We start from the raw sequence: 219,960 nt of genomic DNA, 5'->3' as shown, positions 1-219,960 counted from the left end.
GCCACACCAGGCTCCCCCATGAGCCCAGTCCCACCCCTGTGCCTGGGAGGGGTTTGCCCTGCTGCCAGCCTTGGCTCCCCCTGCCTGCACCATCCCCAGCATCCTCCCAGTCCCACACCAGCCTCGGACATCTCCCTCCATCACCTCCCAGGACAACTCCACTGGGCTTGAGTCATCAGCACCGGCTGAGCCCGCCCACATCCTGGCAAGGACAAGCCCCCAGAATTCCCCCTCCAGCTCTGCTGCACACTTCCCTGTGCCCCGTTCCCGTTAAATGTGTTTCACTAGAAAAATCCCAGCAGTGCCACAGGAATAAAGCCACTCCAGTTCTCAGCAGGGCTTCAGAGTTAGCACAAACCACCATCACTTCTCCTTTCCCCTCAGTGACCCCCGAGGAACACTTCCCCAGGTAGTGCCTGCTGCTCTGAGAGAGCCAGAGCGTGCTGTGAGCAGAGCTGGGTGGAGGAAACTCCCGGGCACTGCTGGAGTGACTGCCCTGGGAGCAGAGCTTGCACAACAAGGAGGAAGGATTTCTCTTGTTTCCTTTGTATGTTTAATCCAGCAGTCACTGGAGGAATACAAATCCATGATAAAATATCACCGAGGGATATAATTTACTCTCCTACTTCTCAATCAATGTTTCACTTTGTTGCAACTTGGGCTGGTTTTAATGGACTTTTCTAACCCAGACTGTGACTTAGTGAAGAAACAACACCCCAAAATGTGTCTTTCAGCCCTGCTGACAACACCTGTCTTATCAGCATATGCACATGGTGCACGACCAGGGCTGCCTGCAAGTTTGGCAGTGCCGGCAAGAGCAGTGTGGAAAGCTGTGGCTACAGAGACCCTTCTCCACAGCACCCAGGTGATGTTTGCTCCAGCCTGGGGCACTTTGTGGAGGCTGGTTGCAGATGTGGAGGACATTTTTAGTTGGCTACAGGTGGGAATAAATAAAGGGAACTGCCTGAAGGGGGGAAAAAGCAGCGCTGGAGAAAACAGTCACAGAATCCCAGAATGGTCTGGGTTGGAAGGGACATTAAAAACCCATCTGGTTACAACCCTTGGCATGGGCAGGGACACCTTCCTCTAGACCAGATTGCTCCAAGCCCACTCCAACCTGGCCTTGAACACTTCCACAAATGGGGCAGCTACAGATTTTCTGGGCAACCTGTCCTTTTAGCCAAGGAATGTTTGGTGGTGTGTCCACTCAGCTCTCACCAACACCAGCTGAAGGTTTCTGCTGAAGACACGTTCCTTGGGGATTCCCAGCGCTCCATCACCAGACACGACCCACACCCTTTAGGGCAGCACCTCCTGTCCTGCACCATCAGTTTTCCATCTTGACCACCTCAGAGGGGTTACCACCTGTACTCCTGACCACCCACTCGTATTGACCGTTCCCGAGCCCTTCCTCCTCCTCAGCCATCAGTAAGGGCTGGACACCCCACACCGGGTTTTCACCATTTTCAGCAGCTTCTCCTTGAGCATGAGGAAGATGACAACGAAGGCCACCAGGAGCGTCAGGCAGGTGGGCAGAGCCAACACCAGGTAGAGCAGCGCCAGGTCGGCCGTCTGCCAGCGGCAGCTCTGCAGGACAGGCTCGGGCAGCGCGCCGGGGCTCAGCGCGCGGGAGCCGTGGCTGCAGGTCACCTCCCGCCCGTCGGGGACGTGCAGGCCCTCCGCCTGCTGCAGGGCATCCCACCAGCCCAGCGTGCAGCAGTTGTAGGGGTTTCGGCTGAGGTAGAGCTCCCGCAGGCTCCTCCCCAGAGGCACCTGCGCCACATCCGGCGGCAGCGCCGGGAGGCAGTTGTCCCGCAGGTCCAGGCTCCTCAGCCTCAGGGTGCCCAGAGAGCTGGGGAACGCAGCCAAGGAATTCCCTGAAAGGTCCAAGCACACGAGGTTGTTCAGGGCAGAGAAGTCCATGGTGGTGGAAGAGAGGCTGGTGTTCCTCAGAGAGAGCACCTGCAGTGTCAGAACGAGGTCCTGCAGCCACGCCCGGTCCCCAGACAGCGCCTGGCGGTTGTCAGAGAGGTCCAGATGCATCAGCGATGTCCCCTGGAAGGGGCGGCCGCCCAGCCCCTGCAGACCACAGCCGGCCAAGGAGAGATGGGTCAAGGTCTCCACACCCCTGATGTCCACGCAGGGGGGACTCTCAGCCTCACCTGGCTGGGGACAGAGGGCAACCCGGTTGCGGCTGAGGTCCAGGGTAGTGATCTTCCTGGTGCGGGTGAAAATCCCGGGAGGAAGCGCCTGCAGCCTGTTGGTGCTGAGGTTGAAGAGCTGCAGGTTGGGCAGGATGTCCCCAGTGCCCACCTTCACCCCCAGCTCTACCAGCTGGTTCTGGCTGAGGTCCAGCTCTGTCAGCATGGCCAAGGGGTCCTCCTCTGACAGGTGAAATGCCTCCATGCAGTTCTGGTTGAGCTTCAGGTGGGTCAGGGATGGCATCTGGGCCAGGAAATCATCTGGCAGGCCCCAGACCTGGTTCTGGCTCATGTCCAGGAGGTGCAAGGAGGAGAGGTTGCTGTGGCAGAGGTCATCCCAGAGCCTGACCGTCGTGATGTTGGTGGAGTTGCCATCGATGATGAGGAACTGCACGGTGACGTTGGCCAGGGAGGTGCCATTGGGGAGGCGCTGGTAGAAGCTCATCCTGTTGTCCTGCAGCAGCAAGGAGTGCAGCTTGCTCTGCCGGGGCAGCACAGGGAAGAACAGGAGGCGGTTGTGGGACAGGTCCAGCACCTCCAGCTCAAAGAGGTCATCACTTTCCAGGGTCAGGAACCACTCAATGATGTTGTTGCTGATGTTGAGTACCCTGAGCTGGGTCAGGCCGAACCCCACCAGACATGGGAGGTAGTTGTAAGCTATGTTGAGCTTCTGCAGCCTCTGCAGCCCTTCAAAAGCATTGTCAATCTCGAAGATGTAGTTCTTCTCCAGGTTCAGCTCCAGCAGCTGTGTCAGGTTTGTGAAGATGGACGAGTCCAGCCTCATGATGATGTTCCTGGCCACAGACAGGGACTCCAAGGAAGAGAGGTTCAAGACTAAAACCGACACCATGTCCTCGGTGAGCTGGTTTCCAGCCAGATCCAGTGTCCTCAAGGTGGGCAGAGTAGAAAGAGCGGCTGCTGTCAGCGAGTAGTTGGTGAAGAGCAGGTTGTCTGTCAAGGAGAGCACCTGCAGGCCTTGGCTGCTGAGGAAGGCACCGGGCTCAATGAGCTCCAGCCGGTTCCTGGTCAAGCTGAGAAGCCAGAGCTGAGGGTACAGGAGCAGAGAGGCATTGCCCAGGACCTGGATAGTGTTGTCATCAAGAAACAGCTCCTCAGTATCGCCTCGAAGGTTTCCTGGGATAGAACTCAGCCATCTCCCAGTGCAGTCCATGATGCTCTGCACCTGAAGGAAAAGGAGAATATGTAACACCACCAGGGGAGGCAGGAGATGAAGAGAGAGAAGTCTGGAGAGCAGAGTAAGGGGGGAGGAGGTGGCTCTTTGGTTATGGCCTTGGCACACCAGTCCACTCCAAGCCAGTAGCTGGGATGGAGAAGGTCTGGAGATGCTGAGTTGCCTGGGCTTTGCCAGGCAGGACCAAGCACTCAGAGGGGTGAGGGTTCACAAGAGAGGACTTACGAGCTCACAGCTCCCAGGAGATGGTGCCCAGGCTGCATCCATCCTGCTTCCCCATCCCACTGCCAGGAGGAGAAGAAGCAGGGAGAGACCAGGGAGCGGGGCCTCCATCTCAGTGGCGGCACTCCTGTGGAGAGGGAGGCAGAGGTGAGGAGGTCAGAAGCTGCAAACTGTTCCCCCCAAAAGGCCCAGGTGACCTGGGCCACCATGAGCTGTCCATAGAGAAAGGGCACAGAGCTTTGGCACCGAGCCCACCCACCCCAGCAGAAGCCCTCGTGGGGCTCCCCCAGTTTGAGCCTGGAGGGCAGGGGAGGAGCAGGGACGGGGGTGGCAGCTCAGTCCCACCTGGGGCAGCACACAGGGGGAAGGCACCGTCGGTGCTGCACAGCTGCTCGTGAAGGCCATTGAGCTGCATCCTTCGAGCAGGGCGTCCCCCCAGCAGGGCTCCTGTGCCCCCTCTTGGCACCAAACACTCCCCCAGGGGACACCAACCCACCCCCCACCAAGTCCCCCCAGTGCCCATCCCTGCTGGGGGCCCTCCCAGGGAAGCACAGGCTCTCCAGCAGGAGCTGCCCCATTTCTGACCTGGTGGGACCGGAGCTGACGGCATTTGCATCTGGGGAAAAGCTGAGACGCAGGCAAATGAGCAGCGAGGGCTCGGCGAGTGTTTGGCACGCGGCACTTTCACAACTGCCACTGCGTGAAGGAGAAACAGGGTTATTTTGGGCAGCCCAGGTAGCCAGAGCCTTGCAGCACAGAGGGAGCAGGGCATGTCCCAGGCTGTCTCTTTCTTTGGGACAGCCGAAGCATTGAGCTGGTGACTTATCAAAGCAGGATTTATTACTCTGGGGGGGATGGAGAGGATGGATCCCCCTTCCCCAGGCTGCAGCTGACACACAGCACCTTTGGCTGTCTCAAGTCCTTGGAGTCCAGCAGCACCTCATACCCAGGCACGGTGGCAGGAGAGGGACCTTGCTGTGTCCTCACTGCACCCAAAGAACAACAGTTTTGGTTCTGGCTCCTGAACCCCTCTGCAGAGAATCCCACATTCCTTCACCCAGCTCAGCCTTTCTTGGCTTCTTCCAACACCAGAAGCTCCTCCATCCTCCCAGTGCTCCCTGGAGCTGCTGGGATAGCACCTGCCCAGCCAGGAGAGGAGGCAGCAGCCCCCAGCAGGAAACCCTCACCCGCAGCGCTACACCCGAGCCCACATCCAAGAGCTGCTCTGGGAGCTCCCGGGGTGCTCCCCACACTTCACACCAGCCCCGGCACGGCCCCACGCAGCCACGGCTCTGCGAGCGTGGGCATTAGTGATGCACAGCCACCACAGATCCCCAGACTGGCACAGGGAACCCCCGTGGTGTTTTCCCCCGGCACAGGTGTCGGGGAGAGTCACTCACCGCGTGGGCTTCGGCACGGTCCATCCTGCGGCCCCTCAGCTGCGCTCAGGGGGCTGCCGGGGCCAGGGGTGGGGGTGACCCGCGGGGTCCGTGTGCCACCCGCGGGGTCCGTGTGCCACCCGCCGGGGCCGTGTCCCACCGCCCTCTCGCCGAGCACCAATTTAGCCTTTGCGGAAGGAGCCAACGGAAACTGCAGTCACATGGAGGCAGCGAGCGCGGCCCGGCTCTCGCTTACTGATCTCAGCACTCCCGGCCTGGCTCATGCACCCGCACACGGCTCCCCGGCAAGGAGGAACCGCGGGGCCCAGCAGGCAGCGAGGGTACAGGGGGAACCAGCCCCACCGGGGTCACGCTGCTCCTAGGGACGAGCCAGCCCCGGGGACAAGCCTTGCACGGCCACTCCTCTGCACAGCTCCAGCAGCAGAAGCCTTCCTCAGGGTTTCAGGCCACAGAGATGGCGGCTGGGAGTGGTGCTGTCCTGCACAGCCATGCCACCGATCCTGCGGGGTGGAGAAATGCCACCTCTGCACGGCACCTATTCCCATTGTGTCCCTCCAGACCCCTCTTGCCTCCAGCGCCCAGCTCAGGGGTTCCAGAGGAGTCCGGGGACACGCGTCCCATGAGGGAAGAAGGTGCTCTGTGTTATGTCCTGTTGCATCCCAAGCCAAGGCTGGATATGTCCCAGGTGCTGAGTCCCCAACAGCTTTGGGATGCCAGTGCCTGTCCCTCACATTGTCTAAGTGAGATTCAGAATGCTCTTATCCCTCTGCCCCCAGATCTTTGGGTGTCCTGGGGCTGCTCAGAACTTTAGCAAGCCCAGCACCCAGGGCACAAGTCAGAACCACCCGGATACAGGGACCTCCTGAGTGCCAGTCCCTGTGTGAAAGTCAGCGGAAATGGCTTTTCCTGCAGCTGCCAGGAAACAAAGATCCACATTTCCAAGGCAATATGAAGAGGGACATCTCCTTCCTCCTCACCCCCATCTACCCCTGCTCTCCATCTCCACACCCCAGGTCTCATGCACCCCCAAGTCCCCAGCAAATCCAGCCTCTGAGGAAAACTTTTGCCCAGATCTACCTAGCTGGGAAAGGGTTCAAAGCTGTGGAGAAAGGCACCAGCCCTGCAGCAGGACCCTGTCTGGGATCAGCATGTCCATGCTCCACATGCCACATGTTCCATGGTGCCAGTGGGATATTTGCAGAGTCGGGAGTGAACTGTGTCACTGCAGCACACCAAGACCCCCTCCAAGGGACACCCCAGCCAGGGTCCCCCCTCCCTGCCAGACCACGTGGCCCCCAAACTCCCGAAACCAGCACAAATGGCCAGGGAGATGATTTTCTTGCCTTCCCCCTAAATTTCATTTCTTCTCTGGGAGGAGGCTGACCTCTCCCATGTCACTCACAAAAAAGCCCTGTGGTTTCATTTCCTCCATTTTCAAGGAAGTTTGACGTATAAAAATCAAGAAGGAGAAGAGAGAAGCGAACAGGAGTGGCAGAAGCTCACAGCAGGGCAAAATTCCCATGGGCATTGCTCAAGGGCACACGAAAGGCTGAGCTCAGCTGATGACCACCAACTCCTCATCCCAAGCCCTGCCACGAGCCCACAGTCAAACCCCTCACCTGGTGCTTGGAGACACAGGAGCTGGCAGAGCTGCAAAACTTGGGCATCCTCAGCTCCGCTCTCTGGATCAGGAGGCTCCTGGGAGACCTTCTGATGAGATTCCTTCTTGTGGTGCCACCATCGAGGTGATGCCCTGAGGGTCAAACCAGCTTCCTCCTGCAGCCCAGCAGGAGCTGGGAGAGGAAACAACCTGCTTCATTCCCTGCTTTGCCCCCAGCCCATCCCCAAAGCCACGCCAGTGTAACCCCGCTCCCTCCCCAGCAGCACCATGGGCTGGCAGAGCCCCTGCCCAGCCCACGCAGGTTTCCCCCACCCCGGGGTCCCTGGAAAGCAGCTCCGCTCTCGGGCTGAGCCCGCGGCTCCGCGCTGGGGCATCGGCAGCAGAGCTGCTGCTGCTCTTCACACTTTCCCCACATCCTGCAGCCGGATGGTTCTGAAAACGTCCTGAAGCTGCTGCTTGGTCCCCTCCTTTTCCTCCCCTCGAACCCCCAACCAGCCCTCTCGGTAAGGATTTGATGTGTGCTTTGAGAGGGAGTAATTTATTTTTTAAGATCAGCGCAGGGAAGCGACAGGGATTGAGATGCCAAGAGCTGCTGCTCTGATCAGCTCTTCAGGAAGCTCCGGTGCAGCTCAGTGGCACAGGTGGGTTAAACTGAAGGAGATTCAGCTGCTTGGAGTAGATGGGTCTACGTGCAGCTGCAATTCCTGCAGCTGTAGGAGAGGACTGGGAATCCCCTTATGGTTTTACATCCAGTGAGCTTCTTCCGTTCCTCCCACCTCCTCTTCCTCCAAACCATCTTTTTCCCTTAACAACCTTCAAATTGTCAAACACAACCCAAGAGCAAAGTTGTGACAAGAGGGCAGGCTCCCAGTTTCTCCTGGAATGCACCAGGCACGGGACCTTTGGGAAAGGGGAAACAGCAACCTCATTACTGAACATGTGTTTTCCTGCAGGAAATGTGATTTATTCCCAAGTGGAAGCACCAGAAGGGTCACTCACGGTTCACACAGCAGCAGGACCTGGTGAGTAGGGAAAAAGGGAAACAGAAATGTTTCTCCATGGGCTTCCTTGACTCCCACTGGGATGGAGAACCGGCCAGAATTAAACAAGTGGTTCTGCAAGGGATGATGGTGCAAAGCACCATTATTTTATTTTATTTTATTTTATTATGTTTTGTTTTGTTTTGTTTTATTTTATCACACCACCTGCTCTGGATAAAACAAGGGAAGCTTGAGGTCTCCTGTATCTCAGGAGCTGCCAGCAGCAGTAGTTGCCTTTAATTTAAGAGGAACTCTGAACACAAAAAAGAAAACAGAATTTGTTCTACGGGCAAAAGGGAAAAGCTAAAATGGACAGCTCGATGCCTGAAGTTTAAACTTGAGCTCTGAAGTTTCATCTGGCGGAATTTCCCAATGGCAATCCACGCAGTTTAACCCCAGGGGGTAGCTGGGGATGAGGCCCATCCCAGGAGGGTGCCTTGCTGTCCAGGAGCGTGGGCTCACAGAGCCCTGGTGCTGCAGCAGGACTGCAGCTCTGCAGGAAGCACAGCTCCCCCCGGGGCACCTCCTGCAGGGGAAACCAAGGGACGAAAATCAAGGATTTATAATCAGCCTCAAAACCATCTTTTCAACCAAGCTGTGGCCAAACCACCTCCCTGCTGCTCCTGGGGCCAAGGAAAGGCACGTGCCAGCTCTTGCATCAGTCACTAAAGCTCCAGGCTCTGGTTTTGCAGTGACTTGTGTGTCTGGGAGCCCCTGGAGGCCCAGCACCCTCCTCTGGGACGACTCCCCCACTCCAGCAGCTGCCCACACTCCTGGCTCCTCCTTCTCCACAATTACACATTTAGCCACAGCCAAGCTCAGCCTTTCTCCCCCATTCCACAGAATCACAGGAATGGTTTGGGTTGGAAGGGACATTAAAGCTCATCCCATTCCACCCCCTGCCATGGGCAGGGACATCTTCCACTAGACCAGGCTGCTCCAAGCCCCGTCCAACCTGGCCTTGGACACTTCCAGGGATGGGGCAGCCACAGCTTCTCTGGGCACCCTGTGCCAGGGCCTCACCTCCATCACAGCCAAGAATTTCTTCTATATATTCCCAGCTGTCAGGAATCTCCTAGCTCTTGACAGGTTTTCTGATGGATAGCAGGGTTCAAAGAAGACTTCTTTGAAGCCAGGATTAGTTCTGGGCTGTTCTGAGCAGAGCCCTGGGCTTGCTCACCCACCCTTGCAGCATCGTGCTGGCTGCCGACACCAGAGGAGTTGGGGCTGTGGGAGATTGGGGAGGAGGGGGGAGACAATAACCCCCAGACTGACAACATGCAACAAGCCTACAGGGATCCAGCTGAACTGCAGCAAAAACAATTGAGAAAATTATGTCTTTGGGCTTGGAGGACATTTGATCAAAAACTTAAACACCAGTCAGGAGCCCCAAAGCAGGAACTTCATAGGGGATCCCACCTGTGACCCCTCAGTCCCCAAAAGGTGCCCATTTCCTCTATGGGACTCAGAAGAAAGGTTTTAGTGGGAAGCAAACCCATGTTCCCGAGAGCACAGGGCAGGAAGGGAAGAGGGGAGCTGGTCAGTGGGCTCGGCCACAGCCCCCTTCCCAGATCCCAAGCTGCGGGTGAGGCTCCCGCAGGGAGCTCCAGCCCGGGCAGCTCCACCCGCGTCACGCTCTTCCTCCTCAGCCTGTAAATGAGGAGGAAGCGGCTGGAGAGGGAAAGCTGCCGGAGGGATCTCATTTCCCCCCTGCTCCCGCCCTGCGGCCGGGCTCCGGCACCGCTCGCAGCTGTCACACACCCGCCGTTCCCAGGCTGGCATTTGAGGGCTCCTCGGGATCCACCACCACGAGGCTGAGGCGAATCTGCTCCCGGGAGAGCGGGACAGCATCCGGATCACACGGTCTCCACAGCAGAGCCTGGACGTGTTGGGTGCTGGAGCACCTGGTATTTCTGAGCAACTGGAAGCCAAGTGCATCCCCTCCCTTATGATCCCAGACAGCCGAGATGCTCTAGAGAACGGCCTCTGCAGGAGAAGCCAGTGCCCAAAGCCAGGAAATGCCTCTGATCTTTTGCCAAGAGTGGTTGTGGCTGCCCCATCCCTGGAAGTGTCCAAGGCCAGGTTGGATGGGGCTTGGAGCAGCCTGGGATAGTGGAAGGTGTCGCTGCCCTTGGCAGGGGGTGAAACAAGATGGGCTTTAATGTTCCTTCAAACCCAAACCATCCTGGGATTCCATGATTTTCCTCCTAGATCTCCTCAAGGGCTGGGAAGCCCCACAACCAGGTTGCTTTCATCGAGTTTGGACTTTGGTTGCAGTTAGACCTGAAGGAGCTGCTCGAACTTTTCCCATAGGATTGCCAAAAGTGTGGATAAATTGACCTTTTTTGTACTGTACAATAAAATAAACCATTGAAAGCAATAAACCCCCCTGACCCATCTACTCCAGCACATTAACCAACGTTTTTTATCATAGAATCATGGAATGGTTTGGGTTGGAAGGGACATTAAAGGCCATCTCATTCTACCCCCTGCCGTGGCCAGGGACACCTTTTGCTAGTCCAGGGTGCTCCAAGCCCCATCCAACCTGGCCTTGGACACTTCCAGGGATGGGGCAGCTTCTCTGGGCACCCTGTGCCAGGAGGGAAGAATTTTGTCCTAATATCAAATCTAAACCTCCTCTCTGTCAGTTTTTAGCCTAAAACTCTCAAGGCTGGAGGCTGTGAGTCACCAGAAGGAGAAGATCTGGACAAGTCACCGCTGTGACATCATTTAGGAATGCAAATTGTGACAAAAAAACCTGCTCCCATCTGCAGCCCCACAAACTCCCTCCCTGCTGCTGTTCTGCTTCAGAGTGAGTAATTCTGTCATGAGCACCAAGGGAAGTGAAACTCTCTCAACTCCTTGCAGAGCTCAGCATGTCCCACCCATCTTCCTCTCTGGCCAGAAGGGCCAACATCCCTGTGCCACAGCCTGGGCTGGCAGGCAGATCTCCTGGAAGCAAATTCACACTACAAAGTCGTCTTCTCCCAGGTTTTCAGCCATGGGGCTCAGCATCCCTGCTTTCTAGCACGCTACCTGAGGGACAAGGGACAAAACCTGTCTGTGGGTTTTTGGAGTTTGGAGTTGGAGCACACTCTTGCACTTAGGACACATCCCTTGGTCTTCGGTAAGAAAACAGGAGAACTGCCAGGATATGTTTCTGTGGGTTTTGAAAACAAACTCTACCACGTGACATCATTGTAACACAGGTGACATCATTGCTCTATCCAAAATGCCATCCCTGCAGCTACACCTGGGAGAGGCTCAAAGCAGTTCCACCTCTCAGCCTGGGACCTGAATCAGCACAGGAGTGCAGCAGGGGGAGGTTCAGCCACACACACAGATCAATACTCAGATCTCCCCTCCTGCTCTCCTCGTTCCTGCCGGGAAGAGCAGCTCACGCTGCCAGGAAAGAGGCACGTCCCAGAGCTGTGCAGCACCATGGCGTGAGGTGGGCACGTAAAACCACCTGGTTTCCATCCTGCACACTCTCCTGAGTCCCACTAATGTTCCAACTCTGATCCAGTTCTGCTCACGTTCATTATTTTTCCAGGAATAGATACAATCTTATGCTGAAGCTGAGATAAAATCTTTTGGCTGCTTCCAAAGCAAGATCCCACCCTCCAGCTCTGCTCTTGCACAAGACCCTGCAGAAGGGCTCAGGTGCCCCATGTCAGATGGGATCTGGCATGAGGAAAGTGGCCTCTGTCACCTGAGCACAGAGAAACAAACAGAAAGCCATCAAAGAGACCCAAAAGGTGATTTGGAACTGGCAAAGGCTGTACAGCCTGGTCTAGTGGAAGGTATCCCTGCTCATGACAGGAGGTGGAACTGGATGAGTCCTTTCCAGACCAAACCAATCTGGGATTCCGCGAAAAATGTTAACCCTTGCAGTATTTGAATACGATAAAAAAGCATTTTGGCCAACAGCCATTTCCTCACTGGCAGGTTTGTCCAGCACTTTATAAAGCCACATATTGGAGCTGGCAGAGTTTGCTCTCTTAGATTGCTATTTAAATGTGATGGGATATGGCTGAGTTCTCCTAAGCAAGGGAAGCTCAGGATTAAAAAGACAAAATAAATCAAGCAGACATGAAACCACTGCAGGTAGCTCACACCACACCTGCCAGTGCAGGCATGAAGGCAAAATCCATTCAATTCCTGACTTGGTAAAATTGCAGAAGAATGAACAACACTTGTAACACAGAGTGAGTTTTATTTCAAAATCCCTTTTCAATGACTTTGATTTTTTAAAAATAATCTTTTGCTGATACCACTATTTCCTTATCATGAACATCCGAGGGGAAGAAAAGCAAGTCTGGGAAAAAGTGGACCTTGAACAGCAACCCTGACAGTTTGTTTGAGCCTCTCAAATCCCTTTCAATCCTTTAAGGTGATCTTGGAGCTTTGGCTCAGCTTGGTGTCACTAAAAATCATTTTCTGAAATGCAAGTATTTGCTCAGCCGATTTCAGGACGCTGGGTTCAAATGAAGGAACGAACTTTAAAAAATTCTATGTCCATCATCCACTTCTGTTGAGGGTTTTTAGTTTGGTTTGGTTTTTGAAAAGAACGGGAAGTAATTGTTAAGGGAGAAGGTTCCACATTAAAAACATTTATTGTACTCAGCACTTGTTTGAGCACAAGTTAAGGCTCCCCCAGCTTTGCCCTCTCGTGGGGAGATGGGAGAGTTCCTTCAGAAGTCACCCAGCATCATCCAGCAGTAGGAAAAACACCTGCTTAAGGGATTAATTAGTAGGTCCAGCAGCACTGCAGGAAAAGCTTTGTGTGTTCATTCAGTGCTTCATTCGTTTTTTCTTTCAGTCACACTCTAGCACAAGGTGGGCCACTGTCACTTACAGAGTCCAACACGGCCACTGCCAACCCCCTGAAAACCTGCTTTGTAAGTGCAGAAAGGATCCTAGTGCAATTTCAATAATGCTGTTTTCTGTCTGCAGATTTCACTGCGTGTAAGTGAAAAAAATTTTACTTACACATCTAAGAGCTATTTATAACATGCCAAAACTGAAATACCCACATGGAAATACATAGCTTAAGGAATGACTGAGGGCCGCTCACCTCTCAAATACTTTAAGAAAACCAGTTTTGCACAATCAGACTGTGATCAGGCCCAGTGTTATTTTAACTCATCGCTGCTGTCATCAAACCCAGTGAAAATGGAAGAGGAAAAAACATAGAAGCAGCCATCTGGAAACACACCCGTGTGCACAGGGAATTTAGAAACGTAGATCAGAAATAAGCAGGGAGAAAAGTTGGATGTCTCGCTGTCGGATTCCGAGGCAGGCAGGGAAGAGCACAGCCAGAGCTCCAGGGCCATCTGCTCCTGCCTGGGTTTGTCACCTGAAACGTGGCCAGGAGGGATGGGACCGAGTGGCCTTTGCCAGGGGAAGGTGCACACAAGCCTCCCAAAAATGTACACTTGCTGCAGCCTTTCAACTGGGATAAAAGCATTTTCCAGGAGGGAGTTTCCCACCCCATCTTGATTCATCTGTTTGTCAGCAGCACCTGAGGAGTCCACAACTGGCTTAGGGCCAGCACAAGGCACCACCGAGGCCAAGAACAGCCTCTGCCCCCAAACTAGTGACCGTATCGAGCTCCTCACCTCCTCAGAGATATGACAGGGACAGAGGACCGAGTGTTCAGCTCCCAACAGATTTCACAGCACACTCAAACCACAAGGAGTTCTGAATTTTATTAAAATGACAGATAAAATGCTCACTTATCCCAAAATCCTGTAAGATTCTGAAGCCAAGACTGATTTCTGTACTGGGGGCTGTGAACACTTGATGTTCCCCCTGACCCAAGTCCTTAAATCCCTTGTCAGGGTAGGAAAAATATCCCAAACACTGCTCAGCTGACCCTGAGGTACCTCAGGTTAAAAAAAAACCAACTTTGCTTTCTTGGCAAGCCAGCACCAAACATCTCTGCTCCTAAAGGAGGTGTCAGCCAAGATTTGCTGCTTAAAAGCAAACCCTTGGTGCAGAGAATTTGGAAAGTGCCTCAGAGCTCAAAACCACAATACTTCTTCCTAAAAGCACCATGAAATGTTGAACTTCCATAGGGAAAGCTAAGGAAACAGCAGGAAGCTGAGGGAGGAAGGAGACCCCCTCGGTGCAGCAGTGGGGCAGTGACCACACCACCCCAACTCCAATCCAGAGGCCTCCAGGAGGCAGGAATGCCTCTCCCACGGTCATGAGTGAGCACCCCTGTTTCAGAGGAGGCAATTTCCCAAGCACAGGTACCAGATCCCTGAGATTCCAGGCTCTCCTTAACCACTCATCAGACTCTTTCCCAGCAGTCACACAGCAGATCACACAGGCCCAATGCCTCCGTCCTCTTGGTGCACCAAACTGCAGCTCCCTCCTTCCCATCTGGGGGATTCCGCAGGTGCCATTCCAACAATCCACACCACCAGATCCTTCTGAATGATAGCAGAGTTTATTTTAATATTTTGTACAGCCAGCATTGGTCTCCAGGAATAAGTTATAATCTTACATAAGTGAGTCCACCCAAACCCACCCTTAAGGAATGTTCTCAACTTTCAGCATTTCTGATTTAGAGGGAAATTATTTAGAGGGTAAGATGCAGTCTGAAGAATGGGAATCAATCTGAATTTGTGATTAAAACTCCTCGGAATTCTCAGGGTTTCCTTGCCTCTAACTGGATCATGGGCAATCGCAGAGGTTGCGTCTTTCAGGACTGCACTGAGAATACATTCATCCTGGGGACTATTCATTTTCCTAAACTGGGCAGTTTCCTTTATCCCCAACTCTATGTCCCATGGTTCTGCTCTGCAGACACACTTTACAGTCCAGTACAATCAATGCCTGTAACAGATTTGTCCGGGAGGTACTTGGATGCCCGTCCCACATCCTTTATTTGGCTGTTCTCAGCACCACCAAAAACACCTCCATTGCTCACAGCACATTCTGTCTGATGCAGCAGGAGGAACAGACCTTGAATTGCCTTTCAGCAATGAACACACAAAACAAATAAATACTTTTAAATCCTTTAAATGGTAACAACTTACACAGTTCCAGGGCAGAACCTGGTGATCTACCCGGCCAAAAGCACTCCAAGGCAAAGCCTCACTCACCTCCTTGAGGAACAGGGAGGGGGATGAACAACAGCCCAAGAGGGATTCCTCTTTCTTCCATGCTCAGAGAATTGCCAGTGTCTGATACCAAGCAACTCACATTCTCTAGCACAAAACAAAACAAAAACAAAAAACCCAAGCAAAAAGAGGTTGTATAAATATTTCCTTCTCCCTCTCCAAAAAGCAGCTCTGAAACAGCACAGGCAGCTCTGGGAAACACCAACCAGCACAAAACCAGAGTCACGAGCCAGCCGTAGGGCTCACAGCCTTCCTGCCCTGGGGGTCCCTACAGACCTTCCAGCCTCACAGGAAAGTGGTTTCACCAGGAATTCCCTCCTCACTACACCTGGCAGCTTCCCAGCCTGCCCATGCCAGCACATGGACACGCCTGGGGGGTCTGTACATGGCTTTGAGAAAACCAGTGAAGAGCACAAACACTGAATGTGATCCAGAATCCCCATCAAAGGGCTGGTGAGAGTTTTACTAGTCCTGGGCAGGTGAATGCTGGGGTACTGGGGGATTTGATTCAGTTAAGAAAGGTTCAGGCAAGCCTTAAAGCCTTATAAAGCCACTGAAGCTGAAGGTAAGGTCTGGTTGCAGAAGGCCAATGCTCCTTCCACATCATTTTGAGACATCTCACAACAGTGATGAGCAAGTGTAAGAATGCTTTGAAAAGGTGGTGTTTTTGACGTGGAAAGGAAGGCAAGCTCAGTGCTGTGCTCAGCCTTCCTTCCCCCAGGGGAGCGCAAGTTCTGGTGAAAGGAAACTCGTGGGGAAAACGTTTCTGTTTCCTACAGAGAACAAACCTGTCACTGAAGCCATGGAAACTTTCACAGGAAACAACCCAAAGTAGCACCGCACTCCACAAGAGCATCCCAAAACACATTACAACAGAACTGCACTGACATGAAGGCTGTACCCCTGTCCCAGGTGTGCATTCTGGTGCCAGGGAGGGGGGGATTTTTTCCTTTAAGAAATTCTGTACCCAGTTAGAATAAAGCAAACCCTTTCTTTTAGCTGTTCTTTCGACGTTTTCTTTATATACAACCCTTAAAATACACTTAAAAATAGCTGCACACGTGTTGTATGGTTATACCAGAGAAGGGCAGTTGCACAGCCCGTGCCTCTCAGGACACCAGGAACTGTAAATACCCCCAGCAGCCCTGCTCTGCTCCAGCCCCCACGCTGGCCCCAAGGAGGGAAGGAAGGAACAAGCAGTTTGGAAATGGGAGTCTCTCACAAAACACGCCACGTACAAATCCCAGGGTAATTTCCTCAAGCATTTTTGTATCAAGTCCTTTCTTAAATGTTTGAGGTCACACTGCCATTTTAGCAATAAAATCTGTTGCAACATGCATGTGTCAGCTTCCCACTCAACCAACTGCAGCCCTGAGGATTTTTCTGGCCTGGTAGAAAGAGGAAATGTAACACAATTTCTGAAGTACGGCTGGTCCTCTGTTTCCAAACTCCATGTGGTTCCCTCGATGGCTCTTGGACACACACACACACTTTTTTGTTGTTTTTTTTCCTCTAATACACGTTTCCCTCTAACCAACATGCAGATTTCTCCTCCCAAACATCCACATCTCGACGTGCCAACGAAACAATCCATGTCATCCATCCAGAGGCTTTCCCAGGTAGACCAAAGTCACTTCTGTGTTACCATACACAGCAGACACTGCTGGATACAGGCAAACTTTTGGCAGTCCTCTGAAGGCAACTCCCAAGAACTCATAGCCCCTCTCAAACGCTAATGTTTTGTCTTCCATGTCCAGGATAACTCGAATCCTTTCACCTATCTGGAAACAGAGACAGGAGGGGGAGTAAAAATAATACACAGAAAGAGTCAGCATGTTCAGATGGATGCAAAAATAATGCAAAGTATAATGTAGCAGAGAATTTTAAAGCAAGGCTGTCCTGTGTCTCACAATTGATTGCTCTTAGGATGGGAATTTCTCAATTCCACCATGATCCTGAGTACCTCTGAAGCAGAGTATCCACCTGTATCCAGCACCTATTTATGATAATAAACATGGCCCTTCCCATAGGAACCTCTGAGACTACTGAGAGCAGGCACTACGTGCTGTGTGCTTTGGAAACACTGCAGAGCTTTGGAATCTTTGCAATGGTCTCCAAGTTACCTGAACTCTGTGTTCAGCTGCTGCTGTCGCTGAGCAGCAACTGCTCTGTGAGGAGCATTTTTAAAGACAATGGATTTGGTTAAGAAAGGCAAGTGCCACCTACAAAAAAACCCCAGAACAGACTAATATGCAGGTGCTGTTGCTGACAGAGGTGTTCCCTCACGGAGGCAAAAAGAAATTTCAGTACAAAATGTAAAATGAAAACCCTAAAATATATATATACACACATACACAAGTGAAACCAACATTGACCACAGCAAGAGTTTTGGATCCAGGCAGGCCCGGAGCTCCCTGCATTTATCTAGCACACATTATTTCAGACATCAATGAAAGTCTCAGAGGACAGCCACAGGCACAGCAGGCGCCACACAAACTCCTGACTCTTCTCCAGCCAGCCCCAGCACTGGGAATTTCTTCCAGCCAACACCACCACACACATGTGTTTCCTGTAAGCACATTTTCTACGAGCAGATCACTGCACATGTCTTAATAAACTCCAAAGGATCACTGATTTGACCTTTCACACAAAATTTAGGAATATCAGATACAAGTTACTACACAGATCTTCACCCACAAGTGAAACATAAGCCAGTACAAAGCCACAGCACAGGGGGTAGGACGGGATGATCTTTAAAGTCCCTTCCAACCCATTCTCTGAATATGAGATGGAAATTACAACGATCCAGTTTAAGTTGTAACACGAGCAAATCCAGCAGTGCAAAGGCAGTTGTGTGAGCAGGCAGAACAACAAGACAAGCACTTCTATAAGGACAAAAAGGTAGGGTGGCATCTGCTCTTTAATACCCTGAAGTTATCTGAACATCAGATTCCAAATCCGGGATGTCACCCACGGGAAGGTAGCCAGTGAGCAAAGCAGCAGCTATCAGCACTGCTGCAGGCTTTTGCAGGAAGACTCTCACCTAAGTACTAACTTCAGCTCACCCTGCCAGACAACAAAGGGGTACAAGCCCTCAGACACTCACCTTGCTGTGGGGCAAGTCGCTACTTCAGAAAGCTACACCAGTCTTTTCAGGTTTTATTCCAAAAAGCACCACGATGTCTAAGCAGACACCCACAGTACAGGTTTCACACTCAGTGGTTTGAGATTAAAGTGTGGAAACAACACAGGGTCAGGTGCACTGAACACCAGACAGGTGTAGCCTGCAGAAGCAGTAAACGAAGGGGGAGAAGGTTCACAAGGTGGAATCATTTGCCTTCTGCAGGGAAAGCAAAGAGACCTTTGAGGGTCACTTAGGAGCAATTCAGCAGCCAGCCGGGACAGCGAGGAACAGCCAGCACCCCCCCTAGCCCCGGCACAGCGCCCAGCCCACACCAAGCCCCCTCACCTGGTATTTGGGCGCGTTATTGCACTGGGGGAAGCTGCCGTTCACCTCCCCGTTATGCAGCAAGTTATTGTCCACCAGGTTCCAGCCCCAACTCTGGTCGTCGCTGCCCAGCAGGGCCACGTAGCCCTGGCACTGCATGGCCGCGCGCTTCGTGGCGATGCCGATGACGGCCACGGTGCCCAGCGGGCCCTCCCACCACACCTCCCAGGCGTGCCGGCCCTCGCTGAAGCCGATCTTGGTGCGCGCCCCGTCCGTGCTCTGCGCGATGGGGTTGCGGTGCAGCGTGAAGCCGTTCTTCTTGATGTAGACGTTCCTCGAGCAGTCGTTGGTGCTGAACGCGTGGTGGAAGGCACGGACCTGGGCGAGAGAAGGTGGGTGGGGGAGATGGACGGGGCTTGGAGCAGCCTGGTCTAGTGGGAGGTATCCCTACCCGTGGCAGCTTTAAGGTCCCTTCCAACCCAAGCCATTGTGGTTCTAAGAGATAAAACCCTGTCATGTTTTTCAGCCTCCCGCCCCCTTCGTTTCCAATGGCGGGCGGGCCGGAGGGCTGTGGGGGTGTCCCCAGGCGTCAGGGGAGGCGGTGACGGGGTGTCCCGGCGGGGTGGGGGTGTCCCCGCGGATCGGGGGTCCCGGCCTCACCTTGCCCTTGTAGGTGGGCACGTTGCAGAGGATGTCGGTGCGCAGGGCCTCCTCGGCCAGGCAGCGGGCGGCCAGGCTGCGCCACACCTCGCTGTTCTCGTCGCCGTGCAGGACGCGGTGCCACAGCTTGCAGACCAGCGCGCAGCTCCGCAGCTCCCGCAGCTCCAGGTACGAGAACACCAGCTCCAGCACCCTCCCCGGCAACCGCCAGCCCGGCCCTCCCCACGACGCCGCGGCCGCCCCGGGGCCGGGCCCGGGGCCGGGCCCCGCCGCCATCGCCCCCGCGCTCCCCTCGCCCGCCCGGTGTCGCCGGGGCCGCCCGAGGCCTCACGGCGCGGGGCGCGCGGCGCCGCCATCTCGGCCGCGGGCACCGCCCGCGCGTGCGCGGCGGGCGCGGGGGGCCGGCGAGGCGCGGGGGCGGCGGCGGCGGAGCGGAGCCGAGCGGAGCCCGGGGGAGGCGAGGGGCGCCCAGCGGAGCTGAGGGGAGCTAAGGTGAGAGCTGAGGCCCCCGGGCCTCCCGAACCCCCCCCCCCCCCCGGGACGGCCCCGGCAGCGCCGCGCCCCGCGGGCCGGGCCGGGGGGCGGCCCCAGCACCGGGCCTGCCGGGGCGGGGGGCGGTGGGCGGTGGGAGCCAGCTGCCGCAGGGCCCGGGGGTTGGCAGGGAACGACTCACCTCGGGCCCCCGGGGACCGGCGGCCGCGAATTTGCCCCGACGCGAGCTGCGGGGAAGGTATCGGCCCTCTCTGTAGTGTTACTTAATCGCCAAGACCGAAGTTCCTCTGGTGGAATGAATGGGCTCTGGCTGCTCTTTAGATCTGGGTCTACAAAAGTCACATGGAAAACATAACATGGTAAAAAAAAAAAAAGAAGAAAGGTAAAAACACCAGAAACAAGCCGTTTATTGCCTAATAGTTAAATAAATTCACGGACCTTAGGACAGCGAAGCGGCTGCAGGGCTGTCACACAAACCCCGTGTGCCTCTCTCCTTTGCCCTGCAGCGTCCCAGTCCCTCCAGCACTTCTGTGCTACCTTTTTTCGCCCCTCACTTAATTTTCTGCTGATGTGCTTCCCTAAGCAGTGCTGTGACGCAGGCAGCTGTGGGCAGTCACGCCTGGGAAGGTTAAGCTTGGTGAGCGCCATGGGTGTGCTCTGAGAGCCAATTAAATGTGTTGCAACCTGTTTTAAATTAGTAATTCTTCTTTAAAAGAGACTCACTGTATCATTTAGGTTGGAAAAGACTGGCCAGCGCTGTGGTTGTGCCTGGTGTCTTTGCTGTTTGAGCGAAAGCTCCACTTGGGTACTGAGCTGTCCTGAGGTGCCTGTTTTAACTGGACACTGGAGTTTCAAGTAGTTTGCAGGATGCTCTTGTTCCTTGCTAAGTTTCTGCTGTAATGAGACCAACAACCACCTCAGTTCAGGAGTTGTTTTTGTTCGTTTCAGGGGTGTCCCTGAAGCATGGCAGTCAAGTGGAGTGGTGGACATTCCTCCTCTGTACTGTGCCTGAACGTGAGCGCAGAAGGGCTGGTGGCCTCCGGCGCGGAGCGGGGCGAGCTGGCGCTCTGGGATGGGGGAAGCTCGCCGGTGGCTCAGCTGCGGCTCCCGCAGGCGGAGGACGTGACCTCGGTGGTGTTCTCCGCCCGGCGCCCCAGCACGCTGTACACATCCCACGGAGAAACCATCAGCGTGCTGGATGTCCGCTCCCTCCAGGAGCCCCTGGAGCGCTTCCACGTGAACAAGGAGGAGATCAACTGCCTCTCAGTGAACGACACCGACAGCTTCCTGGCCGCGGCAGATGACTCGGGGGCGATAAAGGTTTTGGACTTGGAAAGCAAGAAAGTCAGCCGGTCCTTGAGGCACTCCAACATCTGCTCGTCTGTTGCCTTCCGACCTCAGCGGCCTCAAAGCCTGGTTTCCTGTGGACTGGACATGCAGGTGATTTGCATACATATGCATAGCTATTAATGAAGTGAAACGGTAATTACCCACCTGTGTAGTGAGGTGCCCACAGACTTTCACCGAGTGTGAAGGTGCTCAGCCTGCAGTCACCGGAAAGCTCCCTCACTATACCGAAGTAGTTTTGGCCCGAAAACTAAGTGTTGAGGCTGTTGGTGCCATGTTCTACTGAGCAGCTTCTGCCCCTGTTTTTATCTTCCTTAACATTTATAATTCAAAAGTGAGCAGGGTGGGGGGAAATCAGAACATGCTGCAGAGCTCACTCGTGCCATATTAGCTCTTTGTTGGACTGAGCAAAACCAGCAGCTGTCCCTAGGGATCAGTTGTGGCTGCAGACGAGATGCAAAGGATGGTGAGGACAAGGCACAGTGCTCGAGGCAGGCAGGTAGGGCAGTATCTTTCCAAATGGAATGTATCACTGTGAGGACAAGTGATTTGTATAATTTATCCTTTGTTCTGTTGATATCTTGGAAGCATGAAATGTTCTTTGCCTTTTACACTTCTCTATCCTCATCAAGAGGAAACTTTGTCTTTTGTGTTCTGAGAAGAACCATGCTGGGAGTTAAGTCCAGAGCTGGCCACCCAGAACAGATATTTTTCAGTAATTTCTTTCCCGTGGTTGAGGTCTGACCACATTCCTGGTTTAGCCTGATTTGAAAACTGTCACTTCTCGAAGGTTTCTGTGGTTCGTGTGACAGCGTTGAGCAGTTTCATCCTGTGTTCTTGAAACCAAAGTACATCTCACACCCATTAGAGCAAATACACGCTGATATTTAGTATAAACTGTATTTTTCTGTGTTAAAGCCATGATAATAGAGCCTTTCTGGGAGGAGTAAACACTCAGTGCCTCAGCTAGCTTAATTCTGGTCCCTAAAATGCAGATACACAAGCTTGTGGCTGTAAACTTCTTATCAGAATTGGAAATGTTTATGTACAGCTAAGTACAAGTGAGATGATTATTTTTTGTGACTTTTTAGTATTAGTTTCATTTATTGTAGCTCAGCAAGTTGGTTTTTAGGTGAAAGTCAGTATCCCAAAACGGGATTTCGTTAGTGTATTTTTGTACAGTGAAAAGAGCATCATTCTGCATTGAGGCTGCGTTTAAGATACATCATTTCCCTAAGGGGAGCTTAGCTGCAGAACTCTGAAGCCCTGTGCTGCACCATGCCTTTGGACAAGAGATGAGCTCTACGAGCATCAGGGCTTGTCAAGCCCTCTGGGAAGCCGTGGCTGAGGAGAATTGAAATTTAGGTTGCTGGAGTTCTTTCAGGAGTTCTGATGAAGCAGGGAAAATGCCATGAGGACAGAAAATACTTAGTTTGCAGAAAACTTGTCAGCAGTTGATGGATTCATCAGGCTCTTGTGTCTGTGATGAAAACAGGAGTATTTTCTGTAAGCATAACCCAGCCCCTCTGATTTACAGTAAATCACAGTTGTCGTGGAAGTAGTTTTAGTGCAGCAGCAACAGCAGACACTGAAACAGGAAAGTGACAGAAAATGTATTTCAGATGTCTTATTGTGATTTGGATTCCAGAAATGCAGTGCCAGGCTCTTTTGTGAACTAAATTTAAAGACTCCTGTACTTCTTATTGGTGATTGCTACTGAAGGAATATTTTTATTAATAACAAATTGAAGCTTAGCTTTGTTAAGTTAACAGTACACCAGTGTTGCATTAGACTGACTTGTGCTTTTTGATCTGTTTGCCTTGGGAATGCTCATTGTCAATTCAGATCCAACAAAAGTCTTGAGAGAATTATTTTTAATTGGTATAAATCTGTAATGCTTGAACTGCTGTACGAGAGACACAGGATTCTTCACTAGGGGCTTGGAGGTGGGCTGGCATGCCCTACTCCATAGCACAAACCAGATCTACTCATTGGATATAAAAATAAATACAAATATGCCTGTTTAAAAACAACAGCCTCAACTACTGTTTGACTTTTGCTGTCCCGTTTTTCAGACACGTTCTTGGAAGTGACTATTTTAGGCCAAGTAGCAGAGACAGAAATCCAGAATGATAATGATCTCTATTCACTCCTAGCATTTCCGTGTCCCTCCTTCTAAAAAATTGATGTGCAGTACATCATGATTATTACTGCTGAGATGAAGGCAAAAGCTTTTAGAGCAGTGTTTGCATCCCTTTCGTGGTCTAAAGGTCTGAGTCATTGACTGCGGAGTATGGTGGTTGGGGTTTGGAAAGCAGGCCAGAAAGATTTGCTACATTTATTAGGGCAAGTTTAACCTCACCACACACCTTACACCTCTTGGAGTCGTGCACAGCCTTTGCTCTGCTAGGGCAAGAAGTGTGGCTGTCTATTTTTAGTACTAAAGGTCTGATTTTATGTAAAACACAGAAATTATTGATTCATCCTGTGTTTTTTTTCCAGGTGATGCTGTGGAACCTGCAGAAAGCTCGCCCCTTGTGGACCACAAACCTGCAGGAGTGTGACATGGAGGAAGAGAGCCCGCAGTCAGCCGGGCAGCTCTTCAACCCGCCGCTCGCACATTCCCTGTCCGTCGCCTCCTGCGGCAACATCTTCGGCTGCGGAGCTCAAGACGGTAAAGTCAGAATATTCCGAGTCACTGGTGTCAGGTTTGAACGTGAGCTGGACTTCCAGGCTCACAGCTTGGGAGTCTCACAGGTGCTCTTTATGCCAGAGGCATACTGGTTGTTGTCTGGAGGAAACGACGGGAAAGTCTTGCTCTGGGATGTCAGCAGCAGCGTCGGAAAGCAGCAGAAAAGTCCAGCAAAGTCTCTGCACAGGAGAAAGGCCCAAGCAGCTGCTTCCAGCGGAAAAGATGGGAAGCTCAGCAAAGTGGCCTCAAATGAACACCCTGGAGTTGTGCCAAAGCTCACCATTGAGCACGGAGAGAAGGTGAACTGGCTCTCGTGTGCAGAGATCAAAGGCTCCAGGAGAGTGTTGGTTGCTGACCAGACCAGCTCTGTATCAGCCTATCCATTGCCAGAACCTTAAGGCACCCAGGTGTTTACAGAAGTCTGAGGGACAAAACCACTTCTTGGAGCCAGTTGCATCCACTGACAGTGAACTGGACAGTGAACCCCTCTGGGTCCCTGGCAAGGGGAAGGGATTTGCTGTGCACTCGTGATGTCCCTGGCCTTGTGCTGGTTCTTTCTGGCTGTCGTGTTCACAGCCACTGTCTCTTGCAGGGTTGGCAGTTTGCTGCTTGAATTTAAGTGAAACGGGTCTCTCTATTTAGGGGTAACATTAGTTCATGACTAAGCGGACATAATTAAGGGTGGAGGAGGAAATTAGTGCTAAGGAGGCACCCACAATGCTAAGTGAGGCTGCTGAACAGTAGCAGGGCTGTCACTGGCCCAGCTCTATGTGGTTTGGGCTGTTGCAGTACTCACTGTGGCTTTTCCCATGAAGCTGTGTCCCAGCTGGCTTAAACTGGTCATAGCAGAATCTGGTTTTCATCACTCTGTCAGCAGCTGCATAGACTAGAGATGCATCAATTAACAAGTAATCAAATGAGTTTCCCTGTGGTTGCCAACTGTATTGTTTCACTGCAGCCAAGGAAGGAGCAGGGGAACTGTTACACCTGTTTGCTGGGTCAGTTGTCAGTTGTGTATCCCAGGGAAAAAGAACTATTACACGTGTCTTAATAAATGCTTTCTCTCTCGCTGCTCCGTTGTCCTTAGACTCGCTCTAATAGTGCCAAACTCACACAAAACTGTGTCAAAAAGTGCAATGTACCCCTATCACAGGGGGAATACGAAGGGCTGAAGGCACAGCTTCTCCTTACCCAAATATACTTCCTGTCTTCCCAAAGCTATGAAACACAGTGAGCAGAACTTGGCTTGCTAGAAGCTTCCCTTCACTTGCAGACTGAAGGTAGGAAGACCTAAGTGGCAATGCATGTTCAGTTCATGCTGGATTTCCCATAAAGTGGGCAAATAATTTAAAAAAAAAAGAGATTTTTCCCAGGCTGTCCTTATCCTGTCACAGAACTGAATTCCTGGTGCTGGCTGAGGACTTGCTGCACTGACAGGGGGTTTGTGCTGCTGTGTTTCACCAGATGGACTGTTACCAGACCCATATTATTATGGAAAAATTTACAGCTCTTTTTTTTACATACCCAGCTCTGGAAAATCATTATCTGGTTGTGCTGCCTCTCTCCACCCTTTGTGGAAGAGATTCCAACTGTCTTGGTTTTGCTCAAAGCAGCTCCCTGCAACCAAACACAACTCATTCTCATCCAAATCAGATATTACCTTCGTACCTTTTTAATTAAAAAAACCAAAGGCAATCTGCTTGTACAGCCTTTCCCAGCAGGAGACTTTGGCCCAAGACATGATCTGGTGGGCGCAACAGCAAATTGAAGCCAAAACACAGCAAAAAAAAAAAAAAAACAGGAAAGTGTAGTTATTCCCTTTTGTGCTACCTGTGAATTAATTTATTTATGAAGAGACAGGACCAGTGGGGCAGAGGAAGGGGTCGGGTCAGACTGTGTGGTTCAGTGTGTGATATGTCCATGAACGTGTGTTGGTGCATCCATGACCTATATTTGGATACACAGGCTATAAAAAGCCTCGGAACAAACAACCTCCTGCAGGACTCGGATCCCCTGTCCCTGCTGTTGCTGCCGGCTTCAGGAGACAGGAGCAAGCCCCACTCCAGCTTTTATTTCTTCTGTTGGTGTTCTCCAGGAGGATGGCGAAAGCCAGCATCTCCCTGCGCTCCCTGAATGAGACACTGAACAGGTCCTGCCGGGGCTGGGCTCACACCGCGCGAAGGGACGGGGAGGGCGCGGAGGGCTGGGGCATGGGACACCACACCAGACAATCCCTGAGCACGGCAAACCTGTGCTTCCCTGGAAACTTCGTGGGCAACAGGGTTTAAATAGACATTGTGTGTATACAGGGAGGGAGCAGTTCATGAGTAGGGTTAATCTCTCCTTCACTCACTGGGGAGGAAAGAGGGACAGAGCCGTCAGCTCCATGGTGGTGTTCATTCCATGGCTGCCATCCTGGCTGTTTGCTGTAGGATTTGGGCAGTTGCTCCATCACCCATAGCCTGCAGCTGCATGAAGTGTCACCAGGCAATGAGGGCACTTGGTCTGTTCAGCCTGGAGGAGACTGAGGGGAGACCTCATTGCGGTTTACGACTTTCTCATGAGGGAGGGAGGAGAGGCAGACACTGATCTCTATGGTGCCCAGTGACAGGACCCGAGGGAATGGCCTGAAGTTGTGCCAGGGGAGGTTTAGATTGGGTATTTAGAAAAAGGTTCTTCCCCCAGAGGGTGGCTGGGCACTGAACAGGACAGTGGTCACAGCACCAAACCTGTCAGAGCTCAAGAAGCATTTGGACAATGCTCTCAGGTACAGGGTGGGATTGCTGGGGTGTCTGCGCAGCGCCAGGAGTTGGATCCTTGTGGATCCCTTCCAACTCAGCATATTCTGTGATTCTGTGAAATTCGGGCTTGCTGTTCCAATTGGAGATTTGAGGTGAACTTCTGATTTTCAGACCATGCCTCAGTCTGGAGGGTTCGAAGATAGGGAGTAAGTGGTTATCATTAGCAAAAAGAAAACTAAAAATGGACCTTTCTTATAAGTTTAAGGAAAGCAAATCATCATCACTGGGGAATCAGGACATGGGTGACGCTGATTCACCCTCCATTTCCAAAGCCTGCACTTGGCAGGTTCACAGACTTCCTGTAAAATAATCCGGCCTCAGCTGCCCCTGCTGGCACTGCTTGGTGCTCGGCTGTGCAGCAGCAGGCACCAGTGGTGCTGGCTCAGAGCAGATATAAAGATATGAACATGGATGTTCAGGAAAAAGAGTCAAAAAAGGGTCTGAAATTCTCAGCAGTTAGAGACAGGCAGGATACTGTCCCCACTCTGTGGATTTTCACATCTGGATTTTCATGTTACTGTGAGGGTGGTGAGGCCCTGGCACAGGCTGCCCAGAGAAGCTGTGGCTGCCCCTGGATCCCTGGCAGTGTCCAAGGCCAGGTTGGACGGGGCTTGGAGCACCCTGGGACAGTGGAAGGTGTCCCTACCCATGACGGGGTGGAATGAGGTGGACTTAAATGTCCCTTCCAACCCCAACCATTCTGGGACTCTATGATAAGTTACCTTTACAGGCAAACTCTGCAAACTGTGCAAACGGTGTCAAGACATTTTAAAGTCAAATCAGGTGGCGTACATACTACTGTGGTTTACCTGCAGTAAAAATAATCCCTATCACAGCTGATGGGATGCAGTACTTCTGCTTAGGAGATGAATGATTATGTGTTGACTAACAGCTGACAGACTTGGAAAGAAACTGCTCCTCTTGTCGAGATACTGTGGATACTGTTGGTTCACCTACAGCCTTTATGACTCTGATTCACACAGTGGTGAACACAAAAGTAGCTTTTGGAGACGTGACCAGAGGGAGAAATAATGGAACCACTCCTGAAAGAAAAAAAGTGAAAATTAATTCAGTGGGAAGCTGCTTGAAGAAGTGTGTGTCTAACGTACCATGGAGTGAGTGAATGGGGAGAGTTTGGAGAAGTGTGGGGTGCTGCACTGGTCCGGAAAACAAAACCCACGTGACAGCTCTAAAATGTCATTTTCCGTAAATGCCTGAATAGCAGAAATAAGGTTTCACATAGAACCACACTTCCAGAGAAGTGGGAATGCTGGAGCTTCTACTGCATGGCTTCCAAGTAAGTTCTGTGTGCTAACAAGAGGGGAGTTTTAGAAGCTTGCTGGTAAAGAATGGGGATGTGGTTTGTGTGTACACTAGTCAGAGTTAGAGGTCACTGACTTAGCGGTAACTTCACTTACACTAAAAGAAAAAGTGTTCAGAGGTCATGATGGAAATGAAAGCAGGAGGTTTAATCCATTCTTCCCCTTTTCATTCCAAACTTAGATGAAGAGGCAGCAGCACTCAGTCTATCAGAACTCAGTAACAGCTGTGGGAGATCAGTTATGGATCTACTGTGGTATAACTGAACAGACATTTTTAGATCCAAAATTAGCAAATGCTGAAATGTTTGTTGCAGGTGCTTAAAAATACAGGAGATTAATTTATGGACAGGCAATCACAAAAATGCTTGAGAGACAAAACTGGTCAAATAGCAAAGCGTTGGACTGAATGCTGCTGAGAAACTACTGCTGCACTGAGAGTAGCATTAGTGATGGGCTCTTGGATAACTTTACTCTTACTTGTAGAGAAGGAAGTTGGAAACGGGGCCATGAGGAAGCTTATTTACCATGATAAAAAGCTGCAAACCACGAAGCAATTCATCAGCAAGGTCACTCATTATCTGACAGCCCAGCTCTGAAACTCATTCAACAGCAAACCCCAACTCACCTCACCTCAGTTTCTGCACTTGCTCTCCCTGTGCTGACAGATTCGATCCAATTATGACACATCAATCCTTCCAATTCGTCGGAACTCCCTACATTTGTACATGACACCATCTTAATTTTCCAATTAAAGTTCTATTTTAGTCCCAAAATTCTTGCTGAAGCAAGAGGAGTCCCACCGCAGTAAGACGAGCTTTCACCAGGTTGCAGAGGAAGCCTCGTAGTCCTCAGGAAACAACAGAAAATCGTTAGACAAAGGATGTGCACAAAGCGGTCAGACAATGAATTAAGGTCGGGGATGCTTAGTAAAATATGCCGCTGTTGATGTCTTTTTATTTTCTCCTCATTCAGGTCAGCTGCAGACAGAATGCAAAGTAGGGTTTGGTTTGGAGAAGGGGGAAGGAGGAGTAGAGGCAGGCAGGGAGAGGGAGGAGCTGCTGACAGGAAAAAATGGCATTTTTGGTCTGTCTCTTATAACATCAGGCTTTAAAATACTGTGGGATATGTGTCAAAGAACGGAAAAATGTTTGAAGAGTTTTGTTTTGTTTGGGCTTTTTATTTTTTAATGACACCACCTGAAAGCTGCTGTGTATTTTATCCTTAGAAAAAGTTTAGTCAAAGATATACACATAATAGGGCCACAACAAACAAGGCAAAGACATGAACGGAGTGTTTAACACAGGTAGGTCACAATTCAGAACTCAATTCCCTGAACATTAAAACAATACAACAACAACAATAATAATAATAATAATAATAATAATAACAGAAGCAGTGGAGCGAACTAGGGATGAAAAAAGAGAAGAAAAATATACAGGGTCTTCTCTGTAATACTATTTGCTGATGGTGTAGTTATTGTTAGCTGATACAGCCTGCAGTTCTGCCAGTAAAATAAAAAGAAAAATCACCAAAAATTCTGTAAGGAGTAGGTGATGTTCTGCTAGTAAATCGCTACTGAGTACATAGTGCTGAGATAGTTGTTCAGTATTTAGGAAGGAACTTTGAATTATTTATATTAGCTTTGAGATCCTCAGGATTGTCAAGAACACGCCTTGATGTCAATCAGATAACTGAGGAAAACGTGGAGAAAACTGTCTTTACAAAAACCACCCAAAGTGAGAGAAGCCCAGAACACCCTGTATCTCCAGGAAAGAGAGAGATGGGTAAAAACATACATACTTGCATTCCCTTGTATCTTGCCTCAACACAGCAAGTTCTTTTAAACCAGGCAGTTTTCTCCAGCAGAAGAGGAGTAGCTTAAAACTCAAAACCTCATCCTTATAATTTACAATTTTAAACAAGGAAAAATACAACAGGTACCAAATAATGAAAAAGCAGTTAATAAATACAAGCTATGAAGCAGTTTTTATCAAAGTTGTTCCATGGAAGGACACTCCTATTAAAGGGAAAAACCAGAGCAGGATGAACTGCTGGGAGAGAAAAACACTGCCGGTGGCTTGTTCATTATTTGCCCAATTTTTGACCAGAGGAGTAACGAGAAGTTCTGCTCAGTGTTAAATGAAAATGGTTCGAAAGACCATAACATTACAAATAAAAGCATAGATCACCTCAAAATGTGTTAGAGAAAAAACTGTGACACTAATAATGCACAGCTGAGAGCTGCAGATATATCTACATGCTGGCTTTGCAGCTGTGTTTGGAGTTTGTAAGATCTCTGCACCAGAAAAGGGCCAAAAAACGTGGGATGTGACAAAACCCCTTGACTTTTAGTGGTGTTTGTTCTCACAAAGCTTGGGAGGACCCTCAGAACAGGGTCTGGAGCTGTTCACACTGCAACGTCACGGCAGAGAGCCCCAGATCCTTCCGAAATTCCCTTACTCTTCTTTTCCACCGCCCAGAGTAGAAAGCAGGCTGCTGTCCGTGGAGGCTCGGTTCGCACAGCTGGACTCCAGCCTGCAGACCCTGGCGCAGGAGTTTGACCTGCAGGCGGAGATGCTGGAGGAGGACCTGAGGCGGGACATGCCCTGGGCTCCTGCGGCCAGGTGAGCACGGCCAGGGAGCAAAGCCAGCGACCAAACCCCGGCTCCAAGCCCGGCCTGGGGCACTACCGGGGACGGGGCAGCCACGGCTCCTCAGGGCAGCCTGTGCCAGCGCCTCACCATCCTCACAGGGAAGGATTTGTTCCTAACATCCCACCTAACCCTGCCCTCTGACAGTGGGAAGCCGTTCCCGCTCGTCCTATCACAACAGGCGAGCCTCCCTTCCCCCTGAGGGCCCGCGGCCTCTGTCTCCCAGCAGCCTCGGCGGACCAGGTGGAAGAGGAGAAGGAGGAGATAGAAGAAGGGGAGGAGAAGAAGGAGGAGGAGGAGGAAGGAGAAGAGGAGAAGGAGGAGAAAAAGGAGGAGGAGGCGGAGCCCTCAGCCGGGCGGCGGGAACGGCCCCTCAGTGAGGGGCGGAGCGGGGCCGCCATTGCGGGAGCTGCGGCCTTTCCCGGGCACCGGAGTGGTGGGTGCCGAGTCCTCGCTGGGACCCCCTCAGGGGCTGGGGGTGACGGGGGCCGGGGGGGCACGAGGGGTCCCTTTTCGCTGGGCGCCGACGTCCTGGGGGTTATTTTTTTGTCAATAAAAATAGCGGAAATAATAAAACCCGCCTTAACGTGTATTTGTCTCCATGGCGAGTTCTCTGTGAGGAATGGCAGCTTTTCTTTCAAGGGCCTCCTGTCTCTGAAGCTGCCTGTTTAAGAAGCTTGTAACTTAAAAATCAGTGGGTTTCCTCTTTTGTTATGTGTGTCTTTTGTTTTCTCTCCCACAGTATTGCTGGGTCAAGTGGAAAAACCGTGTGAGGAGACAGATGACCCCCACAGTTTCAAGTCATAGAGGAAGGTGCTGGAGTCTTAATTCTTAATTTATCTTAAGAAAAAAAGGTATTTTAGCTTTATAGTCCTAGCTTAAGCGAGCGAATGAATGAGAAAGAAGCTGCTCTTCTCTGATGTATTTCACATTCAGAATGTGCTGGAAGCAAGCTTGTGCCAAAAGCAGCTCTCAAAGGATGTGGATATACTGAAAAAATGAGTGAATGGAAGGTTAAAGTAACTGGAATAACGTATCCAGCATATCATAGATAGGGAGTGGTGGGAGGAGAGGGGAGTAACAGAAGTGGCTGGAAGAACTCTCACCTTCTTTTCCCCCCCTCTCCTTACCACCTCCTTGCTATCCCCAAAGCACCTGTTACAGTAGGAAAACCTGGTAGTTTTTCCATGACTTCTGTAAAGATCTGCTTCTTCCTCAGGAATCTCTCAGGTCCTGAGCAAAAGCAACCACTTAAGCAGGCTTCTAAATCCACGAATGTTTTCTTAAAGTAGCTGTAAAACATTTTGTATTTTCCTTTTTTTTTTTACTTCGCATAAGGAACATAAATGTTTGTTTTTGCTTTCAGGCCCTGATGTTGTCCTAGTGCTGTTCGTCTAGCTCAAGTCAATATGTCGACGAAATCCAAGGCCCCGCTTTCCTTGTCCGACTGCCTCTGCCAGATTTGCATGGAGATCTTTGTGGAGCCTGTCACGCTGCCATGCAGCCATACCCTCTGTAATTCCTGCTTCCAGATGACAGTGGAAAAGGCCAGTCTTTGTTGCCCCTTTTGTAGGCGTCGAGTCTCTTCCTGGGCACGGTACAATACCCGCAGAAATACTCTTATCAACTGGGAGCTCTGGGAGAAGATTCAGAAGAATTACCCGGAGGCGTGCGAGCGGAGGATTAATGGGCAGGATTTGGATGAGGAGAGTAAGTGAAATGTCTCTTGTCCTGGGATGTCTCTGCTTTGCCATGGTAATTACTGTGGGTGGACTTCAGATGTTGGGAAATACGGAGCTGTGGGTAGGCAGCTGTGAGACAGAGCTCTCCTGCAAAAGGGGCAGGGAAGAGGTGGGCAATGCCTTTTTCATTTGTAGTACAGAGGATGGAAATTACATTGTCTGGTCATTTCAGTGAGTATTTGTTTATGCCTTTGGTGCAAGGTATTCGTGTGTGGCTGTCTAGCCTTGTTCATTGCTCATTTGCAGCTGTAGCGTGTGCAAGCAGAGTGTTTGAGTCTGTGGGTGTGTTTCTTTATTGCTGTCAAGTAGATGAAGTGATTAAAAGATTCTTAGGTGTTAATTAGTTTGGTTGAAATTCCAGGGGTTCAGTCAACGCAGGAATCTCTGAGCTGAAAATTGTGGTGTCAGAGAGAAGGAAGTGAAATCTGATTAACTTTTTGAAGAAGGATTTTGGGGTTTATTATGTTGCAAGCTCCCTTGGGGGAGGTTTTTGATAGGTTGGCTGTAGGGCAATTAGTTTCACTTGCAGTGTGCTGAGGTTTTTAATAAAAAAGAGTGAAAGACACAAGTTATGGTCAATGTACCAACAGAGAATGAATGAGGGAATGGTTTGGGACCTTAAAGATCATCCCATTCCACCTCCATGGGCAGGGACACCTTCCACTGGACCAGGATGCTCCAAGCTCCATCCGGCCTGGCTTTGGATGCTTCCAGGGATGAGGCAGCCACAGCTTCTCTGGGCAGCTTGTTCCATTGTATTTGCTTTATATACAGTGCTTGGAAAACACCGCCTGTTCCTGCCACTGTAACACCGTGCTTTTCTGCTGTGTAAACTTTGTTCCTTGGTATTTTTTGCTTTATTCTTTCCTTTTTTTAATCACGGCGCTTGATTTAAGTCAAATCATTTCCAGGGTATGGAGTTAAAATCCTTTGTTGTTGTTAAAATCCTTTGTGGTTGACTGTTATGACTTTGTGTTTGTTGACTTTGTTTTTTTCTTCTCCTTCCTCTTGCTTAGTCTGTGTCCCCAAGCCACAGCACCAGCTGAGCAAGCCTGGGGAGCTGAGGCAGGAATATGAAGCAGAGATTAGTAAGGTAAGTCTAAAAATACATTTAAAAAGCATAAATGCTTAGTATCCAGTTTTTTGAATTGTTCCCACAAACAGCTGTAATGTTATTTAATAATAAAGATACTTAAAAGGGCACTGCAGCTGCAAGAACCTACTGGTCACTCCTGAATCATGAATTAAATTGATGGGAGGGATTTCTTTGTATTTGACATGAGGTAACATTTCTCAAGTTTTCTTGATCTATAACCTCCTACCTCACCTTTCGGTCAATGTACATGAAAGTAGCAAATGTAGAAATTTGGAACTGTTTGGGCTTTGGGTTTATATTTGCTGCCTTGATTTCCCTCCAAGTAAGAGGCTGCAATTAGATAACCTTCAGTAATGAACATACAGGATTTTCTTTCTTTGTTCACTCTGTTACCTGTGCTCATTTGAAAATCAGAAAAGATTTTAAAGAATTCCCAATTTTGCCTATTTAAGGATCCTTCTTCCAATTCAGACATAGTAGTATTAAGATTTAGAGTTGGCAAATATATGAGAATGCACCTTTCCCTGAGAGCCCCTTGCTGGTGGTGACAGGAGCACATGAAGCAGAGGACTGGGGGGAATTTCCAAAAAAAGCTTTATTCTTGAATTACTTTGCTGTCCTCGTGGAGTTGCTGGTAACTGATCTCTCAGCACATGTCTGCTGTAAGGAAGGCAGATTTAAAATTCTTGGCCTGCTGCTTTGGGTTTTGTGTGTTTCAAGACTTCTAGAAGGGAGATGTGCTGTCTTTGGGATATATAATGATGAAAGCAGGTTGAGCAAATGCTGTGGAATAGCTGGCATTCAGCCTTAGAAAGAATTCTAATCCCAGTTTCTCTGTAGATCCGTGTATTTGGAGATCTTAGTTTTTGTTACTTACAGTAATGGAGTTTAGCCTTGCAGCTGAGCAAGGTTAATGGTATAATCTTACAGAAACCAAAAGGTTTGTCACTGTGGTCAAACCCAAGGCTGTACACACAATATCCATGTGATTCTTACACCTTTGAGACTCGTGCAATGAAATACTGCTGTATTTTTGTGAACAGCGAATGGTTCACGTTTAAGGAGTGTCAGCTGAGAGGTTCTGGTGTAAAGTGTGGTCCTGCAGTAGTAACCAGGTGGATTTTTTAAAACATCTGGTTTAGGTGGAGGCAGAAAGGCGAGCACACGAACAGGAGGAGAACAAGGCGAGTGAGGAGTACATCCAGCGGCTGCTGGCAGAGGAGGAGGAGGAGCACAGGTTGGCAGAAGAGAGACGGAAGGAGATGGAAAAGCAGCTGAAGCAAGATGAAGAGCTGGCCTGGCAGCTCAGTAACAGTCTGGTGAGTTAGCATCGAGGGGGACAGCAGCAAATGTCAGTATAGTGCAAGCAACTTGGATTTCTAAGAGCAAATGTTAAAATTTGGAATAACGTAAATTTATTTTAGTTGTAGTTGGAAGCTGTCATCACCCCCCAAGTACTTTAAAGCCTTGATTGACCATTAATTTCTGAAAAACCAGTGGGAGGGTGAAGCCTGTGTAATACACACTTGAAATCCAGCATGTGTACTGCATGTTTTCATTGTGAAACATTTTAAAACATTGATTTTCTGCTGTATGCTTCCTTTTCCTCATAATTTTAAAAATGCTTCTTTGGAAGAAATGAGTATCTGTAACCTGTACTGGAAGAAAGGAAGTACAGGAAATATGTACCTTACCTTTTGGAGGTTTTTTTGTTTGATTAATTTGTTTTGGTTAGTTGAATTTTTGCTGCCTAGTGATGAAACCTGTGTACTTATTTGAGCAAAGCCTCCTGTCCCTCACTGCTAGATCCAGGAAGGTGTATGGAACAGGGAACATGTGTTTTTCCATAACCATCCATTACAGTTCTAGAATTCTTTGGACAAAAGTAACTAATTCTGCAGCAAAACCAAAGTAGTTCCCTGAGGTTTCTGCAGTTTGTGTTGTGTTTTGTTTTATCTAATGCTGTTTTCACTTGTCATGGAAGAATGAGGATTCTGAGGGACACGTGCTCGGCAGCCCGTCACCAGCACACAGCCTCTCCCTTCAGACATCCCCACTGAACTCGGGCAAGGCAAAGAACAAACCAAGCAACTCTGGAGACATTCAGAAGTAAGGCGTTCAGCCAAGTGTTTCTTCTTTAATTATTGGCCTGTTTCAGTGTCCCTCTGCTCCATTTGCTTCTTTGGAATGCTGTAGGCCATCTTCCCTTGATAACTGGGGACAAATGTGAAGTGTTGAAGGTTAAAATGTTTCCTCAAAAGAGGAGAAGGGAAACACTTGCCCTTGTTGTTGTTTTTTGTTTGTCAGAATGAACCTGAAGATCTTGAGTAATGCAAAGGACTGATAGTTCAGGGACAAAATGTTTAAAGGGGTATCATTTTTTTTCCTTTTAAGGTATCTGTCTCCAAAGAATTATGGTATGTTGGGATCAGCATCGTTCTCTAGTACCACAGGAGGAGGCAGGAGCAACTCTGTCTCTGCGGTAACTGGAATCATTCTGTTATAAATCTCAAAGTTAGTCATTATTGGGATATTTTCCCCTTGCCTGTAGGATTCCAGTGCTCTATTCCCCTTGCACATCAGCACTGGGCAGGTTATACTGCCCTTATTAAGCTTCCCAGTTCTGCAGCCTACTGGAAGAGGATGTACCCTGATTTACATCATTCTGTGGCTGTCTGTCTCATCATTCCTGTGATGCCTCTGAAGATGATGAGCAGGCCTGCACAGCTGGTCTGAGTCACTGATAAGAGGAAAATGCTGCAGTTGTGGTTTCAGTCCTTTAGCTGGCCTGCTGCAGTTATTTTAAGTATTTTCATTATTATTAAACAGTTAAGTATTTTTTAAAAAGAGAAGTATCTGAGTTGCTATCCCAGAGCACTCAGGGGCAATGCAGCCATGAGAAGTGAATTTGGTATTTATTCACACCCATGGGCTTTTGATAAATTTACTTTATTAGTGGTGTCTCCCTTTCCTTCAGGAGACCACCAGCAATGAAGGCAGCAGTTCTGCTGTGCTGCAGGATGAGCAAGAGGAAATGCCAACCCTGTCTCCACAGCTGACCAGTGTAAATAAAGATTCCGGTGCTAAGGATTCATTTTTGGAATCATGCATGAACTATTTCAGTGCCTCAGCTTCAGGTGAAACTGCCACTGTCAAGCAGGAAAAAACACCAGGACCAAGTAGTTTAGAAGATGGAGTTCCAGATGCACTTCATGGGACCATAGAAGGGGAAGGGGCTAGAACAGTTCTTTCTACATCCAAAGAAGATGATGGAATTGAGTCAGACAGTGGCAATTTAACACATGTCCAAAGGATAAACCTTGAAAAGTCTGATGAAACTTGTACCTCTGTTGAGTTAGGGATGAATTGTGTGATGTCTGACAGCCAGACTGCATTGCATGATCTGGGGAAAGAGGCTGGACACCCAGATGTAGAGACACCAGAGAGGCCACAAAACTCTAAGGAGGTTCCCAAAAGGAAGTTACTGGAGGCCCCAGCTGATGTCACGATTGACTTGGGCATTCTTGATAAGAGGAGAAGAACCTTTTCAGAAAGTGTAGAAGACCAAGGAGAGCAGATGAGTGATTTTAACTTGCAAACACAAAGAGCCTTTGAGCAGCAGTTCTATGAAAGGCGCAGGCAGGAGGAGCAGGACAGGCTTCTGGCTCTGCAGCTACAGAAGGAGCTCAACAAGGAGGAAAGGACACTTAACCGACAGAAGGGCTCTCCAGATGAGTATCTTCTTCGCACCAAGCCACCTCTGTCTGTGAAAGACTCTCCTGCCAGAAAAGGAAGTTCCAAGGTGGCAAAAGACTCAAAGGGATCAAAAACACAGGCTGAAACCAATCACCACAAGACTCGGAAAGGTTCCTGCAATGAAAACTGGCAATCCCCTGCCAGGGTCCGGGTGAAATCCCCCAGCGTCAAGGAAGGAAAGGTTTTGAATTGTGTGGTTAATACCAGTGACACAAATGATATTTGTTCACTGCCTAAGAACAAGCAAAAGACAATCCTGCAGATGTTTAAAAGCCCTGTCGCAGAGTAGATCAGCAGAGCCATGGACATGTGGTGGAGTGGGAATGGTAACTGGAGTGGGAATGTGGTGATGTTCTCCTGTGTTAGGCAAAGCTTCCCTAAGCAGTTCTGAGTTGTTGCTTTGGAGTGGAACCACTTTGGGCAGCGGTGCTCTGAGTTCTGAGAAGTTTTAGTAACATACACCCCCAGAATGTAATATTTTTTAATTGTGCTTTTCTTGAATATTGTTTTCTAGCACTTGCAGCGCTTCTTGCAGGACTCGGAGCATTTCTTATTTTCTAGCTTGCATTTACATGGTTTGGAGTGTGAATACTGGTAGTGTTGAAAAACAAGGATAACTGATGGTCAGATCATAAAATGAGAATCTGAAGCCTTTAATGGAAAAGATGCACATTCTGTGGAGGAAACAAGTGAAAAATGAGTCTGTATTCCCAGCTGGCTTTCAGCTGCAAGGTTGAAGCTTCCCTCAGCACAACCACTGTTCTGTAAATTGAAGCATGTTGCTGGAATTTAGGCTGTTTCTGGAATTGCATTGTTCGCACACCCATTAACACGAGTGTAACCAGCCAGCCACTCTTTGCCTCTCGTATGCTAACCCCTCCCTCGGACAAAGAGGAAAGAAACTGGTCATTCTCCACTGCCAAAGCCAAGGGTCTTTCATGGATGCCAAGGCTGTGGGCTCCCATTCACCTCCATTCAGAGAGATCCCTCCTGCAGATCCCATTTTCCCTGTTGTTAAGAACAAGAACAAGAGACTTTTGTTTTCTTATTGTTAATGTTCTGCAACTTTACTCTTGTACAACTGTGTTACTGTATTTCATGCTGTTTAATTTTCATACTCAAACTGGTTTGAGTGTGATTACAGCAATAGTCCAGAAGTCAGTTATGATGGAGAAAGTTAAAAGGAAAAAAGCAACTGACAACTGGAGTTGTCAGTAATGACATAACTGTAATTAGAGGTTCACATAACTGCCCTGCCTGGCTGTAACTGTTCCCCTCCCTTTTTAGAGGCACTACCAAATACTGTTCCTGTTGGGTTTAAAACTAAAATAACTCAAAAAATTTTATAATTTAGACGTGGAGGTGCTGAGGCCTGTAGGAGGTTGAGGCTGGTCCAGAGGCAGCCAGATCCTACTATGCAGAGGAAGTTTTCCTGCTAATTGTTTCATCTGTTGTTTTATGAAGCCGTATTTCGGCTTTTCTTTGCTTCTTCAGAGCTACTTTTGCACTGTCTGTATTTGAAATAGAGCCAAGTGCCAGCTGCAGTGCTGAAGGGTGTGTGCTAGTCACCAAAGTCAGCAAATGTTTGAGTTTTGTTCATTTTTGGAACCCCATTGGTGAATTTAATTCTGTTCTGGGAAATTCCTAACAGACTTGTTTCTTCATCATCATCTTCTGATGGTTTAAGTTTTAAAAAACCAAATTTTATGGAAAGCATGACCAGCACACTGAGCCAAAAATATTAATTGTTGGGGTTTTCTTTTTCCCTGAAGCCTGTGTGTCTCTATCATTGTTGGACTTCTCACAAATAAATGTTCTGTTCAGAGATGTTTTTTGAGACAGTTACAGCAGGTGATCAGTGGCAAATCCTTCGATTTTTCTCCTGCTGCCTCAGCCATTGTTCTGGAAGCCTTCCTTCAATATGGATCTGTTTTTCTTTAATCCTTACCACAGTTGGGATTATTTTCTGTCTTACCCGTGACATCAAAAAAAATTAATTAAAGTTTTTTTTAAGGCAGAGCTAATGTCTGTTTCCATCCTGGTGACCTTCAGCCTCTCCAGTCAGAGTAAGCCTGTTTGTGAAAAACAAACTCATTTTTCAAAGCAGATGAGGAGAGTGTTTATTTGCTGCCAAAACTCTTTAAGTTTATGCCTGAGAGACAGCTTTGGTACCTGGGGACTCCCCATGAATTAATTCCAGGTGTTAAAGGGATAGGGGAAGCGTTAAGGGGGAAGAGGGTGAGGGAGAAGGGACCGTTTCCCTTTCTGGCAGCACTGTGCCTTGTGCAAGTGGCATGAAATCACATCCCAGTACATGGATTGCTGCATTTCACACCAGCCTCATTCCCTTTTCCTCCACAAGCTGTTCCATGGATTCTTCTTCCTTTCAGTGTGTGACTGTGTCCCTCTTTTATATAAGACTTGAGACATACACTGAACTAACCCCAGTTAGGAGTTCAGTAAGGGGGGTGCTTGCACAGACTTACTCCCTTAACAGCAATGGCAAATCCTGCTGCTGAGATTCCACTGAAAATCACAACAAAAATTACAAAACCTGCCATTTCAAAGGTTGAGATAGCTCATAAGTGTTTTTTGGGGTGTGTGTATCTACACCGGAGGGTGTGTTAAAGGATTTGGGGGATATTTGTGTTTTTCCAGCTCACTGAATGTTGTCTGTGTCAGAAGGGCCTCTTACATAAGAATTGTTATTGTTTTTAAACAGAATGCAAAAAAAGCAGGACTAAAAATTGATTGTTAGATAAAACCCAAACTTAACTGCAAAGTGTACAAAACCTGTCACCTACAGCAGCAGCCCTATCCAAGGTGGAGTGCTGCAATCCCTCAGGTCCCCCAAATGATCCCATTCCTCACCATATCCATGGCACAGTAATCCTCACCAGGCGTAATTTGGCCTATTTTAGATGTTCATTTTTAGAGGGTGGGATTTGGTCACTGCTGAGTGGATTTTGGCTGTTCCAACAGCTTGTTTCTGACCCTGTGGTCCGGGAGCTTTGAAGCAGGTGAAATCAGCTTTGTTGTACTACTGTTTGTGAAGCAGGAGCCTGTATTTGGGGTGTCTGGGCTGGTGTAACCGTTCACTGCTGCTCACCTGCCTTCAGCCCTGGTGGTTCACTTGTCCTGTTTGTGAACAAGTTCAGCTCATCCAGCTGCCAGGGAAAACAAAGCAAGCGCCAAAACTCCAAATACTTTACAGGCTTGGTTGCTTGCCTGAGGACCAGAGCTGGTGTGGGGTTGGGAAGTAGGGAGGGAATAAGGGAACAGATGTACCTGTTTCCATAGCAGTGAGGTATTAAATTTTTAGAATTCTAGGGAAACCTGAGTTTTCTGTGGTACTCACAGAGTTGACAAGTGTTACTGGCAAGGTGTTCAGCAGCAAGGCAGTCACATTCCTGCTGTGCCGGGAAACAGGCAAGGAGTAAAACATTCCTTTCCTGCCATTTCTCCAGGTGGCCTGGGGATCAGAAACACCTGGCACGGTGGGTGGGGACAAAGCCAGGGGTTTCCTCTTCTGGCTTTGTGACAATGATGGCAGGGTGACAGCTGTTCCTTGACCACCTCAGGTCCTGCCCCACAGAATCCCAGGCTGGAAGGGACCACAGTGGTCACCTGGTGCCACCTCCCTGCTCCAGCAGGGCCGTCCCAGAGCACACAGCACAGATTATGTCCATATGGCTCTGGGATATCTCCAGTGAGGGAGACTCCACAGCCTCTCTGGGATCTGTTCAGGGCCCGGGCACTGCCCAGGAAAGTTCTTCCTCATGTCCAGGTGGAACTTCCTGGGATCAGTCCCTGCCCGGTGCTCTGGTGCCATTGCTGGGTCCCCGGGGCAGAGCCCGGGCCCTGCCCGGAGCCCTCCCTGCAGCCAGGGCCACCCAGGGCTGAGGGCCCCTCTCAGCTGGGGCTCCTCTCGAGGCTGAGCAGCCCCGGCTCCCTCAGCCTGTGCTGGGCACAGAGATGCTCCAGGCCCTTCCTCATCTCCGCAGCCTCTGCGGGCCCCGCTCCAGCAGCTCCAGGTGTCTCCTCTCCTTAGGAGCCCAGAGCTGGACACAGCACTCCAGATGTGCCTCACAGGGCTGAACAGAGGGACGGGATCACTCCCTGACCCGCTGGCAGTGCTCTTCCCAGTGCCCTCCAGGATCCCACTGGCCCTTCTGGCCCCCAGGACACTCTGCCGGCTCGGGGACAGCTGGTTGCCTATCAGGACCCCCAGGTCCTCCGCAGCGCTGCTCTCCAGCAGGTACCCCCGCCTGTGCTGGTGGTCAGAGCTATTCCTGCGTCTCTCCGGTCACAGCACCTGGACCTGTTCCGCACTCGGCCCGCGGCCTGCCCGGCCCCTCGCAGTGCCGCGGGCCTCTGTGAGGGAGTAAATCCGCGTGGGAATCCCGGGCGCGTGTTCTGCGAGTGCCGGCCCGGCCGCTAAGGCCCGTGCTCGCTGCATGCGGCGGGTCGGGAATACCGGGAGGATTCCCAGGGAAAGCCGCTGAGGCGGCGGGGGGGCGAGGGGGGGAAAGGAGGGCGTTGCCACGGCAACTCCCGCCTCCCGCGCGGCCGAGGGGGCGGGGCTCGTTACCACGGCAACCGAGACCCCGCCCCCTCGCGGCGGCGGGCGGGGGAAGGGGCGCGCGCGCGGGCCCCGCGCATGCGCGGCGCGCGCCGGCCGGCGGCGCGTGTGTTGTGGTGCGGCGGCGGCGGCGGCAAGATGGCGGCGCCCGGGGGCTCGGCGGGCGCCGCGGCGCTGAGGGCGCTGGTCCAGCAGTTCACCGCCATCACCGGTGGGTTCGGGGCGCGGGGCGCGCCGAGGCCGCCGAGCTTCCTCGGGAGGGTCCGGCCGGGCACCCACCGCCGGCGGGCCGGGGGCGGGAGGTGCGGGCCGAGGCGGAGCGGTTCCGGGCGCGCTGCCCCTGTCCCCAGAGCGCCTCCCGCTGGGCGCCGGCGGTGCCGGGGCCTGTCCGCGGGCGCGCCGCGGGGCCGCCCAACGCGGCGGGGCTGCCCCGGGCCCGGTCCCACTCCCTGCGCGGCGGAGAGCTCGCCTCCCTTCGAGCGGCGGTTCCTCTCGGTTGTCCCGGTGGCGCGGGTGCGTGTCCTGCTCCCTCCCTGCCTCTTCCCCTCCCTCCCGCCTGCGCTCCGCCCCGGGAGCCACTTCCCGCTCCTGCTGACGGCCGGCAGGGACCCGGGAGCTGAACCCCGAGCCCGCCTTTGGAAAAACAGAAATATCCTATAGCGCGGGCGACTTGCGGCGAATTGAGTTCGCAAACGCAGAGAGCAGGTCGCTTTTCCGTGGAAGTTCGCGTCAGGTAACAGCTCCTGCTTCAGGTTGTGTACTTGGAGCACTTGACCCACTTTGTGTTTAATCTGCTTCACCGTAGTTACCCCCTGGCTGATGGATTTGTATGTCAGGTACTGCAGGAGTGTTTAATAAGATGTATTAACTGTACAGGCAAAGAGAAGTGAAACTGCTTTAATTCGGTTGTCCAGACTAGCCCTGTTTCAGGTTGTGTCCCTGTACTTGGACACACTCAAATCCACAGCAGGATGTAAGCGGGGAAATTATTGATCTCTCAGCTATTCCTAAAGAATCTTTGTAGAGTAAACCCTTTGAACCAAAAGAACCCACAGCAAATATATTTTCAGTAATGTGTGCCTATGTGGGAGATATTTGCTAAAACCTGAACGAGATCAGGCAGAGCTGTGCTGGTTTCCTCTTCCTGACACCTTTTATGTTTAGACACGTTTTATGCTCAACATAAGAGAACCCCTCTGTGCTTTCAGAAATGGAAAAAAATAGCCTACTGGGCTTCACCCATCCACCATTAAGTGGAGTTTTGAAGTTTTGGTTTTCCGTGTAACAGAGGTGAAGGTTGTGTTGTCAGGGAGCTTGTCTGGCCGATGCTGGTGTGGTGTGACAGGTGCTCACACCTCAGTGCTTTGTGTTAGTAGCTTTTTCTACTCGGAGTTGTAAGTGTATGCAATCACTCCTGTCTGTGGGGGAAAGGCTGAGGGAATACTCTCCGGCATGAGGGATGGGGAGAAATAGTCCTTGACGCTTTTCTTTGGTCCTGGTGGCAGAATTGTGTTTCTTTGGTGCTCTCATCCAGGAAAGTACTGCTAAGAGAGTGTAACTCCTGCATGTCTTCCTCAAGGAAATGATGGGATATCTGTGAAATTTGCTTTGAGACTTAACAAATATTTAGAATTTTCTGTTTTCCAGCACAAGGACTGAAAGCTTTGATATGCTGGCACTTTCCTCAGGAATGATGATGGACCAGTGAAGGCACTTTCTGTGTCAGTGTCTTTGTAAATAATAGCAGAGGGTTGAATTATCATTTTTCTTCCTGTTCTTGCAAATGAATGCCTTTGCATGACTCTACAGTGAGGTGTAGAGTGGTGTGTGTGTGTGTGTGTGTGTTCCAGGCTCACAGGTGTGGTTTCATTGCTACAGTTAACATTGAAAAGAGCTGAAAATGCCAAAAAATAGTTTGAGCGAAGAACCTGAACTTCTCATTGTTTTTTGGGATAGTTTTTATTTTGCACTTTCTTCAGCTCAGTTAAGGTCTTAAAATACAGCTGACTGTCATCCCAGCGTGCTTGTTGTGGCAGGTTGGGTGTTTCGGGAAACCAGTTCCCTCAGTCAGTTTGGCTTTCTCAGTGGTTTGATGTGCAGGTTATTTAGAACTGAGTGATCTCCACTGTTTCAAAGTGTATTCTTTGTTCAAACCAGAGCTTCTTGAGTCTTTCTCAGAAAATCTGGGAAACATCTGAGTATGTTTTGCCCAGACTGATGTTATCTGTGAGCCTGGTTTTGGGCAAAGTGTTTTCATCGTTTTGGTGACTTGCTGTGAACTTAGGAAGAATTACTACAGATCGCAAAGCTGCTCCCAGACTGGTTCAGCTGCATTTTACCACTCTTCCTCTCTACCAGCCTTTCCAAAGGAAAATAAGCTCTTTGGCAGTCCACCAGGTATGGAGAAGATGCTGCAAAGAATTGGGTTGCAAGAGAGCTGCTTCCCCTGAGGGAGCTTTTGCTGATGGGATGGTTTTTGAGGAGAAGTTGGGAGGTAGAGGCTCATCCTCTGAGGAAGGACCTACAGGTGATGTTAGGAACTGTTGCTTCATCTTGAACAGCAACATCAAAACTGGGATTAGTTGTACTTCAGGTGTTCAAAGCCAGTCTGGACAGGGCCTGAAGCAACCTGGGGTAGTGGAAGGTGTCCCTTCCCTTGGCAGGGGGTGGAACTGGATAAGCTTTAAGCTCCCTTCCAAGCCAAACCATTCCATGATTATGTGATTTGAATAAATGTTAGTCATTATACAAAGAATTCTGTAGACAAGTACTACTTTCTCCCTCTTGGCTGCTTTTTTTTCCCTTCTTACATAAACTGAGCTTCTGCTGGTTCGTTTTTGCTTTTCAGCAGAATCAGTAAATCAGGGTGTCTTTTCTTCCATCTCTAAATGTCTGTTACAAGTGCATAAAAAACTTTAGCAGCTGATTCAATATTCTTCCTGTTAAAATGTTAAGTCAGGTTTTCTTTTTTCTTTGTGTATATGCCTGCTTGTGTTTGGAAAGTGCATGGAATCGTGGAATGGTTTGGCTCGGAAGGGGCCTTAAAGCTCATCTTGTTCTACCTGCTGTGATGGGCAGGGACACCTTCCACTATCCCAAGTTGCTCCAAGTCTATCCTTGGACACTTCAGGCATGGAGCAGCCACAGCTGCTCTGGGCACCCTGTGCCAGGGCCTCCCCACCCTCACAGGGAAGAACTTCTCCCCAAGATCCCATCTAACGCTGCCCTCTGGCAGTGGGAAGCCATTCCCCCTTGTCCTGTCCCTCCATCCCTTGTCCCCAGTCCCTCTCCAGCTCTCTTGGAGCCCCTTTAGACCCTGGAAGGGGCTCTAAGGTCTCCCCAGAACCTTCTCTTCTCCAGGTGAACACCCCCAGCTCTCCCAGCCTGGCTCCAGACCAGAGGGGCTTCAGCCCTCACAGCACCTTCGTGGTGTCCTCTGGACTCATTCCAACAGGTCCAAGTACCAGGAAAGTGTCAGACCTCTAGAAGAAAATCCAGATCATGCTGAAACCCCTCAGATGGTTTCCACTAGGTTTTCAGTTGCTGGCAGGAAGAAGCCTGGCAGTCCTGACTGCAAGCATTCCCTTCCCCCTGAGCTCTGCATGTTTGTCTCCGTTCGCAGTTGTGCTTCGGGGATAAATGGCAGCTGATGAACTGTTCCTCCTAATTATTAATGCTTTGAGAGGGAAAGCTGTTGTGGGCGCTTCCAGTCAAAACGCTGTGATTTCCCTTTGGCATTCCAGGTGCCAGTGAAAGCGTGGGGAAGCATATGCTTGAAGCATGCAACAACAATCTGGAGATGGCTGTCACCATGTTCCTGGACGGAGGAGGGATAGCAGAGGAGCCCAGCACCAGCTCCGCCGCGGTGTCTGCTGTTCGCCCGCACCCCGAGTACGTACCCGGGAACACGGCTGTGCAAACCAGCCCGTCCTACCAATGTCACAGTGGAAAGCACAACGAATCAGGCACTTGTCACTTTGCACTCACAGCAATACACACTGCTTTGATCTTGTTAAATTGATTGCTCCAGCGTTGTTCTGGGTGTTCTGGCTTGCAGACCAGAAGTGAGTCTCTTGCGCGTACTTCAGAATTTTTCTGTAGATTTCAGCCTGCTGTTTTTTACAAACAAAGCCTGAGTCATTAAAGTGGGGATCCAGTAAAAAGAGAGTCGTATTTTTAAATTGCTTCAGCAATCTTGCTTTACGCTAATTTGCCAGTTAGAGAGTTCTGTTTGTTTGGTCCTTATAAATGAAGCCACCTTACTCCCATTTCATAGATTCATGAATTTCAGGTTGGAAAAGACTTCTAAGATCATCAGGGCCAGCCATCAACCCAGCACCACCACCACGTTCACCACTAACCCATGTCTCCACGTGCCACATCCACATGTTTTTTGAACACCTCCAGGGATGGTGACTCCACCACTGCCCTGGGCAGCCTGTGCCAGTGCTTTACAACCCTTTCTGTGAAGGTATTTGCCATAATATCTAACATAAACCTCCCCTGGCACAACTTGAGGCCGTTTTGTCTCATCCCATCTCTTGTTACCTGGGAGAAGAGTGTGACTTGTGAGGGTTTTATTGTGGTGGTTTAGGCCAGGCCCTGTACACCAGTATGCAGAGGAATCAGCAACTTCAACACCTTCATCAGTCTCTCAAACATCAGATGCCTGTAAATGGAAGAGAATTTCCACTTAAGCGTGGCAGAGAGTCTTGGTGTTGCCTATTAATGTGACTGCTTGGGATACAGGGAATATCTTGAGAGGTATAAATCACATTCATTAAATATGGTAAATTAAACATAAGCCAGGCTTTTGTCCTTAGGAAAATCTTCCACTCCAGGAAAAAGACAACTAACTTACAGAGGAAAATCCTTGCCTCTCATACTTCCTGAAGCACATGTATAAATTTAAACAATTCTTTTATTGCTAACCTTTATAGCTGATGCGAGGTGCCTTCCTGCTTGAACCTTTGACAGGTAACAAAGTTAAAATAGGTATATAGGTTAGTGTTCTTATTTCTAGGCAACTTCTGACACATCAGTGACTTCACATTTTTCTTGGAATACTTTCTTTTTTATACTCAACACCCTCCAGGTGCTGATCAGCTTAGTGTTCCTCCTGGGATGAGAGAACAGTAAATGTGCAAATGGAGAGTAACTAGCTGCACAGAGCAATCAAAGCTGTGGAGTTAAGGGCAAGGTTAGTGCATCCTGCTGATGTGCCGAGGTACTTTTTGAAACCTGCACGGTCAAGAGCCGCAAAGTGCACACTTCACACCTTGGAAGTCTGAGGGAAGAGGGAGTTCATAGGCAGGCTGTAGCAATGGATGAACCCTTCTCCACACAGATCCGTGGGCCAGGTGACCACACCATTGTCACAGTGATGCTTGTGATTTCCTTTCTTCTCCTAATTGTGGTTTCAGATTATCTGTAAATCTCTGCAGGCATAACTGACTGTGCTGTTGACATGTGAGGGAGCCCAAATAAGTAAGCTCCCTCATGTGTAAGCCAAGAACTGCATCAGAAAGGGGGAAAATGGCCATCTTGACCTTGTTTTCCTTCCTCTGGAAAAAAAAGAGGTGTGACTTTCAGGTGGAAGCAAAAAAGTTTTCTGACAGACAAAAGCTGGTAATAAGGAAGATAATATTTTTTTCTATGTAGCTAGCAAGGAAAGGAGGATGGCAAGTGGATTATTTGGCAGCTTTTGCTAAGTTTTTAGAAACTTTTCCAAGTTCTAACAAAGTTATTCAAGAAGAAAAAACATTTAAATAGTAGATGGACAAAGCCTGGGATTGAGTCACTCAGGGGTTTGCATAATCTTCTATCAAAGGTCATCCATGCCAGCTCTGAGTGCACAGGGTATCAGGTCCAGCAGCAGTGCCATGAGTGGGAACAGATGCTCCCTCGAGGTCCCACTTAATCCCAGACCTCTTCATTCTTTGCATTGGTACAGCAGCATCTTTAACTGGTTCAAGCTGCAGGAGCCTTGGAGCATAATGAGATGTGGTTTGTACAGTACTTGGAATATTATCGTCTCTCTGATATTTTCTTTGTTGTTTCCTCTCCTTTGATAGGGATGAAGTACGAGCTCCAATTCCTCAAAAGCAGGAAATCTTAGTAGAGCCTGAGCCCTTGTTTGGAGGTAGGCTTGTGTTCTTATTTTGTTTCTGGTTTTTTTTACCTTGAGATGAGCTAAGTGACAAAAAAAATCAAAACTTGCTGAATATGAGGAAGTAACACCAGTGGTATTGAAAACCTCACACAAGAGAGATGCTACATTCCCAAGAGTACTGATTTGCTAAATCTTGTTTCGTGATACTTTGTGAGCTGACAGCCAATTAACTTAATTAAGTATACATCTGCATTCTGGGGGCCCAGAACTGTGGGGTACTGCTGTGGAAATGTTCGAGGTGCTGAGATGGAAGATGCAGCCTTGGCTGATGAGTGAAAATGAAGAGGACAAATGCCTGCATCTCGAGGAAACGACAGATCAGAAAGAAGGGCTGAACCGTGTGGTTGCTCATAACCTTCTCCATTTCTCAAGCAGGAATTTAATTTGCTCTTTAAGCTGTGCCATGCAGCTCCTTTTCTTGTCTCTGTCCTTCTCATGTGGACCAGGCCATTTCTGGGTTGGCCTTTGCCATGTCAGATGGATTGAGAGCTTTGCCCTTTTCACCAAGGAAGGCCATGCGAGTGCTCATCACTGCAGTGGTCTCACACCCGTGGGAAATGCTCTTTTCTATCGTTTAGTTGCTGTATTAGAGAGGAGGAGGCCAGGCTTCAGGCTTAGCCCAGAACTGATTTTGTCTTGATTCTGTTTTCAGATCGGTGTTTAGCCAGGATGCACAAGCTGAGGGGTGGTTCAGAGGGCAGCACACAATGCCAGGCAATACAGGTGCACTCCACTTGCCTTTTTGCACTTAGCACAGACAGCAATATTAGCTTTTCTAGTTTTAGTCCTTGTTGCAATTTTTTTCCTGTCTGTTTTGGGAGCTGGAAAATTTCGACTCCTTTAATATGCTTCAGTCCCTATGAATCACTGAAATGGTCTAACTTAGCTTCCACTTCTGCATACTGATGTGAGATGCATAAAGTACCAAGTTTGAAATACACACCTAATTTGCATTTGGGCAAAAAGGGAATGACATACAAAGTGTCTGCTTTCGTTGAAGTGCTTTTGCAGTTCTGTGAGCTTCACTGATGTCACTTCATGTGATTCCCCTTGCTGCTGAAAGGCCACCTTGTCAGCAACAGTGATGCTGCACTTCGAAGGTCTCAGCCATCAGATGCAGTGACACAAAAACAAAGACATACTGTGTTTATCTAATCCTTGCACTTCCCATCCTACCTGGATTTTGGAAGTGAGGTGTTTAGCAGCAGAGGAGGGCAGTTCTGCAGCAGTAAATGTGCATCCAGAGGAAGATGCCCTGCCGATGCCTCTCTGAAAATGGAGGAGCTCTCTGCACTTTTTCCTGTGGCCCAACAGAGTTTTTGACAGAGATCTGTTGACTCCTGTGGGTTACCAGGATTAAGATCTACTGACCCTAGTGCTTGGCCTTCTTATACCTACCTGGTTACACACTGATCTCGGTCACACTGTCACTGACCACCACTGAGGTGACCTGGATCAGTGATACCCTCCTGGCACTGTCTGATCCACCAATGCCACTTGTGTTTCTGGCACAGAGCAGCCTGACAAAGCAGCTGAACCTGAAGAGATAATTGGTCTCAGCTCTAGTCTTAGTGCAGGGGAGGTGGCAGTTTCTAAGGGTCATACTGAAGTGATTGTATAAGCTCATGCTTTTTCCAGTTGAAGAGGTGACCGTGTATATTTGTGCCCTGCTGGATGCATGGATCCCATCATGCAGTATAAATGATCCTCCTGGACTGCTGAGAGCCTCTTCACCTGGGCTGCCAGGCTAGAGCTGAGCCTGGCAGGGACATGCTGCTTTTGCTGAAGTGGTCCTTCAGTTGCTATTCCAACTGAGTTTGAGTTGTTCTGAGGTTGGCTTTAGAGGGTTGTGCTTGTGCCTGAGCACTCAGGGTGAAGGAGATCTTACTCCCTGGAGCTGAGAGGTGTTATTCCCCAGCACATTCCTTGTTCAGGCTTGCGTGCTTTTTCCATGATAGTCTGTATCATCACATTTCCACTGGGTATACTATGCATTTATCTTTAATTTGTTTATTATTTATTACGTCTTGTAGCAATTGGGCTTTGAAAGTTCTGTCTTTCAGTTGATAGTAAAGGAGATAAGTAGCTGGAATAATCTTGGCAGGCAGTTGTGTTTTCCTTCCAAGTGCAGTGGTTGTGCTGTACCTTAGGATTTCAGTGGGATTTGGGGGTACTATTTCTGATACCTGCCTGGGCTGCAGTCTCTGTCCAGCTGCACATAATCAGTTCTGAAGGTTTCCTTGCAAACAGTGACGCAGGGTCTAATGGAAGAGTGTTGCTGTTCAGTCCAGCCAAGAAGTTTGGACAGGATCAGGATAAGAGTTTAGAAAAGAATAGAAATGCATTGCGGAAAAAACAAATGTGGTTTTTTTTAATTAAAAACAATATTTTCTCATGGGGTTTAATCTTTTAAAGGTTTTCATCCACTTGAAGGCCTTAGGTAAAATCTTGACTGGAATTGTGACAAGGTGATGCTGTGACAGCACTGCCACTGCATGCTGAAGGGCCTTGGTGAGCCCATCAGATGGGGTTTTAAGCCTTTCTGTATTGTTGATACTGTTTTGTTTCTGGTCTAAGGTTTGCTGGAGGGAGGACATGTTAGGAAATGGAATTTACAAACCACCTACTGCCTATTTCCATCCATCTCCAGCCCTTCCTAATGACCTCTACTCCCACATCATCCCTGCTTCGGGTTCCTATTCTGTTTTCCTGCCCATGTGATGGAAAGCACTAATATGTATTTATTTTGATAATATGCTTTTGAAATAATTCTTGAATTTTTTTTTAAGCTCCTAAAAGACGCAGACCTGCTCGCTCAATATTCGATGGCTTTCGGGATTTTCAGACAGAAACCAGTAAGTGTCTACAGATCAGTAAGCCTGATACTCTATTTTCTTCCTTTTAGTGCAAATAAGATGGAGAAATCATTCCTGTTGTAGGCTAGGACAGCGTTCAGTTGTTGAAACATTTTTAAATTGCCTATTGTATAGCAAGGTACATTATTAGAAATACAGAATCATGATTATCACAGTATATTCTGTCTGCTTTGGCATGCTAAATACTGTCATGCTAATTCTCAAAAAAACTCTTTTTCTGCTCTACAGGGAACAAAAAAGGGGGAAGAATCTTAACACCCAAGTAGAAATTAAATTTATCCACTGAATATTTCTTGGCTAGGCAGTGGACGTTCTGGCACCTGAATTCCATTTGAGTAGCCCTGAGGCTTCTTGGCCACACACGAGGCTCTCGTGGCTTTAATTGCTGTTTGCCCGTGGCTGCTCATACACAGAATCTCCACATGCCAAAGCACTGGCTGTTATTTCATCTATGAAGTGTCACAGCATGGGATTCTGTGACAGCACAGCTCCAGGTGTTTCACAGCTGAGTTATGGCTGTTGTGCTGATGTTGCTGGAGTGTTCCAGAGGTGTAACCACAGAATCAGTAAGGTTGAAAAGGTCCTCTGAGACTGAGTCCAACCATTCCCCAGCACTGCTGAGGCCACCACTGCCCCACATCCCCAGGTGCCACATCCACACATCTGTTAAATCCCTGCAGGGATGGCGACTCCACTGCTGCCCTGGGCAGCTGTGCCAGGGCTGGACAACTCTTTCCATGAAGAAATTTTCCCTAATATCCAATCTCAGCTGCCCCTGGTGCAACCTGAGGCCGTTTCCTCATCCTGTCACTGGTTACTGGGATCCATGGACCATGTTCCCACACAGTTAGGGGTTGGCTGCCAAACTGAAAATGTGTGTTGGTAGTTACTTTGCCCTGACAGGTTTGGTTAGGGTTTTCCAATAATGGTGAACACACCAAGTATTGAAATCACTGGCAGCTGTGTAAATGAAAATGCACCATGTACAGAATCAATACCCTTAAATTTTTTCTCACCATCTTCCAACCTGGTCTAGCAGAAGGTGTTCCAGCCCATGGCAGGAGGGGGCTGAAGTGGGTGATCTTTAGGGTGTCTTCCAAACCATACCACCCTGTGATTCCACTCTTAAGACATTTAGAGATGCCCAACATGTGAGAGATACAGTGTGAGGGTTTATGGTGAGACTTTATCATGCTTGTTGGCAGAACTTTACAGGTGGACATCACTGTCTGGAAAAGCAGCCCTGGCCATGAAATTCCAGATTATCTCCTGGCTCCTAGGGCTGCTCCACAGGGATGCTTTATTCCCTGTGTGTCTGCTCAGGCGTGGTTTCAGCTCCTTCCACACTGGAAAATTTTTAGCCATGGGATAGTTATTGTTCATTTCAGCTGACCTGGTTCTGTAAAATACATCACATATCTGCTGTGGCTTACCTTTATTGTCCCTGGTCATGTCTGTGCAGGAAATGTATTCTGTATTATTTCAGATGGAATTGATATGCTTTAAAAGAAACATCCAAAGAGATTTCTCCATGTAAACTAAATCCGTTCGTTTCTTTCTTTCCCATGGGATTGCCCCACAGTCAACTAATGGAAGCACTGCAATAGAAATACTCCTTTTAAAAGTTATATTGCTACAGTCTAGCTCAGTTTCCCATTTAAAAGCATCACTGGGGACAAGTCACAGCTTTTTTTGGCTCATTTGTTTTCAAATACTGGTATGTGACCCCTCAGGTTTATTAAGACGTTGTTTAAAAGTGAAAGCACATGAGAAAGCTGAGGCAAAGGGGTTCTGCCCTTACACACCAGCTAATCTTGTTCTGTGGGGTCTAACCCTGTGACTCCATAAGAGAGATCCTAGGATTTGTGCTCATATTCCTCCCACTAACTGCTCTAGCCCTGTTCTCCCCACACCTCCTAGGAGCTCGAGGGAATTTCACCCCAGAAGTTCTTTGTTTGAGCATTTAGCCAGTAATAAATCCCCCTTGTGAGTATGTTCAGTCTAATTCTGCTCCCTTTCCTCTTGGGGCTGTGCAGTCCGGCAGGAGCAGGAGCTCCGGAACGGAGGGGCAGTGGACAAGAAGCTGACCACACTGGCAGACCTCTTCAGACCTCCCATTGACCTGATGCACAAAGGCAGCTTTGAAACGGTGAGGGCTCACATTTGGGTGCAGATCCTTATAGGGTGGCTTGGGAGGGTGTCAGGATGGATCCATGGCCGGACAGTCAGAAGGTTGCAAAAGATGGGGCAGTGATAAATATTTGATGGACTGCATATGGGAATGTTGGTGACACATTGAAGGACTTCACTGATGATGGTGTCACCTGGAATGGGCCCACAAGGATCATCGAGTCCAACTCCTGACCATGCAGACCACGTTGTTCTATGTTTCAGTATCAGTGTGGCAAATCACACGTGGTGGGAGACTTCAGTGAGCAAGGGAGGCTGGTCAGGATGGGAAGATTGCGTCCCTTGAGCTGTCTCCATAGAGGATACAGAGAAAGCTGGAGTAAGATTGCTTTGGATAAGTGAGGGAGGACTTTGCAAGGGGCAGTGTGGTTTGCAGCACAGCCCTGCTGAGAAGCTCAGGTGGAGTTAAACAGCTGAGTGGCTTCTGATACCTGAGTGAGTAAAAGTATTTGAATGCAGCTTTGCCATCAAGCCACAACTTCATCCTCAGTGGAGGTGTTGCTCTTGTATAAAATCACAGTGGTTGTCTTCTACTTCTGGTGGTGCTAGGGAAAGTATCCCAGAGATACAGGACACTGTCAGCTTTAAACAATCTCAGGTGTCACCTTCCCTGGCTGTGTAGGCATGTGTGGATCTATTCCTGAATTGTTATGATGGGGGTCAATGACTTAACTAATGATTACAGAACATGCAGATTGGTATATATTTTTAACTTTTGAGTCCATAATTTCCAGATATTCTTCAGAAACTCCAGTTACTACTGAGCTTTCTCCTGGTCATTTTTGAATAGATAAGATTGATGATGGTGACGATCATTATTGTTACTGCATGAGAATGCAAACTAATGATTAAATGGTGCAATACAGATGCTGGAGAACCGACTGCACAAGCTGAACAAAAATATTATTTACCTTGTTTTCATATGTGCCTTGACTGCTGTGCACAAGTACTAGAGCACTGCTGGAGAGTTTTGGTGAAACACTGTGTGCCTTTATGGAGTCTCCAGCTCTCATCCCATTACCCTCATCTCTTTTTTTTATGCTTCCCAAGTCACCAGGGATCAGTTTCCTTGTCACTGATTGCTGTGTTCTGAGGGTGCCCTCCACAATCTCCTTAATAGAATTCCAGGTGTGAAAGGATGCTGGCAGAGAAGAGCTGTGTCCACCTTGGGAAGGAGCTTGGTGCAGTGGGAGTAGAGGGGCAGCCTGAAGCAGTTGATGCTCAGGTATCCCTGCCTTGTGATTTGTGGTGTAGGGTTTACTTTAAAACACGTGTGTCAGGTTTTCAGCTGATGCTACTGCTGGGCCTGGGGTCCAGAGCTGTTGGTGAGACCAGCAAATGTGTGGTTAAAGGCACCAGTAAGGGGAATTCACGTGGCAACAACCAGCACTGCTCCAGGAACAGTCAGCAAGTGTCCTCTGAGCTCTGCTGTGGAATTTGAGATGGGTGCTTGTCTTTCTTTGGGTCTTGCTGGAAACGTATGGAGACTTGAGCAATGTTGATTGTGGCATCTGTCACAGTCAAAAGTAGTGTCAGAGAGTGACATAACTGACTGATGGATTTGTTTGTCCTAAAGTCTCTGCATTCTTATTCAGTCTGGAAAAAGAATTTTTAAAAAGGGGTGGACTGGGGGTGGGGAAGGGGTTTGTATATACTCACCTTGCCCTGTTCTGTGCAGTACCTGCACTCTGAAGACCTGTATGCTTCCAGGTGTTGGCACTCACCTTGCTGTGTTCTTGTACAGTTCCTTGTCCCATGGGATACCCTTCATTTCACACTCATGCTCCTCAACTTCACTGCAGTACAACTCTTCACCTTCTCACTGTGTTGACCATTTCCCCTTGCATTTTACCTTTTCTGACTGCACACTGCTCTACTGCTCTGCTGCTTCAGCCTGGGACGATGTCAGGCCTCAGTGACCACAGTCTCTCAAAATTCATCTCTGGCAAGCTGCTGTTGGCTTCTCCGTTCTCTGTATGCTGAGATAAATGTATATAAACCATATGATAAATCAGAGATGCTCATCACATTGCACAGTATCAAAGACTAAACACTGTCATTGTGATGCTCTTGTAGTTAAGCTTTGATCTAAGTGGGGTTTTCTTTCCAAGGTTGGGGTGTGCAGGAACACTCTGCCAGGGTTGAGCCATGTACATTTATCAGAGAATCATTTAGAATTCAGGGCTTCATTGGCAGGAGTGGTGACATCTTTGTCACTCATCAGCTGTTGCTGCTCTTTGGGTACCTTAAGGTTGGTTTTTGATGTAAGTACATGTAATTATCTTTAGTCTTCCCCAAGAAACCTCACTTTTTTTCAGTTACAAAGAAACTGCTACCAGTAAGGCCCAAATAATTGCTGTTTCATTTTAACTCAGTAATACTAGCTGTAGGAATAGGTGAGGTTAACTTCATGGCAGAAAAATTTTCAAGTGTTGACTGACATTGCTTTGGGTTTTTTTAACTTGCTGTATGTGAAAAAGCATTGTGCTTCACATGCAGAACAACTTATGATCACTGTACTTGTAGAGTTCAGGGTGTGATTGACTAAACTAGAGTTCCCCCATTAATGTGGGATCTGCTAGGAGTAAATCACTCAAGAAGAATAAATAAATTGCACACCAGACATGTCTGATAGAGAACAGTGTGGTTTTGTTCTCATCTCAGACTGCTTCCAAGAACTACAGGTGTTCTCTCTTCATGCCTGTGATGTGAGAGATGTTTGAATTTGACACACCAAATTGACTGAGTTTGCAGTTCTTGTTGCGGGAGGAGATGGTTCTGGTGTGTGCAGTTCTGTGCTCAACACTCAGTAGGGTTTCAGTGAAGTGACTGAATGTCATGTTGCAGAGTTTCAAGTCTGCCTGTATGATTTTTTTCCCCATTTAACAGTAACCTTTTCTAGCTGCTCCCTGGTTTACAGCTGAGACTGAGGGGCTTTTTTTGTTTCTACTTAACAAGCAGCAATAATTTGGATGCTGATCTGGTCACTGTATTCAAATGGAACAATTACCTGTGCATAAGGTGCTTCCAGCCTGGTTTGGGTCAGCACAGCTGCAGGTACAGCTGTGGCTCAGGAGTGGCTGGGTGCTGAAAGGATCTATGCCCTGCCCCAGGTAGGAAGGGGAAGTGTGGCCCACACAGGAGACTTCTTGTTTGATAGTGTCCTGCTCTGACTCCCTGTCAGCTGTTGCCTTCCACACTGAGTCACACACACGTCCAGAGGGTCACAAGGTGCTGGCTCCACTTCCTTCTTTTCTCTGCTGCCTTGAAAGGATTGCATTTCAACAAAACTGAGCCAGCAGGAACCACCCCAGCATTTTTAAATCATGTTCAGAGAAGTCAAATGAGAGGAAAACTTATTTTTAGTAGTGCAAGAGTCAGAGTTACACAGGGAGATGCAGCACTGAGTGTAAACCAAGACTTGTCTCACAAATTGTCTCACCAGATCGCTGGTTTGCTGCCCTAAGTTGTAATGATGAAATATGTGACTGGGCAGAAAGGGTAAAGGCACACTTAGGACAGATTGGATTGGTTTGGGTTGGTTTTTGCATCTGGGCTCCACTGGCTCTGCTCTCAAAGAGTGGCTCTTCTATACTGCCCTATGTGTGGGCTCTGTAAATGCCTGGCACTGGCCTTTATACCTCAAGGAAGGAGGGGAATGGGAGAGCACTTGGTGTTGGAAACAGAGAATCTAAATCCATCCACTTTTGGGATACACAAGCCAGCTCTTGAGCCTTCCCTTGTTGTCTTGTCACTTACCAAAATGACCCACCCATATAATCTCTAAACCCACAGTGTTTCTTCTTCCCACACTCTTGTCCTTCCACCCCCTCAGAAGAATCCCTGGAGCTGTGTAAGAGCAGAGCTCTGTGTGTGTGTGAGATAGCAGCAGTTTAACTGTGTCCTTTTAAATGTTAAACCCAAAGCTTGTTTTTAGAAGGAAGCTAAAAGTAGTTGCAAAAGTTCTGCCTGCTCTGCAGGTGAAAACTCAGTTTTGCAAATTTTCTGTGTGGAATTTCCTGCTTGTATCCTTCCAAGGCCATTAGCTGGACAGAGGAGAGGCAGGACCAGAGGTTTGCATTAATATTGAAAGATACACAGAGCGAGGGTAGAAGAGCAAGATGCACTTCTCAGCTTTCTAATTACATTTTTCTGGGAGTGTTCTTTTATCAGACAGACTACATGAGAACACAGGACTAAGGCAATCCAACTGTCTTAAATAACATAAGGATTTTTGTTCCCTTTAAATTTGGGCAGTACCTCTAGGCCTCATCTCAAACTGATTTCTTTGAATTAATTCTCAAAATGCACAGTTAGCTCAAAACAAGTCCTTTAAATAGAAGCATGATGACTGTATTTAAGATCCTTGCCAGTTACTTAGGTGTCACCTGCCCCACTTTTCTCACCTGGTGACCAAATACTGGCTTCTGGCAGTGTAAATTAGTGGTAAGTAGTTAGTGTGAGGCCTCTTGTGAGAACAGGACTATTCCATGCTTCTCCTTCATTTTTTTTCCTTTGAGTAATACAAGAGCTGCCTCTGCAGGGCACTTGGCCACGCAGACTGACCTTGTAGGCTGAGATTCTTGCCTTGGTGAAGCTGAGTGTGTGGGTTTCACATCTGTCTGTTACACAGTGGGCAGGCAGACTCTTCCAAATTGCACTGGCTAAAATTCATCTCAAAAGTAAAAACTTTGGTTTGGGGAACAAAGTAGTGCCCAAACAGCAAAATCTTGCATAACATCCTGATTCCCCTGAATTTTTTGTCCTTTGAATTCCTTAACAGTAGATTACCAGCAGGATGGTGAGCATAACTTTTAAGGTTTTTTTTTTTTTTTAAAGCAAAGAGAGTTCCTATGCCAGTTCCAGTCTTTCCAGGTGGTAAGAGCATTCCTGCTGTTGATCTAGCCCTCTTTTTTTCAACAGGTATGACAGTTCAGCGATCAGAATTACATTCTTGATCAAACTCCTACCATTAACTTGCAACCAAGCAATCAGACAGTGCCAGCTTTGTGACTCAAACCAGTAAGATTTCTTCCTGCGCCTTCCTTTCTCCCTCCCCACTTGCAGTCTGGATAAGCAGCATCAAAAAAGGATGCCTAATTCGGCAGTTGGACAGTCACAGAGTAACTCAAAACTTGGAGAGAAAAAGAAAACACGCAGAGAAGGGGTCCTGTTGAATCAATGCAAGTCCTCTGTCAATTATGCAACCTACTTAACTAGATGATCCATGGGTTTATCTTTAGACTGAGCAGGTCGTTGTTGTCAGATCAGTGGGACTGACTACACTTTTCCCTGAATAAATACTTTATTCAGCATCGCCATGTGTGTCCCCCCTCCGAGTTGCTTTTCCCACCCTGTGCTTGGCTTGTTGAAATCCAGCAGCTCTGTTCATCGATGTGATTCTGTAATTCAACCAGGCTCATTTAAAGCAGATCCTTCAGCCCTGCCTTCTGTTTTGTGGGTGCCTTTTCACTAGCTCTGTCCATCCTCCTCACTGCGAAGGGGTTTGGTGGAAGGTCTGGCAGTGGTAGAAGCCATCTCTGATCATTGCTGCCATCGGTGGTGTCTGGCCCTTCAGCCTGACCTAACCAAGCTCTTCCCTCTGCTTCCAGGCCAAGGAGTGTGGTCAGATGCAGAACAAATGGCTCATGATAAACATTCAGAACGTGCAAGATTTCGCCTGCCAGTGCCTCAACCGTGACGTCTGGAGCAACGAGGCTGTGAAGAACATCATCCGGGACCACTTCATTTTTTGGCAGGTGAGAAATTGCCTGGGGATGGATGTGTGGGTAACTTGCTGCCTAGGTAGATGGGACAGTGGGGAAAAAAAAAAGGATTTCTTTGAAAAAGATGGAATTCTCTTGGCACATTTGCAGCAAAGGTGTATTTCATGGAGTGTATGTAGTTTGTGGATGGAGATTTAATTCATGGATATGCATTTGAAGGCATAAACTGCCTTTGCACTTGTGCAACAAGATGTTACCACGTAGCTTCTAATACATGGAGAGCTGGAGGTTTTCTTCCAGCTTGTCAGAGTTACTGAGAGCTCTGTGTACCATTTGCAGTTTGTACTGTAGAAGAGAGAAAAACTCTGGGCATTTTCAAGGTTCAGTTTGTTTGGGTTCCCTCTGCAGCCACTAATCTGCCCAATTTTGTAGGTGTACCATGACAGCGAGGAAGGACAGCGGTACATACAGTTTTATAAATTAGCAGACTTCCCTTATGTCTCCATCCTGGATCCCAGGACAGGTAAGACAAGTGGCAGCTGGTTACCTGGAGTTATCCCATGGGAAGGACTGACAGCTGTAGGCTGGAATACTTTCCGCTGCAGTTTGTGTTACGTTTGGCTTAAGAATCTCTTCGAGACCCGAAGGACTGACTCAGCATGTTCCCAGAGGAACTAAGGGAATAAAACACCCAAAAATTGCAGAAATTCTGTGTATTTGAAGCTTAAGCAAGTATTTTGCTTAGAAAGTGAAAATAGTTCCATCTGGTAGAAAAACTCTGAATTCTTTTTTTTAAATATTTCAAAAGCTTCTTGAAGTCATGTGATGAATAACTGCAATATTTGTAAGCACTACATGAATCTGCTTTCTGCTCCTCCCACAGAGCTTTGTGAGGCTCAGCAATGATTTTTTAAATTGCATCTTAATTTTGAAATTAAGTCAAATTCAAGTTTTTGTTTTGTTTTGCTTGTTTTATTACCTGAACAATCAAACTTCTCCCTCTCCCTCCAGCTCTTTTTTAAAGGTGTTGCTTTTTCTTTTGTATCCCACAGCTTCTTTTATCGTCCTATAATGCAGCTGTCTGGTTATATAATGCTGGTCTGGTCTCCTGCTTCTAAGGACTGAAGTGATAGTGTCTGTGATCTGTGATCAGAGCTGAGATCTCTTTGTAGTTGACTTAAACCACCCAAAAATACATCTATTTTTTAATGTTGCAGCTGAAGTTAGGATACTCTCCTTAGCACTTTACTTCTGGGAACAAATGCTGTTTGCCAAGGGTTAGAATCAGTTATGCAGGAATGGAGAAATGCTTCTTCATAAACTCAGTGGTTTGGTGATTATTCAATTTGAGGCCAAATTCACCATTCTGTGCTCACATTCCCATGGATAAAAAGAATGGAAATAAACTGGGTCTATATCTATGTCTGTCCCTGTTCAAGGGAGTGGAAGGAGGAAGCTCCATAATCATCAGCTGGTAGCCTGTGGGAAGCTGCAGTTCCTCAAACAGGGACTCTTGCAGCAGTGAGTTGGTGTGTTTGACCACTAAACTGCAGTGTTTTGCTGAAATTTTGTTTGAGACCAACTTCTGTGATGCCACCTTTTGTTCCCTAGGCCAGAAGCTCGTGGAGTGGCATCAGTTAGATGTGACTTCTTTCTTGGACCAAGTGACCGGCTTCCTGAGTGAGCATGGCCAGCTGGACGGCCATTCCAGCAGCCCTCCCCAGAAATGTTCCCGCTCAGTAAGTGTGGGGCTCTTTGGGAGACACCTGAAGGAACACCTGTGTTTACCCAGCTCTCCCAATTTCCCTCACAGACTCCATGAGTTAGTGCAAGGGCACACAAAAATACAGCGTGCCAGGGAATGCCTTCTCCCAGGGTCACTGGTTGTGCTTTCAGCACTTGGTTTGGATTTAGCAGGCATAGTGTGAAAGGAAAATGGATTACTCCATGCAGAACTCCAGGGAGAAGCCATTCAGTAATTACAGCATGCCTGGCTTTCCCTGCTGTGTGTTCCTGACAGGTTTAGTGGCTTCCCTTCTGGAAGACTGATGTCCTCTTGGTTTCAGTACGTATTTGAAGGCAGTTGTGATGTATGTGTGTTGTCTGCATCCCACAGGAGAGTCTCATCGATGCCAGTGAGGACAGCCAGCTGGAAGCTGCCATCAGAGCCTCGCTCCAGGAGACACATTTTGATTCCTCGCAGGCCAAGCAGGAGAGCCGGTCGGACGAGGAGTCGGAGTCGGAGCTTTTTTCTGGAAGCGAAGAGTTTATTTCTGTTTGCGGATCCGAGGAGGAGGAGGAGTCGGAGATTCCAGCCAAGCTGAGGAAGTCTCCACACAAGGACTTGGGGTATAAAAAAGAGGAGAGCCGGAGGCCTCAGCCTGAGCCCTCTGCAAGGACTGAGCCTGGGACAGCATCAAACCACAGAGTCCTGCCCTGCATCGATGCAGGGGCACTGGAGGAGTCACCTGACAAGCCTGAAAGTACGTTCCGGGGCCTCGACGTGAATGGTAAGTGCTCGCTTTTTATGGCTTTTGTTGTGGCTTTTTTGCCCGAAACCGTTTATAGGCTGCCAAGCCTGGTTTCATCCCTTCTTTTAAAAATCCCTTCTGATTTCCTGCCTCCTTGCCAGCAGACATGTGAGTGATTCACCAGCAGCACCCCTTTGGCACAGCAGTGCCCCAGCTTCAGAGCCCTCTTGGTCCCTGAGCTCATGTCTTGCCCAGGAGTAAGGTCCACGCTGGTGTAACTCAGGTGCAGTGTGCTCTGGGCACGCTGGCTGCTGTCAGTCACTGCTGCTTTGGAAGAGTCCTGAGCCTGATGTGTTTATTTTAAGCATTGAGGTAGAAATTTATCTCCACAGACTGGATCTTTGTGTTTGTCTCCAGTCCCTCACCCTGCTGTGCTGTCCCACCTGAAATCTACACAGGAGTTCAGCTGCCCTGTTGTTAACTTGTAGTGACTTCCTTTGTGTAGGACCAAAGGCACAGCTGATGCTGAGGTATCCAGATGGAAAGAGGGAACAAGTTTCACTGCCTGAACAAGCTAAACTTCTGGTGAGTGGAGTTAATGGGAATCCTTGTCTGAGCACAGGAAAGCCAAAACTGGAGAATTTCTGTACCTGGGCTGGCAGTGTTCAAGTCAGGTCTAGTGGGAGAGGTGTATCCAGGGAGTGCTTGCCCTGTCATTCCTCTGTGTTCCACGTCATTCCTCTCTGATAACTACTGCCTCTGTGTGTCTCCATTGCAGCTTGGGTTTTGTGCACACTCCAGTGTCTTCCTTAATCCCCACACTGCTCATTGCCATTCTGAAATGGCTCTTAAATGGCTTTTGCATTAATCGTTAATTACCATAAAATTACCTCTCAGCTTTCTCACTTCTGGGGCTTTGTTTCTAAAAGTAGTTGGTTCCCATGGTAAAATCAAAGGCAAAAGTCTTCATTCTCATTCTCCATCTCTCCCATCATACTTCCACCCTCCCTTCAGGAGTCCCAAAACAAATTTATTACAATATTACTTAATTACTGTGCCTCAGGTTTGCGTCTCAACTGTGCTTTGGGCTCCTTACCTTGGAGAAGTCCATGTGAATGGCATTTCCATCAAAATTTTGCAGGTGCTTACCTGGAAGCAGAGTATAAAGAGGTCACTGTGTTCCTGTTTGCCATGAGGTTTCAGGACACAGTGGCCAGTTAAGCTCATTTAAATGTAATCAATCTAATAGCTGGAGCCATAGGGAAGGCAAAAGCACACCTCACAGAAGGATTTTGTGTAGATTTGGGAGAAAAGGGTGCTATCTCTTACAGAAATGAGTCAGCAGCTCTAGGAATGTACAGTATCCTCTGCTCGTGTTCTCATCCTTGACTCTCCTGCTTGAAAGTGAAAGGAAAAAAAAGCTTGACTGCTTTCTGAATGCAGCTTGTTCAGTAAATTTGCATGTATTGTTAAACATGTAGCACTTTGTAATACTTAAGCAATTCAATCAGGCAGTACATAAGTGTAATACTGAAATATCCCTGATAATCCTGACTTTTGGTTTGACTTTTGGTTTGGCTCCTTTTACGGACTGTGGAAGTGAAAGGAAATTTATCTCAGCATATGATTTCCCTTCTGCTCTACAGTCAGCAGAGGAATTTAGCTGTGTCAAGGCTTGTGGGTAAAGACATCTTTTAGTTGCAGAGCTGAACAGGCAGCATTTGTGCTCATCTCATCTCATGTGATCTTCTGGAGCCTTTCAGTCTGATTCAGATTGAGTCTCAGGTGTTTCTTTGTGGGCATCATTTCCATAGTGATTTTTTTAACTCAGTAGCTTCCATTTTAAAGCTGGCCAGAACTAGCAAAAGAAATTGCTTAAGGAGACAGTTGCACTTTCAGGAGTTTTAACTGATGGTGCTCCCCAACACTGGTTTTAAAAATGCTTTATTTTTAATTGTTGTGTTGTTATTGATGAAGCACTGGCTTCTTTACACACCTTATTTCCAAGAGGTGCTTATGCTTCCAATATTACCATGATGCTCTTTCTTCCCCTCAAGCAAAAAAAAAAAAAGGCAAAGGCAACACTGCCTCACTGTCTTTTTATGGAAGGAGGTGCTCACTGTGTGCAAATTAAGTTGACTTTACTCTGTTCAGCAGCTCAGCCCTTCCTCCACATCCTGAATACCTTTGGTTTGCCAGGTGTTTAAGGTGTGCAGGAAAGACTGGCCTGTGAAGGGACAGGGAGGGATGTGGGCAGGAAAGTTGACTGAAATATTTAAATTCAGTGGTTTGTAAAGGAATTTTGATCATCTTTGTTGCTGTGATTTGCTGTGAGTTACTGGCATAAGTTGCCACCAAAACAATGTGAACAGTATTGATAGGACCCCCCGATGGTTTTCACACTTTATTACATACAAATTATCTTTCCTTCCTCTCTTACAAAAGCTACAACTCCTCCTTCTGCCCACATCTTGCTCTGTTTCTGTGCCCTCTTTTCTTCTGCCAATCCCCACCTCTCTGCCCCTCTCTGTTTGTGCTTTAGGTTCTCATCTGCTGTGTTTCCTGGTGAGCTTAAGAAATCTCTCTTGCCACAGCACAGACACGGGCTCTTCCTGACATGGCTTGGGGTGTGAGGCTGGTACCCCTCATCCCAATGCTCTGTATCCTGCCCCAGTTGCTTCTGTAGGCAGAGAAGCCAGTGAATTGAAAAGATCTTTAAAAAACTAAAATCAAACAACCCCAAACTCTCCAACTTTTTGAAGAAAAGAAAAAACAAAGAGTAAAAGTACTGCATTTATTTTGGTCAGTGCTACCTCACAAAAGTGCTTCTTTGGTGGCCTTTAGCTTTAGGGTAGGGACACCATCTGATAAACAAATGAGGAGGCTTCTATTGTGGGGTATTTAAGGCTTTTTTTGCAGATTCTGTTTCACTGAGACTTGAATGTGTGGTGTGGAATTCAGCTGTCTTGCATTAATGCACTAGTATGTTTAGTTTTATGTGTAGTTTACCTTATGTGTAAAGCATCAGTTTAGGTAAGGAATGACTGGTAACTAGTTTTTGTGATTAACCATACCCATGTGTGGGCCAAATTAGATGTTAAAGTAAAAGAGGGTCTGTGAGTTTAAAAATCTTTAAAAAGATTTTAAAATCTTCTTTGCCCGTGATTGCAAACTTCCTTTTTAAAGGAAAAACGGGATTTTGTGGTTTTTACATTCTGAATTCTGTGACACTTGTGACATTCTGTGACACCTTCCTTCCTCTGCAGGCGCTGGTGAAACACGTCCAGTCGAAAGGATACCCCAACGAACGCTTTGAACTGCTCACCAACTTCCCTCGGAGGAAGCTCTCCCACCTGGACTATGAGATCACGTTACAGGAGGCAGGCCTGTGTCCTCAAGAGACTGTCTTTGTGCAGGAAAGGAATTAGCACTGTGGCCTGAGTTCTCCCAGCCTTCCTCCCTCTCCTCTTTGCCTGGGACAAGAGTCGTTAAATATGCAGTTAAGGGTCATGGGATTGCAGTGCTGGAATCAGGCAGCTGACTGGCCCTTCCTTCTCCCTCCTCCTCTCTCTCCCTCCCTTCTCCCGCTCTAGTGACCAAATGAGAGTGCTCAGAGTTTTATTTTCTTCCACAGCTGCAGAGAGCATTGGGAAGAACATCTTTCCTCTGCTTTCCTGGAATAAAGTAAAACAGTCATCTGTGTATCCAGCACGCTGGAGCTTGGAGTGGCCATAATACACAAACCCTTCTCGCTGCTATTCTTAAATCTGTTTTGTTTAATTTATTTTTGAAAAGAACGTGTGGTAAGGCACTGAGGCATCTCTCTGTAAGGAGAGAGCATAACCTTCAGGACACTCTTTCCTTTGTTTGGATTCCCTACACAAAAGGTCTCCATTAACCTTCCAGCCTTCTCTTATCCAGGGCTCTGGTTTTGGAAAGGAGTTGGATTGAGCCGTGGTAAAATACTCTGCCCCACCTCATTCAAAGGCTTCTAGATTGCCTGCATGTTTTCCTCCTGCTTTAAATTGCCAGTGGACATAGTAAAAAAAACAGCCAACCCCCCAAAAAGACAACTGTGCTCCATATGGGATTGACTGCTTGGCCCAGAGGCAAAGCTGTGAGTCCAGTGCTGGAGCAGAACCAGCTCCTTCATGGGAGTGGGTGAGTTTTCCATGTTCTCTTCCAGCATCCTCAAAGTGTCTCCTTAACTTGCTCTCAGGATTTTGCGAATGACAAGGGTACTCTAAAGGCTTTGGATTCTCTGAAAACACCTGCCACAGAGTACCTGACAGTCAGTTGGCTTTTTTTCCTTGGCACAGTGGTTGGTTTTGAGTTGGTTTTTGGTTGGCTTTGCAGGCATTTTACAGCACTGACTGCATTGAGCATCAGTTAATGCTTCATAAAACACTTCCCAGCCTGGTGGCTTGAATTCCCTGGGACGATTTTTATTCTGTTTCCATGTTCATCCACTGTCACTTATCTCTAAATTTGGAGGGCTGCATGGAAAGCTGCTCCTTGGTGCAGGCTTTCCTTTCAGCTCTGGAAGCTTGGCACCAGAAGTCAGTGCCCAGGTTTTCCTCCAGTGTGTTCTCTAGCCATGGAGCTGCAGGTCAGTTGGTGTTTCAGCAGCTGTTCCAGTGGGACAGGAGTTAACTAGCACAGCCCTCAGCAGAGTGTGGTGGATTTGTGTATTTGCAGCTAAAAACTCAGTTTAATGTGCTCTTCAGTCACTGAGGAGAAAGGCACGTGAGACCTGGCATCACTGCTGACTTTTTCTGCCACTCTCAGATGATTGTCCTTGTTAAAGACTTCAGTAGTCAGAAATTTACATATTCCATATTTTGCCTTTGATTTCATCTGTACTTTGGAACCTTTAAATGCAAGAAATCACAGAAAATGTCTTGCATTCCCCATGGAAACTTCAGCTCACAGCTGTCTCCTGCTCATAATTGAGGTTTGGCATGTAATCATGCAATTGTATAAATTGATTTCCCTTTCTGCTGCAGGATGTAGTGTCAGGAAAGCAGAATCTCATCTCAGTTTCCTGATCAGTGGTTGATGTGACACCAGATGTCATCTTTGGTTTGTAAAGACACCCTGGTGTGGAGGCTGCTCCCAGCATGGGGAAGGGGGGGGAGTCTTGTGTTTGGCCTGTGAAGCAGCAGTGGCACTTGTAGACTGAAGGATCCTTTAGTTCCTGGATATCCAGATTCCTAACTCGCATTTCCACGTAGACCTAAAGCTTCCTGAAGCAGCTCCAGCTGTCTGGTTGGAATAACAAGTCCCAGGTGTGGTTTATTGGCAGCTTCCCTCCCCTGCCCCTCCCGGGCCTCCTCCTGTATGTGGGGCTGGGTTGAGCCCTGTGATGAGACCAGGATTTGCTCAAACAGGGGAAAGAAGAATGGGAAGCTGAACATTGACATTGAAAACTGCATTTTCTTGTAGTTTGTTCTGTTCCAGGAAACTGTGATCCTGGGTTGAGGGGGTTTTTTTTTGTTTGTTTCTGTCTCACAGTGTGGTTTTTCTATCACTTTTCTTTTGCTTTGCTTTGAGGGCAAGAGACAGAGAAAAGAATTTTTAAGGAATATGTATCCCTGCATGTGGCTCTTCTCTTTGTTCATTCCTCCCTCTCTCCTTCCCAACCCAAACCAGCCCAGTGCTGTGACACACATCAGCTGTGCTGTGGGAGCTGAAAGCTGATGAGAAACTACACCAACCAGGACAGAACCTCTTCAGCTCTTCATCCCTTTGGAGGAATGTGTTTTGCTGGCCTGAGGAATATGGAAAACATGAATCAAGTCCTGCCTGGGACAGCTCATAGCAGTGAAGGTGATGGCTGGTTGGGCACTGTTTAAGGAGCCTTTAAACAGTCACTTCTAGATGTGAAATCTGAAGCTCAAATTGCCTTTGCTGGAAAAAATGTGTTAGATTGGATTGGGAAATACATGGTGAACTATGAAGGACAAAGGAAACCAATCCTTCAAAGGCTGTGGTTTGTGGCTTCCTGTGGGTGTCACTTGGTCAGGATTTGCATGTGGTGTTGCAAGCACTGGTGGGGTTGGAGGAGCAGCAGTGCATGTAGGCAGTAGGGATTCTTCTGAGTGCAGAACTGGTCAGGGCTCTCGTGTTTGAAGCTGGAGCTCCTTGCTGCTGGTGGAGATGTTCCCTTTGCCTGTGCTCTTCATCCAGCACAGCTTCATTTTGGGATGTAATGTCCAGCAGTCCCAGTAACAGCCACAATTCTGGAACAGCAGGTGGAACAAGCACTGGCTTTCCCTGCCAGGTGCTGCTGACACATTTACTTCCCATTTCAGAGGCCCACAGAAGAATTTTGGATCTTTCTGATGCTACCTGCTCTTAAGTCAGGCTGGTTGACCAGCTTCAACCTCACAGCATTCCCCATGGAGCTAAAAAGGGCAGGTAAAGGCTGGGCCAAACATTTCTGGCCATACTTGTGTTATTTTCTTTAGGCTTTGAGCTAAGGTCTGCAATTTTTACCATTTCTGACATTCATGGACTGCAGTGCGTTGCTTTTCCTGGTGAATCAGCTCAGTTAACACCACCAGTCTTAGAGGGATGTCCACTATGTGCAGGTAGCTTGTAAAATACAGCTGCCTGTAAAAGGCATCCAAAGGTACCATTATTCCTAAGTAGATCTAAACAGGAATTTTCCATCAGCTCTCCCCTGAGATCCCTGACCTTCTCCTCACTGTCAGGGGGAAGTGACACCTCTGCTTTGTCCAGCTTGTGTTTCACAGGGTCCACGTCCTTCAGAGCCAATTTGTACACTCAGCTTGCCCTGGGACTGGTGCTGTGGTTTGTACCTTTGCAGAAACTGGGTTTGGTGCAGGTTTCAGTAACTCAGCCTCTTTGCTGAGTTTCAAATTCCTGTGCTGGGTCTGGAGCAACAAGGGCTACATTAAAACCACTTTTCTTTTGGGGGCAGGGCAGCATTTGGGCTGTTGGTCAGGTAGCAAATGCTCCAGAGATGCTTGAAATGTGATGGTTTTTCAGTAAACCCCATAAAAATGAACTATGAATGCAGGGACCTGTGTAGGAATGTCTGTGTGAGTGGGAAGATCTGTGTCGTTTCAGGGCCTTATCACTTCATTTTTATTCCTTTTTAGTTTGTATTAAATGTCAGTGCTTTCTTCTGGTTTAACCCCTGTTTAGTGAAGTTGATATTCTGGTGTTCCAAGAGGAGAAGGGGTGGCAGAGATGTGCTTTAGGTGGGTGAAGTGCTTGCTGTCCCTTAAGGACTGGCTGTGCCTTGTCTGGCTGTTCCCATAGACTCAAATCCAGCCTCTGCTCTCCCTCACCCTTTCTGTTTATTTATTTTCACGAGAGATTTTTCTATAAACAGAGCAGCTCCTGTCTCAAAGACAAAACAGACTGATGCTGAGCCCTGTGCTGGCTGTGCTCTCAGGAGGACCCACGGGCCTGTTTGGCTTTGGAGCTGGTAAGGTTAATGGATGCCCTTTCTGGGATGACTTTTATACCCATCTCCTCGTGTCTGTGCACTCCCAACAAACAGAGCCATATGTATTTACACACGCAGGGGTTTAGTCAGAGACTGCTGCCCCTGACAGCAGTGCCTCAACCTGCCTCGGGTTATCCACTGTGTTCCATGGGCACCTTGGGAGTGAGGGCAGAAATTCGGGATTTGGGCGCTGTCTCTGATGGCTGGGGGTGTCTGCAGTGCAGAGAAAAGTCACTTTGTAACTGCTTGTGAAATGGTGCCCGAACTGAAGCTGTGTGGAGCAGGGGATGAGGTGCTATTTTATAGACCAGATTTATACGAAAAACAGCTGGGTGAAACTCAACTCAGAGACACCAGACTTTAGGACAGATGATTTTTTAAAAATGAGGCTGTCTCCTGGAACTGGGGAACATCCAGTTTCTAAGGGACAGCTTTTCATAATGGCCACTTTCTTCAATGATGGCAACTTCATGTGGGAGGAGGGAGAGGATTAATTTGAAAGTTTTCAGCTCACTGTGCTGGGAGGGACCAAACTCAAGGAAACCTCTGATCTATATACACAACTGCTGCATTTTTTATAAATATATGTAAATGTCCTATTGTAATATTTGATCCTGGAAATAAAACAAACTGTTTTCAGTAGCTTCCTTCAGCTCTTGGTTTTTTTGTGGTTGGGGTCTATTTGTTGGTTTAGTTCTAATGAAAGTCTGTCCCTGTGTTATCTGGGGAGTTCCTGAGTTTCTCCTTAAGGATACTGGGGTAGAAGGATAAGGAACTGTTGATGACAGCACTGCCCAAGAAAGTTTCAGGCTGTTCTAGACGATACAAAATCTTGAAGTGAGACAAACTTACAGGACCTTGACAGAAAAAATGCCCATATGAAAACTAATAACTAGAGGCAGGGCTAGGATTTGCCATCCTTCCCAATGAAAGAGCAGAGAAAATGGGGCTCTCTATTCTGAAATGTCAGCATCCTCCTGGTGCAGGTGTTGTTGAGGCAGAGCCTCTGACTTCTGCAGTTGTCTTTGGGCTCCTTGGGATGTTCCTGCTGTGGCCTCGCATGAAATGGTGATGAGCAGAGCCCCTTCGGGACAAGGCAGGTGCAGCAGAGAAACAGAAATTAAGAAACCAGTTTTGGGTCATCCTCATGTTCCTGAGGTAGGGTCTCCACTGAAACAGTGGAACTCAGCCCCTGCCTTGAAGCTGGAAAGCCCTGAACTCTTCACGCAGCCTAGGAAAATATTCCCAGTTCCAACTGAGTCAGGAATCTTTCCATCAGTCTGCAGGTCAAGGAACTACAGGGATACCTCCAACTCAGAATACCTCTTGGGTTTCACTTACTTACTTTTGCTTTCTGTAAACTTCCAACTTTTCACGGGGTTGCTTTATCTGAACTGTAAATTCGGGTAACGTTTGTAAGCCCTCAAGTGAATATTGTCCAGCATCCCGTTGGTGCTTCCTCAGTCAGTTCTAGCCACAAACACCCTGCAGGGCTTGTCTAAGGGGATTTTGGAGAAGTCTTGGCTGAGCAGTGACAGAAGTAGATTGGCAGATGCTACGGAGAGGAGTGGAAGAGACCAGAGTCATGCTGAACATCTTCCAGCCAGGCCCAAGGTGGAGACTTGTTTGGCACAAATGGTTCCTTCTCACCAATTCAAACTCAACTCTGGTTCTCCTTGAAGCCAGACCACTCTTGAAACCCAGCCTGCTGTGCAATTTCCCCAGCCCCAAAGGAATCTGGGGAAGAGAAGGGCAGGGGAGCAGGAAGTGAAGGCATTTCTTCAGCTGTGAGGAATCAGCAGGAGGACCTTGCCAGGCTGGAATTGCGTTACATGGGCTGCAGCAGGGCTGGGTGACTTGGCAGCAAGTTCCTTGCCCATAATTGCTGTGCTGATACTTTCACAGTTGCGCTCTGGTGTGAGAAAGGCAGGCACACGGCTCCTCATGTGCGGGGCTGAAGTTAGCCTTCTGTCAGGATTAGTCTTAATAAGGAGAAGATCAGAAATCTTGGAAAGAGATTGTCACCCTGATGCTTCACACTTCCTGGCATGGGGTTTTCTGTGTGAGATGATGGAGCAGATCATGTGTATGGTGGGAACCTCAGCTTGCTGTGACGTAGGAAAGGCACAGGATGAAGTTGCAAAACATTTTCTTCCAGCAGAGTGGAGAACAGGTTTCCCTCTTTCTAAGCAAAAAAAAGAGAGGAAGGAGAACTTGTACTATGCTTATCCTGCATGCATTGTCTTTGTCCTCATTTTAGAGAATAATTTGTCTTATTTAAAGATTAACTCAGGTGCTTGAGGACGGTGTTGATGATGCTCAGGCCACAGGTTCAGTCCCTGCATGGACCACTCCAGAGCTGGGCTCGATGATCCTGCTGGGTCCCTTCTCCCTCAGACTAGTCTGCGATTCTGTGACTAAAACAGGAGTTCCTCTCCTGGTGCCAGCTCTGATTTTCCTTTCAGAGGAACTGTCAGATAATCTGCTCCTCAGTTTATTTTTTCCAGAGGAATGGAATTGCCTGCTGTAACTCGGCCTCACCCATTCATCTTTTCCCATGTGCCTCTTGGAGGGCTCCGACTCCATCTTCTGTTTCTTCCCAGAGCAGGATTTATCCCCTTGACAGTCCCATACCCATTGATTTGAAAGCAGGAAAAGCCAATGTCAGCAAATGCTGCTTGTGTGGGTCACACTGGGGAGAGCAGGCTGGGGAGGGCACCAAAGGCAGCACCCCAAATGCTGCCTGTACTTCCCTGTCAGAGCGCGGCTGTCTCGGGGCACCACAGCGGCTTCATGGCCATGGCACATGGGGAGCCCCATCCCAAGCCTCAGGTCCTCATGATGAATGCAGGAGGAATAGGAACCTTCTCAAACTCTTCCTTGAGAAGGTTCTTCCTTCTGCCTGCATAGCCCACGAGCTGTTCTTCTCTTGCTTGTGCCACCTGCAACTCCTCTGCCAACAAAACTGCCCAATTTTTGCCACTTTTTGGTGCTACAGCTTCCCTGACTCCTGTTCTCGGACACAGAGGTCGTTCATGTTCTCCTGAGCCTGTTCCTGACCTTCTCTGTGGGAACAGGAGTTTCCTCGTTGCACGTTAACTGCCAGCCATGGCAGATAGGAAATGCTGATGACTGATCATAATTAAGATATCCAGAAATAACCTTTCTCTCTCAGTCTTATTACCAAGGCATGAGATACTCACCTGGTGGGGATGCACTCAACACCTGAGGAAAAGCTGAGACACCTGTGAGGAAGCAAAGGGCAGGAGGTAGGAACCAGTTGACAGCTGGGAATGTTTATTCTGGAGCTTTAATTGAAGCATTAGTGAGAGAGGGAAGTATTATCCCGACATATTGACCCCAGTTTGTTCCAGGAGCAACGGTGCTCACTACTCGGGCACTGGTTAAGGCATTTAGTGCAGATGTGGTAGAAGCCCTAAAATCTGAGGTTGTGCCTTTTTTGGCGCACTCTGCCAGTGTAAATTGTGAAATGGGGAAGAACAAGGCAGAAGCGCAGCATTGGCAGGGGGTGGCTCATCCAGGCAGTCATCCTTCCTTGGGATGGGGCAGCTGGAGGATCATGATCGGGTGGGCGGCCCTTGAGGGGGAGGAGGGGAGGGGAGCACACGCTGGGGTGTCATAAATAGTGACCCATGGGTGATGCCTCCAGGACTGGGCTTGTCTGAGGGGTGGATGCTGCTGGCTCTGCCTGTCATCACTCCAGGTAAGCTGGGAAGTGGGGAGGATGAATTCCCTGGGCTTTCTCTGTGCTTCTGGTCATGGAGATGTGCTGACAGAAGGGAGTCCTGCCTTCAAGGATCCTGATGGAGACAGGACCAGCTGCACTTTGGCTTTGCCTCTCCTGCACAAGGGTTTGTCTGGACTGGCCGAGGAGTTGCTGGCTCAGGGGAATGTTTTGAGGGGACAGCATGCCCTGGGAGCTTCCTGGGGGAAAGAATCCTCTTGCCATCCCCAGGGAGAGGGCAGCAGTGGAGGGGAAGGAGAGTCCTTGGAGAGGTTGAGGGGAGATGTGCAGAAAGGCTCTGGCTGGGGAGAGCCCAGGCTGTGAGCTCAGAGGAGCAGGAGCTGTTCCAGAAGGTGGTGGGGAGGTGGAACTCAGCACTGGGTACTCACGGCCGTGGGGGGAAAAAACCCCACACAATCCCTGGGCTGCAGGCAGGACCTCCCTGAGGGCAAGAGCCCCTAAATTCCCTCTAACCAAGGCAGGGAGGATGGAAATCAAGAGAAATTCCAGGATGGGTGGAGCTGATGTTCCACCTCAGGTGTCTCGGCTTGTGTCCTCCCCACACAGGTCTCACAGCCCTGTTCCTTCATGCTCAGCCCTCCCCAGTGTCCTGCTGGGACTGGCGTGGCTGGTCCCAAGCAGACCCCACTGGACCCATGTCCCCCAGCCCCTCGGGCTGTGCCAGGGCTGGAAGCGCTGCCCCGGCCGCTCCTCCCCCGCGCTGAGGCCCTGCATGAGGGGGCTGAGGCAGCTCTTCCCACGGAAACAAGCACGTGGTGCCACAGCTGCTTCTGCTTTGCAAAGCCAGAGCGAGCATGAAAAAAATCAGCCAGAGCAGGAAACAGCTCGACCTCGGGGAGCTTGTGCAAAATGGGCTGAGATCTACCAGGAAAGGGGAAAATGTGTTAGCCCAACTTCGAGCAAAAAGAACTCAGGGTAGAAAACACCTGGGAGGCAGGACAACCGCAAACCATGTGGTTTCCAGCAGTTCCAGAGTGACCAGTGGGCATCCTGTACAAGATGAGGATCTTGTAGGTAAAGAAGAGAAGCAATTTTGGGCAAGGTATCACCTGGAGATGGGCAGGTGCTTTCTAGATAAACTCATAACTTAATAAGATGCTGGAGGGTAGGTAATAATGTTTTCTTAATTAAATTTAATTCATTTCAACATACTCAGACCTATGGTAGGACTAGTGTGTGACAGGGATGGAATTGCTGTTGGATTTGATTGGAGACTCAGGTGCTTTCACGAGCCCTTGTATAAGGATTTTGCCTCATTCCTGGCTCCCTCCTGCTCGTTAAAACTGAAAAGCCAAACTGAGCCATGGTGGGTGGTTGTCTCCCAGCAGTAACACATTTTCATAGAACCTCAGACTCGTTTGTGTTGGAAGGGACCTTAAAGACCATCTCCCCCTGCCATGAGCTGGGACACATCTTAGAAGAGCCACCCCTGAGGCTGCACAGATCTTGGGGTTTGATATGGGAACTCCACTGCCCATTAGGCAATTAGAGTTTCCATTGGAAATTGCCCTCAGGTAGCGGCAGTGCCAGTGGGGTGGGCTGAGAGCCAAAAGCACAACCCAGCAACTCCCATCCACCCACAGCTGTGAGATGGGTGTGGGGTGAGAAAGCCTTGGGGTGCTGCGGGGCCAAACGCAGCCCTTTCCTCTCCTCCTCTTCCTCCCCGTTCCTGTGCAGGACAGCCATGTGTGTGGGGAAGTGCAGCCGGATCGTGGGCCCCTGCCTGCTAGTGCTGGGCACGCTCTCCATGGCAGCCAGCATCCTGCTGCTCTTCCCTGCTGGAGCATCCAAGTACCTGCTGGAGGGGCACATCAGCAGCCACGCCAAGGCCGTGCCGGGCGTCTGGGGCGGTGGCATCGCCGTGAGTACTGCGGGATGTACCCGTCCTTCCTCCCGGGTCTGCAGCAGGGACAGAGGGATGGAGCAGGGCAGGTGGCTCCCCTTTGTCCCCCCAGCTGTGTTTTTGTCCCTGCAGGTGCTGCTGGCAGGGACCCACATCACGGCGCTGGGCTGGCAGTGCTCTGGCTGCGGCACCCGCACCAACGTAAGGCAGCGCCGGGACCCCCAACCAAAGCAGGGGTGTGGCCGTGTCCCACCTCTGCCATGGCCCTGCAGTGGGATGTGGCAGGGATCCTCCTCTCCCACGGCCCCGTGGTGGATTGTGACAGGTTCCCCCTCTCCTGTGTTGGGTCACAGGCCCCTTTCTCATGGTCCCACGGTGGGGTGTGGTGGGGGCCCCTCTCCCACAGCAGATCCTGGCAGGGTGCTGCTCTCCAATGGCCCTGTGATGGGCCACGGCAGGGTTCCACCTCCTGAGAGGACAGGGCTCCATGTGAGTGCTGGGATGGGCTCTGCAGGTCACTGCCCACTGATGGCTCCATCCTCAGCCTCAGCTGGGGGGTGGAGTTTTCCCCCCTCCCAAACTCTGCTGACAACCTGCAGCTGCCTTTTGGAGCCCCTCTGACTTTCTGTGCCCCCGTGGGTGCTCCCTGCAGGCGTTCATCTCCGTGGTGCTCTCCAAGCTGGCGCTCCTGGGCGCTACCGCCTGCTTCGTCCTCTCTGGGGTGGGACTGACCAACGGCCCCCTCTGCTTCTACAACACCACCGAGCTCGGCCTCAGGCATGGAGCCCTCTGGGGTTACCCCTTCCTGGATGCCATCGACCAGGGGCCTGATGCCAGGTGAGGGGCTGAATCACCTGTGCTGCCTCATCAATTTATTGCTAATTAAGTGGATTAATTAGCATGGTGAGGTGGGTGGGCGCTTGCTGGTTGGTGATTGATGCAAGACCCGGGTAGCTCAAGGAGTCCTCACCTGCCATGGATTTCTGCATGGTGCTTTCCATTTCCATCACCCCCCCCTTAACCCTGCTCATCCTCGGGATGAAGGATGGGGTGTCTGGGGGATTCTGCATGGTAGAAAGCAATGGGATTCTGGACCTGCTGCAGGCAGCATCCTGTACCTTCTCCCCTTCCTGTCACACAGGGCTGAGAACTACCTGTACAGTCGGAGAACCTGGAATATCTGCATGGAGCCTGAGGGCATCGTGAGCTGGCACGTCGTCCTGTTCTCCCTCCTGCTGCTCATCAGCGTGGCTGAGATGGTGCTGGCCTTGCTTCAGATCCTCAACGGCTGCCTCGGCTGCCTCTGTGGCTTCTGCGAGGGGAAGTAAGGCCTGGTGGCGGTGCCAGGAGCTTGGAGGAGGGGTCACCCCGGGTGTCACTTGGCTGCTGGCACACGCCGTGGAGGGGGCACGGCAGGTGCTGTCCCACCAGCCCGGTGCAGAGCCCTGTGAGAGATGGACAGAGCCCCGTGGGGACGGACACCCCAGGTGTTGAAGCAGCGCGTGGGGCTGATGTGCCAAGGGCTGCTCCTGTGCAGATGCCCCGGCCCGGGCCATATCCCTTCGCTTGGGGCTGGCGGCTCTTTGGGGTTGGAAACTGGCCTGGTAAGGGATGGAGGTGAGGACCTGGCTTCCAGCATCCCGACATGAGCCCAGCAGCTGCCTCAGCCACTCGTTGTGATACTGAAATGAGGGAGAGAACCAATTTTGTCACACAATTTGAAGCACTGGAAAGCAGGCGTTGTTTATCACAGAGCTGGACACACGCAGGATATCCCCTCTAATTGAATGTTTGTCGTGAAACTGCACAACAGGGTGTTCATTCCATCACGATCAGACATACTCACTACAAGAGACATCTTAGAGAATACATTAACATCGAATTAATTTACATGCCCCCACCCCTTCCTGGAAGTCCTTTTGTGGTCCTAGAGGGTTGTCTAAAGGGGTCTCTGGTGGTTGTACTCACTGAGCGCCCCAATATTGTGACCTTGCCTTGAACTTCTCTCAGGGCACGAGCTGTTGTTTGTTGTTACGTAACTTTACACAGAAGTCACTATGTTCCTCATTACCTGTTTCTCCACTGGTTCCAGCTACCTTTAGCATCCTGTGTGTCTGCTTTTACACCCTCTTATTTAATTTGCTAGTTATTCTTTTAAGTTCTGTTTTGCAAATTCAAGGGAACTGAAAATTTATATTCTCTGTGTTGTCTGTCACTTGTCAGCTTCCACTCACGCTGGTGCAAAATGAGGCATGGTCCTGTCACAGACTGAAGAGCTGGACACTGTTGTTAATCGATTCACACTTAGGGCAGTTGAGCTGGTGTTTGTCACCTGTACAGGGCAGGAGAGGTGAGGGAGACCAAAGGAGCTGAGCTGGGGCACTTGGATGGAGTCATGCTGGTGGAGGCAGAGCTGGAATTGAGGTGCAGCCCCCCAAAGTTCACCCACACACAAGTGTCAGGAGCAGCTGCTGCTCACTCCCAGGAGCAGGACCCCCTCCTGTGCTCAACCCCGTTCCCATAAGCTTTACAGGACCCAGTGTATGCCCGCCCATGCTGGGAGAGGATTTGCCCCCAGCCCGACAGAGGTCAGAGGAGAGCAGTGATGGCCATGGCACATTAAAAAACCAAATCCCAGACCAGATTAAACAGTTACTGGGCCATTGGGGTGGCTGAAGCCCAGCTGGCACCTGAGCACCACCCAGCCACTCACCCCCCGCCCGTGGGAGGGGAAGAGAATTGGAGGGGTAAAAGTGAGACATCTCCTGGGTTGACATAAGAACAGTTTAATAATTGAAATAATAATCATAAATAGGAATGAAAAGGAAAATAACAGAGAGAGAACTAAAAGCCCAGACAGACGAGTAATGCAACACAAACATTTCTTTATCATCAGCCCAAATGTAAAACCCAGCCCCATCCCAGCTACAATGAAGGAACAGAACTCTACACCAGCCCAAACCCTCAGAGTGACTTCAGAGAGACCATTGAGAAAAAGTCTTTTCATGAAAAAGAAGGAATTTAACATCATATAACATATTTATATAGCCTATTTATGACGAGGGGAGGAAAGTCCTCAGAGCAGGGTGTTGGTACCAGGCATGGCACAGCTAGAGCATCATGTCCCCCTGAGCCAGCACCTGGCACACAGGGATGGCACAGGGTACCCCTGGCTGCCTCCCCCCTGCACTGCTGCTGTTGCCCCCCAGTATCTGTTTCCAGAGGTGTCTCTCTCTTGGAGAGGAGTCTGGGGCAGTGCTGGGGGCAAAAGCCTCCCCACCCAACCAATACAGAATTAAAAAATAGCAATAAAAATGAGATAAAACCCAGTTTGGGGCCAGTAACACACCTCTGTGTGATGTGGCCGTGTTGGATGGTGGCAGGACCCAGGCTGTGGGTTGATGCTCCAGGATCCAGCACCAGGGGGACAGGGGAGCTGAGCTGGGGGTCTCTAGGAGATGAGGCAGCTCCTTCGCCTCCTCTTCCCCCTGTGGCACGGGGGGCTGCGGCCCCGCCGCGGAGCAGCGGCCGTCAGGGGAATGTTCTGGAGCACGTCGAGCAGCGTGAACATGCTGAAGGAGATCTGCTCGTAGGGTGACCTCATCCCGTTCTCATAGAGGCAGGCGAAGGCGATGGCAGCGCCGCCGGCCACCGGCGCGTCCCTGTAGGGCAGCTCCATGTAAGCCAGGTCCGAGTAAGCGCTCGGGCCCTCGTAGATGACCCAGGGCTCTGTCCAGCTCTCCGCATCCCTAGGGAAGGTGCTCAGGTGAACCCCCATGTTGACCCGTGACATGGAGCTGGTGGGGTGGGAGTAGAGGATCCAGGTTGGTGCTTGGAAGAAGGGAGTGGGGCTGGGGGGGGTTGCTGCAGAGTCCCCCTGGACCATGGTGACATTGTGGGCATCATCGTGATGCCCAGGGGTAGGACAATCCTCATCGGGCCCATCTGGCTCATGGTGGTTGCCAGTGGGCAGCTCAGCACCTCCTGCCCATCGGGTGGGCAGGTGCCTAAATCCCCGGAGTGCCCCAGGGAGTGGCCAGCGATGTGAGCCCCTGAGGGGCATCCCAGTGTCCCGGGAAGTGGAGGGGACATACACGAATGGTGCAGGGAAGCCAATGACACTGCCGTGACAGCCATGGGGGGGCTCGACCAGCCGCTGGACAAGCTGCCCCCTGTGGAAGACAGCGCCGTCATCCGTGCTGAGCGCCTGGATCCTGAAGCCCAAGGGGCTGCGGGCGTTGCAGTAGAGGACATTGGATCCATCCTCCTCGTCCACTGAGACCAGCTGGCACTCGCCCGTCTGCAGGTTGGGGATGAACTCCCCGAAGCGCCAGCCGCGGCCGTGGTCGTCGCTGTAGAAGGCGAAGGAGTGCGGGGTGGTCTTGCAGAGCTGCCCAAAGCACTCCTTGCAGTCGATGTGGTAACTGTAGGCAGGCACCAGCAGCCGGCCGGAGCGCAGCTGGATCCCGTGCCCAGGGCCCAGCGCGAACGTTGCCCAGTCTGGGGAGCAGAGATGGGATGGGGTGAAGGTGGGATGGGGTAGAGAGTGACCACCATGGTGCCCTGCCATGCCCAGTGTGGAAGGGTCCCCACAGCTTCCTCTCAGTCAAGCCAAGCTAAGTGGTGGGGTGGGAGGGCAGCAGAGCCCAGTGCTGCCTGGTTGTCCTCACACATGCTCCTACCCCTGGCTACGGGGCCTCTCCATCTTCTCCCCACCTCCAATAACTGATATGGATACTCCCTCCATCCCTTCTGCCCTCTGCTTGAGGTCCTCTTCCACTCTTTTGGGTGCTTGTGGGATTCCTACATCAAGGTCACCCCCAGAGATGCCACTGGTGGCTCCAGGAGGCCAAAACACAGGGCCACCCCCTTGCTGGCTGCTCTCCCCTCTCCTCACCCCCCCTGGATGGGTACCTTTGATGGTCGCACCAATGACCTGCTGCGTCAGGTCTGTGGCTGTGCTCCAGCTCAGGCCCTGGTCAGCACTGGTCACACAGCAGAGGCGGGTGACATTCTGGCCAGTGACAATCTGGTAGGCTTCGGGCGTCCTGCCCAGCACCGTGATGAAGAAGAGGAAGAGGGTGCCTGTGAACTCATCGTAGACTGGGCAGGGGTTCATTGACCGATGGTGCTGCAGCGTTGCCGTCTCCAGCACACGCATGTCTTCCCACTGCACAGGGAGGAGGAAGAGGAGGAGAGGACAGAGAGGGATGAAAGGGTTAAGGACCATCCCACTTTTTTGCCCACAGCAGCTGTGGCTGCCCCATCCCTGGGACTGTTCCAAGCCAGATTAGATGGGGCTTGGAGCAACCTGGGATGATGGAAGGTGTCCCTGCCCATGGCAAGGCATGGAATGAGATGGCCTTGAAGGTCCCTTCCAACCCAAACCAATCCGTGACTCTGTGACTCACTTCACCCATGCCAGGATCCCCTCCCCCATGTGGCTGCCTGCAGGAGCCTGGCTATGCCACACACAAGTGATGAGGACAGCCCCCGGTCTGTCCCCACGCTGGGTGCACCCCAGTCCCACCTCCACGTAGCTGCCGTAGATGGAGCCGCGGCGCAGCACCAGCAGGTTGGCGTGGGCATCGTCGGCACTGAGCCGCTCCTCGGCAAACGCCAGCAGCTTGGCCACGCAGGGCAGGTAGAGCAGGGCGGGCACACGGTACGTGACACCGTTGGATTCCTTCTCGAAGAGCACGGTCCGGGCGGGAAAGTGCCGGGAGCCCATGGCAGCTGCAGCAGAAGGATGTGGTGGGTTGATGAAGATGGGGGACTGGGTGCTGGGCATGGCCAGGGGCACTGGGTTGTCTCCTTGGAAGTGTTTGGGGTTTAACTTGGGTCTGGGTAACCCACCGGGAGCAGGGGTGGAGGGGCAGGGCTGGGGTGGAGAGGGGCTGAATGTAGGCTGGCAAGTCACCACAGCTCAGAGATGGGTCAGGGCATAGGGTACCAGCAAGGACGCTGACCTGGGGACCCGGAAATAAAATGAAATAAAATGAATTTGATATTTAAAAATGTTTGTCTGGAAAATCAAGGCCAGCGAGCAAAGAGCAGGGTGAGATCTGCAGCTCCATGCTCTCTTCCAGCAGGCACTGGGAGGGCAGAGCCCACAGACGAGACCCCCGGAGCAGCCCAGGCTCATCGTGAGAGCGTCAGGGAGGGTTCCTGTGCCTCTGGTGCCTCCCGTGCAATGGACCCAGCTGGCCCCTTGTTCCCCCTCCTCTGCGGGGGGAGCCGGAGGTGCACAGCACGGACAGGGAGGTCCCCAGCCGGGCTGTCCCTGTGGCAGTGGGTGAGAGCTGTCCCCAAATGCCTTTCCTCAGGGACAGGAGTGACACCACGGCCAGCTGTCCCCAGCTTACATATCCCTACATTTCCCTGGACATTATCACCACAGAAGCAGATGGCCATCCACTCCAGCCTCAGCTGGAGCAGCCACAAGCCACTCTCACCTGTGGTTTCATCAGGAGCTTTTGCTGATTCAAAGCAAGTGAACAAAGTGAAGGCACTCACCGGCTCGTGCTCAGCTGGAGCGTCCCCTCTGTCCCTCGGCCCCACCACGGGGTAACGCCGGCTGTCGCCGCTGCCGGCTTTCCGCAGAGCTCTCGCCTCACTGCTTCGCTGCCACCCCCTCCCCTCGCAGGGTCCCCCCTCCGATGGGTCACGGGGCTGCCACGGCGGTGCCCGGGAAAAATCCCTGAGTCAGCAGTGGCGCTGGTGCGGCGCCCGTGGCACAAAGGCGCCGTTCTGGGCCGGGGCACGGCCGGGGCACCCGCGGCTGCCGAGCCACCTTGCTCGGATCCCCGGGAGGGGAAGCAAGGGGATCCATGGGGTGGGGATTGCATCTCCTGCCTCAGTTTCCCTCCTCCTGCAGGCTGGGAGACGCCAGACCTCCCTGTGCAGGTGCTCCGGCCGTGAGCTCCCCAGCCTGGGGACTGTAGTCCAGAGAGTCCCAGCCCTCCCGGGACCCCCAACCTTCCATGGACTCCCCCAGCCCTCTCAGCCTTTCCAGGATCCTCAGCTTTCCCAAGGCCCCAGTCTTCCCTGGATCCCCAGCCCTATCAGGACCCCCAGCACCACAGAATCCCCAAACTTCCCAGGATCCCCAGCCCTCCCAGGACTCCCAGACTTCCCAGGACCCCCACCTGCACATAGATCAGCTACTAAGAAACTATTTTTATACCTATATTCCATCTCTGTCATCAGTTTAGCTACAAGGGCTTGACAAAATTCACACGGCAAGTCACGGATCAAAAGCTCCAAGGGGAAAACTGAGGCGGAGACTGCAGAACGGCCCGGGAAGGGCCCCTGGGATGGCCCAGGGTGACCACGTGTGGCTCCAGCAGCTCCGCCTGCCTGCTACAAAAGACTCTCAAGCCTTGGGTTAATTTTAGTGAGGGTTCCTGTAGCAGGGGACCGTGAAAGTGCTGTTAATCTGTGTTGATCCTGCTGGACACCTGGGCTGGTTAACCCCTGCCTCAGCTGCTAAACACAGCTGAGGGAAATCCTGGCTCTGGTTCTCACCCCTCTCCCCCTGACAGCATCATTCCTGCTTCCCGGCTGGAGCTGCTGCCCACAGCTTCACCCCCAAGGCAACACTGCCAGCCAAGTGGCCCCAGATCCATGCTCCCCCATCTTGCCATCCAGGGCCCTGCTGCTGAGGCAGTGCCAGGAAGGTTTGTGAGGATGGCAGCACCAAGCCCAATGGATTTGGGGTCGGTGCTTGTCACGTGTTCCCAACACACCTGTCAGTGCCAACTGACACTGACAAAAACCCAGTGTTTTAAAGCTGAGCCAGTATCTCCTCCTGCTCATGCTGGTGAGGGCGGCAGCAGGGACCTGGATGGCACCGGTGTGCCCAAAGCTGTGCCTCACTCCATCCCCTCCTAATCCATGCTGGAGAGTTTGGCCAACAGAGCAAGGGGAGCCCCAAAAAAGCATCTGCTGATAACGGGCTTTGGGGATGCTGCACCCAAAGGAACATCCATGCCCAGGGACTCTTGCCCGAGAGCAAAACCTCCTCTCAGGGGAGCATGGATCTTGCCCAAAGGGGACAGAGGCTCATTCACCTGGTGACACATGTGAGAGGCACAAGTCACATGCCATTGGGCAAGGCCTGGCTTTGGGCAGGATGCTTGGGGCTCCCATGCCAAAGGCAGCCCCAGCAGTGTGTGGTGGTTATCCTCACCGAGTGTGGATGGTGCTGGATGGGACACCCACCGTCTCTCCTGCTCCTTCGAGCACTGCGTCCTCTTGTCACGCTCCCCTCATTTCCCTGCCCTAAACCCTCCAAATCAGGACTTGCTCCAGTGAGCTGTGACCAGACTGGATGTAACCATGGATATCAAATAAAATCAAATGAAGGCAAATGATCATGCTCATGATTAATGATTAAGAGGCTGGAATGTCTAGACAGCTGCAGCCAGCCTGGCTCTCTCCAGCTGGGAGCAGGCAGGCAGGATCACCCAGGATCCAGCCAATGCAAATCCTTTGGCTCAACGTCCCCAAACACACAAGAGTCCTGTGGGTCAGTTACGTGTCAGACAAGGGGTGATGCCAAGTGGTGGGAAGCTACACAGGTTGCCACATGTCCTAGTTGGGCACTGGGAGCGCCATCTTCTCCTGGAGGCTGGTCCACAGCAATGGCAATCCCAGCTCCTTCCTCTTCTTGTACGGGTGTTGGACAGTGTAAAGGTAGGACGTGTACTGGAGCTCTGGCATGACCATTTTCTGGCACATCCTCAGAGTCCTGTTGTCCAAGTCTTGTTTGAGGTTGTAACCCAGGATATTTGCAGCCCCTGACTGGAAAGGCAGGAGACCTTTGTTTTTGATGTGATCCTTCCTCACTGCCTCCTGCTCTGAGAGACAGGTCTCCATGAGCTCCTTCTGTCTGGTCCGCAGGTGACCCACCTCCTTTTCCAGCACCTCGAGCCCTATGGTCTCCTCAATTCTCCTCCAGAAGCTCTGGTTGAAGTGCAGGTAGAGCTTCCAGTCCAGCGAGCACCACGCTTTTATCTGCTCCTCACTTTCTGGAGTCAATGTCTGGACAGTGTCCTGGCTTCTGGAATTGAGCTTGAAGTAAATCACGTCATCCAGATCCCAGCACAAAGCATGCTTCAAGAGGATCATGGACTCATCAAAGTAGTCTGCTATCAAGATGAGGTGGAAGTTCTGCTCAATCTCCTCCAGGACGGCCTGGGTGTACTTTGCGTCATCCTCCGCGTTGTTATCGTAGCCGAAGTCAAACCACATGATATTCCTGGCGTAGATGCTTTCCCTGTAATCCGCTGGGTGGTAGTACTTTGTGGGTGACGCCAGGAACTCGTTCACGTTCTTGGAGCTCCTGAAGGCAGGCACATTGTTCTTGTAGTAGATGTAGGAAGATTCCAGCAGAGGAATGGGGTTCCTCAGGATGGAGAAGTAGAAGGTGTTGGCTGCCATCACCTTTTTTACCTATTTGTGGGAGGGAGAAGAGGTTAGTCCTGCTGTCTCAACCAGGTTTCTCCGCAGGCGTCACGGCTCTTTCTTACCTCCAAGGGGTTAAACCGCAGGTGGTTGCACATGATGTTGTAATTTTGGCCTATGGCTTCAAAACCCTCCACAAAGTGGGCCAGGAAAGTCCTCGGGTATCCCAGGTGGAAGAGTTGGTCAGCAGGGAGGGCGACAGTGAGGTTGTATCTCTCTGCAAACCTGAACATGATGTTGAGCACAGTGCTGCTGGCTGTCTTGTGGGTCTTGAGGAACATGACGTTTGTCTTGGCATGGCATGGCATGGCAGGGATCAGCAGCTCCTCGTGGCTCTTTGAGATGCTGCAGGAAGACGACAGATGGGGCAAAGAGACTCTCTGGTGCTGCACCCCATCTCTGAGACCTGGCAAAGCCAAACCCAGGTGCTCCTCTGATACCACAGGCTGGTCCAAGGCTACATCCAAACCAGCCCCAACCCTCCAGTGTGGATGTCAGACAGTTTTCCCCTTCTCCAGATTCTCACTTACTGAAGACTCCAGCTCAATCCTTTTTTTTCCCACACTGCTGATTTTGTCCCAAAGAGGCTGTGCTTTGGCTAATTCAATTCCTTCCCCAAACATGGACCACATCCAAACTAGGACAAACTATGGTCCAAACTAGGACCTGGTTTTGGGCCACCACCCTTCAAGCATTAGCCCAAGTCTCAAGATAGATAAATCAGGTGTCAGAGGTCACATCCTGGCTGCTCCACACACACGAAGCTCTGCAACCTTGCTTCTGCCTCACTTACCTGTAATTCTCATTCTTCATATGGAAGAATCCTGAGAGGCAGGAAAGTCCGAGGCAGAGGCTGAAAATGATGAGACATCTGACATGCCTGCAAAAAAAGAAGAGTTTCAGTGAATTTTTATCCCATAGTCCTTCCCCAAACCACCACATTTTGCATCTTGCCCTTGGGAACTTTCATCACTGTGAGCACAGTTTTACATCTCAGTGGTGGCAGCCACCTTTGGCCCCCAAACTGTGTCAGCAGCTCTGGCATTAGAGGCAAGACAGTGAGAAATTGCACTTTCACTATTACTCTCCTAATTTTGGCCTTTGGCAAGACACAGTGTGCTTCAGACAGAGCCTCAGCTCCTCCCACAGCCTCCTGCTCTGCTTGGCTGCCTTTTGTTTTGCTTTTCTTTTGGTTTTCTGGGGCTTTAGAGCTTATTCACTATTCAAACTCCTAGATTATTCACCAGAAAACGAGCCCTTTGTAGGGGTATAAAGACTTCCCTGGTGAGAAACCTGAGCAGCTCCGGTAATCACATCACTGCAGAAGATGAGGATTGGAAAAAACCCACTAAACTGAGGTTGTTTTTCAATATAAATACGATTTTTCAGGACAGAAAATCAAATTACCCAACAGCACCTGTAATGGATTTATTACACTCCCCTTTCAAATGGGAGGGCTGGATAATAATGAGGTGGGAGTCTTTTCTAGCACTAATTAAGCGACCATGATGTATCCAGGTGTCCCTGCACATGGCTGGGGGTTGGAATGGGATGGTCTTTAACATCTCAAACCATCCTATGGTACCATGGTCATCAGCAGTGCATTCCAGCTGGGACACAGAGACGATCTTTTGAAGGTTTGATGCCCACCAAAAAGGAATTTTTCACCACAATTTTGATCTGATTTCTCTCATCGTAGAAGATTTTTAACTCTGGGTGAATTCCATGTTTGCAGAATGCCCAAAACACAGCAGATCTGGCTCAGGCTTTACACTGTTTTGAGAAGATATAATCCCAATTTACAGTATGGTATAGTCACACCTGTGGTTTCCACTCTCCAAAGAAAGCAAGCAAGCCTTCAAGCCTTCCTCCAAGAGCCCTTCCCAAAGCCAGGGAAGACCCTCAGCCACAGATGGAACCAACCTCAGACAGGAATTTGCAGCACAGCTTCTGCATGAAGAGTTTCAAGACAGACCTGCAGGCAAGACTTCACCAGGATTTCCTAATTTTTTGGCCCCAGGCCTGTTAGGGGGATGGGAGTGGGACAATCCCTGGTCCTTGGAGATGAGATGGGAGAAGAAAGGCAGAGGAGCCCATGGGCAGCGAGCAGGCCACATGCAGACCCCGCCAATCTCCTTGGTCTTTCATTTAAACTGAAGCTGCCATTGGTGTGATGGTTTTCCAAAGCACATCACCCTGCCTGCCTGGAGGTCCTTCCTAAGCTGACATCCTCCTGCTGCACCTTTTCTGTCGAGTGTAATGGGTGCAGTAACAGTCCATTTATTTATTTCTTTAGTGTTCCCAAAATGGCAACTCTGAGTGATGTGTTATGGGGCAAACAAATCACATACACCCAGTACCATCCTGAAGGCAGATGTGGATCACAATATGCTCTGGAAGAACTATCAATCCCTGCTGCTGCAAGAAGACAGGCTCTGTAGACCTCTCCATCTTATCACCTCAAGGCATCCCACAACATTTTAATAGTTGTTTACTCAAATAAAGGATTACACAGTGCCATTCTGCCTCCAAATACTCAGACACGTTCAGCACACCGAGCTCATCTCCAGCCTAACTGAATGCTCCCCGTAGACCCATTTTGTCTGGATGTGCCCCAAACCAAAGAGGCAGATTTTGTCCGTGGAGACACAGGGAGCAATGAAGGTTTGAATTAGCCAGGCCAAAACTATGGTTACTGCCTGGCATGGCCAGTTTTAAGAAGCAAGAGTGACTGATCTCTGCAGGACATGGTCCATGGAGGTGCCAGTCTCCATGCAGAAATGGCAGGCTTCTTGTCCCAGGGGTGACAAACAATGCATTATCATGGCATGGTGCTTGTCCCTGTGCCTGGGATGGAGGGATGGATGGAGGGATGGATGGAGGGATGGATGGAGGGATGGAAGGATATCTGCCTTCCAGCCCAGGGAGCAGGCAGGGAGTGGTGACATGGAGGGAACTCTGCTGCACCTCAGCCCAGCAAAGGTGAGTGAGGAAGGTGTCCAGGGGAAGAGCCAAGGGCAGGGATTGAGGAGATCCCCAGGGAGGAGTGTGGGAAAAAGGAGACTGGGGGGAGCAGAGGAGGGTTGCAGGTACGCAGGGTGCAGGTCAGTGCACTCAGGGAGTCCTGTGCCTGACCACTGCAGGGGTCCTGTCCCCATCACCCCCTGGGCTCAGCCACCCACAGTTGTACTTGCAGAGCTGTCACTGGCTCCAGCGTGACATCCACACACACACTGTGGGAATAAGGGGGCTGAACAAACAAACCTCTCACGGAGCAAACTGAGCACCTTTCCCTCCTCTTACAACAAGCTTCCATCATTTCTGCAAGATCTGCAGATCTTGTGCTTGGAAACAAATGAGCTCTTGAAATGTTTCAGGGTTTTTACTGATCGAAAGCGTGTAGGATCTTCACCTGGAGCACACACACCCTGTTTTGAACACAGTGTGACTGCTCTCCCAGACAGCAGCACAGGGCCAATGTGGGGTTTGCTACCAGACCTTGCTTCCAGTACTCATTCCAGAATGAGTAAGTCTGCTTGAAAGTCTGCTGAGAACAACGATTACATTTCAGGCTCTCTATGCTTCAAATACATGTCATGGAAATTATGAGAATTTCAAGAAGCATCTGGACAATGTTATCACACACTTGGTGTGGTATTTGGGGTTGTCCTGTGCAGGACGAGAAGTTGCATTCAATGATCCCTGTGGATCCCTTCCAGCTCAGAATATTCTGATTCTGTGTCTGCAAACCTGCAGAGGTTTCACCCCTGCTAGGCACCCACCACCCTGGCACATCTCTGTGAGAGCCTTAAGCTGTGTTCCCTTAGCATCACACCCCCCCCTTTGTCACAACACTGCAAGTCTCTGACCTCAACAGCATCATCAAATTGCTTAGGCTGGAAAAGACCTCTAAGATCTGGCAAAGCAAAGCTCAAGAGAGAAGGCCTCAACTTGAATGTTGTGCTGAAGTTACCTGAGCGAGCCTGGGAGACCTTTGAGAAGCACTTGGGAGCTGACTGCTAAGACACAAAACTCTAAGAAGCCAAAAACCCCATGGAGCACTTGGCAGGGCTGGTGCCAGAGGTTCCACTTGCCTTTCCAGCCTGTGCTATCTCCCCTTTGGGAAGAAAACAGGGAAAACTACCTCTCCTAGAGGTACAGCTATGAATGCTTTAAGGCTTGGGACCCCCTTCTTGTTCCATTGGCTTAAGCCGAAAATAACAGACATTGGCATCAAACTAACAAGGTTCTTTTAAATTAAGATATCTGGAACATAGGCAAGAAACATTAATGGCAAAATGAATCCCTTCCCTGGAGCAAATTGTAACTACCTCCATAGGTTATTAACAACTTCCAGGGATTACTTGAACCAGACCTTCTTGCAAAGCAAGTTTTAATTCAGCACCCTGAGCACTCAGCTCCCTCTGCCCTTACCTTGGAGTGCACCCAGGGCTTTTCATGCTGCTGCGAGCTGAGAAGTATCTCCTTTGCAAATCGACTCCAGTGCCTGTTTGTCTCCTCTGGCTCTTTCTTCGTGGCCACGTCTCTATTTCTAGCATCCCTTCACTGCTATAAAGGGCTGGGATAGGTGAGGACAAAGGGAGTGGCCAGGTGTTCCCAGAAGTGGGTGGGAGTTAATTAATAAGCCATGAAAAGCGCTGGTATGGCAGGACACAGGTAAAAAGGTGCCTCGGGACATGGCATTTGCAGCAGCTTTGCTGGGAAGGAAAGGTTTAACAGGGATTCCTTAGTGGGGATCCCTTTCTCTCCTGGCTGCAGGAGGGAGGCGCTGGGGGCGGGATCCAGGCAGGATCCGGGCAGGGGGCTGGTGGAGGGCATTGAACCTTCGTCATCCTGCACAATATCACATCACCAGGGGCCACGGTCAGTGCCTGCTGTCCCTCTTCTCTGCTTCTTGCTCAGTGGGTAAGGACAGGAATTCCCTGCCAGATACATTTGGCAAGAGCAAATTAGGGACAGCAGCCAAACAGGAATGGAGTTCACCTACGGAAAATTCCTCTTAAAACATTTAGACTTCAAACTTTTTGGTAAAAATGCAATTACTGTAGCTGGAGGTTAAGAGCTTAACAGACTTGACTGTATCCAGGCCTTGGAAGGGAGAACTCTTGCCCCTAAAGGGGCATTATTTTATGCTTTGTCTCTGGTGTTATTAACAACTGTTACAACTCGTATTATGCAGGAATTTTAGATTCCACTGAGGCTGCTGTACACCAGCACTTCACAAATGGGGTTTGATGGTTGCAGTTCACCCTGGGAGAGCAGAATTTGTCCTGCAGGTCTGGAGGTGGGGTCATCTCCCTGCTCCCCATACCAGGATGAAGCCAATGCTCTCCTCATTTGGGCAACAAAAAGTGTACCCACACCTCCCAGCCTGGATTTAGGGGGGATTGAGTTGCTGCTTTTGATCTTTTATAGCCATGCCACGGTCCATGCACCTCCTGGTGGTCTCCTTTCCCTCTCCACACACAGTGCCACCTTTCTAAACCTCGTATGCTGTTGGCTCAACGTGCCTCACCAACAGCCAAATCCTCAGCACTCTGGGATCCTTCACCTACGTTGCTACATTTCCAGAGCACCCAAATACACAGCATTTCTTTTTAAATCACAGCTTCCCCAGAGCAGCCCCAAATCCAGTGCTTACCAAGATGCAGAGATTAGCAAGGTGTAGGGTTGCTTTTCTTGAGTTTCTTGGTAGAACCTGAGTCAATGTGCTCTTTTATGGAGAATTTCTAGGGTTACTCTTGGCATAGCACCAGCTGCTGCTGGCAGGGGGGGCACATTTCAGCGACCTCTTTCTCCTGTTACATTACACACGTCAGCTGTGCCATTTCTCGCTCAGGAGCTGCTAGAGCCCACGGATCACAAAAGCCCATTTTTTACACTTTTACAATTGATTCATTGCTCTCTCCTGGGGTGTTGTACACGAATCATCAGCTTTGGTTACGCCAAAAAAAATAAATGGTGCCAGGCACGAGTACTTGTCTTCATGTGGGGGTGGGCTGCTCGGAGACCGGGGCAGGGAAAGTCAGCCAGGTGACGCAGGATTAGTGAGCTGGGGTGGGATGCTGCATTCGTCACTCCATCCTGCCTCTGCTTCCTGTTGGGGGTCAGGCCCTGGGGGAGGTCAGCGCCATGCAGCAGGATGGGAGAATCAGAAGGTGGAAGTGCAAAATCTCGTGGGTTGCGATAAAGGCAGTTTAACAGGTAAAGCAAGACCTGCACGTGCAAGCAAATCAACAGGAATTCATTCCCTGCTTCCCACTGCAGGCAGGTGTTCAGCCATCCCCAGGAAAGCTGGGCTCCATCATGCGTAACAGTGACTTGGGCATACCCCCCTTCCTCCTTCCTCCCCAGCTTTTATTGCTGAGCACGGCGTCCTACGGTGTGAGAGACCTCTGTGGTCAGTCGGGGTCAGCTGTGTCCCCTCCCAGCTCCTTGCACACCCCAGCTCCTTGCTGATGGGGGAGGGTGAGGAGCAGGAAAGACCTTGACGCTGTGCAAGCACCATTCAGCAACAGCTACAACATTCCTGTGCTTCCATCGCTGATCCAAACACAGATCCAGACCAGCCACTGTGAAGAAAATTAACTCTATCCCAGCCATAAACCATAAACAGTACAGAGAGAGGCAAAACCAATAGAGAGAGACAAGCCCTTACTGTGCCAGAAGACCACTGGTTCTAAGTGTGGAACATCCACAACGTTCTAGTATTTATGTCTGCCTCAGAAAAATTGGAATTTTGGACAAGAAATTCCTGTCACAATGATTCTTTCTAAAAATACACGTGCACGTACCCACCTTGTCTCTCCCTCCTATAAACAACAGTGCACCACTATGCGAAAGCATCTCCGAGAGCACAGAAGTAAGGTCTAGGAAAGATATTCTAAAATAACCCTACAGTAACTCCTCCCTTGTATTCCCTCAGGGAACTGCTCTACTGTTTAGTGAAACAGTAAAACTTACATGGAGCTTTAGGATCTTCACACGTAAGGAAGATGGTTAAATGGAGCTCTGCCAGAACAGTTGTGTGTCTCCCTTCTGAGCACCCTCTCCACACATGGCTGAAAAAGAGGAGTATGGAAAGTTCCGCTTCCCAAAAAGAGCCTTTCATGTGGAAAGCCTGCATTTTAAACACTGATGGTCAGTAGTTTAGGGGAAAAAAGAAAGAATGGTGTAGGAAAAGGGCAGAAAATATAAACAGCCTGATCCGGAAAGAACAAGCTGCATCAGACTATCCTGGCAGAAAGCAAATCCTGCACATTTCTTTTCCAACGACATCACGGATTTCCCATATTTGTGCATCACCCCACACCCAAGCAGCACAGGCCAACTTCTCTTTTCAAAGAGCCACAGAATTCCAGAAGCATTTGGGTTGGAAGAGACCGCCAAGACCATTGAGTTCAGCCTGTGACCAATCCCCACCTTGTGACCAGCCCAGAGCACTGAGTGCCACATCCAGGCATTCCTTGAACACCTCCAGGAGTGGGGACTCCAAACCTCCCTGGGCAGCCCCTTCCAATGTCTGACCACTGTTTCCATGACAAAATTCTCCCTCTTTGCTAATGATGGCATTGCTCACTTCACCCCAGAAGAGGATGATCAGCTCCTCTCTGACTGGTCCTGAGGGATGAAGGGAGAGGTGGGGAGTGTGCCATAGTGGAGAGAAAGGGTTGAATGGACAAGACTGGAGAGCAGGACAAGATAATGCCAGGCCATGCAACATATTGGAGGTATTTCTGTCAAAAGCATCCATGTGGCCAAGCTGAGAGAGGTGTGATCTTAGAACTGTATTGAGAAGGGTGTTGCAACACATTGCTGAGCCCAAGACAGCATCCTCAGTGCAATCTGACAGCATGCAGCCTTGTAGAGATTGTGTTCTGCCTTAAAACTGAAGAAAGCGCTCTTTAGGATGGTTTTTCTTCAAAGAACAAGGCTCTGGATAGAACAGTTATTTCACTGCTCTGTGGAAGAGCCAACATCACCAAAAAGCAGGTAGTGGAGAAGATGGCTTCTGCGTAAGACACCACCTCTCCTACTCTCATGCCATCCAGGAAGGCTTCCCAAACCAGTACACCTGAGTGAAAGCCAGCAGTTGGCACCCTCTGAGCACAGCCTGAGCCAGCTTATTACCTGTCTCGCAGCCCACCCAGGCAGTCCAGGAGAAACATGGAATCACAGGATGCTTTGGGTTGGAAGCTCATCTTGTTCTAACCCCCTGCCATGGGCAGGGGACACCTTCCACTAGACTAGGCAGCTCAAATCCCTCTCCAGCCTGGAGAAGATTGTGGGAAAGAGCATCAAAGGCGTTGCTGACATCCACTGCTCTCCTCATGCTGACAGAAAACATCCTTCTGTTGTAAAAGGTTGTCAGATTAGTGACACTATTTACCTTTGGCAAATCCCCAGCTATTTCTAATCACCACCTGCTTCATGTGGATAAAAGAGAGCCCAGGTTAAGAACGATGTGTTGGTAAACACGGATATGACTAGCAAACACCAAGTAAGCTGGAAGATGAAGGACTCACTGTCCTCTGTAGCAGAAGGGTGACAATGTGGTATTGTACAACAAACCATAAATTACAATATCTTTGTAGAAGCAAGTAAAACTAAACCCCAAAACCAACAAAACCCTCCATGTTACAATAGAACAGTTCCGCTGGAAGGGACCTATGACAACCATCTGGTCCAACTGCCTGACCAGTGCAGGGCTGCCCTAAAGTGACACCATTGCCCAAATGACTCTTAGACACTGACAGTCTGGGGCATCAACTACCTCTCCAGGAAGCCTGGTGCAGTATTTGATTATACAGAAAGAAAGAGTTTCTCTTTAAAGAAACACTTCCTGATGTCTGGCCTGAACCTCCCCTGGCCCTTCTTTGAGATCAGCATTCCCGTGAGATCGGCACTTCCCTCTCCATGCCCCCTCCTCAGGAAGCTGCAGAGGGGGATAAGGCTGTCCCTCAGCCTCCTTCTCTCCAAACCAGACAAACCCAGAGCCCTCAGCCTCCTCCCAGGACACGCCTTCCAGCCCCAGCACCAGCGTGGTTCTCCTCTCCTGGACACACTCAAGCACCTTCCCATCATCTTTAACGCTGGAGTGCTGTGGGTGAGGCCACCCCAGTGCTGGGCACAGCCGGACCATCCCCTCTCCTGACCCGCTGGCCATGCTGTGTCCGGTGCCCCCAGGATGCCATTTGCCCTCCTGGCGATGGTTCCTACTGAGCTGCTGCCAGCCAGCACCCCCAGATCCTTTCAGCAGGGCTGCTCCCAGCCGCTCCTCTCCCAGCTTACACTTGTGCTCGGCGTTGCTCCACCCTGGGCGCAGAATCCAGCACTTGGATTTAGTAATTCTGTGCCACTGGCAATTGCCTGATGGGGCATCTATCCAGGTCCCTCTGCAAGGCCTCTTGTCCCTCCAGAGAGTCCATAGCACTCCCAGTGCAGACTCACAGAGTGGTTTGGGTTGGAAGGGACCTTAAAACCCATCTCATTCTACTTCTCCGCTATGGGCAGGGACACCTTCCACTAGACCAAGTTGCTCCAAGCCCCGTCCTTTTGGATTATCACTCAGGGTTCTCCCAGATATTAACCAGCCAGATTGGGAGGGATAATTTCACACCTCTCTGTGAGAGCAAATCATGATGCACTGTGAAGAACAGACTGGAAGTCAAGGAAGCAGGGAATAGTGGCATGCCTAGAGCCTGGCTCTGGCCAGGCAGGTGTCCTGGGATCCCCTCCCTCAGCCTGGCTGCTGGTATTTCTCCTCCAGTTAATAAAATCCAGAAGCTGGATCTCCAGCACCCTCTCTTCTCTGGCCAGTCCTTCCAACACTGCAAACCTGTACATGCGACAACACTGATGCTTATTTGGGACAGCCTGGAGGTGGCATCACTAAAGAGGCCATAACCAGATGCTGTTGTGGGCTGTGGGATAAGTGCATTAGATAAAACAAGTGAGGAAGAGCAACACCTTCACTTGGAAGATTTGCATCCACAGGTTCTCCTGTGTCTCTGATGCTTCACTTGCACACCCCAAGTGAGAAAACGCTTCCTTTGGCTGCTGTCACTGATCAATCAGAGCAAACCTAAGGGGAAAGAGAGTTGGAATAGTCATACACACACAGTATCTCCATGTTTGGTTTCAATGTTCAGACTAAATAGGAAACCCAGTAGTGTGTTCTTCAGCAAGAGCAGGCACCCCTGAAAAGAGCAACCACATTTCTTTACTGGTTCCATCCCACTAACAAAATCAAACACGCAGCACTCCACACTCTTGCTGATCCACCAGTGTGCTTATGGCTCAAGTACAGGTACGGAGCTGGAGCTGCCCTGCTCTGCTGGCTCCTCAGCACGTGCTGCTCTCGAGAGCCGAGGGCAGCGTCTTGTAGGGGTTGAGGATCCCCTTGGGGTCCAGCATGGCTTTGAACTGCTGCATGAGCACCACTGCCTCGCGTGGTTTGCTGTACTGAATGAACTGCTTCTTCTTGAAGCCCAGCCCGTGCTCTGCACTGATGCTCCCACTGCATCTTGCAGTCCACTCATACACAAAGGGCTCGATGGCATCCAGCAGGGAATGACTGTAGGACTCCGCCGTGATGTTCAAATGCAAGTTCCCATCTCCTGGAAGAAAACATTGCACAGGTGGGTCTGGGAGAAAAACTTGGTGGCCCTGCAATGGATACTCATTCCTGGCTCCTCCACATTCTCAAACAACAGGGCCTTTGTTAGTCTGCAAACTGTGCAAAAAGGGCAAGCTCACTATCCTACAAAAATCAGCCTCTCCGTGCACAAATAATTCAAATAGGATCTTTGCTTTTCCACGCTCCCGGTGCAATATTTGAGGAAGGGTTCCAAGTTAAGCTACTTTCAAACTCCGACTTCTGTGATTTTAAAATTCCCACTGTGCTGCATTAATGATTGTGCCACCACTGTGATGCCATGACAAAGACTTCCCCAATGGCATTTCATAATGATCATTAGGTTTTAACGTGGCCCTTCATCACTTTTTCTCTCCCTATTATGTTTGTGCAATGCTCTAAATGCACTTTGGCACCATGTCAACAGAAACAAAGAAAGCAGAACAATTTCTCCTTTTGCTGCTGCTTGTGACAGTATTTGATTAGGCACAGAGTTGCTGGGTACTCCGAAAGACAAAACGCACAAAGATAAATACAACTTACTCATCCTCCTCCCGCAGGAACCTCTTCCTGCATCCTAGCAAACCCTCACAACACACAGCTTAGTCCTCAAAGAGCTACCACAGGGAGCCTTTGTTATGCAACGTGTCTTTCAAATGATCCTTAATCAAGTATGCTCAAGAGTGTTCCATGGTTTTTATCACCATCACTCTCTCTCTCTCTCTCTCTCTCTCGGAGGGTTAATGGCTCACAAAAAAATTGATTTCCAGGAGGATTAATCACTTTGGACAAGAAAGTGGTTATCTGCCAAATGTGTCTAAGTACATCAACCAAATTGATGGTCCAATTGAACAAATTACATCTTTAAATAGAAAGTACACAGCAAGAAGACACAGATGACCAGTTCCATGGTTCACTGGCCAGCAACATGCCATCAGTGTATGGAAAACAGTCTGAAAGCAGTGAAATTCAAACACAAAGATCCTGATGCACCCTCCTCTTCCACAGCCCTCTATTAAAGCCTCTCACTAAATCGCTGCACAGTGAAACCTGCAGCACAGAAGGGCCATCACCTCCTTTCCCAGCACCCCCACTTACCCAAGTGGCCATAGCCCACCACATTTTTGGCACTCTGGCCCAGCCGAGCCCTCATATCAGTCACGAGGTCATAGAGCTTTCCCACAGGCAGAGAGATGTCATACTTGTACACATAACCCTCGTGAGTGAGGGCCTCGGTGATCCTCTCCCGCAGGCTCCACAGCATCTGAGGAATCAAGGATCACAGAAATCCATATAAACCAAGTAGCTCTTGGGTTCCATAAATATACCAAACATCAGTCTGAACACTTCCCTATATAAAACACAAATCCACATCAAAGAGATTTGTGGAAGAGGAAATGCTGACTTGCCTTTATTTTCTTGTCGTCCGTTGCCACAGTTCCATCAGTGACCAAACCAGAAGCCATGGCCTGTTCTAGGAAGTTGTTCAATTTCTCCTCATCATGGGTTGAGTTGGAGCCCGAAGTTTCAATTAGAACATAAAAAGGGCTGTCTGAGAATGAGGGAGAACAAAGTAAGCAGATGCCTTGGAGCAAAACAGAGGAATTCAGGGCAGGTTTTGGAGCTTTCCCCACATGTTATGTGCCCAGACTCTCTGGTGCCAGAGAGGGCAGTCTTTTATCTGTAGGGCACTTCACTGACATGCTCTATCTTTTCTTTTGCAACCACTTTCCAGAAAGCTAGCAGTTTTGTGATGACACATACAAGTAAAAAAATCTCATTTTTAAAGATAAAAGGTGGTTGGAATGGATAAACTAGATACAAAAATTATGAGCGATGCCCACACAATCGCCAACTTTTAAAAAGTCAACTTTTTAAAATTAGTCACTTTTTTAAAGTGTTTAAAACTAGTCTAAAAATCCCCGAGAAGTACAGTGCCCCCTTCTACAGTGTGAATGCCACTGGTACCTGTCACTGGGCTGGACAGCTTGAGATGTCTCTCAACCAATTCCATGCACTTCTCATCCATGAACTCATAAGCAGACAGGATCTCGCCCAGCATGGCTCTGCAGGTTGTGAATGTTTCCAGAACCTTAGCAAAACTCTGACACCCTTCAGACAGAACACAGACAGAAATCAGGACCAAAAACAGACACCACCCCAAACCCTTTTGAAGTTTCTGAGAAGTAAACAATTCTCAATGAAGGCTCCCTCACAAACAACTCTGTACCTGCTGAGGGACACCCAAAAGCAGCTTTTAAGCAGCTGTGCCTGGCCATGTACTCTGCTGATCCAGAGCCTGACCTGCAGATGTGACTTCTCAGCCTTGCCTTGTCACCTTGTTGCCCACCTGACTCCTGGATGGTGGCTGCCTCTGCCTACTGTCACAGTCTTGCTCTGCTCACCTCTTGAGCCTGTCAGACCAGGCCCTCACCAGTGAGGGGACTGTCCCGCCTGCCTCCTCACCCTGTTGAGCTCCTGGCTCCACTTTCCTTACAGAACAACCTGCCCTTGCAGGTATTTCAACAGATATTAAATATCTGCACAGGTATTTTAGCACAGAGCCCTACACTACTACCCAGAAACCAGCTGATGCTGGCAGTCCAGCTCAGCAGGCTGAGCAGTGCTTTTTCCTCTCCATCCCTATTCCCAGCCTCTGAATTCAGGTGTGAAATCATCAGTATCAGTTTCTACCTAGGAATGCCAGATTCACAGCCTTAGGCTTCTGAGGACAGAGTATGGAGACAGCAGTGACAACTCCCAAGGTCCCCTCGGATCCTATGAAGAGCTGCTTCAGGTCATAGCCCGTGTTATCTTTGCGCAGAGAGGTCAGACAGTCCAGAGCTGAGCCATCAGCCAGCACCTGTGGGAACACAGGGGCCCAGTCAGAGCACCTGGGTAGGAATGTGCTGTCATGAACTTACCTGTGACCAAGCTGATGGGAAGTGTCACTCACCTGGAGCACAGGGACACGGCTGCAGCCCACACTGCTTGTCCAGCCCCAGCTCTTCCCCCCCTCTATATCCTACCTGAGTAGGACAGAGTAGGTATTTCCCTCCTACTTCTCTCCTTCCATCAGGACAAGTAATAACAGTAGGTCTAGTTTGCTCTGCTTTTCTTACTAGTGGTGGAGAAGACCAGCCATTCTCTGCAGCCCTAGCTCTTATTATCCAGCAGAAACAAGGAAAGCTACTTGAAACAGTGAACCGTTAAGCAGAATGAAGTAAACCCTCTGCCACTTGAGCCTTAAATCAAGGCTGAGTATCTCCAAGAGAGGTTATTCATGGCTATTCTGACACTAGAGCCAAACTGACCTGAGACAAATGCTTTCCTTTCTAAGCCTACACAGTAAAACCATGCCATGCTTTTGTTCCCTGCCCAAATTTTTTCCCATTAATACTTTGCTCCCCAGCCCTGAAAACCTTTAGAACTCCTAATCCAGCCTTTACACCCCAAGGCACTCACCTGTAGGACAGGAGCAGCTGAGGAACAGCAGAGACTCTAGGACACAGCCAGCAGCCAAATGAACCCAAAGCAGACAGCTCTGTTATGGGGTGAGCTTTAAACCTTAAGATGATCTTTAAAGTCCTGTCCAACACAAACCAGTTTGTGATCCTATGATTCTATTAAAATCCAAGTGAGCAGCCACTAGAAAAGAGTGTTCCAGAGACCCACTGCTCAGAGGAACCAACTCCATGCAGATAACCTGGGATCCCCCAATCTCTCCCTACCTTCTTTTCACTTGTCTGGACTAGAAAACCACCTAACACCTCCTCTGTCAGCAAGCACTGGAAGTCAGGAAGCTGGAAACTGCAGCAGCAATAACATGCTACATGCATGAAGACATGTGGTGACCCTTCTCAAAAGAGACCAACAAGGAAAAGTTAAGAGTGGAAGCCTGGAGAAGAACTTGGCTGTGTGCTGGATAGTTAGAAGAACAGGAAGCAGTAAGAAGCAGAGGATTAAACAGAAAGGAACTGCCAGGTACTCGCCTTACCACTTCCAGGCCCAGCACTGTCCCTCGCAGAGAGCCGTATCTCAAGAGCCGCAAGCCTCCGGCATTGGTGGCCACGTTCCCCCCGATGTGACAGCTGCCCTTGGCTCCCAGGTCGAGTGGCATGATAAACCCCTGCTCCTCCAAGTACTCGTTGAGCCTCTCCAACACACAGCCCGCTTGGCACACGAGGATCCCTGCAACAGAAACGCCCTGCTACAAGCTGATGGCCGAGAAGAAGGTGCCTCCTCAAGGAGCAGGAGCAGTATGAGCAGATGCGACCATCTCTTCCTTCAAAACTTCCCGGGATTCAGCTTAAATGCACGAGTCTGTGCATGCTCCAGGGAACTGCCCCCTCCTCAAGCCTCAGGGAGCTTTGTTATTGCCTCAACATCTGGTGACCCACAACTCCGGACTGGTAAAACACAACCACATTAAGCGTGTCTCTGCCTTAAAGGGAAAGCAGCCTTTCCCTTTAAGCCCTACAAAAACTTTGCATGTATAGGTAGACTTGGCTGCTGTTGGGGGCAATGGGAAATGGTTTAAATTCTGCCTGTTGCTATCTTTCTTTGAACAGAAATACTCACACCAGCCTGACCCCTAACCCCCCAAATTCAAACAAACCTCCTTATGATGCTGCTGGGCTGAACCCTGCTGATCCTGCTGTTATATTTTCCCAGGAAAATGCCTGTTTTGGGGCTCATTTCTGTGCCTCACATCTCTGGGATACTTACCAGACACCTTGTCAAAGCTGATGATCTGGTTCATGAGAGCAGTGGAGAGAATGATCTCGTCAAAGACAGGAACGCTGCCCCCAACAAGGCCCGTATTACCCCCCTGAGGGTTCACTGCCAGGTTCCTCTCATGGCAGTACCTGGAAGGAAAAAGGTTTCTGAATTTTTACGCATTTAAAGGCCATAATCAGTCTGTCAGTGAAGTTTCACCTCTACATGAACGTCTACTGTTGTGACAGTGCTCCTTAAAATTAAGCAGCATTTCACTGAAAGATTAAACTGATGCAAGGAGACAGTTTCAATGACAAAGCGAGAAAGTGCAACTCCTGTCTTAACTCAGCCCAGCGCTGGGCAAAGAACCAACACTTGGGGTTAGCCCCGTGTGTACCTACACATGTGGCACACACCATCTGCCTGGAAAGCACTGCTTATGTTTCTACAGAAGCTGTTTCTGCAGCAGACTGTGTTAACAGCCTGGGCTCCTCAGTGGGCTCTGACAGCCAGCCTCTGGCAGTGGTTTCAGACATGACTGCTCTCCTCCTTCCAAGAAATTAATGCCATGTAGGCAACAAAATGTGCACCTGTGCCTCAGCTGCTCCACCTGCCACATCCCTGCCAAGCACCACCCACCACATCCTCTCTGAGCTCACAGCAGCTCCCGCACAAGGGATGGCGCAGAGCCCCACGGCACCAGAGTCCCTTGAGAAGCCCTGCCTGCCTTTCCTGTGCTCTGCATTCCTGTTTTAACAGAGCCAGGAGCAGGTTCCTGCAGCTTTCAGCTCCTCAGCCAAACAGTGATCTGGCACAGTACTGCCCAACCGGAGCTGTGCTCACACCAGTGAACCACGGGATGTGGATAAAACAGATCCTCAAACTGCCTGGTTCTGCCCTAACCTTCTTTACCGTTTCAAACAGACCCTCCTGACTCTTTCACAAAACTTGTCCTTTCTGAGCACCTGTACAATAGCTAATTTTAGTCATTTATCAGAACAGAAAAGTCATGAAGAAAACTGCCTCAGCAACTCCAGTGCTTAAGGAATTGGTGTCTGAACACCTACAAGTTCCCTTCACCTGCCAGATCATCCCTGACTCAACCCAAGTTTCCTCAGCACCAAGCCCAGCAGAAAAGGTCCACATTACCTGAGAATCTGAGACACCTCTGCTGTTGTCTGTGGCTTCAACACCAGCTGGCTGCAGCCTGCAATGAAAGCAAGGGACTCTCAAGGCAAGCTGTGGCTCTGCAGAGGTCAGAAAGAAACAGGTGGGAAAGCATGAGGTGGGAAGTAACAATGCTCCCTCCACCGTTAGGCATTTTCAACCACTTTGACAACAAACATTTCAACAGCAGCCTTTCCCTTTAAGCCCTGCAAAAACTTTGCATGTATAGGTAGACTTGGCTGCCACTGGGGGCAATGGGAAATAGTTTAAATTCTCATGGAATCTTTGACAGAAGCAACAGAGAACTCACAATGCTTGATTTAGAATCACAGGATGATTTGGGTTGGCAAGGTCCTAAAAGCTCATCTCATTCCATGGGCAGGGACACCTTCCACTAGCCCAGGTTGCTCCAAGCCACATCCAACCTGGCCTTGGACACTTCCAGGGCTGCGGCAGCCACAGCTTCTCTGGGCAACCTGTGCCAGGGCTTCATCACCCGCACAGGGTAGAATTTCTTCCCAGTATCCCATCTAACCCTTCCCTCTGCCAGTGGGAAGCCATTCCCCCTTGTCCTGCCACTCCAGGCCCGTATAAAAAGTCCCTCTCCCTCCTTTTTATAAGCCCCCTTAAGGTACTGGAAGGCTGCACTCAAGTCTCCCAAAAGCTTTCATATTCTCCTCTGAGGTTCAATCAAAACTCTTAGGTGAATCAATTTGTCTCAGGAAAAAATTAATTATTAAGTTAGAGAGTTAATTTTTTTTTTTTTTAATGAAAGCCTATAAGTTTACGAGGTACCAGGTAATTCTTAAAGGAATATTTTTATGAGGAAAAACTCATTTTGGAGGGGCAGGCACTCATGTGGTCTCTGGTGACCAGTGACAGGACCCTAGGGAACAGCTGGAGCTGGGTCAGGAAAAGGTTAGGCTGGATATCAGGAAAAGGTTCTTCCTCCAGAGGGCGGTCGGGCACTGAAGAGGCTCCCAGGGAATGGGCACGGCCCCAAAGCTGCCAGAGCATTCGGACAACGCTCCCAGGCACAGGGTGGGATTATTGGGGTGTCTGTGCAGGGCCAGGAGTTGGGACTCGATAATCCTCATGGGTCCCTTCCAACTCTACAGCCTGTACAGATGTGATCCGCCATAAATAAAGATAAGACTTCCTTAGGCAAACCTACTGCTGCGGTAATTAACAGAGGCAGGAAGGAAGTTTCACCAACCGAGCACAAGCAGCAGCTCCGCTTACCTCGCACCGACTTCAGCCAGTCCACGTTAAAGGGCTTCACCTCCTCCTCGCCCGTGACGACCCTGCCGGGCATGAGGCGCTCGAAGAAGGCCACATCGCCGTCCGCCAGCCGGGCGAAGGGCAACCTCCGCACCGCGTAGCGCTCGCAGGTCGCCACCACCTCCCGGCAGCAGCCCCTTCCCCGGAGCACGCCCGGGGCTTCCCGGCTGCGGCCGCGCTGCAGGGCCGTCCCCCGGCAGCTCCTCAGCCAGGCGGCCCCGCGGCTCCACAGGGCTGTGGAAGCCATGGAAAAAAAAAAAAAAAAAAAACCAACCGCGGCCTCAGGGAGTCTCTCCCGCCGCTGCCACCGCACAGCCCCGGGGCACCGCAACGCCACGCAGCCTTCGCCGTGGGGGTTAGCGCGGAGAGGGAGTGGGGAATTCGGGATAATGCCGGGGTACGGGAGATGCCAAGGACGCTCCGTGGCCGGGAAGCGTCGGGAACGCGCGGCGCGCCTCACGCCGAGCCGCCAGGGGGCGCTGCCGCCCGCCCGCGCTGAGCGCGAACGCGCTCAGCGCGGGCGGGCGGCAGCGCCCCCTGGCGGCCGGAGGTTGCAACAGCACCCGCACCCCCCCCCCAATCCTCACACATTTATTCCCAAAAATACTTTATTTATAATATAATCCAACATCTCCAAGATTCAAAAATACAGATATACATTTCTTTTTTTTTTTTTTTTTTTTTAAACTTTACATTCCTCTTTTTTTTTTTTCCCCGCCCCCCCTCTCGTTTCGGGTAATTGAGTGAAAGTCGGTTTCGACCTCCGGTTTGGATGAGCTGCAGTAAAGCTGGGCCTCTGGCGGGGCTTTTTTGGGCAATGTTGAGTGGGACTTTCCTTTAGGGATCACCCTTCTCCAGGAAACATTTAACACTGTACATTCAAAAGTCAGAAGATTTAAATCCTTTAGTAAGCAAAAATGAAGGCTGCTGGTATTTCTGTCTACAAGGAGTCGTAAAAAATCTCTACAACCAGGTCTAAGAGGGCAGCAGATTCTCCTGAGCCCATCCAAGCCCTGCACTGGCATGTTCCCAGTGGGAGAGTTTATTGCTGGTATCAGATCTCAGATGCTCTACACATCACAGATGTTGTAAAGAAGAGGAGAATGTTGTACCTCACACTATTCATAATTCCTAGCAAATTATCCTTCCTTTTGAGAGCTCTACCTTCTAGAGCTTGTTTTCCTTTTTGCTTTGCTGGTTCAAGTGGAAAATACTCTTCAAAGCCCCAAAAGTACTTCTAAAAACGTGTCTTGTTATCCTACCTGACCAGAATTTTGGAGCTGAGGGAAGTCAGCTCCACACTGGCTCACCCAGAGCTGCTCTCTTCCCTCACGGCATGTTTCCAGCACCATCTCCAGAGTGGAATTTTGAGATGGTTTCAAATCAAATGCTTAATCCATGGCAATACCAGTACTAACAGAGCCTTAGGGAAAAAAAGGGAAAAGAAGTTATCTACAATACCATGGGATGGAAGGGGAAAACAAAACCTGGAACAGCATTGACACAGGTTGTCAGGACACAGCAACGCTCCCACTCAGGCCAGTACAGTGGGTGAAGGAGGAGCAGCTCTCACCCACTGGTGACTGGATTACAGGCTGGCTCATGAGGTATCACAAATCTGCTCTCATGAAGAGGCAGGAGAAGAAGAGGGCTCGCTGTACTCCAGGCCTGTGTGACTGTGCTGTTCCTCCTCCTTCCCTCCAGCACTCCAGCTTTAATTTCCCTGCCTGCTTTCCACGTGCTACTCCACGGCAGCAATGACAAATGTGCATCACAGATGTGCATTTTCATGCACAGAACTCTGCAAACTTCATCCCTCCGTGATGCAATGTAGTAAAGACACGTGCAACATCACACTGGAAATAACAGGACCCTGAAGATGGGGATTTTTTCCTAAAATCCATCCTTTTTTTCTGCCATAAATCAATGTTCACAGAAAAGCTGCCTCACGATTGAGAGGTTTCTTCTATGTCAGCAGCAAGCAAAAAGCCCCACAGAGTGAAGTGGCAGGAGCTGTGTTCTACTTTCCTTCACTGCAAAACATGAGAAAGAGGCTCAGTGCAACAGGAAAAGCCTTCTTTCTTTTGAGAACACGTGCCAGAATCTGAGTAGAAGTGTTTTTAATCTTCTGTACTATTTATTCAGCAGAAGAGAAGTTTATCTGGAAGTTTCTTTATGCCTTTCCAGCAGTCTGTACCAGGAGCTTCTGCACACTGGTAGGGAAAGCAGCACACAGCCCTGCACAGAACTGCCACCAACACCCACCAGTGACCAGAGCCAGCGAAGTTCATGAGTTTGGGGCTTTTTTTTTCCTCCTTCCACCAGCAGGGAGGAAACCCTGCAGGCACCTTTCCTCACTACATCTTTCATTGTAGGCAGGTAAGCCTCGTGATGCAGGAGACAGATATGAAGGCAAGACTTTGCTCTTCCCTCAACTTCTGCATCCACTGTATCTCAGAGGAAGGCAAAAACAGACTTTTGCTTTCTGACTCCTGATTTCCCCTCTCCCTTCTGCTGCAGCCACTGACACTGTGCTAATCCAAGGATTCACATTCATCATCTGAAAAGGCAGCTAAAGAAGTCAAGAACATGCAAATGTGGCCCATTAAAACAAAAAAGAAGTCCTGTTGGAACATTCCTGAATGGCCTTCTTCAACAGCAGAGCCACGCCATCATGGGAACAAACAGTGTCCTCATGGAGCCTTTCTCTAAAACCTGATTTCCTGATTTACCCAGGTGCCACACAGGCAATCACAGCTAACAATTCAGGCCTTCGTCTTATTTTGTGAATAAATCTGACCTTCTCTGTCTCTCTCTCCAAGAATACTGTAGGTTTCATCTTCACAGTGATGTACTTAAAGAATCTTCAGGGAAATGGAAACAGCCAGAAAAGGCAACACCCTCTCTCAGTATTATTGTGCAAGACTAACATAAATAAAATCTCCGTGGCAAATGGATTTGGGACTCCCTCCCAAAGTCTTAGGAAAGAACAGGAATTTCAACTGGCCACTGGATAATTAAATATCATACCGGAAAAAAGATGGAGGATAGATTAACAAAAAATAATCAAAGGTAATATTGCAACACGGATGAAGGAATATATTAAATTCTTCTTGCCTCGGTGGTGTATTCCCCTCTACTCCTTACTTCTTTTTCTTTCTTTCTTGAACACAACGAGGACAAAACCTGTAAGAAAAAAGAGGCAGTAATTAGCTCCTGGAATTAACAGCACAGAGCCCAAGAACTGTTTTTAATATTCGTGCACAAATAAGCCTGCTTCTGACTGGCAACTTGTTAATTTGATTAAAATGGTCCATTAGATAAAAATAACAAGCCCATGGTCCTTCCCAAGATGAGCACAGTGGTAGAACCCTGAGAAGTCTTCAAAATATTCCTCCAGAAGTGAAATGAAGAGTTATCTGTCTCTCAGTTTTAAGCACAGCCACAACTAGTGACAGCAAACCTCAGATGTAACATGTCCATGTTCACACAAGCCTCAGGTTAAAACCTGCTCTGTTTATCAGGCACTTTTGCTCCCACCAGAACCTAAGACTTCTGTGGAAATGGATTTTAAGAACAAGGTTTGTCTTGTATCTTCTACCCTCAAACATAATCCCCCATCACACTGGATTCAAACCCTCTGATGAGAAGAGCAAAGCTCCTCTGCCAGGCTCACAGCAGGGTTTTAATTCTTGTTGAGGCAAACTGCAGCCTGATAAAAATCCCAAAGCTGAATGTTGTCCCACTCACCATTTCCCTTTTGGTTTGGTGGTCAGGTCCACACATGCAAAGTGGAACCACTCAATTGGGCACTGCAAAAGAGAAAGGAAAAACCCACAGGGGAGATTCTTAGTGATTCACAAACGTTCCCATCATTTGGTATGAGCTAACCGAGCAAGGACCCCCTCCTCGGATTGTACAGGGGTGGGAGGCAACAAACATCTGAAAACCAATCATCTCTCAAGTGCTTACATCTGGGTTGTCACAGCCAATCATCTCTCCATAGGACACCTGGTGACACAGGCAGTAGGTGGGTTCGTTGGGATCCACTGGCATGTCCAGGACATCCGAGGGATGCACTGACAGGATGGTATCAGCAAACTCAGACCTGTGGGCAAGGACAGAGTCAGGACAAAACAACTCAGACAACACTGTGTTACAAGGGGATGGCTTCCCACTGCCAGAGGGCAGCGTTAGATGGGATCTTGGGAAGGAATTCTTCCCTGTGAGGGTGGGGAGGCCCTGGCACAGGGTGCCCAGAGAAGCTGTGGCTGCCCCATCCCTGAAGTGTTCATGGCCAGACTTGGAACAACTCAGGCTAGTGGGAGGTGTCCCTGCCCACAGCAGGGGCTGGAATGGGAGGGTCTTTAAGGTGCCTCCCAACACAAACCATTCTAGGATTTGATGTTTCCAAGATCTAAATCCTACTTGGGAAAATTAGTGTTTTACAGTATCTTCCCTAAACCACATGACCCTGTTTTAGAGTTTATATTTCATTACCACAGTCCATTAATTAAAATCATAAGGTAGGTTGGATCACAGTATGACTAGAAAGAATTAAGAGAGAGATTTGTAAATGTCATGAGTAAAGTAACAAAATTATCACACAGATCACTCCTGGCTGTGAGTAGAATAACCTGTTTGGAGTTTTTCCCCAGCCTGTTTTAATAGACATGTTTTCTCACTGTCAGGCATGAGTGAACCCTCTTTCTCTGACAGGGGTGTGTTGGCATGCCAGTAGCAGTCCATAGAAACTACTTTTAAGTTTCCTGTCCCTCCATTTAGCCAGCTGAAAATATCAGAATAAACCGAGCCCCTTTAATAGAAATCCCGTCTCAGAGAGGGGACATGCTTTCCTCCTTGCCTCTCAAAACCAAATCAGATTATTCAAGGCTACCTAGGACACTATCCTTCGAAAACAACCCCCAAAATTCTCCAAGATTTCTAGAACAGCAGCACATCAGGTTCTGTCCTGATGGACAAGTGAGTTTCTTTTACCATCAAGACCACAAACAACTGTTAAAAATAGCTCTGTGACAAAAATCAAAGCTATTTTCTCCCAGCTTGCCAACAGCAACAGGGAGGCTGATCCTGTCCTTCCAGTCAGAGTGTTCCAAGCATGCTGAGCTTCCACATGCCAACCAAGGAGTTAATTAACAATGCTGGCCTGTCCTAAGCAGGACATTAATGAAATGGAGTAAGACCAGAGCACTCTTAACACCGCTTGCCATCCGGACACGAGTCGTAAATAGGGTAACACGAGCTTGTGGAAAATTCATGAAGTGCCAAGCCCAAGGCCCTGGAGTTGTGCCTGGCCCTGCCTTACCCTCCTTTGAGTTTCTTTTTCTTTGGTGTATCTTCTTCAGATGTTCTCCTGCCTCGACCACGAGAGCTTCTTTTGTCTTTCTGACTTCGTCCCTCTAGAAAGGAAAAACACCCCCATCGTTTCAGCCTATTTGAGTGGCAGAAACATCCCCAGCTGTTGTTCTTTTGATGCAGTTACTGTCTTGAAATCCCTATTTCATATGTAACTGAGTAATCCTTATTATACATGTAATTGAATACGCTGACTGAAATGCATTTTTGAGCCAAAAATACACCAAACTGACAAGTACAACTGAGCACCAAACTCTTGTGTTTGCAGTTCTGGCAATAAAGCACTGCAGTACGTCAGCCCAAGTCATAAACAGCATCACACTTGATTAGACATGCAGTAATTTTTTTCAAATCTCAGTATATCCTTAAACACAGTTAATAGGTTACTCAATAACTAACATAACTTTTATCTCCACCTCCCTGCTCCCACCCCTTATTTCATAGTTCAAAGGCATCAAGCTGTGCTGTGCTGCTGTATCCACATTTCAGTGTCACTGTAATCCCACAATATTTCAGCATACACTGTAAAAAGTGGTATCTTCCTTTAACTCCTAATTTTTCCTGAAACTAAGACTGTTACACACACCAGTGCAGTTTTGGCACAGCACTCTCCTTAGAGCCAGGATGAACAACTTCAGGATGATCTGTGCAACAGTTAAGTTTGATCCCAGCACCACATTTCTCTTCATCTCTTGCCCACTGTAAACATTTTGAAGAGCATTAAAAACAAGCAGAGAATGGTGCGCTTCTTTCCTTCCTCCAGAAATAAGAGCCTATTTTACATCTCAGCCTTCCTGGTTTGATATTCCAAGTACTGGAAAAGGCTCTCAATTGTATCAAATTTACCCACTTTTCAGGCTTCGAGATCCAGGGGTTTCGAAGTCGCTGCCTTCCAGTTTATCTTTGAGATCAGCTTCAAACCGCGCCAAGTCTGCATCCAGCCGGCGGATGTGCTTATCCACCTGCACCAAGAGGAAACCACAAACTGAATTACAAAGAAACACACACAAAAAATAGGAGCCCCAACGAAAACAGGAAGGGCTGAAACAGTGGCTGTTATCAGCACAAACAGTGTGGTACCACAGAGCAAGGCATGGAAGGGGTACAGGCTGGGAAAAGGGAAATGGCACCCACAAAGGGAATGAAGGAGGCAAAAGCAGGAGGAGCCAATCCCTCTACAAGCGAGCAGAAAGGAAGGGAAAGGAAGGCAGCATGAAGGAGAGTCAAAGCAACTCAGACTAATGATTTTCAGAACAGAACAAGATGAGAGACACTGAAATAACTGGTTTGTCCCTGCAAATTTCAAAATTCAAATACAGTCCCTGAAATGTGTCAAGTTTTTCCCTGGTACTCCACTGTGATGTGAATCAAAGAAGTTTAGCACTAAATACAGACAGAGGTTGACAATCCTCAATAACAAGTCAACACACATTAATTAAGTACCCTGGCTGCAATAAAGTGACTTTCAGGACAGGGATTTTAATCCACCACCCCCAAACTGTGCTGCTGCAATACTTTGTCATCAAATGAGCTCCCTAGTTATCTAGGGCACTGATATTCCTGGGACAGCATTTCCTTTACTGCAGTATTTGATGGCAATAAAACATCTACTGCAGCTGTAGCAAAACCCAAAGCATCTCTACAAGCTGGACAATAAACACTTAGCACAGTCAAAAGGATTCCTCTCACTCAAGTTTCATCCAGTGGGGTGAAACACCTGGAGAGAAGAATTATTCAAGGGACAGGAGAAAAAAAAAAAGTGGAGAGCTGCATCTTAAGAAATGGGATTTTCTCACAAGGTCCATTGACGAAATTTTGACACCCAATAAACCAAGGCAATCGAGCAGAATTCCTGCTGCTCCTCCACAACATAGTACAGCAGCTGGCTTAAAACAATTTTGCTTTCAACTAAGACCAGCCCTAAATAAATTGTCAGTGACAGAGAGCAGCCAAGGAGGAGGGAGTGGGGTAAATTTACTGGCAGTATCACACAGCAGACGAGTACTACTGATAAAGTCACCTCCAAGGGGGACAAACTCACTAATTCTTCAGCAAAAGAGAAACCTGGTGCCACAGGAGAAGGCTTTTTGGGAATGGCAACAGTGAGAAACATATGCTTGAAGACTCCCAATTTGTTTAGGTAAGACATTAAAACAAAAAACCATAAAAAAACCAGCCAGAGAAAGCTGACACTGCGAGGTATCTCCTCATACACCACTCCAGAGAATGACCATGGTTTCCATGGCTCACCATCTCGTAGGTCTGCATGGCCAGCTGCACTTTGTCGTCGCTGTACTCTTTGCACTTGCTGTAGGCACTCTGGATCTTCTTCAGGTGCTCCACTCGCTCCTCAGGTACCATGTTCTTCACTGACTCGATGTACGCTGCTGCCAGGCTGTCGATCTCTGCCTTCTTGTCTGAAAAACACACGAGGTACACGTCAGAGACCTGCCAGCCAAAGCAGGTATTTTTGGTTTTCCACTTCCTCGTGGTATTTAGGAGGCCCTTCCTGAGAGCTTTTACACCCCCCTCAATTCCTGAACGCATTTTGCTTTTTAAAAACAAAAGCAATTCAGTTAAAGGTATTCACTCTTTTGACACTTGTGGTGTGATTCTGCTTTCTCAAGTGCTCTGCAGCTAATTCAGAAGTTAACTTGCAGTCAATTCACAGTTAAGATCAGAAACTGAACCCATGGGTTCACAAGTTGCAGCCTCTCTTTCCACACGCAGAACATTTTATCTGTGGTGCAGTCACTGTTCTGATGGTTCAAAATGAAAATCGTTAGCGTGCAGCCAGATACCAACAAAAGCTTCAAAAAGGAAAAAAAAATGGTCCTGCAAGGCACACAGGAATCTAGAACTTGGTAGATATGGAAATAAGTGGAAGGAAAGCCATCCAAGCGGCCACTGAGTACAGTGATCGCAGAGCTGTGAATTTAAACTGACAACAAAATCAAGCCCTGTGATGTGAGCTGTATCCTCACAGGAAAGAGACAAACACTGCAGAGCACTCGGGCTGAGAAAAGGACAGCAATAGAGGAGAGACACATCCTCCAAAGCCCAGCCTCACTGGGCTCTTCCCATCCTTCAGGCCGGGCTCTCTCGGCCTTTGCTTGCTGAAATGCCCGCACGTACCTTCTGTTCTCTGATCCAGCTCCCGCATCAGCTGGAAGTTCCTCTGCAGCTCGCACGGCAGATTCTCAATACCTGTAAGAGAAATGCTACTAAATACTCTGAGCAACCTTGTCAATGGAAGGTGTCCCTGCCTATAGCATCATCTGGAGCGAGATGAGCTTTAAGGTCCTTCCCAACCTAAGCCAAGCCATCCTGTGAGTCACGTACCATGAGCCGCCCGCTCACCTCAGCAGACCTTGAGCACCGTGCTGGGAGCCTTGGCAGGCGGGCGCTGACGCGGCCCCGGGGCCCAGCCGAGGGCGGGGAGCGGGAGCCCCACCGCAGGGAGGGAAGGGGAGCGGGGAGCCCCTGCCCGGCTGACCCCCACAGCCGCCATGGCCTCCCCAGCGCGCACCGATGACGTAGAGCGGCGCCCGCTGATGACGCACATACAGGGCCGCGCCCCCCACCCCCCCACGCTGCCCGTGGCGCAGTTTTAATTCCCGCGCTGCCGCCGCCGCCGCCCCCGCCCCAATCCCGCCGCCCCCGCCCCGGCCCCGGCCCCGTCCCGGCCCCTCGGCCGCGCCCGCCCCTCGCTCACTGTCCAGGTAGTGCTCCAGGTACATGGCAGTCGCCATCTTGCGGCCCGCGCGCCGCTCCCCGCCGCCCGCCGGGCCCGCATGACAAGGCCCGCGGCCTCATCCCGTATTCACGGCCCGCGCGCCGCCCATTGGCCGCCGGCGCCGTTGGCGCTGCATATTCATGAGGGGCGGCGCGGGCGGCGATTGGCGGGCGCGGCGGAAGGGGCGGGGCGGCGCGCGGCTGGCGGGCGCGCGCGGGCGGGCATGGCGGCGCGGCGCGGGGCGCTGATCGCGCTGGAGGGCGTGGATCGCGCCGGGAAGAGCACCCAGGGCCGGCGGCTCGTGGAGGCCCTGCGGGCCGCAGGGCACGGCGCCGACCTCATCCGCTTCCCGGGTACGGCGCGGCTGGGAGCGGCCCGGGCCGCCAGGTGCTCGCGGTGAGCACCGGGGACGGGGCGGGGTGCCGTCCGGGGGCTCTCGCGGGCTGCTCCCACACTTGACGGATGGACCCTGACGCTTGGACAGAGGGACCGCCCCCGGCCCTGAGCGATAGACCCGTCCCACCCTGGGCGGACCGACCACCCGTGACAGATGGACCCCCCACGCCCGGATAGAGCGAGCGCCCCTCACCCGCGACTGGCGGATAGACCCCTCCCACTCCGGACAGACAGACTGATTCTCCCCCCTGGATGGACCGACCTCTTCCCCCCAACCTGTCACAGGCAGGTAGATCCCCAGCCCCTTATGAACTGACGTTCTCCCACCCGTGACAAATAAGTATACCCCTCACCCTGGCCAGACTTCCGGCCACCCGTGACAAACTCCCACCCTGGATGGACTGACCTTCTCCCATCCATGACAGACAGACCCTGCCGTGGTCAGACCAACCTCCCACCCGTAACAGACAGACCCCCAAGACAGATGGACACCCACCTGGGAAGAGCAGTTTGGGGCAGCTTTTGCATCCTCTCCCTTTCTTTCCTACAGACAGGACCACAGAGATTGGGCAGCTGATCAGCTCCTACCTGGGGAGGGAGAAGAACCTGGAGGACCACACCATTCACCTGCTCTTCTCTGCCAACCGCTGGGAACACGTGTAAAGATGATGTTTGTTCAGTTGTAAAAGAAAAATGCGTGGTGTTGAATCCCCCACGGTTCGAGCTTGCAATGGGTACAGAAAGCACGAGAATGCATTCCTGTTCAGACAGGAAAACAGGCTGGAAGTGGTGTCTTAAGGACTCTTACAGCTTTGGGTTTAATCATAGAATCCCAGAATAGTTTGAGTTGGAAGGGACCTTAAAGCCCATCCCATTCTAGCCCCTGCCATGGGCAGGGACACCTTCCACTAGCCCACGTTGCTCCAAGCCCTGTCCAGCCTGGCCTTGGACACTGCCAGGGATTCAGGGGCAGCCACAGCTTCTCTGGGCAACCTGTACCAGGGCTTCACCTCCCTCACAGTGAAGAATTTCTTCCCAAAATCCCATCTATCCCCTGCCATTGTAATCTTAGATCAGATCCTACAGCTTGTTTTTCTGGAATCGTTGGTGCCATATTTCCAACTCCTGTGCTGTACTGGATTAAAGAACTGGGGAGCTGAGACTGAACCAGCCTAGACTGTGAATTTACTGTCTTTCCTGAGGATGCTTGCTTTGCCAGGCAGTCCTTGTGAGTGACACTGGTTAAGGAATTGTGCCCAAATTTCCCCTCTAGCCAAAGGCTATGTTCAGCTGTAACTGGCTGTCCTTGCTTTAGTCACAGACTCTGTGTGTGGAGGTGGGGAAATCGGTGTTGGCTGTTGTTTTTACCTGGAAATACAGATTTCAAAATGTTCTCATTTTACAGAAAAGCTTTCCTGGCTCTGCTGCAGTGGCAGTGCCAATTAAGCTGGGAGAACAGAAGGCAGATAAGTGAGCTCTGAGAAGAACTGTCGTGAATTCAGGTGGCAGAGCGTATCACAAAATCTACTGCACCACCTAAAAAGGGAAGAGGACTAAACTGTTCATGTAAATATAATTAATCTGTGATCTTTCCTGTAAGCCCTGGAGCTGCCTAGAGCAGTGCCCAGCGCTTGGCACCCCGAATTTGGGTGTCATGAAAGGGTGTTTGGTCAATGCCTGGTGGAGAATACAAACAGCTCTTCACCTGCCATCTGCATCACAGCTGTCCCTGCCTGTGATCTCCATAAATGTTGACTTACTTGGAGTTTTAGATGAACTCCTTTCATTTCTGTCACTATCAAGGAATGGAACTTTATTATTTTATCTCCTGTATGGTTTCAGACCGACGATGAAGGAGAAACTACAGCAGGGGATCACGGTTGTGGTTGACAGATACGCCTTCTCTGGAGTGGCCTTCACAAGTGCCAAAGGGGTGAGTGAGACCTGCAGCAGCCCCTGCCCCTCTCTCTGTTTGGGAAAGCAGCTCCAGGTAGAGGCTGTTGGTGTGAATGGCCATGGGGCCATTCTTCTTCTGGGAAATGAGGATTGGAAATGAGGGAAGTTTCAGCTCAGGTATTAACCTCAGGGTATTGTTCCCCAGAACAAACAGAGAAACTTACTTGGTGACTTTTTGTAAATCTGGACAGACTGCTGGACTGCAAGCTGACCTGTGTGACTCTGGAGAATGATTCTGGGAGTTTATTTAAGACTCTCTGTACTTGCTCAGGCTGCTGGCCCATGAATTTGTGAAACATAACAGAACCACATACATTAGAAAGGACCTGTGGAATTAATGAAGCCCAGCCTCCAGCAGGCTGCTTGGACCTACATCCTGCCAAGGTTAGAGTATCTCCAGGGATGTATATCCACTCCTTTCTGGGTTCTTTTCTGCTCACATTCAGAGTAAAAGTGATTTTCTTCATTTAGCCTGAATTTCTCGCATTCCCACTTGTGCCTTTTGGCCTGTCCCTGCTTTCAGAACAAGGCAGTTCTGTCAGCCTCCCTTTGAGCCATTCTGCACAGACACTCTTGTCCCACTCCATCATACGTGTCCCATTCCTGCTGAGCAGCCATCAATCCTCGAGGAGTATCCTGTGGTCACAGAAGCTCCAGCCATGCCTGCAGCACCAGTTGTGACCTACATTCATTCTTGCCCAAGCCTTTCCCTGCTTCCTGGAAGGACTGAGGAGATCCTGGGCCCCCAGGCCCTGCACCCTCACCTGCATCTTCTTCCACCCTCCTGCTTCCCTGGACATTGTGTGGCTTGGGGCTTAACCCTGGAACAGATGCATTGAAGCATTTAGGTGCTAAGCAGGTGTCTACAAAAGCCCCAAATTAGGAGCCATGACATGTGACACGAGCTGAGTCACCCCAAAATTATGATCCCAAATACACATAGGCCCAACCAGGAATGTTCTGCTACTCTCTGGTGGGGTAGAAAGGGTGTCTTAAAGTGTCTACATTTCTTTGAAAGAAGCTGGTGACCTGCATCCTCAGCCATGCGGATGCAACCCTTGGGAAGCAGGGATGGCATCCTTTGCTGCTGGAAGGGACCTCCTCTGCTTCTTAAAAGAATGGAGTTTGGCATTTTTTTCACTCAAGAAGCATTCCCAGAAGAAGGAGAGATGTTGATGCCCATATCTAACACAAAAGCTTACTGGCAGCCAGAGCTCACACCCAGGACATTGTGGCTTCCAGCTTCTCTTACCCCCTCATGGTATTGAAAAACCTCACTGCACATACATCCAAAAAATACCCAGATGCAGAACATCTGGGGAGAAACTGGAGGGCAGATGTGCCTACTCTTGTTAGAGGGAGCTAAGATGTGGATGAGCAGTAAGTGGACAAGCCTCTGTAGTCTCACCAACATCATGGATTCACATGCCCTGATGGAAGTCTTCAGATCTGTCAGCAAAATCCCAAAGCTGGAGAAAACTGCATCTCTTGTGTCTGGGCTGAAATTCCTGGGTAGGTGAGTATTGGAAAGGAGCCTGCATGGGCTCAGAGAGATCTGCACTGCAGCTGTGTGGTGTTTGTGTTTGGGAGCAGCTTTCTTTAGGACTGAGCACGTTTTGGAATGGTAACGGCTGTGCGGAGGCTCAGAGTGTGCCTTGGTAGAGCTCAGATGGGCTCTGCCCAACTTAAATGGGCACAAGAGGTGCTGAACACCTGACAAAACCTGCTCGCCTCCAAACTGCCAGGACTGAATTCCCACATGGTAAGCTGCGAAATCACCTTTTCAGTTTGTAGCCTGTGCAGAGCGTTTCAGGTTGCGATTCCTGCCGTCCTTGGCTGTTCCTTTCCCACCTCACTCTCCAGCCAACCTGCTGCTTTCCTGTCTTTGTGTGTGTCTCACCTCAAACTCGGTTGTCTTTGGGACAGAACTTCTGCCTCGACTGGTGCAAACAGCCTGATGTTGGACTCCCAAAGCCAGACCTGATCTTGTTTCTCCAGTTAAGCCCGGAAGAAGCAGCGGAACGAGGGAACTTTGGACATGAACGTTATGAGACCAGCCCCTTCCAAGAGAAAGTTCTCCAGTCCTTCTATTGCTTAATGGAGGACAAGACCCTAAACTGGAAGGTGAGGAAATAACTCTAATGGGCTTGTCATGGACCGGGGTGCAGATCTCTAATGAGAGCTCCCAAATTCTGCCTGTCATATCCCTGTGCTCCCCTCTTGCCACTTCTGCTCAGCAGGACACATTGGGGACCAGCCAAGGGCAGTGTGAGATGTGGCAGAGAGGGCACTGCCCTGTTCCAGGACACCCTGGTCAGCTCTTTGTGCACTTGGGATGAATGCCTAGCTTACCTGCCTCTGTCACACACCCCAAAGACTGCCAGCAAACAACGTGCAGCTGCAGTTTCTTCTGTTTCCCTTCACCCACCCTCACGTCTACTTCTTAAATGTCTGTTCCTACACACATACCGGTTTTTCCTAAATCCACTCCAGAAACTGCAGAGAGGAGGTGTAATTAGCTCATTTCACTACTCAGGAAGAAACAACAATATTGAGTAATGGGGGGAGCAGATGTTAACAACAAGGTTTTTCTCATTTGTTGGTGTCCAGTAACACATTTCTGTATTCTCTGTATCTATCCTGTATTTTTTTTTCATCTTGGAAACAGACAGTGGATGCTTCAAAGAGCATTGAAGACTTGCACAGAGAAATCAAGTCCATTGCAGAGAAAACTATGCAGGAGGTTCAGAATAAACCTCTGGGCGAACTCTGGAAATGAAACTTCATACAGGTCTAAAAGAATAAGGGAAAGGTCACTTCTTGGATCCTCTGCACTTGGATGACTCTGTGACATCCCAGCAGCTACAGCTTAGATCCTGTGTTGTATTCTGGGTCCAAGATGCTGCTGCTGTGCTTGTTACTATCTGCCCCTCCCCTCCATCCTGCATAGTCCCTTCTGCATTTCTTAAATGAGTATGCCATGAGCATGTATCAAATTCTTCCTAAAAACCTCCCTCCCCAATCAGGAGTTCTTGTTCTAGCGCCTGGAGTTCAGATGTGGGTGTGGAGCCCAGGGCCATCCCTGGACAGAGAGTGTTCCCATTTTTGGGGAATTGCCATGTGTCTGATCATTCTTCCTCTCTAGTAAATGCATCCTCCATGTTCAAACCAGTTTGTAGAGGACTTGCTAATAAATTATTCTTTTAAGCATTTGGCACAGGGCATTTTTTTTTCAGTATGATCCTTTATCTTCTAGAAGGAGATATGGGAGGTGAAAGTGCTGCAGTTCAGGCACTAAATCCAAGGAAAGCTGTTTGCTAGAGCCGTGGAAAAAAGGGAGAGGTGAGTTCAAGCCTTCTCCCCAGCTGTGTACTGCTGGGAGCAGTAAGAGCATTAAATAGATGGATTAGCTCAAAACAAGGCCAGTTTGGAGGGTAAGCAGCACATAAATTATTTTAGACTGGCCAAGATGAGAGGAATAGTCACCTGTGGCTCCTGACACACCCCAGTGCAGTTTGAAACCAGACCTGCTATGAATCACCTAAATCACCAGTACAAACTGGAATGTTAATCACTTGCAAGGGGCACTGAGAGATGGGCATGGCCAGGAGAGTTCAGCTCACCTTCCAGTAGGGTGGTCTGCTCTGATCTCCACAGACTAAATCCTCTCTAAGGTGGAGAAGCAGATTGAACACATTCATGAGCAGGGAGAGGAAGGTAAATATTTAAACCAAAATTGCTAATACAAGCACCAGCTACAATGGCAAAAGGTGCTGCCTATCCCCCACAGCTGCCCAGCACTTGGCAGCCAGACACTCCTGGTGAAGGAGGTGAGCCCCTGCAATGCTGCATCAGGCCCTGACTGTAACACTTGGGACACAACAACACACTGAAAAGCCAGAAATACCTGTTAAAGATCTAAGCTGAGCTTAGCTGTGCTATTTGGGTTGTGTTAACACTCGGGTAAAATCTGGCTGAGCTGTCCTTAAACATAAAGCCATGAACATGAAATAAACAGTAGAATCACTTTGGGTTGGAAAGTGATCTTAAGGATCATCTTTTTCCATGGGCAGGGACACCTTCCACTGTCCCAGGATGCTCCAAGCCCCATCCAACCTGGCCTTGGACACTGCCAGGGATCCAGGGGCAGCCACAGCTTCTCTGGGCAACCCATGCCAGGGCCTCCCCACCCTCACATGGAAGAATTCCTTCCTAATATCCCATCTAACCCTGCCCTCTGGCAGTGGGAAGCCATTCCCCTTGGCCTGTCCTTGAGGCCCTTGTTCACAGTCATTCTCCAGCTCTCTTGGAGCCCCTCTGCACACTGGACTCTTCTGGTGTACTGCCTACTACCCACCACCTCCTTCAACGTGTGCAAGGACATCAGGACAGGCAAAGATTTTAGATCTGTTTATTCAGATAGAAATTGAAAGCAGATGAATGGAGCACAGCCCCACTTCCTCTGCTGCCTCTTCCCCTGACTACAAGAGAGAAGAGGAGAAGCAGGAAGAAAGCAGCAAATAATAATTTAGTGACAGAAGCATTGTGGTTCCCAGTTCAAACCTCTGCTTTCGAGTATCACGGGGACAGTTAAGAGCATCAGTAGGTCAGTCACGGGGGAAACGGGTCATTTCTAGCCTGGTGGCACCACCCTTGGGCACACCACCATCATCTGACAGGTTCCAAACCCGAATGCACAAACCAAAGCCTTGTAAACAGGGTTGCAGCGTGCAGCACGCACCAAGGAAACTACAGCAGCAACTTCCCTTGCAGTGTGCATGGAGACAGCTCTCTCCTCCACATTTACCTTTCTCTGTGTGAAGGGCCCTAGGCAGAGCTACCATGTTAAAGTAGCTAAAATTTCCAGTATATTTGGACCTTCTCAAGGCATTCTGCCCTTCTTGGGATGGTTACCTGACGGGGGATTCTCCAGGTTAGCTCCTACAGCTCCTCTGGGCACACTCCGCAGGGAGGGGAGCTGGCAGAGGCAAGGTACCAACACAGCTCGGAAACCTCGACCTTCAGGCACCTCTTCTGCTTTGGAAAGGGAATGTCTGACAGGAGTAGATGGAGGAACTGCTGACCAACCCACCCAGGGCACCTCAAGAGGTTTTACAGCTCAGGTTTTTGGCAGGACAACATCACTCCCTAGTCGCCGTGCCAGCACACTGGGGGACAGACAGAAGCCTGGCACATGCCTGGCAGATCTCTGCTGCCCTGTTTTACCTCTCCCAGCTCTGGACTCTTTTTTCCAGGGCTGTGGAATTCAGTTTTCTGTTAAAAGCAGCTTTCCTGAAGGTACTTAATGTAGACACTATTCCACTGTAGAAGCACATGGACTGACTCACTGAGCAACACACACGTTTTCTATTCTTCCATTCCTTCTGTTATTTAAACTGGGATTGAGATGCTCCTCTCCAGCAGCACAGCACTGCTCCACACTTCACTTATTGAATTCCCAGTCACTTAGAAGTTCCCTCAATTCCCTTTCCATAGGGTGTGAACAGGAGAGGTAGTGCTGAGTGTTCTGCACAGCATGAACAGGAGTTGTACCGTAGGGACCTGCACTCCGGAGGCTTCACAGCTATCTGTGGGACGTGGCTGCTGTTCCCTGGCGTTGTGAGCTGCAGCCCAGGTTGGCCAGTGAGAAGGGAAGCTGCTAAAGGCATTAACTGGACGTTTCTCCTGCTAAATGATGGGTGGACTCTACTTAAGCTTCAGAGGGGAGTCCCCATGGAAGGATTCAGCGCTCTAACGATTTCCGTGCCTCCCCCGGAAGGCCCAGCTGACCTGCTGATGTGACAGATAGGCTTTGAACTCCTAAGCACCACTGCATCCACTTCCAGCAACCATTTGCTGCTGAGAAATTCCAGCTGCAGCCAGTAAGGCTGTAACATCCTCTCGGTTCTTCATCCCACCGCAGACACTGCGCGCTCTGCTCCGAGGCTGCACGGAATGCCGGGATGGACAGGAGGCAGGGATGGCAGCAAGCGCCTATGAAAACCGGTAGCCCCAGGCTCTCGAAGGAGCTTCCCTCCCCCCTTCTCCCCACACATACACAAATTTGCAGAGTCACGTTTCCTATTTGTTTTCAAAGGGACAGGATTTCAAAGTCTTCATCTTCCGAGTCAAAGAACCTTTCCAATCTGTCGGCATCAGAGGAGTCTGGAAGAGAAGAAGAAAGCGCTGCCTCAGTGGGATGCTGTGACTGTCAGCGAGACCAGCAGCTGGAGGGCATCACAATTTGAGTGCCAAGTGCCTAAAAGTTCCAAGACTCAGTGACAAAACCGAGTGAGGGCTCTGAGGAGGAGAAGAACATGTCAGTGACATGGAAAATGCACTGGAGAGAATTACATGGAGCACAGAAGTGTGTCATCTTTCACAGATCCAAACACATTTCTGCTGCCACCATTCTGTACAACCTTCCTGTGCCCCAGCTCTGCATTAGCAGGAGATGTTCTGCCTCAAGAGGCTCAAAACAGGAGAACGTGCCCAGGTCTGGACTAATATCCATGAAGATTTCTGTCCCAATAAGAGATACATTTACCCCCATGTATTAGAGAATTGTTTCTGCTACAGTTGCTTTTGGTGCAACTGTTAGGGAATGTAATTACAACATGAACTCTCCCAAAAGCAATTAGTACAGTCCACTTTGTGAGGAAAGGTAATGTTAGTTGATCCCACCTCTCCACCCTTCCAACTATATGGTGAGGAAGGAGCTCACACCTGAAGGGGAAGCAACTTTAGCACAGGCAGAAGTAAAGGAGAAACCTTTATTAGTTCAGGCTAATAAATTTATCAGTTACAGAATCCCAGAATGGTTTGGGTTGGAAGGGACCTTAAAGCCCATCCCATTCTACCCCCCTGCCATGGGCAGGGACACCTCCCACTGTCCCAGGTTGCTCCAAGTCCCATCCAACCTGGCCTTGGACACTGCCAGGGATCCAGGGGCAGCCACAGCTTCTCTGGGCACCCTGTGCCAGGGCCTCCCCACCCTCACAAGGAGGAATTCCTTCCCAATATCCCATCTATCCTTGCCCTCTGGCAGAGGGAAGCCATTCCCACTTGTCCTCTCACTGCATGCCCTCTGCAGCTTTCTTGGACCACCTTTAGGCCCTGAAAGGGGCTCAGAATTCAATCACTCCTTCTAGTGAGAGACAGGACTAACAGAAATGGAATGGCTGTGGCAGATGGGAGAGGCGCTACAAGCCAGGGAAGAGGGAGAAGGCCAAGTAGTCCATTACAGAAACATTTTTAAGAGTAGGAAAGACAGTATTAGGAACAATTTAAGACAGGCAAAGATCAACTGACAGTTTAGGGGAATTGAGCACTCTTAACAGCAACAGACAGTGTGATAAGCTTTTAAGGAAGGGGAGAGAGAGAGAAAGAAACACCAGGAAGTGCAGGGTGCAGGTTGCCAGGAGGCTGCCCAGTGCCTGGTGACAGGGTAGGCCTGCCCACACACACTCACTGCTCTAGGCAGAAGCAGCCAATGGCTTTATCTCCTGCAACGTTTGTGCATGTTATTAATGTGATAAGCAGAGCCTGACAGGCAAGATTAGTGCCCAGCACTTGTCCTTTTTCCCACTGGTAGTAGTACATGTCAGGAAGGAGTGCCTTGTGCTGGAACTAAGTGTGACCAGCCCTGTCTTGGAGCATTTTCATTACCTACAAACTCGGTTTTCAGCCTTTTCAATGGACAATTTTGATTCCTCTGAGCATCCCTTTAGAAACCAGAGTCACACTGCTGTGACAGCCTGTGAGCTTGGGTTTTTCTTCTGCTCAGTCACCATCACCATTCACAGATTATTCTAAAAATCATCCTGAGACACTGTGGGATCTGCAAACCTCTAGCTGAAAGCCAAAGAACTACATCAACTGACCCAAGAGCTCCAGATTAAACTCTGGGTGGAACAGGAACACACTAGAAGTCATCATGTAATTCCACGTGAATTCCAGAAACCCAGAGGGACCAGCTCACCCTCAGCTCTCCCTCCCTGCATGGCCTCACCTGGTGTGAGATTCAGGACATCAGGGTTGGAGAAGTGCGAGGGCTGGCGTTCCACCAGCTCAAACATGGGCAGCGCTCCTCTGACCAGGGACAGCTGTGGAGACAGAACAGAGCCATGAGAACCAACAGCTCTGCACTGCTGGTGCACTTCAGGGGCAATCCGATCTGTTGGGACTTCACTGGAGCTGGAAAAATGATTTTCAAAGCTTCTGACTCACATCACCAACAGAATTTCAGAGCTACGCTCCTTCGGGTAGTTTAATAAACTATTTTAATACGCTTAAAATGGGGTCATGCTGCAGAGAACATGGTCTCTGTGCAGTGGTTTGGAAACAAGACAATACCTGATATTCCTTTCCCAGGGATAGAGAATCAGAGATTCATTAAAGCTGGAAAATAACTCCAAGATCTTCGAGTCCAACCATTCCCCCAGCACTGCCAACATCACCACTAAACCATGTCCCCAGGTGCCACGTCCACATGCCTTGTGAACACTTCCCAGGATGGGGACTCCACCACTTCCCTGGGCAGCCTGTTCCAATGTCTGACCAGATCTATAAACACAAACCTTTTTGATTTGCTGGCACCAGTCATTAAAGTCTGCCTCTGTGTTGCAGAAAAAGCCCTGGAAAAAAAAGAAGAAAAAGACTTTATCTTTCTATATTTTTGACCGATCATTTTCAGACTTAAGTCAACACCACGTAACATGATCAGGACTGGGAGCAGTTACTACTCCTGACTGCCTTGCTTTAAAAACTTGCCTCACACTGCCCTGTTAAACTGAACCCTCCACAAAGGCTTGATGTGACCAGGCTATCCAAGTGCTGGAATCACCAATATTTTCTTTACTGCAGAAGGAAAACCAGGAGGAACAAACCCTATGGAAACAAAGGGCAGGCATCTAAGGTTCAAGAGGAAACAAGCCACGGTGCATCATCATATGGATTCAGGAATGGATTCACCTCTGCTCATCAAAAGGCTGGAATCAAAGCCCAAACTAAACCTGAGAGAATGACACTGCTCCATGAGGAATGGTATTTAATTGCCATGCAAGGGGGACTTCCCTAGGACAAGCCACTCTCTGCATGAGGAGCTGCTTTACCAGTGTCACCGAAACCCAGGGCAGCACTTGCCCAGAGCACAGCACCGCAGAGTACCCAGCTTGTCACCACTGCCCCTGCCAGCTCCCTGTGGAACAGAGGGACCCCAGCACTGCTCCTGGGGGTGACTGGGAACAGGAACACACCACAGCAATGGAGGGGTCGAGCTCGGCGATGTTCATCCTGCACGGAGGGTGCTGGCAGTGGAAGCTCTCGTCGGGGAGGCAGCCGCTGTCACTGGGCTCCACCGCCGGCTGTGTGGTGTGGGGATCCAGGTAAATGAGCTCCTCACCTGGCCACAGAGGCAAGGACACATCAACAGCAAGAACCATGCCAGAAATTGAGAGATAGAAAGAGGAGGAAAAGCAATGGCAGAGCCCGGTCTCATAAGCACACAGAGGAATCCCACATTCCAGGGATGTCTTGCTTTCAGCCACTTCCCCAAATGCTTCTCAGCCAGGCACGGCTGCCAGCACAACCACGGTGGCCACTCCACCGTGACACCCTGGGATTGAGGCACAGGCACTAACTCTCTGGGTATTGTTCCTGCTCAACCCTTCCTGGGTAAGCTCAAATAAGACCCCAGAAGTCTGAAGCATGAATAACCTGAGGTCTCTGGCAGAGAGGAAACCAGAGGGAAGGAGGAGAGTAACAAGAGTTTGTAGGGTTTGAGGAACACCTAAAGGACAGTTAAATCCAGACAAGCCACAGAGGGAGGTCAGCTCTGAATGCAGGAAGCAGGCTCTATGCACTCCACAGACAGGATTTAGTGTTACACAGGGGAAGTTTATGGCCACTGTTCAAATCTACATCACTCAGGTGGCAGGTTCAGCCCACAGCAGCCTTCCACGCTTCCAGCAGGAAAGCAAAACCCTGCAGCATGCACCACAGGCCAAGCAGGAGAGCTGTGCCACCCCAGAAGCATTTTTTAGCCAGGAGGAGATTCTTTGGACAGTCTTTGCAGTCCTCTGGGCACTCACCTACATAGCCAATGAAGTAGTGAGCACTGTTTGGCTTCCCTCCGATCACTCCCAGGGACTGGGGCATCATGAAGCAGTGCTGGAAAAGCAACACAGAAAACACACAGCTGACAGACAGTGAAACAGCAGGTGGCAACAAAGGCAAACATCCAAAAATGCAGTGGGAAAGATGGACAGGGACACGGAAAATCAGCAACTCTAGCAGCAAAACCAGCCGTTTCTGGAGAAAATCTCCATCAGGCTGCAACACAGGGCTTTCTAGGAGCATGGAAACAGCTCAAAAACACTTTTAACAGGAATAGACAAGTGGACCAAATGAAAGAGGCTGCACTACTCCAGGACTTGGTATGGGGAAGTCCTGGCTCTGCTGCAATCAGTGGCAAGATCCCTGGAGCTGTCATCAGGTTGCAACAGTGCTCTCAGGAGGGAACAATCATTCAGGAAACAGTTTGAGTTCCTTATCCATCTGGAGCAGCCAAGCACGATCTACTGAGTTAAGGGAAGTAGAATGTCCCACGGATCTGAACCTGGAGGTCTCTTACCCAAGCTCAGAGCTTGCTAGCATTGTGCACCCTGTCTTGTGCACATCCTAAATTCTGCAGCTTCTCAATACTCCAACCTGCAACCACCTGACAGCTCTTAGCCTCAGCCTGCAGCACAAACTTCAGCCTCTGAGCCACAGGGAATGTGCAACACTGTATAAACCAACACTCAGGTTACCACCAAGCAAGGTACAGTTGTGCTGAACAAAGGCTTCAGAAGGTTGGTACCATCTGAACACAAAGAGGGGCTGAGATTTAAGCTGTGAAGTAAGATCCTCAAAAGAAAAAAAAACCCAACCAAAACAGGCCCAACCCTTCAAGCCCCCCCATTTTCCTGACTACAGCTTGCAAGAACCTATATCCTGACCTCTGACAAGGATTGTCTCTAAACACAATTTCCTTTTGCAATTACTTCTGAGTAATTACTCAATTCACAACAGGATCCTTAAGCGTCACCCCAGCAGGAATTCAGCTCCAGATTCCCTACCTTTAGTGTTTCAATATAGGCTTCATTGATCTCTGTGAGCCCGAGGCGCAGAGGTATCAGCAGCACCAGTGGTTTCCACGGGGTGAGCCTCTCTCTGAGCCCCACGTCCTCTGGGCACCCGTTATAGAGCACGTCTGACTCCAGGGCAGGGCACGCTGCAGCTCCAGCACAGGGCACGTTGGACTGGCACAACCGCCCTACGGAGAGGGAACAGGAGCAGAAAGCATCAGGAGTCAGTTTCCAGAGCTTGAGTCATTCCTCTGATCAACAACTGCTCCTTACCAAAAGCCTACAGCGCTTAAAGCCGAGAAGAGCTTGAAGGGGCCGAGTGCTGGGACTGTGTGATGTGTGCATGGCTGCTGCAGGGCTCAGCCTCAGCTCAGCTCACACCAGGCCTATGCCACAGCCCCTCGTACTCACAGCTACCGACAGCTGGGCAGTGAAAACGCAACTTCTTCCAGAAAGGTGAGCAGCCACCTGTGTCAACAAAGCTGGGCGAGTTGATTAGCAGGTCAGACAACTGTCCTGAATTCACAAAGCTTGTAGGCAGAAAGAGGAAAGTTCTGGAGTGTCCAGCTCCGGAGGAGTTCAGAGAGGATATGAATGAACTGAATGAGGACAGCATTATGAGTTAACACAGGAAATATTCACCTGTAATTCAGTGCTGTGTAGCAAGATATGAACGTGGTATCTGTCTAGAGTAGCTATGATTTTCCTAAAGTTCACAAAAACTGTCATAAATTTTATGGGGGATCATTCACAAGCTACTTTACAGACCTAAAGCAGTATGATCCTTAAACTCTGCAATTTCAGCCTAAGATTTGCCTCTAAGATACGGGGCAGCAGAACTCCACATGACATAAGCACTCTGCATCCTCATCCTAAAGGCTTGCCAAACACACAGCCAGGCTGTAATGCACCCAGGTTATGTAAATTCTGGTCCAGAAACAATTCCAAGCCTACCTGTCTCACTGGCCAATTTAATTATTTGCTGGGTGTGTGGAGAAAAAAAAACAACAACCCAACGCAAACCCCAAAGAAACCCACAGCATGATTAAAGAATCATGAAGCCAAGGCAATTAGACAAAATGCCAGAGGCTCATTTAATTTATTCCCAGCTTAAACTGAATGCCAGGACACTCTAGCAGGTAGGACATGATGTAAACAAACACTTTAATCACCAGCCATTTCAGCTGGGTGCTTGTTCACTACCTAGAGCTTCAAATCCAGCTCAATGAGGATGGTATTATACCCAAATTTAGAAGAAATAGGACTTGGATCTAAAGCCTCAGGAGGAGAGACAACCTACACAGACGTTTGCAGTTCCTTCCTATACTGAAGGAACACTGTATGTGTGCACCTCATGCACAGACATAGTTACCAGAGGTTCTGAGGACACGCCAAAGTCATTATCTGTAGTGATTTCTCCTGTTAAAGCAGGTTCTTTTGTTGCAGTAGCCCGCCTGTCCAGATGATCTGAAATCAGCTGCCAAGCCAGGGCTATTGCTGAATGGGGTGTCACTGCAGGTTTCCTCATCAGGCAAAGCACATGGCAATCCTGTGCTGTGTATGAACATATTTACCTCCAGTTTAAGAAGCAGAGAGCTTGGCACAGACTAAATTCACCTTGGTATCTGGCAGGCTTTGCAGTTCTGTGGTGCCACAGCAGAGCAGAACTGCCTAAAGCTTCCCAGCTGGATCCAAACCATTTACTGCAAACATATTCCAACAGATCTAACACAACACCTCTCCTGCTGAGGCTGCTGCTGGCAGGTACTGGCTTTACTGTCTTGGATTCTCACCACCTTTGGGATGCACAGGATTCTCCAATGCCCAGCTGAGATGCCCTTTCTCATGGAACACTGACTCAGAAGGGATAAAGATTTAGGTTTCTTCACTGTTTCTTTCCTCTGAACCTTTGGCTGAACCCTATCAGTGACCAAATGAACAGATGTATGAAACATTACTTCTTTCCACAATGATTGGGGCACAAGGTAACAAACACAAACCTACAGACATGTAACACATCAGACCCACTCACACAGTGACTTTCAGGCCCTGAACAGGTATATTATGATCCACATTTGAGGAAAACAAGCACACACACCCCTGCCCAGGACAAGCTGTATGGACATGTCACTTGAAGCAGCATCAGTGCTGAACAGCCAGTGCCACACACACAAGAGCCTGCAGCACACCCGAGCCTCGTGGCCAGCATGCTTCAGCTCTAGAAGTGATATTTGCAGGCTAAAGATGAAGGATAAATCCAATTTCTGTTTTAAATCTGGCCTTTGTTTAAGCCAAGGGCATCAGGACATACCTTCAGCTAAGGTTAGACACACACTTCTCAGTCAGATCCAACTGAGACTACCTGACAAGAGATGTGACTTTGTAAAGTGACCGTCCTGCACTCCAGGCAAAAACTGCCTGGCTATTGATCTTGGCCCTGTGGCAGCCAAGCCAGCCTAAATGGTGCCTGCCACCATCTCACCTGTAACCCTACACCAGCTAATTCAGAGCGCTGCCCTGGCAGAAACACTGCAAGGTTTGTGCTGGGTTGGCTCATTGCCTCAGGAATTAGCCTAAAGCAAGCCATGGGAAAGCCAGGACCGTGCAGGGTTGCAGCAACCAGCAGTGCAGGTGCTCAGCTTTGGTTACTGCAGTGCTGCAGCCAGAGCAGGCAGGCTCAGGATGGGCATGAAGAGCTGCTCAGCCTCCAGAGCCAGCCTGTGGGCAGGATGCCCCAAAAAACAAACAAAAAAGGAAAAAAAAAAAAAAAGAAGCCGCCAGTGAATATTCCTTAAAATGATGAGCGACAGATTCCCTTCTTACCCCCATGCCAATTTTGGTCCTTTTCCTCTTCAGATCTGTTCTAGCTTACTTACTCTTTCCAATAGCAGAAACCTTCCTACCAATTATGTGAGAGAGGAACCAGCCATTTACTGCTTGCTCCTTGTGGCCACAAACAAGTCTGACACTGCCTACCAAGCAGCTCCCGTATGTTCTCTGAAGATCAGCAAACCTTCTCACCAGATCCAGAGGCATCACCAGATGAAATGAAAGTCAAACAAGGCCCTTCCTTGCCCTAGAAGAGCAATTCTCACCTTGTTTTAGCACACCTGGACACAGCTTTCACAGATCACAAGCACTGGAAGGGACCTTAAAGCTCATCCCATTCCACCCCCTGCCTTGGGCAGGGACACCTCCCACTGTCCCAGGCTGCTCCAAGCCCCGTCCAACCTGGCCTTGGACACTGCCAGGGATCCAGGGGCAGCCACAGCTTCTCTGGGCACTCTGTGCCAGGGCCTCCCCACCCTCACAGGGAGGAATTTCTCAAAGACAGAACATGTACTCCATGCTTGTTGTGATCTCCAGCTTTTTTCTGGCCTCTTGCTGCCGAGGATATACCACATTTTACCTCCACACGATACTTACTGATTTCTTCCATCACCACTGTGTTGTCCATGGCTATGTGTACTGCCAGGGAACTCCACGTGTCAAAAGTTGCAAGTTTTCTACAGGAAAATCAAAACCAAATCAGTATTGAAGGATTAATACAACTACAAGGCAAAGATGGTGGTGTATCAGAGAGGAGAAACCAGATTAGGAGAGACTGGTGTTATCAATTATGATGTGAAATGTGCTATGACCTGGGAAAGCTGCTGTTAGGCAATCCCAGCCTATTCCAGGGAGCCACGTGCTCATCTACCAACGAGAGGGGAGAATGGTGAGAGGAGGGAAGGTGTTATCAAAGGCAGCCCATGCTCCAAAGGCAGGCAGAACCCTGTCAGCTCGGAGGTACCACACACCAGCTGGCCCCACTGCCTGACTGAACAGAGAAAAGGAAAAGGGCAGCACTCACCTGAGCACCTGCGCGACCGTGTTTGGTCCGTACCACTGGCCTATGGATTTTCCCTCCCCGACTCCCATCTGGGCTGCACCACAACAAAAAAACCAGAATAATGTAGTCAGTAATTCCACCCACACTGCATCCCTTCATAATCAGGTTTGTATTTAATAGGGAAGAATTCTCACTTGGAAACTTTATCGAATCAGCAGTATTTACTGTTTCACGGGGGTGAGAAGCACATCCTGAAGGACTGCAAAGCAAATCCTTTCCCCAAACTGCAGCAGCACAGAAGTTCAAAGGGCAGTGTTGCCTCAGAAGAAGCTTTACCCAGTGTTTGATCACTAGACCACCCCCGTGACCTGAGTTCTGTTCACTGAAGCTATGCCTTAACACCCCGCAGGAAACACTGGAACAGGCTGCTTCTGTTTTCCAGGGAAGTTGATACCAAAGTGAGAGCCTTCCTTAGTCCATTTGCTTTGTCTGAGCATTTCTTTCTTCTTACCTATCTGGTGAATGGAGTAGTAACTGTCTTTTTTGTCAATGAAGGCATTAAGAACGTTGAAGTAATTATCCATCTGCCTCTTCCCTTTTATCCACCTCCAGTCTAGGACAGACAAGGGATATATGAAATAAACATGGTACTTATTAGCAACCAGAGGCTGCAAGCTGCAGTTCTCTTCCTGTCCATTGACCAACTCAATGTTCACATTGTTGTATTATTACTAAGCATCTGAGACATTCCCAACAGTAAAGGGTTAATTTTAAAATAACAGAGAACATTCTTACTGCTGGGATAAAGGAATATGACCCACAGAAAAGCAAATAAACAAACAAAAAAATCAGAAAATACAAATATCCCCAGAGAGTTCCCAGCAGACTATTCCCTCAACAGCCCTGAACTTGAGAAGACTGAAGAAAAAATTACAGAACCCTCAGCAATTCCCAGCTGTGTCCTTGCTATCTCTGTTCTTCCAAGTGCTGCACTCGTGCGAGCACATGGCCCTGGAAGTCAGTGTGGGCTGTGCACTGCTTTACCTCTTCCCAAATGCCTGCAGACCAAGGCCTGAGCAAAGATCATCTGGCCACAGCGCAGCATGCAGCCCCAGCCCGTGTCAGACGTGGGACCGGTTCCTCCTGGAAACAAGGACAGAAAATAAACAGGGAATGAATGGTAAGACAGTGCCAAGAGGGAGGAGAAGGAATGGCCAGCAGGTTCACCAAGAAATGAGGACTAGCTTAGCTCACACACCCAAGGCTGAGAACCAAAAATGTGGTTATCAGTGAGTAACTTAGTGGCATCCCTTAAAACAAATAAACTCCTCTAACACTAACTGAAAGGGGAAAAAAAAATCCAAGGGAAATCCAAACAACCCAAGAGAGAGCTGAATTTCTCAGGAGAACAATAGCCCTTAAGCCTGGCTGCAGACTCTCAGCCCAACTGAGACACGTTTCTACACAAAGGTGTTTGTTAAAGATGACTCTTGTAATCCTCATCTTGAGAAGGCAACTCATCAAGCAGAACAAACCAGTCCCAGGGAATTCCCACATCAGAAGTGGCCATGAATAAGATTTCAAAGCGAACAATGTACTCAGGCCAAAAAAAAAAAAAAGGCACCAGCCAAAAAAAATCTACCCAAGCAGTGGAAAAAAAAGACATAGCCTGCATATTGTTGGAGAAAGCTGGATATCAGCTCATGCTGGAAAGTCTAAGGCAAAGCACACAAGGCTGGAAGCATTTCCCTGACAGACCTTCCAAAGGAAACTGCTGCTCCTCCACTGCAGCTCTGGCTGTTACTACAAATAACAGAGATCAAATGTTCAGTGTGATCCCAGTAGGTAATCTGTGCCTGGGCACAGCTTCTGCAAGTCTTTGTAATGCTGCTTTTCTTCTTTTGGTCCTAAACAGGGAGAAAATCACCTAGAGAACTATTTAATCAGCTTCTTGATGGCCACCAGTTGTCTTCTATAGTTTCACCGGTAATTCGTAATACGTACAAATTCCAAAAGTGATAATGCTTCACAAAATTAGCATTAGACAGTTCCTCTAACCCTTACCATATTTAAGTGGGCTAGCACAGAGGGAAGGGATGAACAGCAACAGGGGTGACTGGGAGAAAAAATACTGAAAAAGGTTTACTGGATGACATGCAGATCATATCGATGGTGTAAATGGGAAATGACTCAGGAAATGGGGTCTGTCTTCACCCCACAGCCTTTAATGACTCACACGAAAACCAAAATTGCATCTGTGAGCCAGTTAAACGTGTGCTAACCCTTCAATCTCAAACATATGTTTAACTATGGGGCACAAACATGAATTTAAAGGGATTAAACTGCATCAAAGACGTCTCAGAGCTTCTGAGGCAGAGGGCTTCCCAGCAGGGAGAGAACAGCACAAGCCAGAAGGACCAGTTACGAAGAAGTCTCTTTTCCAAACCTGAGCCATGGTCCTTTGCCACTGACTGCTGGGGATGACAATGACAGAAGGGGGGCATGGGTAGGCCTTGGAATCCCATTTACCTGCTCTTAGATCTCCTCTGATACACCTTGCACCCAGCACACAAACCCAAACCCCAGAAGAGGCCATGCAGAATATCTTAAGGAACCAAGACATCCTCCTTCAAGTTCACTGGGAAATATTCACCCAATCACTACAGCTCCTGTGTGTAACAGACACTTCAGGCACCTAACTCCCCCCAGACAAACAAAACCCCCCCAGAGAGTCTGGAGCAGATGCACAAAGGCAGCAATTTCAGTCTCACTCTCTAGGTTTCATCATTTTAATCCACTTCAAGCCCAAGACCATCATTCAATAATATTTCACGCTAGACTGATACAGGATGTGATGAAGTACAAAAATCCTCTCATGTTGCCTAAAAAAAGAGCAGGCTTCCCAAACTCCTCCTTGAGTCCTTTGAAAAACCACTGCTACCCCTCCTACCCAAGGGGATGAGGAATTCTCATCATCAGATAAAAAAAAAGTTGCCTCATCAATTAGACGAAGCACATTTCAGACTCTTATGAATGGAAATGATGTCATGTTTGTGGGGACTGTTTTATTAGGGATAAGCGGATTATAGTAATTTCCAGGATGTCTTTAGACTCCTCTGGAGTACATACCAATAGCAGGGAAGTTCTTTCTGTAAGTGAACCAAAGCCGAGAGGTCACATCCAACAGGATCTCCTCCTTCTCTGGAAAGTGTTCAGCATGGAAAGGCACACACATGAGGTTGGCACCAAGACAGCTAAACCCACCTCCCACTCACCCTCCCCAAGGACAACTGCATTCTGCTCCTCACAGCCTGCAGGCCCAGAGAGGCAGATTCTGGCTGAGGAACAGGGCAGGGTTGGTGTGCACAAAAAACTTCCTTTCCCCCCCAAAAATAGCTGCAATCAACCCAAAGACACTATGGCCACAGACAAATTATGAAGCAGCAAACCATCGTTCTACTGCCTGCCTCCACCATCCTGCCCTTATGACATGTCCCAACAACTTCCATATGGTAACTTTCTGCACGAAAATATGCCAGAGTCCACGGAAATGGCCAGACAGACAGAAGCATGGCAGCTAAAACCCAAGTGCAACACTAACAAAGTCCTCTGGAGCCTTAGAACATTGCATGGTGCACACAAAATACCTGTAAAAACACTGTATTTCCGGCCGAGGATCCAAACGGGTTCTTTGGTCTCAGGGAAGTCTTCATACTCGAACCTGAGGGTGTCATAGGTAAGAGTAGCTAGAAAGAGAAAGGAGAAATCACAGACCTTTCATAGCTTTTCCTTTTGTTTTTAAAGCCAGACAAAGCTACAGAATCTGAGCTGCTGTGGCCCAGTGACTCCCACTCACCCCCAAAGCCCCTGGGCTGGCAGGAAATGGCCCTGCATGCACCAGCTCTGGGAGGCACAGAGGTGACCCAGCCCTGGCTCGTTCCCAGCTGCTCCACAGGCAGAAATGCAGTGGGATTTCCAGTTTAGGCCAGCTCCAGGTCCTGCCTGGGGCAGAAAACATCTAAAACTTCAGCTGGCAGCTACACCATTTCCCAGAACAGGCACCATTGTGCACGTCATCAGCTATGGCATTGATGTTGAAGGCCTCTTTTCCACTGAGCAAGCGGTTAAAATCCTCTTGCAGAGAACATAAATTCTGAGGGAAGAACACACAAAACACAGCTCACCTTAAGGTGGGAACTAAACCTTGCTCAGTCCCTCCTCGAGAGGCAGAAGCCTTTACACCCTACAACGTGAGGAACACAGAGCTGTGCAGATGTGCTCATGCACAAGTGAAAGGCAAAACCTTTTGCTCTTTCACTGGCTCCCTTCACAGCATGGCATCCATCAGTGCCTAAAAATCCACCCCCTTCCAGGACCATGACAGAACAACCCAGCAGCCCAGGTTGCCCTTGGATCAGGGCAGCTTAAGCTGTTGTGCACAGGGTACAAGCAACAGGGAGGAAAAACCAGGGGAGTCGGATGAGCTGTGCTCCACTAGATCTGTGTTTGGAAACACAGACTTTAAAGTCGCCTGAGAATTCTGGAAAAGACCCACCATGATTTTGCAGGTGCCAATTCTGTAACAAATCACCTCTCAAATTTAAAGCAGTGCTAAGACAGACTGTTCTGTAACTGTTAAAGTAGAGATTGAAAATACCTCTCACAGCAAATGCAATAAAATCTGTGGTGATGTGATGTGAGTTTAAAGCAGGACAAAGGAGTACACGGCCACAAGCTCCTGTCAGCCCCATTCTCTGCAAAAGCCACCCCTCTCCATGGGGCACACCTCGCTTTTGGCTTCTCCAGAGTCACCTGCTGCTACATAAGACACTTTGGCATCCTGAGGTATCTCAGCCTTCTATTCTGGGCTCCCTGACCTGGAATTCCAATTCCAAATGTCCAAGAAAATACTGGAGCAGATACCATCACTAAGACCAACTACTGTTTAAGCAGGAACCCTGGCAGTAGAGATGGCAACAGGCTTCTAAATCAAATTTTGAATCAGACTCTGCCCTAACTCCAGCCCACAAGATTTAAAGCACATTCCTTGTGTGAATTAGTCCTTAAGACTGTTCCAGGCACCTTTAGGATTGCACAGGCCTCACGTTCCCATTCTCACCCCATGATGTGACTCCTCAGCAAGCTAAGCAAAACAATTCCGCTTGCACAGAAATGTGCCAACAAATTACTGCAGTCTTCTCCTCTAACAAACTTTAGCAGGGAAGCGAAGGATTTCTTTCCCATCTACTACCCAAATTTGCCAATTCCCAGATTTGAAAAGGTAACAGATAGGATCTTCACATAAAAATTGAAGTTCTCAGGAAGGTTTTAAAGCTCCAAGGAATATTCTGTGGTTTATTTTGTCAGTTCCTAAGCCTGCCATGCATCCAACTCTCCATCAGGAGCCTCAAATAGCTTAAAGAAAGTGAGTGAAACAAGGATGCTGTACAGGAACATCAAGCTATCCACAATCCCTCCTTCTCCTTCCCAGCAACATTCCCCTACATGCTCAAATATCACAACCTCTGCAGTCCCACAGTTTGCAGGGCACCAGGTCTTTAGCAAAGACAGGATTTGCAACTGGACACTCCACAGCAAGGATCAGCAGCTGGAAAGGGGCTGCTGGAGTCTTTCCCCTTCTACCAAAGCTTGGAAAGGATCAGCAGGCAGAGGGGGATCTCCAGCTGGACCAGCCATGTGTTCAGGGGATGCAGCACATGTGTCATGACACTGCACACTGGGGAGGAGAGTCCCAGGCTTGCAGCCTGTCAGCTGAATGCCTGACATCTGGCTCTGTACAAGGCCCTGTGTGTCCAGCTGTGCAGCCCAAAGAGGTGGTCAGACATTTGTGTTGGGATTTGGGGAGAAAACAGTTGAAAAGGCACAACTGCTAAATGTGGGAGTTCAGGTTTCCCCTTCACAGGGAGGAAAATTCAAGAGGTTGCTCCCAGTTAGAATCAAGGACATTACAATGGGAGCAGTAAACTCCCCACAAGGCTTGAGGTCACTGAGTGTTTCCTTTACAAGCCTCCACCTTCATATGTCCCAGCACTTTTCCAAAGTCCATCTCCTGTGCTATTGCCCAGATGAGCTAAATACCAGCCAGTGGGATCCAAACAATTCAGGCAGGGCACAAAGAATGTCACAGCTTGCACAGCAGCCTTTCTCTCCTTCTTATAGCCGGAGACGAAGAAGAGAAATACATCTGGAAATTCACCAAGCAGAAATCCTGTTCGAAGCTGCTCCTCTCAGAGCTGCAGAAGCCGGGTGAGATCAGCACATTTCTCAGGCAGTGCTCCAAAACTTCACCTTCAGAAAGCCCTCGGTCTATTTTAATTACCGACCTCTGAGCATCCAGGACAGCGGAGCAGCAGTTTCTGCAGAGAAGGATGTGCGGTCTCTGCACATCAAAACACGACAGCTCAGCTTCACATGGTTTTATAGTTAAAAAGCAGAGTGTTGGCCCTGCACAGCTCCCCCTGAGAAAGGCAGCCTCGCTTTCCAGGAGCCTTGGACACACTGGGAATGAGGGGAGGCCGGCTGGATCGCTGCCCCATGGGCACACCTTCCATGGGATCTGAAGAACACCTCATCCCAGAAAGCCTCAGCAGAAAAGGCAAAGCTTTGTACATGCCACAGGAGAATCCCAGAATGGTTTGGGCTGGAAGGAACCTTAAGGCTCATCTCATTCCACCCCCTGCCATGGGCAGGGACACCTTCCAATAGACCAGGATGCTCCAAGCGCCATCCAACCTGGCCTTCAACACTTCCAGGGAGCCAGGGGCAGCCACAGCTTCTCTGGGCACCCTGTGCCAGGGCCTCACCAGTGTCACAGGGAAGAATTTCTTCCCAATATCCCATCTAACCCTGCCCTCTGGCACTGGGAAGCCATTTCCCCTTGTGCTGTCACTCCAGGCCCTTGTCCAAAGTCCCTCTCCAGCTCTCCTGGAGCCCCTTTAGGTACTGGAAAGGGCTCTCAGGTCTCCCCAAAGCTTTCTCTTCTCCAGGCTGAACACCCCTCTCTCTCCCAGCCTTTCCTTGTAGGAGACGTCCTCCATCATCTTGACACAAGAACAACTCTAAATACACAGAATTAGGGTAGAAGATGAAACCTTCCTTCACTTCTCATACTTGACCAGCACAACCAAACGCTCGAGATAAAAACATTATCCCAGCTTGTAACAAACACACCCAGAGGCACAGCTGGGCACTGGGAGCAGCCCTTGAGTGCTGCTGTCACTTTGCAAACGTGCTGGAGGCCACACCTGCCACAGCCTGTGTCAGACACTAACTTCATCTCCCATACCACAACCAAAGCCATTTGCTTCCCCATCAACTTTGGGAAACAAATAACAACAAGTGAAGGCTTGGGTGACTCAAACAGAAACATGGCAGGTGATTTTCCCAGCACCGACCACCTCGGTCAGTCTGCCTGCTGAAAAACTTCTCATACAAAATACTGGAGCCGAGCTTTGAAGCATGGCATTGAAGGAAAGCCACGCTTTGCCATACTTCCCTTCCTAAATTGGTCCTGGGGCTTCTTCATTCTCTGAAAAGGCCTGGCTCTCATGCCTCCCCAAATCCTTTAGCCTCCAACTAAGGCCACCACAGAAGGATCAGAAATGAGGTGGATGATCTCTCCTTTATCTGATACAGGTACCTCACCAAAGGCAAAGGAGGAATGCAATTGGATGTGGAACATTTTAAAGGGAGTCAAGAAGAGAAGGTAAATTTAGTACTTTAGTAAAACGCATTGCTGGAAAACACCAAACAGCTCAAACCCTTACTTCTGCCCCTTGCAGAACAAAGACTAAACCTTTTCTTTCCCCTATGCTCTTTCAAACAAAATAAATCCTTATTATCTGAGCACCAACGAGGAGTTAAGAGACAGACAGCAAGCAAAGTCAGGTAATGGAGTGTGGTGCTTTCTTGAAGGCCTGGAGCAAACAGTTCCAAGTTTTGCTGTCAGGTCCCGACCATCTCGGGAGCGGGGCTGGACACGAAGGGGCTTGAGCCCAGAGATTCTCCTCCTCCTCTCATGGAGGAGATCCAGCTCCACCATCCACCAGAGCGAAGTTTTCCTTCCCTCGTACGGCTCACACCGAGGGGAAGCAAACGCATCTCCCGCATCAGGGGGCGTGGGTTCACTCAGCGGAACGCGTCCGGTGCCCAGGCGTGACACGGGATCCCAGGACGCTCCGGCAGAGTCGGGACGCTCTCAGCCGGACCACGCTGACAACGCCAGCGGCACGAAGGCCAAAACAAGTCAGGGCAGCCCCCAGGAGGGACGGGAGGCACGGATCCCCGGCACACCCGTGCTCGGCGATGCGGAGGAGGAGCCCACGGCGCACAGGGAAGCGTTTGTTATTATGGAACAACACTTATCTCTGCGGAGGGGGTGGGAGCTGCTACTACGATAAGGCTGGAGGGAAGCGGGTCCCAACACAAGTGCCAAACACTTATTTTTACTTTTCCCTGCACGAAACCAAAATCTCTACCAGAAACAGCTTCGCTAGAGCCCTCAGTGAGGGTGACGAGTGGCTGAGTCGCCTTCTTACTCCCCGACGACACCTTCTCACCTCTCGGAAGTCACCTTCTTACCCCAAGCTGCCTTCTCGCCCCTTGAGCCCTGTGGGGAGCGGGGCACAGCGACACCAGCCCTGTCACCGCTCCCCGCTCCGCTTCCCCTCCCGGGCAGACCCGTCCCGGCGGCAGAGCTCCGAGCCTTCGAGGAACGACGGCCGCAGCGGGGCTGGCGAGGGCAGGAGGGACTCGCCGCCCGGCTCCGGCCTGCGCCGGCCCACCCCGGCGGCCACGCAGCCACCGCCTTCCCCTTCGCCCCGCCGGGGGGGCGGCCGGGCCCCGGAGGGCCGCGGCTCCCAGGGCCGTGCTCAGAGCGGAAAGCGGCGCCTTCCCCGCCGCCCGTCGGGGAGGCCGCGAGCCTCGAGCGGCCGCCGGGCCAGGCCGAGCCGGGAGTCCCGAGGGGAAGCGCGGCCGCCGCGCCGCGGGCAGGGCCCGCCCGGGACCCACCTGCATCCATGGCGGCCCCGCCGAGGCTGCGGCCGCCGCCGACACTCACGCCCGGCGCGGTCCTGCGCGGCTGCTGGCGTGACGCGCCGCTCCCGGCCAATGAGAGCGCCGCTCGCCGCCGGCCTCCGCGCCGATTGGCTGTCGGTGGCGCTCGTCACAGCTGGGCGCTACGCGCCGCGCTCTCCGGGCACGGGAGCTGCCATGTTGCCGTACGGAGGGGCGACGCGGAGCGTGGGGAGGCAGCGGGCCGGCGGTGGGGCCGGGCCGGGGCTAGAGGGCGGCGCGGAGTGTGAGGTCTCCGCTCCTTGCACAGAGCGCCGGCGAGTGTATCCCGTGACACGTATTCCTAGGAAAGATGTGATAAGCGGGCGCCGCCATCGCGTTGTACGGCGCCGGCTGAGCCCCGCCCCTCCTTCCCCGAGAGTACCCGTGTGAGTAACCCCCTCCACCATGCCCGCCCCACTCGGAGACGCCTTTCACGGCTTGGCTGTCACGGACCGAGAGGCTCGTCGGGAGGCGGACGCCAGCAGCGCCCACGAGGCAAGCGAGAGGCGCCGGGAGCGAACCCCCCCTTTCCCCCACCTGCCCCGCGCCGTACGGCTGCAGCTCCGCCAAAATGGCGGCGGCCGTGTGGCGGCCGCCATGTTGTGCCGTACAGAAACCCCTTCCCCAGCGGCGAGGGGCGCCGGGGTGACCCGGCTCCGCCATCTTGCCGTACGGCGGCGCGGCGGGGCCGGGCGGGGCCGGGGCGGGCCCGGCCGGCCGAGGGCGGCGGCGGCCGGAGATGGTGATCTGCTGCGCCGGCCGCCAACTGCTCCAACCGGCAGGGCAAGGCGTGCCGCGGCGCCGTCTCCTTCCACAGGTAAGGGCGGCCCGCCCGGCCCCGCCGCAAGTGCCGCGGCCGGGCCGCCTGCGCCCCGGTCCCGCTCCCCCCGCCGGGCCCCCACGTCAGCGGCTGCCCTTTGTTCCCTCAGGGGAAACCGGCTCGGGGCTCCCGGATCCTCCAGCCCCGGCCGGGCAGCGGGAGCGCCCCTCGCCACGGGGCCCGGGGCCTTCCTGGCCTGTCGCCCCGACCCTCCCCCGGTCTGTGCCCCCGCGGCCCGTCCTCCGGCTCATCCCTCGCCGGGGATGCTGCCGGCGGTGAGTCCCCGGGGGAAGTCCCTGTCTCGGGAGTCCCATTGGAAACGGAACCTGGTTCCTCTGCTCAGGGGCTTTCTTCTACTCCAGACATTTCTACACCTAATTAAATGTTATTAAACACACCCGGTGTAAGCAGCACCCGGGTTACGGAGGCATTGCTGGGCAGCGTGTTGGCTGAGCTGGGTGTTTTGGTGGTGGTCACATCCCCCTTCCTTGTGGACAGGCTGTTCCTCGTGGGGCTGGTGAGCGGAATAATGGATCGATTGCTGATGAAAATGGAAACAACTCCTTTTAGTCCTGCGCTTTTCGTGAAGTGGAGCTGTTGATGCAGCAAATGAATATCAAATATTTCAGCCCAAAGTGAAATAATTCTTAAATGAGTGTAATTTATCAAAACACAACTTTGCTCGAAATCTCCTAATCCTGGCCATCGCCTTGAACTTGGTCATCTTAAATGTCTTTTCCAACCTCAACAATTCTATGATTCCATGGTTCTGTGATTCTAAAAGTACCAACCCTTCTGATTTCCAAAATGTAGCTTATTTTTTTGTGGGTTTTGTCTGTTCCTTTTTTAGGTTCCCTCTGAAGGATTCAAAGCGCTTGATTCAGTGGCTGAAAGCTGTTCAGAGGGACAACTGGACTCCCACCAAGTATTCCTTTCTTTGCAGTGAGCATTTCACCAAAGACAGTTTTTCCAAGCGGCTGGAAGACCAGCACCGGTTGCTGAAGCCCACTGCTGTCCCTACCATCTTCCAGCTCGTGGAGAAGAAGCACGACAAGCTGGATTATGTCAGGAGCCGAAGGAAAATAGCCAGGCAGGTGCCGGTGCGGGATGGGGAGGCCCTGCGGGAAGGAGGCGGTGAGGTAGCGCAGAGGGCCCCGTCTTCTGGCCAGGACTTCATGGTGATGCAAGGGACGAAAGAGATGGAGGAGGCCACTCTGAAAGAGGAAATGGGATCGATGTCCGAGGAGGAAGAGGCCCTCCACAGCCAGCTGGACGGCCCTCGGAGAAGGACGTTAGGGGATCATTTGGGTGCGAAGCCTGGAGCTCAGACAAAGCCTGAGAGGTCTCCTGTGGAGGACTGTGCCAGGGGCAGCTGGGCGGGGAGCTGGGTGGCAGACAGAAGCGGCGTGTCGGTGGACGACTTCACCCCTCCTGCCTCTGGTGCTTGCAAGTTCATCGGCTCCCTCCACTCGTACAGCTTTTCCTCCAAGCACGCCAGGGAGAGGCCGTCTCTCCCCAAAGAGCAGCTAGAAAGGAAAAGGCCAAAGAGAGAGGTGGAACCGAGCTGCAGCAGCCACCTCTTGGGCCATGACAAGGCCGTCGCAGAAGTGTCCCCGACGTCGTCCCTCACCGCGACCCCCCAGAAACCCTCCCAGGGCCTGTCGGCGTCGCCGGCAGACCTGACCCCTCGGCCAGCCACCGAGGCCGTGGTGGGGCGGAAGGGTGACACGGACGCCAACCCCATGTCCATCAACGAGGTGATCATGTCGGCCTCGGGGGCCTGCAAGCTCATCGACTCCCTCCACTCGTACTGCTTCTCCTCCCGGCAGAGCAAGAGCCAGGTGTGCTGCTTGCGGGAGCAGGTGGAGAAGAAGAATGGAGAGCTGAAACTTCTGAGGCAAAGGATCAGCCGCTCTGACAGCCAAGTCAGGAAGCTGAAGGAGAAGCTGGATGAGATGAAGCGGAACAGTTTCCCTTACTTGAACAGCCTGATATCCCAGGACTGTGGTTAGTATTCCCAGGGGTGCTGCACCGAGGCGGAACTCCCTGTTTTCTTAGGGGCCGTTTGAGATGGAGGCTGTAAAGGTGTGATGGGGAAAAAGTATGAGAAAGGGACATTTTGGGAAGGAGAAGCAGCAGCTTGTGTTAGACCAACGGATACAGATTCAAGAATTCGCTCAGTGGGCACACCAGTTAACTCTTATATCCCTAACCTTTCCAAGATGTGGAATGGGAACTTGGGTTGTGGTGTTGCTGGCAATTCTCCTGATGAATTTATTTTCTTTTATTTTCTTTCTGGATTATTTTAGCTTGTTTGTCACTGATCACCCAGTGGCTCCTGTTAGGATTTTCCTTCTTCCTTTGGAGCGTGCCTGTGATTTTTTTTTTTTATTTTTGGTGTGTTAATGAGCTGTCCTAGCAGCAGGTATCTGGGAAAGCCATTATTGTCCTCAGTGGCGTAAGAAGTAGTTTTGATCTTGGATTTCATATGCTGCGCTCAGGATACAGGAAATATAAGTGAGGTGGGAGGTATCAAATATGACAATGTCATGGTGCACACTGAGGTCACGATTTGTGAGCAAATGTCTGTGTTTGCTTTGATCCTTTCCTCCCTTGGAAGGCAGAAGTCAGGAAACAAAGCGGGGAGTGATGGAGAATGCTTCTCTATCAATGCCAAAAATAGTAATTAAGCACCTGAAAGTATAGGGGAACTCAGTGAGGGATGAGGTCATGTAAAATGTTTGTTACCTAGAAGTCAAATTGGGCCATAACTGCAAGAAAGAGTGTCTTTTAATGTAGAATTTGTGCACAATTTGTGGTTGCAAGGTGCAATTCAGGGCAAGAGTTTAGGACCATCTAATGGTGGTGTGTGTGTGGCTGCTGAGAAAACACTGGGTTGCCTTGGGAAGGATTTGTGATGTGGGGCTTGCTTGGAGAAGTCATCACCCGTGGAGGGTCGGGTGTCTCCTGATGGCTAATTCTCACTTTTCCTTTAGGAGAAAAACTTCATGGCTTCTTCTGGAGCTGTTGGACAATCAGAAGGGTGATGCTGGCATAGGTGGGCACGTTCTCCAGGCTGTTACAGCACAGCCAACTTCCTCACTGAAAGAGGAAAGTAGACCCTAACAAAATGCATGAAGGTCGACACCCAGTGCTACCTTTCCCATATGTATCTAATTTTCCAAAGTATGGGGAAACTCACACTTTGATTTGGGTAGAGGGGGACAAGTTTTCCCCTGGGAAATCAGCATCATCTTGTTTGTACCTTCTGGCCTATGTTTTTGTATTGTTTAGGTGTCAAACTAAGGAAAATAACTAAATACAATTTTAGGGTTCCGTAGTTGCCATTCCTATATGTATGTATATGAAATATTTATTTTTATATATATATTTTAAAAGGTGTCTAGCTTAGTTGGAATACCTTCACTAAGATACTAATTGCAGAAGGAGTATCTTTAAGGATGTTTTTCTTTATTCTGGCAAGCACTGTGATTTTTCTCCGTTTTCCCAAGATTAATGTTTTTATACATATGTCTTTGAGAAGTGAGAATTTTATGTTCTTGTAAAAGATATTCTTAATATATGAGTTACATACCCTATTTTATAAGGGAAAACATAATTTTTCTTAATGAATTGACCAATTCATTACCCATTCTGCCATCTTTTGTCAACAAAACTGGAGATGAGTGTGTGAAAATGAACCATTTTGGCATTTGCAGCTTGGCATGATGGGAAGTTTGGAACCCTTTGGCTGGGAACTTTTTTAAAGGGTTTGTTGGTGACTCACTGGCTTTTTTTTTTTATTATTATTATTTTTTAGCTTTATTTTGGTGCTCTTCTGTATTGGACTCTTTCGTGTGCTCATAGCAATAGTGAAAATAGCTGATGAAGTGCAGCCAGCTGCTGCCAGGCAGAGTCTGGTTCATGCCCAGACACTTGAGTTTTACTGTGATGCAGAGCTGAGTTAAGAAAGGCTTTTTGTATTCATAAAAATACAGTCAGGTAACACATTAGGTTAATAATAGTCTTCATTAGTAGCTCTGTCTCAGTTGTCTGGAGTCATCTGATGTGTGGTTGAGGTGATGTTTTAGCTGTGAACCTGAGCCTGCATTTATTTTTTTTCTGCTGAAGGCAGTTCCTTGAGTATAAGCACCTGACTGGACTGACCCTGCAGGTTGTTACCTGTCTGCATCCCTGACGTTCAGCCATTTCCACAAAATCCTGAGCACAAAACACCGACTTTAGGCCCACACCCACTCAGCAGAACTTCATTTCGGTGCTAGTTCTCACGTATTTGCCTCTAATGAGACAAATAAATTTCTGCTGGCTGTATCCAAGCTGCAGGCGGCTGGGAAGAGCAGGTTTCTGCAGGAGTGCTGCACAGCAGTGCCTGCCAGCCACGCTTGAGGCCGGCTGACTCAGGCTGGGCAAGTGGCTCCCAACTCCAGCTGTCACGATGTGCTTGAGCTGTGTTTCCCAACCTGTCTTACCAGGGGGATCGACTCATTGGTTTAGGAGGAGCTCCAGGCTGTCTCCAGCACAGCACAGCTGCCATGGTGGCCTTTTCCATCTAAATGTTGAATTTAGTCGTTTGTTTGGTAGGAAAATGTTTCCTTCTGTTTCGTGGGCTACTTCTGAGGTCCATGGACTGAAGGCTGAGGAATGCTGTTGGCAGATAAGCATGCTTAGGCACAGTGTTAAGTGTACCAGGCAGGACAGGATTAGATGGAGCTTCTAGAGGATGGCAGGATGCACTGGGAGAAATGAGGGAGAGCCAGCAAGCAACCAGGGACGTGTCCTGGGGAAGGCATGACTGTTCTAACAGCACTGTCCTCTGCCACACAAGTGCTGTCTGACCATCTTGTTCTGCATGAAGGTCTCGCAGCTCTGCTGCATCAGGTGTGCTCGCTCAGACAGGAGATCCCAGCTGTTCCTTCCACAACACCACCTCCTCTTGTCGTGCCCCACTTTGGTCCCGCTGTAAAACTACATCTCCCAGCAGGCAGCGGGACCAGTGTCCTACCCAAACATGAGCTCACTTCCCTCATAGCCATCTTACCACCCTGCGCAAAGCACTTTCTAGGGGCGGGGGGGGCTGCAGGTGGAGCAAATAGCAAAACATCTGCGAATATGGCTTGGCATGGAGCAGACACAGGTAGGATTCCATGGGATTCGAGTTTCTGTGTTCATCAGAGAGGTAAAGCTCTTAGGGTTCTGCTGCTCTGAGGAGCCTCTTCCATGCTGCATGTCTGTTTTCATGAAGGTCATATTAAAGGCAGGAGAGTTTGCAAAATGAGTTCATGTGAAAAATGGTTAGAACTCTGCTAGGAATCTGTGGGAAATTTGGCTTGGATTTGTCTTCGAATATTTGTGCAAAGCCAGTGTAGAAATGGGGTCATTTACAGTACTTTTGACATGCAAATGAAGCACAGTTGGTGAACTTCGGGGCAAGCAGAAGGACTGAACACTTAATGCGTGGTTTTGTGCTGAGGTGGAGCACTGATGCCTGGTCTGTGGGGCCTGAAGTGATGTTGCCCATTGTGGTGGCAACAGATTTCATTCGTGCTGCAGCAAACGAATAGCAAAATCCCGATCCTCACTGGCAGTGAGAAGTGGGGCTGTGCATGGATGGAGGTTGCTGTGCTTTCACCTGTCTGAGAAGCCCTGGACCAGCAATGGGCTGCTGTCCAGTTCAGCTTGAAAATGAAATGTGTCTAATGGGTCACAGAGATGCGCTGTCAGGGAAATTGCCTCCACCAGGGCAGGCACTGCTAGCCTGGCGGTTGCATGTTAACTTGGAGCTAGATTTTGGAAGAAAACTGCTTTTGTTCTGAGACAGCAGGTGCTGCTTGTGATTTTTTTTGTGCCCTGTCTGGGATGGGAACGGCCAGGGTAGAAAGCTGGTCCATAGGGTGAGCGTTACAAAGAACAAGGGAGCTATAAAGGAAACTGAGAATGAGATAAGGAGTAGGAATATGTGTGCATAGGCTAAGAGTGGGGCTGAATCCATGGCAGAAGGTATCTCGAGAGGGGTTGGGTAAGACTGTGGCCTGAGCACTTGGGTGGGAGGTGAACTGTTTTGTGCTCAGCACAGGAGCAAGCAGTGTGCAGGCGCGCCAGCTTTGGGACTTTGGTTGAGGAAGGTGGCTCTTTGACCTCTTCCTTGGAGAGAAAGGCACTTGGAAGGGAGGAAACTAGCCTTTTTGCACTGCTGTTTGGTTTTTTTCGGTGGGATGGTCTTGTTCTTTCCAGTTTGGTTTTTTTTTTTGCCTAATAGTCTATAGAGTTTGTGCATTAAGCATTTAATTTTGCAGCGAGTCGGCAGTGACTCACAGCAAAAACCCAGCTTGCAGCTAGTAAGCAATGAAACAGCAAACTAAGGAAAGCACGAGAGAAAGTCAGACTGAGCTCAGGTAGGGTGTTTGGTTTCTCATAAGAGTATAATTTAAAAAAATGTTTTCTCTGTATTTCGTAAAGCAGAACTCTGGCAGTGACTACAGGCACTGGAGCTTTTACCACAGAGGCAATACCACCTTGGCACTTGGCTATGAAATTAATTACTGAGTCTATAACATGAAAATTTGTGAATATAACCACATTCCCAGCTTTTGGGGCAGAGATGGAGTGATCTGTTCAACAGCTGGTCTGCTGACACCTGGTGGGATGCATCTTTCTTAAGGGGAAAAACAGTTCTAGCACAGGGGCTGGCAGCACTTGTTGATAGGGCCTTAAACTAGCTGGGAAAGGGGAAAGGGACAAAGCCAGAGTCACCAGTGATGAGCAATGGGCTGCAGTGCCTAAACTTGAGGAAAGGAGCACTAATGGCATCCCTCAATCTGCTTTACCAGGTGTTGGCTACAATGTACCACACCTGAAATGTCTCTGCATTACCGCACCCAGCATCAGGGACCTACGAGGAGCTTGAAGCTTTGGCCCAGTCCCAGAGATCTGACATCACTGGCATAAGTGAAGCCTGGTGGGATGAGTCCTGTGGTGGGAGTGCCCTGATGAACAGTTCCAGGCTCTTCAGGAGGGATGGGCAGGGCAGGAGAGAGAGGGGGGTGGTGCTGTGTGTTAGAAGGGTTGGAGTGTCTGGAGCTCACGGTTGGCAGTGGCACAGTCGAGATAAGAATGTCTTTGGATAAGAGTCAAGGGGCAGACAAATAATGCAGATGTCGCTGTGGGAGTCTACTCTGGACCTCCCAGCCAGGATGATGACACTGACAAATTATTCTTTGAGGAACTAAGGTATGGTTCCAAGTCAACTGCCCTGGAGGACTTCAACCTGCCAGAAATTAACTGGGATCATCACACAGGTGATACAACCCAGGCCAGAAGGTTCCTAAAACACCTGCATCACAGCTTTATGGAACAGGTCCTCAGGGAGCTGACTTGGAAAGATTATCTTGATCTCCTGCTTGTCAGCAGAGAGGATCTCATGAGCAAAGTCAGCATTGGGACCAACTGAGCCACATCGACCACAGAGCCATCAAGTTTAAAATCTCTGGTGACAGGAGGAAAAGTGCCAGAAAAACCTCAACTCTGGCCATGAGGAGAGCAGACCTCAGGCTGCTCGGGGAGTTAGTGAGTAGGGTCCCCTGGGAAATGTTTTTGCAGGTGCTGCAGTCCATCAGTGCTGGTCGCTTTTAAACATCATCTCCTAAGGGCACAGGAACAGCAATTCCTAAATGTCAGAAGTCAGGCAGGCTGGCAGAAGGCTGGCTTGGCTGACCAGGGATCTTCTCTTGGAAATAAGCTGGAAAAGGAAGGTGTGTGCCCAGTGGAAGCAAGGTCGGGTGACATGGGAAGAACGTAGAGATGCTGCTCCCCACGTTGGGAGACAATTCATCCAGGTAAAGCTAAATTGGAGTTGAAGCTGCCAGAACTGTGGAGAATAAAAATATTTTTTTCAAATATATAAATGGCAAAAAGCAGTTTAGAAATAACATTGCCCCATTCCAGGATGAGGATGGTCACCTCACAAACAGGGACAGGGACAAGGCAAAGGTGCTTAATGCTTTCTTTGCCTCTCTTTTCAACATGGATGGTGGGTCTCAGTGCCATGAGCTGAAGGACCATGACTGTGAGAATGATCAACTCCCAGTTGACCTAAAAGTTGTGTGGGATCTGCTGCTCCAGCTGGATCCCTACAAATCTGTGGAACCTGATGGGATTCATCCAAGAATCCTCAAGGAGCTGCTGATGTTATTGCAATGCCTCTCTCGATGATTGATTTTTGAGCAGTCTTGGGAATCCACAGAGGTTGACTGGAAGCTGATGAGTGTTGTCCTGATTTTCAAGAAGGGCAAGAAGGAGGACTCCAGAGACAACAGGCCTGTTGGTCTCAATTCAGTGCCTGGTAAAATCATGGAAAAGATTATTCTGGGAAGCACTGAAAAACACCTAGTGGACAACGCAAGCATCAGTCACAGCCAGCACAGCTTCGTGAGGGGAAAGTCCTGCTTGTCAAACCTGATTTCCTTCTATGACGGGGTAACTCGCCTGGTTGATCCAGGAAAGCCGGGAGGTGGAATCTTTTTGGACTTCAGCAAAGCTTTTGATACTGTCTCTTACAGGATCCTGCTGGACAAAATGTCCAGCCCAGAGCTGGATAACTGTTATGTGATGAGTGAACAGCTGGCTCACGGGTCAGGCACAACGGGTGACAGTGACTGGGGTGACACCAGGCTGGCACTGGTCACTGGTGGGGTCCCACAGGTCTCCATCCTCGACCTTATTCTCTTCAACATCCTCGTTAACAACTTGGTCACAGGACTTGAAGGAATACTAAGTGAGTTTGCAGCCATCACCAAACTGGAGGAGCTGTTGTCTCTCTCAAGGGCGGAGAGCCCTTGACAAACCAGAGATAGGCAATCACCAACTGTGTGGGGTTTAACAAGGGCAGGTGCTGGATTCTGCACCTGGGACAGAGCCAGCCTGGCTGTGTGTATGGACTGGGTTAGGGGTAGGGCTGGAGAGCAGCTGTGAGAAGGGACCTGGGGGTCCTGGTCCATGGCAAGTTCAATATGAGTCAGCATATGCCTGGGGCACATCAGGCCCAGCATTGCCAGATGGGCCAGGGAGGGGATTGCCCTGCTCTGCTCTGCACTGGGGCGGCCTCACCTCAAGTGCTGGGGGCAGGTTTGGGCACCACAGTATGAAAAAGACATTAAGGTATTAGAGAGTGTCCAAAGGAGGCCACGAGGATGGGGAGGGGTCTGGAGAGGCCTTATGTGGGAGTGGCTGAGGGCACTTGGTTTGTTTTAGCTGGAGGAGACTGAGGTCAGATCTCACTGTGCTCTTAACATCCTCCCACGGGGAAGTGGAGGGGCAGGTACCAACCTCTTCACTCTTGGGACCAGTGACAGGACTCGAGGAAATGGTGTGAAGCTGAGTTGGGGAGGTTTAGGTCAGACATCAGGAAAAGGTTTTTCATTCAGAGGATGGTTGGGCACTGGAACATGCTCCCCAAGGAAGTCGTCACAGCACCAAGCCTGTCTGAGTTCAAGAAGTGTTTTGACAATGCTCTCCAGCACACGGTGTCATTCTTGGGGTGTCTGGTGCAGGACCAGGAAATGTACTCGGTCCTGACAGGTCCCTTCCAACTCAAGGATATTCTCTGATGGAGCTAGAGCACATCAGTGCCAGGAATGTTTTACTGGTTTGCTGGGGAGAGCATCAGCAAAGTGCCCAAAGGGGTGCAACTCTCAGGGCAGAGCAGCAGAGTCTAAAGCCACCTTCTGTACTTAAATATGGACAGAATATGCTGAACGAGGCTGCTCCTTAATTACCAGAACCTTGATGATGATGATGATGATTTAAACCCAGTGAGCAACTGTGCTGAAGGAAGATCTGCAGGGAACTGCTCAGCTGATGCTGCAGACCCCACACTTTGAAGAATCTGGGAGTTTGTTTGGGGATTTGTTTTGGGGTATTTTGGTGGGGTGTTTCTTTTTGTTGTTTGTATGGGTGTTTTTCTCAAGTTTTCTGCAAGAAGTGTTCCCCAGCTCAAGGAAATTGGTTAGCTGCCTTGTTAGCAACCGGCTGGCCGCTCGCTGCAGCTTCACTGATAAAGCTGTGTAGGAATTCGTGCCAGCTTAGCTTTCTGTGCCAGGGATCCCACTTGAGAGCCACGCCGGCTGTGTAGACATGGCCTGAGGGGGCTGTCCAGCTGCTCTGTCTGGTTTGTCTCATGGCAGGGAGAGCTCAGTATCTCCTGTTGCAAAGCCTGGACAGCCAGTTCCAGGCTGACTGTGTTACAGTGCAGGGTGGGATTTGACTTGTAAACCCTCCGGGAATGGAAAGGATGTAGGAACAGTCTGTCTGTGAGTTTGGAGGGATGGAGCGGTGTCAGGTGGTGAAATGGAGCTGACCTCTGTGCTCAGGGCAGTTGTGGCCTGAGTGGCTTCGTGAAGGAAAGAGACCAAGGTGATCAGGTTGCTTATGGGTGTGTGGTTTTGCCTCCCAAACTGTTACAACTCATGAGTGTCGTGGCTGATTTCAGTGAGATTTTGTAGAACCACAGGATGGTTGGGGTTGAAGAGACCTTAAAGCTTATCTTGTTCCAACCCCTTGCCGTGGGCAGGGACACCTTCCACTGCACCAGGTTGTGGTGTAAGGGGAGATGCTGGATCCCTAATGGCTTCCAGAAGGTGTGTCATCTGGTAGGAGATGGTGACTCCAGGAATGTCCCTTGTTAAGAAAGAGGATACAGAGAGAGCTTCCCTGTTGCTAGGTAAAAGAGGAGCTGTGCATATGAATGCAAGAGAATCAGCATTAAGAGGGCCTCCTGAGTGTGAAGCTTTAAGTGTACACAAGGGTGACCAGATTCTCTTGTGCTGCAAATTCTCAGATGTCATTTGTGTTCCTGATACCATCATACACTTACTTTTTAAGCCACATTAGTGGGGTTTTTTGAAAAAATGGTATGCCAGGAGTTAAGACCTTTAAAAAGGGATGTACGGGCTCCTTCATCAGTGTCAGAGGAGTTTCTCTTGACAGTGACTGTATCTATAAACCTGAAGTTTGAAACAAAGCAGCTCAGCAAAGAACTTCTTGTTGCTACAATAGTCTTGCATTTACCTGCCCCAACCACGACATAAAAAAGCAAATTTCTTTTCAGATGACTCCTTTTTTTTTTGGATGGATTCAGTCAGACTCTCTCCTGTCTGCCTCCCTCTTGCTTTTCCACTCTCCCAGCCCAGCCTTCCATCACAGAAGGCTGCCAGGAAGGAAAAAAAAGTCTTAGTGCACCAGGCAGAGACCAACACTGAAGCTAAGAAGAGCACTGCATGGGATGAGATCAGGATGTCTGTACTCACCTGCACTTCACTGAGTCCCTGGTCCTTATTCACTTCTGCTGCTCTCAACTTCACCAAGCCACTTGAGAACTAAAGAACTCACTGGCTTTGCTGCCATCTAGGTAGTTTGGAAAACTAACAGTGGTCACTTGGCCATAGTGTTTGTCCAGGTGCCAGAGACTTCAGGATGTACAGTTACATCTTCACTTTTCAGCTGCCTGGAATTCCAGCTCTTTGGGAGTGAGACCACCTTGCCGGGTCAGGCACCTCCAGCCAGGCTGGACACTGCACAGCAGGGCAGTGGGATCAAGCTGGGGGTGCTGGGAACGATCACTTGGCCTCTCTTGGTTTATAATCAAGTCTAAAGAGTGGGAATGGCTGAAGCCATTCCTTTCATCTGTTGTTTTGATGCTTTTTCCTGAAATGCAAGCAGAAGAAAGGGAGGTGCCCTATGAAAGCAGTATAGTGACAGAAACCATCCTGCTCCTGGGATGCTGACCCAGGAGAGGGCAGCAGCAGCCCAGGCTGCAGGCTCCTGCAGCTTTTCCAAAGCTATGCTTTTCGGTTCAGTCACGGGAGATGAGCCTGCAAAAAGCTTGGAAAGAAATGTAGTGGTGAGTGAAAGGCAAACACCAGTTGGAGGGAGGAGCAGTACACTCCTTACCCACAGAACTGTGTGCTCTCCTCATGGAACTGGGAAGGTGAGTACAAGGAAATACTGTCCAGTACACTGACACTGCTGTACAGATTGTGGGAACTCCTTTCCAAGTCCTGGGTAAGCTGCTGGGGAATGCACAGTCTGACAGGGTGTTCTACAGATCCTGGCTCTGATGCTGTACACTTTTACCACCTATTTCCTAGTGAGCTCTCTTGTTTCCTCATGTTGTTTCCCTTGCAAAATACTTCAGGATAAAGCAGAGTAAGTAGCAGCACTTTGCTGACATGGGCTGGCTTTTAAAACCTGCTGTCTGTGGGAGAATGAGTACCACAAGTGGTTTCTTTTACCCAGGAAAGCTGCTGTTCCTTCTCCTTTGGCATTTCAGGTGTGGACTGTGTGTTCTTTCTCCTTGCTTAGTGTTTTAGCCTGGCATTTTGTAAAGAGCACAGCAAAACTCAGACTGGTCAAGCGAATTTTGACCACGGCCTTACTCTTTTAGGTCGTGATTGCTCCCTGCAGTTGAGTCTGTTCCTTTTAGACCAGCCAGACAGGCAGCTTGTTCTTGTATTCTTGATCTCACTAGGTGTGGAAAACACCCCCCTGCAACGCCCACCTTGCCAGTACAAAGCATTTATCCCATGGGGGGGAGGAGGACATGCTTTAAGCATACTTCAGTCATATTTGTCTGCATAACAGACACTGAGAGTAGCAGGCACCCCGTTTGTGTGGGAATCCATCTTTCCTGACATCCCATAGGTGAAGTTTTGCTTTCCCACCTTAGTAATGGATCGGCTCTGCTCTTCATGTGGCTTTAAATTGTCTGTCTCCATTTTCCTGATGTATTTTTTTCAGGTCACAACCTCTGAAAGTAAAATGCAAAAGTGTTTATCAAAGCTCTCCTACAGCACCAAGCCTGACAGAGTTCAAGAAGCATTTGTGCAATGCTCTCAGGCACATGGTGTGACTCTTTGGGATGGTCCTGTGCAGGGCCAGGAGTTGAACTGGATGATCCTTGTGGGTTCCTTCCAGCTCAGCTTATTCTGTGGTTCTGTAAAATCACTTGTTAAAGAAGTTTTAACTTTGTGAAACAGACCTTGGTTGCTTTTTAATAACTGCAGTGACAAAGGGAAGTATCTTTCTCTTCCATTTACTCTTTACCTTAGAGGCACTTTTTAAAATGTTTGTTTTAGTCCAGAGCCTAAGCAGTACAGCTTCTGAATGATCCCTGCTTGTCTCTTTGTACAAGTTCAGGTCATTGTTAACCTCTTAAAAAAAAATATTATAGCCAAACTTTGATCTTGAATATGTACACAGCCTGATTTTCTTTTGATGTGAGGGCTTGTTTCCTTGGCCTCTGAAACAAGCAGGAACAGTATGCACTCAGTGCTTGAGAATGATTAGCCCAGAGCACTAGAGGTTTCATTATCATTTAATGATTATTCTTTATGCTGAGATTTCAGTCATCTTCTGCCCTGCATGTAGATGGGAGAGGGCTTTTTTTCAGATCAAGCTACAGAGAGGAGTCAGAAATGGACCACCTGGAAGAGAGGGCTCTATGTATGGCTAAGGGCTGGTTTGGAAGCAGGCTCACTTTCCAGGACTGTTCATTTTTCCCCATCTCCCACCTTGGAGCTGGCATTGCTCTAAAGAAAAGCATTGCTGTGGTGTTGAACCATTTCTCAGGTGTTTCGTGTTCACCTCCAGCCAGCTGGAGGCAACTCACAACAACCTGCAGAGCACAGATCCCTGAGGTTTTCTTTCTTCCTCCTTTCTTTTCCTCCACAGAGACTCCCCAGCTGAACCCTGTGATGGAACCCCTGTCCTGGATGCTGGGCACCTGGCTCTCAGACCCACCAGGAGATGGCACCTTCCCTACAATGAAGCCTTTCCAGTACCTGGAAGAAGTGCACATCTCTCATGTGGGGCAGCCCATGCTCAACTTCTCGTAAGTCGAGGGGTCTGTCTGTGTTGGCAGCAGCTGTTGGACTGGAGCAGGCATGGCTCCAGGGTGATTTGTTTCTTTTCAATGGCAAAGTAGACAAATTTTCATCTACCAAACAAAATGGTGTTGTGGTGTGTGACTGCACAGTCTGACTTTCATTTTCCTTGAAAACTTGTGATTAATTGGCGTTCTTTGTGAAACTCTCACTTAGAATAAATGAAGGAGCTATGGCGTGGCTACCAAGTTTGTCCATTTTAAGGTGTGGTCCTCAGTCTTCACCACTGTGAAAATCTGAGAAAAATTAGTGCTTATCAAACCATATGGGATAGGAGGCAGGTAGCTTAACTGCTTGTTTTGGCTGCAAGTGATTGTTCTAAGAGAAATCAAAAGAAATCCAGAGGGAGGGAAGTGACAAGTTGGCTACTGCTCAGTACTGCTCCAGTGCTCGTTTGGGAGGGATGAATTGGGAAGCGTGTTGCTTGGAAAACCAAGAAAAGAAGAATTACAAGATGGAAGTGCTGTGTGAGAGATGCCCTGTGTTCCTGGAGTGTGATGGAGCTGCCAGCTCAGCCTGTGACTGCTTTAGTCCAATATCCAGAAGAAACAAAGCTCTGACAGTCGTGCTCTGGCTGCTCCTCCCTCCCCAGCTTATGAACAGTTGCTTATTTGAGTCACCTGCTCTTTTTCCCCCCTCCTTTTCTTTGTGCCAAGGAGTTACACAGCTGTGAACTGTTGAGCTTTGGGAAGCACCAGGGAAATAGGCATCAGGCTTGGAGGACAGAGACTCTGTGGTTTCCTGGCTCCTGGAGCAGTCAGTAGCTGTTAAACATGGTCCTTGTATCCCTTAAATACTCCAAACTGAGTAGCTGCCTGATTTGAGTTTGTTTCTCCTTTGATCCATATAATCACCCACATTATGGGTGACCAAACCTACGATTCTTAAGGCCTCCTGAAGAATACCTAAGGATCTGAGCTGAACTTTTTATCTTTTTGAAGGGGTTGATGGTAGAAATATGTCTGCTCCCTTGCTGCCTACAACAAGGAATATACAGAAAAACCAACTCACCAGGTGTAAAAGCTAAATAGAGAGTAATTCCAGATATTTACTTGAGAAAAGGAAGTTTTTGAGACGCATGTGGCTTCAGCATCTGTGAAACATCTGAGTTCCTGAGGGCTTTCTGAGCTAGTTCTTAGAAAGACCCAGGGGCTGTGGAAAATCTAAATCCTGAACTTAGACTTAACTCCAGTTCTCAGAAATAGCTGTGCCTCTGTAAAGTAACCATATTTTTCCAGGTTTACATCTCTCAACTGTAAAGCATTGTCAGTCTTTTACTCTTGAAAGAGTACTGCAGGCACTCATGTGGTTAAACAAGAGGAAACCAGGCCAAAAAGTATCCTTTGAGTGCGAAGCATGTCAGCTTTTGTGCTCTGATTTCCCCTCAGGTTCAACGCCTTCCATCCGGATACAAGGAAGCCCATGCACCGGGAATGTGGATTCATCCGCCTCAAACCTGACACTAATAAGGTGGCTTTCATCAGTGCCCAGAACACAGGTACACACCTGATACCCACACTGGGGAAAAGAAGACATCCTTACCACCCACACTGGGGAAAAGAAGACATCCTTACCCTGCTGGGCCATTTCATCACTTTTCCAGAAAGCTCTCACACCTCTCACAGTTTAGTTTAATTATTTTCCCTGTCAGAATTGCTGCTCTTTGGCGCTGGACCCACAGTGATTCCTAAACTAGGAGAACCTCCCAGTGTGTGGACGTAGCACCTTGCTACTCCTGACCTTATGGGGACTGAATGAGAGAGAACCACATCTCAGTTATTATAAGTGACAGTGTTAAATCCCAGTTGATGCTTAAATTTGCATCTAAAATGGCAAGTGCTGAAGGGAAGAGTGCCAGTTGCGCTGTGATACTCATCCCACACGGCGTGAATAAGTCTGGCTGGATTTTTCTGAGCAGCATTCCCTGTCTGAGGTTGTGTGGGTCTGCAGTTGTCAGTAGTGCTAGGGCAAATAAAACCGTTCTTCTTAGGGAGTGCTGGTCTGTAACACAGCCTAGTAGATCATGGAATGGTTTGGGTTGGAAGGGACCTTAAAGCCCATCTTGCCCCACCTCCCTGCTATGGTCAGGGACACCTTCCACTATCCCAGGTTATTCCAACCTGGCCTTGGGCACTTCCAGGGATGGGGCAGCTACAGTTTCTCTGGGCAACCTGTGCCAGGGCCTCCCCACCCTTACAGGGAAGAATTTCTTCCTAATATCTAACCTAATTTCTCCTCTTACAGATTAAAACCTTTCTCCTTGTCCTATCCTTGTCTGCATGTGTAAAAAGTCCCTCTTCCTCTTTTTTATAAGCCCCCCCTTAAGTACTGAAAGGCCAAAATAGTAATTGTGACATGCTTAAATAACTTTTGCAGCCTAATAAATATGTATGCCCTTGCTTTTCCCTAGGTCTGGTGGAGGTGGAGGAAGGGGAGGTCAATGGACAAGAGCTGTCTATAGCTTCTCACTCCATAGCCAGGATCTCCTTTGCCAAGAAGCCCCATGTAGAGCAGGTGAGTGCACACAGAGTGAGCCATTCCCGTAGCATTGCTCGCCCCAGAAGGAGTCTAGTTGAGAGGATAAGTTATTTAGCATGCTTTAATTACAGAATGCCATCAGGAGTTCTTGGAAATACTGCATGGCATCCTGACTTATTCTTTCTGTAAGAGCCTTCAGAAGATACTTTGTACATTACGAGACCCAGAGGGATCGTTAGGATAAAACCTGACAGGCTGCATCAGACCAGCTAACCCAGAATCCTGTCTCCAGCAGTGGCCAGTAGCAGGTCCTTAGGGAAGAAAATAGGAAAGTCTTGGCTAAATACTCTTTTATGGCACTGGGATTAGTTATTAATGCTGGTTTTCGGGATTGGTTGCGGTATGAGGATGCACATTTAAGGTCTGGTCAGTATTGGGCCTCATGAGGATATTTTAGGAGCACCTGCAGATCTTGCTCACTTGCTTTTCAGAGCATTCACACCTTGCTCTGGTCTCTTTTCCCATCTGTGGCTTCAGGGTAGGGCTGGCACTTGCTGTCATCTCCACCTTTGGTTGGCTGCTTTTGGGGCTTTGATGTTTTTGAGTGTATAGCAGGGGTTTGTTGATAGAGCTGGTGGGGGTACAGCCACTGTGAGTACAGTGGCACTGCTGGAGTCAGTGTGGCATCCTGAGGTCACTGCTGCAAGTGTCACTGTCACATCTGAAGCTGTTGTGGCTGAACAGCAGCTGAGAGACAGCGAGGCTGAACAAGCTCTCACCTCCTGGTTTTTGTGTGCTATAAAACTGACCCTTAGATAACAGAGAGCACAAGTTTGTGCAGATGTAGACAAAAATTGTACTTGCTTACATAGATAGTGAGTGTCCTAACTTTGGAAAGTCCCAACTCCCCTGCCTTTGGATGCATGTTTTCAGTTGCTGGGATTCCCCTTTCCCAGGAACAGCTGTATTGCCTCCTTCCCGTAGCAGAAGTAAAGCCATGAGATACTGTGGATGTCAGCAGGGGAGCAGAGCTCTTAACTGCAAACATTTAAATAAAAGGGACCGTCCTCTTTGAGTCACTGCCTGAACTGTGGGCAGATAGACTGGCAGGAGGAGAGGGGAAAGCACAGGAAGCCAGAAGATGTCTTTCTAGTTGAGGGCTCCGAAGCTGGCTTTGGCTGAAAGAAGGAAGCTCTGGAGCTGGAGGTCCAGGTTCATCTGGTACCTGAGGGAAGCTCAGGTCCTAGTGAGTATCTGGGAGGCCCTTGCTGGTGAAGGAGGGTGTGGAATGAGAGAGGTTTTCAGGGAACCAGCTCCCAGTGCCTTTTCTCATTCACCAAGAGCAGCTTAAATTGCCTGTGGAAACAAAGAGGCCACAGGTTTGTGAGAAGGACACATGTGCTGCTGCAGTAGTTGCTCATTTTGAGAAAACTTCACCATATTGTTGCATTCCTGGTGAGAAGTGATTCAGGGTGGCTGTGGCTCGGCTGAGCTGTCACTGAGGCAGGAATGCCCATTTCCTGCACCAGGCTGTGTCATGAGCAGTTTAGGTTGCTTGAAGAATCACCTTTAAAGGTGTTATCAATGCAGATTTAATACAAATTTGGGAGAGCACAGCTTAACAAAATTTGCTGGCAAGGTTCCCTCTGTTAACTTCTCATAGATGAAACATCCAAAGGAAAAGTGGATTTGAATCAATTTAGAATGATTTACATGGAGACTGAAGACACAAAGGGTAAGGGAGACCCTCCCACTGAGTCACAAGGTTCCAAGAGGACTGTCTGCTTTCCAGGCTCCTGATGAAGCTCAGGTGTGGCAGAGTCCAGTCTTGGTCCCAGACTTGGTCAGTGGTTTATGTTTAAAGGGACAAATATAAGGAGTAAGGGAGACCCTCATGTTGAGTCACTGGGTTTGTGATGAGTGTCCAGAGGACCAACCCGTTTTCAAATTACCTTTAGAGCTCAGGACAGTCCTTGCTGTGGGTACTGCGAGCACTGGCTGATGCACCTGCAGGGCTGCTGTGTTACCTGTGAAAGATGGTGGAGATTAGTGGGATTTCCCAATGGCTGGAGACCCATGGCACATGGGAGGTGCCTGAACTCAGGCTGGAGAGGTCCAGCTGCTCAGCCTCACTTCACCCCCTGGAGATCTCAGCATCCTCAGATGGAGGAGGAGGTCAGTGTCACCACACACAGTGTGGTTTCACCACCAGCAATGGTGCCTGGCTGACCTGGTTGACTTCTGAGAAGAAAGGACTGGATTTGTGGACAAGGGGAGAGCAGTGGATGTTGCTTCCCTTGAATTCAGCCATTTCCCATGTCCATTTCCCAGTGCTTCATGTTTCCTCTCCAATGTGGGAAGTCTCCCCGTGTGTCTTGGCTGTACAGAGAGCTTGGCCTCACACTTTTCCACCAGCCAGCCTTTGCCTGAAGCTTGCTTTTAAGAGAAAAATCTCCCTCTTCATTTTTGTCCAGTTCCTTTCATTTCCTTCTTTTGCATTTAGGATTTTATTGCCTGGTCTGCAATGGTCCATTCAGGAAAAAATGGGCCATTCAGGGAGCCCTGAGCTAAAGTCACACACGTTAAAGACGAGTGACTTTTGTATTCCTTTTAACTGCGTTTTCATTCTTAGGGCATTTGAAGAACACTGATGCATTACAGTCACCAGATAGGAATCCAAACATCATCTGTATGTGACCTTGTTCATGCTGTTGTTGCCCTGTGGATGCTGGAATGACAACATGTCCTCCACAGCCCTGTGTAGCTCTGCTTCTGGGAGGAGTGTTGTCAGATGTGGGCTTTGAGGGCACACTGTGGCCATAGCAAGGGTTCTGTTAACAGAGAGGATGGAGCACACAGACTGGCAAGAGCTCATGGACGTGCCCTTGAGTGACCTCAAGGAAGTGAAGAGTTTGGAAAAACCTCTGTATTCTAGGAATTTCTAAATGGTGCTGGTTGAAGTGATTGTGAATGAGTTGTGCTTGCAGCTGCCGTGCCCTGGTGTCATCCACGTGGTGTCGTGGCCATTCTCTGCTGGGCTGGGCAGCTGGAGTGACACCCTGCATCCTTCTGAAACAGCACCTGAGGTTCAAAATGCCTTGGTGAATGCTGTCTCACCCACCTCCCTGAGCTGCCAGCCAGGAGCCATCCTTCTGGTGGAGGGATGTGGTGGACAGGGCAGGGGCATGTAACTCAGGAGGTGTTTCAAGATGTCACTAGGTCATGTAGGAAGAAAATTAGAGAGGCAAAAGCCCAATTAGAATTTAATCTGGCCACTTGTGTGAAGGATAATCTAAAATGTTTTTATAAATACATTAAGGGCAAAAGGAGGGGTGAGGACAACCTTTATTCTTTATTGGATGCAGGGGGAATATAGGAGCTGAAGGTGAGGAAAAGGCAGAGGTACTCAACACCTTCTTTGCCTCAGTTTTCAACAGTAAGACAGGTCTTCCTCAGGACAGCTGGCCTCCAGAGTGGGTAGATGGGGACAGAATAGCCCCCTTGTAACCCAGGAGGAAGCAGTTAGAGACGTGCCGAGTCACTCAGATGCTCACAGGTCTCTGGGACCAGATGGGATCCACCCTAGCGGGATGAGGGAGCTGGTGGATGAGCTCCCCAAGCTGCTCTCCATCATTTATTGTCAGTCCTGCCTCACTGGGGAGGCCCCAGAGGACTGGAGGTGCCAGTGTGACCCTGTCCATATAAGGAGGATCTGGGAAACTCCAGGCCTGTCAGCCTGGCCTCAGTGCCCAGTTCCCCTGTTATGGAACAGATCATCCTGAGTGCCGTCACGTGGCACCTACAGGACAGCCAGGGGCTCAGACCCAGCCAGCGTGGATTTAGGAGGGGCTGGTCCTGCCTGACCAACCTGATCTCCTTTTATGACCAGGTGACCCAACTGGTGGATGTGGGGAAGGCTGTGGATGTGTCTACCTGGACTTCAGCAGAGCCTTTGACACGGTGTCCCACAGCATTCCCTGGAAAAGCTGCAGCCCATGGCTTGGACAGGAGCACTCTTCACTGGGTTAAGAACTGGCTGGATGGCCAGGCCCAGAGAGTGGTGGGGATGGTGCTGCATCCAGCTGGCTGCCAGTCACCACTGGTGTCCCCCAGGGATCTGTGCTGGGCCCAGTCCTGTTTAATGTCTTCATTGATAGTCTGGACAAGGGGATTGAGTCCACCATCAGCAGATCTGTGGATGACACCCAGCTGGGTGCCAGTGTGGATCTGCTGGAGGGTAGGAGGGCTCTGCACAGCGACCTGGACAGGCTGCATAGATGGGCCGAGTCTAACAATGTGTGAAGTTTAACAAGTCCAAGTGCCAGCTCCTGCACTTTGGCCACAACAACCCCTGCAGTGCTACAGGCTGGGGACAGAGTGGCTGGACAGTGGCCAGGCAGATGGGGACATGGGGGTACTGGCCAACAGCAGCTGAACATGAGCCAGCAGTGTGCCCAGGTGGCCAAGAAGCCAATGGCACCTGGCCTGGATCAGGAATGGTGTGGCCAGCAGGAGCAGGGAAATCATTCTTTCCCTGTGCTCGGCTCTGGTGAGGCCGCACCTCGAGTGCTGTGTCCAGTTCTGGGCCCCTCAATTTAGAAAGGCCATTGAGATGCTTGGACACATCCAGAGAGGGGCTGGTGAAAGGTCTGGAACACAGGTCCTCTGAGGAGCAGCTGAGGGTGCTGGGATTGTTTAGCCTGGAGAAGAGGAGGCAGAGGGGGACACCTGATCACTCTCTGCAACTCCCTGAAAGGAAGGTGTGGACAGGGTTTGGTCTCTTCTCCCAGGCAACCAGTGACAGGACAAGAGGACACAGCCTTAAGCTGCACCAGGGGAAGTTTAGGTTGGACATTAGGAAAAATTCTTCACAGAAAGCATGATTAGGCACTGGAATGGGCTGTCCAGGGTGGGGATGGAGTCACTGTCCCTGGAGGTGTTTAAGAAAAGTCTGGATGTGGCACTGAGTGCCATGGTTTAGTTGATAAGGTGGTGTTAGGTCACAGGTTGGACTTGACGATCTCAAAGGTCTTTTCCAACTCAGTTAATTCTGTGGTTCTATGAACCTGCCTTGTTCCATGGATAAGGGGCTTGGAGCTGCTTTCTTTAAGAGGAGAAAACTCCTTGTTTATTTGCCTGCTGTAGTGAGGATATCCTTCCTTGGTGGTGTGTTGACAGCAGCCATGTGGATGGCAAAGGGCAGAAAGCACAGGTGTAAGGGATTTAGCTTGTGGATGCTGGTTGCTTGATTTCCTTATTTCTTTCCCTACCCCCCCTTTAGATTACCAGAAAATTCAGGCTCAATTCCGATGGGAAACTCGAACAAACTGTCTCAATGGCAACCACTACGCAGCCCATGACTCAGCACTTCCACATTACCTACAAGAAGGTGACGCCCTGACGCCGGGAGTGCCGGGTCTCCTCACTGGGGGCAAGGAGCAGGACATCGTGCACCAAGAGCAGCAGCAGCTCGGGAGCACGGAGAGCATGGCAGACCCTGGAGCCGGCTGCCTGCGCTCGTCCCCTGGGCCCCGGAGCTGCCCGTCCTGTTGAGAATGTTACTCAGATGTTTCTGTAATGGTATATAAAAAAAATAAATAAAAAGCTTTTATTTTTATGGCTGTGTCTTTGGTGTGATTGCAGGGCGGTGTGTGCTGCCTGTTCATTAGTAGGTGTTGGATTGGAGATCCAGCCTCGTGGACAGCCTGCATAACTTTGGGGAAGCCGCAGGTTCTGGAATGGATTTGCACTGCAGGGAAAGACCCTGAGAACTCCAGAGCCTGTCCAGTGAAACTTGGCTTAAGTATCGGGAGGGAGCACCTACATCTTGCTCTGGGATGGAGGAAGCTGGCACAGGCCCCCATCCCAACGGTGCTGTCCAGCAGTTTGAAGGGAATTGCTGCAGTGCTGGAGGTCAGGGCCAGACTTCAGTGCAGAATACCACAAGAATTTGGGGGACAACCATGAACCAGCAAGCACTCAGCCTGTGACACACCAGCAGCTGAGGAGCTTCTGAGTGCTGCCAGTGTCCAAGGAACCTCTGAATGACACCAGTGACTGACAGAGCCTGAGTGCTCCCAGTGACTAAGGAGCCTCCAAGTGCCACCAGTGGAAGCCAAGCCTTCGAGTCCTGCGAGCAGCTGCGAGGAGTCAGGTCCGGGAGCAGCAATGGAGGAGGCCAGGCAAGAGCCAGCAGCGCCGCGAGCCGTCAGGATCTGCCGCATCTGCGTGGATCCCCTCCGCAGCCCCGCTGCCGTGGAGCCCTGCGGACACGTGTTCTGCCACGCCTGCATCCAGCCCCGGGCTGCCCCCGACGCCGCTGCCACCTGCCCCATCTGCCAAGAGCCCATTGGGGCCATCCGCCTGCTGCAGGGGCAGGACAACCGTGCCGGGCTGGCCCCGCGTCGCCACCGCCGCCGCCTCCATCCCTTCGTGGCGCGGTGGGCGGCAGCGGCAGCAGCAGGAGCAGCAGGAGGAGGCAGCTGCTGGAGGTGGCCGGCGCCAGAGATTCTCCAGTGCCCCCCCCCCGTGCCCCAGCAGCGTGTCCAGAGAGTGTTGGAGGAGCTGGACAGAAACGGGCCAGGCCAGGACGGTCCATTGTGGCTGCTGAGGGAGCGGGGCAGAAGAGTTGGCCTCAGGGGACCACCTGCACCTCCTCCCCTTGGTCCCATTTGTAGTGGAGCCTCCATGGCCCCTCTGAAATGAAAACCGGGATGCTGAGAAGGGCCTTGCCTTGTTTTTCTGCCCGTTTGCTCATTACTGCAGCACTGGGGGAATGGGAGCTGTGGGAGAGGGAAGGATACGATTGTGGGATCTTGGGTAGAGGGTGGGATATGGCTGAAGAACTGGTGGAGAGGGATGAATGTGGTTGTTGAAAGTGGAAGAGGGGCCATTCCTGGTTGCTCCTGCTTTGCTTATTCCTCTGGAAATGCAGCCCAGAAAGAACAAAGGGAAGGGAGAGTCCCCCGGAACTCTCAGCTAATTCCAAGGGGAGCAGTGTCTGCTCTTCCTGAGGGCCAGGGCAGGGACAGGACTGAGATGGAGGTTGGGGCAGACCCTCCTCTCCTCTCCTCTCCTGGCCCCACAGCAGCTCTGCAGTCCTGGGGAGGCTCTCCAGGCTGGAGGAGGCAGCCCTGGCACAGCCACCAGCTGAAGGGCACTGCCTGTGGGAGAAGTGGCCCCAGCTGGGATAGACCCATTCAGGGGGTCTCCTCTGAAGCAGCCCAGAGCCCTTCCCCACTCTGGGGCACCCCAAGAGCTGTGCAGTGTCCAAAGGGTGCATCCCAAAGGATGCCAGGTCCTCACTGCCACCCTGCTCCATCCCCTTCCACGACCCAGGTGGCTGCAGAGCTCCTGGCACTGGGGCCGAGCTTCTGCCCACCCCTCCCTGCTGCCTTGGCAGACCTTGTTTCCCAGGAATAGCCCCCAAATATCAGTGTCAAGAGTGTTGGGGGCTGAGTCTGCCCCATCCAGGGCAGCTGAGCACGGGGTGAGGCTGCTCAGGGTGACCACAGCCTCACGGTGCCTTCTGCCCTGGAGACAGATGGAGATCTCATGGAGGTGTAGGTGGGAAGACCCTGGCAAGCGGGAGGTGGCTCTTTGGTACTGGCCAGCGGCTCCCCCTGAGCAGCACCCTCCTGTTGGAGGCCCCAGGCTGTCTGTAACAGGTCCCTTGGAAGGAAGCATCCTTCATGGGAACTGCTCAGAGACAGGGGTCCAAAGGATGTCTTCGGGGCATGGAGGAAAGAGGGAAAGAGTGTCCTCCCTTACCAGGGCATTGGAATGCCTTCCCCCCTGAGGAGAGGGGCATGGTCCATGCTCTGCAGCGAGGTCCCTCCTTGGGGATGCAGGACAGCCTGCAGCACCCAAGGCAGCAGCACGATGGCTTCGGGGAGGGTCAAGCTCTGTCTGGAGAGGGGGCACAGGTGAGAGAGACTTTGAGTGAGATCCCAGTGGAGGCCCTGCAGTGCTGGCAGGAGGTTTGCTGCTATTTTTGGCAGGAAAAAGCATCCTGGATCACAAGCATCAGTATGGCTGAATGGGACCTGGGGCATGGGACGTGTGCAGGCACAGCCCCCGGAGCGCAGCCAGACTCCTCTGTGTTCCCGCTTCCGTCCTCCTGCTGCTGCAAATGGATGTTAACTTGCTGGGAATTGCTCTCAGCCTTGCTGCTTTTTAGCTGGGCTTTTAGGAGGAGCAGTGGGAACCACCCCAGTGCTGGCTCCAGGCGAGTCCCACCAGACCATGGTGGTTTTGGCATGTGCAAAAATGAAATAAAAGCCCCGGTCTCCGGGGAGCCAGCCAGCCGAGAGCGGATGAGCGCTCCCATTAATGTGTCATTCATGTGCGGCTCTGGCGTCGGCTCTTTCGGCAGTGCAGAGGTAATTACAACCCAACTGTAAAGCCTTGCACATGGATTTATTTACTGCCTTATTAGTGGCATCTGTTCTCCCAGCGCAGTGGCTCAGCTGTTTGCTCTTGTTCGGGGAAACCAGTGGAGCTCATCGCGATGGTCCGTGCTAACTCACACCCTTGGGCTGGAAAGTGGGCTCAGGGAGGTGAGCGCACCACTGGGGCTGCATTTTGACCCTGCTTGTTGGTTTGGTGCTTCTCCCCAGCACCTGAGCCCAGCACAGCATGAAGGGGGCACAGAGCTTCACCCCAAACCTGGAGGACATGGCTGTGTTTGAGATACAGCAGCATTTCTCTTCCCGCCTGTCTCCCAGCACTGCCCCACAATGTTTTACTATCAGAAAACCACAGAATCATTGAATCATGGAATCATCCAGGTTAGAAAAGCCCTCTGATATCAAGTCCAGCCATCAACCCAGCACCTCCACTGTGTTCCACCACTAAACCATGTCCTCAAGTGCCGCATCCAGACATTTTTTTGAACACTTCCAGGGATGGGGACTCCACCACTGCCCTGAGTAGCCTGTTCAAATGCATGGCAAGCCTTTCAGTGAAGAATTTTTCCCTAATATCCAGCTAAAACCTCCCCTGGTGCAGCTTGAAGCTGTTTCCTCTTGTCCCTGGGAACAGATCCCAACCCCCCCTGGCTGCCCCCTCCTGTCAGGGAGTTGTGGACAGCGAGAAGGTCCCCCCTGAGCCTCCTTTTCTCCAGGCCAAGCCCCCCCAGCTCCCTCAGCCATTCCTTGTAAGGCTTGTGCTCCAGACCCTTCACATCTCTGTTTCCTTCTGTGGACACAACTCTCTTCTCCAGCAAGAACCAGGGGGTGTCTGGGCCTGGTGCTGCAGGACCCTCAGCTCGCTCAGAGCCGCAGTTGCCTGGGCTCCCCAGTGTGCTGCTGCTGCAGCCAAATCACTGCTGCAGCATCCACTGCCTTGGCTGCTGTCCTGGCCTGGCTTTGCTGCTCAGCACATTTCCCAAGGAAAATGGATGCTGGGTTTGTTAACTGAATGTTGTGGCAAATGTGAGTTATGTGGCTGCAAATCCACTGGAGAAGCCCATTCAGGGCACAGAGCATAATGGGAGGAGGAGAGCACCTGGAATGGGGAGGTGGGAAGCACCATCCAAAAGGCTTTTGTTGCCTCTGGTGGGACATGAATGAAATAAAAATTCCTCAATAAAAAGTTCCCCGATTAAAATTCACATGTGGCCCGTGCTGACCCAGGTGCCAAGTTGGGATGCGAAGCATGGAGTTACAAGTGTAAATATTTATTCATGGGCATGAGATGTCCCAGCCAAATCAGGGCACACAGATACGGTTCTTTATGAGGTTCTTACATCCAGCAAGCACTCAGGTGCAATACAATTTCACTGAGCACTGACTCCCACACTAACACATCTCCAGCCACAGTAAAACTTGGCAACAGCGCCCTGTTTCTGCTTGTCTATCGATCCAGGTGTCCTTGAGTCCCTCTGGCTGCAGTGACTGACCTGTGACACCAGACGAGGCTGGCACTGTCTCAGAGCCTGGGATGCTGTGGTAACTTGGTCATGCCAGGGATAAAGCTGTTCTTTACCCCTCAGGGACCGCTCTAAGCCTCCCAAAAGCAAAGCCCTTCTCTCCAGGGCCGGGCTGTCCTTTTGTTTGTTTTACTTCAGCACGAACAATACCAAAGTCTGCAATAAAACTCCACTGCTTCTTTACATCACAGTGTTTAATTAACACATATATAGTATATATATACACAAATTCTGTATACTTGTGTAATAAAAAGGATGCTTGACAGTTAGGGAAGGGATTTTTCACCACATTTACCAAGCCTGCCGCACACCCGGGCCTCCATCAGCGCTGCCGGGCTGCCGCTCCTTCCCGGCAGCATCCAGCCCCGAGCAGCCCCTGCCCGTCACCTCCGCCCGCAGCGGTTCGGGTGCGAGTGTCTTGCCCCTCGTGGGGCTGACGGACTGCGGGCAGTGCGAGAGTGACTCAGCCACTCCAGCAAACTCGGGACTTGCCTGGGCGCTGCAGCTCCTCGGCGGGGATCGCTTCTGCAGCCTGATTTGCTGGGAAGCTGCCAGCCGACTGCCACCTCCTCCTCCTCTCTGCAGGCAGCTCTGCCCTGTTCTCCGCTCGTCGCCTGTGTTTCCAGTGACAAAATGACCCACCGGACTAGAGGGACGCGGGGCTGAATCCCTCCGGCAGGGCACGGAGCGGAGGAGCCGGGGATGCGGCCGGAGGATGCGGCGGGGAAGGTACGGGCAGGCTCGCTGCGGTCGTGCCGGCGGAGGGGCGGCGGGGCGGGCAGGTTCACGGGCAGGATTCAGCCTTGCACCCCGTCCTGGTGGGTGCTGTGACCACCCCGTGCGACCGAGGGACGACCTGACCCCCTCAAACTGGGGGGGTGGGGGGCGGGGAAGGCAGAGCGTGCCACGGGAGAGGTTCTGTCCTTGTCCCCGAGCCCTTAAGGACAGGTATTCCAGGTGTTGGAGGACCTGGCTTGGGAGCCCTTCCTGCATGGGCTTATGAGCTGCTTGTGGCCATGCCCCAAGCCCCCACGAGCCTGTCTGCCTTGTGGGGCCACGAACAGGAATTAAGAGTGCATTTGACCTTCTTTCAACTGCTCTTTCTCCAAAAATCAGATCTGCTGGGGGTTGTGCTGATGTGGAAAGCCAGTCCGACAAAATCTGCCTCCCAAGGTCAGTGGGGATGTGTAGATCCTTGAAGGGAGGCTGATAAAATAGCTTTTCCTTGCTGCTCCATGATTTTGCATCAGCACTCCTTGTCCCCACAAGGACTCCCCACCCTTGGGTGAAATGCAGAATTTGGCTTGAAGAAAGCAGACAAAATCCTCCTTAGCACAGACTGCACAACTTGACCAGAGCATCACCTGAGCCCGGTGCTTCCTCCATTACCTAATCCCAGCTCTCCTGAGAGGACACCATCCCCCTTCGGGCTCCAGAGACACCCAGGAGCATTTCCACCTTTGCTCCAGCAGCTCTCCCATCTCAGCAAAGGGGGCTGTGAGTGTTTGCAGCCCCTACTTGCAGCAAGCCCATGTGCCTCTTGGGGCTCTCAGGGCACCTTTGCAGGGGACAGAGGACCCCTCCACAGAGGAGCACCCGGTCTCTGCAGCCAGCGTGTCCATATTCCCAGATTTTCCATGCAGGGCCATGCTCAGGCTGCTCACATAAGAGACCTAGTTTCTGCTCTCCCTGCTGCCAGAAATATCCCAGCTGCCTGCAGTGGAGAGCAGGTGAGGAGAGGTACAGGCTGGCAGGCTGCAAGTGTTGGGGCCACTTTGTGGACATTGATGGGCTTCCCTGGGGAAGCGTGGTGCATGCTGAGGCTGGTCACCACACACATGGCCCCTGTGTCAGGATTGTGGTGAGGGGATGGCAGGTTTCCCATGGACCAATCTCCACCCAGGGAACAATGGATGGGGCACCTCAGTGCTCTTGGTTCGTGGGCATCCTTTTTGGTTGAAGCCCAGGTTGCTCGGGGCTGGGAGCAACCTGGTCTAGGGGAAGGTGTCCCTGCCCATGGCAGGGAGGTGGAATGAGATGAACTTTAAGGCCCTTCCCAATCCAGACCGTTCTGGGATTCTCTGATTCTCTTCCACTGCCCTCAGGATGGGGATGTTCAGGAGCTCCCAGCCTAGGAACAGGAGAGAGGAGGCTGAGAAGCACAAGGCACAGGAGCCATGTCCGCGCGTGGCCGGTGCGCCAAGGTGCTCCCCTCCGAACTGAACAAGGTGTGCCCCGAGAGAGGAGATGAGCCTGCCACACAGCCCAGGAAGATGAGCGACTTTGAGGTGGTGCCCAACCTGCAGCAGAGCAGTAGCAGCGTCTCGAAGAGCAGGCGGAAGGCTCATTTCCCCACTGGCAGCAATGAAAAGGCAAGTTCAGGAGGTGCTGGAAGAGGGCACGGTTGGGCACACACATGAAATAGTGTTCATGAGTGTCTCACTAACAGGAGCATTAATAACCAATCAGGTTAGTTTTAGGGACAGACAGAAAACCTCCAAACATCTGAGGTACGTGGCCAGCACCCATATCCCCTCTCCTTGGAGTACATCTTTGTCCTTGCAGACAGCAATGGAGCTTTCATCCTTCACACCCAAAGAAGCACCTATCACCACGGTGTCTGGCCCCTGGCATAACTTCTGGCTCTTTCCAGAAACCCTGACCCCTTGCTGCTTTTCTTGCTCTGTCAGGAAAATCTCATCTCCTGGATTCCTGAAAACATCCGGAAGAAGGAATGCACCTATTTTGTAGAAAGCTCCCAGACATCAGATTCTGGGTAAGTGAGACAGTCCCTCTTTCCCTACCCTGCCAGAAGAGCAGAAGTGAGGGTTGGTGACAAAGTTACAGCACCAGAAAATCCCACCTTTCTGTCACAGGGATTTAAAACCCCTCTTTTAACTGGTTCTCCACCACGTGGTGAGTCATCACACAGCTGAGATTCTGTGTGCAGAGAAAAACCTTTCCAATGCTTTTGCAGGCAGTCATTTCCATCCTAAATATTTCTCTCCCAAATCTCTACCAGTGGAGGGGGTTTTTTCCCCCTTAATTTCCCCCCAAACAATGCCTTTGTTTCTGCACAAGTTCTGAGCTGGAGGAGCAGCTGGGTGGGAGATGTGGACGCCTGTGCTTTGCTTTTCGGGTTTCAACTGTCATCAACCAAGTTGTTGGGGTGTGTTTCAGGAGGATCGTTTGTGAGTGTGGCTATCTCAGGGAACAGCACCTGGACGATGCTGCCAAACCTCCCATCTTCCTGGGGAAGGAATGGGATCCCCGCAGGCACATCCAGGAAATGCCAACGGATGCCTTCGGCGATATCCGCTTCACAGGCCTGGGACAGAAGACAGGGAAGGTGATCTGTTTGTCCCATCTGTGGGTGCGTGGGGAGCCAGTGGTTGGGTCTTGCCATGGCAGATGGTGTGGGAGTATTTCCCTCCTGAGTGAGAGGAGGTTGGGAAAGCGTGGAATTGCCCCAAAGGCAATTCAAGCAATGGAAGGGTTGAAACAGGAGCCCTTCTCTCAGCCTTAGACCCTTTCTGAAACCACAGGACTCATGATTCAAGGAGTGGCTGTTGCCTGTCCTCATCCTTAGCTTTGTCTGGGGAACGTTTGTTCGAAGGGAAGAGAATGGGAATAGGGTCATGGACAAAGACCTGGACCAGCAGCAGCAGCATGACTCTGCTGTGGAATGGTGTTGGGAAGCCTCTGGTTCTTTGGTGGGACAGGAGGAATTGTGGTGGGGGTGTCCTGTTACCCTGACCCCGTTGTTCATGCCCAAAACGTGTGCACATCCCTTTTTTCGCAGTATGTGCGTGTCTCCTCGGATACCCCTCCACGGGTCATCTACCACCTCATGACACAGCACTGGGGCCTCGACGCACCCAACCTGCTCATCTCAGTCACCGGGGGAGCCAAAAACTTCATCATGAAGCCAAGGCTGAAGAACATCTTCCGGCAAGGGCTAGTCAAGGTGGCCCAGACCACAGGTAAGAGATCATAGGATAATAAAATCACAGAATCACGGAATAGTTTGGGTTGAAAGGGACTTTTAAAGGTCATCTGGATGCAGAGGGTCTCCCTGTGATTGTACCTGGCCATGCCAGGTTCAGTAAGTTGGGCTGTGCTGGTGATGCTGAGCTGTTTCAGGAGACCTGTAGGTCCCTTACCTGGACCACAATCACCAGGGATGGGCTGCTCCTGCTCAGTCTCTGCCAAGAGGCTCAAAAGGAGCTGGACTCAGAGATGTGCTGAAGAAGGCATTGCATGTGCTGCTAGGGCAGGGAGGAGACATCTTCTGGGGGATGGAGCATCCCCAAGGACACACAGCCATATGGGGGAGGCTGGGAGATCGCTGTGGGCAGAGCCTCTCCCTTCCCATGCCCCTCTGTGACCCCCAGGAGCCTGGATCATCACGGGGGGGTCCCACACTGGTGTGATGAAACAGGTGGGAGAGGCAGTGCGAGACTTCATCCTGAGCTGCAGCCACAAGGAGGGCGACATCGTCACCATCGGCATTGCCACCTGGGGGACCGTGTACAACCGGGACAGCCTCGTCTGCCCCATGGTGAGCCACGCAAGGCTGGAGAGGGGATTGCTTTGCCTGTGCCTGGGCTGTCAGGGACGTCCTGCCAGGGACTGTGGTGGGAACAGGTGCTTCTAGATGTCACTGGGGCTGGCAGCCCTGGAAAACCCAACTCCAGAATGGTTTGGGTTGGAAGGAACCTTAAGGCTCACCTTGTTCCACCCCCTGTCATGGGCAGGGAACCTTTCATTAGACCAGGCTGCTCCAAGCTCCTTCCAGCCTGGCCTTGAACTCTTCCAGGGATGGTCCCAGGCTGGTATTTGCTGAGAAGCCCCTCCACCCTACCCAGTGTCTTGAGTAGGTTCTGTGCTCCTGGGAGGACTCTGGTGGGTGTGAGGGCCAGTGGAGCACGGGTCAAGGCTGATGTGAGCACTGTAGGGGCACAGGGACTGTTTGGCCCCACATGCTGACCCATTCCTGTCCCCACGTGCTGTTGGCTGTCTGGTGCTCCTCTGCCAGGCTTCTCCCAGAGTGTCTCCTCCTGCACCTTACAGGGGGGCTTTCCTGCTGAGTATGTGCTGGATGAGGAGAACCAAGGCAGCTTGTCATGCCTGGACAGCAACCATTCCCACTTCATCCTGGTGGATGATGGCACCCACGGGAGGTATGGGGTGGAAATCCCCCTGAGGACCAGGCTGGAGAAGTTCATTTCAGAGCAGACCAAGGTGAAAGGAGGTAATGGCAACGCACAGCCCAGCCTGAGGCAGGGATGGCCCCTCCCCCTGGAATGGTGTCCTTCCTGGGCTCCAGCAAGAGGCTGTGGCTTCCCCAGAGGATCCAGGCACAGGGTCTGAGAGGATTGCCATGATAAATGTGGAACCTGGTTCCTCAGCGACACAGATCAAAGAACCTTTCTCTGCCAGACTTACGGGATCACTAAAGGAGTCCCCAAACCTCGTGATGCTGAGCTGATTGGGGAGAGTAATTTCTCCCAAAGGGTCCCAAAGGAGCTTCCAGGCATCATCTTCTCACTGTGCAAAGGATATCCTGTTATAACACATGCACACGTGTGCTCACAGAACCCCAGAATCCCCAAACCTCGTGATGCTGAGCTGATTGGGGAGAGTAATTTCTCCCAAAGGGTCCCAAAGGAGCTTCCAGGCATCATCTTCTCACTGTGCAAAGGATATCCTGTTATAACACATGCATACGTGTGCTCACAGAACCCCAGAATCCCCTGAGCTGGAAGAGACCCATAAGGATCCCCAAGTCCAACTCCTGTCCCTGCACAAAACACCCCCAAAAATCCCACCACGTCTCTGACCTGCCCTGCCAGACAATCCCTGGGCATGGTTTTCCTCCCCTCTCCTGAAGCCTGACACTTCAGGGACAGTGCTCCCACCTTGCCTTTCGCACTCCACCACTCAGAGGAGACTGTGTGGGGGGGATCAGCCCTATGAGAAGGTGACCCTGGATTTTGCTTCCCTGCAGGCGTGGCCATCAAGATCCCCATCGTGTGTGTGGTGCTGGAAGGAGGCCCTGGGACTCTTGATGTAAGGAACCGCTTGTGGCAAGCTGAGGAGGGGGTGGAGGAGGGACAGCTCCTTCCCAGGGTGCTGCTCTCAGTGGTGCCACACTGACAGGAGTGCTGGGAGCAGCGCTGGCGACCCAAGCTCAGAGAGGGTCTGCTGGTGTGTCTGGGTGGGATCAGGACCAACCTCCCTGCTCTGTTGCAGACCATCTACAACACCATCACCAACGGGACCCCCTGTGTGATTGTGGAAGGGTCCGGCCGTGTGGCTGATGTCATCGCCCAGGTGGCCAATCTGCCCGTGGCCAAGATAACCATCGCCTTGATCCAGAAGAAACTGAGCATCCTCTTCCACGACACCTATGAGCTCTTCACCGAGAGCAAACTGGTGGAGTGGACCAAGAAGGTGAGTCCCTTGCAGGCTCCTCTGAGCTTTGGGACACCAAAGGGGTCCCAGGGGTCCTGGCCCATGAGCAGCAAGGGTCCCAGCAGGACGTTTAAGGCTCATCTGCCCCCAGCCATCCTCATCATTGTCCTGGTGGGCACCCCAAGGGCTCAAGCTCTGCTCCTCCACTGCCTGCTGCCTTTGGGCACAGAGGGAGTGTTTGTGACCAGCCCTCTCCATGAAGAGGACACAGCACAGGGTTTCTGCAGGCGACGGAGGAATTGCCCTGCACAGTGCAGGGGCCTGTGGGAAGCAGCAGGGAGGAGCTGCTGCTGCTCATTGCTTGCCCACGGCTCTCCTTGTAGATCCAAGACATAGTGCGGAGCCGGCAGCTCCTGACCATCTTCAGAGAGGGCAAATATGGCCAGCAGGATGTGGATGTGGCCATCCTCCAGGCCCTCTTCAAAGGTGAGGCGGGGGAGCCTTCCGGTGAGGATGGGACAAGGTGAACAGGATGGGGGTCAAGTCACCTCCTACTGCTACTGGACTTATGGGGTGACCAAAGAACTGCCCAAACCTTGTTACTGGGGAGAGATGATTATCCAAAGGGCCACACCTCCAAGGAGGCTTCCATGTGGTGTCTTCTCACCGGATGATCCTCTGTTCTGACCCGTGCCCTTTGCATGCAGCATCCCGAAACCAGGACCACTTTGGTCGTGAGAACTGGGACCACCAGCTGAAGTTGGCTGTGGCCTGGAACAGGGTGGACATTGCCCGAAGCGAGATCTTCACCGATGACCACGACTGGAAGGTAAGGCCGTACCTGTGCTGCTTGTCTGGTCAGGCTTACAGCTTGTCAGGCCTGTGGATATGGAGGGCACTTCTCACCTTGGCCATGCCTGGGGAGAGTTTTAAAGGGATTTCTCTTGGACCCTGAACTCCCAGTGCATTAACTGGGGCTGTTCTTCAAAAATGCTCTCAAACCCGCAAAGCAGAGCTAAACACACACACAGACAATTGGTATTTGGTTCAAACCCAGTGTTTTTAGCTAAACACGCACAAACGCAATTGGTATTTTGTTCAAAACCAGTGTTTTTAAAGACCCATGTAGAACTTAAAATACCTCTTGACAACTCTGCCCTGCGGTCACTGCTCAAATAGCAATTTGTCTCTAAAATCTCACCCAGCCTGGCGCTTCCCTGTTCACACCTTACTACAGAGTGGGGCAGGGGCCAGCTCTGCCATCCCATGCCTGATCCTGCTGTTGGGAAGTCGAGGCTGAGCAAGCTTGTCTGTCCTTTCTGTTGGGGCTGTGGGACTTGGAAGGGATTTTCCTGTTTCAGTCAACAGTTTGGGTTCCCCCAGCCCACATACCTTTGATAGGACTGGGAATGGCTGGTGGGAACCAGGAACCCAAAAGTGAAGCATTTGAGGATATGTGCCCCATCCCTGGAGAAGTTTAAGGTCAGGCTGGCAACCTGGACACCTGCAAGGTGTCCCTGCCCCTGGCCATGGATTGGAATGAGATGAGCTTCCAACCCAAACCATCCTGTGATTTTGTGATATTCATAAACTTGGGCTACTCTACCCATCCCTCTGCCCAGCAGCCAAGGGGGCAGAGGGCTCCACTGCCAGAGAAGAGTGCCCTCTTCTAACTCCCTGGGAATGTCCCACGAGTTTTAATGCATCCCAGATGCTCTTCCACATCCAGGGACTCCTCGTGTGCTCAGGGATAAAATCCTCCCCCCAAGTGAGGAGCAGGGTAGGGTCCTGCTCTGAGACCACAGAGCCCCTCACCTCTGCCTCCGGCCTGCCAGCCCTCAGATCTCCACCCCGTGATGGCAGCTGCCCTGATTTCCAACAAGCCAGAGTTTGTGAAGCTGTTCCTGGAGCAGGGAGTGCGTCTCAAGGAGTTTGTCACCTGGGACACCCTGGTTTACCTCTACGACAACCTGGCCCCGTCCTGCCTGTTCCACAGCAAGCTGCAGAAGGTGCTGCTGGAGGAGAGAGAGCACACAGCCGGCTCCAAAATGCCAAGGCTCCAGATGCACCACGTCTCCCAGGTGCTGCGGGAGCTGCTGGGCTGCTCCACACAGCCGCTGTACCCCAAGCCCAAGCACACGGAGCGGCCCCGGCTCTCCATCCCCGTGCCGCACATCAAGCTGAACGTACGCATCTCCAGGTTACCTGGCGGCAGGGGCGCGGCAGGGAGGGGACACTGGCTCAGGGAGCAGTCCTGGGGGTTGCAGCTGGGTCTCTGTCCTCTCGTCTGCTCAATAATCCTGTTTAAAGTGCCTTAAAGCCCCGCCCAAGTCATCTGCCCTGCATTCCAGGTGCAATACCCACCTTCCTACAGCTGTAGCACTGTGTGGTTGTGTGATGCTGGTGCGCGGGACCCAGTGGGGTGGGTGCACAGCTCCACATGATCCCAGCCCTAGAAAAAGTGGGATTACCAGGATGAGTCCAGTCTTGGCCACCCCTCTATCTGGGCAAAGTCCTTTCCATGGGTGGTGGAGGCAGCACCCAGGGTTTGAGTGGCTCTGTGCTGAGGGAGCAGGTCTGAGCACTGCACACCTTGCAGGTGCAGGGGTCAAGTCTCCGGTCCCTCTGCAAGCGCTCTGCTGGCCGAGTCACCTTCACCATGGACCCCGTCCGGGACCTGCTCATCTGGGCCGTGGTCCAGAACCGCAAGGAGCTGGCAGAAATCATCTGGGCCCAGGTATCACAGCTCAGAGCTCCTGTCATGGCTGAGGGGCTCATATGAAGCCACACCTCCCAGCCCCGAGGGGAACAGTGGAAACTGCTGGGATTTGGGATAGTGGGAGAGCTGCCCTGAGCCTGACCTCAGCCAAACAGGAGCCAGCCTGAGGGCACTTGGTGTCCATCCCCTGCCACACCATGAGGCCAGATCCCCCCCTCCCTTCCCAGCCAAAAGGTAGAGGGGATGTGTTGGGCCAGAAGTGGGCTAGTCAGGCTGAGAGAGCACACAGGGACACGGCAGCTGAGGTGGAGAAGGCTTCCACCCATGAACAGCATTCCGGGACAAGAGGCAGTGTAGCTGGTGGCACAGTGAACATGCCAAGGAGTCACTCTGTCCCATCAGCCAAGGCATCCCACAAATTCCCCGTGACAGTGGGTTATCCAGAGCCGAGCTTGGCTTAGCCCTTGTCATGGCAAGCTGTCCATCCTGAGCACCCATCTGCTTGGGACACCCTCCTTCCCTCCTGTGGGAGCTGGGGAGGGCTTGTCAGGACTTCTGGGACTTGACAGACAGAGTGTCCATGCTTTCCTTATCCTCTTCTGTGCCAGAGCCAGGACTGCATGGCAGCTGCGCTGGCCTGCAGCAAAATCCTGAAGGAGCTGGCCAAGGAGGAGGAGGACACGGACACCACCGATGACATGCTGGCCCTGGCTGAGGAGTACGAGCACAAGGCAATCGGTGAGCGGGAGGGCACCAGCACCCCAGAGCTGCTCCTGCATCCCAGAGCTGCTCCTGCACCCCATAGGGCTGGTGAGCTTTACCCAGGAGATGGCTCGGGGGTGATAAATGAGGGTCCCATCCTCACAGTCAGGGCCATGATGCTCCAAAGGCTGTGCCTGCATGGTGGTGGGAGTGCAGCGAGTACCACTGTGTGGTGCAATGTCCCGATCCTGCTCGAAGGGTGACTCTGTGGGTGCTTGGCCCCAGAGCTCAGCCTCATCTTCCTGGTACCGGCCCCTCCAGGCGTGTTCACAGACTGCTACCGCAAGGATGAAGAGAGAGCCCAGAAGCTTCTCACCCGTGTCTCTGAAGCCTGGGGGAAGACAACCTGTCTGCAGCTGGCGTTGGAGGCCAAGAACATGAATTTTGTGTCCCATGGGGGTGTCCAGGTGGGCTCCCAGCAGCGGCCCTTGCAGGGAATGTGCGCAAGTGCCCCCAAGATCCAGAGTTCCTCGTGGGCAGCAGTGGGACTCTGCCCTGCAGCCTCTGTAACCAGCACTCCTCTTGCTCCCTCTTCACAGGCTTTTCTAACCAAGGTCTGGTGGGGGAAGCTGTGTGTGGACAACGGGCTTTGGCGGGTGATTACGTGCATGCTGTTCTTCCCCCTGCTCTACACCAACCTCATCACCTTCAGGTACTCCTGGCAGCAGGGATTTCCTCTGGCTGGGGGAAGCTGCTGCGGCATCCCCTGGGCAGCCGAGCCCACATCCCTCCCTGCTCTCAGCAGGGAGAAGAGGCTGCAGCCCATGGGCTGCCTGACACGTCTCCGAGCCTTCTTCACAGCACCCATCGTCATCTTCCTCATGAACATCCTCTCCTACTTCACCTTCCTCCTGCTCTTCGCATACGTCCTGATGGTTGACTTCCAGCCGATGCCAACCTGGCGGGAATACCTCATCTACTTCTGGCTCTTCTCCCTGGTGTGCGAGGAGACCCGCCAGGTGTGGGCAGGCAGAGCTGAGGCTGGGAGGTGGCAGAGGAGGAGAGACACCCCTCTGGGTGCTCCTGGGAGGTCCCACACAGCTCATGTTCCCATGCTGCTTCTCATGTCACCACCTATTCAGAGAGGTCCCAGCACGTGGGACCACCAGATCCCCCAGCTCTGAGGCCAGGGATTCTCCTTAGCTGCATCTGGCTTGGCCCTGTATATTTGCAGAAGAAAATGCTGTAGGTCTGGTGGGCTTTGCCCAGGAGGTGTCTGGTGTCCGTTTTGGGAACATCAGGAGATGGAGGGAGCACTTCCTTTGGGTGAATTCCCAGCAGGATTTCCAGGCTTTGCTTGACATTTGAGATTTTTCAGCTTTTGCTTCAACATCTCAGTGCCTTTCTCCTCCAGCCTGAAGAACCCCAATGTCCCAGGTGTCCCCATGCTCCTTCCCAGGTGTCCCCATGCTCCTCCCATGCCCGTAAAGAAAACCTCATAAGTTCAGGTTACCTTTGGGTCAGCGAGAGTGTCCAGAGATGGCCAGATGATCTGTGTGGTCTCTCTCCTCTCTGAGGCACACGAGTATCTTACACCCAGCCCTTCCTCTCTTCCCGACAGCTGTTGTATGACCCAGATGGACTTGGGGTAGTGAAAATGGCTTCCCTGTACATCAAGGACTTCTGGAATAAGCTGGACATCTGCGCCATTCTGGTCTTTATCGCAGGGCTGACTTGCAGGTGAGCTGCAGAGCTCAGTAGTATTTTCATAGAATCCCGGAATCGCAGAATGGGTTGGGTTGGAAGGGACCTTAAAGCTCACCCAGTCCCACCCCCTGCCATGGGCAGGGACACCTTCCACTATCCCAGGTTGCTCCAAGCCCCGTCCAACCTGGCCTTGAACACTGCCAGGGATGGGGCAGCCACAGCTTCTCGGGGCACCCTGTGCCAGGGCCTCCCCACCCTCACAGTGATTCCAACCCAAATGATCCTATATGGTTCTATAGTGGCACTGAGGTGTTGCCTTTCCTCTCTTCCGTGTCCAGGCTGATCCCATCAACATTATATCCTGGGCGCATCATACTGTCCCTGGCTTTTATAATTTTCTGCCTGCGCCTGATGCACATTTTCACAGTCAGTAAAACACTGGGGCCCAAGATCATCATTGTGAAGCGCATGGTGAGAGCTCCCCTCTGTCATGCCAGGGTGATGCTGGACCATCCTGCTAGAGCAGCTGGATATGCCACCCATGTTATCCCATCCTGGAGAGGGGCTTGCTCCAGCACACAGCTATCCTTCCCCTCTGTCTTTGCAGATGAAGGATGTCTTCTTCTTTCTCTTCCTGCTGGCAGTGTGGGTAGTGTCCTTTGGGGTGGCCAAGCAGGCTATCCTGATCCACAACGAGGAACGCGTGGAGTGGCTTTTCCGTGGCGTGGTCTATCACTCCTACCTGACCATCTTTGGGCAGATTCCCTCCTACATCGATGGTAAGGGACTCTGGCCTGTGACAGAGCATGGCACGAGCAGGGTGGCTGTGACAAAGCTGATGTACCGAACTCAATGCCCTGTTGGCCCACGGAAGTCCCACACAGTGAACAGAGCACCTGGGATGACGCAGATGGAGGTCAAATCCCTGCCTGGTGCTAAGCTCCCTGGATGCTGGCTACTTTCAGAACGTGCTCCCCAAGACGCCTGAGGTTTGGCCACCACAGAGTCACGCTGTGCTCTCCCACAGGGGTCAACTTCAACATCGACCAGTGCAGCCCCAATGGGACTGACCCCTACAAGCCCAAGTGTCCAGAGACAAACGCGGACAACAAGAAACCCATCTTCCCAGAATGGCTGACGGTCATCTTGCTGTGCCTGTACCTGCTCTTCACCAACATCCTCCTCCTCAACCTCCTCATCGCCATGTTCAAGTGAGTCTGGGGGGCTCTAGATGTGGTGGAAGTAGTGGGATCCCACTTGGGAGTTATGGATGTGGTGGAGGTCATGGCAGGTCAGGGCTGATCAGGGAGGTGGGTGGAACTGGGACACCATTCAGACACGATGTGCCCCCTCATCCCCACGGCATGCCTGACACCTGGGCTCTGCCCCAGCTACACCTTCCAGCAGGTGCAGGAGCACACGGACCAGATCTGGAAGTTCCAGCGGCACGACCTGATCGAGGAGTACCACGGCCGCCCACCCGCGCCCCCACCCCTCATCCTGCTCAACCACCTGCAGCTCCTGGTCCGGCGGGGCTTGCTCCGCCGGCCGGCCACGCACCACAAGCTCAGTGAGGACCAGCATCCCCCTCCTTCCCTTTGCCCCCGCCTCAGGGCATGGTGCCATGTGCCGAGGCACAAGGCTGGGCATACGGGCTGTGGTCCTGGGGTTTGGGATGCCCAGAGATGTGACAGCACTGCCATCCCCTTCCTTCGGCAGAGGAGAAGCTGGAGAAGAACGAAGAAGCTGCCCTTCTCTCATGGGAGATGTACCTGAAGGAGAACTACCTGCAGCACCAGCAGTGCCAGGAGAAGCAGAACACGGAGCAGATGATCCGGGACATTGCACAGAGGTACTGATGCTCCTGAGAAAGGGTGTTCTTTCTGTCCTTCCATGTCCTGGGCAGGGAAGAGTTGGGATCAGTGGCTGTCGAGGGTGTTCGAACCAGCCCTGTCCCTCCAGGGTTGATGTACTGGCAGAGCTGCTGGACTTGGACCGGGTGAAGAGGACAGGGGTAGTGGAGCAAAGACTGGGCTCTCTGGAGGACCAGGTGAGGCAAAACGAGGGCAACTACCCAAGAAAGGTGAAATTTTTCCAGGGCCTGAGTCAATCGAACCAGAGTACAAAATCTCTCTGAATCAATACCCTCTGAGACAGTTCGAGTTTCATTGCCATCAGCATCTGAGGGGAAAAGGTTTATAGGAATACTTCTGTTTGACCCCAAAGTAAACAAGATGCAGATGGGATGTAGTGGGATGGGCCACTGCCTCCACTAGCCACCCAAACAGTTAGAGCTGACCCAGCTCTTCTCCTTGGCCTGAGAGGACCCTCCAGACCTCCTGGGGACACAGACTCTCTGTCCCCTCCCTTTGGAGCTGCACGAGCAGTGGGATGCCCAGGGAGCCGGCCCAGCCCTGCCATATCCTGTTTCCATTTCCCTTTCCACCTGCTTTGTAAAAATATTTCCCTGGAGAAGGTTTTCCAAGGCAAAAATCAGGACCCAGCCAGGACCACTGCTGCCCGCAGGGTGCAGCAGGCAGTGCCAAGGGCAGCATTCCCTGCCCGCTGACAGGGCTGAATCCCATGGTATTCGGGAGGCAGTGGGGCCGGGGTGACCCTCCCCTGTGCCCTGCAGGTGCAGCAGAGTGCCCAGGCCCTGAGGTGGATGATGCAGGCGCTGAGGGGCAATGGCTTCAGCTCAGGCGAGGATGTGCCGCCCGTGGGTAAGCGGGGCCCGACTCCTCCCCAGCAGCACTGGGGAAGCCTTGGGCCCTGGACAGGGGCTGAGCAGCCCCTCACACCCCTCTGTCAAGCAGTGAGGCAGAGGTTCCTTTGGTTCTGGGAGGTTTGATGTCTCCATGAGGTCATCCAGCCCCTTCTGAGTGCATTCTCACCCTCCCTGGGGTTTCTTCCAGGGCCTGCCAGAAGGGGAGCCAAGGTCCCCATCCCCAGGGGACATCAGCATCCCCATGGAGACACCCAGCCAGCCCCCTCAGCAGAGCCCCGGTCCACAGTGCTGGACTTGGTGCCCTGCTTTGTGGCACCTTGCTGTCTGTGTCTGCCTCACAGGCTCCTCCAAAGTCTTGGACACCAAGGAGATTGACCTGGAGGGGAGACCCGAGGAGAGCCAGCCCCCGTGCCACGTGCTTGCCCGAAACCTCCTGTACCCTGGGTCTCACACTCTCCGCTTCCCTGTGCCAGATGAGAAGGTGCCCTGGGAGGTAGGAGCTGTGACGCTGGGCAGTGGGGCTGGGAGGAGGAGGCTTGAGGCATATCCTGACAGTTGTGGGAAGAGGAACCCATCATCCCATTTGAGAACTTTTGTTCTTCCCAGCCCTGGAACCTTTGGCTTCCTGGAATCACTGCTTGAGGCTCCCCCAGAGAAAATAGCATCATTCCTGCTAGGATCTGCAGTGCTAGGAATGCCTGGGGATGCTTGGTTGGACACAGAGGGTACAACCACCCACCTCTGCATTTCCTGAAGCACAGCTGCCTCAGGGTCAGGGTCCAGGGCAGGATCTGGCACTGTCTTCCACGGGGGTGTGAGCCCTCCAGCCAAGGCCCTGAGCTCAGCCCCCAGCAGAGCCTGGAGCATCACTTGGGGAGTGATGCCACAAACTGGGCAGAGGAAGAGACTGGGGCATAAGGTGTTCCCAGGGTCCCAGAACCTGTCTGCTGTGAGAGCAGGGGCACAAGCTGGGGGCTCAGACAGCCATGTGTTGTGCAGGTGGATTTCCCACTCTACGACCCCCCTGCCTACTCGGCCGACCACAAGGACATGGCTGTGCAGGACCCCTTCAGCCTGTGAGTCTCCCCCCACGGCTCCGCAGCCCTCCACCCCTTCCCTGGGTGGCACAGCCAGCCCTCCCTGCCGGGCTGCCTCCCACCCTCCAGCTCCTTGGAGTCTCTCCTGAAGATCAACTACAACACCATGGACGGGCTGATCGACCGGCAGAGCTTCCACGGGCTCTACGCCGTGCAGGACGGGCTGCCACTGTGAGTGCCACCGCCACGGGCTCGCTGGGAGCCAGGGGGGAGGCAAAGCACTGGGACACGGAGAGGCCAGGGGTGCCTGGGCACATCCATCCTGTTCCCACTTTCCTATGGCTAATGGTGGGGCAGGGATAATTGCGTGCATTGTCCTTAGGGCTGACCCCAAAGGAAACACCCCAAAAGACATGGGGTGCAGCGGCAGGGAAGTGTTATAGGGGTGCACAGAGGGAGTCTGGCGCTGCCCCAGCCCCCTCACTCTCACTCTGGCAGGAACCCCATGGGCAGGACGGGGCTGCGAGGCCGTGGGAGGCTGCACTGCTTTGGGCCCAACCATGCCCTGCACCCTGTTGTGACCCGGTGAGTGTGTTCTGCTCCAGCACGGGGCTGAGGACGTGGCGTGGAAAAGGGGGCATGGGGTCACCTCAGAGACCTGGCCAAACCCCGCACAGCCAGTGTGACCACTGCTGGGCAGAGGGGAGCCAAGTCCAGCTGCAGCATGGCAGGGGCCTCTCTCACAGCTGGAGGAGGAATTTGGATGGGTCCATTATAAGGAAGAGCCTGAAGAAGATGCTGGAAGTCCTGGTGGCCCAATATCCGTTGTCAGATGTCTGGGCTCTGCCTGGGGTAAGAGCTGGTGGAAACCAGGGCTGGTGCAGAGGGAGCTGAGGAGATGGGAGAGAGAGAGGGAGGGAGGGAGGAAGGAAGGAAGTCCCACAGAAAGGGGGAACCACAGGCATGTGGCAGCCGTGGCTGAGGAGGTACCTCTGCCCCTCCTGCAGAGCCTCTGCATGCCAGGGGTGCTCCCTACACACACTCCCCCACCCTGACCTGCTGCCTCCTGCCTCTCCCTGCTCCCCCTCCGCGGCTTCAATCCTCACATGTCCTTCATGTGAGCCTGTTAAGCCAGTGGCAAAGCATCCTTTGGCAGACATTGGATCAGGCAAACTCAGACATCCGCTTGGGCAGAGCTGAGGACTTTGGGCAGGAGAGGGAGGATGGGAGGCACCAGCAGACCTCGTGGTATCTTCTGCAGTGGTGGCAGGCCACTGCCTGATGGCCAAGCTGGTGGCAGGGAGGGAGGCTGGGCTGTGCTGATGGCAGGCCCCATAGCTGACATCTGCTTTGGCACAGGGGTCACTGGAGCCAGGTGAGACACTGCCACTGAAGCTCAAGTGGATCCTGCGCCGGGAGTTCTGGCCCCAGTTCCAGAACCTGCTGAAACAAGGCACTGAGGTGGGTGGCACACAGGTGTCTCCGTGGTATCGGGCCACAGGAGGGTTCAGGGCTACAGGGGCATGTGGGCATCACCCCAGCACAGGGACACGCAGGTGTCATGGTGGTACAGGCACATGGGGACATCACCACAGCACGGGGACATGTGGACATCGTGGTGTGACCCAGGGTACAGGAGCAGGGTGCGTCACCTCTTGGCAGCAGCTCCCACCAGAGAGGAAGGGCTAGGGGAGGTGAAGACATGCCATAATGCACGTGTGGGGGTCAGGGAGCAGCCCAGAGACCCCGGGGGAAGGCTGCCCACACCAGTGTCTGTGCCTGCCGCTGTGACTCCCCATGGCTCCAGCTGTAGTGGGAACAGGGCTCTGGTCTCCAGCAGGGCAGAAGAGCTGCAGGACAATGCCCCACCCACACCCAGGGCCCCCAGGGTGCCTTCAGAGAGGTGATGAGGGCTCTGCTTGTGTGGCATCTCCATGCACAGGTACACAAGGGGTACCTCGACGACCCACGCAACACAGATAACGCCTGGGTGGAGACGGTCGCCATCAGCGTGCACTTCGACACCCAGAACGACGTGGAGATGAAGCGGCTGAATTCGGTACAGGGCTGTCACCCCTGAGGGCTCCCTGACCTGGCCCACAGCGGGCCTGGGGTGCAGGAGCCAGATCTCCAGACCCAGATCTCCACAGGACTGGGATTCTCCGGCTGCATGCAGTGGGGGAAGAACATGGGGATGAACGTGGGTGGCACCTCAGTGTGTGCCCTGAAAAGAAAGGGCAGGAGGCTGGGGACTAGAGGTGCTGTTGAGCGTGGCTGGCATGGCCCCTTGCTGGCAGCACGTGCCTGACATCTGTCCCCTTCCAGTTCCTCCAGGGCTGCGACCCAGAGCTGTGCATCCGCTGGCAGGTGCTGGACAAGAGGATCCCCCTGCACGCCAACCACAAGGAGCTCCTGCACAAGGTCTCAACCCTCCTCGGTGCCTACTACTGAGGCCTCATGCACAGGCCAGGGCTCCTGCTGCCCCACCTGCAGCTCCACCCCAGCTCACCTGTGAGAACATGGGAGCTGCTGGAGTTGAGGTACTCTGGGTGCCTCTGTGAATGTATGCTGCAGGTGGCTGGGAGGAAAAGTGCCCCCTCCCTGGGGGCAGGGGCTGCCTGGCCAGTGCATCCCAGTCACCTGAGCCACCAAGCTCAGCCCCAGCTTGTGTCTTGGTGCTTCCACATCAGCCCACAGCACTGGCCCGGAGCTTGGGCCACACAGAGCCACAGGGCTTTTGCTGTGAGATGGTCCTTCTGTCCACTTCAACCTGCTCTTGGCTTTGGGATGGGCACTGAGGGCTCACCCATCCCAGCTATCCCTCTGCCAGAATATCCATCACTGCTCCCTGCTCCTTCTCTGAGCCCTGGCAGCCCCACTGCCACAGATCCCAAAGCATTGCTCTGGACAAGGCTTGGAGTCACTCCTGTGGTCGCTGTACCCATATCTCTGGTTGCCTCAGACCCAACAACATGGTCCTGAGCTGTGATCCAGCACTTCTGAAAGTGTGGGCAGCTCTTGGCTCATATACCTATGGTTTCATAGCTCTGCACAGGCCCACCTGCCATGCCCCAAGCTGATACGTGATCCTGCGTGTGTATGCTGAACACTGGCTTGTAGCTAAACTTCCTTCCTCCCTCTGAGCCAAGGCCCCAGCTAAACGTCACCTGCCTGTCCCCATCTCCTCGTGCACATGGATGGAAAGGGGCAGCTTGCTGGGACACGGGTGATCCATGCCCTGTGGTTCCTTGGGCAGGCAGGGACAGGAGAGGGGACATCCCTGTCTATCCCTGCTTTAAAGGGTCTTTCATTCACATTTTCTGTTGCCTGCCATGGGGGGAACAAGGCACAGTGGACACATTTTTTGATCATCCAGAAGAGCCTCACAGTGGCATGTTATGCCTGGGACTGCTCAGGAAGGGATTTCAGGTCCCCCACCTTCTCCCAGTGGATCAGACACTGGCAGCCAAGGCTGCTCATCCCACACTGGTGGCCACCACAGCACAACTGCAGTTTCACCAGTGACGCACTGGGGTTTGGCAAGGGGAGGAGGCTCAGTCTGGCAATGTATTCGACCCAGCTCAATAAACCATGTATTAAACAACTGCAGGCTGGTGGTGTCTTATGGCTGTTGAACCAGGGGCTGTTCCTGGAGGCCATGCAGGCTGTTTGTGGAGGCCACGCTTGGAGCTCACTTCCAGGATAAGCCCAATTCCCACCCCAATCTTGTTGTACAAACTCACTTTGCCTGTAGACTGACCCCCAGTGATGGATGAATCACAGAATGGTTCGGGTTGGAAGGGACTTTAATGATCATTTCATTCCAAGCCCCCTGCCTTGGGCAGGAACACCCTGCAGCAGACCAGGGTGATGGAGACGACTTGATCCGTTTAGAGCTGGTATGGGAGCTGTGCTCCAAAGTGATGGCACAGCACCTTCTCCCATTGCTCCTGGACTGTTCCATGCCTGCTCCTGGCCTCCTGTCACCGAGGGAGACAGGAGACCATCTGCTGAGAGCCCACGTGCCCCGGGGAGATGCAGGCCGGGGCACGGCTGGGGAGGGAAGATCGTGCGGTACAGCAGCTGATGAAGCTTCCAGACGCGCAGCCCGGACCGCAGCCTCCGAAAAATAGCTGAACTCTCATTAGCAGCACATCGGGGCTCCACGCGGCCACTCTCCCGCAGCCCCGAGGGGGTGCTGCCTGGCTGTCCCACCACCCTGGTCCCCTCATCCCCCGCCCCCCGCCCCCGCACCACCCCCGCACCACCCCCGCACCGCCCCCGCACCGCCCGGTGCCGCCGCGGCGGGACCGCCCGGCCCGGCAACAGGTGGGGCCAGCGCGATCGCGGCCGGACCGCATCACACAACACCGCACAGCACCGCACCACACCGCACAGCACCGCACCGCACCCGCACCGCACAGCACCGCACAGCACCGCACCGCACCGCCACAAGCACCGCACAGCACCGCATAGCACCGCATAGCACAGCACAGCACCGCACGCACAGCACAGCACCGCACCACACCGCACAGCACCGCACCGCACAGCACAGCACCGCACCGCACCGCACAGCACCGCATCGCACAGCACAGCACCCGCACCGCACCGCACCCGCACAGCACCGCACAGCACCGCACCGCACAGCACCGCACAGCACAGCACCGCATCGCACAGCACCGCACCGCACCCCACCGCACCGCACCGCACAGCACCGGACAGCACCCGCACAGCACCGCACCGCACAGCACCGCACCGCACAGCACCGCATCGCACCCCACCGCACCGCACAGCACCGCACCGCACCCGCCACCGCACCGCACCGCACCGCACCCCACCGCACCGCACAGCACCGCACCGCACCGCACCGCACCGCACAGCACCGCACCGCACCCGCACCGCACCGCACCGCACCGCACCCCACCGCACCGCACAGCACCGCACCGCACCGCACCCCACCGCACCGCACCGCACCGCACAGCACCGCCACCGCACCCGCACCGCACCGCACCGCACCCCACCGCACCGCACAGCACCGCACCACACCGCACAGCACCGCACCGCACCGCACCGCACAGCACAGCACCGCACCCCACCGCACCGCACCGCACCCCACCGCACCGCACCGCACAGCACCGGACAGCACCCGCCACAGCACCGCACCGCACAGCACCGCATCGCACCCCACCGCACCGCACAGCACCGCACCGCACCTACGGCCGGAGCCGGAGCGAAGCACAGCCGCCCTGGCCGAGCCGGTAAGGGACTCCCGGGCGCCGGGGGACGGTGGGGGTCGGTCGTGCTGCGCGGAGGGGTCCCGGCTCCCCGGCCCCCGGGCAGGGCAGGAGGGCGGGTCGGGGCATCACCCGCGGGGTCCGGGAAGGCTTCAACTCCTGAGAGCCCCTCGGAGCCCTTCCATGCGGTGGGAACCGGCATCGCATAACCCGTCCTTGTTCCCCCGGAGAGACGGAGCTGCCAGAGCTGCCAGAGCCTGGTACATTTTGCAGGGCCAGAAGGATTCCCGGGAAGCTCAGCTTCATCTCCTGGGGCAGAATCCACAGCTCTGGGCAGGGCCGCGGGCAAAGCTACAGAGAGATCCTTCAGGTATGAGCATCCCTCCAGTGTGACCATCCTCAGGGTACCACAGAGGGATGCTCACACCTGAGGGATGCTGCTGTTACCAGGGGAATGCCATTAGCAGAAGGGTGCTGGTACCAGAGGGACAACAACTTGGTGCCCATAATGACATCATATGGGCCACCTAATTCCCGTGAGAAAGGTTCCCATGGCCTCCCACATCTCCCGTCCATGGGGATCTCTTCTCCCAGGATGGCCAAGGCAGCAGGAGGGCCGTGAGCAGCACCAAAGGCAGAGGAAAGGTGTTCCACCTGCTTCATCTCCTGCCTTGCCCCTGGCAGCACTGGGGTGTCCTTTTGGGTTCCTATATCACCACTTTTACTGTGCTAGGCAGTGGCTCCTCTCTTCACCTCCTGCCCCCAGAGTCAGGCTATCAAACCATACTCTGTTTACTTTAAGAAGCAAACTCACCTCCAAACACTTCTTTGGTGAAACCCTTGGAAACATGACTTGTACCAATTCACAGACCAGAAGGGAAGGAAAAGGAAAGCAAAAGAGCTCCACATCTTGTTATTTAAAATCCTGGTGGTGATTAAGTCAGTCTGATGATCCTCAGAGTCTGACTCATCATTTTTTTTTAAACACTCAGGGTTGGTGAGGTAGGATTTTACTGCTGCTGTTCTCCAGCAGCAAACTACCACATCCCCCCTGGAAACTGGTAGCAGGATGGGGCAGAGGCTCCCAGGCCCATCTCCACACCTCCATCCTGCCACTCCCTTTGTCCACCTGAGTGGTCTCTGCACAGATAGGGGTAGGGGAGCTGGGGTTTCAATCTCCACAGCTCTATTTCTAATTCAACCAAATCAAGCTGTCCTGGAAAAGATAGCCAGTGCCACTCCACCCTTGTTTTCTTGTCTCCTGAGCCCAGCCTCTCACCCCTTTGCCAGGGCACACCATACAAGAGCCATACCCCGTGTTCCAGGAAATAATGCCATGTCATATCCCCTCCACCCACAGCTTCCCTTCAGTGATGGGAGAGGCCTTGCAGGAACACCGAGGGGCCGTCCTGCTGCCCAGGAGCTGCTGCCACCCCCAGGGAGCTGCCAGCAGCCACGCTGAGCTGGCTGGTGGCAAGATGACCCTCACCACCACCACGCCAGCCACCAGTGTGGCCCAGGCTTTCTTCTGCCTCCTGCTCTGCATCCCCTGGGGCAGCTCGTGCCCCCCCAGCTGCCAGTGCACGGAGCAGGCAGGGGCAAAGGCTGTCCTCTGCAGCTCCCAGCACCTGGAGGAGATCCCCAAGGACATCCCCACCGATGCGGTGTTCCTCAAGCTGGATGCCAACAGCATAACCAGGATCCCTAGCAATGCCTTCAGGCACCTGTCCCACCTGGAGGAAATCGACCTCTCCAGGAATGCCATCGAGAAGATCGACAGGGCAGCTTTCAAAGGGCTGGCAGCTGGGCTGCGGACCCTCGACCTCTCCAGCAACCGCATCCGCAGCATTCCCAAGGAGGCCTTGCTGGCACTCAACGCCAAGCTCCGGCTGGCCAACAACCCTTGGCACTGCGAGTGTGCCTTGCAGGAGGTGCTGTGGGAGGCACGGCTGGACCCCGACTCCGTCCAGGACATCACCTGCCACACGGCCCCGCGGCAGGAGTACGTGGGCAAGCCGCTGCTCCAGGTCCTGGATGCCGGCGTCAACTTCTGCAGCGTGCGCCAGAGGACCATGGACGTGGCCATGTTCATCACCATGTTCGGCTGGTTCGCCATGGTCATCGTCTACGTGATCTGCTACGTCCGGCACAACAGGGAGGCCCGCCTGCAAGCACGGGGATTACCTGAAGTCACTGCCGAGCACCCAGGCCCACGCAGAGACCACCAGCACCGCCCTGTAGTGCAGGGCTGGGGTGCCACCTTCCAGCTTCTTTGCAGGGAGCCAGTGGCCACCTGGTGGGCATCAAAGCTTCTTGGCGGGATTCTCCAGTGCTTTCTTCAGGCAAGTGCCACCAATGTCCCCTCCCCAGAGACACCGGACTGAGTGTGAGCAAACGACACGGGGCAGGGATGCCAGGGACACCCCATGCAGGCCTGTCCGTCGAGATCAGGTTGCTGGGGACGAACATGCCCAGCCAGATGCTTTCTCCCTACCAGAGCTGGATGCAGCCCCAGTCACATACTTGTGGTCTGGAGAGAACAAGTCCCTGGCACAGAGAGATGGGAGGAGAGATGGGTTGTGGGGCCAGGAGGTCCCTGGGGTGCAGAGGGTCACTGCAGAGGGGTCACCCCATCCTGGCTCCAGTGAGGGATCAGCCTTGCCGAGGGCAGGACACCCTCCCCGAGGCCCCGTGGTACCTTGGCAGCCTCTGCCTGCCTCCAGCAAGCCGGGGGGAACTCCAAAAACCGTTTTTTTCCCTCATTTCCTCAATAAAGCCCTGCACTTAGGAAAAGCCCTGAGGGTTTGTGCTGCACTGGGAGCTGAGTGTCCAGGGAGGGTGGTGGTGCTTGTGGTGCCTGGGGGGCTTGTTCCAATTCAATCTCTCCCAAAGCACACCCACCTAAATTCAATGTACCAGCACAACCCCCATTAGGTGCCACCCCCTCCACCCTCAGCTCAATCTGCCTCGAGCAGCGACCAGCTGCCCAAATACATCTGCTCTTGCCTTATCTCACCTTATCTTGCCCTTCCTGATGGAAGCAAATCAAATTCTGCCTTTTCTCACAAGGCAGAAATGGTCCTTCCTGGCAGAGCCAGCTGCAGCTGCACCGAACAGGGAGAGGAGGGAGGGATGCAGAGGCTCACCCTGCAGGTCTGGACCCTGGGAAGGCTCAGGCTGTGACCCACCAGCCCTTCTTGATGGGGCTGGCACCTCCTGAGTGCTCCCCAGTGCCAGGGTGGGTGGCCCAAGCTCAGCAGGAAACCTGGGTCTGGGGAAGGCTGAGAGATGCTCTGGGACACTCAGGTGAGGCAGTGAGTCCTGGGTGGGGGGAACAGAGGGGCACCCTCACCCTGGCACATTGCTGTGCTCAGGGCCACCTTGTCCTCACTGGGCCACCGACAGCCGTGGACATTTGGGGGTGACTTGCTGGGTGAAGGGATGCCTCTGCCATGGGCAGAGCAGCTAGGTTACCCATGTGGGAGAAAGGCTGGGTGCACACAGTTTATTAGAGCTCTGGTTAAGCAAAAGAGTCCCCCAGCAAAGGCGAGGAAAAGAAAAGAGGCCACAGTTTCACCTGAAGCAGTTTTGGGTTTTTCCCATGCCCGTGGGAGCTGGAACGGTCCAAATGCAAAGCAGGTTTTGTCAGGAGTCGCCAACCCCACGCAAAGGTGCACGGACCAGCAAGGACCAGAACTGCTCCTTGAACACACCAACAGGTCTGCACAACACACACAACACTCGTTGAGGGAGACCCAAACCAGCCATGGCAGAGTGGGAGGGTGGGCAGGCACCCGTGGCAGTGGCATGGGATGGCGAGGCCACCAAAGATGACATGAAGAATGGCTGCAATGTCAAACCGGATGGTTCTCAGGAACATCACAGCCCCAGGCAGGCAGAGCCAAGCCTGGACCCACCTTTTTCTGCAATTTCTCACAGGTTTACTCCCCTCTGCCATGCACCCACCCCAGCAGCTCATGCTCTCTTCCTTCCCTGGCTTTGTGCAAACTTTGACCACAGCTACTGGCAGCTCTGGGTCCCTCCAGGGGACTGCAAATTGCCAAGTGTCACGGTCCTGATAAGCCAGGGGATGCACCTGGGCTCCAGGAACCTTGGGTAGGACATGGAGCGTGGTGGCAGAGCTTTCCCAGGAGAAACAGCCCTTTTGCCAGCCCCTGGACCAGGCTGCAGGGAGCCCCGCTCTCCTTCTCCTCCCCCTCCTTTTCCTCCCCCTTCTCCTCCTCCTCCTCCTTCCCCCTTCCTGCAGAGAGCTCAGCCAGCCACTGCCCAGCTGATGCTGCAGCTATTCCTGGGCTCAGTGGTCCATCTTCACCTGGATGCCCAGCTTGTCCTGGTGCTGGCGATGAGCTGAGCGTGTCTCGGCCGCCTCAGGTGGTTTTCAGCTTGAGCACCTTGGAAAGTGGCTCCTTGGCGCTGGAGTAGAACAGGTAGGAGCCCTCAGCGGTGTGAAACGCCTCCCAGTCTCTACAGCCCACAGTGGGGAGGTGGTGGGCTGCCACAAAGCCTTCGTAGCCTTGCCACCTGCACAGGGAAGGCAGTTAGCTCCTGGGGCATGAGCTGGGCACCTGGGAAGCGCAGGGAAGCTGAGCCATGGGGCTGGCATCTCCCATCTCCCTGCTGTGGCTCAGGGTGGGATGTCCCTCACTGGGGCTTCCCACTCCTGCCTGAAAACAGGGATCAATCCTATCCATCCTCCCCGGGCAGATGCACCAGGCTGTGCCCATGCAGGGTTGTTCCTGCTGGGAACAGCCCCCGAGCCCCCCAGGCCTGCCCTCTGCAGTACCTGTAGATGATGCTGTTAACAGAGAAGGTGAAGCCATCAAAGGAGTTTGCTACCACCAGAAAAGAGTCGTCTCCCACTGAGAAGAACTCCCAGTCCAGGGCACTGGGGATGGAAGAAGCAGAGGGGCAGGTGAGGTGACCCCTGTGTGGCCAGTTGAAGGAGGGGCTGTGTGTCCATGGGGCTGAGCCCACCCCACCCCAATCTCTGACACCCTGGTGACACACACAAAACCCTGCTCTTCCCAGGCCGTTCCTGAAAGAAATCCACTCTCATTCCCAAATCTAGGGCCTTCTCCCAGCTCCCACCGGGATTTGGTGTCAAGGAGCCATCACCCTCCCTACCAGCCCCAGTCCCTGGGAGTGTGAAGCCTGTAGGAACCCTCCAGGAGACAAGTGAGTATAGTTTTAAACTAAAAGAGGAGAGGCCCTGGCACAGGGTGCCCAGAGAAGCTGTGGCTGCCCCTGGATCCCTGGCAGTGTCCAAGGCCAGGCTGGACGGGGCTTGGAGCGGCCTGGGCTAGTGGAAGGTGTCCCTGCTCATGGCAGGGGGTGGAACTGGATGGGCTTTAAGGTCCCTTCCCACCCAAACCAGTCTGGGATTCTAGGAGACCTCTGGGTTGCTCAGGGGAAGGACGTGGACCGAGGAGCACCCTGAGTCCTTGCACAGGTACCTGTAGGTGAGAAGGTCCTGGAATTTAACAAACATCTGGGCCGTGATGTTCAGCTCATAGATGGAGGAGTTGATGGCGTAGAAGTTGGAGGGTGCTGGCATCCCGCTGTCATAGCTGTGGCTGTTGGCAACAGCCAGAAAGACTCTGTCCCCAATATGAAAAACCTCCCAGTCGGCAGCACCGAATGTCTGTGGGGAAGGAGGCCCATGAGAAGCTGGACGTGGCTGCCCTGCCTAAACACAGAGCAGGGACTGAGGAGCAGTGGCCAAGCCTTACCAGGATAGACTGGAAGAGCTGGAAAGAGCCACTGAGCCAGATGTAGATGTGTGAGTAGATCTTAGTGGATGTGCCATTGAACGTGTTAGCTACCGCCAGGAAGGAATATGGTCCGATGGTGAAAAATTCCCAGTCGTAGGCTCCAGAGGTAGGAATGGTCTGGTTAGTTTCAAACAGCCCTGTCCTGGGGTTCCACCTGTATATCACACTGTCTATATTGTGGTTGTTCCCTGGGGGAGACAGACGGACAGATGTGCACCGTGAGGGAAAGCAATTCCTGGTTTGTGTAAGAAACAAGACCCAGAAACAGGCTTGGCTATGTGACTATTTGCCAGCAGGTCATGAGGCTGTTCACATGCGAACTATTGCTCCCCAAGAAGTAGCCGAAGAGATTCTACAGCCTCCATCCCTACCTGAAGACCGCCTCCATCCCTACCTAGTGTCTCCATTCCTAGAGCCTCCATCCTGACCTAGAGCCTCCATCCCGTGGAACACACCCACAGCTTGTCCCGAGCGCATGGTGGTGGCTTTGTGGCAGCCCTGGCAGAGGAGGGACAGGCAGGTGCTTTATCCCCACACAAGCAGCACTCCAGAGGCACTGTGCCAGCATCCCAGGGTGGATGAGCTCTGCTGGCTGTCCCACAGGGTGGCCCTGTGTAGTGGGGCCAGTCCCAGCTGTGTCCCTAAGCTCCTGACATTGGGGGCTTCCCCCCAGCCCTGAAGCACGAACTCCATCCAGCTCCTGGGCTCTGCTCAAGCACCTTGACCTCATGTCTGTGTGGGACCCAGCTGCTTTAAATCCTCATTGCCACAGGGACTTGGGCAAAGAAAGGCCACAGGAAGAATGGGAATGGCCACAGGGATAAGTGGCAGCTGCTCAGGGACTGACCCTCCAGCCCCCTCTAAGGGAAACATCCCCAGTTTGGCTTGGCCACGATGGTCTTGGCCCCTGCGTGATGTGCATGGCTGCCAAAGGGACCACGCTGCCACGAGGGCAGGTCTCACCCAAACTGGCCCTGATGGAGCCCAACAGGTGCCACAGGGAGTTTCCAGCCCAGCTCAAGGTGCCCAAGCAGCCTGCTGCCAGCTCTGAGCCTGGTGCCAGAGGAGCTGCTGCCCCCTGAGCCAGCCCTGATGGCAGGGAAGGAGCCCACTGGCCCATCATCTGCACCCATCTGGGAGCACCCTGGAGTGCTAGGGCTGTGTTATCAACCCATTCATCCTCTGCACATCCCAGCCCAGAACAACTCATGGCCTGGGAGGGGAATGAGGCTGGATCATGTCTGCAGGGTATCCAGGGAGGGATGTCAGCAGGCTCTCAGTTTCCTGAGTGCCCACAAGGATCTGGCTTCACAAAAGGCTCAGCCTGGGGTGCTACCAGGTGATGTATTATTGGGGATAAAAATGAAAAGAAGCAGAGAGATTCAGCACAGACACCATCCCCACTCCTGTCCTTGTCCCCCGCAGTCAGAAACCCAGAGGGTGACTGTGTCAGCCACTTCCTCAAAGGCTTTTCTCTCCTCTGCAAGGCTTTGGGTGTCCTGAGGGACCCCACGCTGGCAGCTGTGTGCACACCTCCCTGGCTTTGCCCTGCACCCCGTTCCACCAGAGGATGCACAGGGACCGTGCTCTGAGGAGGGCACCTGCCAGGGTCCCACATACCACCCCAGGCCCTGGAGGGAATATTGAGGGTTGGGTACCTTGTCTGTGGTTGACCACAGCGAGGAAAGCCTCCCCCTCGATGACAAAGGCCTCCCAGTCCCTGGCGCTGTGCGTGGTGATCCGTTGGTAGGTGATGAACTTCGCTTTCCTGCGGCTCCACTTGTATATAACAGAGAACTCCTGACCCCTCTCGTTCTGCTCAAAATTCGCCACTGCCAGGAAGATCTGGAAAAGGAAAAGCCAGGACAGCTTGGTTTTCTCCTCTCAAAGGAGCAGGGACAAGAAAACGCAGGGGGAGGTGGGATGGAGGGCAAGGGATGGAGGTGGCTGGTGTGGGACAAGATGGGCCTGGCTGGGGTCCCTGAGCAGTCCCCAAGAAACACAAAGAGGGGACAGGGATGCAGTGGCCTGTGGGGGTCTTTGCACATGGCAGGGGCACAACTGGCAGCCAGCAGCCTCTTAGGCAGGGGGAGGGAGAGCTGAGCTGTCTCCACTCACACCCCTCCAGCCCCAGGAATGGTGAGCATGGACACGAAATGCGCTGGGGAAGGAGGGAGGTTCAGCTCACAAACCCTCCTGCAAGGAAAGGCGGTTCAGAACAAAAAAAGACAGGTATGATAATGATAACAAGGATAATAATGATAGCAATTCCCTGAGACAAAACATCTTCCAGACCAAGAAACCCCCACTCAAGTGTAAGAGACAAGCGTGGTGCAGCAGAGGTGGCCAAGTGCAAGGCAGGGAGCACATCCAAGCTCTGTCGTGCCGGCTCTGTGCCACTCCAGTGCCCTTCAGATGGAGCAGCAGAGATTATGCCCCAGTTTGGGCCACAAAGAGGCACAGGACCACAGCCCACAAAGAAGGAAGAGTCAGTGGGGATGTCCCCTGCCTCCTGGCCTGCACAGGACTCTGCCAGCACCAGCCTGGGGCTTTGTTCAGCCAAGGAGTGGCCACCCCCAAGGACAGGACTGTGCTGAGTCCCCCTGTCCCCTCACAGAAGGTGAATCCCCAGCTCTGCTCTCTCTGCAAGCACCAGTGCAGGGAGCCCCTTTGAGGCATCTCCAGAAACAGCTGCAGTAGGAAGAGAAACACCTGGATACATCCCCACAACCCAGGAGTCTCAAGTCCCCTGGTCTGCACCCACAGGGACCCCCAGGAGCCCCCACCCCAGCGGAGCAGCAGCAGATCCCAGGGCAGTAGTGAGGTGCTGCCACCCACAGAGGTGCATCCCACCTGCCCCTGTGAGGGGAACCTGGGCTACTGGAATCACCAGTACTGGGGCTGCTGCTGGTGTAGCACCTCTTTGGCCACCATCTCCATGAAGAAACGTGCCAAGCTGACGGGAACCACCTTGAGACTCCCCAGAGTTCCCATCTCCTGCCTGTCAGGGTGCAGCTGGAGTGATGGGGAGCAATGTTGGGGACATCAGGCACGTTCCCAGCACAAAGCCAGCGCTGCAACACAGCTGCACTTCCAGGCCTTCTGCAGAAGCCCAGCACCAGGGACTGTCCCCACCACCACCACACCCCCTTTCAGAGATGGTGCCCAGCATCAGTTCCCACTGCCACCAACAGGGGACATGGCCTGTTTGTACCCAGCCAGCAGGGCTGCCGGTGTCCCCAAGCCTGGAGGCAGCAGTTTTGCCCACCCCTCTGTACCCTGGAGCACGTGGCTGGCAATGGGAGAGCCCTGCAGTCACCCTGGGGACAAAGCCAGGGTGGGTCACGACAGAGGGGGAACAATCCCAGCTTCCCTGGGAGCCCTGCACAGAGCTGGCTCTGGCTTTCCTGGGGCTCCTCCAAAGTGCTAAGTAGCTTCCCAGGGAGAGGAACCAGGCAGATCCTCTGCTCAAGTCCCAAGGCAGATTGCCCAGGGGAGGAGAGGAGGCTCCGAAGTCCCGGAATAATTTAAAGGCAAGCGAGTTTAAAAATGCAGCAGGTTGGACTCAGTGGGTTTCAAGAGCGAACTGCAGGCTCTGGTGGCTCTTTAAGACCACAGGTGGATCTCTGAGATGCAGTTTCCTACTGTGCCAGGTGCTGGCAATCGCCTGGGTGGATGTAGATGTGTCTCAGCAACGTAAAAAAACACAGCAGGCAGTCCACAGATGAGCCAGCAGCCCCTGGAGAGCCCCAGATGATGTGCATCAGCAGGACCCCATCAAAGACAGTAGAGAGAGACATTCACCCCTAAACCACGCCCAGGACGCCGGGCTTCAGAGAAGCCAGGGTAGAGCAACTGCAATTTAATATCCTGAAACGTGGGGGCATCTTCCTGGCACACTCACCTTCTTCCCAATGGTGAAATACTTCCAGGACTGAGCTTGGTAGGTGGGGATGTTCTGGTAGTGCACGAACTTCCCGTCAATCCACCTGTAGATGGCCGATCCCGGGGGCGTGACCCGGTTGGCCACGGCTGCAAACAGTCCCACCTTTGGGATGGTGAAGACCTCAATGCCCATTGTCTCTGAGTTGGTCACCAGGTTCTGGTACTCCTCCACGTAGTCCAGCCTGTGTTGGACTGGGAGCCCACAAAAGAGAGGGATGAGGTTAAAACCAGGTGATTTTAGCTGGACAGGGGCCCCCCTAAGGGCTGGCTTGGCAGCACTTGCTGCTGTGCAGAGCAAATGAAGGTCCTGGTGTCACTGGGGGTGAAGGGCCAAACCAAGGGGTGGTAAGAGGCTGATTCCACCTCGATGGGCAGCACATCCAGCCCCATCCAGCCCTGCCTGTTCTCCAGCGGGGAGCAGAGTGTGTCCTTTGGGAGCAGGAAAGAACCCCATGCCACGGATTTCTATCGCTTGGATATATTTATCCTCAAGAGAACGAGGAGGAGATGAGAGGAGGAGAGGTTAGAGAAGACTAAGACAGAATTAATGCCAGAAATTGGAGCAGAAACCTCCAGAGGAGCCCTGATGGCAGATGGATGGGCACTGGAAGGGACAAATGGCAGGAGGAGGGCCAGTGCTGGTGGCACCAAGGGGCACAGGTCACTAAGATCCCAGCATGAATTCTCCTTGGGGAAACAGGGACACAGTGCCAATCCTGATGACTTCCAGAGGTAGGGAAGGACAGGGGGTCCAGTCACTGCTAGCTCCTGTGAGGAACAAATGGCTCATCCAAACCCACCCTGTGGATATCAGCAGAAGAAAAATGCTGGGAGAGGAGGGAAGGGAAGGACAGTTCAGTTAGGGCCATATCCCGTCCTCCATGTGCTCTCCAGGGATCCTGGGCAGACAGCCTGGAGCGAGTGGGAGAGTGCCAGTGGATGAAATCCATTGTCATCATTGAAGAACACCCATCCAAGCCAGGCTCTGGTTGCCTTTTCCCCCTTGGTACTCCCACTGTTTTCCTTACAAAGTGTCCCACCAGAGCCTGGATAACATTGAGACCTGTGTCTGCCACCCTCCCAATCCCCCCCAGTACTTCTGGCAGCTGATGGGTCTCTTTGTGTCCCCTAATCCATCCCACAAATGCTTCAGCACCAGGAGCACCAGTGCCTTTGGAAACCCACGGAAAGGAGCACCCCAACTCCCTGAGCATGGCTCTCCATGGGGTGAGCTGTCCTGCTCAGACAGGTCAGGAGCTCATCCTGCCCAGAAAATCCCCAGGGGGGACAGATAATGTGGAGAAGGTGGAGGGACCACAGAGGCACTTGAATCCAGAGCTGCTCTGGAAGTTTTGTGGGCACCGAGAGCAAAGCAAAGCCTGGCCAAGCAGGGGAGAGACAGGGAGACACCCCAGCCCCTCACTCTGCTGCTGATTCCCATCCCAAAGTGGTCTCAAGGGCAAATCTCAGCTCCTGCTCTGCTGCAAAGGTCTCCTTCCCTCCCCACCAGTACCTTCCAGCATGGAGAGCCAGGTGCTGCCATTGCAGAGGTACAGCCCTCGTCGGGAGGCGTTGAACCAGAACTGCGCCTTCTCCTGCTTGGTGCAGCGTGGACGGGCCCCCAGGGTCACCTTCATGTCGGTCTCTGGGCACAGAGAGGAGAGAGGCAGGAGCCTCTTAGTGCACAGTGGAGGAGCAGAGAGGCAGGAGGAGCGAATGTCCTGGTCTCATCCTGACGATGGGCACCAGGCAATGGGGGAAATGGAATCCCAGCACAAATCTGGGAAGCCACAGACTGGGAAAACCCTGTGTGGGGCCACTGACATGAGCCCAGCTCTGCCAAGCAACCCAGGCAGGGCCACCCTGTCTTTTCAGGGAGATTTCGGGTAGGGATCCCAACACACACACATTGAGAAGCAGGGTGCTGGGAACACCCTCTTTCCCTCTGCTCCTGCTTCGTTCCCAGCCCCATGCAAAGACCCTTCCTCACAGAGGCAGCCAACAGAGCCTGTGCCAGAGGGCACTGACCATAGGGGCACTGACCATGGGGGCACTGACCGTAGGGGTATTTGAGCACCTCGTTGCTCACTGGCTTTGCAGGGACATCCTGGAGGACAGTGGGGACAGAGAGCGTTGCTACTTTGAAGTTCACGGCGTGGCATATCCGAGGGGTGGCATCGGCTCCTGGCAGCAGGACAAGCTGTCTCAGCAAGCCCTGGGAAAGTGGGAGTGGAGGGATGGAGACCAAGTCCAGCCAGATCACAGAATGGGAACTGCAGGGAATTCATGCCATGGACTCCCTGCCTGACTTCCGCTTGTTGCCCTCCCTCCTGGGATACAGAAGTGTCCGTGGGATTCATGCACATTTACCAGATCCCAGATGCCCAGGGGGGCAATCTAACAGCTGATGTGAGGGGAGCACCAGCACAGGGCTTGGAGCTGCAGCTGCCTTTCACCGCCTCCACATGGGAAGGACCCACAGCCACCTCTGCTTCCTGTGCCATGGCCCAAGCCCTGCCAGCGTAGGGGACTGAGAGAGGGCTGTGGGTCATTCCACAGCCACCACAAGCACCCCGGGCACGCCTGGGTACCCCCGGCCACTCCACACCACGGGGCACCTACCGTGAACACGCCTTTCCTTCTCCGCCTGTTGCCCAGGTAGAAGCTGGCTCTCCTCACCGACAGCGAGGCTGGAAATGGTGTCTCCACCACCCTGGGGATGGGCAGAAAAGAGGTAGGGGACAATTTCACAGCATCTGCTGGTGGCCGGAGGAGACGCTGGGGGAGGAACATCACCCTGCCCACCCTGCTGAGCCCCCCACCGCCGCCCCCAACCTACACATCCTTGGGGATGCTGCAGTCCACCGTCAAGGAGAAGGACTGGCCGGAGACAGCCAGGACGAGCGTGTGCCACTGGTTGTCGGAGAGGGACACGTTGGGGAAGGTGACGCGGGTCTGCCAGCCGCCGGCGCGCTCCTGGCTCCAGAAGAGGAAGTGCAGCTTGTCGGGGGCGTAGCGCAGCCCCACCAGCACGCTGGGGCTCTCCTCCACCATCAGCGTGAAGATGTACTCGTTCCTCTGCGGGAGGGACGGGCTCTCACCTGCGGGGCCGGGCCGTGCCCGCGCCGTGCCCGCCGGCCGCGCTTACCTTGGCGGGGCCGCGGAGCGCCCGCAGGGTGACGATGATGGAGAACTCCTCGGGGAAGCGGTCGCAGTGGATGAAGAGCCGCGAGGCGGGGAAGCCCAGGGCGCGGGGCCGCGAGGCGGAGAGCTGGAAGCCGCGCACCCCCTGCACCTGGAACACCCGCATGCCGCGGGCCAGCCCCCCGGCCGGCACCGCCTCCGACAGGATGTCCAGCGGGCGCAGGTCTGTGCCGAGAGACAGAGCACGTCACGGCGGGGGAAGCCACGCCACCCTGTCCCGCTGTGGGATGGGGGTACCACAGCTCCGGCTGAGGTGCTCCACAGCAGCAGCATGGCCTGGCGTGCCACGGTAGCCTGCTGGCCCTTGCCTGGGGTCTGCCCCGAGCCCCTGATCCAGGGCCAGAGGCAAGATTTGCCGTTCAGACACGAGGTTGGCATCGCCATCGCCACAGCAGGAACACCAAGTGTGCAGAACCATCTCACTGATGCAGCTCTGAAGGATGACACTGGAGCTGGGACCTGCCAGCCATCAGCAACCGCAGCCGGAGCCAGGAGAGCAGGCAAGGATCCGGTAGCACAGATTTGCTCGCACGGCAACCCGTCCCCATCTCTGTCCACAGGGCGCCGGGGACAGCTCTGCCCCTGCAGTCCTGGTTCAGGCTCTCCCGACCCAGCCCTAATTGCACACATGCACACGCACTCTCCCAGCAGGCACCAAAACCACTCATTATAAGCAATTACCCTCTCCCCAGAGAAGAAAACGCCGTGCCCTGCCCCAGGGCATCGCCCCGGTGAGAGCACACAGCACAACAGCACCACAAGGTGCCACCCCACAGAACAGTGCCAGGTCCAATGTCTCAGCACTGGAAGGGCTGTAGGGACTTCTCCGACCTTCCTGGCCTTGGGCCGTCCTGTTTTTATTTTTGAATGCTATGCTGGCAGAGAAAGGAGATGATGCCCAAGAGATGAAGCAGCACTTGGCTACACTAAAACATCCCTGATTCCATCCCACCCCGCTGAGACCTGGCTTTTAGCTCCAATTTGTACTAATAAATCCGGGCTGCTGGGGCACAGCGGGAGAGCTGGGAAGGAGGGAGCTGGGAGCAAGTTTGGGCTGTGTGTCTGAATCCAAACCAGCTGGAGAAGGGAAGCGCTTCCTCCGGACACGCCTGGCCAGCCCAGTTCCAGGTGGGCAGGAACAAGGAGGAATCTGCTCATGTGGCTCCATCCAGCCCAGAGCAGGGAGATCAGTGAGGTCCTTCCCACCCTGGCAGCTCTGTGTGCCCCCTGCCCACCCCACTGCTGGTTTAAGCTGTTCCTAAAGCAAAGTCTTGGCGGGGGAGTTTTAACTGGAACAGCTTATTTCAGAAATGCATCGCTCAGGGAACGGCCAGTTCCTGTTTTTTCCAGCAAAAAGTACAAGCTGAATTCAGGCTTGGATTTGCAGAGGGGTTTAGGAGCCCCTAGTTGCCCCTGAGATGGTGAGGATGAGCTGGGGGAGAGCTCAGCTGCGGCTGGAGGTTGTGGGCCAGGAAGGGGCCAAGTCCTAAGACCAAACCCAAATCCCTAAACCCAAAGATCTGCATCCCAGTCTGCCTCCCACATCCATCACTGCTAAGGCTGGGAGTGCAGGCCCAGCTTGGGCAGCACAAGTGGTGTCAGGGGACCTCGTGCTGGGGTCTCCAGGATGATGCTGGGCTCTCGGCACCCCCAGGATCCCTCCAGCCAAAGCTGCTTGGGGACAGCGAGGACACGCCCAGAGAGATTGGAGCGCCTCAGGGAGGAGGCAGTGGGCAGAAACTCTCCGATCTCTCACATCATCTGTAACAAAATGCAAATACAGTTGCCACCTAACTGGGACAAGCCCTAAGCACACAGAGCCTGGGCCCAAGCAGCCCCGAAAACTGAGCTCAGGCTTTGCTGCCCACACAGCACAGGCATGGGGATGGGACGGCAGAGCCAGGGCATGGGGATCCTCTTCGGCTCAGGCTCGTCTCGGAAATGCCACTGGAGCTGCCAGCTCCTCGGCTGGGGACGGTGGGACGGGAACTTTGTCTGCCGGGAGGGCGGAGGTGGTGCCTGCCAGAGCACAGAAGAGTCCGGGGCAGGAGGGACTTTCCAAAAGGATTTCATGGCTCTCTTCTCCTTCTTCCAGTCCTTCCCCTCCCCTCCCGTCTGCCTCCAGCAGAGCCTGGGACAACGCTTGTGCCACAGGGACAGACCCACAGCTCTTCCCAGAGCTCCGAGAGGGCTGGTTGCTCCCCGGTTGGCATTGTGGGGGCTGCAGGCACAGGAATGACCCCACATCCTGCTGTCCGTGGGTGCTGGCAGGGCTCTGGCAGCACCTGAAGCATCACTTGAGTGGACACCGAGCACCGAAATACTGGGGCTGGGCTGCCAGCGAGAGGCTGACCCACGTGGGGCATGCCCCCCAAAACAGAGCACGCCTTCTGGGGTCTGCCCTGGCAGCGTGGCGAGCAGCCCACCCATGGGGGCACAGCAGTCCCAGCACGTTTCCCAGCAGGGTTAACACCCTGCAGCCAGCCCGCCCTTCGCTCCTACCTGTGCAGTGCTGCCACGTCCGGCCTCCCCGCATGGAGCCCCCGCCGCTGGCCCAGCGGAGGAGAACGACCCAGAGCAGCAGTGCCGCCGACATCGGGAGCCTGGCTTTAGGGGGTCCATCCACTGGGACCCCCCCGCTGTCCACTCCTCCGTGCCCTGGCCGGCGCTGCTCGGCTCAGCGCGCTGGGGGCTCTCCCATGCTCTGCAGCGGGACCCCCCGGGCACCCCGGCACCGCTCCGTCCTCGCCGGGGCCGAGTCACCCCAGGCTGCCAAACCCCGGCTCTGTGCCGGTGCTTTGCGTGGGCATCGTCCCCGGGAGCTGGCGGGGGTCTCCCGGGGCGGCCGCCGAGGCAGTGCCGGCTGCAGCCTGCACACAGACATTTAAATGAGAGGTCGGTGGTGGGAGAGGAGGAGTCCCGGCTCCTCCGAGAGCTTTTATCTTTTGCCCAACCCTCTGGAAGGCGGCTTTGGGGAGGGATTTTTTAATCATTATTTTTTTGCTTGCTTTCTTTGCTTCCTTTCATTTTTGGTGATTCATTTTCCCGGGCTCACGTGGGAGTAGGTGGGAGATTCGCCCCTGCCTGGAGACACCTGGGTGGGAACCCTCCTGCCCCTAAACGCATTGGTTTTCAGCTTGTATTGGATGAGAGACCCTCTGGCCCCTCTGGCCCATTCCACCATGCCCAAAAATAAGCCAGATCCCCAAACCTGCATGTTTCTCCCCCAATATTGTCCCAGGCCGGTGATGCACATCCCATGCCCCAGGCAAGGCTCCATCCCAAGGGCCAGCCACAAAAATGCCACTGATTCAGAAACCCTCCAGGTTCTGCTGTTCCAAGGGGAGCATCAGCAGTGGGAAAGCTCCCTGCACACAGTGAGCTCTGCTGGGCTCCTCCAGCCACAAAACGAGTCTCTTCCATTCCCCAAACAATTGAAACAGGCTCCCACCCCCCTCGTCCCCAAAGCCTTCCCGCAAGGCGAGCGCTGGAATAGAAAGCGGATGGCGAGGACCAAACGCCAAAAATTGTGTCGCAAACTGGGGGTTTTGTCAGTGAGGAACAGCCAGAGCCAGACCCATGGCCATATTTGCTGCCAGTCTGTCCACACCCCGAAATCAGCCGTGCTGGGACTTAGAGTGCAGCCCAAGGAGTGCAGCCCATGGTGGAGCGCAGCACCATGCACGCACCTCGGTCCCAAATCCCAAGAGGAGCTGTACTGAAACACCAGAACGCTGGTTCCTCTGTCCCAGAGCCTGGGGAGTGGCTGTGTGCCTGTCCAACAGCCCTAGCAGGGCAGTGTGGAGCTCCCCCTCTCCAAACAGCCTCCCTTTGGGCATCCCCCAAATTAGGGTTCTTCCAGGATCGGGCTTAAACAGAGCTTAACCTCTCTGCAAGAGAGAGCTGCAGAGGTGAGGCACTGCTGTCTCCTCATCATCCTCATCCTCATGCTAGGGCTGATGTCCAATGGCAGAGTCATAACCAAACCTGGGAGGCCCAAGTGGCAACTGGGGGCCCTGAATGGCAGCTGGGAGTCCCAAATGGCAGCTGCAGGAGCTGAACCCAAGGGATGCAGGAGGACAAATCATCCCATCTCCCCTGACAGGCACAGTCCCTCCTGGTTCTCCCCACACCCTTGAGGACATCCACCAGGGCTGGGACTGGGAGCAGCCACCTCACTGGAACCCCAAGCAATGGCAAGATGGAGACTGGTGTTCCAAGCATGTCCGGCAGTGAGGTGGCGAATTGGAGGAGAGGCTCCCATCAGGTTGGAACTGCAGAAGGCATCACAAATAAGAATCAGAGCCACCACATTTCCCAGGGTTGCACACATGTGTCAAGTTAAGTGTGGCTTTGGGAGCTGGCAGCACCGCCCTGAGCAGGGGATGGATTTGGGGAAGGCTCCTGCTGAGGCTCTGCGAGGGTCCAGAGGGAAGGAGGGAGGGAAAGTCCTGGCAGAGATTCCAGGTCGATTGGTTTTCCGAAGGGAATGCAGCCACCTTAGAGTGCTTCCTTGGCCAAAAAAATAGTCAGTGGGGACATCTTCAGAGCCACGGACACAGCTCTGGGTGTCCCCTCCAGACGCAGGGGGATCTGTGGACTTCCAGGCAGGAGGTGGAGGGACTGAAGCCCCCACCAAAGAGCACAGAGCACATGGTGGGCTCAGGCTGCTGTTCAGCCACATTAAGGAACAGTCTCCTGGTCGGGACAGGGATGTTGAAGGTCCTCAAGGGTTTTCCCTTTGCTGGGCTGGGGATGCTGGCATGGCAGAAGATGGTGGAGTGGCGTGGGCAGTGCCCGGCACTTTCCTCCCTCCCTGAGGAACAGAGCTGTGATGTGAAGTAAGGACAGGGACAAATCGCTCCTGGCTGCCACACTGGGTCCAGGACCTGCTCCGTGTCCCAAGGACAGTCGGAAGTGGTCTGCAAAATAGTTCCTAAGCACACAGGCACACATTCCTATGTGCAGAAGCAAGCACGAGGGGATGAAATAAAAGAGACAAACAGTGAGACGTTTGCCTAATTCGCATGGGACATAAATAAAACCATGTGGTGGCTCCGAACAAAATGATCGTTGGATGTTCACCAGAAAGGTTTGGCCATCCCTGGGTTAGGAAAGGTTGAGAAACCCATCTGTAGGCAATCCATTGCAGGCAGAGCTTTCACACAGGGGATGGTGCGAGGAGGGCACCTCATCCATGCCAGGATCGGCTGGACCCTGCACACGGGGGAACGTTCCTGCTCTTCCAAGGCTGTAACTCATTCCTTATTATTTGCAGACACAAAGTCATGTTTCAGGGCTTCATGCCTTATTCATTTCAGTCTTTATTCCTGACATCTGTATATAATCAGAGAATCCTTTAGGTTGGAAAAGACCTCTAAATTCATCAAGTATTTTTTCCCTGAAACGCCGTGCAGGCATCAGCAAGGGCAAAGCTTTGAGGGACCCCATAAGTAACTGACGGACAAATGCCCATCTCACGGTGTCCCCAGCCTTTGCCCACTCTCCTGCCTGCACCAGAAGAGCCAGCAGAGCCTGCCACACTCACATCCACAGGGGTAGAGCTGGAGGTCAGTGGTGAACACGCAGAGCTGGTCTCACCTGTGTGAGCAGCAGGGTGAAGATCAGCCCTTTGGGATCAGTTATGAAGGGGACGGGGGGAATTGTTCTCAGAGTGACATCCCAGATCACAGTTCCCCAAACCACAGTTTGGGTTCAGCCACTGGAACACCATCCTCAGGATGGTGGGATGAGGTCTCCATCCTCAGCTGTTTCCAAGGCTCCTCCCTTTGTCACCTCTGCCCTTTTTCCCAGGCTGAAAATCTTCCCTGTGTTTCCTGGAGCAACTTCAGCCCCCTGAGTCCAACCCACCATCATAAAGCAGAGTTCCGGCAAGAAATCTCCACACCAGGAAACCTGTCAGCATTGTACAGAAGCACAAATGTCTTTAACCCCAACGCCTTTCAAAAGCTGAATTCCCAGAAGTTTTGGAGAGGTTCTGCCAGGAAAAGTTTTGTGAAAGACTGGGAGGATTGCAAAAGGCACCGTTTTTAGGAAAACCACCAAAAAAAAGCACAAAGCCACCCCAACGCAGCAAGTCCTGCTGCCAGCTTCCCAGCATGGAGCTGCCTTCGGGAGCAATCCCTGCCAGGCAGTGGCAAGCCACCAGCATCGCTCGTGTCCCAGGGCCCTCCATGTCCCCACACCCACTGCCAGCCTCAGGGAGTGAAGGAGCCGGGAGCCCCCAGCCTGCTCTGGCCATGGCAGCAGGCCGTGGGGTTGCAGCGCATGTCCCCGTCCAGGCAGCCAGGAGCAAGCTGAGCATCCTGCCCCGCATTTGGAGGACACATGGCAGCTGAGCTGGCAGGCTCTGAAAGGGCTCCAGAAAGCAGACACTTAACTTTCGCCAGTCCAAGGGAAGCCAGGCTTTGGGACCACGCTTCCACACCGGAGCTGTTTCGGATGGGGATGTGCAGCACCCACAGCTGCATCTCCCCTTGGTTCGCCCTTGCCTGTGACCAACAGCCCTTCACTATTGCCTGTCCCTTGTTGATACAGTTGGTTTAATTTTTGTCACCTTCCCCCAGTGTGCCCAAACCTGTTGAAGAGGCTGAGCCACCTCCCTGCAGCTGTAGGATCCCCAGACTCACCACTTTCCAGTAGGGCAGCTCTGTATGGATGGACAGCATCCAACCCAGGCAGCCATGAGCATGCCAACTATGGGAACAGTGCTCCGGGTATTTTCTGTAGATTTCAGGTCTACATGGAGGCAAAAGAGCAGGAGAGGGGCTCACAGGTCACTTGGTGGTGGTGCAGGAGATCCAGGAGCTCTGCCTGGATTCCCTGCTCCACCTGTAATGGGAAAATTCTGCTTGGCTTTGAGCTCAGCTGAGATCTCTCCACAAAGGGAATAAACAGCGTTCCCGAGGCCAAGGGGAAGGAGGCAACATTCCTGTTCCATGCTTACTGCCTGTGCTTTAATCTCCTTCAGTGACAGCTCTTGTCCCAACAGCCTGGGGTTGTGCAGAGCAGCTGGGGGTTTGGAAACATCCGAGCTTTCCTGCATCATGATCAGCAGCTCACCAGGCTGAACAATCACACCTAGGGGCTCTGTGTGTGGGGGAACTGTCAGCTTGGCCAGGCAAACCCCATGCCAAGTGCCCCGTGCTGAGTGTTGCCCAGAGATGTTGTGGACTCTCCATCCCTGCAAATGTTCAAGCCCAGGTTGGATGGGGCTTGGAGCAACCTGGGCTAGTGGAAGGTGTGCCTGCCCGTGGCAGGGGATTGGAGCGAGATGAGCTTTAATATCCCTTCCACCACAAACCATTTGGGGATTCTGATTCTATGATCTCCCTCTGTAGGCTGCCTTGGAGTAACACCTGAGCCCCAGGGCTGGCTCTGGCATGGGGAGAGGAATCTCCCTTGGCAGTGCCGGGGGAAGCCCTCCTCCGCCTTTGCTTGTAGCCCTTTGATCTGGGCAGTGACCGCACGCACTAGCTCTCAACAGGCAGATGGTGGTAAGCAGCACAAAGAGCCACAGCAGGGAAACCCAGGGATTTGCCCCCACATGCTCGGGCCCATTGAGGACTGGCAGGGATAGAGAATGGGAAGCAGTGCTGCTTGGACCGAAATGGCCCCGTGGCTCCCAGGTTAGGAACCAGTCAGCAACTTCTCTTCCACAAGCCCACCTCAGACCACCCGCCCCGGGAGGGTGTGGGCACCACAATCCCCTCCCCAGTGCTGGCAGCAAATCTGGGCTGTGATCATGGGCTGAGGTCCCTGCAGCAAACAGCAGCTTTAGCATCGTTCTGTCCTGCAGCCATAAGAAAACCTCCTGCCCCCTGACACAGAATTGCTGGCCAATTTTATCGCTCACTCGTATGACAGCGTCAAGCTTTAATTATTCTACGAGCGACGATTCCGGCTCTGGAGGAGCCGGCAGGCGGCAGAGCGGGCGGTGGGCTCGGCAGCTCCCCGGGTGCCAAGGCGGGAGCGCCGGCAGCCGAGCTCTGCCCACCCGCCGGCAGCCGAGCGCGGCTCCATCTCCTCCGACATCCGGGAAGGAAAGGGAACAAAGGCAGAGAACAATTCCCATTGTTTTCCATGACTTTCTTCAGGGCAGTTCTTCCAGCGCAATGCTGCAGCCCAGGCACTCCGGCTGCAGCACCACGGCCCCCTGCGCTCGGAGCTGTGCAGATGCCGCTGGGGACAGTGGGGACATGGTTCCCGTGCCGAGGTGCCTGCCACCCAACCCTCGGAACCTGGTCTCCACCAGCACAGAGACAGCATTCTCGGCAGGGTTATCCCGCTCACCACAGCTCCTGTGCTACTCCCCAGCACCACTGGGCTCACTGAGATAGGCAGGGGAACATGGCAGTGCTGGGTTAATGGTTTGACTCCACGATCTTAGAGGTCTTTTCCAACTAAACGATTCCATGATGACACCCAGGTTGCTGTAACCGGCCAAGGCACGACGCCTGTGGTGGGGAAGGGGCGAGCTCAGCCTGGGCTCAGAGTGAAGGAGATCACCTGGATCACTTCCATGGGGGAACAGGAGCATCTACAGAAGAATCATAGAATGGCTTGGGTGGGAAGGAACCTTAAAACCTATCTCATTCCACCCCCTACCATGGGCAGGGACACCTTCCACTAGACCAGGTTGCTCCAAACCCGGTCCAACCTGGCCTTGGACACTTCCAGGGATGAGGCAGCCACAGCTTCTGCTCTGAGCAAAGAAGAAGGCATCTAACATGTGAGAGAGAATTCAACTTACGAGTCTTGTTGGATGGGGATGAATGGATAAAAGAAATCAAACGCCCCCTGCTCACTGGCTGGGTGTTGCAGGGACAGACACTGAAAGTATCAAATGCTAAGTGAGGCTGGATGGGGACACTTTGGACAAGTGGCTTCTCCAATAACACAGATGTTTTTGTAAAACCACTCTTCATATAGAGCCTTAAGAGCTCCCTACAGCCCACAAACCCCAGCCCTCCCACCAAGGCCATGCCTAGGCTCTAAGGAGAAGATCCCATATCAAAGCAGGATCTGGCCAAGGACTAAGCTCAACTTCTAACTGCGTCTCCAGACAGAGTGGGTTTGAAAACACTTGGACTCCAGCCTGCCTGTCTGGCATCCTCCTCCATTGCAAGAACTGGTGTGAAAAGCTGAGCTCTGGCTGAGTGAGGCCCCTCTGGAGCCACCTTCACAGCAAGCCTACAGATGCCAAGGAAGGATCTCCAGCCCCAGAAGTTTTTGCTTCAGAACAAGTTCACCTGATCCAATCCACTCTGTATTTCACCATTTCCTAGCTCCCAGAAGAATGAATGGCAAGGGGAAGCAAGGCATCCCTGGAGATGAGCTCTGCTGGTCATTTTCAGATTGGAGACACGGGCATGTCTCTAACACACCTGTCTCACAGAGGGAGATCCCCCAGCACCTGACCTGCTGACCAAGCTTGGAGGGATCTGACTGGGATTGGATTTGATCAGATCTCTGAGGGGTCTTACTCTGACTGGGAGAAGAAGACAGGGATCCTGGTGAAGCACCACACCAGGAGAGGAGTCTGTGTGAGCCCATCCCAGGCAGACTTAGCAAAGAAACCCCTATTCATCAACATCCCCATTCCACCCCAGTTGGGTTCAATCTGCCAAATTATTTTGGCATGGGGAAAATCTGTGTTGGGCCCAAACTCCCATCCCAGCCGTGGGTGGAGAGCCTCCCTACGCCGGGCCCTGCACCCAAGCGCGTGGGTGCCCCCCACCCCCTGCGTGTTGCATCCTGCATTTCTGCTGCTTTGAACCCGCCTCTGGTGTCACCCTGCAGCCCCTGGCTGCAGCAGGGGCGTTTTCCTTCGCTCCTCAGTGAGCCCTGTCCCAGGACGCCCCATCCTGGCCACCCCCACAGTCCCTCCAGCCGGGGACACCCGGCTCCGGTCAGAGCTGTGACAGAGCCACAGCCTCGTTCCCCACTCAGGATGCCCCATGCACAGAGGAGGGGGACTCAGGCCAGGATTTAGTTCATCTCCCCCCCGTGCCCTTCAGGGACATGACCAGACAGACCCGCTCCCAAATCCCTCCTGAGAGCTCACACACACTGCTCACCCTGTAATAACCCACAGGCCGTGTCACTGCCATTAATTATGGATTAACACACCCCATCATCTTACCTACTGCCCAGTCCCAACTCGGGGGGCGTGAGCCACCTTCAAAAGCCACCTGGCTGGTTCTCCTGGGGCTCTCACACCACCTGCCCTGGGAGAAGACCCATTGGAGCAGGCTGGGATAGGCAGGAAGATCACCAGGGCTGGAGTCATGGGGAAGGCACACACCTCCCAGCCATCCCATGGTCCCTCCCGTGGGGCCATGACAGCACCAGGCAGGACCACTGAATGTTCAATGGCTTGAACAATTCCCTCCTCAGCAATGGGCTTCATCCCTGCAGCACCAGGGAGCCTGGCACAGCACTTTTGGCGCCCAAGACATCGGGTGGCACCTGGCAACAGGAGAGGGGACACCAGGAGCTCTCACTGGGGCTGGCAGCTCAGGCCATCAGATGCTAGAGGAATTCTCCAGATGCCTGCACCTTCCCCTTCCTGTGCTACCCCCAACCCTGCCTCCAGCTGGCAGCAAGACCCCCAGCATCTCTTCCCTCGCACTCCTCCTTCCTGAAGCGCAGGGATTTTCTTCTTCCCCTGAGCCAGGGAAATCTGAAAGAGAAAGCACACGGGACATGTGACCTGTGCTGTGTCTTGCCAGGGTACTGTGAGGGCCTCCCATGTTCAGCCTCCGTCCCTGCCCTGGCACAGCCCCACACCACGGGACAGGGGAGGCTGCTGCACCAATCCCACATCCGAGACAACCCCAGGATCAGCAGCACAGCTGGCGTTGGGGACATTTCAGACCCGGGCTGCTTCTCCTTTCCATTCTCACAGGGGTAAAACACACAGAGCATGCCCACCAAGACACAGCTTCAGGAAGACAGCAAGGGCCTTCCCAAGGCACAGAGCTTCCCTGTTGCATCCATCCCAATGCACAGCACCACCTTCCATTCAAGATACCGCTCCAGAAAGGCAAAAAAAAAGTTGGCAGGGAGCCCGGGGCTGGCTCTGCCCCCGAGCTGCAGCCGTTTCATGTGGCTCCAACGCCTCTCACACTTTCAAAGGCACACCAACCCAGCTAATGGATGTCTCACAGCCCACTGTGTGTGTTCTGACACAGCCCCTCTGCCAAGGAAAAACAACAGTGAGCGTGTGTGGATGTGTGTATATACAAAGGCTTTAAAGAGGATGTTGCTTGCATTTTTACAGCTTTGTTGAAGGGTTTGGTTGGGGTTCTTCTTTTAATACAAAAGGCTAAAGCAAATACAATCCAGAGAAAAGGATTTAAAAAAAATCTTTAATACTTTACCTACATGCATAATACCTGTAGAGCTCTGACACTCCCCAAGGAACATGTTTTATAATAAGTGTTTCAGGCTGAAAAATGACAACTGCTCAGAAAAACATTGCTACTGGCCAGTACTGCACATCCTGCCAACATGAGTGTTCATTCAGGAAGGGACACGATGAAGTCTTTCAGGGAAGTCTATCCCAGGATCCACACACCAGCTTTACAAGCTTTACCTTTCAGGTGTTCCCCACCTGCAGGAAGGTGCCAGTGCCATGAGACCCTCTCAGCGGGTCACAGCAGGAGCCCACACACCTCCACTGTGTGAGCTGAATCCTCCTGCTTTATGCAAGGATTTTTAGTTTTAGTTGTTTCTGGCAAATAGAAACAGGAATCTAACATGCCAAGCAGACTGCCACCTTTAAACCTTTCACAGAATCCCACAATGGTTTGGGTGAGAAGGGAACTTAAAGCCCATCCAGTGCCACCCCCTACCATGGGCAGGGACACCTCCCACTATCCCAGGCTGCTCCAAGCCCTGTCCAACCTGGCCTGGGACACTTCCAGGGATGGGGCAGCCACAGCTGCTCTGGGCACCCTGTGCCAGGGCCTCACCTCCCTCACAGGGAAGAATTCCTTCCAAAATGAACACAATGAACAACCAACTTCTTTTGATGAACACAAATGCTCACCACTGGCTTCAGCTGAGTAAATAGCCACCAACTAGGACAGTTCTCGTGCCAACACCAAGTTTTAGTCCTCTGAGGTGAACTTCTGCCTACATTTTGTCACCTTCAAGACTGCGAGGTAGGTATGGTCACTGGGTGGCTTCAAACGCCCATGAGCAAGCCCACTGCATGTCAGTCACTGAAAAATAAAGGATTTGTCTTTCTGAACAGAGATTTGGGGACTATGGAAGCTCTGAGTAGGAACTGGACATCTGAGAAACCTGGCCGAGTGGAAGGCGTCCCTGTGCATGACAGGGGGGTGGAATGAGATGCTCTTTAAGGTCCCTTCCCATTCAAACTATTGAGTGATTCTATGATCTACGTGTCCTCCTCGAATCCAAGGGCTGATATCAGCACATTCTGAATGAATTCACCTGTTGTACGTTCACAAGAACTTCCTAGGCCAGGCACATGGATATAATAATGTTTCTAAGGAGCAAACTACAGCACATCTGCTGTAGTTTTTTACAGTTTTCTTTGAGATTTTTACAGTTTTCTTTGAATTTACAGTTTTCTTTGAATTACCCAGCCACTGCCAGCATTAGAGGCAAGACATTTGCCTGGAAAGTCCATGCAATAATGTCAGCTCTTCCACTCCTCCTAAAGTATCCCAAGTTTTAACTGGGTTAGAATAAACCCCTCCACTCCTCTGGAGCAAGTCTCTTGGCCGGGTGGTCACCCATACACAACACTCATTGCAATACATTTGTGTACAACTATAAAAGGAGAAAATAGAATCACTTTATTTTCAGTATACAGACTAAATCCCACCATAAAATCAAGATAATGAGCAAGCACACATGAATAAAACACTCTGCACTTAAGCAAACCCCACTTTTGCCATGTGTGTGTTTCTGCAGGGGCTCTTGCAGCTCTCTGGCTGCAGCACTCCAGGAGCAATCCTCCCTCTCCTCCAACTCAAAAAACACTCCCAGTGTTCGTAAAGTGCTACATTTTCCTGTATGCCTTGAAATACTAGTTAGGTACAACACTATTTCATCATCTCTGCTCCCAAGCTACGTCCAGTCCCACTCCCACCCTTACATCAAAGCCACAATTATTTCTACAAGGAGGTAAAATCAGCAGGTTGTAGCAATACAACTCTTCAGAGGTGCAGAACGATGGCAAAGCGTGATCTGCAGCACAGACAGCGAGACAGAAATGCTCAACAGTTGTACCACACACATGCACATGATCACCTGTGTACAGCCTTCTTCATGGTGTGACTCCTTCCACGTCACACGCTTCTTTCACATTTAAAAACAAAAAACAGCCCTTGTCAAATTTAGCCCGTTTAAAGCTGCCAACAAAATTGGATTCCGTGTGCTATAAATGGGCATGTTATTGCTTGTAGTAAACTGGAGAAGTTTGGACCTACACATGAGATTGGCTTGCACAGCGGCAAGGTCAGCAGAGGCCCCTCAGCAGTTTTAGGAAGGGACCAGCTGGTATTTCCTGCACCCTTCACACTGGCTACAACACTGCAGTCCAAAACACACGTCGTACCATCCTCGAGCAAACAGCCCGTCTCCTCTGGCTCCTATTTGATACACAAGAGTGGCACAGGTAATTTTTGTACGTCCATCATGCTCATCTTGGCTCGGTCACCTGAAAATGGGTGGCGGGGCTGTAATGGCAAAGCAGTGCCAAATCTTCCCAGCACTCGTGTGTCACCAGAGCGAGCCGATATTCCTGCAGAGTTATGAGTTATCCAGCAAACACATGCTCACTGGATTTTCCAACTGCCAATGACCCACCTGGCCCAGGTGAACTTGGACCAAAGTGTTTAACAATCCAACCTTTACACCTTGTGCCTCCGAGTGTAAAGTTTACAACTCAGTGTCTTCAAGGAGTAATAAAGCAGCTCTTGGGATTTCTGCCAAGCCAACACTGACTCAAAGGCTCAGTACAAACTCATAGTGGTACAGGGCGACACCAGCCCATTCCAGACCCCCAGCCAGTCCTCACAGCTCACTCCCCAAAGTTCCTTTCTTTGCTAACACACCCTGACTACAACCCTGCTTTATAGCCTCTCCTGCTAACTATACTCTTCAGATCTGATTGCAACTGCTGCCCTTAACCTAACAAATATCATAGAATGGAGAGATTTTTTCCTGTCTACTGCTGCTCCAGATGCAATGCTATCTATAAAACCACAACTAATTCTTCCAGCAGATGATCCAAACCAGCACTGCTCTCCCACAGGACATGGGTGAGGGAGGGCTGCAGATTGCCAAGTCTCCAGGCTTTCTGCACCACAAAGTAAGGCAGCAACAAGCAGCCTTTGAAACAGCATCGTCTCTGTATTTTTCTCTACCATCAAATCCCTTTCCCACATAATTTAGTGAGTGAACTAGAGGCTTCTCTGGAGCAGTGGAAAAAAAGAGATGGTAAATAAATAACAAATTATAAGAACTAGGCCAATAGTTTTACAAAGTTTTCCTTTTTGGTACCAGCACTGAGCACTGCTCGTTTCCAGATGGAGAGAAATATAAAACACTTCAGTCTCTCTGTGAGCTTAAAGTCCAAGTGACTTCTGCACAATCTGCTTGGCAATTTTGTTAAATTGTTCTCTGTCTTCCCGCCACATCTTGGAGGCATCTACATTGGCTCCACTTTCATCATTTGGCTCTGAAACGAGAAAGACAAATGCAGGTGGGCAATGGAGCTTCTTGCTTCTTCAAGAATGCCACTTCCCCAAGGCTTTCATACAATTCTCCTCCTTGAGACTACAGAAACACTGCTAAGGCAAATCCAATGACAGCTCCTGGATTCCCAAAAGGCTCTGATTTAGCTGACTATAAGAGAAAGGATATCACAACAAAGTCGAGTTTAGGCAAGAAACAAGTGGCAGAGGAGCAGGACTTTCTTTTGTTTGTGCTTTCAGCAGTGGAGCCCCACCATGCACATGGCCAGCACAATGTGGCACCCCCAGGGTCAAGGGCTTTTAAAACCACATGTTTCTCCCTGCAGAACGTTTTTTTGTCTTGTTCTCCAGCTTCCCAGACACAAAGCCCCTCCAAGCAGGCTAGCCAAACAGGCTGTCACTTGTTGGGATGGCTTGTTCTATTAAAAACCAACAAAACAATCCAAGGAAACCCATAGAACATGCTTTCATTTCTGCAACATCTTTCACCCGATGATTTCGGAACGCTTTCCAAAGCACAGGAAGTGCTGCAGTCCCAGGGACTCCCCATTTTGCATGGAGGTAAGCAGAAACCCAGGATTTACCAGGTCTGTGGGCAGCACACAGCAGGATGCTGTCCCAGGGTTCCACAAGGCACTAACACACTCTACCCACTTCCCTTGACACACCAGTCCTCACCCACTCCAGCCCAGTTTATGGCAGTATCTCGGGCTCCCATCCTTCTCCCCACAATCCTGATGGTCCCCCTTAAAAACCAGCAGGTGTGCAGGTCACCCAGTCTGGTAAACTTGGGCTTACATTACCTGCAGAGCCAGGGCTCAGAGTTTTCCAGTACCCTGAAAGAAGCTGACCACTGGTGTTTTAGCCTAATTCCTCCAAAAGCCATGGGAAAACAGGATGCACAGGCAGAGAATGAGAGCAGGTGACTCCCACACTTACCAGTCCAGGTAAGGCTGCACCACAAACCAAGCTCTTGGAAGCCATGGGAAGCCCATGGGGTGCTATCTGCCTGCACAGCTTCCCAACAGCAGGTTGCTATTCCAAAGCTAAAACAGTCCCATGTAGGAATCTGTTGCTTGCTCTTTGGTCAACGTTGCAGCTTCTAAACCCATTTATCCTTCAAAACAGTTCTAAGGGACATGGCTCTGCCCTCTTCAGGCAGTTCAGTGGCTCTGTCCACAGTGTGGAAAATGATCCATCTTTCAGAGAGCTGATCCCTAGCCCTTGTTAGATTTAGGGAAAACCATCTGAAAGGCTCCACAAAAAGATTTTCACCCCAGGTCTCTTCTCAAGAAGCCTTCCTCTGAACCAGAGATGGTAGAGTGGGGCACATTCCCAGGCTGGGAATAACAAAGAGAAACAGAGTGTGCTGGCTTCTGAATCAGAGGCCATGGACTCCAGTGTACTGTACTGGTTAGGTTTGATAACCCTTCAGCTGCCAAAGCCAAATGCAACACAGGCTGTAATTCACAGCTTTAAGAGCTGAATGGACAGCACAGCAAATACAGAGAGGGTTTTGTCCAGGAGCAAGGAACCAGCTGAGCCTCTAGACCCACCTGACCCATCACTACTGGCTTGGCTGCTACCAACCTGGAAGGAAAGCCTTGCAGTCACCCCCAAACAGGAACACCTGTTACTAATTCAGCTGCATTTTTTCCAGCTCTTCTCAGAGCACTGGTTTACTAATAAATAAAGAAATACCAGGGCTTCAAGAACTGTGGTTGCTGCTGAGCAGCTTTCCATGTGCTTTGCTCAGTGACCAAAGCAAGAAGCAGGAGGCAGTTCCAGCTCACTCAGGAAGTGCAGACAGGACAGCAGTGCTCACCTGCCAGCATGCTAACGACAGACAAGAGGATCTTCTCCACACTCTGCACGGGACTCCACCGCTCTGCACTGCTCTCATATCCCATGGGATCATCCCCAGGAGCATGAAGGATGGAGATGCAGACTCTCCCATCTGGGTAAACTGCACAAAAAGTACAGAAGAGTGGTTGTTACTCAGTGGAAATGCTCAGCATCTTCAAATCAGTTCTGCGCATAGATCAGCCTTGAGACTTGGCTTTTCGATGACTAAAACTAAATCTAGGTTTAAATTTCCTCTTTAGGCAAGAGGACACAAAATTTGAAAGACAAAAACCTAGGAAAAAGCTTCTTTAAGCAAATCTAACAAACTCCTTCCCCACCAGAAATCTGCTGGGAGCGCTTGTGTCATTTAATAACCAGTGACAGGCTCCATGGGAAAAATGAACGATGCAGCCTGGTGGAATAAAGCAAGGATTTATGCACAGACACAGCTCCAAGCAGGTAACCAGTCCTACTTAAATGGAAATGAATGCACTGAATGCACATTGGAGTCCTCCACTGGACTGTGACCATGAAAAGGATTGCACAAAGGACGGAAAAGTGTTATGTTATATATATTATAAACCTGAGAAAAAATAAAGTGTTATGTTAGATATATTATGAACAGTAGAACTGATCTTTTTTTGAACATTACAGAAGAATTCCCACTTTTTTTTTTTTTTTTTGCTTAAAGCTCAGCTGCATTAAAGCACCTGGAAACAAGGAAACCTATGAATTAAGGATCCAGGTGCTTCCTCTCCCACCTTTAGCATAAGCAATGTGTCTGCAACAGTACAAGTTGTCTTCACAGAGACTGGACTCTACTGACTTGGTAATGAAACCAAAGGCTGAAGAGGCACCACAAAAGAAAACACTGCTCTAGCAATGTGGCCTAATTCTACAGCCTCCTGAGGAACGACAGCTTTAGTGCAATGATGTCAGGGCTTCTGTTCCTCAGGTGACCAAACTGGTGCCATTGCCAGGAAAGCAAGACAGAACAAAGTGGGAATGACTGCTGGAAGCAGCTGTGCTCATTTCCAGTTCCTTCCATTCACCCAGCTATGTCTGCCCGAGCACGTAAGCACCGTGGAGGACTTTTATTTACAGTCCTTCCTGCAGCCCCAGGCTGGGGACTGGAGCTGGTCTAGCCATAGCTGGAAGAGGTGAAAACAGCAGGTGCTGAATCAGCACTTCTTGCAAGTCAGGAACCCTCTGGTAGGAGGTATTTCAGTGGTGAGGGAGTCTCCTGTTTCTGTGCAGTGCCTCATTTAAAACAGCTGGAACACAGCGGCACAGTCGAGACATCAAAGGCTGATTCCAGGAAGACGTATGGATCTTCTCTCCCTCTGTTCAGGTGAGACCTGCCCCTGTCCAGCTGTGGGGCCCCCAACCTAAGGACATGGAGCTGTTGGAACGAGTCCAAAGGAGGCCACAGAGAGATGCTCTGGCAACAGGCTGGGAGAGCTGGGAACGTTCAGCCTGGAGAACAGAAAGCTCCAGGGAGACTTCAGAGTCCATTCCAGTGCTTAAAGGGGCTCCAAGAGAGCCAAAGAGGGGCATTGGACAAGGGGCAGGGGCTGCACACTGCCAGAGGGCAGGGTTAGATGGGATATTGGGAAGAAATTTTTCCCTGAGAAGGTGGTGGGAACCTGCCCAGAGAAGCTGTGGCTACCCCATCCCTGGAAGTGTTCAGGCTGGATAGGGCTTGGAGCAACCTGGGCTAGTGGAAGGTGTCCCTGCCTGTGGCAGGGGGTGGAATGGGATGGGTTTTAATGCCCCTTCCAACAATCCCTCCCAAACCTCCTATGATCTCCCCACGCTGACGCTCAGTACCAATGCAAGCAATGCCATTAATCACTACTCAGTTATTTTCACCAGAGCATCCAAGGAGGTCATTTTACTTTAAGAGAAGACAGTTCTGTGGTATCTCGATTCCCCCTCCACATAACACAAACTGCAAAGATGAGGGAACACACCAGACTTTTTAAACATTTTCATTGAGATTCCTCACAGGGAGAGGAAAAACCAGAAAAAGCACAGCCTGGCCACCCCTTTCTGCAGCCTCACTGGGTAGAACCAGCCCACCACAACCCCAGCTAAGAAGAAAGATTCAAGTGTCTACTTCAGTGATCTCAGCTTCAGGTTAAGAAGACTCCAAGTCACAGGACTCTAAAGAGCTGAGCTGACCATCCAGTATGTTCCAATTATCCCATGGAAGAAAACACCCATGTGCAAAGCCACTCTTTAACACAAGAGTCAGGCAATTTGTGCTTCTCCACACCCCACTCCTCCTGGCAGTGCTGCACACAACACAGCTGCGAGCAGTGAACCTCAAGCCAAGGCCACAGCTGGAGCTGCAGGCACAAGGATTTGCTCAGGGAGACCAGTCCTGGCAAGAAGTTTGGGTAAATTAGTCCAGCTGGAACAAGGTGCTGACATGGCTACAACTGCTTCCAAGTGCCAAATGCTGCCCTGCTGTGAACATCAGAGCTCCAGAGGTGATGCCACACGGCCTTGGGCACGTCCACACAGTTCTGTGCTGTGACATGCAGGTGTGTTTTCCACAGGAGAACAGAAAGATGTGGATTAAATGGGCAAGAACCTGCAGTGCTTCCAGAAGGGAATAACAGAGAAACTTCAAGAAACTGCAAAATTCCTTGTATATAGGATGAAATAAATTGATTCCCAGCTGAGATTATCACCTTTGTTTTCCAAGTGCAAGAATGTCAGCTGAAGAGGAAGCACTGGGCAGGAGCACAGCGTTTGCCTTTTCCTGCTCTTGAGAGTCAGAGACCTGACAGCCTGAACACAGATCGAGCCCATCAAACCCAGGTAGTAATAAACAACCTTTGCACAATCCATGCTGATTCAGCAGATGTCAAAAGAAATGATTTTACACAGAATTCCAAGGCTGATTCCAGAAAGTAGCAGTCCAGGCTGCAAACAGGGACTTCAAGGTTTTTTCATCCAAGGCTCAAACCTTGCAATTACTCTCACTGAATAATAACGTCACCATCATAAATTCACTAAGGTTGGAAAAGATCTTTATGATCATGGAGTACAACTCAATCAGTACTGCAGAGCAAAGGCCAGCAAAGTTTTAATATTAAACACCTGCAAATGTGTTTGCTTGGACAGAGCACTGTGTATTGCAGAGAGATCCCCTCAGAAATGTTAAACAAACCTAAGATTTCCTGGGGCAAAAGCCATGCTGCCTAATAAAGCTGCAGCCATGAACAACTTTTCAGTCATTAAAATAACACCAAAAATACCCAAATACAAGCCATAGAGCAAGACTGGGTTCCTGGTGTGTTGGGAACCAATGCTCCCAGGCACATGGTGGGATTCTTGGGGTGTCCTGCACTGAACACCGTGATCCTGATGGGTCCCTCCAAACTCAGCAATACTGTATGATTCTGTGTCCGGAAAGAGCCTGTATTAATTCACTAAGTGTCACATCCTGTACAGAAGATTTAAAGGCAAGGAATTTGCTGGAATCCTTATTGGACTGTTTATGAGCAAAAGGTTTATGAGGAATAATGGGATAAAGAGAAAAGGACCCTAAGACAGAGCTGAACTGCCGGGCAGCTGAATGCTCATCCTGCGTGCTCAGGGCTGGAAAGGGAGAGAACCACCCTCAGGAAGGATGCTGGCTCTCCTGCTGCAAAAGCTGCTTTTTAAGTTGCACAAGCAACCCACTCCCCCGTGCATCCTGCTGCATCAGACTCACTGTTGGGATGGAACATCTCGCACGTGAACCTCATCTTCGGAGGACTCAACGGGTAGTCGAGTGGAAAACTCAGGATAGCAGGGAAAACCCCATACTCGAAACAGGTGTCTTCAGGACCCCTAGAAACAGATAAAATGTTATTCACCAAATTTTTAACCAGCTCTTTCACCCAAGTTCTTGTCTAATGAGATGTGAGAGGCGTGGGTTATAGCATCTTCTCCAGGAAACAAAGAGTTAAGGTGCTCTTACCCCACACCTCATAAACTTAAATCCAAATATGAGGCTTGGGAGGCAAGGGGGAAATCAAAGCTTGAACACTAAATTACTAGGAAGGTCACAACACTGTTTAATTAGTAGGGTGTGTCTGGATATAATTGGAGTATCTGGCTCCAAGGCATGTTCCAGGATTTGAGTGTCTGCACGTCAAGCGAAAGCAGAGGCAGGTGTGGAACTCCTGTGCCTTTGAAGATACTGTTATGCTCTACAAGACAGAGATGTCAAATGCTGGAGCTCAAAATTAATTTATAAACCCCACAGAGATCCCAACTGCCAGCGTCTAGCACAACCACACAAACACTTATCACTGTCTGATGCAGAAAACACAGCAAAGGTTTGTAAAAATAAAAACACAGCTCAGAGTCCATAATTGTCAGAGGAGAGGCAGGACAACAATGTGTCTTTGCAGACTTCAGGTACTGAGTCTGCCCTCGCTCAAGTGCAGGTGGAGAACAAATGGCTTCATCAGGGTTCTTGTAGGAACATTTCCTTATTGTGTTCAGAATCTAGTTCAAAGTGCAATCGAGTTGAGAACATAAAGACAATTATTTTACCCTGCCTACATAAAACACTTGTGGAAAGTGAGCAAAAAACAAGTTTATTAGCCATGATTTATTCCAACTTGATGAACCATCTGGAAGTTGTAACACAAACATGATTTCCCTTGATTGGAAAGATGACGAAAAAAGCTTCAGCACTGAAAATCGTAGCCAAGGAAACCTCATGTATTTAGTAAAAAGGCCTTCAAACAAAGGTTCCACTGTCTGGGAAATAAGGGTTAGGAATATATTCATGCCTCCTCCTCCCAGTCCCCATTCTCTATGCCAGAAAGAACATTAAAGTTGGAGGCCAGCAAATCCTAAAGCCCTAGAAGACTTACTCTCTCAAACTTTGGGAATCAAAAGACTTGGCTGGCAGATAAACACAAGAACTATGTGATTTAAACATGAATATTGACACTGGCAGGTAAGCTAAGAGAAATGCATCAACATTCTGCAAGAATGAAAGCTAAACCATCTCAACCACTTTGTTCCCTTTCTGTCCTTTTCCCTAAATTTAGTCAGGATTCAATTCACATCTGAGAGTAAACTGACTGCATTTTTTCATGACCGTTTTAATTCCAGCTGCATTTTAAAGGCTTATTGTTGAACTTCTGAGAGTATGTACATACAGGCATTGAAAAGCTGGTGGGTGTCTATGTTCTGTTTTGAGAGCAAACCCACAGCCTTAAGGGCTCTTCTGTCAAATACACTCAACCCAACATACTCCATTTTAGGCCCTGCATTATGTGAGCAAAATGCTTTTGTTTTAGCCACTCAGTGCTGCCAGGATCAACTTCAAAGAAATTACTAAAGTTAATCCAAGACAGCATTTGCAACTACAAAACACTCAGCATTTGAACTTGAGAGCATCACTTTTAGCTCACAAAGGACATTGGCAGGGCCAGGGAGGTAAGAGCATGGCAGCTTCTGCAATCACCCCCCTGCTCTGCAGTGATTCCAAAGCTGACAGAAGATGGAGCATGAAAATGAGAAGCTCTGACCTCCAGGAGCTGCCTGTTACTCATGCAAGGGGCAGAGAAGCGCAGTGGGTATCCACCAAATAGGAGAGGGAAGTACCTCGAGGAGGACAGCTAATGGGAATTGTTTAGTTTGGAGAAAAGGCTCCTCAGGGGGACCCTTCTCCTACATGGAGGGTGCAGCCAGGTGGGGGTTGGGCTCTGCTCCCAGAGAACAAGAGACAGGTCAAGGGGAAACAGCCTCAAATTGCAACAGGGGAAGTTTAGGTTGGATATTGGGAAAAATTTCTTCCCTGAAAGGGTTGTTCAGCCTTGGCACAGGCTGCCCAAGGCAGTGGTGGAGTCACCATCCCTGAAAGCATTCAAAAAACATGTGAATGTGGCACCTGGGGACATGGTTTAGTGGTGGATTTGGCAGTGCTTGACAAATGGTTGGAATTAATGGTCTCAG

The 219,960-nt window shown here is 51.4% G+C and overlaps 17 protein-coding genes across 36 annotated transcripts in view; 8 read left to right on the top strand and 9 right to left on the bottom strand.

Moving 5' to 3' along the window:
• Positions 1-597: 597 nt before the first annotated feature.
• Positions 598-6,858, bottom strand: NRROS (negative regulator of reactive oxygen species). 2 transcript variants are annotated; one of them, XM_019292921.2, is made up of 4 exons: positions 6,635-6,858; positions 4,201-4,311; positions 3,619-3,742; positions 598-3,384 (listed from the first exon to the last, which is right to left on the bottom strand). In XM_019292921.2, exons 3-4 carry the CDS (start codon positions 3,724-3,726, stop codon positions 1,426-1,428), a joined length of 2,067 nt encoding a protein of 688 aa, XP_019148466.2. In that variant the 5' UTR covers positions 3,727-3,742; positions 4,201-4,311; positions 6,635-6,858; the 3' UTR covers positions 598-1,425. The 2 variants fall into 2 exon arrangements, with proteins under 2 accessions (XP_019148466.2, XP_010409472.2); XM_010411170.3 differs by lacking the exon at positions 6,635-6,858 and adding an exon at positions 5,016-5,894.
• Positions 6,859-14,111: 7,253 nt separating this feature from the next.
• Positions 14,112-19,293, bottom strand: FBXO45 (F-box protein 45). The gene is made up of 3 exons (XM_039556920.1): positions 18,918-19,293; positions 18,279-18,635; positions 14,112-16,590 (listed from the first exon to the last, which is right to left on the bottom strand). Exons 1-3 carry the CDS (start codon positions 19,191-19,193, stop codon positions 16,405-16,407), a joined length of 819 nt encoding a protein of 272 aa, XP_039412854.1. The 5' UTR covers positions 19,194-19,293; the 3' UTR covers positions 14,112-16,404.
• On the top strand, positions 18,563-24,520 carry WDR53 (WD repeat domain 53). 3 transcript variants are annotated; one of them, XM_010411171.3, is made up of 3 exons: positions 18,563-18,649; positions 20,358-20,849; positions 23,259-24,520. In XM_010411171.3, exons 2-3 carry the CDS (start codon positions 20,373-20,375, stop codon positions 23,844-23,846), a joined length of 1,065 nt encoding a protein of 354 aa, XP_010409473.1. In that variant the 5' UTR covers positions 18,563-18,649; positions 20,358-20,372; the 3' UTR covers positions 23,847-24,520. The 3 variants fall into 3 exon arrangements, with proteins under 3 accessions (XP_010409473.1, XP_039412853.1, XP_039412852.1); XM_039556919.1 differs by lacking the exon at positions 18,563-18,649 and adding an exon at positions 18,922-19,085; XM_039556918.1 differs by lacking the exon at positions 18,563-18,649 and adding an exon at positions 19,345-19,409.
• Positions 24,521-30,550: 6,030 nt separating this feature from the next.
• On the top strand, positions 30,551-38,836 carry RNF168 (ring finger protein 168). Of its 2 annotated transcripts, none has more exons than XM_010411172.4 (8): positions 30,551-30,658; positions 30,965-31,035; positions 31,589-31,932; positions 32,981-33,057; positions 34,203-34,379; positions 35,045-35,169; positions 35,455-35,542; positions 36,038-38,836. In XM_010411172.4, the coding sequence occupies exons 3-8, from the start codon at positions 31,632-31,634 to the stop codon at positions 37,103-37,105; spliced, it is 1,836 nt and encodes a 611-aa protein (XP_010409474.1). In that variant the 5' UTR covers positions 30,551-30,658; positions 30,965-31,035; positions 31,589-31,631; the 3' UTR covers positions 37,106-38,836. The 2 variants fall into 2 exon arrangements, with proteins under 2 accessions (XP_010409474.1, XP_019148461.1); XM_019292916.3 differs by having other exon boundaries at positions 30,965-31,076.
• A 2,686-nt stretch (positions 38,837-41,522) lies between these two features.
• On the top strand, positions 41,523-68,955 carry UBXN7 (UBX domain protein 7). 2 transcript variants are annotated; one of them, XM_039556898.1, is made up of 11 exons: positions 41,523-41,609; positions 45,142-45,289; positions 47,473-47,540; positions 50,360-50,425; positions 52,483-52,595; positions 58,249-58,395; positions 58,795-58,885; positions 59,974-60,101; positions 60,479-60,872; positions 61,339-61,418; positions 64,100-68,955. In XM_039556898.1, exons 1-11 carry the CDS (start codon positions 41,537-41,539, stop codon positions 64,259-64,261), a joined length of 1,470 nt encoding a protein of 489 aa, XP_039412832.1. In that variant the 5' UTR covers positions 41,523-41,536; the 3' UTR covers positions 64,262-68,955. The 2 variants fall into 2 exon arrangements, with proteins under 2 accessions (XP_039412832.1, XP_020439389.1); XM_020583800.2 differs by lacking the exon at positions 41,523-41,609 and adding an exon at positions 41,999-42,131.
• Positions 68,956-71,979: 3,024 nt separating this feature from the next.
• Positions 71,980-76,039, top strand: TM4SF19 (transmembrane 4 L six family member 19). The gene is made up of 5 exons (XM_039556931.1): positions 71,980-72,037; positions 73,757-73,940; positions 74,055-74,123; positions 74,575-74,759; positions 75,064-76,039. The coding sequence occupies exons 2-5, from the start codon at positions 73,764-73,766 to the stop codon at positions 75,248-75,250; spliced, it is 618 nt and encodes a 205-aa protein (XP_039412865.1). The 5' UTR covers positions 71,980-72,037; positions 73,757-73,763; the 3' UTR covers positions 75,251-76,039.
• Positions 76,040-76,692: 653 nt separating this feature from the next.
• On the bottom strand, positions 76,693-82,198 carry NEU4 (neuraminidase 4). Of its 4 annotated transcripts, XM_039556928.1 has the most exons (5): positions 81,109-82,198; positions 80,439-80,594; positions 79,453-79,658; positions 78,837-79,092; positions 76,693-78,422 (listed from the first exon to the last, which is right to left on the bottom strand). In XM_039556928.1, the coding sequence occupies exons 3-5, from the start codon at positions 79,651-79,653 to the stop codon at positions 77,374-77,376; spliced, it is 1,506 nt and encodes a 501-aa protein (XP_039412862.1). In that variant the 5' UTR covers positions 79,654-79,658; positions 80,439-80,594; positions 81,109-82,198; the 3' UTR covers positions 76,693-77,373. The 4 variants fall into 4 exon arrangements, with proteins under 4 accessions (XP_039412862.1, XP_039412863.1, XP_039412861.1 ...); XM_039556929.1 differs by lacking the exon at positions 80,439-80,594; XM_039556927.1 differs by lacking the exon at positions 81,109-82,198 and having other exon boundaries at positions 80,439-81,089.
• Positions 82,199-82,297: 99 nt separating this feature from the next.
• GAL3ST2 (galactose-3-O-sulfotransferase 2) lies at positions 82,298-93,468 on the bottom strand. 4 transcript variants are annotated; one of them, XM_010411179.4, is made up of 4 exons: positions 93,381-93,468; positions 84,184-84,270; positions 83,456-83,735; positions 82,298-83,378 (listed from the first exon to the last, which is right to left on the bottom strand). In XM_010411179.4, exons 2-4 carry the CDS (start codon positions 84,201-84,203, stop codon positions 82,518-82,520), a joined length of 1,161 nt encoding a protein of 386 aa, XP_010409481.1. In that variant the 5' UTR covers positions 84,204-84,270; positions 93,381-93,468; the 3' UTR covers positions 82,298-82,517. The 4 variants fall into 4 exon arrangements, with proteins under 4 accessions (XP_010409481.1, XP_010409476.1, XP_010409480.1 ...); XM_010411174.4 differs by having other exon boundaries at positions 87,825-93,423; XM_010411178.4 differs by having other exon boundaries at positions 89,053-93,423.
• Positions 93,469-93,611: 143 nt separating this feature from the next.
• Positions 93,612-101,670, bottom strand: D2HGDH (D-2-hydroxyglutarate dehydrogenase). 2 transcript variants are annotated; one of them, XM_039556924.1, is made up of 9 exons: positions 101,176-101,670; positions 99,916-99,973; positions 98,776-98,915; positions 98,040-98,254; positions 96,742-96,910; positions 96,016-96,159; positions 95,457-95,599; positions 95,146-95,311; positions 93,612-94,030 (listed from the first exon to the last, which is right to left on the bottom strand). In XM_039556924.1, the coding sequence occupies exons 1-9, from the start codon at positions 101,459-101,461 to the stop codon at positions 93,756-93,758; spliced, it is 1,596 nt and encodes a 531-aa protein (XP_039412858.1). In that variant the 5' UTR covers positions 101,462-101,670; the 3' UTR covers positions 93,612-93,755. The 2 variants fall into 2 exon arrangements, with proteins under 2 accessions (XP_039412858.1, XP_039412859.1); XM_039556925.1 differs by having other exon boundaries at positions 98,045-98,238.
• A 138-nt stretch (positions 101,671-101,808) lies between these two features.
• ING5 (inhibitor of growth family member 5) lies at positions 101,809-110,429 on the bottom strand. Of its 3 annotated transcripts, none has more exons than XM_039557157.1 (8): positions 110,306-110,429; positions 109,726-109,797; positions 108,841-109,007; positions 107,441-107,552; positions 106,541-106,634; positions 105,187-105,322; positions 104,965-105,026; positions 101,809-104,400 (listed from the first exon to the last, which is right to left on the bottom strand). In XM_039557157.1, exons 1-8 carry the CDS (start codon positions 110,340-110,342, stop codon positions 104,358-104,360), a joined length of 723 nt encoding a protein of 240 aa, XP_039413091.1. In that variant the 5' UTR covers positions 110,343-110,429; the 3' UTR covers positions 101,809-104,357. The 3 variants fall into 3 exon arrangements, with proteins under 3 accessions (XP_039413091.1, XP_010409483.2, XP_010409482.2); XM_010411181.4 differs by lacking the exon at positions 110,306-110,429 and adding an exon at positions 109,933-110,112; XM_010411180.3 differs by lacking the exon at positions 110,306-110,429 and adding an exon at positions 109,951-110,112.
• Positions 110,430-110,538: 109 nt separating this feature from the next.
• On the top strand, positions 110,539-115,893 carry DTYMK (deoxythymidylate kinase). The gene is made up of 5 exons (XM_039557210.1): positions 110,539-110,679; positions 111,273-111,381; positions 112,565-112,655; positions 114,605-114,802; positions 115,347-115,893. Exons 1-5 carry the CDS (start codon positions 110,550-110,552, stop codon positions 115,455-115,457), a joined length of 639 nt encoding a protein of 212 aa, XP_039413144.1. The 5' UTR covers positions 110,539-110,549; the 3' UTR covers positions 115,458-115,893.
• A 1,180-nt stretch (positions 115,894-117,073) lies between these two features.
• ATG4B (autophagy related 4B cysteine peptidase) lies at positions 117,074-136,776 on the bottom strand. Of its 2 annotated transcripts, XM_039556732.1 has the most exons (14): positions 136,670-136,776; positions 131,287-131,385; positions 130,769-130,840; positions 128,684-128,782; positions 128,151-128,252; positions 127,661-127,733; positions 127,234-127,313; positions 123,799-123,995; positions 122,770-122,848; positions 121,936-122,081; positions 121,258-121,314; positions 120,690-120,783; positions 118,737-118,843; positions 117,074-118,624 (listed from the first exon to the last, which is right to left on the bottom strand). In XM_039556732.1, exons 1-13 carry the CDS (start codon positions 136,677-136,679, stop codon positions 118,770-118,772), a joined length of 1,182 nt encoding a protein of 393 aa, XP_039412666.1. In that variant the 5' UTR covers positions 136,680-136,776; the 3' UTR covers positions 117,074-118,624; positions 118,737-118,769. The 2 variants fall into 2 exon arrangements, with proteins under 2 accessions (XP_039412666.1, XP_039412665.1); XM_039556731.1 differs by having other exon boundaries at positions 117,074-118,843.
• Positions 136,777-137,453: 677 nt separating this feature from the next.
• THAP4 (THAP domain containing 4) lies at positions 137,454-159,584 on the top strand. The gene is given in 7 exon segments (XM_039556730.1): positions 137,454-137,471; positions 137,473-137,531; positions 138,385-139,541; positions 151,278-151,437; positions 152,878-152,987; positions 153,900-154,003; positions 159,249-159,584. Coding segments are annotated over 7 exon segments (1,728 nt in total). The 3' UTR covers positions 159,369-159,584.
• A 4,781-nt stretch (positions 159,585-164,365) lies between these two features.
• Positions 164,366-182,815, top strand: TRPM2 (transient receptor potential cation channel subfamily M member 2). Of its 4 annotated transcripts, none has more exons than XM_019292920.3 (33): positions 164,366-164,627; positions 166,004-166,270; positions 166,589-166,674; positions 167,079-167,247; positions 167,701-167,881; positions 168,293-168,459; positions 168,972-169,152; positions 169,909-169,970; positions 170,154-170,354; positions 170,699-170,801; positions 171,023-171,144; positions 172,151-172,501; positions 172,915-173,052; positions 173,643-173,772; positions 174,058-174,203; positions 174,336-174,448; positions 174,542-174,755; positions 175,358-175,476; positions 175,782-175,914; positions 176,051-176,222; positions 176,471-176,654; positions 176,835-177,013; positions 177,163-177,295; positions 177,406-177,493; positions 178,079-178,166; positions 178,513-178,664; positions 179,171-179,247; positions 179,338-179,439; positions 179,707-179,793; positions 179,955-180,060; positions 180,568-180,669; positions 181,151-181,267; positions 181,534-182,815. In XM_019292920.3, the coding sequence occupies exons 2-33, from the start codon at positions 166,076-166,078 to the stop codon at positions 181,657-181,659; spliced, it is 4,524 nt and encodes a 1,507-aa protein (XP_019148465.3). In that variant the 5' UTR covers positions 164,366-164,627; positions 166,004-166,075; the 3' UTR covers positions 181,660-182,815. The 4 variants fall into 4 exon arrangements, with proteins under 4 accessions (XP_019148465.3, XP_039413129.1, XP_039413130.1 ...); XM_039557195.1 differs by having other exon boundaries at positions 164,367-164,627; positions 174,539-174,755; XM_039557196.1 differs by lacking the exon at positions 166,004-166,270 and having other exon boundaries at positions 164,367-164,627; positions 174,539-174,755.
• A 1,534-nt stretch (positions 182,816-184,349) lies between these two features.
• LRRC3 (leucine rich repeat containing 3) lies at positions 184,350-186,780 on the top strand. The gene is given in 3 exon segments (XM_039557044.1): positions 184,350-184,466; positions 185,803-186,601; positions 186,603-186,780. Coding segments are annotated over 2 exon segments (867 nt in total). The 5' UTR covers positions 184,350-184,466; positions 185,803-185,815; the 3' UTR covers positions 186,684-186,780.
• On the bottom strand, positions 185,211-200,260 carry TSPEAR (thrombospondin type laminin G domain and EAR repeats). 2 transcript variants are annotated; one of them, XR_002048098.2, is made up of 13 exons: positions 199,886-200,260; positions 197,328-197,548; positions 197,019-197,257; positions 196,802-196,892; positions 196,238-196,394; positions 195,693-195,824; positions 194,139-194,371; positions 191,893-192,079; positions 190,193-190,422; positions 189,917-190,104; positions 189,247-189,348; positions 188,776-188,984; positions 185,211-186,607 (listed from the first exon to the last, which is right to left on the bottom strand). XR_002048098.2 is itself a non-coding variant. In XM_010411187.4 (12 exons), exons 1-12 carry the CDS (start codon positions 199,977-199,979, stop codon positions 188,831-188,833), a joined length of 2,028 nt encoding a protein of 675 aa, XP_010409489.1. In that variant the 5' UTR covers positions 199,980-200,260; the 3' UTR covers positions 188,684-188,830. The 2 variants fall into 2 exon arrangements, 1 of the variants encoding a protein (XP_010409489.1); XM_010411187.4 differs by lacking the exon at positions 185,211-186,607 and having other exon boundaries at positions 188,684-188,984.
• Positions 200,261-210,206: 9,946 nt separating this feature from the next.
• The window catches only part of UBE2G2 (ubiquitin conjugating enzyme E2 G2), a 19,589-nt gene continuing 9,835 nt past the window's right edge, over positions 210,207-219,960 (bottom strand). The window contains exons 4-6 of the mRNA XM_039556878.1: positions 217,715-217,833; positions 213,968-214,108; positions 210,207-212,126 (exon numbers count right to left, since the gene is read on the bottom strand). Of these exons, the coding sequence (XP_039412812.1) occupies positions 212,014-212,126; positions 213,968-214,108; positions 217,715-217,833 (373 nt within the window). The 3' untranslated portion in view covers positions 210,207-212,013. The remainder of the gene's footprint in view (positions 212,127-213,967; positions 214,109-217,714; positions 217,834-219,960) is intronic.

Source organism: Corvus cornix, chromosome 9 (genome assembly GCF_000738735.6).
Source record: "Corvus cornix cornix isolate S_Up_H32 chromosome 9, ASM73873v5, whole genome shotgun sequence".
In the NCBI taxonomy this organism is placed as follows: domain Eukaryota; kingdom Metazoa; phylum Chordata; class Aves; order Passeriformes; family Corvidae; genus Corvus; species Corvus cornix.
This window is presented reverse-complemented; position numbering and strand designations above follow the sequence as displayed.

Coding starts and splice junctions, on each gene's coding strand:
- NRROS (XM_019292921.2), bottom strand. CDS start 3,726: ATGGAGGCCCCGCTCCCTGGTCTCTCCCTGCTTCTTCTCCTCCTGGCA. Junction 3,385..3,618: donor CTCCTGGGAGCTGTGAGCTC/GTAAGTCCTCTC, acceptor CTTTTCCTTCAG/GTGCAGAGCATCATGGACTG.
- FBXO45 (XM_039556920.1), bottom strand. CDS start 19,193: ATGGCGGCGGGGCCCGGCCCCGGGCCCGGCCCCGGGGCGGCCGCGGCG. Junction 18,636..18,917: donor TGCCCACCTACAAGGGCAAG/GTGAGGCCGGGA, acceptor TCTCTCGCCCAG/GTCCGTGCCTTCCACCACGC. Junction 16,591..18,278: donor ATAACGCGCCCAAATACCAG/GTGAGGGGGCTT, acceptor CTCTGTTTCCAG/ATAGGTGAAAGGATTCGAGT.
- WDR53 (XM_010411171.3), top strand. CDS start 20,373: ATGGCAGTCAAGTGGAGTGGTGGACATTCCTCCTCTGTACTGTGCCTG. Junction 20,850..23,258: donor CCTGTGGACTGGACATGCAG/GTGATTTGCATA, acceptor TTTTTTTTCCAG/GTGATGCTGTGGAACCTGCA.
- RNF168 (XM_010411172.4), top strand. CDS start 31,632: ATGTCGACGAAATCCAAGGCCCCGCTTTCCTTGTCCGACTGCCTCTGC. Junction 33,058..34,202: donor ATGAAGCAGAGATTAGTAAG/GTAAGTCTAAAA, acceptor CATCTGGTTTAG/GTGGAGGCAGAAAGGCGAGC. Junction 35,170..35,454: donor AACTCTGGAGACATTCAGAA/GTAAGGCGTTCA, acceptor TTTCCTTTTAAG/GTATCTGTCTCCAAAGAATT.
- UBXN7 (XM_039556898.1), top strand. CDS start 41,537: ATGGCGGCGCCCGGGGGCTCGGCGGGCGCCGCGGCGCTGAGGGCGCTG. Junction 52,596..58,248: donor ACAAAGGCAGCTTTGAAACG/GTGAGGGCTCAC, acceptor CTCTGCTTCCAG/GCCAAGGAGTGTGGTCAGAT. Junction 58,886..59,973: donor CATCCTGGATCCCAGGACAG/GTAAGACAAGTG, acceptor TTTGTTCCCTAG/GCCAGAAGCTCGTGGAGTGG.
- TM4SF19 (XM_039556931.1), top strand. CDS start 73,764: ATGTGTGTGGGGAAGTGCAGCCGGATCGTGGGCCCCTGCCTGCTAGTG. Junction 73,941..74,054: donor TCTGGGGCGGTGGCATCGCC/GTGAGTACTGCG, acceptor TTGTCCCTGCAG/GTGCTGCTGGCAGGGACCCA. Junction 74,760..75,063: donor GACCAGGGGCCTGATGCCAG/GTGAGGGGCTGA, acceptor CCTGTCACACAG/GGCTGAGAACTACCTGTACA.
- NEU4 (XM_039556926.1), bottom strand. CDS start 79,713: ATGCCCAGCACCCAGTCCCCCATCTTCATCAACCCACCACATCCTTCT. Junction 79,093..79,452: donor TCTACGGCAGCTACGTGGAG/GTGGGACTGGGG, acceptor CTCCCTGTGCAG/TGGGAAGACATGCGTGTGCT. Junction 78,423..78,836: donor CATTGGTGCGACCATCAAAG/GTACCCATCCAG, acceptor TCTGCTCCCCAG/ACTGGGCAACGTTCGCGCTG.
- GAL3ST2 (XM_010411174.4), bottom strand. CDS start 87,949: ATGCTAGAAATAGAGACGTGGCCACGAAGAAAGAGCCAGAGGAGACAA. Junction 83,736..84,183: donor ATGAAGAATGAGAATTACAG/GTAAGTGAGGCA, acceptor GTCTTCCTGCAG/CATCTCAAAGAGCCACGAGG. Junction 83,379..83,455: donor TGCGGTTTAACCCCTTGGAG/GTAAGAAAGAGC, acceptor TCCCACAAATAG/GTAAAAAAGGTGATGGCAGC.
- D2HGDH (XM_039556924.1), bottom strand. CDS start 101,461: ATGGCTTCCACAGCCCTGTGGAGCCGCGGGGCCGCCTGGCTGAGGAGC. Junction 98,255..98,775: donor CAGCTTTGACAAGGTGTCTG/GTAAGTATCCCA, acceptor AGCTTGTAGCAG/GGCGTTTCTGTTGCAGGGAT. Junction 96,160..96,741: donor TGTGAATCTGGCATTCCTAG/GTAGAAACTGAT, acceptor TTCTGTCTGAAG/GGTGTCAGAGTTTTGCTAAG.
- ING5 (XM_039557157.1), bottom strand. CDS start 110,342: ATGGCGACTGCCATGTACCTGGAGCACTACCTGGACA. Junction 105,323..106,540: donor AAAAAGAAACTCAAAGGAGG/GTAAGGCAGGGC, acceptor CCTTGCCCACAG/GTCTGAGTTTGCTGATACCA. Junction 104,401..104,964: donor ACCAAACCAAAAGGGAAATG/GTGAGTGGGACA, acceptor TTTTTCTTACAG/GTTTTGTCCTCGTTGTGTTC.
- DTYMK (XM_039557210.1), top strand. CDS start 110,550: ATGGCGGCGCGGCGCGGGGCGCTGATCGCGCTGGAGGGCGTGGATCGC. Junction 111,382..112,564: donor GCCAACCGCTGGGAACACGT/GTAAAGATGATG, acceptor GTATGGTTTCAG/ACCGACGATGAAGGAGAAAC. Junction 112,656..114,604: donor CCTTCACAAGTGCCAAAGGG/GTGAGTGAGACC, acceptor TCTTTGGGACAG/AACTTCTGCCTCGACTGGTG.
- ATG4B (XM_039556731.1), bottom strand. Junction 128,783..130,768: donor AAAGAACTTCCCTGCTATTG/GTATGTACTCCA, acceptor CCTTGTTTCCAG/GAGGAACCGGTCCCACGTCT. Junction 123,996..127,233: donor AGTGGTGATGGAAGAAATCA/GTAAGTATCGTG, acceptor CCCTCTCCGTAG/GGCGGTTGTGCCAGTCCAAC.
- TRPM2 (XM_039557195.1), top strand. CDS start 166,076: ATGTCCGCGCGTGGCCGGTGCGCCAAGGTGCTCCCCTCCGAACTGAAC. Junction 166,675..167,078: donor TCCCAGACATCAGATTCTGG/GTAAGTGAGACA, acceptor GGTGTGTTTCAG/GAGGATCGTTTGTGAGTGTG. Junction 179,248..179,337: donor GTGCAGGACCCCTTCAGCCT/GTGAGTCTCCCC, acceptor CCCACCCTCCAG/CTCCTTGGAGTCTCTCCTGA.
- TSPEAR (XM_010411187.4), bottom strand. CDS start 199,979: ATGTCGGCGGCACTGCTGCTCTGGGTCGTTCTCCTCCGCTGGGCCAGC. Junction 194,372..195,692: donor CTGGCTCTCCATGCTGGAAG/GTACTGGTGGGG, acceptor GTGGGCTCCCAG/TCCAACACAGGCTGGACTAC. Junction 192,080..194,138: donor ATTTCACCATTGGGAAGAAG/GTGAGTGTGCCA, acceptor TTCCTTTTCCAG/ATCTTCCTGGCAGTGGCGAA.